Genomic DNA, 288,358 nt, shown 5'->3' on the forward strand with positions numbered 1-288,358 from the left:
CACGTTATTTATTTAAAAATGTTAAATGTATTTTCACTTTCTATACACTTATAAGGTAAAAAATATTATACACCTGAGAGAGTCGGGGTCATATAATAAACATTATTGATAAAATAAATCGTTTATAATATTTCACTGTACCTATTATTATAATACCATATTTAATGTACTGCCTAGGTACTATGTATATTATAAATCATTATTTATCATTGCAAATATATATATATATATAAATATATTCAAATATTTAATGATATCCTTAGACTTGATAATATATTATATAATACATACAAATTCTATTCCATGCGTATCTACTTCTAAAATATGGTCCTTATGAAGACATAAAAACATAATATACTATATAATATAGGTAAGAAAAAAATGTATATCTATCTATTTGTATTTTTATTTAGTAGGATGTTGAACTCAATAATATTGTGTGTACGACATAATATAACTTAAACATAATACTGCATATTATTATATGTTTATTGCAGTAAACCAGTTCATCTGTATCCTCGAGTACATATATATATAATCATAATATAATATAATAATATATTGTCTATATTATTTTGAATTCCTTGTCAGTATTATATTGTTATTGTTGTTATTATTATTATTATTGTATTATAACCATTTATAAGGTACTTATTGTTAAGCATATGTAAATATAATTTATATATATTTATAGCTAGGTATTCGTATATACTTACAATATTTTAAATACCTACGCATTCTGCATGCGCTATTAGGTATGTTTATATATATATAGTATAATATCTAATGTATGGTATGTAGGTATACCGCGGATCGTGGTAAATGTCAAGGACTTCAGTGCAGCGTGCGGAGCGGTGTTTGTGTATATACCTTTATAGTTTACAGGCGCGTGCGTGTGTGAAAAACCGTTCTGATTTTTCCGGAACTTGGCGCGCTTATTGCAGGCGCCGTCGACAAACGCGCATGCGCAACCGTTTCGGCGCGCGACGGCTCGGCGAGCCGGCCCCAGCAGCGGTTCCGTTGCGTATAATCACGATCAGTGTGTTTCAAGACGCGCACAACGACGAATTGCTACGACCGTCTGTCTGCTGCAGCAGCATATACAATATATTAATCTGAACAGTGAACACGATGAGAACGTACGCTCTCCTATGGCCCTTGGCCGCATTCCTAGTGACCCGGACCTCCGGGTCGGCCATTCCGATGTGGGAATTCCTCAGTCGAGGAGAAAAGGTAACTTTTGGAAATTAAATCATTTTTTAGACATTCGTTCGTGAAACAGACGTTTGTATTTCATTATAATATATTTATATATACAATATTATATGTATATTCACGATAATATATTACACTTACGTTATGTGTTTGAGTTTAATATATACAGTTAAATATAATTTACATATTATTATATTATAGTAAAAACGATTTATAGGATTTAAAAATTATAAACTCGTCAATTTCTGGGCCTCCAACCAATTTATTTTAATCGAAAATATAATTTTGTGTCTAAAATGTCTTATAAATATAATCAATATAATATTTTATAATCAATCAACTGTCTATAAATTCTATTTTAGTGGGTTGAGTATCTGTAAGTAGTAAGTACTCTGTATATTTTAACATGCCAGTATTCGATAAATAATATATTATTGTTCATTTCAATTAAATTAGAAATAAAATATGTAGAACGTACATTATAGATCATGGAAAAATATTTATGTGTTTAAAAAAACATGTTTTTTTATTATTTCGGATAACTATACAACTAATAGCTATAAGTACATTTAAGATTAAATAAAAAAACTTTAAAGATTGAAAAACACCGTGTGCGCCGACTCGCACCATTTGGCATCATTATTCTGTTAACTGTACATTCAGATTATTCGCGGTATCGATCATTGTGCCAATTTGTTCATTAAACAGTTATTAAATAATCGAATATATAGATATAGTAAATTGTTATTGAAATGCAAAATTGTACGATGATCTATACAATTGAATTGACTATTCGGATAAAAGTGTGATGTTTAATGTTTATAATTTATTCAACTTATAGTCTATTTATATTTCATGCAAATGCACAAACGCAATGAGGCGTAAATAAAGTAAGTAGTTTCATTATGTGAATTTTTCCCCTAACATCATTTAATCGAGTTAGCATATATTATTAGATCAAATTGTAAATTGGTACTACTGTTAATAACATCCAGTCCCTATTAAATTTAAAAATCATAAATACACACACCTGCCGCCACTTGTACCTTACTAGGACCTAATTAATTCAAATTGAGACGATTGGGCCAAGTACATGATCCGATTCGGAGCCTTAGCATATAGTCCATAAACCTACTTAATTTGGGGTTACTCTCTAAAAAACTCGCCATTCTTCTCATCAAATAATCCTCATCATTACTTTAAAAAAAAATTGGTTCATCAATTATAATACATATCCAATACAATAAATTATAATATTGCATATAGAATATAATATCTGATCATTTTTATAATTTACCTATTTAGGATTATTTTATCCTTTACCTGCTTTACCATTGAATAATATTTATATGGAAAAATATTTTCGTAAAAATATATTAATATATTCTACTAAAATAAATTGTAATATAGGTAACACTATTGTCAAAATGTTAACAACAATAATAATGAAATAAAATGTAAGAACACAAAGGTTGTAGTAACTACGGTTATCTACTAGGTACCTATAGGTTAACACGGATAACCGTGATATTATTTCATTTTGCTCATTACTGAAATACGCACATAATTCAAGTATTTCATATATTGTTATGCCATTATGGTGGGTAGGTAGGTACTTAAAATTTTTTTAAATTGTATAATGTATATTTTAAACTTTTGTAGAAACTCTAATGAATTATGGTTTACTTACCTAAATTTTGTCTATAATTGGTTCAATGACCCAACCTACTCTTTTTTGTCGCTCCGCTAGTCCGCTTAAATATTTTATCAACATCGTAATTAATATATACAATATAATTCCATATTTCCATATAAAGACTAAAAACATAATATAGGTAGACATTGAAGAAAATATTATATTATAAATGTATATTAAAATGTTCTACAGACTGCATTATTTTAATTTTACGCATAAAAAAGTGATTTTCTGCAGTTTTATATACCTAGTATATACTGTCTATGCTTGTTTGGGCTTGTCTACTAATCAACTAAAATATACGTCTTATTCCACGCTATTAAAGTGAGAGTTTCTATAATACATTAGATCTAGATTTAAAAATAAATATAATAAATCTAAAATGTTCAATTAATATTTTTACATAACCTAAATTTAAACAATGGCATCCATATAATGTTGAAATATTTTTAAATTAGTTTTATTTCCTAACTAGTTTTGTTCGAACCTAATGAGAAACGAAGGGACCTAAATAAAATATTTCAAAGTCGTTTCCACGTGATAACTACTGCTTCCATATAACCATATAGGCTAAATAGGCCTACATGGGCACAATGCATCCGTCCTCATTTTTAACAATGTTCGTATATAATATTATCATGGTTAGGTATTACTTATTAGTTAATTACTCATTATTTATTAATTATTAGTTATTAGTTATTACTTATACTTTAAGTAGCCCATTAAATCAAAAAAAAAAAACAAACATGTTTGGTTTTTTTTTTTTTTTAAAGTATTAAATTTAAAAATCAAAATTGTAATTTGTATTATTAATTATTTTGTTGTTGATGATTGATGAGTGATGACACAGGCTTAGGTACTAGTGATTAATAACATAAAGTAAACCATCAGTAAAAATTACGATTTGCCGGAAGGGCAACTCTATATACATGTACCTAGCTTAATACATTATGGGGGTACTGGAAATCATGGTCAACAGGAAATATATTTTATTTTATTACAAATATAAAATAAGACATATTAAGTTATATTTTATAAGGAATAATAAAATGTTAGTGTAGCATGTAGGTGCAATAAAAATTCATCGTATTTTAAATTATACTTGGCACATACAAAATATATTAATATAATATAAAATATAATATTTTGATAATCCCGTCTCTTTAATCTTGATTATGAATTTTTCTCTCAAAATCTTTATGTAAAATATTTTTTATAGGTAGTTTAGTAGTTATGATTTTTCAATTGAAATATGATTTTTATAATATTAATATGTGCTTATAAGATATTCTTAAACGATTATTAGAGTGTTTAATTTTCAGTTAAATTATTTTTACTTTTTACTCAAAGGAAATTTAAATATAAAATTACCTATGTAATTTGTGAAGCGATTCCATCTGTTATGTATAAATTTAATTTTAAATTTAAAAAAAAATTGTTTTTATTTGAATAATTTATTTATTACAGATAAAAAATATAATTTTTATTAAATTGAATAATGTAGCTATTTAAGTTGAATTAAATGTAAATATTATTCGTTTAATTTTTATTAGAAACAATATGCCAAATGCCAATATATTAACTCATTGAATTTCTTGAATTTTTAAATTTATCATTTTTTTTTTTTTTTTTTTTTTTTTTTTTTTTTTATTGATCGTAAGCCCGGCAACTATGGCCATTAGCTGTATGGTTTTTTGGTGTATGATTTTTGGTTAGGTGTATTGTATTGTTGGTAGTAGTAGGGGGAAACACGTGTGTGTTGGGTTTTGGCAGATTTTCAATTTGGGCACCCGTAGGTATCTGCCATGCCCGGGAGGGGGATGGCGGCACTTGTTCTCCGGACACCGTGACTTGCCCGAAGAAAAATGCCGCCCAGTGGCCGGGAGTCGAACCCGCGACTGCCAGCGCCGCAGTCGACGCGTTAGACCGCTCGGCCACCTCGTCCCCCTTATCATTTTTATATTCCTACCTACTGATTACAAAAAAGTAAAACATTTTTTATTATTTTTAATATAAATATTTATAGGCATGCTTGCCCCATTTTATCCTTTGATTCTTTGAATATATAAATACATTATATAATATAAAACATTTTTTAATTTTTTATGCCACGGATGGCTTATGAATTATCATCATGAATTAAAAACTTCTTTTACTCACTTCTGTAGTACCTATAGTGTTGTAGTCTGTATTAATATTGTATGGTGTATATGACAGTATGACTAATGAGGATGGACGTATGGTAATAGTGTTCAAGAATTGTCGGTTTAAATCAAAGCGAGCTTACTGATATTTGTTATGTATAGTTGTATTGTTGACCCAAACTCAATAGGTATCAAGTAGATTCTTCTTATAACTAAACTGTCAAAAACGTGAAATATTCATATATTAGTAGTTATGAGAAGTTTTTAAAAATAAATTTTACAATTATTATACTAAAAAATAAAAAATGTATTTGTTATTCGACTTGTATAAACCATAGGTGCTGTTATAATAATATTTTAGTTATCTTGCTATATACAAAGTACAACGTGCATACTACATTTTATTGATCTATTTACATTATTAATAATTATTAATTACCTATTAATTAGGTATATAAATAATAATACGATTTAAAATCACAGTAATGTTCATTGTTCAATAATTGTGTTATATATAAGTTAAATGTATCAGGTATATCTACAAAAATCTATTTTAAGTTTTTATATTTATATCAACTAAGAAAATATAAACTAAAAATTAATTACTTATTTTTTACAAAACTAGCTAAACTCACTTTAGTTATGAGTAAACAAGTTTTTAGAAACACATATCAAAGTAATTTAAATACTAAAAAGGCAATAAAAAAATTAACATTTTATTTTTAAAACGTTTGTCGTTGTATTTTAGTTGTATTAAACAAAGTATGAAATTTAATTAAAATATTGAGCGTAATACTTTAAGTTTTCGGGATTTTGAGATTACCAGCAGTAAAATCAAGATATACCAACTGCATGTGTTGTTGACATTATATGCTATACAAAATATAAAAGGTGTAAGTGGTAATACTGGTATAGTGGTACCTATCACAAAATATTAGAATATTGAAACATAGGTGTTAACTTTCTCTGTGCACCCTACATAGGTTCTCAAGATCATTATCCTCTAAGAATTTCATATATCACTCTTTAAGTCGTATTTTGTTGAATATTATATATATATATTTATTATAATGGTTATTGGTTTGTGGCAAACCGGCGATGTGATCCTGTAGCCTGTACATTTAAAATTCGTAAGAGAGATAAAAAAAAGCCGGTTGGCAATATACCCGGATCTACGGACGTATGAAAATATATCACATCGTTACACGATTTCCGTTCCATATTACTTTAGGATAGTGTTATTTGTGGGAACAATGATTGTTCGAACAATGGATAAAATTGTTTATATTAAAAATGTACGCTAAAGGTATTGGATATGACCGAATCCTAGACAATATATTATAGGTATTGTGAATAGTGTCATCAGCACTAACCACTTAACCAAATTATTTAATTAATTTACACTGTAAAATATAGTGTATGGCATATATTTTTTTGTTGGATTTTTTCCATAGCTGATACTATATAATATTATAGTTATTTGTTCCTCGCATAATCATTGAATTTAATTCACGTAAACACGTCAAATGACGCCTACAATGATATTATTATAGTATGGTATATATATATTTATTATTTAAAAAAAAATCCAGTTAAGCGTGTGACGCACTTTATAATATAAAAAATTATAATATAAACAAATAACATAACCACTTCCAGACAACAACGGACATCTACTATACAGTATGTGCATCGTATAATATATTATTATATTATATTTTGTTTTTGTTTACGTTTTCAACGGTCACTGGAGTTTAAAATTCTTGAAGTTGTTTTTTGTATATACTATTTACTTCTCATATGATATCTGAACGTCACCTTCATAATTTATAAGCACCAAATGGCAACTGGCAAGTACTTAGAGTACCATCATTTTACACCTCTCTAAAAAACTTCTCCCTTATTTATCATTTTCATTAATAATTTTAATATTTATTACAGTACTATAATATATTTAGAATTTAGATACATTCAATAGTAAAATAAAAATGTTGAGTTGTTAAACTGTACTTACTTGTCATTCTAATAGATTTATAGAATATAGGAATAATCTATAATAAGTAATAGTTTTTAATTAGCTACCTATCGGTTTACGAAAAATAATTATTGTTAATAGGTCTATAATAAGGCGACTTCATAGCAATAATTCCAAAAAAATAATTACTTATATAAGTAGTTGAAAAATCTTCATTTATACCAAACACATATAGATATTTATCTGTCAAATGTTTATAAAACGATTATACAGTAACCTGCAGTATATTTATACGCTAAGCAAGTAACTATTTCAGTTTTAAAAAAACTTAATCAATATTGCAGTCTTCAAAGTTCAAGAGGTTCGCTTAGTTAGCTTACAAACACTAAGAAATTTAAATTCTAAAATAATATCTACGTTAAACTGTAATTAACTATTTCTTACTTAAAGTTATTCATTATCTTTTACTTTTTAGTATTTAATTCACCATCATAATTTCTATAATACATAAGTAAACTAAAAGGAAAGTTAAATATTAAGCCTCCATTGCTAAAAAATGTGAGTTTCGTATTCATCTCTAATTAAACATAAGTACCTATGTCATTCAATATATATATATAAATATAAATTATAAAGTAAAATACACTTAACTAGTTATATATAGTTTTAATAAGTAATAATATTATTTAAAAAAACGACAACATAGGTAACTATATAGTTATTAAATTGCCCCATAATTTATTATTGACGTTCAAGGAGACTTTCCCTAATGTGATTCTTATTCTTATTCCTATTTTTTTTTTTTTTAAGAATTATAGTCATTAAAAATTTGAGAGTAATTGTATAGTACCTATAATACATATAGGTAGGAATTATATATTTACTATGGCCATTGTACAATAGTGCTGTGCATTTCGTAAAGTGTAGCATACACGAACCCGTTATTTTTAAAATCCATAAGACACGAATTTATAAATAGGTTAAGTTCCTCCAAAATCCAAGAAACGTGACGAAAAACTGCAAGTGTACCTGCCTTACTTATAATTTTGAATAGAAAATGTCTTCATATAAAAAAGCCATTTAAGATATTTATCAAATGAATAACAATTGTCATGTACTTGTGCATGTTCTATTTGTGCTGTTCTTGATTATTGTTTGATGTTTTGTATATCTTTTGATCTTTACGGTATATTGTTAAACAGGTTGATTTACATAGCTTGCTTGCCCCCATTTTTCCCTTCAGTAATAATTTATTCGAATTCTAATTTTTGTCATATGGAATAAAGATGATATTCTCACCACAGGATGGTATACAATTTTTACGTATTTGAAAATATATGGTCCATACTTAAAAATACTAGAATCAGAATTAGGATAAATTCTTTATTAAAGAAAATCATGGGGGTATATCCAATATAATATATATTATAATAATAATAACATTATATATAGCTGTAGATATTTGTTTATTTAATAAATTTGAATAATACCTGCATGTAGTAAAATCGCATACATGAATGCAAAATGAATAGTTCTACATAATTTTCTTACAAATTACAATGTATTATTATGTCAGTGAAGGTTGAATATTTTTATTCGAAGATGTGTTAAAATTATCATACTCGTAACAATTTATAATGTTGGAAGATTTGTACCTATATTTTACTGTTTACGCCTTTACGACTTGAGACTTCCGTAAAGTAGTATTTTGTTACGTTTCGTGCAAATCTTATAAAGCAAACATTATTGAAACATCTAAAATATATATAATAAGTATTAAATTACTATGATACACCAAATAATTGGCAGTGTAATTTAATTTTTAATTGAGAGTATATAATTTACGAAAATATAAAATTACGGAGACATGAAGGATATACCTCGCCATAGTTCCGTTCCCGGCTCGCATCATATGATTCATACGCATTAAAGAACACGACGTAGGTACTGACTATACTGAATGATGTACCTAAATAAAAAAGCATTGGTAGAAGTTTTTATGATTTTCAAAAATATAATTTATAATGTATTTTATAATATAAGGTAGTTATTAGTGTTATTACTATAGATTTATTTTCAGATAAATGTTTAACTCTTGACCAAAGTTAAATTATTAGAGTTTATTTTTTAATTCATAATTGATGTACACTTACACAACATAAAAACTTTTAAGTGTAAAAATATATGTCTATGTAAACATTTTCCAAGAAGCGTTTATATATATATATTATATTAATAATTTTGTTCTTCTTTTTATTTTTCAGATGAGCCACTTATTCAACATGTTCGTGAAACAAGTAGCCGACTTCTGTGACTCATCTTCGATGCCGGGTAAATTTTTTCTCGTATATTTGTTATTCAGTATTCTTATACAGTTATAGTGGACCTCAGCTATATTATATATAGGTACCTATTAAATGTTACATTTGTAACCAAATAACCTACTAAGTAGTGCAGACTACAGGTACCTTCTACTTTTATATAGTCATATGAATCATGAATCTTGATAGGTCTTTGCGGTTGCTTAATATTGCCGAGAGAGTGGAATTATAATAGGTACCACTGTACTGGATACCTATATAACCACTAGTTTTATTCTTTGGTTTTAGTCTGCACAATGCATAATAATTTTAAATTATAATTTATCTACCTGTATTCTATTTATACATTGTTTTCAAGTCTTCTCGACTGTTGTCGAATAATTTGTGTTTTTACCATTTATACATAAACTTAAATTATATTTTATATATGGTTTTAGTATTTTGTACCTGTATAAAATAAAAGTTATTATATATATCGTATACCTAAAATTAACTTCACCGTAACAATTTAAAGATTGTTTGTATGTTAGGTATGAATATAAAAATGTAAAATGATAAAAACTGAATAAATATGTTATACGATCTATATATATATATATTATCTATCATATATTATATACTATATAGTTAAGAATATAAGATAACTTGCATTTTTTTTTTAAAAAGACAACATTTGGTCCATATAATATGTAGGTATGTAGGTACCAACATGGTTATAAATATATTGGTTTTCAAGGTAATTCCTGGTATAGTATTCTTACGAAATATTATATAAATAAATATCGTGACTTATAATTTATAAATCGTTTATATTTCTGCGATCGTTCGTTAAAGTCTCCTGGGTTCATCGTCGTCAAATTAATTTGCATGTCACTATGAAGGTTATTGGCTCTTGCAGGTCATGGCTATCGCACATAAATATAGAAAAATGTAATTCCTTTTATATGTACTCATCTAGTACATAGTATTTAAGTACAATTTTTCCAATCATCATACTAATTGATTTGTAGTTTTATTAATATTTTTTACGTTTCCTGTTCATCATATAAAATAAAAGCTTACTAATATGTCAATCCATCATAATATGTTATAACAACAATAATGTAAATGAATAAAATAATTATACTGCAGCTTCCATGAAGTAAATATAATAATATATGTTTATAGTGTCGGGTCGCATCAAAAATTTATTTATTTAATGAATCGATCTTGGATCACTGAATCATGTTTATGGACTGTTATAGTTCACGATTGATTCATTAAATGTTTAGTGTCACGCGGAATTAGGTTTATTCATATTCATTATTTGTATTTTGTTGTAAATTTACAATATGCAATTATAAATCAATCAATAGCCAACCAACTTTGCATACCAACATATAATATACTCAATATTATTAAATCTTACTGTCGTATACTATATCAATCGTTTGTCTTGCCATACATACCTATATCAGTATTATATCATAGCATATTATATTTATATGTTGTTTTTTTACCATGTTTTTTATGTAGGTACCTATGTAATCTTATAGTTACCCCAGTGTGCGGTATATATACCTTACTACAACGTTCGGCAGTTGTATAGACAAACTAGCAGAGTAAAGAATTAGAATAACAGATATGACTAGAACATAAGTATATTGAGTCTCTCTTAGAATTTTTACATAAAATAAATATACGCTGCAACAACCTGCCCATAGACTGCAATAGTCAATAACTCTATAGTGTTTTATACCTATTTGTATAAACTACATATACAACACAGAAAACAAGGAAACCCAGTCAAAGTTTGACCATTTATAATCAATATTTATTATAATACTGATCAAGCCCCGTAAGTTCATTGCCTAATTAAATATAATAATTATATACCAGAAACCAGATGTAGGTAAATAAATTAAAGATGTATTATGCCATCTAGGTATAACTTTTTATTAATAAGCATTATTTTCAATAAAATATATTGGTACCACTATATAATAGTATATACATATACATATGCTTGTAAAATATTCAATCAAAACCTTAGGTTTTAATATACTTATAATACCTAGGTAAAATACATTATTCATAACAATAATACTACAAAACATTACCTAGTGCATTACACATATATTAGTGTATATCTATATAAAATGAATGCTAATAATAATTTGTAATTCAATTTCTTGTAAGTAGGAAGGTACAACATATAAATATTATAAATAAATAATCATTACAAAGTGTACTTATATTTGTAAATTGTTTAATTATAATCTCGTATAAATAACTAATATTTTTACCGTGTTTTTTTTTTTGTTTTTAGACTGTAATAAAGTATTATTGGTTTATGGTTTAACCAACTTGGCGAAAATGGGAGATGATAGTTTAGACAAAATGGACCCTTATCAAAGAGGGTCGAGAATAATGAGTATGTACCTATATTTAACTATTTAAGTAAAATTATGTAAATAATGTCAAATAAAATGAATACATTAAAATAGAAAGTTATTTTTATTGTTTATTCTCATTATTATTTTAGTATGGGAATCTATGATGAAAGGAGGTTTCTATACTTCCCAAACAACCAACAAATCGGAACAAGAGCTCAATGACCCATTAGGTAAATATCATAAGATACACTTAGACTTGTATGATCTAAGCATACATGCTATGTGTTTACCTGTATAAAATCTAACATATTTGTTTATGTCACCTCTGTATAGAAACAAGTGGTGGGAACGATTTGGGTTCTGCGTCGAATAACGTCGAAGAAATTGCTACTCCGCCAGGTGGTTACATCATCGGGCCAATGGTCGTAAGAGTAATGCCTGATGGTCGGCCAGTACCCGGTGACTCTCAGAGGCCTCTGCCCAAAGACGAAGACGCAGAAGAATTCATAGCCATGCGATCCAAACCTATGCCTTCCATGATCGATATGCTTGGTCAGCGGAAACAACAAACACAAAATAGGCCTGCTGTGAGACCATTTAGGTATACGCTTAAACCAATAAACTGACACTTCCAGAAATGCGTCCTCAGCTGCAACTTGGTACAGTTTCAGATATGATATTTATTTATTTTTTTATTTATTTGCGACGAATTGCAATTGTAACTTTTCTATCAAGTACAATATTTGTAATGTATATTGTTACAAAAAATACTTCTTCTTGTAAAATTCTATTTCGTCTTTTATAATTATTATTATTTTATTTTTTAATTAGATTTAAACACGTTTCAGGGTCCTAAATAATTGTGTATACAATTTTTTATTTTTAAATTTTTATTTTTAGAGTGATACTATTATTTATTAATTTGAAATCATTTTAATTTATTTGTAAATAGTACTGTTAGGTACCATTGTTGTGATATTTATGTTGACAATTAAGTAAACATTTTGATAAAAATGCTTTTGTATATTATTATATTATTTACATACCTAATATAATATGTGTGAATTGTGTTATATGTATATATGAATTTATCATATAGGCATATAGTACCTATACCTATAATGTTATCGTCTATGTAATACCTAATTGAAAAATTGGAAATATATTGCAATCGTAACGTTGTAAAAACATAAGAATTGTTGTGGGCACAATTAATTCAAAATAAAAATTAATTATTATTTTAGCTGTTTTAACATCGCTTAAATTAAGCATAACAACAATTTATTTTAAGTTTTTAAGATTTAGCTATATATAGTTTTCCAAAAGAGATACAGAAATTATAATACCATCCAACAAATTAAAACGTAAAAGATTTCGGGATAAAATCATAAGTACAGATATTTCCATTGGTTGTATAATATAATCAATGATATTTCTTAATATTTCCAGTTTCATACAACATATAAGACACCTGATTTTCCTTTATTTTTCTCACGTATCACAATTTAACAATATTTACATTTTATTTACGCATATAGGCATACTATACTAGCTGCCTGCTGTCCCCCCGACGTTGTCTAGGCAAAAGATTTATATTTTTAATAAATATATTTGTACAAAATGTATATACCATATTTCTTTTAACTATAATATTAATATAATATGTAACAAATTGCAACCGCATTTAGATTGATAAAAAAAAATTTATTTTTTTGTATGCTAAAAAATTCATGTGTGAGCTACCCTTTACCTACAGCCATACTCTACAGCCCATATAATGTGACTAAAAAATCTAAAAATATTAAATTACATATTAAAACTAAGAATAACAATTTTGTTGTAACTTAAAAATATTAATCTTGTGTACTAGAAACTTCTATAGTCTATTATCATATTTTACACATACAATAACATTTTCAAATTCATTTTTTTTTTTAACTAAAATTAATTTAACCTACTGTAGCCTGTAGGTATCTAATGACTAATAGTAAAATAAATTACTTTAATCTATCCTTACATTTTTATAGTAATAGGAGACTATAAGAATTGAGAACTACACTAGAGATGTGTCGTTCGCGAACTAACTTATTCGGTCTTGGCGATTGATAGCAATCGGTGGCACAATAAAAATAATAAGCGCAAGCGACCTGTTGGATAGTGTCGTTACCTACGTTGTTAGATTTAGTCTGCGACAGCTGCGACCGATGAAGTATCAATCGCCGAGTCCTATAAGTGCGTTAAGTCAAAACAAAATTGTAAAAAATATACGTTAATAAATACATCTAAACACTTAGATAAAGAAAAAATGTAACGTAACGTGTCTTTTCTTTTTTTCTAAAATTAAATACTAAGAAAATTTAAATAAGTTCAAAACTACCGTGCGTTCAACACCGTAAAGGTTACGATTGCCGTACGGCCCGAACAAACTAGTTCAATTGAACGACTCACTAAAATTAACGATTCGGAATTGAATCACTATACAATTTAACGTCGTTCGGCACTGAGTCAGTCCATCCACTTGTTCATTTTGCCAATATCCGTGTGACCGTGTGGTAAAATAATTTTATAAATATAATATACAGGGTGTTTCTGAAATTGATGAGGTAACTATAGTATGTGCGTACTCAGTGTGATGGCCCAATGAAGATTTTTTTGAAATTTTTATCTATCTTCAAAATCTGGGTTTATACAAATTATTTTTAGAACATTATTTTCAATGTAAAAATAAATAGTCAAGTTCTGTTTTTGCAAAATTATTATACGAATCGATGTGTTACATTATTTTCGAGCTTGTCGCGCGTTTTTCACGCTCGAATCGCCGACTAAAAAAAAAAATGGTGTGGCACATCGATTTGTATGAAGACATTACAAGATAAACAGTGGTGATATTTATTTGTTGTCATTTAACATACACAATTAATTAACGTATTATTTTACATTGTCAACCAATAAAAATGATAAAATTATAACATATCTAGTGTTAACAAAGTTTTAAATTAGGTATCAAATTTACTGACATGCATTTAAGTTGTGTTACATTGTAAAATAATTATAATTAAATACACTTTATTTTGAAAATCTATTTTTATCTACAGTATGTGAATCCCATTAACTTCGATGCACTTTATCATACGATATAATGAACTCCAAGTTTTTTCCAACAAATTTGGTGTTTGACGAATATCAGCTACATTATTAATTCTCATAAAAAGTTCATCTCTATTATTTAATTTGTTGGCATAAACATGTTCTTTCTGCATATTCAATTAGTAATATATAATTAGTGTACTCCATTGTTCAAAATTTAAATTAAAAACTTTTAAATTTTAAAAACAAATTTAAAGGGTTATTCATATCAAGTATTGAACTCAGCTATAATCAAATCAACTAATGTTCTTTATGTAAAACTTACGGTCAATTAGTTATTTTATAATAGACATTACGGATAAGAGTTACCATATTTTATTACCTGTACATCTAAACCACACAAATTAATGCATGTCAGTAAATTCGATCATTTAAAACTTTGTTAACCCTAATTTTGTTATTATTTTATCATTTTTATTAGTTGAAAATGTAAAATAATGCGTTTATTAATCATGCATTTTAAATAACAAATAACTATCACCACTGTGGCACTGTTGTCTGTTTATATTGTAGTGTTCTCATACAAATCGATGTGCCACACCATTTTATTTTTAGTCCTCTTAAGATAATGTTCTAAAAATAATATGTATAAGCCCAGATTTTAAAGATAGAAAAAAAATCTTCATTGGGCCATCATCACATTGAGGGCGCATATTATACTAGTTACCTCATCCATTTCAGAAACACCCTGTATAAATATATTTATTACAAGGACATAAGAAAATGTTTGATAATGATTTAGTACGACTACTAATTTTGAATTTTGATACAATTAATGATTAATGAACAAGTTGATTTACGATTTTGGTTAATTATTATTTATTTTGTTGTATTTTAAAAAATATTATTCGTAGGATCTTGAAATTTTTTGGCATGACGTATATTATTATTAACTGTTGTGTATAATACACACTAAAAACTGTTCTACCATAATACCGATATTGTAGTCTTATAATTTGCGAATCAATGTATATATTTATCTGTTATCATACTAATATTTATATAGGTAAACTACAGAATAATGTCATAAAGAATTTTCCTTACAAAGAACCATTCGTAAAATTAGAAGCGTTATACATTACAGATACACCCCAACCATACGACATATCCATGTCTAAATAATTATTAAGATGACACAACATCTATACAGTATAACAATGTAAAACAACCTTAAAATGCTTATGAATTGCTTAAAACATAAAAATTTTAACCTACGAGTTGTATTAAATATAGCCGGGATTACACAGCGCGTGAGCGTGTATATATACCGCACACCATAGACCTATTAACTAAGTTAGTTATAACTTTTAATATAGTTTATAGGTCAATGCCGCGCACAATAAAACCGATGCACCGTTAGATTGAATAAGACGCGCCGCACCAATTTTCCTTTGGCGTGGGATACAGAGACTGACAATTGTTGGGAAGAGATGCGACCGCGCATACATATTTTGCCGCACAACACGAATTAGACGGTCAATTGTACCGCACTATACCGCTGACCACTCTACACTCCACGCGACGCGCCGTGTGATCCCAGATTTAAAGCATAATGTGTACAATTTAATAACGATCGATATACGTCCAATATGTATTGTAATATTTATGTTTACATATAAAAAAGTATAAAAAGATAAAACTTAATAGTATGCAGTATAACAATATGTTTAATGAAAAAAGAGATCAACTATTATAAAAAGTATTGTATAAAAAATAACATTAATTACACATATTAAAAAAACTGTATGCAATTTGTTTATATCAGATAATTACATGAATACATTTAAGTTTGTATTTCAAGGTGCTTTTTTTCTTCTTCGTGTGTTAGATGACGGTGGATCATATGTTATTCCATTGTCTTTTGTCTGTGCATTTCCATACATGTCTGAGAAGGAATATTCAGGTGGTTCCTCTCTTACTAAAGAAGTTATAGATTCTGAAGAACTAGTCATCTTGAATGAAGTGTCGTCTTCCGAATCATTAATGACTTCTTCCCAATTAATATCTCCATCTGGTTCGCTATTCTCAACCAAAGTTGTATCTATATTCATACTAATATTTTGTAACTGAACTGCTTGTATCCCTAAAAAAAAGTGTTTTAAGTGATTTCAATATACAAAACATTTATTGATTAACTTACATAAATTTGGAAAGCTTTTATAGCCAGCTTTAAGAAAATATTGGTACACTTTTTGCCTGTTATCATCAAGGTCTGTAAGCCACCACTCTTAAAATTGCTTATTTGAGCATCAATATCCTGTAAGACAAATAAGTAAATTATACAGTTGATTTAGGAAGTTGTTTGCTGTTTAGACATTTTTAAGCAACACATATTATTTTTTTTTTAAATACATTATTTTCAGTACTTAACCTTAGTAGTATAAGTCTTAAGACATAGACTGATAAAATGTTTAATTTATTGTGTCTATATATTATTATTTGATTAAAATTAATGTTTAGTATCTTAAATCAATAATTACTTTTAATTATTAAATGAACATTTAAAAAAAAATGATGAATTAATTTTTTTATTTTAGATTCTGAGCTGTCTAAAAATGTATTGATGATTTAACAGTGTTTTTTTTTTATTTATCAGTCAACACCTTTTCAATATTTCTTTTGGTAGGAACATGCATTAGGGGATTAAATTTAAAAAATGCCCTGCAATTTTAATATTTTTCTAAAATTGTGGGAAAATGAAATTCATATGCAATACCAATTTTATTATTTTAATACAAAGAATAATGATTTTGTTATTAAAAAATATAATTTGTGTGTGGACTTGAAACTTTTGCGTAATATTATACGTATTATTATATTTTATATACACAATATCATTATCAAAACATTTAAAATCATTTTATACTATTGCCTATTTATATCACGATCCTATTATATTTATATCATTCTACGGTTAGTCGGTATTGACCCATAAGTAATTAACAATAATATATGATATAAATATACCTATACTATTATAACAATTAAATAACAATAATATAAATTCAATGTTTCTGTCAAAAATTACTTAAAATTTTTTTTATAAGTACCTATATGGATATAATAATACAGACCTTTTCATGTCGTTTTATAAATGGACTTATAATATTTTTGTACACATAAGTTAGAGAGCTGTCCGAGGTTGGATAAGTCATGTAAAGAAACAATAGCTTCAGCTCATTGTAAAATGGCAACCTGAAAGTTGTAATATGTAAACTAAAGTATTATTCAAAATCAATTATTTAATTTATTTTTAATTTAATAACTCAAATAACATGAGACCTTTTAAAATATCTTCCTTTAATAGGATTTATTTGTTATATCCATTTTTTTAAAACAACTTACCAAGGACCAATAAATATGTCTGTTATGGTCTCTACTGAAGTGAACATCGAAAAGGTTATCCAATACATTAGCCATATACCCTGCATAAATGTACAGTTATTATTTATATAGTAAGAATAATAAAGTTTTTAAAATAATATAAAACAAATATTTGTTCTAAATGATATCTTATCTGGTTCTTCTCATATAGTTGTTAGTCATATCCACTTCAATGTATTAGGTATGTTTCATAACCATACCGTTTTTAATCTTTTTGGTTAATTGTTTAATGTTTTTATTAATGAAATAAAATCAGTAATATATTTTATAATAATATACATTTAAGCTAATTAGTTTATTATTATTATTGTTGTATATTATACGTCGGTCAGCAATTTTACATAGGTACAACAAATATGGCATGAGAGTAATAGAGTATGTTTGAAGAGTGCGAGTCTTTGGCAGGGCCCAGAATCTTTTGAATTAATTGGTATAGGTTCCGGTACTGGTTCTCAAAAAATGAAATAACTGTTCCAGATCAGTTCTGGTAAAAAATAAAGGTAGGTATCGGTTCAAATTAATTTTGGTACCCAAAAGTATAATAATTTTAAATAAATACCTGGAATGTGGGTTTAACTAATAGTATTAGAAATATTAGAAAACTCATATAATCCCAGTAGGTATACAAAACAGTAATACCATTAAATTATGATAAATAAAATTATTTTATATTTGAACCTAAAAGAATTTGTTTAATCTAAAAATTCCGATTCGGTTCTCGTACCTTATTTATTAAAATAAAGGTTTCGGTTCAAGTCACTGTTCCAGAACCGGTTCTTTTAGGTTTGGTTCCAGTCCCTGGTCTATGATTCAAAAAATGTATTAAATAATTTTGTTTCCTCTAATTCTAGTTAAGCATATTATTACAACTTATAATTCAATGAAACATATGTTACACATACCAAATAGTTATATTATATAAGTTCCTAATAATGTTTGTATAATATTACCACAAAATATTAATTCTACATAATTTTAAAGTAATCAAACATACATAATTTGTTGATCGCTTTGTCTTGAGCACTTTGTATGACATATATCCTGGATATAATATGCCAAATAACATGCTGAAAAATAAAATTATGACAAATTGTAAATTAAAATAGCTAGGTAGGTATCAATTTAAAATCTATACAATTGGATAAGTCAATATTAATCCAGCCATAATTGTGCAAAAAAAAAAAAATTATGTAATATTGGAAATATATAAACGTAATAAAATAATAAATATGACCACATAGGTAAACATAAATTTTTAATAATAATTATTTATAAAATAATTTTAGATACATTAAAAATAATCCAGAAAAATACTCGTGAGGAGTCGTAGTTATATTTTAATAAAAACAGATATTTTAAAGAAACAACAGTACAATACTCACATCAGTGGTCTACATAAGAAGTCCGGTAACATTTTAACAGGTACAATTAACACGTAACGACGAACAGAAAATAATTGTAAATATTATATATTAATATATATTATATACACTATCTGATCAATTTGATTCTGTTATTGGAAAATAGGTATAATATAATATTTAAATATTATAACAGAACAATCAGAATTCGCCACAATCAGAGACGCAGAATATTACAATATAACATATTGTGCATTTGTACATTTATCGTGCCTACCTATTTATTGTAAATACTAAATTGTAAACGTTATGTTTTAAAACAAAAAAAATACAATATGTTATCAACCGTAACCGTTCGTTGGTAATTGACCAATAGCAGGACGTTCTGGATGTAATTGAATTTGATATATGTTATCAGCTGTTATCGATATTCGATAACGATAATATCACAGAATAATTTATTTTATCATCACAATTCATAAGAAAAAATTAAAAAATAATATCCAGTAGACAATAGTCAATACCAATGCCAAATAATGAATAACGATTAACGGTGGTATTCATAACTTTGTATCTGTGTAAGTAAACTAGATAAAATTTCAAATTCTGATTTCCCTAATTATGATACTGTCAATTATTTCAACAATGACCATTAGTTAATCGTCATTGAACGGTTCTTTTTAATTATTACTGTTTTCATAGAAGTCGCGTAATTGACATAATTATTGTATAGTATTTATATTTATTATAATTTTATTATCAAATATCAATTGCAATAGCTAAAATGACGTATGATTAATTGTCTATCGCCTGAATTAAATAATTACACAAATGGAACAGTATTTTCCAACTATTAATGAAGGAAAAAGGCATGAGACACGTTCCACAATGGGTTCAAAAATAAAAATGACCAAGAGTATGGCTGTAATCCGAAGCCACAGATCTATTCTGAGTGACGGAATATTAATGGTAAAATAAAGTTTTATTTATTGTTTTACAAGTATAGATTGCAAGTCAATTGTTACCCTTCTACCTAGAATCTTTATTAATACTCGTACAAATTGTAAAAATATTAAAAATTGTGTATCATTAATTTTTATTTAGAAATCAGGAATAGGAAAACCATCAATTTACCATGCTTTAGTCATTATATTCTTAGAATATTTTGCTTGGAGCTTACTTACTTTACCAGTAATATCAGTAAGTATAAAATTAATTAGAAATAATTGTTTATACTTTACAGCAAGCTATTATGTACATAAAAAAAATATATTTATTTTACAGAAATTAAATAATACATTCCAAGATCATGCTTTGCTTATGAATGGTATTATTTGGGGTATAAAGGTATGAATATCTTTAGTTATTCTTAATTATTTTATTATTTTAATAATATTTAAAAAATTTTTTTAGGGTATTCTATCATTCCTAAGTGCCCCATTGATTGGTGCCTTATCTGATGTTTGGGGGCGCAAATTATTTCTATTATTAACTGTATTTTTCACTTGTATTCCAATACCTTTTATGTGTATTGACTCTGGGTAATTTTTAAAATTAAAACTTATTATGTCAAATTAAAATCAATTTTTACTTATCTAATGAGTTGTAAAATATTTATTTTTAGGTGGTTCTTTGCCTTGATAAGTATTTCCGGTTTATTTTCTGTAACATTTTCAGTTGTATTTGCTTATGTAGCAGATGTAAGTGATGAGAAAGAAAGGAGTTGCTATTATGGCTGGGTAAATATTTCAAAATTAGTTTAAATACATTAAACCACATAACAATTATTATAAAAAAAAATACCAATCATCAATTTTTTTTTTAGATAACTGGAACATTTGGAGCTAGTATGGTTTTTGGACCAGCCCTTGGTTCATATATAATGGAAATTTACAACACTAGTTTTGTTGTATTTTTAGCATCATTAATAGCACTTTTAAATGTATTTTTCATAATTGTTGCTGTTCCGGAAAGTCTACCACATAAACAACGAACATCTACTAATTGTATATCTTGGAAAAAAGCGGATCCATTTGTTGTAAGTACCTACTTAGTAAAAAAAACCAATAAAAAAGTATTTGTATTTTTATTTTATTTAAAGGCTTTGAGAATGGTTGGTCGAGATCGAACTATATTGATATTATGCTTAACAGTGTTTTTGTCATATCTCCCTGAAGCAGGAGAATACTCTTCATTATTTGTTTATTTGAGACTTGTAAGTGTTAAAATTTAATATAAATAATAGGTATTGTTTTAATAATAATGTCTTGATTTTAAAGTTGATATCTTTCGATTCTAAGCGGATATTATAATGATTTGACAATGATGTGTACTATTTTTTTTTTTTTTTAGTTGGAAACACTAGTTTAGTAGAGAAATAGTAAAAATTATTAATATCTTTCTTTAGGGGTCAAAAAAATTCCAAACTTTAAACAACCCAAAGTATCAACTATATCCAATTTCCTACTAGAAACCACCCTCAAAGTTGAAAATCAAAGCATTTTTAGTACCCCGATTATAACAAACAAAATAAATGAACATTGTTAAATCAATACATTTGTTACTCCATTCAGAATGGGGAATTTTTACGCAAAACCAAATTTGGACAATATCAATATTTTAATTTTTTGTTTTTCAAAAAAATGACTAACCAACATTTTTACCAAGTGTTTGGAATTTATATTAGAATTTTCTATTCATGGTGTAATAAAAATTATTTCTGAGCTATTTATAGACATTTAAGAAGATGCTACACCTACATTTGTTGTGTCCATCTTACAAATGCGAAACAGCAAAAACTGTTGCACGTGGTAAAGAGCTAAGAAGGCTACAGTCATAACTAAAAATCAAAATTTTCACCACATAAAAAGAAGAATTTTGAGTGTGAAATATAGTTTTTATTTTTTTGATATTGGAACTACCAAAAAAGTTATTCAACTTTGTAAAACACAAAAATAATGAATTTTGAAATAAAAAGAACTTTTTTCATATAAGTGATATAAAAAAATAAAAACAATATTTCACAGATAATGTTCTCATTTCTACCGATGAATGGCTAACTATAATTGATGTTAAATTAGATTAATATGATATAATATTTATTATGTAACAAATATTTGAACTTGATAATTTTAATTTTAGGTAATGGGATTTAGTATGTTCAAAGTATCAATACTTATTGCATTACTAGGACTGTTTTCAGCAGCTATTCAATCTGTGCTTGGCATAATAATGAAAATGATGGGAGCTAAATACACAATAATGATTGGTTTGGTATTTGAAATCATGCAACTTATGTGGTTTGGATTTGGTTCAGAGACTTGGTATGTTATATATTTCTTTACATTAATTAATTAAATATTAAAATTCTCTTATTCTGTAACTGAAACTTAAATAAGCTTGAAAAAAATAATTGAATGTTAAAATTGGTTGTTTATTATACTTATTTGGCACAAATACAATGGTATAACAAATATATTATTGACATTCAAATTTGTATAATAAATACTTTATTAAATTCATTATTTAAATTATTTATCCATATTGTATGTGGGTTTTCTCATTGACTATTATGATGGTTCACCAATCACCACTGTTTATTGTTTACGACTTATGAGCCATAATCATATATATATAATATATTTTTATTTAATAGGGTCATGTGGTCCGCCTGTTTTTTGGCTGCCATTTCAAGTGTTACATATCCTGCTATTAGTTCGTTTGTTTCCATTCATTCAGATGCAGATAAGCAAGGTTTAGCATTTTTTTTTTTAAATCGAATGTTTAAAATAAAACTAATGAAATTTGATTTTTTTATTTAGGTGTGGTTCAAGGAGTGGTGACCGGAGTAAGAGGCCTTTGTGGTGGATTAGGACCTGCAATGTTTGGATTCATATTTTATTTGTTTGATGTTAATTTGAATGAAGGAATGCAAATAGCACATACTACTCAACATTCACTTAATAGTTCAGTCATAATTAAACATTTAAAGTACAATATAAATAACGATCCGTCTTCTTCGGTAATAACTGTTAACTAAATATGTAAAATAATTAGAGATATTACTTCTTTAAATATATTATTTATATTAACTTATTAATCATTTGTATTATCTTTTGTAATTTTAGATGATTCCAGGACCACCATTTGTCTTTGGTTCACTTCTTGTTATGTGCGCATTATTGGTCTCTGTTTTTATTCCAGAAAATGTTCCCAATGGCTCTGACCAACGCCATAAACAAATTGGTAAACATAATTATTTAAATATTTAATTGGATAATTTAATACTTGATTAAATAAATAATAACAATTATATAAATAGTATTGATGACATTTTTATTTTTCTAAAAAAATGTAATTAAAAATGATACAAGTTTTAGTTATGAGTTAAAATTATGGCTGTTTAGTGGAGTAACTCGGTGTGGGGGGGGGGGGGAAGCCCTTGTATAAATTTAAAGAATATTCAAAACTAATATTAAAATGTATTATAATATTGAAAAAATATTCTTATGTAGGTTTTCAACCCAATAACATAATGTTAGGGCTAGTCGGATAAGCAATTTACATAAAAGAAATACAAATAACATTTTTTGAATTTAGATGTTGTATTTCAGTACATTTGTGCAATAATAATTTAGTTTCTTGTGCTTATATTGCAATAATTCTTTATATTTTTATTTTCAGGGAACTACTCTAGTTTTAATATTTAGTGGCGATTAAAGTATATTTTTCTTTTGCTAAAAACAACTTTACAACATTTTCCATTTAAAAAACTATTGTTATTTTAATGAATAATCATGCGTGTAGCCATAGGGGTGGATCCCTCCATGGGATTTTTTAGATTATGAGTGAAGCAATAATTGTATTGATTACAATGAGGTTTTTCTTTTGTCTGTCATCACCTTTTGGGGCAGTAAAAATCCTTTGATTTTCAACTTCAGCATATTTTCTGGTTTGGAAGTGATTCTATTTGGTATTTTGGAAAAAAGTGAAAAATGTTAGGAAAAAGATAAGTAATTTTCAAGTTGGGAAAAAAAATAGGGGGGAAAACAGTGATTTTTACTCAAAATTAGTTTAAAATAAAAGAAAAATTAAGGAAGAACAGAAATTTTTACGCAAAATCAATTTTTTTAAGCATTTAAAGTTCAAATAATGACAAAATACGTAAAAATGACAAAAATATGCAAATTATTTTGAGTTAGAAATTCATGAAAAATTTTCTTTATAAAGCTAAGATTTTAAAATGTAATACAAGATTCCTCATAAGTTTGTCTATCTTTATCAACAACAAAAAATTTTTACAACATTTGATATTCACTCGATTTCTCATGTAACAATTTTCTTATTTTGTTTTAATTAAAAAACGAATAACTTGAAAATTTCACTGAATGTTTATATAAGCATTTTCTATACATGATAAAATTTTGAAAATAATTTGACTCTTTTTGAGCTGTTAACATACGGACATTGTCAGTTTTCAATTATTTTAGTTTTTTTTTCTATAAATATCAATAAAATTTTATTTGTTGGGTAAAAGAGCATGAACATTTAATGCAAGGCTCCTGATATATTGTTACAATAGCAGTTAGATAAATATTAAAAATACATAGACACATTTTTTTTTTTTATATTAGCATTTAAAGTTCAAATTTTGACAAAATTTTCAAATTTAAAATGTAATAATTATTTTGTAGTTAAAAATTTTTTAAATGTTCAACTTTTATTCCTAAAGATTGAAAATTTAAAACAATGCTCCAAGTAAATATGCTATATATAATTTACTTTATTCACAATAATATAGTTAGTTAACTTTGTAATATCATAGGCTGACTGACCGTTTTCGCTCAGAATTGTTTTTTCCTATACAATGATATTATATCATTGAATTCAAATTTAACACCATCCATTACAGTGACCCACTTGTAACCTACTGTTTAGCAGATCAGTATCCACTTGCCCACTTTTTTGTATACAATATTAGGGCACTATCTAGTGATTTATCTTAAAAATCTTAACCCTCCCCCACTAAGATTATTTGTGAAATTAATTTGTATTTACAACTTAAAATTATCATAGTAGATACTTTCAACAATGAATAACTGAACATAGATCATTAATAATAATCAGAAACAATAATGGGGACAGATTTCCTCCTTGAGGAACATGTGACAAAACATCAATCCCAATCTGACATATTATCATTACCAGTTTTTATACATTATTTTCTCCCTAACAAAAAATTCATAAACCATGATAACAACAAGGGTCCATCCACCCCCATCAACTTAAGCTTAGAAATCAAAATATAATGATACACTGTCTCATAGACTCTACCTCCGGCCTTTACAATGGATACTAAGTCAGTATAGTTCATAAAAAATGTAGTAATAGTTGACTTGGATAGCCAAAGACCGTTTTGACCAGAATCCAATTTCCTTTTTTAAAAACATTACAAAACTTGACTCCATATTTTTATAAAATAATTTAAATGAAACACAAAACTAAGTCATTGGCCTGAAATTACTTATTAATGATCAATCTCCAGAGTTTAATATCAGATATACTTAAGATTAATTGCCAGTGTTTTGGAAAACTACTTGTCTCTAAAGACAGATTAACTTATATAATGTATAAATGTATTTGATAAGTTATAAATATCTACAAAATAATACAGAAATGCCATGTTTTATTATTATTTTGAAATAAATAGTTATTTTTTTATACATTGTGTATCTAATATTATGTTACAGGTTCTTCAACTCAAGTACAGTATCAAATTGGTCGAATAAATGTTCAATCTTATCTTTAATTGGTTGTCTAGTCACATATTATATTTAATGTTTAGTGTTGGTTTCTTAAAAAAGAAAATAGTAACTACCTTTTGTGATTTGTGTTAAAGCTTATATATTTAAAATTTATTTGAAATTTATTTCACATTGGGTTAAACTTTACAATGAAGAAAATAGTTACTATACAATATTATTAAAATAATTCCTATGGAAGCATTATTTAATTTATTATTTAACATAGTATTATTCACTATACACAAGTTGCTTTAAAGCTTGTGCATCCACTATTAATTATAAATAAATAATCAATTTATAAACATTAAAATCATGATGTTTATTCTACAAATGTTTTTTCAGCTAAATAAGCATACATAGATAGGTACATACATTATTAATTGTATTAATTTAATATGTATGTTGAGTTTTGTGTATACTTTAAACATTTAATATTTTAAATTACTAATTGGAAAATATTAATGAAATATTGTAAAATATGTGCATTAAAAAAAAAATATATTCGGATGTACAAAATAAGAATTAAGTAATTATAGTTAACTGTATTGTGAATTATTCTTCATATTTAGTGTATTCATATTCTCATAATTCTCATTTTGTTATCTAAGTTAATGTATGTGTTAAATTTTAATTTACTTATAGCTTATTTATATTCCTGATCTCTGTTAAATTAGTTAAAACTTTAAAAACGATATTAATTTATTATGCATCCAAATTAAAATGTCCCTAGATAAAAAAATAATTCCATATAATTGCATTGATTAGAATTTGTTATTTTCGTATTGAAATGCTAAGTGTAATATTTAAATGCTAAATAAAAACTATTTAATTGGCATGTTATTTTTGTTTCTTCACAACAGTGGCACAACCGTGTTGGTGCAGGCCTCCCCCTTGAGCCATATCTAGCTATAATAGGTATACTTTAATAGGGCCAATAGGGTATACTACCTAAATAGTATGAAAAAAGTTTCGTAATGTTCTAACAAGTGTAGGACCTCCCCTCCTCTTGAAAAAATTCTGGTTGCACTGCCTCGCAATCATAGACATATTAATAAGTATGTTTATTAATATGTCTATGTTCGCAATGGGCACGTGTTTTTGTCAGATGACTTAATTTTTTACGATAATTAATTTAGAACTATCATTTATTAGTGCCTGGCTGCTGTTCAGTTCATCGGAGAACCAACATAAAAATGAATTGTAATTTTAAAAGTTTGTAGCCTGAGAGGATGACTGTCAGAATTTTTGGCGGTTAATGCGAGGGTCATGGAGAGTAAAACGATCAAAATTGTTCGTATATTTGAGCGAACAGCGGTAGATGATTGTAATGCGCAAGCGCGCACTAAAATAATGGCCATGTTATATTTTTTCTGTCCATTCGAAAAAGCCATAGTCACGGTGTGACATTAAAATGGCTGTAGGTGCGATGATGAGACGCGGGCGTGAATTGTGACGTCATGTCGTCGTGCCAATTAAATGGACATATTTTGATATCAGAGCTGATAATATTACGTTAAACGTTTTTCATTTCCAACGTCGATATTTTGCTGTACAATTTTGTTATTTTTCGAATCCGGGAAATCACATCGATCGATTTTTTTACTAAAATCCGGACCGTGAAAAACGTGAAATTCCAAATCTATATTTTTCATTTTTTCCATGATGAGTCGTGATATGTAGTTTAGGTTATGTTTTCTACGTCCATACCTACAACTCGTTGACCATAATTGTCTACCTTAGGCTTCAATCACATCACATCACGGGTGCACGGGAGCACGGCAATGAAAAACAGTTTTTGGTGATAATTTTTTAATGTTAAATTTTTACTAACAAGTTAAATCGAATTAACATTGTTGATGGTTAATGTTATTACTTAATCTATTGGTCTTACTAGTTTGTAACGCTTAAACAGTTCATTTGACGAATCTATTGACGTCTTATACCGCTTGTTGGCTTTGTATTCGGAAGCATCAACAATGCTTATCACGTTCAAAAATTTGCAACAGCACACATTCAAACTGGAAATTGATTCGGACCAAACGGTAATATATTTAATTTTCTAACGTAGTGGGTTCATACAAATGTAAACGAAGTACTGTTTCTAATCAATATATCTAATGTTTTAAGTGTACTCATAGCATTACTCTGTAGGTACCTAAACCTAATCTAAAATGCTGCTTTTTTCATTTCATCACTCATTTATTATACAATATCAATACACTCAAATTAAATATAGTAACTATGTACTGTGTAATATAACTATGTAATTTCTTTCATTAAATTATGTTTGTTGTACAATTGGTTCAGATGCTCGTAGGCTAAACTAACAAGTCAAACATTATTATTATTAATAGTTTTTATTTTTAACTATGCAAACTTAATTTAACTTTCATATATGCATAAATAAAGTAACTGCGTTTACGCAATTTTAAACATTTAATATTTTTATTTTTTTTTAATATTGCCTACATTCATCATCAATATATTGACGTAAATGTATTGTTTTTCATTTAACACGGTTTAACAATATTAATTTTACATGCGCTAGCCAGTGGCTAACAAGATTTAACCTGCGGGCACCAGTCGCCGCTTATAAAATATGATAATGCGATAATGAATGGCCAATATAAATTTCAAATGTGTTTTGCTATAGCCGCCTAATAAAAACTTGATACAAAATGGGCTACTGTATGTCAACAACGTGCCATGGGTGCCCATTTATTCTTGTCACCAATGTGTTGATATCGGTATTCAACATGTTAAAATTAAGAGAAAATTGATCTGTTCAAACCCCAAAAGACTAGTATTTAATCTTATAATAAAAATAAACATTCAATTTTTATAAAATGTAAGCAATTATTATAACCCAGCATCTTTGATTTTGTTGGATTGAACTATTAATTACAATCAAAAATTCTTAAATAGGTTTTAATAATTTTAGAATAGTTTTTATAATATTAATAAATATATTAATTCTGGCTTACACAGAAATGAGTTGCTATTGCTTGGTTTTTGTGATCATGTGAGCAGTATATTATCAGATAGTCAATCTACCTGCTGTAGGTCGCGGACCCTATGTATAATTTAACTTCAAAGTATCAAAAAATGCAAAATATTGGTCCACTGAAATTGTGGTCCGAACTCTATACGTTCTGTACTAAAATATAAAATAGGCTTATCGCATTAGTAATAATAATTATTATTATTAAAATCAATAGCAACCATATATAATCAAAAATAATAATATCAAAATCCCTGTTCTAGAACATCCCTGGATTGGACCTCTTATTTACCTTTTTTGTGACAAAATGTATTCCCAAAGGTCGTCTAATCTATCTCCATACCAAATTTCATCGCAATCGGATGAACAATTTAGGAATGCTTAAAGAACATAATCAGTCAGTCAGTCGCAAACATTTTTTGTCTTTTATGTATATAGATATTTAATATATAAATAGTAAAAAAAAAAAAAAACAATGACTAATTTAATAAGTTTGAAATTTGTAGGTGAGACAGTTAAAGGAAAAACTGCAAGCTGAAAAAGGATCTGAATATTTGGCAGAAAACCAAAAATTGATTTATGCCGGTTGGTTATGCTTATTTTTAATATAATATAAATAACTATTAAAATATATAATGTCTTATTATTATTTATACATTTTTTTAATAAATAAACAGGAAAAATACTTAGTGATGATACTAAAATCAGTGATTGTAACATTGACACAAAAAAATTTGTGGTGGTTATGGTTTCAAAAGCAGCTGGTGCGGTTAGTGCTACTAGTGCCACTAATACTGATAGTGCTGCTGATGCCACAAGTGTTAGTGCTACTAAATCAACACCATCAGTTTCAACACCATCAGTTTCAACACCTCTGATACCAGCAGACAAGTAAAATTTGCCGATTTATTTCAATCTTTCTCATACATTTTTAATTAATATTTTTCTTACAGTTCTCCTTTACCGATTATGCAACCTAGAGTTGCTGTAGAGCAATTAACATCGCCAGTAGAAACACCTGCTTCTGAACCAGAATCTGCATTTGATGAGGAATCTGAAAGAACGATTCAAAATATTATGGATATGGGATATGAAAGACCACAGGTTGGAAAATGTTCTCTTATATTCATATTATAATCATGAAACCATTTTTTATTTTTATATCCAATTTAAGGTTGTGGAAGCTCTTAGAGCTAGTTTTAACAATCCAGACAGAGCAGTTGAATATTTACTTACTGGAATACCTCAGGAACTTCTAACTGATCCAACTATTTCTCCAAATAGGAATGTGCTCAGTGAAGGTAATCCTCAAAATATAGTTTTATTTTAATGAATTTAAAATGTAAGGTATACATATTATTTAAATTATAAATTACTCTCCCGACTCCTACCACTCATCGAAGATGATAATGTTAGGATCTTCTATACTCAGGTAATGACCGATTTTTATCCAGTTCTATTGGACCATACCAATAATTTTAATTGGTGTTCATCGTCACCTTTCATAATGTCGGCCACAGCCAAAAAATTGCTTACCAAAAAAAAATTTAGGAGTACTTATTTTAAACTAACGAATAAATACACAGTTCTTATTTATTTTAAAGTTGTCTGTATTTAGTGTGTTTTCATTATTCATGATACACTATTTGGATTTATTTTCATTGATCACAGGTATTTTCCATTTATTTCTAGCACCTGTTACTTATATTTTTTTATATTTTAATAGTCTTAAAATCATATTAAATAGAATATTTTAAACTGTGGAGGTATGTCATATTTAAGGACATACAATTTTGGAATCTTATGAGTTATAAATTAATACTTGTATGATTTTGTTAGAAATGTGTTTTTTTGTGGAACTGTAGTTTTTATTTCAAATGTTACTTGTCTTTTGACAAATTGTTTGGAGAGAGATAAATGATTATTCACATTATCTGTATTGTAGCTTTAATAAATATTATTATTTTATAATCTTCGTTATATACTTATATAAGTTGTACTCTTTATTATTTTAAGACTCAGGTGATTTATCTGGTAGTAGCCAAGTTCCTGCAACTGATCCCCTAGCTTTTTTGCGCAACCAACCAACATTTCAACAAATGCGTACTGTTGTTCAGCAAAATCCCGAATTATTAAACTCTGTACTGCAACAAATTGGACAAACCAACCCAGCTCTGTTGCAAATGATATCTAATAATCAAGAAGCATTTGTGCGCATGTTAAACGAACCTAATGAAGGTGCTGCTGCAGCACCAGCAGCTGCTAGTAGAGGGCCAGCTGATGGATTCGAAGTGCCTGTATCTACACAAGACAAAGAAGCCATAGATAGAGTGAGTATTTCAACATATGAACATCTATCAGAATATAATTTTTATTTTACATTTTTTCAGTTGAAAGCGTTAGGTTTTCCAGAACACCAAGTTGTGCAGGCATATTTTGCATGTGAGAAGAATGAAAATATGGCTGCAAATTTATTATTGACACAAGAACCTGATGATTAAAATACCATGACTTCAAGACTGAAAGGATTTTGCTGAATAAGTACATATTAAAACAAAATTGCTGTGTATTTAACAAATTAATCTGAGAAATAGTAATTGTTTGTTTTGGAAAATTTGCTTCAAAAAAAAAAAAAAACTATTTATAATATCTTAGAGCTAGAGCAGTCCTTAAAGTTATTTCTTTTATTATGGTTAATTTTATTGTGTTATTCTTTCTGATGGAAATAAAATCAATTTCTTAAAACATAATTTTTTTTATTAAATGTAAATGATTTTTTTCCCATTTTAGTTTTTAAACATTTAAAAACAAATAAATTCAACATATATTTAATGTGGCCGTCATATTTAATTATTTTAAAAGACTACTATGTTTACCTCCGAGCTTAGTATCACAGTACAAATCATGTGTAGTGTATTCTTCGCATATGAAATATAATATTTGGGTACATTGATAGACAATAAGGATGTCAGAAATAAACAACATTATATTAATATTCTTAAACAATCCGTTATTACAAAATAGTCTTGATGGAAAAAAAGTGTCTATAGATTGGCAAATCATTTTTAACTTTATAGATTTTTATGTTAGTATAATAAATGTTACAATTAATAGCCTGATTTATGCCAAATGTCAATAATTTCTTTAAATCAATCATATTATACATATTTTACCATTCATATAAACATTTTTGAATTATAAAATGATCAGACCTTGTTTAGTTTTTCAAATGCTCTCATATTGAAACTTTTTATTAGTACCTACTAATTATTATCATCAGCTGTTGGCATTGTTGCAAGAATTTTATACCTGGAATAGTTCATCATTAAAGACCAAACTTTAATGCAACTAACACCTAAAAAATATGCAATTAAAATGCTAAATGTGCAAAAATAAATTTTTATTAGGAACTATATAACAAATTTTTCTTTATATTAATTAACTTCAAATTTTATTTTAATCGCTGTTAATTTTTTTAATATTATTTATCAGTTGGCATTAACTAAGTATTATACAATAATATATCAAAGTTAAAAAAAAAAAATGTAGTTTAATTTAAATAAGATAGTAAATTAATTTACTAATTTAAAATATACAATATACAATTTAAACTGATTTATAATATTTGATTAAAATGTATTATCTAATATCTTGTACATTTCTAAGTTTTTTTCTGTAAAGTTATGTCTTTTAACACTTAATATGTGTTTTAATATTGTGAAAACACATGTTCTACATATTGGGCATTGTTTGTAGCGGGTTATAATAGCAGGATCTTCTTTTAAATCTTTGTGGTATGTGTATAAGTAATCAATAATTGTTGTAGTATCTTCATTATCTTAACTATGTCGTATTATATTGATATATATATATATTATTATATTATTAGATATATAAGTCCAATACTTCATATTATAACAATAAAATATAGCAATGATATATATTGATGCATATAAGCAATCTTGAAACAGAGCAAATGATAAAAAATATGACCAATTACTATTATTCAAATTAAATACATTACTAATTTTATCTATTTGCATATGGACTCTACAACGTAGTTAATAAAATAAAGTAAAATTATTTTAGGCGAAGCATGACTACACCTCCCACTTACACTCACAAAAACATTATTTATTATGTACATGGTAACATACATACTTATTGTTATTAATTATAAAATATAAATATAATTATAAAATTATTTTCCTTACGTTTATCCATAGGCGTGACTAGACTTCATCGGCAGGGGTAGCCTAGCTAATGATCGGCGCTACCTTATTAGTGAACCGAAAAAAGCCCTATACACCCAAAGCCGTACTTTTTTAACCACCCCCCTCCCCCTTCCACAGTGAAATATTTATATAATTTATAAAAAAGTAAATTATTTATTTACAATAATAATCTACAGTAACTTCAGAAATATTATTCATATACAGCCTTGTATACACCACCTAGCTACAAATCAAACATCAGACCGTTGTCTGTCTCAAGTCTTTATAGTAGGTTTTTCCGATTTCCGAAGTCAGGAAATTAATTTGACAATACATGTTAAATAAAGATATTATCTACCTAATTTTGTTGAACATATCTTTGTAAGTAAATGGTAATTATAACGATACACACAAAAAAATCAAGTTTAAAAAAAAAAATGTTGTGACCCTTCTGATTTAAAACTCGGTTGACCAGCACATTTCAAAAATTGCAGGGGCAGCCCAGGCACCCTAGGCTGCCACCGTAGACACGCCTATGCGTTTATCATGTATTTGCCTATATTATAATGTAATAATGTCTATATTAAATGTATACAATTTAGGTTTATGTTTGATTAGGCATTAGTAAAACCATCGATTATAAATACTAGTACATATTTATATAATCAATGGTAAAACATACTTGCTGACTCATAATGATGAGCTACGGATGAGAGGAATTATTTTTTCTACCAATATCATAATAAGCTGCGACGCGACTGTGACATAACAGTGTCACGATTTAGGAAAGTTATTTAGAGGAATGAAAAAAAACGCGAAAGTAAAATATAAGAAAATAATTCGTAGGAAAATATTACAAGGGAAAAACTTTATGGGAAGTTATAAATCAGGAATATAGTACACGGGAATAATATTTCAAAACCGGGAAAATATTCTACATAGGAAAGTATTATTCCTGAATATTAGGTACTTTCCCGTGTAAATATTTTCTAATATTTAAATTTCCGTCTATTATTTTCTTGGGTAATATTTTCCTGAATTATATTTTCATCGATTTTTAATTCTTAAGAATAATTGTCCTCTAAAATACACTTTCCCGAATCGATTTTCCTGAGAAATGATTTCCAGTTATTATTAGTTCCCACCACAAAAGCATTTCCTACAAATATTTTCCTGAATTTAATTGTTTCTGACGATCATTTTCCCGAAAATTACGCGCCACCGGGCACCGACTCACGAGCGTGTCGCCGTCATCCAGGAACTATTGCAGTGAATTCCGCTTAATGTGATCATTGGTTTTATTGGAATGAAAAATGAAAATCCCAAACCAAATATTATTGACGCTACCAAAAAAGATGCGTTATGGAATCAACTGGTTAATAGAATCAAAGTGGCCCGAATCGATGTTATCACATTAAACGGTACTCGCCGTATAAATTATTATACTTGTGGCAAAATAACAAATCTGGACGAACGTCGCCCGCGACGTTTTCGGGTACAACGTACCTACGTAATATTATTGTAGAGGAGTAGTCTAGTCCGATGACAGAAAGAGCAGACGCGCACTTATTGATTTTACCTATAGTTTCGGCATGTTATCATGGGATGTGTGATGGTCGGGCACACTATAAAATATCGACGTGGCCGTGGGCCAGCCCACTCAACAGTCGACATCTAAACTGTTTAGATGAAAATTGCACGCCCGTTAAGCAGGGGGGAGGAGCAACGGGGACATTTGCCCCGAGCAGCCAATTTTTGATACATGCCAGGCCCCCTAAACGGCCGGGCACCCGGTGTATAGGTATTATATAAATAACATTTTTTTTTTTGGTAAGAATTTGTTTGAGTACCTAAACTATGATACGGTCATTATGCGTCATTTACTCATTTTGTCGATCAATGATAATTATTTATGACTATTCATTTTTGTACATTTTTTATAGTTTACAGTTCAACAGTGAACAGTTGTATATGTTGACAATAATTAAAATCATCATTATCTGTGTTCTTAACAACAATACAACATTTTCATAACCAAGCAATCTTTTTGTGGGTGGGGTGTACAATAATGTTGAGCCAGAAAGCAAAAGTGTAAATACGGCCCTGGCGCTAAGCTTAAACAAGAATTACTGTCCTACACAAAGGACATTGGTATTTGGTGCAACTGACAATGTATAGGGGTGATTATAGGTACTATTGGAGAACCGTTTTTATGACGCATCGTCAACAATAGTTTATTTTTAAATAGTACGCCCAAGCCTGCTCTGTTTATTCTAAATCTAAACATGCAGGTAGGTGTATTCATTATTATTTACTTCCAAAATATGTTTTTCCATATTATATGCATCCCCGCGTCGCTTGAGCTCCCGAAAATTATTGGGTCCTGCTAACTTTTGCAATTTAAATCTGGTCATTTTAATTATAATATTTGTACGCAAATTCATTACGAATCGTAATTTTTATTACCTGCTATATCCCCGGGCCTATTTTCCATCACTATAAATTCAAACAAAACATTTAAACATTTTAAACTATTGAAAAAAACCACGCAGCTTCTTCCATAATTCTATATCGTGTAGTAGGTTTCGAGTGTAGGTACCCCTGCATTGAGTAGGTCATTGCATGTATACAATTTTAATTCAATGACAAATCGCATTGTATTGACACTGCGGTGCGAAGGAGACGGGTGGTTGGTGCATCAGCAAATTTTAATAGAATCTATTCAGTATACACATACATCATACATATTATTATATACATGTTGTGTACAAAATTTTGTCTCCCGTGAGAGGGAGGAGTGTGCACCCCGTTGGTACTATCATTCTTTAAATATAATTAATAATAAGTAGATAAAGATGTTCATACTTCATAGTGTAAGCACAAAAATACCATATAATTATAAACCACAAGTCCATAACATAAATATAGATAATAATGTAAAAAAAATGGCAATAGCATAAATAGTCTCAAGTTTTAATATTAGATAGCTTGGGAGCTTAGCTATAGAAAGTCTTACTTGTGTCAACGATAAGGAATCATCTAACATCGAAATACCTAGGTACATGTCATGCTCATAAATTTACTCCCACCCAAATTGTTGAAATCAAAACATAAGGAAAAATTTCTTGACATCTGCAGTCAGTGATCATTTCATTGATTACTACAACAATGTGTCCATAAACAGCCACGTTTCACAGATAAACCAACATCAAACACAAAAATTAATAATACTTGGGACAGTAATAAATTGAATTACGAGACAAAAATAATATTTGTTTTATGTTTTTATTGTATAATTGATTAGATACGTATCTATACTTTTTGATCCAAGTAAAATAATACAAGTAGAAAAAACCCTTACGACAATTATTGACTACACACAGATTATATAAAATTACGCATACAGTTTGGTTGAAAAATAAGTTTGCTTAGTAAATAATTTCTACAATGATATACATTCTTACTCAAAAAAATTCGTACACTTAACATAATATTTGGGTATTATTTATACAATGTCAATGAAGTTGAAAAAATATTTACAAATAGCGTAACAGGTATTAAAGTGCCTTTTTAACAGTAAATAACAAAAATATAGTACAATGATTATTTATTTGGTGTTAAAAAATAAATTATATATATATATATGTATATTAATATAAAAATGTAATACACAGAACAAAACCCATGCCTATTATAAGTATAAAAATTATATACAATATGTGTATTGATACCAAGAATTAGGTCGGTATGTAATTGTTTCGCCAGCCATTGGCAGTATAGGTACCAGTCTTTATATAATATTATGTATTCATTAAAATATATTGACTTTCAAATGGTTTGGTCACTAAAGTTCTTTGTATAAAGTAAATAAATAGAAAAACAACAGGTTTTACTCAACAACTCCAAAAGCTCAATAACTTAATTATAGGAACCTAAATTAGACTTCATCATCATCGTCCTCTTCCTCTTCTTGTTCTTCATCCTCATCATCATCTTGATCGACACCATTTTCCTCTACATCTTCTTCGTCATCATCTGCTTCAACCTTATCGTCTTCTGCATCAACATCGTCATTTTGTTCATCATCGTCGTCGTCGTCGTCATCTTCTTCAGCATTCTGTTCCACGTCTTCTTCATCTTCTACATCATCATTTTGTTCATTATCATCATCATCATCCCCATCATCGTCATTTTGTTCAACGTCATCCTCCTCCTCCTCCTCCTCCTCCTCCTCCTCGTCTTCATCATCGTCTCCTTTATTTTCTGTTTCAGCATCTCCGCCATCTTCTACCTCCTCTTCTTCTTCTTCTTCTTCTTCCTCTTCAATTTGTTCGTCTAACATGTCATCGTCCATTTCTTGACACAAATCTTTACCTTTGCATAATTTACTACCCGGTCCATGGCCTAAAATATGTTTTTCTCCATATGACTTAGAATTAAACACCAATTCACACTCATCGCAATGAAATTTCGGGAACGCAGGTGGTGCAGTTGAATGTATAATACGGTGTTTTTGGAGTTTTGAAAATGCATTGTGATTGCGACCACAAACATCACACGCAAATAATGACAAAACTGTGGCATTCGGATGATGATTGTCTAAATGTAAAGCTAGCTCATCATAATTTTTAGTTATTTTACAGCAAATACCACAAACAAATGCAGCTTCGGTGCGATGAGCTCTTATTAAATGTTGCCAAAAATGTTTCAAACTTATCCATTCTTTTTTGCATATACCACATATAGTCTTATTACTTTTTGGTGCAGGTGGCTGTTGTTCTTTGCGATCAGTTTCTTCTTCCATATAACTGTCTTCAATAATCGAATGCTCTTCTCGTTTATGATCATATAGATCTGTTTCAAATCTAAAGCTTTTGTAGCAAACCGTACAAGAGTGTAATTTTCTTAGCCTCTTTGTGTTTATATCTGAAGTAACATCATCTATATCTCGTTTCAAACTTTCCTGTTGCTCTTCATTGAACCCGAGCTCAGCAAGTTCTTTAGGAAGACCATATAGCTTGGGAGTTTTTGGTTTTGGTTCTATTGTTTTTTTCACAGGGGTAGTTACTTTGGGGAAATCTTCTTTTGCTGGATGATTTTCAATGTGATCTTTAAGTTTATCCATATCACTGAATACTTTCCAACAGATTTTACAAGGTTTTAAATTTTTTCCATGAATTTTATCTATGTGTTCCCCTACTTTACTACCAAGAGTAAACATTTTTCCACAAATCTGACAAATATTTGACTTGGAAAACGTCTGAGGGTGTGCTTCATGTAAATGTTTTGATAAACCATCATTGTCAACACATACTTCCATACACACACCACATAAATACTGAGTGTTTCCTTTGTGTCGCTGCCTCAAGTGTTTTCTATAGGTTTTCTTATTTGAGTGCATATCTCCACAAAATTCACAAACATATGAAAATACTTTACGGACATGATCACGTTTATGTTTCTGGCAATCGACTTTAGTTCTCATAACTTTGTCACAACCTTCAACATCACAACACAACTCTGGGTCATTTCCATGTTTGTCTCTGATGTGATCCATTAGTAACATTTTATTATCAAAGTGTTCACCAGTTTTATCCTCAGAACATATCTCACAGTACTGAACTAAGTGGCTATGCTTTAAATGTCTGTTTAAGTAAGTCTGATATTCAAATGTTTTACCACATTTTGTACAAGGATAATGACCTTTTTCTTTGGGTATTGGCATTGCATCTCTTTTACCTTTGCAGTATTTAAGATGTTTCTTCAGTAAACTTCTAATCCTAAACACTTTATCACATCTTATACATTGGTGAATAGCATTTAATTCTGCACAAATACTATTATTTGACTTGTCTATAAGCTGATCCACAGGATCAGAATGATATTTTATCATATGTCTTTTGAGGTGAACTTTAGAAGCAGATGTGCGTGCACATAAACTACATGTGACGTCTGGATGACCTTTGTGTTGTCTACTAACATGCTTCCATAAATGATTATTGCCACTATAGTATTTTGAACATAGATCACATACATGCAATTGATGGTCATTCTTTCTGTGTTCAGATATCTCTTCAACAGTTTTAAATTCGGTATCAGGACACAACGTACACTTAAGATTCACTTCAGTTAATTGATCTGTTACAAAGTGAGATACCTGATCTTCAACATTGTGGATTGATCTATGCCTCATCATTTTTGACCATTTGGTGTAAGTGCGTCCACATATATCGCAATAAATAGCATTCTCTTTAGACACTAAAGGCTCATGTTTCTCTTTAATATGTTCTCTAAGTGTTGGTACATCCACATGAACTTTTAAACATATACCACATAATAAAGGCATACATTCAGCATGTACAGCCATTATGTGTTTATAAAAATCATTTCGATTAGGCCATAACCGCCCACATACTTCACAGGTATTAGGAAGTTCGCCTTGGGTTTCATGATGAGATTGATGTTCAATTTGTAAAGATTGCGACACAAATAATTTTCTACAGTCTGGTTTTGGGCATATAAGTGTTTCATTAGTACCGTGCTGTTTAAGCACATGCCACCATTTTTCAGTACGAGAACCACATGAATCACCACATAATTCACAACGATTCACAAAACTATTTTGAGAAGAACTACCTGTGGTTGTTATAGCTGTTGTAGTAATCATATCATCACAACCAGTCATCAGATGAACAGAAGACATGTGTCGTAAAAGTTTTTCTTCACTTGGAAATACTTTGTGACATACTTGACAGCTAATTGTGTAATGTTCGTTATTTGAAGACTTGGTTGGATGAAAATTATTATTGATTATTATTAGTTTATCAGGATCGATAATTTGACCATCATTATCGTATACTGTGTGGATGACTACGTGTCTCATCATTTTTTTCTTGGTATCATGTTGCCGTGCACACACCTGACATCTATATCTACGTTGTACGGAGTCAGCAGTATCACAATTTTTAGGGTGTTGAATATTTACATGTTCCATTAGAGATTTACTATCAGTGCAGATTTTCATACATACTCCACATGTCACTGCAGCTTCCTGTTTGTGACCTCTGACCATATGTAACCAAAGACTAGCTTTATCTTGAAATTCTCTAGTACATACTTCACAAAAAAACACAGTTTCAGCTTCCATCATACTTTCAGCAAGTTCTTCATCTTCTCCCAAATGTCCATTTAACTTATGTAAATCTGAAGGTTCAATACCATGCACTTCAGATATATGTTGACTTAAATCAATTTTATTGCTAAAATTTCGTTCACATAACAAGCAGGATTGACGAAGGTTTTCTTGTTTTATCTGAGAAAGCAGAAAGTGATCACTTGGTCCCGGTGGTTCAATTTCATTTTCTCGAGCTACTTTTCTTGGATTAGCATTTTTACGACGACTTCCAGAATCCGATTGTGATAAACTTCCTCCCTATAAATATAATTACACATATAAGATCGGTAACATAATATATTATTAAATAAAATCAAACAATACAAATTAAGCGTCAAACTGTTTCATATATTTAATATTTAGCTTTCGGTTTTTAAATTTTTCAGTTTCTACTTTCGAGTTCTTATAAAATATGTCAACTTTCATAGTTTTAGCTATACATTTATAAACTTAAATTTAGTTTAGCACATTACCGATTTAAAATTGGATCTTGGTTTTTCCCTTGGAATATTATTGATGATACAGTTACCAGCATGAACTCCAATCTAAAATCAATAACAATGATCAAATTTTAAACACAGAAAAAAATATAACGCAGTATTTAACTAGGTAAGGTACCTCCAAAAAATCCATTGGGTTTGGAGAATCTTCTCGTATACTATTATTGTTTGTATGGCTACTTATTATGGCACGTTGCTGCATCATTTTTTGATGCATTGCCTGCTGTTGTTTTTGATACTCTGTACGGCTATCATTAGCAAAATATTGCATTTTGTTTAGTGGCGGGGGCGCTCTTTGAACTAGCTGCTTTTGACTCAAACGTTGAGCTTTTAAGAATTGTTGTAATTGCATAGATGCTGCAGGTTGCTTGGAAGGCCATATTGCTGGTTTTAAAGGAGGAGGTTCGCTTTTAATTTTTCTTGGTTTGGGAGGAGGATTTGGAGAAACAGCAAAAATTGATACCTACCAACACACACATTTTAAATAAATTTAATTTGAGCATATTTTAAAATAAAAACCAATTGACTTCAATGGAAAATGTATAGATAGGAATAGGTAATGACTTTTTACTTACTTCTGGTTGAATGTGATGTAATCGTGACATTTTATTATTTTGTGTAGACTGATTATATTCCTAAAACAAATAAAAATTATATTATGATTTCACTATTAAATAAATAACACAAAATAAATATTTTACAAAATTTAAAATAGAATTGTTAAGGGGATTCGATACCGTGATTTTCTGTTTTTGTCTAACACACGCGCGACATAGTATTTTAGACGTGTTTTTTGCCAAACATTCCAATTGATCTATTAAAGCGATAAGAATTCTGAAAACAGATTTGAATTCGTCGTCAAGTCTACTTGAAATCGACTTTCCCACATTTTTGATATTATCCCTCCAAATTCCAGAAAACGTCATATTAAAAAAGAGTATATAAACATTTTTGTATTTCAATTTTTGGAGAATCTAAAATCAAAAAATCAAAATTGTGGGAAAATCGATTTCAAATAGATATGACGACGAATTCAAATCTGTTTTCAGAATTCTGTTCACTTCATTGGATCAATTGATATGTTTGGCAAAGAATCCGTCTAAAATCCTATGTCGCGCGTGTGTTAGACAAAAACAGAAAATCACGGTATGGAATCCCCTTAAGAAATTAATGCTCTTAACAAACATGTTTACTGGTTTAATATAGAAAGTAAAACACAGTAAAGTTCTCCCTTAAGTAACAACAGTATTTTGATTACAATATCCTAAAACAAACCAAAAGCTAAAGTTATACATATTGTAACATCAGAAGTAAAATATGATCAATTTTCATCTAAAACTTCTTCACTAGATATAGGTAATTTCTATTAGATGTAAATGTTGATTTATAAATTTTGCGAGTTAAATGATACCAAATGAAATTTTTTTTTTTATAATTTTACTTATTTTAAATATTTTAATTTGATAAATAGGTAAGATAATAGGTAAGGTTTAGATAATTATGTAAGTTAATTACAAAACATACCTAGGTATTATTTATCACAATTTTTCCTAGGTCCATTGGATATAGGTATGATTATGAATATAAGGTATAAGAATTACCTATTTATCCATATTTATATTAAAACCTATAAAATGTCTATGTATAATAATATATAAATAAATACAATACTAAGTTTACCACATACACTTAATGATATCAATGTAGCAATAAAACAATTGTTAGTAGTTACTTGTAGTCACAAATAACAAATTTTAGTTTTTAAGTATACATTTATTAGGAGTTTGCGCTCAAAATTCAGTGTATGTAACTACTAACTGATTGTTACATGTGTATTTACTATTTAGTAAGTCCGTGAATATTCACCTATGTGAAAATGATATAAATAATATAGCCAGTATAGGTAGGTACAGAACTTATTATAATAGCTCTGTTGAATTAACAGGTAAAAGTTAAAATAATTATTTATAAATCATAATAAAATTTTAAGATAAGTTAATTCAATCAATTATATAAAAATTAAATTATTTAGTCGTAAAAAGTAAAATAAAAAAAATCCAAATTTACAATACTTTTAGTATTTACGTTAACTATTTTATAAGGTTCTTGTATTTAAAATGTAAAAATGTTTTTATAATTAACGTTTATAGATTGGTTTGTTCAAATCTACATTTATTGGGGAGTAACTAAACGTATTTTCAAAAATCATATTTTGTCGAAACTTATTGTAATTGTGGAAGTTCAAATAATTCATGGTATTTAATATCACTCAAAATGATAATGAAATCGGTATATTTACGTATATTAATAAAATAATAACAATCGTTTTCGGAGAATCGTGATAACAATAATAATAGGAAGGCGGCGGCGGCGGCAACAACAGCAGCAGCTGCTGTATATCATTATACATAAATTTACTATGAAATCTTACACGCGCGCGCGGTGCTTGAAATGTTCGGAATACGATTATTTCCCTCTAAAACACGATGGCGTGATGATAAAAATGAAAAATTCAAATTTTGGTAAGCCTAGATGTTATCTTATCAATAATAATTGATAACATAATACGAAAGAATTAATAAATAATAATACCTATATAATTAATTTTAATGTTATTATAAATATTGTTAGTAGATACCACAATTAGGCACGAGCAGTGTATTGTGCCGACTACCGAGTGACAACGGCAAATTCGAGGAGAAAAAAAAATTTCACGACCGCCCCGACGAGTTTTTACCGATTGCCGAGTGAGATTCGCACAACAAACTGGCCCAGTCGTCCGCGACACCGTTGACGACGACGGCACCGCAGTCGTCGCCGTCACCGTCGCCGCAGTCGCAGACGGCCCACACACTCGTTTCCCTGGAACAATTCCACCGTGTCCGGACCAGAAGGAGGTGCAGCCGGCCGCCTGTTCGTTCCGGACACACGCACACGCACACGCGGCACCACTCCCGCCCAGAGTAAAAAATTATATACCTATACAACGAGTAAAAATCCTGTAGCGTATCATCAACCGCACAACGTTAGCAGGCGGCAGGTGTATTGCGTTAGTATTTTCACGCGCATAACGAATTAGCTGCAGCAGGTCGTCGGGAGCGAGAGGGCGAGCGGGCGGGCAGGCGGTCAGGCATCGACGGCACTGCATGATACAGAGAACGAGAACCGAAATCCAGTTGCCGCCTCCGGTCGTGTCCCCCGTGGCCCCTTGGACGAACGATTCCCTACCGCACTGCCATAGCCGCCCAACACTCCACCGCCCTCCGTCCACCTCGTTTCGCCAAACGACTGCTACACCACACTCCTAGGCGGTCGCCAACGTCGCCGCCGTTCTACATTCTACGCGCCGCGCCACATCCGTATCGCCGATGGTGTAGTATTTAGGTCACCTTCAAGCGCGCGGACAAGAGTAAAAAAAATCCCGAGCGCCACGTCCGGTCCCTTGCGTCGGTTGTGACCGTCGCTCGAGCTCCCGAAAATTATTGGGTCGAGCTAGTGCGGAGTCCTCGAAAAGGACCGGGGAGTACACCCGAGACACGAAACGCGAACATGATCGCAAAAAAAAAAATTAGCTTCCAAATAATTGCAAAATACGTTACCTTTGCGCGAGGCGGCAGCTATCCGTTTCGGGCGAAGTCTGACTATGTGTCCAAAGTCACTGCCGAGTGACGACGACGACGAGTAATGCGGTGCCACTCACGGTGACGTGCGCGGGCGGGAAGGTAGTGGTGGCGGTGGTGGTGGTGGTGGTGGCGGCGGCGGTGGCGGTGTGTCGTCACTGTCGTGCGGCGGGGCCCCTTACATAACTGGCCCACGTCCAAAGTCGGCCATTTGCACGAGTGTGGATATCCGGCGGCGGTGGCCGCCCGGGCGTGGACGGAGATGACGGTGGACCGGGCCCGTCGTACGGACGACGGACGGACCGGTGGGCAGCTGCAGCCGCAGGAGCACCCGCGAACTTGGGTATCCGGCGCGGACGACGGGCACGGCGAGGCGTCTGCTTCAGACCGAAAGACGGGACATGGGTCCGACGTCGTGGACACGGAAGCGCGGATCACCGGAGCACGGCGCCCAAATAAGATCTTCAAGTCGCGAAACGGCGAAACCGAATGACATATTATTACTAACTGCTTAATGCTTATACCTTTTTTTTCCCCGTCGGCCGTCTGTACTCTGTAAACCGATGTAAACGGAACCACGATTCCACGATACGGTCGGCAGGATAGACGAGGGGAGAGAACCATTGGTGCTCATACCAACCGAACCCGCGCCGACGAATGTGTCCCCGGCCTGTGGTCGCGCACCACTGGACCGTTCGCAGTGTGGCCAACGGTTCCACCGTCGCAGCAGCAGCCTATCAAAGAATAAATGAAACCCTTTCATTTATTCTGTATTTTATCACTTATTATTGAAAACGAAACCACATCTGTCATGGGTGCGTTCGAAAACTCAACTCTAGTTAACTCTATAAAAAAAAAAAAAAACCCAACTTCCCTCGGGAACGCAGAGTTAACTCCGTACTATCGTTCTGTAACGCCGAGTTGTTGTACTCCGGGTTAACTCTTTGACCCCGAAAAAATAGGTAAGTGTTTTAACTCCACGGATAATAATGCTTCGAAGATAACAAAATCAACTCTACTCTAACTAAACGTACTCTACTCTAACTATTCATATTCGAACGCACCTATTAGATTATTGGCCCCTGTGTGGGTAAGTATTGGAGCAACTAAGGAGGGTGTACGTGGGCTTTTATACCCCCTTAAAATAAATGCTTTCCATCATATTTTGATTATTTTTAAGAAAATATTATCAATAAATACAAAAATGTTTGTACTATACCTATGATAACACTATGACGGTATACTCCATATTGATAGGTACTTCACTGTTCCCAGCTATAATATAAAATGAAATAATCATTACCTTATCTAATTTTGTATAAAACAGTTCACAGATAACCTATACCTACCTATTTTTGGCACATTAATCATAATAATATTAGATTATAATATTATATTGCCGAGATAACTGGGTAACGACATAATTTTTCGCAGTTCGCTCAGAATCGTTTTTAGTATATAATATTGTATAATAATAAAATATCAGTGAATTCAAATTTAACACATCTATTTAAGTGACCCAGTGGTAAATCCAAGATTTTTTTCGGGAGGGAGGGGTTGATCAATAACAAATTTCATTAAAAAAGAAAAACCATAATACCTGCAAAATGGGTATTTTAAAAATAATTATATTTTAAATTGTGTAGAGGGGGTTGATGGGACATAACTATAGTACAGGACACCCAGAAACGTCAGTGTGGTGGCCTATTTAATGACAAGGTTGAAGATACACTCAAAATTAAAAATGTATACAGCAGAACGACTACCCTAGTTTCCTAATTTTTTTTTAACTTGAAAGCAAGAATCAGTAGCGGTTCCAGGGGGGCAAAGCTGTGCATTAATTTTGTGATTTTCTGTCAAATTAACACAACAAATTCCACTATATTATTATGATGACTGCAGGAGCATTTATTTTTATTTCTTTATCAAGTGTAAATGGTAAATCTTATATATTAAATTTTAAATTTTAATCCGTGATCTGATTGATTTGAAGCCAACACACTGTGGGGAATAGGTGTAAATGCGCATGCTCACCATTGATATCACGCGTATGATTGGTACAACCGTTATCACTCGCAATTTATATCACCGCTAGTTAAATGATAAATATGCGACAAGTACAACTGAATGCGGAATAGAACTCAGTTCCCGTGCGACTTTTATATTTATAATCATGACTTTATAACGTCTTTATGATGTCTTAAACACGTAATACATGTTTATAATGCAGTTAGATATAGATATATAGGCATATAGCCGTGGATAGGTCGACATACGATTTAAGATAGTATGGTTGCCCATCCATCTGTGATAATGCCTTTATATTGAATCACGGACATTTTCCCCCCGACTGTTTTCGGTGGAGTAGGACATCCCCCCCACTATGTATTTTTGATGCGGACATTTTCCCTCTATTTTTTTTAAAGTTGACTATTTAATAATATAATATTATTTAATATAAAATTAATTAATTGTCTAATATTTTCAAATATTTTAATAAATATAATAAATTATAGATATCTATTTTTGATCAGCTGAACTACTTGAATCAAATTAACAAGCAATTATTAAATAGTTAATTATTCAAACTGGTACAGTCTTAATAAAAAAATAAATATGACCAAAGGCTAAAAAATATATAAGTTAAGAAATAACAAAAGGTGGATAAGTGGATGTCGCTCTGCTGTACAGTAGGTTACAAGTGGGTCACTGTAATGGATGGTATTAAATTTGAATACAATGATATAATATCTTGTATGAGAAAAACGATTCTGAGCGAAAACGGTCAGTCAGCCTATGATATTACCAAGTATATTTGATGATATTATTGTAAATAAAGTAATTTATATATAACCTATTTACGTGGAGCCTTGCTTTAAATTTTCAATCCTTAGCCATAAAAGTTAAACATTTTATACATTTTTAACTACAAAATAATTAATAAATTATAAATTTAATAAATGTTGTCAAAATTTGAACTTTTAATGCTTATAAAAAAAAAATTGTGTCTATGTATTTTTAATATTTTTCAACTGCTATTAGATCGATATATCAGGAGCCTTATATTACATTTTCACGCTTTTTTACCCAACAAATAAAATTTTATTGATATGTATAGAAAAAAAAAGTAAAAAAATTGAAAACTGACAATGTCCGTAAACAACTCAAAAAGAGTCAAAATATTTTATGGTGTATAGAAAATGCTAATATAAACATTTAATGAATTTTTCAAGTATCTGCAGTCATTCGTTTTTTAATTACAATAAAATAAGAAAATTGTTACATGAGAAATCGAGAAAATATCAAATGTTGTAAAAATATAAATTTCAGACGCTCATAAAAATTTAATTTAAGTTTCTTGTAGACATTTTTTTTTTGATAAAGGTAGACAAACTTATGAGTAATCTTATATTACATTTTCAAATCTTAGATTTAAAAAGAAAAATTTTTATGAATTCTCAACTCAAAATAATTTGCTATTTTTCGTGATTTTTCCGTATTTTGTCAACATTTGAACTTTAAATGCTTATAAATAAAAACTATGACTAAGGATTTTTAATTTTTTTCATCTGCCTTTGAAACAATAACCTAGGAGCCTTCTATTAAATTTTCAAGCTTTTTTACTCAACAGATAAAATTTTATTGATATTTATAGAAAAAAAAACTAAAAAAATTGAAAACTGACAATGGCCGTAAACAGCTCAAAAAGAGACAAAATATTTTGTAAATTTTATGGTGTATAGAAAATGCTAATATAAATATTCAGTTAAAATTTCATGTCTCTACGGTCATTTGTTTTAGAGTTACACCAAAAACCAAATTCGATTTTTTCAAAAACAGAATTTGCGTAAAAATTCCTGTTTTTCCTTAATTTTTCTTTTGCTTTCACATCGCTTTTGAAAACTACTGGGAAATTTTTACTTTTGACCACCCAAAGTACCAACTAGATTCACTTTCCTATCAGAAAAGTTACTGTTGAAGAAAATTCAAGCACTTTTACTGTCCTAAAAGGTGATGACAGACACAAAAATAAAAATAAAAATAAAAAAAAAAACACACATCATTGTAGAATCAATACATTCATCGCTTCGCTCAGAATCTAAAAAAAAACACACATCATTGTAAAATCAATACATTCATTGCTTCGCTCAGTATCTAAAAGAATCAAAATTCAAATGTTTTTTACAAAATGTATAATTTTTATGTCGGATTAATTATTAATTATATTTTACTTTATACCAACTTATTTATTTTTATTTTTATTGTTTCACGTAAGTAGTTCAGTTAATCAAACATATACATTTATAAGTCTATTATATTTATGAAAATAAAAACTAGTTTATATATTTTATATTTTATTTAAAAAAAAAATCATATTAAATAATAAATAATATCATATTATTAAATTCAATATTATAACTCAATAATTTACTTTAAAAAAATGGGGAGAAAATATCCACATCAAAAATATATCGGGGGAAAAATGTCCATTTACCCTTTATATTGTGACAGCAGAACATAGATATTATAATATTTATGCAAATTAATCCAGAAATCAGTGCGTATAATATATTATATGTTAGTTTAGCGGTCCAACATATATAAGATATTGAGGCCGTTTGCTTAAATTTTTGCATAGTATGATTATATTTATATAGATAATCAGATTATCAATTTAGGTATACCTTTTTAGTATAGACATATAATAGATTCTATTATATGTCTATGCTTTTTATTAGCCTCTATACCTTAGATCCTAAGATCTATTCATGATATTATTCTTCACCGATAAGACGTTATTTTCTATTTAACGTTAAATGTATATCTATATATATATTATCCTGTCCATGTTTTTATTATCTATGGATAAGACCCCATCGGCCTCTTTTTAAATGGCTGATGGTAACTTCCACAGATATCTATATAGTGTAGCGAAGTATGTGGTAACTTCACGCCATATCACAGTTAGCAATCTAGATTATTCTATGACAATTTAAATATTTATGCACGGATTCATAAATTATATTGGATACGAACACAAATTTATAAAACAAATAATTATAAAACATGTTTTTTATATCTGTGGATACGAAAAAATGTGCCTTATCAGTAAAATTTTTGAAGTAAGCTCCTTCTCGCATTGCGGCAAGAGCCACTATCGCTTAAATAGGAATTAGGATTGTTATATAGGATATACATCGTGTATAGAACCATAGAGAAGTATACTACATGTATAGGACTGTTCTATCAGTTCTATGGTTAAATGCGTCTGGGAGAATAAGGGAAAAGGAACTAAATTACATTAACACACGTACATAGGATTAGCGCTAGCATGAACTAAGATAGTTCATGGCGCTAGTAGTCTTGCCGCAGCATGATAAGGTGCTTGCTTCACTTATCATATCAGCTGTACGTTCGTAACTTCGTTCGTATCCACTATTCCATGTAGGTATGTCAACAACTCGTGATACGCATGTCTGTGACGTAAGCACTACTCCAACTGGTTGAGCGGTCGCGTGATTGTGGAGTCTTGGTCGCGGCGGCGGTGGATCAATGAGAAACAGAGAATTGCATACGTCACAGAATATGGCTGGGCGGTGGGTGGATGCGCGATTTTTTTCAAAACTGGTATATTGCTGATATACCTATTTAATTTATCATGAATTCATGATCTATGGTTGACGGTTGTCGCCTTGTCGGGTTGTATAATGACAAAATTTGTCATGGGCTGTATGAGATTGAATTAAAAATTATAGATTTGGCCTTCGATTTCAAGGGCTCAAACTAGTTTAATGTATTTCGTAGTTTACTTAAAAGTCAATTCGGTTTACCGTAATCATTAACAACACTATAATATTTCAACAACCTTGAAATTGTATAATCCAATAATAATTAAATAAAGATTGTGAATGCTGATGTTTGATACTATAATAATGAATCACTACCTAGGTACTACAACTGTTGTATCCGAATACAATAATCATGTAAATGAATAGGAAAAATTGAAGAACTGTAATTTTTGGCGTTTCGAGTAAAATAAAACAGTAAGTTATTGGCATACCATTGGTGATAAATGCAGTGTTAATATCTATTAATTTATAATTATGTAGCTATGGCGTTAGTAGAGGGTTTTGGTGATGAAGTTATTCAGTTTTTTGGTATACTATTCGTTATTGTACTAATCGTATTGCTATGGATGTCTACACAAGTGGCCGAAATGCAAATATTCCGTGGTGCTGTTTTCATTTTGGAAAGGCGTACAAGAAGACGACACCATGATGCTACAAGGGTTGCACCTTCAGTTCCTAATCAATCTATTAGTAAGTTTATTATTTATTATTCTTGGCTAATTCAATAATGTTGTGTAAACAAAATATTCCTGAAAAAGCACTAGACAATTTTAATTAAAATTGGGTAATCTAGTTTTTAAATAAGCATATTAATTAATAGGTATATATTATTATACTTAAATTTTGAAGTACTACCTAAGTCTTTATAATATGCATATAATTTGCATTGTATTTAAACATCGGTGATAGAGGATACAAAATAAATTATTAATGATAAAAACATAATTAACCAGTGTCTCAAAAAATTCAAATTTTATATTTTATGGAAACAATTTGTATATTGATAATAATCTTAATTATTCACATTTAGGTTTTAAAAATAGACATTTTGTGGATGTAACTATGCAATCCACTATTATTATTTATTGATCTGGTTATTGATGAGTAACCTGAAACAATTTATGTTTTTGATTTAAGAGGAGATTTTTTTATTCTGCTTAATATAATTTATTATACATGTAATAAGTTTAAGAAATAAATTATTTCAGGCGAACAATCAGCTACAGAAACCGTTCCATTAAATGATGTGATTCAAACAAATTCAACTTTAAGTAATGATAATCCTGAAGATAAAAATGATAATCCTGTTGCTACAAAAAGTGATGTGACTGAACAGTTCGATGAATCTAGTCAAAGCAATGATACCAATGATATTGAAAATGAACCACAGATATATGAAGACTCTATAAGAATACGACTGAAGTATTTAAATGACAATTGTCGTTTAGTTCAAGGCAGGCTACAAGAAACTATTGGAGTTTTCAAAAGGTATTATAAAAATTGAATAATGAATGCTATCTTACAATCTTATTGTGTATTATTATTTATATTATATTATGTTATTTTTATTTTAGGAGACATTTTACCAATGAGTTGACATCCAATAAAATTATTCGTTTGATATTTCAAGGAAAGGTATTACATGATGATGAAGCTTCACTGAGTAGTTGTGGTCTTCATGATAACTGTGTTGTACACTGCCTTATACATCAGCCACGTCCTACAACTAATGCTCAGCAAACCCCTGATCCTGTAAACCAAGATACTGCTGAGCAACGACTGCCAAACACGATACGTCATGGTCAGCGTCAACCTGGTGGTCCAGTTCAACGTGAATGGAACTTGGCAACATTGTTATCTGCTTTAATCACAATAATAATATCATTACTTTGGTATGCCAGAATCCAGTTCTACACATTGTTCTCTTATACATCGACGGGTACACTGGGAATATTGACTGCAATTTTTTTATTCACTGCCTTTCTCACTTATTTGGTGGACAGCGAAGAGCAACAACATCATTTACCACAATTAAGACACAATTAGTGTTATATTTCATTACATCAAATCAAAGTAAGCACAAAAGCAAAATGTTTTAAAATGTATGTAATAAGAATTGTATAACTACATGGTTTCTAATTTATACAGCAAATATTTTATTTTTATTTGTTTTACCAGGACCCTAAATATTATTTTTAAATAATTGAACTATTCCTCTATAAAAACTAGTTGAATTTTTTATACATGTTGTATTATGTTGTTTTATTTTTTTTTGTCTATTTAGAAATTATTAACATCAAATTTGTTGTGTATGAATCTTATATTATTCAACTCAAAAATGTATATAAAAAAAAAACTTTCAAGAATTAGAAATAAAAATTTTTTCTGGATATTTCTTCTTTTCATAATAAAAAAATTAATTTGAAGCACATATTTGCATTGTAATAAATCAATCAAAATCAATAAATTCATAACTATATAACTAAAACAAATCCTAAGAGTTATGTATTAAAATGAAAATTATATTATAATGTATATAGTATATATATATATTACTATTTACTATATTAGCTTTGTTTGAGATTTAGTTGGTATGTTTAGATTAATAATAATTGTCTTTTTTTAACCGTTATTCAATTTATTGAATACAATTTGTTAATTTAATATATCCACAAATTTCCTAAGTAATACATTTATTTGATGGTAGATATATTTGTTTTTTTTCTGATATTAGTTTTAAAAATACCTTAAACTTTATATCAATGATTTGTATTTATGTATTTTGATAATATTGTAGTTAATGAAGATAGCTTATAGAAGTATTTTTAAGCACTTTAATGCATTTTATAAATAATATCATTAATATATATATGTATACATTTGCTAAAAGAGAATAAAAAAAATATTGGTTGATTCAATTTTAGACTTAAAGGGTAGATATTATTACATACTTTATAAATAATATGTTAATTCAACCATATTCTAAGAATAGAAATAAATGTTTGTTCTTCGAAACAAAATTGTAATTTGATTTTTTAAAGTTGTATGTTTAGATTATAATAATTGGTATTTCTAAACATAGTGTTTAGTGAGTACCACTTAATGTCTTATTGTGATCATTAGTTAATATAATCAGGAAATTGCTTTCATGGGTAATGACAACATAATTGTTAATAGTCTATCCCTTAATGGATCTAATTAATTATCATATTAAGATGACCCCACTTTATTACTTCAGTACTTACAAATAAATAATAATACAAATTACAGCTCACAACCCAAACTAAATATCTAATAATAGTAAAGTTGTGTATATTCCTTTATTGTATTCCAATTATAAACCATCTAGAAATTCGCTCACTCAAACCTGAGTGAAATAAAACTGGGATGTTTGCACCATATGTTGTACATTGTTCATTATCCAAAACCGGGATAATATGGTGATAATTTTACACCAGTTTGGAATAACGAATTTCTAGTATAACACAAATCATAATTTATTGACAAAATAATCAGTAAAAATGTTAATTTATGTAATTTTAACTCTATACAACCCAAGCATACAACGAAATTGAATAAACAATAGTGAACAGCAAATAAGTAAAGAATATATTTTATCATGTATAAATTGTGTCACCGACATTATGATAAAATAATGCGACAGTCCGAGTCTTAGGATTTACTGCTAAATAAGCGAAACTATAAGGTATGAGATTTCTGCATTCTTTTGGAAATAAAACTGTGTCGTTAGAATCGAAAGCGACGATTTTGTACACCTTGGACGAGACTTGTACTCCGGAGCCGGGAATTTTTTCGACACTGAAACAAGCAAAACCTGAATCAACTCAAATTTATGAGAGAAATAAATTGTTATTATTATCGTAATTCATAATAATATAGTATGATTTACTCACGCGAGTATATCTTTATAAACGTATTTCATTGCGTTCAAATACGGTTCAATAACTACGTCGTCTTGACACCATTGGCCACCGGTAGAGAAATGCTGCAACAGCCGAAACATGAATTCTGAGCGCTCGTCTTCGCTGTACAACAAATATTCTTCGCATTCGTCTTCAAACAACATCTAGACGTTAAAATATTCATGGCTATTACAGTATTACTCAATCGCGGCAAGATCGCATCAACGCTCAATATTATAATATAATATACTATATTAAATATAGTATAATATATTCATGTATTCCATGTAGTGACCCGCTTACATATATATCGCCATATCGGACATTGGTATAATATATTTAGGTCTATGACCTATGTTGTAATATAATGTGGACATGTGGTGCCTTGATTAGGGATAGGTCGTGACGTCGTGTTAGTGAGTGGCAAGTTACTGTTTTCAGTACACCTGCTAGCTAGGTAGTGAAGTATGAAAAGTTTTCACACGCGCGTTTTATGCATATTATTTTGTATAATTATAATATATAATATTATACTTAATAATTTTAGTAGTAATCATATAATTATAAAATTAAAAAAATTATTAATCAAACAAATCGCGGTCCAAAATTCACTATATATATATATTCATTATACGTCGCTGTAAAATCAATTAATTTAAAATTTTATAATATATTATAATTTATAAAATCAATGCTCTTATATAATATTAAACCGTCAGGTACCTACCAACCTACTATGGGCTATAATATTAATCTAATTTTTATAAAATATTCCCGTCAACTCGTTAACTGTAGGGTGTTTATTCAGGGTTAAGTTTTGAATTCGCATGTGTACGTCGTACGCATAGGAGCAAATCACAGGTGGGCTAAAGCCCCCCCCCCCCCAAACATCCCATTAGCTCCCTCTAAATAAACAGTTTATTAGATGTGTGGGATTGAAGCTCCCTCGCTCACATTGATGTTAAAAATGTTAGCCCCACCTGAAATTTTAATGGTGTATCAGTAAACAGTGCATAAGCGTGCGCACAGGAGGGGTGGTCCACTCTACGAGACGTACCGACATTATTTTGTATACATAGTAATACATGATCTAAACATCACGATTTTTGATTTTTTAAATCATAAAATATTAAATAGGTAGGTGAAAAATAACATTAATACTCAATGATAATAAATAATAAGGGGGACGGAGTGGCCGAGTGGACTAAGACGACGGTTGTGACGCACACCGGCGCTGGTTCAAACCTCGGTATACGGGTGGCATTTTTCTTAGGGCAAGTCATGGTGTCCGGAGAACAAGTGCCGCCATCCCCCATCCGGGCAGGTAGATACCTACAGGTGCCCACTTGAAAATCTCCCAAAACTACACACACGTGTTACCAACCAACAGTATCCTCCCCTACAAACAAAGAAATAGCTAATGGCCATAGGTAGTTGCCGGACTTAATAATCAATTAAAAAAAAAAAAAAAAATAATAATAAATTAAATGTCTTTAAATATAAAATTGATAACATATTACCATTACAGATTGCGAAATTGTATTTATTTAAAATTTAAAACTGTGTTGATAATTAAAATATTTCTTATTTAATTTTAAAAAAATATGTAACTGTTTTTTATCATATGAATGATTTGTGCCTTAAATAGTGGGCGATTATGAGTACCTAGGTAAATTGAAGTATGCGACATTTTAATTGTTTCTTCCATCAGAGTTCAGGTTTCTTAATGTTTATTGACTTAGCCCACCCTACCACAAATGCCTGCGCACGCCTATGAAACAGTGTATCTATGGCGTGTACATAATATCATTGATTAAATATTTATATTAATATATATTACTAGCTGATCCCGCTGGCGCCTGGCACTTCGTTGCCCGTTAAATGTACCAATTCTACAGACTACATGACTTAAACTTTGTTCAATTCGTTATTTAATATTCGGTGTATGGTGTTCAAAATTTATCTTAACTTTTCTGCTGCCCGGAATAAAAATTCTGATTCGCAGCAGTATATTACCAGGTAGGCAATCTACCTGCGGTAGATCGCGAACCCCGTGCTGTTTGTACGTAAGTGTATGATTTAACTCTAAAGTATCAAAATTGTACCAAGTTTGTCATTTTTACTTAATTCCTCCTACGGAGGATTAATATAATCAATTAATACAAAATCCTAACGCAACCGTACTAAAATCCGACGAATAAAAAAAAACAAATTTACCACTTTTTTAATTAGCCTATCTTCTTCCCAGAGGTCTAATCTACACACAAACATTCATTTTTATCTATACTAATATATAAAATGATAGCGTTTGTTTGTATGTTCGGGATAAACTCCGAAACTACTGAACCGATTTCGAAAATTCTTTCACAAACTCAAAGCCACATTCTACGTGAGTGTTATAGGCTAATTTAAAAAGGGAAGTGATCACAATCAACATTTTCGTTTTTTAATGGTTGCTATGGGTTATATATATAGATAAAAATAATTGTATAGACGTTGTTGTTTTTGGCCATGTCGCCAGGTGTGCATTTAAGAGGCCATAATTCCACTTATCCCACTTATCCCACAGCGTAAAAACTTCACAGAAACCATCTACATATCAATTTTAATGTGTCCTGAAATTTTTATCGAAATCGATTTGGTGGATCTTGAGTTATAAAATGTATTCAAAATGTACACTTATTTTTATATGTATAGATAATATATCATAATTAGGTACCTATACGCATATTATAATAATATAGTTTGGACGTTTGGTGGTCGATATGACGATATTCCCCAATCGTATTTTATTGATTCCAATAATTCCACGTAATATAACAATTTGAAAATTATATTTTATATTTTAGTTACTACCTTATTTATAATACTTTTCCACTAATCTACAGCTCGATACCTATTTAGGGGGGGGGGGGGTCGATACGGTGTATTATATATCAACGAAAATGACTTCATCACGGGAAAAAATCTCACGCCCTGTAGAATAGTCGGATTTTGTTAACATTTTTTTTATTTAAAATAAAAGAATATTTTTCAGGTCGGATCAAAAGCTGAATTTTCATTTTACTTTAAATAGTGGTAGAAAATTACGTTTGAAAAAGAACAAATATTGTGCATTATTTAAATGCATATTTTTGCTTATATTATTATAATTTTGAAAATCGGGCCTTGATCCGAATGATTTTTTGAATAAAAAAAAATTAACGATACCCGACTATTCTACAGGGCGTGAGAAATTTTCCTGTAAGTCATGTTTTTGTACTAAAAAACGCACCGGCTCCGACGCCCTTTAGGACAAATTATGGACCTACTTATAATTGTTAGTATAAGTATAACTACCTATAATGTATTGACATAAGTGTATAACAACTAATAAAAGTATTTACATTTACAACATAAGCGCAAATGCCAAATAGTATTTAATATCGGGGGGGGGGGGGGGAGCTAAAGCCCTAGGTACTACAATTTTGAATAAGCTTAACACAAATGTAAGAAATGTTTGGGGGAGGCCTTAGCCCCTATTTGTGCCTATGATTTACAATGGTTAAGTTCTTAACTCCATACACTTTTTCAGATTCTAAAATATTATATAACTATATTGTAAGAAATTAAGAGCTAAGCAGTAAGAAGTTCTTATATATAGGCTATAACGATAATCTCCGAACAAAAGACCGGCGAAAAACAGTTCGGTAAATAAAGTCCGAGAATAAAAGTCCCAAATTTAAAAATTATTAAGTTGGGTCACCTAATCTTTGATTATCTTTCAGTATCACACACTTGGTAGTGATAGGGTATATTATAGTCATTCGACAATTATGGGTGCTAATTCGCAAAATTAAACTCGAGGATAGAGCCGATAGGGCAAGTATTGCACTAACTACTAAGTAGCACGGGACAAAAAATATAAAAATCTAAAACCATTCAAAAAAATATGAGGCTCCAAACGTTATGCGAACGCATTAAAAACTCTGAGTTAGGTGTTGGAAACAATATTAGGACACAGACACACGGCCAAGGTTATAGACTATAAAGATATATTTTTTATTTAATAGAGTAGTAATATTAGGCGGTGCACACGAATTGCGTACCAAGTCAGGTAAACGAACCTTTTTGAACGAATTGCGTCCCGGACGCAATTCATGTTACTTTTTGCCTTAAGATATTTTTTAGTGGTTTCCAAATTTATTAAAATTTTTTAACAATTTAAATATTTATCACAAATATTATTATTATATGAAAACTAGCTTTTAGTGGGTTTGTACTTTTATAGATATTTTTATAAAAATATTACGGACCATACGGACTTTCCAATCAATAAGTAACTATGGATTACAAGCGAGGCACTATATAAGATAACATCACACATAGCATGATGTAGTATAATCATGTTAACACCACAGTGATTAGATACAATTTGACCCGATACAATTTGTATTAATTAATAACTCGGACACTGGCATAGTTTTGTTTTCATGTCAAACTAACTTAAGCTTTTTTAGCAAAATAAGTGTATTTTATGTAGATGGAACTTTTGAATACTGTACTAAATTTTTCTGTCAGTTATTCACAATTCATTGATTTCATAATGGTTTTTATATTCCACTTGTATTTTTTCTATTAAAAGATAAGCAAACATTGAGTTACTTAGAGGCATTTCAAGGAATTAATCACGAAATAATTAAAATAAATCCCTCATTTTCCCCAAAAATTAATTTACGTGGATTTTGAAAAGGCAATACACAATGCAGTTAATAGAACATGGCCAAAAACCTTAATAAGAGGTTGTCGATTTCGTCTCTGCCAGTCTTGGTGGAGAACAATACAAGAACTAGTCTTGGCTTCAGACTATATCCAAAATAATGAAATAGGCAAGTACTTAGCATTGACGTTTGGATTATCTTTCCTAGAACCACATTCTTTGAAATGTCTGCTCTTCAACCAGATGAACACAAAATTACAGAATTTGCTAATTATTTAGTAGATACATACATACACGAAAATTCAATATTTCCTCCAGATTTATGGGCAGAAAACAATGCAAGCTCACAAAGAACCACCAACGCGTGCGAATCATTTCATTCAAAATTTAACAAATTTTTTGATTCTCCTCATCCAAACATATCACATTTTTAGAAGTTTTAAAAAATATGCAAACCGATACAACAATATTGATAAGAAGTAGTCTTGAAAAACGACGAGTACCAAGAAAACCAATAAGGGAAAGAATACGATTTATAGAAAATAAAATAAATCAATTAAATAATAATGAAATCACGATTAAAGATTATGTTAACATATTAGCCAATAAATATAAATACAGACAAAATTAAATCAATACTTTTGATATTAACCTATGACTCATAAATCTAATAAACTTTTTTTAAAAAATGTGAATATGACCATATGATATTATGATTTTTCAATTTAAATTTGTTAAAAATATGTGAATATAACGACTTATTATATACGAAATTATGTTTTCACAGCTTTAATTTTTTTTTAAAAATAATATGTGAATATGACCATTTATACCTATGATATTATGATTTTACAATTTAAATTTGTTAAAAATATGTGAATATGACAATTTATTATATACGATATTATGTTTTCACAGACATATCTTTATTATTTCAATGTCATTTTAAGAACCACTCAACTGTAGATAAAAAGGTAACACGAATTGCGTCCGGGACGCAATTCGTTCAAAAAGGTTCGTTTACCTGTTTTGGTACGCAATTCGTGTGCGCCCAATATTAGGTGTGTATTATCATAATTAATGTAATTTTTTTAAATTTTTATTGTATTTTTACTGTGTATTTGGTGTGTACCTATGTGTATTATTATTATAATATAAATATACATTTTTACCCGACTTTTATTCCATCTGACTTTTTTGACCAGACTTTTTTCGGTGGACTTTTAAGTAGAATACGTATTATAACAGGTATACTATATACAGTATACTGTATACCTCATACCTGGTTGCCTACAACCTACACCTACTGGAAAAATAATTTAATAATCTTGAGTAATAAATTATGGTATTTTAGCATCATATTTTAAAGTTTAAATTATCAAAGTATCAACTATATAGTTAAAAAGTGCGTAAACTTATGGGGAATACCGTATAGAGTATATCAACCCCTATGTGTACAGTGTTCGCAATTAAGAATTAAAATACTTATACGAATTATACCATTTTCAGCTTATTTGAAATGTACATGCCGTCTTTGAACACTTCCATACACTGTCGTATCGCGTGGTTATCGTCGTCGCCAGAGCCGCTGCAACTGACGATGCCGTTATTCGGGTCCAAGAGCCTGTCGAAGAATGTCATCGAAGTGACGTTGCAGGGAATGGATTCAGTCTGCACTTTAGCTACGTCGCTTCCTAAAAATACGAGTACAGTAATACAAGATGGATATTTTATAAAACCACTTCAACCAAAAAATAATAATAGATAGGAAGGTTTTAAACAAAATGGTCGGTGCAAGCTACCCTTATTCTTAATAATATTCCCATACAACTAAAATAAATATAATAATACTGTAATGATTTTTCAAGAATTTTAATTTTTAAATTCTTAAAAACTAGGTTTTAATTTAAATGATTCAAAAAAAAAAAAATCTAAAATGCGAAAGGTAGACCTTTCCAAACATTCTAAACTATATTATTAACAAATAACAATATTTTAGATCTATTTAGTTAATTAGTAGGTAACTATTGGCTATCCTACTGGCTACTACCTACTATCATTGATTACAATGGCGTAGCCAGGAATTTTGTATGGGGGGGGGGGGGCTAAGTATACAATTACAATACCAGAATGCCTATATGTCTTTTATTTACACTCTATATTTTTTATTAATCTTGATAAAATTCTAAGGTCAACACAGTCAATGGGGGGGGGGGGGCTATAGCCCCCTTAGACCGCTCCCCTGGATACGCCACTGATTGATTATAAATATTAAATAGTATCGTATTTACTATTTATAATCAATGCCCAATGGCATAATTTATTGCACTATGTATGAATAAACAATATTATTTAGTATATTGTATTATATGATTCATGCTAAAAAATAAAATACTTGCCGACAAATTGACTGAAACTTGCCTGAACGTTTTTTGTTACGTTGTAGTCCCGAAAGAAATCCTAAAAAAATGTTAATTGTTGTTACATATTTTATATAATTATATATGGGTATCTATTCCTGACTCCTGACTCCGGTTATAATAGTATAAAATATTAGGTAGGTATTATTTATTAGGTACTTTGTTAGATCAAAAATTATCATAATATCAAACCAATGCAAACTGGTCAATGTCATCCGGTAAAAACTCTTGATTGAACGCGTAATAATGAACATGTAAACATTCCTTCATTGACCTGTGACAAAATAATACGTATACCGCAGTGTATAAGTGTATTGCTAATATAAATCATTACCAAAAGGCCAAACAAACAAAATTTGAAAAATGTGTATCTAAAAGAATAAACATTGGTAGGTACTTATAACCTATATATATATAGTATATATTTAATACTTATACTTATATTATATGGCTTTTTAATACTTCCGATCAGTCATATACTGATATTATTAGCTATTTCGTTAGATACTTAGTCACTTAGATGATTCAACAACATGATCATGCAACTAGACCCCTGTTAAAACGACTAAACACAACTACACAAGACACAAGTGTTACGAATTATCTACCTATATGTATTCAAGTTTTTAAATATTATAATTAAAATTAAATTAATTTGGTTGTAAATTATTATTATACATTACACATTGTAATCATTATTCATTATATTATTACCCTTATATTTTATAATAAACAGTGGCGTACCCAGGAATTTTTAAAAATGAGGGTCCAAATATTTTTAACATGTAAAAATTATACAATCAGAGGTGCACCTAAAAATGCACCTAAAAAATTTTTAATTCTATAAATAAATGGGGGTTCCAGACCCGACCGCCCCACCCCCTCCTTGGGTACGCCACTGGGGTAGACCCTTAGCCACCCTCAGCTCTGTATATTATTACATATACGTGGTAACTGGTATTAGTGTATTACTCAATGTCTCAATACTCAGTATTAGGTTAGGTACATTACGCTTAATTTAAATAATAATATATATTATCTATATACCTATCATCTGTCATATGTATTTTAGTATTTATAATGTATATACCTATATAGTTTAAATAGTTACAAAAGCTATTGTTGATTAGGTAATGTAACTTATAATTGATTATAATTATATATATTGTATAGATAGGTCGTAGGTACCAATGTACCATCGTAAATGTTTAAATAATTAATAAGGTAGGTATACATTTTATTATATTTACATTTATCAATATTTTTACTAATTTTATACCCATAACTAATGCTATTATTAAATTTTAAATTTAAATTGTACACACCATTTGAGAAGATATCCTTGAACAATCTTATTATACAGTCCGACTGGTTCTTTTTTAGGAAGATGATAAAATGTATAATATGTTAAAGTAGACATGACGATATTATGGAAATTACTATTTTTAGTGAAATATAATAATATACATATGCATAGAATAACAATATTACATAATATATTATTTTTACCTATTTACATTGAGTTATAGGTTTAACAGCAATGAACGAATTTATCATACAGATCTAACAAATATGAAACTATAGCAACTATCCGTCTATCCTTGATAGTTTCACCATCTAATATAATTTTAACGATAGGACATGGGTAGGTAGGTACCTCAATTCTTGACACGTTGTTATGGTAATGTTAGGATTTATGTAGGGCCGTTAGATAATCACAAATCAATACAAAACATTACCTATTGGCTATTACCTGGTAGTTGGTACTTATTAAAACTACAGACTACAATTTTTATAGAAGAATTCAAGTATAATACTTGAAATTCCGAATTCGTAAGCAGCAGTCAGCAGAAGTATATAACCAAGCCCGGATTAAGGGGGGGGCCAGGAGGGGCCATGGCCCTGGGCCCACGGATATTAAACAAAAGTGGGCCCTTGGCGAATAGTACTTTTTTTATTAAATCAGAAATATTTGGATATAGTAATAATAGTATATTTCGTAAATCAAAACTCAAAAGAAACATGTAAAATATAATATATTAAATGCGATAAAATACAAAGATTTGCAATGATAATAAATAATAATATAAACTTATATCATTATTATTATTATACATTAACGTTTCCTATAAGCTATACGCCTATACATAGAGTACTCTGTGGTGGGCTAAATACTATATTGATAATGGATATGGAATATGGATATCACCTATGTTATTATTATGCTATCGACTATCGTCTATTTTTAGCAGGATGATAATGATAATGCAATGGAATTATAGGAATCACGAGTACAGTCTGTACTACAGTGAATACCGTCGATTACGATTTACGACGGTTGAAACATCATTACTAATAATAGATTTAGTTATCAAACTGTTTTTGATGATAAAACATATTCCTCAATAATTATTATTTATTAACCAGACGAATTCTATTTATGTTATTTTTCTACGATAACAATACTGAAACAAGTCTTGTCTCTTGTATAGTCTTCAGTCGAAGTCATAATAACGTTTAACGTTTAACAGTGGTTAGTGTTAGTGTTTTGTTTTACAAATACAACTTATAACTTATATTATTGAAATTTGAAGTAAAAGTCGAATATGAGTGGCTGTAAAAAATATTTAAGCGGTGCTCAGAAGAGAAAAAAGAAGAAAGAAGATCTTTTAATGACATCTGCTGTTAAGTGCAATAAAATAACTGGATTTTTTTCTTTAACTAATGAAAGTGACGATAAACTAGTTTCAAATGTTATAGAAATAGATCATAGTATCTCAAAGGAAAATATAAACAATGAAACTAATATCAATTGTAAGTACCTTTGAATTTTAACTAGAATAATGAACGCATTCAAACAATAATATTTATAATTTATCATATTATATAACCCATGTTATGTTCATTGTTCAAACACTTAAGTTAAAAAATAAATGTATTTAAATAATTAAATATAATATATCAATATAATAAACATTTTCAATAATTATGTTAGGTATTGTGGATGGTACTGTGGATGGTATTGTGGATGGTATACTTGATGACACTATTGATATAAATAATCATTATAATATACCAGAAGAAGTTAATGCTATTAGTATTGCATGTATGTCATGTAAGTATATAAAATAATATATTAATAAGTAATTAGTATAATACAGTTTAAAATAGGTAAAGTATTTAAATAAAAGTATTTGATTCTTAAATACAAACACATCCAAGACCGTATTTAAAATACTTTCCAAATACTTTATTCGAGAAGTATTTAAAAAGTATTCTAAATACAATAAAAATATTTAAATACATTTACTCAAATACTTAACAAGACTGGACTATAATATAAATAATATAATACATTTTAAATTTAAATATTAATTTTTTTTAGATGATAATGCCAAAAATGTTTCCAGTAATTTAAAAGATAAAATTAATTTGCATGTTGACTTAAAAGAAACTGTTCAGACTGATCACTTAAACAATACTCATTGTAAGTACCTATCAAATATAAATTAATTATAGGTATCTATAGTTTAAATTTTAAATTATTTATTTGTAGGTTTATCACCGGCCAAACAAAATCAAAGTAATAATGGTCTTGAAAATACTAATTCTACTTGTAAGTATAAAAATTAATTTTTTTCACAATATTTGGTGGTTAATGTTTTATTTTCAATATTTGTTATTATTAAAGCTGTTAAGGATACTACGAATATTGGTACAATACATCATGCAGATATTGATGATAACAGCTTTGATGAATTAACCGTTAAAGATCCATATTTTTGGCCAAGTAAAATAAATGATGATTTTGTGGATTATTGTATTAAAAAAGGGCCATCATTTTTTCAAAATAAACAAAAATCGTATACTCAATCTGCACGCATTAGTGGTAAATATAGTACTTAATCATTATTTATTTTTATTGTTATTACTTGTTAAATTTTTTTAATAATTTTCAATAAAGAATTTTTTTTAATAAAACATTCTTATTATAATTTATTTATGTTTATATATCATTGATGTTTAATAATTAAGTTAATTTATTTGATTTTTAGATCATAAAAGACATTTAACGCCTGCAATGTTTGAAAGAACTTTACCTAATGGACAAATATGTGATCGGCTGTGGCTTTTGTATTCTCCAAGTCAGGGTTCAGTATTTTGTTTTATGTGTAAGCTTTTTTCAAAGAATCGTGAAAACTCTTTTGTAAAAAATGGGTTTGATCAATGGAAAAAATTTGAAAAAATATCATACCATGAAAACAGCATGTATCACAGAGAAGCAAATACTACATGGCTACTTCGAGAAAACTCATTAAATTCCGTAAATCAACAAATCTGTAAGCAAATATCTACTGAAACTCAATATTGGATTGATGTTTTAAAACGCGTTGTAGCAGTTATTAAATATTTATCTTCACGTGGTTTACCATTTAGAGGAGACAATGAAGTATTTGGAGTAAAAAATAATGGAAATTACTTAGGACTTCTTGAACTAATTTCTGAGTTTGATCCATTTTTGAAAACCCATATTGAATTGCACGGTAATAAAGGGAGAGGTCATCCATCATACCTATCTACAACAATTTTGAACGAATTAATAACTCTGATAAAGAGACGTGTTATTAATTATATTGAAAATGAAATCAGAGAAAGTAAATATTTTTCATTAATTTTGGACTCAACTCCGGATTTATCTAAGGTAGATCAAATGGCAATAGTATTAAGATATTGTACATCACATAATGTACAAGAGAGATTATTAGAGCTTAAACCTATTGATAGTCACAAAGGTGAGTCAATCTTTAAATTGTTAGAAGATTTTCTTAAAAATTCTAAACTTGATATTTTAAATTGTCGCGGTCAGTCATATGATAATGCTCCTAATATGAGTGGAACTTATGAAGGACTACAAGCATATGTAAAAAAAAAGTGTGATTTAGCTATTTATGTACCTTGCACTGCTCATTCACTTAACCTAGTCGGAGTTCACAGTGTGAATTGTTGCTTAGAAGCAGTAAATTTTTTTGGGTTTCTTCAGTCACTGTATAATTTTTTCAGTAGTGCTACTCACAGATGGAATATATTAACTACATCTATAGAAAAAAGTGATAGTAATCGATTACTAGTATTAAAATCTTTAAGTGATACTAGATGGTCATGTCATACAGAGTCTTGTAAAGCATTAATAAATAATTACACTAAAATTATTGAAGTATTAGAAACTATAATAAGTCCTAATAGTAAAGAAAATGAAGATACTAAAAGAAATGCTAGACCATTATTAAAAAAAATTTTAAAAAAAGAAACTGGATACATGGCACTTTTATGGAATGACATTTTAGAAAGATCCAACAAGACCTCAATACAGTTGCAAACAATAAATTGTGATCCTTTAAAAGCTCTTAATTTACTTATATCATTAAAGCATTATGTATCAAATTTGAGGAAGTGCAGTACATTATATGAAAATAAAATAAATCAACTTAGTCCTAAAATAAAAGAGAAATACTCCGATGAACAAGAGAGAATAAAAAAAAAGAAATTTCCAAATGACTCTGGTTGTAATCAGGTATCTTTAAGTGGTCATGACAAGTTTAGAGTAGAGACTTATTATGTTATTATAGATAGTTTTTGTTCACAATTAGAAAAACGAATTGAAGCTTATAGTTTTCTAAAAAACAATTTTTTGTTCATCACAAAATTACATGTTGTTTTACCACAAGATACTGATGAAGAAGAAGAAGTTAATAAAAGTCTTGAAAATTTTATTTTATTGTATAAAAAAGATGTTGATAATACTATACAAAATGAAATTATACAATTCAAAAAATATTGGTCTATCAGTAAACCTTCATATGATGACACACAAGATTATCTGCTAGATATTTGGAAGCATTTCAATGAAAAAAATCTATTACTTTCTTTTCCTAATTTGTATACTGCAATTAAAATATATCTAACCATACCTATTGCAAATTGTTCGGCTGAAAGAACATTCTCCAAATTAGCTCGAATAAAAAACAAGTATAGAACAAGCTCTTCTCAAGAAAATTTAAATAGTTTTATGGTTTTGTGTTCAGAGAGTGATGTTTTGGAGGTAATTAATACCGATGATATAATTAAAGAGTTTGCTGCCCAAAAATCTAGAAAAAAATATTTTTAATAAAATTTTTATTTTTGTATTTAAAAAAAAAATAAGAAATAAATTGATGAATATATTTTTTTTTCTGAAATATTTTTATTTGTGGGTCACCAAAATTTTGATTATGGATATGGGCCCCTAAAATTGTTTGGCCCCAGGCCCAAAATTATCTTAATCCGGGCTTGTATATAACCACGTCTATAGTGGATAAAACCTATGGAGGAAAACCAAATTTTTAACTACCTACCAACGGTAAATTTACTTATTCCCCCGATTGTTTTCGGTCTATAGTAGGACATTTCCTCCCCTCGATATATTTTTGATGCGGATATTTTCCACCATTTTTTTTAAGTTTATTATTGGCCAATAATATTGAATTTGATAATTCGGTTTTTTCATATTAATTGAAAACCGGAACCGGAACCGGAACCCATTGGCGTAACTAACATAAATTTTAGCCCTTCCCCCCTTCATAATTCCTAGTCCCGCTAACACTATTGTATGTAATGACCCTGTGTAAGACGTATCATGTCGGGTAGTTTTTACTAAATAAATACTATTTAGAAGTTGTCAATAAACTAAACACAAAAATAATCGAAAAAAACGAATGATTATTAATAAATAGTGATAACGATTAACGAGCAACGATGACAAGCCGACAATCGCTGTGCCTGCCGGCTGCCAGCCACATACTTTTTGCTAAAAATAGAATCAGATTTTATATTATCTTCGTCCTACTCTAACTTCTAAGTAAAACGGTTGTGTGTTTGCGTCTGATAGTTGGTACTCGAGTCAACGTCGTTATTATTTTAGATTCTGAGCGAAGCGATGAATGTATTGATTTTACAGTGATGTGTTTTTTTTTTTGTGTCTGTCATCACCTTTTAGGACAGTAAAAGTGCTTGAATTTTCTTCAACAGTAACTTTTCTGATAGGAAAGTGAATCTAGTTGGTAGTTTGGGTGGTCAAAAGTAAAAATTTCCCAGTAGTTTTCAAACGCGACGTGAAAAACCAAAGAAAAATTAAGGAAAAACGGAAATTTTTACGCAAAATCTGTTTTTGAGAAAATCGATTTTGGTTTTTGGTGCAACTCTAAAACAAATGACCGTAGGTACATGAAATTTTGACTGAATGTTTGTATTAGCATTTTCTATACACGATACAATTTTGAAAATAATTTGACTCTTTTTGAGCTGTTTACGGACATTGACAATTTTCAATTTTTTTAGTTTTTTTTCTATAAATACCAATAAAATTTTATTTGTTTGGTAAAAAAGTGTGAACATTTAATATAAGGCTCCTGATATATCGTTCTAATAGCAGTTGAAAAATATTAAAATTACATAAACACAATTTTTTTTTATAAGCATTTAAAGTTCAAATTTTGGCAAAATTTACCAAATTTATAATTTAATAATTTTTTTTAGTTAAAAATGTATAAAATGTTTAACTTTTATAGCTAAGGATTGAAAATTTAAAACAAGGCTCCACGTCAATAGGTTATATATAAATTACTTTATTTACAATAATATCATCAAATATACTTGGTAATATCATAGGCTGACTGACCGTTTTCGCTCAGAATCGTTTTTCTTATACAATGATATTATATCATTGAATTCAAATTTAACACCATCCATTACAGTGACCCACTTGTAACCTACTGTACAGCAGAGCGACATCCACTTACCCACCTTTTTCTTGTTTAAAACGGTGTGGTGACAGCTTTTCATCGAATCCGCGTTTAGTTAAAATTCGCCAATAGTGAGCGGAGGCTTAAGCTGTAATAGTTATCTATAAAATTACTTTAACTTTCACTTATTTAAAAAAAAAAATAAACTTGTATCTAAAATAGTACTTAATAATATGTTAATATTTTAATGTTCATATAAATACCACTTTTTTTTTATTATTTTTTTTATACATGTCATACACAGTGTATAATAATAAACTAATATTATAATTTGGGAGATGGTAAACTGCGACAAAATTAACCTTTTTCTAAAAATTGATATTATGAAAACTGCGACAAAAAAAAAATTACATTATACAATCTGCAAAAAACCGATAAGATACATTTTACAAACTACGGAATTTTATTTTATATACCTTCTTTTTATGCAGCTACCTATATATATATATCGAGATGATAACCTATATATACGTTTATCATTTAATTATGTATAATATGCATAATTATATTTGTTTCCTTATCAAAAAGTTTTCATTTTTGTTAGTCGTAATATTCAAATTTATTAGAACTTTATGTACTTCATTAATTTAATAATGAATGTTATTTGTGGGACAAGTTGGGGGGGGGGGGGTGTGGGGGGCAGAGCCTCCCACATTTTTACTTATTTTAAATATGTTAGGGCTGAAGCCTCCCTAACTTTGAGGTCAAGTTATATCTATGCCGGAACCAAAACTAAAAGCTTTAAAACACGAACACCGGTTAAAAAACCATAACTGAAACCTAAAATCTTCTAAAAACCGTATATTTTTTGTACGAAACCCAAACCGGAACCATAGGATTGCCGATTGAAAACCCGTTCTTAAATAATTTAAGACTAATATCGGTTTCTTCAAATTTTATAAAGATAATTACCTACCTGTATATTATAAAAAGTTTTCAATGTATACAAATTAACTGTCACGTTTGAAAACATCAGGAAATATCTCTTTGTGCAGTGTAATTTTCAAGGTAAAGAAATTAATAAAAAAAAAGAATTAAAACATTTAAATATGGTTTTGTTTTTACTTAAAAGGACACGGAAGAACACTAAAATAATAAACCTGCAGGCTGCAATTACCTTTTTAAAATTAAATTTATTAAATCATTTTAAATTTAAGTAATAATATTTTAATACAGTAATATATGTAAATTATAAATTTTAATAAAACAAATATTTAATTTTACCACATATTTGTTATACTTAATTTTTTTGGGGCATATCTTCATGCATATACGGAAATTTTTTGGTGAATATTTTAGAGCATATTTGGCCATTTTTTAGAGCTAGAAGTCCCTAAGCCTAGCTAGTTATGAATTTACCTTATTTAAAATTATTACTTTATGCCTTTATGTAAAATACGAGTAGGTATAACACATTTCAGCGTTATATATTTATCATCTATATCTTAGCCCATTTCTACACTTAAATATAACACATCTGCTACTAGAATAAAAAATATTATTTTCTAAAACAAATATAGAAAACATGTACGTATCTACGTTGTTAGTTTTTCAGTTAGGTACTACAAAAAACCAAAATAGAATTCGTTAAAAACTGTTTTGCGTAAAAATCACCGTTGTCTTATTTTGCTTATTAAATGGCACTTGAATATTACTATAAATTGACTTTAAAAAATTACCAACTAGATTCCAATTAGAATAGAAAAAATGTATGAAAAAATAAAAACCACGTTTACCATAGGTAAGGTAATATGAGAAATATTAAATACTTAAGCAATAATACCTATTAAATACCTATTATTAAACTTAATAGTAAGAACATTATCTATGTTAAACGTTTTATTTTTTATGACTAATCAAAAAATCATACATCTCGCTTAAGAATTAAAACATGGAGACAAAATGTTGACGCTCAACTACAGATAATTTTGTTTCCTTTAGATTTGATAATAAGTCCACAAATTAAGATGTATAAATTCATTCACTATGATTCACACTAATATCTAAACTACATCACAAAATTGGATATGCTGAACTCAAATAGTATAATATGTTGTAAGTTTATTACACGGAGCAACACATGCATAGGGTACACCTCTTAAAAATATGTATTATAAAACATTTTTTTTTTAAGGAAATACATTACATTAATAAATACATAACTATTATATTATATTATTTACACATTTATGACAATACAGAAATTAACTTTGTTTAAGCCCTTTAAATCCACGAGCAAGTAGATATTTTTCAGCTGAATCTGATCGACTAGCTTCAGGTTTTACAAATTTTACATTTGAATAAAATTTTATCAAAGTATTTTCAATCTCTGCATTTTGATTACCATCCAGTATTTTAATTAAACATGTTGCACCAACATTTGAGTTTAAAACAGCAAATCTGTAAAATATAAATGGTTTATTTCATATATTTTGTTATTATTGTAATTATTACAATTACTTACTTAACTACTGAATACGCTAATTTTATGATTAAATCATGGTCTAAATGTTTCACTCCTGAAGCGTTAGGTGCCATATCACTTAAAACAACATCTATAGGACGGCTATTTAATAATTCTTTTATCTTTTGCCAAGTTTTTGGAGATGTGAAATCAGAATTTCCTAATAATGTTACTCCTTTTATCGGATACATTTGTTGAAGATCAATACCAATCAGTAAGCCAGTTGGAATTTCACTATCTAATTAGATAAACAAGAAGTACATGTCGGATTAATTAAACAAATTGTATATTAGTGATAGTAAAAATGACAAAAGCATATTTTAAAGGAGAATAATTTATCTCATTTTTATTCTTAAAATAACTACAACATTTGACGATTGTTTAATATGCTATCTACAACATATTTTGTTGTTTAGTATGCAGCTATCTACGGAAAGAACGTTATCTACCAATGTATGTCATACTACTAATATTTTTTTTAGGAATGTGAAACAAATACTAATTTAGTTGATAGTTGATTTTCTAACTTATAACAAGTCAGTTAGTGTTGTTTTTTAAAATTTAAAATGAGTTATTTAACCGTAAGTTATTTTTACTGGCACATCCTTGGGAATAAAGATGTGTGCGCACAATTTTTAAGGGAACGAGAACTACGTATAAACAAGATTACAGAAAACGGGACTGAATCACAAACCATCAAAATGATTTGGAAACGTGTTAAAAACAAGTATGGCATTAAATCATGCAGAGCTACTGACTTATTCAAATATCAACATCAAGATGATAATCGATTCTTGATTTGATAAAAATATACACATATATTTCCAAATTATAATCCAAAATTCAACTTAAACACCAATTTGAACATTGATGTGGTTGAACAATTAATTTTTCATTATGTAGATAGATATTATCAATGGTAGCTGAGCAGAACATTGATGGTAGGTAAACAATAAGTTTGTATTTTCTTAAAAACATAACTTACTAGTAGCATTTGAATTAATTCTAGATGCAGCTACTTGTGACCAGCTACCCGGAGCTGCACCAATATCTATTACACATTGGCCTGGTTTCAATATAGAAAATCTATCATCCATTTGCAATAGTTTGAATGCACTACGACACCTGTATTGAAAATGTATGCCACATTAAATTGTTTTTGCTCAGCATTATGTTAATGATAATTACATTAATTTATTATGTGTAATTCAATATATTACACGATTAAAACATAAATAAATACATTTCATCTACAATACCTATAGCTTTTTATTTTGGCTTTTTCTACATAAGGATCAGTTTTTTGTCGTAATAGCCATTCTTTAGAACTGTGGTTTCTTGTAAATGTTTTCAGGAATGACCAGCTTTTACAAAATTTTATTTTTACCATTATAAAACACAGAAACTCAATAATTAATAAGGTTGATACATAAAATAACATAAAATATTAAACTCAACAGCCGGCACCATTAATATAAATATTTTCAAATTGTCAACACTTATTAGTTACTTATATATGAAAATACTATTAAATACATAATATATTATTTATATTTTTAAGACACAATTAAAGAATACTTTAATGATAATATTTAAAATGTAATCTGTTAAGGTGTTATCACAGAATGGATTTTGGAAATGGCATCATAGAGTAATTATTCTATGTATGGCATAGGGAATTAATATTGATATGATTTCAGAAAAAAGTGTGGAACAAATGGATGGTGGAAAAAGTGGTTACTGGAAGAAATATTTTTTAGAACAAGCACCGTGGATGCTATATTGTGCCATAGAACAATAAATTAATCTGGTCTTTCAATTAAAATTTTTAAGCAATACGCCAATAAGTACATATACTACTGAGTAATAATCTGTATTATTACTCTATGAATATTATTACTCCACAATTTAACTTACAAGTTATAACCACAGATATATATATAATACTAGCTGTCTAGCTGCCCGGGCAAAAGTTACCTCAGGTGAAATAGTTGGAAATAGCCAATATTATAACTTATGTGTATAAGTTCAAGGACTCAAAAATGTATTAATTGTATATATATATTATAGTTGATCCCGTTCACTGCGTTGCTCGTTAAAATATGTACCAACTCTATAGAATTCAAACTTTGTTCAATTCGTTTATTTAATATTCGGTGTATGATGTACAAAACTTAAAAATAAAAATAAAGAACTCGACGGAGAGCGGCGTTTGGGAATTACCGCGGTTACCGTCGGGTTCGTGACTGCATCACTGCAGCCAGTGCCGGCGCTAGATTTTGCAGGGCCCGGGGCAAGTAAAAAATGCGGGGCCCTCATTCGTATCTTATACATTACATCCCCATTCCAAATTAATTATAGATTTAATTCAAAAGATAATTTTGTCCATCGATTTTAAAACCAACAATTATTTTACATTAAGTAGGTATGTAAAGAAAATCAAAACAATCAATGATAAATGTATAATCATATTATTATTTGCATACAAAATAAACTAATAAGTAAGGTTAAAATACTAGTAGATAAGTAATAACTTATAAATAACTTATAAACGAAGTTTAAAAAAAATGAGTGTGCTGAACAATTAACAATATTTTTTTTTATATTAAATACATAATAAATTGTTAAAGTAAAATGTTGTCAGTTATAATTCTTTAATTTTTCTAGCTTTTTTAGATGCAAAATCATTTATTATATCTTCATAATTTAGTTGTTCTGAAAGTTCTTTTTCTATAGAAATTGTAGCAAGTCCAGTAAGTCTTTGTTGTGACATGGTACTTCGTAAATAAGTTTTTATAAGTTTTAATTTTGAGAATGTTCTTTCTGCTCCAGCTGATGTAAGCGGAATTGTCAACATAATTCGTAAGGCAATATTTAAGTTGGGAAATGCGTTCGTTTTTTTTATTTCAGAAAGTACTTGAAGTGGTGTAGTATTTTTATCAATTAAATGGCGGAAAATTAATATTTCTTCGTATAAATCATAACCATTTAAATCTTTTTTGTCATTATCTGACAAACGTATTTCCAAATCTTTGCAGCAATTTAAAATTTCTAAATCAGGGACATAACAAAGTTTTTCAACATCATACAAAAATCCAAAAACGTCATTAAATGTATTTGATCGAATCGCTTTGTTATTGCACTTATTGCACCATCCACTATAACTAAGAAGTAATTACATTTAAATTCATCTTCTGTGTTTTGTATGACGTCATCGGCTCCGTCGTATCCAAACATTTTATTTTTTTTCGTAATCGTTGTATTTTAAAGACTGGTTCAATTTTTAACTTGTTTGCTAAATCACATGCTTCTCTTTTGGCCGCATTATTTCTGTACTCGGTTAAGAATATTTGGAGAGCTTTAAGTAACTTTGTAGATGTATTTAAATTAGTTTGTGGATTTTGAAGTGATTTGCTAACAATATTTACTTCATTCAAAACGCTGTACCAAATACACAAACTAATTAAAAAATTGTAAGTACACATTTTTGCAGTTAATGAATTCGTTTCACTCGATATCATGGAATCATTAGTTGTTTCATTAATTTCATCTAAAGCATCTATGATTTCCTTAACCTGAAACCTAATCGCTTTAACACTTGAGTGGCGACTTTCCCACCTGGTTTCTGACCACTTTTTAACAGTCCATTGATGGCAATGTTTTTTAAAAATACCCCATCAAGCAGTCGATGCTGAAAATATAGTAAATATTCTTTCTATAGTCCCAAAAAAGTGCATAGCTCGTGCAGAGGTTTTAGTCGTATCTTTTAGAACTAGATTGAGGCTATGTGCCCAACAAGGCATAAACAAAGCTCGAGGGTTCTGATTTAAAATTCTACTTTGGACACCTTGATATTGACCAACCATATTGGCACCGTTATCGTAACCCTGTCCACGGCAGTCAGCTATATCAATATCATAATCTTTTAATTTTTTTAAAAGTACATTCGAAAGATTTAACCCAGTAGAAGAACAAATATTTGTAAAATCTATAATTTCATTCAGGTGGGAGCACTATAAATATTTTTTTTTTGTTATATCCCCCCCCCCCCCTAGCTATATAGAAACTAATTGAATTATGCATCGAAAATATTTATTTGTGCTGAATTAATACAATTTACAGCAAGTACCTACCTATTTAATTTACTTTTTATATAAAGTTACAATCATTCAATCTCATCCAATCTACAACAATAATTTGATCATTTTATTAAGCTTCTTCAATATATAATTATATGATAAATACTGTGTATGCAATGACTGATCATTAGTGTGTGTGAATTCCAGGAATGCTTTATGTAATTAAATGTAACATATTAATTTATGTAATTTTTTTTTTTTTTTAATTCACTTTTACTTTTTTTTAGTATTACTAAAAAAAAAATTCGCTTCCTACAAAACGCAGACATAAAGGGGAGAAATTCTTATATTTTTTTGAAATTCAAATTGGACTTTTGGAATTATATTTTTTTTCCGCTCATATGTCTAAATCCACAAAAAACGACCAGCTTTCAACATCCCTAATATAGTCAGTGGTCGAAGTGCCCCCCGGATACGGTGGGATGACATCCCTCCACATTTTATAATTTACATAAATAAATAAATATATAGTCTTAAAAAGAGTAGATACACTTTATGAACAAAGCAGGGGTCATAATTAGAAATTATAGCATTTCAAAGGCTAGAGAAAAAAATTAAGTGCCCCCCTCCAAAAAAAAAAATTTCTGGCTATTTCTGCTTGTATAGAAGTCAAAACTAAGACAAACAATATTAATGAACTAATTAAAATTTTGGATAATAGGTATTTAATATTAATTTTAATTCAATTTTTGGATAATAGGTATTTAATATTAATTTTAATTCAATTTGAACAAATTGACTTTAGAACAAAAGGTAGTGTCTCACTGTTCCATGATGTTGTAAGGATGCCATTACGAACATAGTGAGGATACCACAGATAAAAAGTTCTTCTTATCTGATCCACGATGAAAAATGATTGATAAAAAATAATTAAATATTTAAATATAATAATACGATTTAACTATTATATAGTTATTAGTTATTACCATAATATTACGTATTTAAGTATTACGTAATAGCAACAGAACAATTATTGAACCATGTTTATGCTGTAAAACGACTTTTCTATGTTTTTACTATCATACATTTAATGGGCTAGAGAATTGTTTAGAACTACTGTGGTACAGCATAATTTATGCTGTAACATAATCAATGAAAAATTATTTATGCATTTAATTATTGGTTAAACTCATTTCATTCAATTACAAATTTCACCTATGTAAGTATTTTGTGACGTTTCATAATAATCATAGTCATTGGTTCTATTCTTATATTATTTTAGCCATCTAATGGATCATTGCTACGACGAGGATGTATTATTCAATCAATTTTTGATATCCCTCTGCAAATCATCTGCAGAGATATTTAATAAAGCTGTTGAAAATGGATGGCCTATATGTGTTCCCAGAGAAGGTTCCTTCTCTAAAAATAAGTATTCTGAAAAAGATTTCAACGATCACATTTTGACTCCCAGTAAGTGTTCAGATTTAAAATTTATTTCAATAAGTGGCCACAATGTTTCTGTAGACAACCATGCAGTTACATGTCAATATGAAAACAAGACTTACACTGTAGACATATTATTTATTGAAACATGCTATACAGAAGATAATCACAGTTATAAAGTAATATGCATAGACGGCCCATTAAATTGTGTTACTATGTTAGAAGATATTATTGTAATAACATCTGTTCAAGATTGTTTGAATTTTTTGTATTCCAAAAGCAACAAATTGTTATTGAAAGATCTGAGATCTTTAATGGATGATTTTTTATCATCCAATGACTATATTAATATGTCTGTCGATGTCAAGAAAAAATCCATTGAAAATTTGTATATTAAATGTTTAAAGAAAGCAAGCTATCATACTAAAAAGTCCAATAATTTTTTTCAAAACAATATTAAACTTGCAGTAGAGTATTATATACAGAGTAAACTGTATACTGTCTTGATGAATAATATAAATGTCTTAATGGCAACAGAAGATGCCAAATTAAATAAACTTATTCGAAATTACTCTAGTGCTATAATTGATATAGAAGTGGACCAAGAAGTACAAATTGCAATACCAAATGCCAGATGTGAATTGTCCAAGTTGTATATGCACAAAACTATTATTGGAAAGTTTAAATGTTTAAAAGATACATTTTTGAAATTGTCTAATGGAAACAATAATTTTACAGTGGATAACCTACTAAGTGCTTTAGTTCATTTAGTCATACATTGTAAAATACCCAATTGGAATGCTCAAATATATTTTATGAAACATTTTGTTATCAGCAATATAAAAGACTTTGATGATAATTTCTATTTAACTTCATTAGAAGCAGCTATTGAACATATAAATGTTCATAAATTTGATCTTAAATTATCAACAAATTTCCATGATTTAAATTATGGTACTTTTTATAGTTATATTTGCAATGGAGAGTACTATAAAGTTAAAGAAACCTTAGAATATGTAAAAATACAACAATCTTGCTCAAAATGTCATCCTTTATGTGAATGTGATTCTTGTATGAAGGAGGTATTAAAAGAATCGGCAGTTTGTGCGAAGTATAAAGATGAACAGGGTCTCACACCTCTTCATCTAGCAGCTTTTTATGGCTACCCACTCATTATTGAATTACTCTTGGAATATGGATCAGACATAAATGCTTTGGATAATTTTTCACTTACACCTGCCCATTATGCTGCACTTAGAGGACAACAGAATGCATTATTGTTTTTGTTACATAATAAAGCATTGATGATTGGAGATAATGAGGGTAACACTCCATTGCATTTGTGTTGTTCAAATGGTCATGATCTTTGTGTCAAAGCATTGTTATATTTTATGGAATTTTCGGACTCAAAATTAAATATAAATGTACAAAACAATCAGGGAGACACACCTCTTCATTTAAGTTTTAAATGGGGTTACACTAATGTAGTCCAAATATTGATTGAACAAGACGCAGATCCATTAGTGTGTAATCGTAGAGGTCAAACATGTTTTGATTGTGCCCACAATTCCAAAATGGTAGAGACATTTAAAATTAATAAGACAAATAATACGCAAAGAGTGAGAAGAAGTAGTGTTGAAATAACATTGCAGCAAAAAATGATTGGAAAAATAATAACTGCGATATCTGATGGTGATATACGTTTAGTACAACACTATTTAGGCATTGATGATGAAAATCAAAACATAAATACGTTTGTCGATATAAATTGTTCTAATTTTAAAGGCTATACTCCTCTTCATGTAGCAGCAGCTAATGGCCAAACAAACATTTTAAAAATGTTGATTGGATATGGGGCGGACATTAATTCATTGACAACTTCTGAACAGTATACTGCATTACATTTAGCTGTAAAGAATAGAATGACAGGAGTTATTGATGTTCTCCTAGAATCCGGAAAATGCAATATTAACAATCAAGATAATAGTGGCAATAGTGTATTGCACTATGCATGTACTATTGGTGATGCTAATATAATAACTAGACTACTCGAACATGGTGCTGACTTTGGAATAATTAACAAGAAATTTATAAGTGCTTTAGATATTTTAAACAAGAATACAGAATTAAGGTAAACAAAATTAAATTGTATCTGTAAATTAACCAACAAATTTATGAACAAGAAACCTAACTGTTTAAAAAAAAAAATTTTTTTTTTTAAAATCCCTACACTGCAGCATTGCGGTAAAATGACTCCGGACACTATATTTGACCATCAAGACAAAATAATTGTACCGTCATCGCTGCAGTGTGTGAGGGAAGACCACAAAATAGATAACATTTTATCCATTCTGTGGTTAAGCATTGAAAATTAATATACTTAAAACTATTTATAGTTCACTTTAATATTATATTTGTTAAAAAATAAACAAAGATATAGCATAATGCAATTATCTTAAAATAAGAAATTAAAAATATGCATATTTTTGCTTGTTATAATTATTATGATTCAAATAATAAACTTGTATTTAATATTTGTTTCAGGCACTTGATTTCAACTAAAAAAGTACACTGATACACAATACAGTGAAATATTATTTGAATCTTAAAACAATAAAACAAAAAAAAAGATCTATTTATTCATTTTTTGTTTTGAAATTGTATTGTTAGGTATATAATATAAAAAAAAAGAAGAAAAAAATGTGTACTACTGATATATTTTCTAAGAAAATTAATACCTCTTTAACTAATAAAATAAATAAAAATTTATTTTTGTTAACATGTTTAGTTTAAACTGTTTAAATAATTTTATATAGTATATGATAAATGTTTTTATAATGAATTAAATAAATTGTTTTATATATATATTTGAATATTTTGTAAAAAAAATTACCACAATCTAAAATTTCTAATTTTCCTGCAATCCTGTCAGAGAAAAGGAAACTGTGATACAAAATGCTGTAATAAGTAATAATGAACATCTTTTTAATTGTTATAATAGCCCAATTCTTCTATTACTGTGCATACATGCATATAATTATTATTTATTATAATTAACAGTTGGCTTAAATAGGTGCATATGACTTGTGGCCTGTGCCCAGGCAATGTTCATTAATTACAACAAATAATTACAAGTTACAACACTATACTATTAATTAGTTCATGTTTAAAGTTTTATCTGCATTTATTTAGTGAATATGACCCGTAGACCCCATTATAAGATGTTCACATATAATAAATATAATCAAATCCTTTATTCCTAATTCCTATTGGCTATAATACCTAAAGTATATATTTTGTATTGTAGAAGTAACAAGTGTACAACTATCACAATAATGATCATAATACCCGGTTCTGGTGTTCATTAATTATTATTTATTATTCATATTATTTCATATTTTCATTCATCTTGCCGTGCATTCTGTTATCTGTAGAATAAATCCTGATTTGTTTGTAACAGCCACACAAACAAGTAACAACATAATGATGATAATGATAACACAGAATATATTTCTGTGATGATAATAATAATAATAATAATAATAACAATATTAAATATACGTAAACTAAACCAACTGCGAACTTCCATCCTTCCTGTATTGTTTTTTTAAAAAACAATTTTCAATAAGTATTAGTTTTAAGATTTAGACATTTTGATGGCAATAGTGCTGTCATGTTTCAAAAGATGCTTCGATGGCATCAAGTACACAGAACATACGTCATTTCCATTAATCAACCCTATATGTTTGGATACCAGCCGAATGGGTATAGGACAATATACACGTAGAATGATTGATGTATGCTTTATTTAAAATTTGCTAATAATCGCAGGTAATGAAGTAGTGATTGTGAAAAATGGCACCAGGATATGCGGTAGTGGTGGTGTCTTGTGTACTGCGCCAATAGTGCAAAATAAATGTTACTTTGAAGTAAAAGTACAACAATCTGGTAAGTGAAACAGCTGTGTGCCTTTGATTTAATAATTAATTAAATATTTTTATTTATATTTCTGATTAGGAATCTGGGGAGTAGGTGTAGCTCTGAATGATGTAGATCTGTGTAAAGCACCTGGTGGTCACGATCAATATTCATGGGTGTTGTGCAATGATGGGGCACAAAGACATAACCAGCAAGTATTAAAAGCTATAGATAATACCATTGAAGAAGGTGATATTATTGTAAGTATTAGAATCATTTTTAAAACAGATCCTTGGTTGCTATAAATCAACAAAATGTCATTTTTAGGGTATTTACTATGACCATGTTGAATTAAACTATTCGATTAATGGCCAACCAGTGAATGAACCAATTACAGGAATAAGAGGAACTGTATTCCCAGCTCTATTTGGTGAGTAAAAAAATATATTATATTTATCAAATTATTTAAGCAATAGGCATATGCAGATTTTAGATTATCCATTAAAAATAAACATTAGAAAATATGACGTAGTTTATACATTTGTTTAACATATGGCTTTTTAAATTATAACTATAAATATGATTAATTGTTAAATAATAACTATTATGTTTTTGGTTACTAGGTACTACACTACAATATGTTCTGTTCGATATGGTTGCCTTTAAATCTTTATATCAATGCAGTGATTTTGTGTCTAATGAATGGTCTTTAAATTTTAGAGAACCATTAACCATAATAATCAATTTTTAATGCAACCAGTATATGACAAACAAATGGTTCTGTTCAAAAATAAGAAAAACCATTTACATAAAAAATCTGGTTTAAACAATATTTGATAAATAAAAAAAAACTTATGAGTATAATCTTTGCAAAAATGAAAAAGATCCAACCCGTATAGGCAATATAATGAACTTGGTGCAGTCTGGTTTCTTTATTTTCTGGTAAAAAAACCAGATAGTTCCAAGAGAATATTATAATCAATAAAATAAATGAATGCTAAATTCTGGTCAAAATACAACATAGCTCCAAAAATTTAAGTTGACATTTTTATTTTCTGAAAGTTTTATAAATGGTATTGCTGGTTTTTGCACGGACCACTTCAAATAAAATGTTCTAAACTTATTTTCTCAAACTTAAATCTCTGATTATAATGATACAAAAAAGAATACAGGAATGAGTTGAAAATATTTTACCTAAAAATATGATGTCACGCAGTTTTTTTTTTAAATGTGAGTGTTTAAAGCCAAAAATTGCAAAAACTTCAAAAATTCATTTACGATTGAAATTATTGGTGTTTTTGTATATCATGTAGTAACAAAGTGATGTGCGTTGCTGCCTACTGTGTGCATGCACCATAGACCTTACACTAGTATAAGTATAATGTCTATGAAATTCACACACGTTCATAACCCCACTACGGCTATGCCTACTGCTACATTGTTGTCAACACAGTCTTTATAATAATAGACGGCTCAGTGCTCACAATGTCACCTGACAGCAATAACGTTGGCATGCATTTTAATATTTGCATAGCTGTTACAAAATGTTTGCCGCACATCAACTCAATCTTTAAATATTAAAAATAGTAGTGACATTTTTTTACAATAACATTAAAATAGTTATTAATTTTATTTTTCATTTAGTTTTTAGGTTACAGCTACTTTATATTAAAATTATGTAATAATTTTTTCCAGAAAATCATTTGTGTGCTGGTTTTGTCATAATATAGCTTATTGATCATTTATATAAAATTGATCTCTTTACTATTATTATAAAAGTTTAACTCGATAAAGTATTAAATTGTATTGTATTTATTTCAGTGGACGATGGTGCAATATTAGACATTGTGTTGGAAAGATTTTCATATCCACCTTCTAATGGTTATGATAAAATCATGTTAGAGCAATCTATACTTTAACTATATATAGCGTAAAAGCTAAGATGAATAACATAATAATAAATATTAATCATTCCATTAATAATAAATTATAATTTTATATTTTTTCTATAAATTGTTTTATTTTTATGCATAATATATTAAGCCCATTTGTAAACTAATAAATTTAATATTATTATGTAATTATATTAACTGAACATTTAGAAGGTTTGCTATACTAGTAGTTATTCAATAAAATGATAATATAAAATATTTATCAACTTTAAAAAGTTTTCTTTTTAACAAATAACTTAATCATGAAAAAAAATATTCATTTAAAATTTATATTACAGACAAGTACTTAAAATACTTGTTGTTGTTCTTTTATAAACAAAACAATGTATACTTTGTGCCTTCTAACTGTTCGTAGTCACCCTAGGATAAAATGTTTCAATTTTAAAATACAGATAATCAACCAGTTTAATTAAAGATAATATTATTTATTCATTTTTAAAAATATATAACCTACATCAGGAATATTGTAAACCCTTTGAACAAAACTTATTAACATGTATCAGTATTTTAAAAGTGATCAAACTAATAGGTAGGTGGTTAAACCTATATTTATTATGAATTATAAGACTAAAAAATATTTTAGTGTAGACACTATGTTAAAATGTATTTTTTTATTTATTATTATTTAACTGGTTGTGCACATTAAACCATTTTATAGAAACATTTTACTCTTCTACTACTTCTAGTTAAATATGTTATATTATTTGATGTACTTAATACCCACATGTCTATGTGTTATGTGTTTAATATATATAATATTATTAGTTTTAATTATATCTGAACAATAAATTCAGAATCTCAGTTTATCAAAAATATATTTAATTTTTGTAACCATATTATATCTTATTCTTCAATTTATATTCATTTTTAAAAATAAAATAATCTTTTACTATAATATGTTGATGATAATTATGTGATGGTTAAGCAGCTTTGATTATAAGCAGAATCTTGGCAATCCGAGAAAAAATACCTTTATTAATCATGCTTATAAAACTCAGATGAAAGAATGGATACAAGTTGGATATTTTTATAGACAATACAATAAATTATAATATAAATAAATATAATTTATTTCATATCAAATTATACAATGTTAACACTATAATATTTTTTATACTTAATCAAATTCAGACTCATGTGGACACATAAAATATTCACATTTTAAATATTTTTAACTAATTATTTTACAAGCATATAATATATTTTCTCTCGCCTCTACAGCATACAAATTAGTAATATATATATAAGTTTGAGATATTACCTGCTAAGATTGTCAACTTACTGTATACACACAATTTGATTTAATGTATACATATTTATGCATTTCTATTATATATAAACAAAATATTTGGTAAATAATAAGTATATTTTAGAAAATATAATTATTAATAAACTATACTTTAAAACATTCACAGCTATAATTGTATTAAACTTCCTAATAGGTTGTTAAAATAGTTTGGTATATCAGGTATACATGTTATCAGTAAATTAAAAAAATGTACATAATTTGAATTTAATTTTGTTAATTTTACAGTCTTGAAAAAAGTAATAATTGATAATGAAGAATTCAAATGATAACTTTGATCATAATTTATCAATGATTTAATGTCATAATGTTTTGTTCTCATCTGATATGTATATTATAGTGATAAATATTAATTAAATTTAATATACTATATTATCTATTTACATTTATATTAATTGTAAAATTAATAAAGATTAAAATTATACTGGAATGGCTCAATTACAGTGGGTAAATATTAAATATTTTTAGATTTATTAAAAATTTCATTTAACTTCTACACATAATTTTCCTTTTCTTTTGATATGAGAGAATAATATTTGTTAGAACATTGTTCCTTTAATGCCTCAAATACTAAATTATATTATAAGTATACAAACTATAACTAATCATGTAATAACATGAATATTATTTAATTGTTTTCAATTTTTTAAAACTGAATACATTTAATTTAGTTTCTTAACAAGTTCAGGAAATTATTAAAGTATATTTTATACATATTATTATAATATAATATACATACTTTTAAATAAACAAGAGATTTGTTACTTTTCTTGTTTGTTAAAACAAAGAGAGTTAATGCTACGTATAATTTACCTCGTTGTCAGCAGCTTCAGTCTCTACTTCTTTTTCCCAGTCAAATGCAGTTTGACTTGGCAGTTGGCCTAAATGTGCCCACCGTTCTTTAAAATTTGGGTTTTTAGCTCGTAATTTTTCAAATCGTCTATTATGGAGAAAAAAAATTAATTATTGAGTAAGCATAGTTAATATTAAATAATACAGTACCGAAACAAGTAATGTTTTGCAAAATTGTACAGTTCTATGTCTAACGCATTTATTCTTTTCACTTTTTCCAACTCTTCATCATTTAATAAAGATTTATAAACAGCAGATAGAGTTGTATTGTGTTGTGTAAATGTTACTGCAAATCTTAAATTAAATGTTTCTTCAAATATGTACTGATTTAACTGAAAATAATAGTTCAATTATAATACCAATATTCCAAAATATTTTTTTGTACTATTTACTTTTTGAAATTCAGTGAGTCCAAAAAATGCAATTGATAATAAATTTCTTTTAGCACTTGCTAGCATGACCCTGTTCCGTTCTTCTTGCTTCATATATGAAGAATTATAACAACCAATCAGAGATAGATCTGCTAACATTCTTGTTTGTCTAAAGAATTATACAAGATGTAATATTTTTAATTTTCCATTCATCCATTTTTAATGAATGTAAACATAAATAACAAGGATTTATGAATAATACAGTAGACAGTAAGTCTCAGAATAACTATTTCAGTCATAGCTAAAAATTAATTTTTTTTACAATTGTAAAATAGACAAAAAAAACATATTTACATAAGTTTCAAAAATATCCATATAATATAAGAGTTATCAGAGTTATTAGCACTTAAGGATGCCTTGCCCGCATGTGTTGTCACCACCTTACAATTAATGTACAGCATGGAAAATTGTACTTTTAAAATGATTCATTTTATTCGGTTGTTCTAAAAATGTAATTTGATCTATAATAATATTTAAACGTAGGATTATTATCTAGTGCGCCACAGAGGCTTTTATTGATATTTTAATCACAGAGCAATTTATATTTGTTATAATCATTTTAAATTGTACAAACAATTTACAGTTTTAAAATCCTCATAACTTGCTTCTTAAATATTATATCAATAAAATCTTCCAAGATGCCCAAAGTAATCATCTTACCTTAAAATGTTATATAAGGTAAATTTCTTTTAATTTTAAAAACAACAGTAAAATGGTTTATTGAAAACGTAAAAAATGCTATGTTGTGCGATTGCAAAATAAAAATTATGTATGCGGTCTGGCATCCTCTTAAATAATGAATATTAAATATTTTGATTACCGATTGGCCGCTAAATTATGTGGACAATCTGCAAACGAATTCAATGTAACATCTGTCCAAAATGTACCATTATAACATTTAGGCAATTCTTCAAGTGATGCTGGATGACCCCCACACCAATGTCTAGACATTCTCCAAGTTGCTCCTCTTTGCACATGTTTGTATTCAGAAAGGTAACGGCTAACTGGATCTCTCAATAAAGTAAGATAGAAGTATCTACAAAGATAATTGATTAGATTGGTTTTATTTAATCAGTGATCATTATTACTCTAATTACCTTCGTTTAATGGATTTCCCTTCATTTTTGTCAAGTTCGGAATCAACACATCCAGTTAATTCAGTAAAATCTGCATGGAGTCCACATTTCCATCCAGTAGAATATCGACTAAAGAGCCAATTTTCATTTCGACTAGGTCTGAAACAATAGCATAACTTTCTTTTTCTTTGACATGTACAAGGACGCTGTAAGTCTAAATCTTGAACAAGATGACGTCCAAATGATGTACCGCCGGTTTTCTGTATATGCAAAAACACCATGACATCATGCGCATTCATATCAAAACGTAATTGGTTTTCACTCTGCATATCATTGTAACTCACTCCTGTACCTGTGTCTTTGGCACTTTTAAAGTCTAAAATAAAAACAATAGCTTGAAGAAATACATGTGTGTAAATTATTTGTAACCGATATTCTTTACCAGTTATATTGGTTGATAGAAGATTCATTAATGTCCATTCTGAATAAATTGCAGGTTTAGGGTTGTAGGATAATGAACAACGATTGTCTGAACAAAAATAACCAAAATATATGATACCAAATAAAGTCAACAATGCAAAAAACATGACCAGTTTCCTTAGAGTAATACGATGTTCTATTTTTCTTCTCATTTGAATGTTTTTCAGCAACCCTTCGCAGTCCGATTGCTCAACTACATGGGTAAAGACCATTTTGTACCAATCATTTCATCCAGTTGGTCATATAGACTCGTCTATCCAGCAGGCAAGTCCTACTGAATGTTTGTGCTGGTAAATGACGTATGTGAAAAATGTATTGTCCACATTGCAGTAAACAACATTTCAAGTCGGTGATAATCATAAAGCGATATCACAAACAATTTGTAGGCAGTCAACAATGAAAATTAAATATTGAAAATATGTAATAAATATTCAAATAACTATATTTACATCTTTAATCTTAAAAGTTTCTGTAAATTAGATTAACTGTTATCGTAAACTGATAACCTTACAGTGCGTTCAATCCAATACGTTTCCAGCACTGCTTTTCGATGCCAGGTCTATGTTTGAGCGCAATTTAGATGGATATTTTGAATTTAGTAGCGCACCGCAGCTCGTTACTGCATCAATATTTTATGCGCAGTGCAGTAAACAATTGTTATATATTAAGTTGTCTGTAGTTTAATGTTGTGTTTTAATTTCGGAAGTGTAATAAAATATCGGTTTTATAAGAAATCCACGACGAGAATTATTTGACTATTTAGTATTGTTTACTGCTATTTTTGCAGTATTTTCTGCAATGAAGATAATATGGATTACCCCTTTATTACTAATCCAGAGTTACCGTAAGTCATGAAAATCAATATTAATATTATTGAATTAAGTTCATATATCTTTGATTCATATATTATAATTTATATCTACACTCGTGTTGACGTGTTGTATTCCAATAGAATTCATAAACGAATACATAACCTTATAATTTATGTACAATTTTATATATTTTAACACCAATTAGGAAAAACTAACAAATTAGAAAATTTTAGAATCGTTTATACAATTAGTACAGTAGGGAAAAAATAGTGAATTTCCAATAAGTATTTTTCTTTATTAATAATTAGGAAAAAACGTTTGAACATTTGATACACTTTTCTAACTATAGCTAAGCTAGTTCAAGATTTCATAGTTTGATAAATTTGAGTAAGTTACCTATAGGCTATATTCTTATATGGCTATATTATATATTACATAATAGGTACATAGGTGACATGTTATATATAGTTATTACTTATTAGTTGTACAATTTTAGTTTTCATTAAGACGTGTACTCGACCGAAACGATTAACATAATATTATATATTATTATAATACTATTTTTGAAGTGAAAACTTCTTTAGCGACGCTGTGCACTTAATCAGTTTTTTTTAGTGATGGGTAAAAATGTTGGACTCGTGTCAGACGAATGCGTGCATTTAGACCATTATGCAAAAGAAAAATAAACATACTTCTAGAAGTCCGATTTCAATTTTGAAAACTAATTTGAATTCAATTACTTCTTTTCTATGTTTTGTAGGAAAAACTTTTTCATTTTTTTAACTCGTTGAACCTTTAAAGTACAAGTTCATTTTGAGAAATTAAGTAAATTAATTTGCAACTGTACTACAAAAACTTAACAAAATATCGAAAATCTATTTCCTATAAAACATAGAAAAGAAGTTATTGCTCTCATGTAAGTGGAAAAAAATTAAAAAAATTCTATAAATATCAATAAAATTTTATCTGTTGGGTAAAAAAGCTTGAAAATTTAATAGAAGGCTCCTAGGTTATTGTTTCAAAGGCAGATGAAAAAATTAAAAATCCTTAGTCACAGTTTTTATTTATAAGCATTTAAAGTTCAAATCTTGACAAAATACGGAAAAATCATGAAAATTAGCAAATTATTTTGAGTTGAGAATTCATTAAAATTTTTCTTTTTAAATCTATGATTTGAAAATGTAATACAAGATTATCCATAAGTTTGTATACCTTTATCATAAAAAAAATGTCTACAAGAAAGTCAAATTAAATTATTATGAGCGTTTGAAATTTATATTTTTACAACATTTGATATTCACTTGATATCTTATGTAACGATTTTCTTATTTTGTTGTAATTAAAAAACATATGACTGTAGATACTTGAAAATTTCACTGAATTTTCTATACACATATTTTTTTTTCTATAAATATCAATAAAATTTTATTTGTTGGGTAAAAAAGCGTGAAAATTTAATATAAGGCTCCTGATATATCGTTCTAATAGCAGTTGAAAAATATTAAAAATACATAGGCACAATTTTTTTTATAAGCATTTAAGGTTCAAATGTTGACAAAATGTATCAAATTTATAATTTAATAATTATTTTGTAGTTAAAAATTTATAAAATGTTCAACTTTTATAGCTAAGGATTTAAAATTTAAAACAAGGCTCCACGTAAATAGGTTATATATAAATTACTTTATTCACAATAATATCATCAAATATACTTGGCAATATCATAGGCTGACTGACCGTTTTCGCTCAGAATTGTTTTTTTAATACAATGATATTATATCATTATATTCAAATTTAACACCATCCATTACAGTGACCCACTTGTAACCTACTGTTCAGCAGAGTGACATCCACTTACCCACCTTTTTTTAATTTAATTTTCATATGTTGGACTTGTTGATATTTATTACCATAGAGGATGTTTTATCTAGTAGTGACTTGTTATTGTTAGTGTCTAGTGTTCGTTTTGTTCAATTACCTTCAATTTTACTAGCTAAAATAAATGATTGGCGTAAGGTTGATATCAAAAAAAAAAATTTTTAAATAATTATTATAGCGCAATAAATAAATATTGTATTTTACCAAAACAATTATAGTACTTTTATAATGATAATTAAAGCAATTCGTGCAAAATTATTACTTAACCATTCCATAGTATCAAAAATGCACGGCGTTAATATTCAAGTTTTCACTTCTGCCTGCACTCCCGGAGTGCAACCCATCGTTTTTTTTTATCACCGTGATATTTTTACTTTTAACACTTTTATTACCATTCAATATTTATTAACTAAAAATACTAGCAAAGTATAAATGTATAGAAGGATAGGTAGTCAAAATACTTTTTCATAAAATAATTTTATTTATACTGCAAGGACGAAAAATTCTTATGTGGGTGTTGATAAACAAAAAGTTATTATTTACGTATATATGTATATTGTATATACTTACATAGGTACTCGTAAGTATTTTTCTCATTTTAGAATAATGTTCCAAGTGTCAAGTGTGATAAAACACTGCAGGGCTTGATCCGGCTTGAATAGTCACATTGTTCCACAACCCACACATGTATGGGGCCAGCAGGCTGTGATCAGTCGGAAAAGATACATTATTGGCTATTTATTGCTATTTGCTAGTTGTTACATAATTTGAAGTTAATTACTAACAATTCTTAGTTATTAATCATAATCATAATACAATATCAAATTGGTTGATAATTGAGTAGAACGAATTGTTGGCATCTAATCTATTAATCCCCTATCCAATCATCCAAATTCATTGATGATCATACAATTCCACTGTCAGTTGTCACTGAAGTAGTGAAACACCAAAGTAACGCTTAAACACACCACTGAATAGGCCCGGAAAAAAACATTTTGACATAGCCCGGATATTCACCAAGTCGGCCCTGGACTTGACCCACATACCCACTGAATTCGATATTATTATATATAGACATATATAGGTATAGTTAATAGATATAGACATATATTATACACATATACCTTCAGGTTACGAGTGTACCTTTCGAGTGTGACATTCAATATATCATATACTCTAGTATCTATTTATTAAATTATACTGTATAGTGTATACAAATATAAAATATATAGCTACCTAAATACTAAATCTTCAGAAATACAAATGTACCTACATACATTTTTTATAATGTAAAAATATAGGTACTTAGGATTTAGGAACATAAAATGTTGGTTTAATTTTACATTGTTAACATATTTCATCATAATATCTATAAATTATAATATTTCACCCTATACGTCACATTAAAAATAAAGTATTAACATTGTATGTTGTAACATAAATTGAACGTGAGAGTACCTATACATACGACAAGCTGCAATATAATATACCTACTGGCTACTATATTATATAAATAGTATTGACATCAGATATGTATATATTTGATATATATAAATTATAATATTATTATAATAATAGTACTACCTATAATAATATATACGTACATCATACATAATACATATTACTATAGATACGAGTCACGAATCACAATCACGATACAAATAATAATGGTACCTGTAGATTATTTCCTACTCTACGACCGTGATATAAGTATTAAATACTAGAGAAGAAATAGAAACGAATATCATTTAAATTATTCGTATCCTATACTATTAACTGACCAAAAAATAGTATGTGTGGCTCGTGCGGGAAGGAAATTTCAGTCTTGGGCGAAATTCAGCCCTCGCCTGCGGCTCTGACGTGTCACACACGTCGCCCGTGACTGAAATAGCTCACTTCCCGCCCTTGCCACACATAACACAATAATATACTATAATGAAGGAATACAAATTGCGCTTATCGGACTACTAATTAGTACTTTTAAATAAAACACAAAAGCTAGAAGGTTGAAATGTTCGTTTTTGGTTAGGTACACAAATATGTTATAGACGATATAGGACATTACGAATATCAATTGAATTAGGAAACCATAAATGTTAATTTAATATGTAGAATTGAGAGGACCTAGGAACCTTGTACGGTGCACCTATGACAGTATGACCTATCAACGGTTAAGAGGAAGATACTCGGACATTTTATTTTTATTTCATTTCTATAAAACAACGTTTTATATTTTTGTTTTGTTTTAAGAAAAATAAAGAAAAAAGAAAAAAGATTTTATTATTCAAACAAATATATTGTTTTTGAAGTACCAACTAAACCCGAGCTAAGCTCGGTCACCCGCGTTAGTAATGGTTGTACCTATTTAATCTTAATTTAATTTACAGGTACAATTGGTTCACATTCACAAGATGAATACAACCAATATTCATTATACCAGAAGAGACCTTTAAGTCCTCGACCATTGGATACAATGGCAGATTTAACCAATGACCTTGGAATATGTGTTTTGCGGGTACCTATGTAGCAATTTAACACTTATATATTTATAAAACCGTGACAGTTCGTTAGCCGGGACGAAACTATTAATATAAAAAATCATCCTTACTTATAAATATAAAAATAAAACTATTTACTTTTAATAAAGAATAAAGATTCCAAACAATGTCAATTAAAAAATTCACATTTTTGGTGGAAATCAAGGCCAAATTCATTTTTAATAATAATTTAGTAAATTTCTCAATGTTACAATATATTATTAGTTTAACTATGTATGACATTATTTCCGTGAAGCTATAGCCACCCAAATTCAAAATTTGGTAGTTGGTACTGGTTTAGTCGACGCCCACCAAGAAAGTATCTTTTCGCCACTCAAGTGCAGTTGATACCAGCCACCTAAATAATCTATATCGGATGGCTTAAATATACAAGGTTATTGCAATAGTACCCCCACTATATAATTTTATCACGTTAAGTAATTAAAATTACAGCGTAAGGGGACGACCTATACTGGCTAAGACCGTGGGATATACTATGATATTATATATACTATATGTTATGGACCGTACCCTTACGCTGACATTTCATTTTTGTTTGATAACAATATGGGCTATGTGCAATAACCTTGTAGATTTAAACCATGCTATATCGTATATTTTCGATGTTCAAATTATTATTTATAATTAGTTTTATTGTCACAGTAAATTAATTGCATTCCTAAAAACAAAGATTTAAAATATATTCTATTATGTAATAATTAATTTCATAAAAAAAATAAATACTAATATTGGGAAATATCAAATTTTATTTATAAATATATATTAAGTAATAATAGTTGTAACTTTTAAACTATAATTAATATATTATAAACAGAAAAATTCAAAAAAGAAAAATATAACTTTTTACTCAGTATTTCATACATATTAACTGTGTATTCATTTACTCAATACTCATTAATTATTAATACATCGTACACCGTACACCGTACCTACTTATATTATTATATTTTTATTCATTCATAGAATTATTGCTGAATTGAATGATATTTGGTAATTTATATTATATTCTAATAATGAATTTGATTATTATCATTTATTTGTGGACTATAAGGAAAAAAATATATCAAAATAGAAAATTAGGTAATTTAATTATTTTGTTGGATTTCATCATTGATTAAACTTATAAAGTATTAAACTATTAAAGTACCTACTTTTGTAATTATTAATTTATCATTATTAGTTTAATTTTAAATGTATTATTAAGCTATAAAAAGTATAAAATATACAGTATGGTGATTAGAACATCGAAAATACGAGGGATTTAAGTGATGGGCAATAACAAACCAATACCCAACATTTTTTATTTAAGTTTTCTTGCTTAAACTTGTAAACTACTAATTTATTATTACAAATAACTAACTTATTAGTTATTAAGAAAACTTGAATTAAAAATATTAAATCTGGTCAATAAACTTTACGGACATCCTGTCATTTATAAATTTTTGTTGTATACACTTGTAGAAACCTACATTATAGAAACACACCTATAGGACTTCTACACAATTATTTTATTGATTGATGATCTTAAAAATGATGTATTGTTATTATTATAAAAGTTAAGTTTTAAAATTAAATCAATATAAATAATTTTAATATAAACAATGTAATATATTTTGCGTCCTATTCTTATATTATGTTTGCCTATAACTTTTTAAATGGTGCAAATGAATAAGCTAGCTAAGCTAAGAAGCTTCTATTAGTTCCACCGTTTAGCATCTTTAGATTAAAATAACTAAATAGGTATAGTTTACTGTTTAGTATTTTATGTAAGATGTGCATAGTATAACTGTATAAGATAGTATAAGATATAATAGGTATATATGATTGTTAAAAATCAAAATTGTCATAGAATCAGTAGGTACCTACCTATGATGGTAACTGTGCCACTACGCATAGAAAAGTTTTAAAACGTATTTCAGTATTTTATATAGGTACGGTATTTCATAGGTAATAGCTGCCGGTGGTGCAATTGGAAATATTGCATTTTCTCCTTTTGGTTTAATGGCAGTATCAGTTCTACTTTATGAAGGATCGAGTGGGTATTCTGCATTGCAAATTAAACAATCTCTTAATTTACCTTGGGAAATTCTTGCTGTCAGAATCGGAGTTCGGGATTTAAATCGTTACCTTAAAGTAAATAGTTGAATGGTAATGTTTGTAAAGGATAAAAATGTTGACAGATAACATTTTGATGTTTTAGACATATTTCAAAAGTGATGGATTTTTGAATGGCCTAACTATGAGCAGAGAAGAAGTATGTCTCAGGCCACAATTCAAACGAGTACTAAGACTGTACGGTTTTGACGACCCCAATAGTTTTCTTTTCGATTCGTGTCCTGAAAGTGCAACGACAACGATTCAACCAATGCAGCCTATGTCTGTTACTACACATGGTACTGTAGTGACAGAAATTACCCCAACTAGCCAAATAATTCAAGTTTCTACTAATATTACGAATGGATCAGCTAGTGACGTATCAACAGTGGCGACTGAACTTCCAGCCAAAGTAACTTACCTAGGTGATGCTAGTTTCACTATATCGAATATCGATACAAACACCAATTTACCGATGAATTCTCAAACAGTCACAATGGTCGTTGATATCGAAACACAACCTCACACAATGCCATTAGAATTATCGACTAATCAAGTAAAAACAACACTTCTTATCAACGAACAAGAACCAAAATCATCTAATGAAATTGAAGTGACCAATAAAAACCCAAACGAACCGTTAATAACTGATAAAATCGTTATAAGTACTACACCTATGACTTCTGACGATCCTATGATGGTGGCAGCTACGGTAACTCAAACCAACATAGATTATAAAAATGGTGCATTGAATTCACCAATCAAGAATATTATTGATACAACAAATAATAGTAAATCGCAAACTAGTCCTACAGACGTATTTACTACTACATGGTCACAGCATGAAAGTACAACCGATGGTTCGTCCGATATAACTACTGCAGATGTATTTACAAGTGTTAATGATGAAATTGTTTCACCTAGTAACTCTTATGTTACTTATGCTAAAGACAGTTCGCATACTCCGATAATAGCATCAACAGAAATCCCATTAAAAACTACTGTTAATAGCGAACTTAACGGGGTAAACACCGCAATGGAAGATAAATATCTCTTTCTTGAAAACACAGTGGAAGGCATAATTACCACAACTAATGAATTAAAAATAGACATCGACGAAACGACTAAAATCATGGACGTAGGAAGTACATCACAAGTGTTTTCGTCAACAAAACCTATGTCTAATGACGATGGTGCAACTACGGATATTGAAACGAATACTGATCTTAAAAAAATAACTGATCAAACAACGCCATACACGAATCCTGAATTAAATAACAATCAAGTAACAACAGTTAGTGAACATTTAATATCCTCAACAGATGTTCCATCGACAATGAGTTCAAGAAACGTGACTGAAAATGAAATCATAAAAGAAGCAGAGTCCAATCGACATTATCAAATAGCTACTTTGGAAAAGAAGAGTGGGAGGTCTATAGAGTCTAATGATAATTTACCTACTTTTAATGTAGAGTTCGTAGTACGAAAAGAAGATGTACGAAACAATTGCAATCAGACAAGAAAAAGGACCATTATCAAACCGGATAGGATTTTGACGGAATATCCATCAAATTCAGGCGTTTCAATTACACTTAGGGGATCAAAGAAGCGAAGAAGAAGACATTTAAATCAGTGTAATTTTACAAGCTTAAAGCATACAGTATATATTTAGGCTATATTCGAGTAAAATATTACATTAATATAACTTTTTAGATCAAGGATACAATACAAATCGCAATCAATGGTTTAATGGTTACAAGACTTACGGACCTCCATCTGGCTGGATGGACAGGTCATCCAATCCATTTGAGTCGATTAATTTGTTCAATTCTGGCTATCAACGTATCCCATTTTTTACGTATACAGCTGTATTGCCGTTTGGATTTATTTTCGAGCTAAAGTCACAAGTTATCGAGATACCTTTAGATGTACGTATACAATAATTAATTATAAGTATTAATTTAAAATTTTGAGATTGTTATAATACTATGGTATGATAGCCACAAATACCCATTTAATTACATTTCATACTGATAACTGATAAGTATCGACTAATATGACAGAACAATTATTGAAAGCAACAATAGATCTAGCATTTATGTGTGGTTATCAGCTTACGTACCTAATATTCTAACCTTTTTATTAACTGCTATTGCCAGGCCGAGGTTACATTTACGATTTACCCATTGACACAATAATAATATTCTGTTGTCCTACATTCTGTATGGGAAAAATTGATTGTTGTGAGAAAATATATAATTTGCGAAGTGTTAAAGTTAAGACATTTGTAATTATATACGGAGTTCATATATTATGTCCATTCAAATTAATTTTGTAACTTCCTGTCACGATGGTCGTTCATGCAATAAAGCGTAAGAAATAGTAATAATTGTTATCATTAGGAGCTAGAACATATATGCAGTGGTGTTACAGACATTTTCAACTGGTGGGGGGAGGGGGGTTGGTTTATTAATACACATATGACATATATATGCTTTTACACAACATTTTTCGTAACCATCAATAATAATAATAAAAACTAACCTTACATCTTACATGTTTACTAATAATTTAATTTGAATATCTACATAAGTTAATACTAATTAGTAATTACTGTTATTTTAAAATTTTTCGTATTTAGTTAGTACTTAAATCGGGGCACCATAAATGCCCGCTAAATCACTATATTTTAGCATTTTACCTCAAAATAAGTTATATATAATATATATATATACCTATGTACCTATAATATGATATTCTTTTTTAGTTATATGTACATACTAGACAGAACATTTTTAGGACGAAGTGGTTAATGTGTTTTTTGTTAGTATAGTACTAAGTTTTGAACTCCAATTTATGGCTATAAATTAATATATTTTAACAGAATTTTTCATATTATTGTGATTATATTTTATGCATACTTTTTTGCGATAGGTATAAACGGTGACGAAAGGTCGAAGGGCATAATGAATACACCCACGATTAAAGATATAATTATATCTTTAAACGTGGATACACCATAAAATGTTTTTCTGGGTGGTAATAATGAGCTCTAAATACAATACTGTATATAGCCGCATAGGTACCTATATAGTATATTGTTTGATATATTTTTTGTTTATTTGTTGTATAATATGTATAAATAGGATCCAAAGTACACGTTGATGATACTTATGCCGAACCATCCGGACGGTCTATCCGAGCTGTTGCTGCTGTTGCCGTCCATGTCTTTGCGCAACATACACAATTCTCTAAAACCGACGGCCGTTCATGCGACCGTGCCCACGTTCAAATACACGGCAAAAGTGGATTTGACTTCAGCTTTACAACAGGTGATTGACCGCTGAGATCAAGATTGTTTTGATAAAAAAAAAAATAAAACTTCTCGCTCTTAACATAATACGTACATACTACATACATTACAATATACATTCGTACATATATATAACTATATAAGGAATTCGTACAATAAATTGAGGTACCTATATATACGTTCATTACTCGGACAAGCAGACCGTGCAATTTAGTGTTGAGAGCGTAGTCTTCCTTAGTTCCTAAATCGGCACAAGGTTCAAGGGCACAACTAGGCGTCAAAGACCCACCAAGAAGACATCAGTTTAATCATCGTTATTATTCCATTATTATATTACCTATTTGTTATTTATATACCACACGTCCCGCGTGTACGAAATACATCGTATGGCCTATGAATACAGCTCGTACAGTCGTAAGTGTACATGTAAATACGCAGTAGAGGACTGTCAAGGTTAAAGAAAATATGGTAGGTACTCACTACTCAGTCGCTTAATGTGAAAAAGTGAGGGAAGTCACTCGGAAAACCCAAAAATGTTTAAATAGGTACAGAAAATAGTAATAGTTCATGTATGTATTATTAATTGTTATCAATACATTTTTTTGCTGGCTCATAAAATATTGACAAAGACCCGCGGATAGGTATGTCAGTCTAAAACTGATCATTATAATATTATACAGGCAATAGGCATATATAAGAAATATATAAAATATTATCTATATATTATTATTTATTACAATCTTTAAATCCATATTAAGTATAATTCACTGCATGTAAAATAGGTACCTACTAAAATCAATTGACTTTTTAAACTCTAACTTTGTATAATAGTGCATAACACTACCCAATTCTACAGGTGCTTAAAACTTGCAAACCTGCACCACAACTCTCTCGTATATAAAAATTACGTATATAGGTATATGGTTCTGAAACTATAGTCGAAAGTACAGTAAACATCTGTACTTAGTTAAGTGTTCATAAAAAATATTATAGAAATATTTCTTACATAGGTAGTAATTATACAAATTACATAATAATAATTATCCATCTTATATATATATATATATAATATCTTCTTTTCCTTTATATCATGATTCGAAATTAAATATTGATAATAACTAGTCAGGTATGAAGTCAGTATGACCATCTAGCATCTAGTGATGATTTTATAAAACATACCAAAAAACAGTTTTAAAAAAAGTTTTTAAATATATTTTTCAATATTTCAGTGATAATTTCATATTCATAACCCTACGCATATACCCAAAGGCCAAAATCTTCCAAATAATCCTCGTGAAAAGACGGCGCATTATTGACCTCCTTTGTAGTTCTGCAGCAGTAAACACTAGTTCTATACTGCATGTGTCTTGTGGCCTATATATAGCCATTATATAATATAGGTAATAAGTAATAACTAATAAGAGACAAGAGTATCAATTAGAATCCAATGATTTCTTGTAGTCTTTTTTTCTTTCACTCAACTTTTATTACGTATTGTACCTAGGTACTCTCATTGAATGTTTACTTTAATTGTATATATAAATAACGTGCTACAATAATCGCAACGTTTTTCTATTTGCAGGTCGGAATCCATGACGTGTTCTACAGGTACAGGGCGGACCTTTCGTTCATGTCACCGGACGCTCGGCTGTTCGTCAGTTCGGTCCAGCAAGTGGTGTCCGTGACGGTGAAAAAGTACAACACGCCACCGGGTAAGTGGTCAGGGCCGAGGTGCGCTAATTCCCGTTTATATATATATATGTAATATGTATAGAAAATAGTTTATTATCACATGCAACCAAGCAGGTAATTGTTGTATGTATAAGTATATTATAGTCATCTGCTAAATTCTGCTTGATTGTATTATATTTGTATTACTTATATATTATGCGTTTAACGAGACGTTTTCATTTACGAATGGACATAATAATAATATATTATGCCTTCTATGTGACTGTCAGACTGTATACATAATGTTATAAAACTTATAGATTATATTATATATTTATACACCTGTAACACGCGTAGGAACGCAAACAGTGACCATGAAAAATCGTATTTATCCGCCACCCGTTTGAAATCGGATTCGCGGACTGTTGCAGTGGTCGGAAATCACCAAAAAAACTCTCCACCGCGACTAATTGCCACTGTCCTTCGGCCACCGCGACGTTGTTTATTATATTAAACTACCAACTATAGGTCTATTGCTATGAGTAGTACTATAGTCTATACTCTATAGTCTATAGTACTTACATAATATATTATATTATAGGTTCTATTATAGAACTTCTATATAATACATAGCCAGCTAATAGTTAGTAGCTAATATATTATAGCCCCGTTGACTGTTGTTTCGAGCCTAATGAGTAATGGTTATTAGGTACATATATATATATATATATATAGGCTATAATAAAACATAAAACTACAGCTTCTACAAATTACGATGCATCATGAGATTCCTAGATTTCGACTCTTTAGTCTTTTTCGTATTTATATACTGTAGATATTTGTAGAAAATAAATTACATATTATTTTCCTTTTCCTAGACTTTCTTTTTTTAAGTAAACATGTATCACGATTTTCCAGTTCTTCGTGGACATACCTATCACCTATGTATACCTATACAGCTGGCTATACTAATAAATTATAATACGTATAATTATTTAGAATGCTGTACAAATGTCTTTCGATCGGTAAAGGTTATATAAACTAATAAACTTAAATAGATTATATAGGTAGACAGCGGTAGTTATAATTAATATGCCAGTATGCCACCATCCCGATTAATTATTATATCCACTACAGTCTTGGGTAATATTCCGAATACTTTTTAAGTATTCAGAATAACTATTAAGAATATTCTTAAAAGTATTTTATTCCAATAAGAAAATACTTTTTACTTTCAATAAAAATTTCTTGTTTTCCTTGTTTTTTGGAAATTTTTACAATATTACACACATTTTAAAATTTTAAATAAAGTGTAAGCAACTTAAATTATAATGTATTTTGAATTATTCAATATTATATACCTGTGTTGGCAGTTGGCACTAATTTCAAATTTTCTCGAAGAAAAGAATCATTGGTTTAATATATAAAACAAAAACTAAAAAAAAAGAACAGGCACATATACAGGGGATTTTGGGGGATCAACCCACTCCCCCCCCCGATTTTTTTTGTGGTGTACACGTGCCCAAAGCTTTTAAAGTATTCGAAAACCTACTATTAAATTTAGTATTTTTCATAAATATTCGAGTATTTATTTCAAATACTTTTTATGAATATTTCACCCAAGTCTGATCCACTATCCCCACGTGTAGGTGGCCAATCCTTGCTCTTTATATTGCTATTATTTACTATGGCATCAGGTCAACGAACACATTTTTGGCATTAATCCAAAACATGACATAATATGCGCACATACAAATATGATATTGCTGCATGTGCAGTATGCGTCGATTATTGAACAGCGTGCCGGTATTGATAGGTGTATTATTGTATTAATGTATTATACTGTGTGTCTATATAGGCGCGTGTAAGTACGCTATTTTATGTCATAGCCTGTGGGCATAATATAATACGATTATTATTACATGTATTTTATATATAATATATACGGTGTACCTATATATATATACCTGCATTCGACGCCGTGTCCATACATATACCTACAACATTTTCTTCTCGGTTGATCAGTAAACCGAAACGAAGTAAACACACATTGTCCTCATATGCGACATGCAATTATTAGTCTTGAGCAAGCAATCGATCGGATCGATTTTTTTCACAAAAAAAACAGAGTTCAAACGTTATATTAATATGTAGATATACGTCATACCTACATATTATATTGCGTCATTCACGCAGTTTCGTGTACTTTAAGACCTTGTCCTTTATATAAGTCCTAGCTGAATAACCCGGCGTTTCCCGGGAAAATGGGAAATAATCGTGATTACTGATTAATCGATTCCTTTTGGGTGTAATTTGTATACAGTGTACCTAAAATAGAATTTAAGTCATAGTTGATCATCCCGGATTTTTAGGAGTATTTAATATTCATATATTAGTATATTTTGATGGGTTATTTTATTTTATTTTTACGGACAAACCGGCGTAATTGTACCTAGCTTTGTGAAATAATTCGCCTATATAACCTGCAACCAAAGGCAACCATTAATAAACAAAAAATAAGTTTCGATTTCCACTGTGAATCTTAAGATCTCTGTTTTACCACCTCTTTAAAGAGCGAATGTCAGAAAATCCTTTCTTATTGTATATCTAGATCATTAGAGGAACCATAGTATTCCACACTAAGTATTCAAAATATCAAGTTCGTACGTTTTGTATTTTAAAACCAATATTGTATATTTAGTTAAGATATTGCTTGATAGGTGGCGCCATTGTTATATTCTTACAACCCTTTATTTTTCCCTTTAAGGATTGAATTTCCAAAAATCATTTCTTAGCGGACGCTTACGTCATAATAGCTATCTATATGCCAAATTTCAGCCAGATCTGTCCAGTGGTTCCGCCTAGGCGATGATGAATCACTCAGGACAAGTCATTTTATATATAGAAAATAATGTATAAAATATAAATATATAATATTATATTTTGTAAAATAGGTAGATATTATTAATATATTTATTTGGTTTGTCTAAAAGCTAACATATAGATAGTGATGTAGGTAGGCAGTAGACTAGTAACCTGTAGGTATTCGTTAAATCATTATGTGCCCATATAATATTATATAATATATTATAATCACACGTACATGTAGATAGCTCATAGCCTAAATATCATTACCTACGGTATATAGGTACTATATGCATCGAATTTATAGCAGCACTCAATATATTTTATTTGGACATTTATCTATTTGACTATATAATGTATCTAGATAAATACTTAATCATATAATATTATAGAATTGACAATTGTATCCTACCTACCTATTTATTATATTATGTTCATCTAAGATATAAGACTCTATAAGGAGTTAATTATCCAATAATATATTGTTGATGCTTTGTATAAAATTTGTTAAATAATCTGGTATAATATAGGGCTAAACCCAACTTGTAGGGCTGTAGTCTGCAGTATTAATAAATTATAATGGAAACAATTACAAGGACCAATTCCACACTATCATGTCGTTTTCAGGAGATGACGAAAAATTGTTATAGAATACTATAATTACATTTTTTTATTGATACAATTATTCTATGCCCTAAGATAACCCAACATAGTAATATTAAAAAAACAAATGTTATACACTTTTACCTATTGGCTATTAGACGAATTTATAGAATAATGAAATTAGGCACTTTGGAGCATTTTTTGTTGCAGCCTAATTTAAAAATATTTTGTACCTATATAACTACTTTAATAAAATAAAAAATATAATACCTTATATACATAAATACTTTAATTCATAAATTTAATATTTATTTGGATAACTACCATACACTTATGCCGTAAATCGTAATATTAAACCAACCTACTAATTACTATTATAATAATTAATAAGAATAACCATTGACCCGAAAGCTGAAACACAAAACAGCGAAAGCTGTGTAGAAACTAGAAAGGAAATCTGACCCTATACTAGCATCACATGTGGACGGTAATGTCTGTCATCACGATTTACAACAGAGTTGGTATTTGTTCCAATAATCATCATCGAGGCAATGAGACCCTCAATTGAAGGTGTTTTATTTTAGACATTTTCATATAGTTTGTACACAGGGGTGAACAAATAGCGAATTCGCAGTACTTTTCTTTATTAACAATTGTCAATTAAATAATTATTGGAAAAAGAACGGGAATATAACTCAACTTATCACATGCGGCTTCGACAAATAGGATTTTGTTTGTTCTTTTTAATATCTAAAAAGGTATAACCTTAGAAGCGAGTTCCTAGGTTTTTTAATTAATATAATATAAATATAATTGTTCCTAGATAGGTAAGCAGTTCATGGCAAATCTAAAATAGATTTAAGATTTCTAAGAAAATATTCAATAGGTGATACTAGGTATAAAACTACTCTATTCCAAATAAAAAAACCAACTTTTTTTTTTGCGCACGAGGAGCATGGTGAAAACGTTGTGACAATACAGTTCATTTCAGTTCTACAGTTTCACGTCAAGAAACACCATGGTGTATACGTAGTGAACTGTATTGTCACAACCATACCCCGCGTGCGCAAAAAAAGTGTCTTATTATTTGGTTAGAGTATAGTGACAATGTACTACAATATTATTGTTGTTGTTTGTAAGTTATTTTGGTTGGGGGGATGGGGGGGGGGGGGAGAATCGGGGCTCCAGCCCATTTTATTTCCGACAACAGATGGTAATGTTGTATACTGACGTTATCTATATAGTTGCCTTAAAAATGTAAAAAGCGATACACGTGAATACGTGATTGTCGCTGAAGTGCATGACCGTTATTCGTTGTCTTTTAATTTAGATATTGCTGGGGCGGACAGTTCGTTAGAAAATCGAGTAATCGTAAGATTTGTCCGACAATCGCTAATTCCTATCCATATTTTTTTTCGGGTATGTTTATATAAAAAACCACCAATTCGACAAGCAAAAAACGTCCTTAAAGGCAATTATGCACGATAGGTAGAGGATTAAACAATTTAAGTATCGGACATTGCTACATCAGAACATTATGTACGATACGCCGATACATCATACACACGGAAGGTAATGCGATAGTTTTTTTTTTTTTTGATCATCTGAGGCCACGTTAAAGCACCGTGAAAAATATCAGTTGTCTCGAGAGTTCTAGACCATTGGTTTTCGGTAGCATCGCCCCCTCCCCCACATCTCTGGTCTCTGGACATCGTGAGCAGTAGCCAGTAGGTACCTATTTCATTCAGAGCTCAGGCCTAAGTTGCGCCTCGAGACCTATACTGCCCTAGCCCTATATATCCAACACATGACGGACCTACACCATGTTTAACTATGTGAACTAAAAAACAGGTTGCAGTTATATTTATACAATTTTTTGTATTCAATTTAGTTACATTACAGTAGTTTAAAGTAATATTTTTATTTTATTAAATTGCATCGATCTTAACATTGTTTTTCAGCTAGTTCATCGAATTATGTGCTGAATTTTTTTTTTAATTATAAATTCTTTAGTGTTGAAACGATTTTGACCTATTGATGTTTTCAACCAAGTTTTTAGAGGCCCCCCCACGTCCCTTTATCACAGCCTATGATTATACAATAGCTCCTCTAGTTTTTATTTTTTTGTCTGGCCGTCTTAGAAGAGATATTCAGATACACGTTTAACCACGGTTTACACAGTATATATACTACACTAAGTCTAACAGAAAAATCGGACAAAAAAAAAAAATGTATGCTACTTCATTCAACGTGTGACAAAAATTGTTAAAATTGTATGATTAGTAAATAGTTTTAAGAATATACCCATGTTAACAAATTTCCATAAATAATATTTTTAAAAATTCTAAAAAATAAACTACTTGACTTAGATAAATGTTAATACCATCCAAATCGTTATTATAATCAGATTCACAAATTTGCTATTTGGAATCCATTCAAAATAATTTAAGTCAAATTTAAAATTTTCAGGATTAAAAAATAAAAATATGTTATTAATATTTTTTATCACATTTGTAGCGCAAGTGGCTATAAATTATATATCAACAAAATGTTAAAAATAATGTTTAGAACAAGTTATTCTAAAAGTCAGTTCTTTCAGTTACACCCTGTATATTGCAATATTATGTTCTCTAGTTATATTATAACTTGCATAGTATTAACTAAACAATCCTATACTCTATTCAGGATGAGTTTGAACCGCTCGCTCGACCAAAACGTTTTTTTCTGCGCATTTCCACCACAATCCAGACATCGGTGAGAGCATTAACACAGGCGTCCGACAATGACTGTCAGCCAATCACAGAACGCATAGCCATCGCATGGGAGGTGGTCATGCACTGTTCAGCATGTCAGGCTGCATGCGTAACGCAGTTCAAACTTATCCTGAATAGAGTATACATTTAGATGGATCAAAGTTGACACCCCTTGATGATCTCATATAACAATAATGAAAAAAATAAAAAACGCTCATCGTTTATTCATTTTTAATTTTATTGTATTTGAATACTACGATAAGTTATATACTAACTCTTATATAATAATATTATATAGCAGTCAGTTTATTTTTCATTTTTATTATAAACAGTAAGTTATAGCTTGAAAACCAATTTTGAAAGATAAAATCAACACATGAATTCTAGTATGCACAAAATATGATGACAAATACATTAAATCATGTTTAACTTTATTTAAATGTTAATTCATTTTTTAATCTTGTTATTAATAATTCTTTCGCAATATTTTTCAGTTTATGAAATCCAACGCAAATATGTGGAACATGATTTTGTTGTGTCAAAACCATTTGTCTATTTTGTGATGGACATACATACCAAAGTCAGTCTTATAGCTGGAGTAATCACTGATCCGCTAGCATCACCAATTTGGATTTAATATTATCAGAATTAGATATTGTGCATCTTGCATTAATATTTTTTTTTATAAATTAAGGTTAATAACAGTATTGTTTTGTAAAAATAAAAAATGTAAAAACTAGTTGTGTCAAAAAACATTTGTTATTTAATAATGTCAGAACAACATGAACATCATTACAAAATAACATTTATTTATTTGCCTTTCTTGGCCTTGATCTTCCTGTGGTAAAATTCCAATTCTTTGCCTTCTAAGATGTAACCATCAGCACGTCCGCATTGACCAGGTCTGCTTCCCAAGCATGCTAAATAATATACACAAAAATTAATTTAAAGTCATAGAAGTGTCTAGAATTTAATCACATATGTGGCCAATGAAAATCTCTTAAATTAATTAATTCTGATAGTATATAAAGTATGTAATTGGTTCCACGAGAAAACTGAAACCAGGTCTTCTATTGAAAAGGTTTATGAGTGGGGTTATGCAGAAACACTTATTTTAGTTGGGGCGCAGCATGTTCTGTAATGGGACAGAGTATAGTTAATTGTTGCCGAATAACCTATAAGCGTCGACGGTAAGTTGTATATAGCACCCTAAAATAGAATCCAAAAAAATAACTAGTCTACACTGCATGATAATTATTATAATGTTATTATTATCAACTCAAAATTCTGTGAGAAGCTGATTTTGTAGGTATTGTCACAACACGCCTCTGATAAAATATAACATATTTGAGGGGATTAAAAACATCACAAAAACACAAAGCAATACTCAGAAGAAAATGATTCACATTTCATATAAAAATCATATTAACGAGATTTCTTGAACATCATAGTATTGCATTATATTCATAAATCATAAATTAAAATAGTGTTGGTTTTAGACAATTATTTTTAATATTGTGAATGAAAGCCTTGTACATAAATATAATTCAGGGTAACTATGAAAACATCATAAGACAGGATACATTACACTATCTTAAACTTACAATTTGTCATCATAACATTTATGTAAAGTACTTAATATAATATTATAAAAAACGCTCAGTGTAACTATGACAAAAAATGTTCATATTATTGACTGATATTAATCAAAACGATTAAAATCAAAATTTTCAATATCACCATTATAAACTTAAAAATCATCATGGCGTTCGAATATTTTTTTCATTGGTACATTATTAGTAATTTGGTGGCACTTACCTAATAGACGAGAGGTTTGGAACTGTTCATCAATTGAAGCTTCAACTTTGGCAAAACGTTGCCGTTTCTTGTATTTAGCTTCAGCCTTTGTTGATCGTTTCTTATTCAATACAGCATCTTCAGCTTCAGTCTGTAAATAATTTAACAAATACAATTAAGATACTGGTTTATAATTAATAGATTACAATAAACCATAATAAAATTAATAAGTATTCTTAAAAAAAAAAATTTTCATGAAATAGGCAATTTCTATCAGGAAGATCTCTAAAGCTTTCTTTTTAAATTTAAACATCAGAGCGCTGCGGAATAAGTTATGTCCTCATAATTATTATCAGGAACCGAAATATTACTCATCATTTGGATTTAAATGTTGCCTTATATACATAATATGTAAAATAAATAATCTAATTCTTACATATTTGTTATATAATGTAACCTACACATTTTGTATAGGTCATAGGATATTCACATTTCTGCTCTCAGCTAATACACGGTCATCAATAATCAGACGGCAATTCCTATCAGAAAGGTTCATCATAGCAGATACATTTTTTCAAATTTAACATCAGAGCGCTGCGGAATAAGTTATGTCCTCATATGATTATATCAGGAACCGAAATATTACTCATCATTTGAATTTAAATGTTATCTTATAAAATAATATTTTATTAATTATCTACTAAGTATAATATATATATATATATATAAACATATAATTTAATGGCTATCTACATATTTTTAACAGGATTCCTACATTTCTGCTCTCAGCTAATACACGGTCATCAATAATCAGACGGCAATTCCTATCAGAAAGGTTCATCATAGCAGATATATTTTTTCAAACCTAACATCAGAGCGCTGCGGAATAAGTTATGTCCTCATATGATTATCAGGAACCGAAATATTACTCATCATTTGAATTAAAATGTTATATTATGTACAAATATAACAGAAATAATAAAATTCTTAACAGTTACAAATGTCTAGTTTATTATTCACATTTCTGCTTTCAGCTAGAACACGGTCATCAATAATCAGACGGCAATTCCTATCAGAAAGGTTCATCATAGCAGATTAATTTTTTTATATTTAACATCAGAGCGCTGCGGAATAAAAAATGTCGTCATAAGAAAACATCAGGAACCGATAAATTACTCATCATTTTAATTTTGATTAAATATATTATATACATGAAAAAGGAACTGTGCTCTCAGATAGTACACGGTCATCAGTTAGTCAGACGGCAATTCCTATCAATAATGAAGGTTCATCATAGAGCAATAAAAATTGAAATTTTTAAAATTATATCAGTAAGTTATCATTTTTTAATTTAATAATACATACTAATTTTGTAGTCTTCCTTCTGCCAATAGGCAAAGCGTAATGGCCTTCATACCATTGGCGGAATGGTGTTGCGTCAATTACAACAATAGCGTTCTTAACCAAAGTTTTGGTTCTGACCAACTCATTGTTTGAAGCATTGTAGATAACATCAATGATACGAGTCTTAGCAGAAATACCTAGAGTAAATAAGTATTTAATTAAAATTTGAAAAAAATGTATACAATTTTATTTCATAGTTGTAACATACCTTCAGAACCCCATGCAAAATTTCCTTGATCTAATCTTAATGCTCTGTATTTCTTGTTACCTCCTCTAGTACGAACAATGTGTACACGACGGGCTCCAAGCTAAAAATAATTAAAAGTGATATAAACAAACTTGTTATATAATATTAATACTATGAAACTGAGCATAGCTAAAAAAATATATTGACATTTTAGAGTAAAGGGGCCTATTTCAGGATATTAATAAGCGGATATATTTGCTAATCATTGAATATCATAGTTTAATTTATCATCATAAATAGGACATAATACAAAATAAGTACAAATTTTTTTTCAATATTATTATCAGACAAAAACGTTTTGGTCTATTTCAGGATATTAATAAGCGGATAGATTAAATTAATCATTAATTCTTCAGTATAACTAATCTCATCATAAATAGACAAAAATTTACTTTCGTTACAGCTCAATACAATTTGGAATTAAAAAAAAAAGAATTCCAAGAAAACAAATTAATATTAATATATAATTTATTTAATCGCCTATTCATTACAAAATTTAAAATAAAATAAGTTAATTCTTTTTTGGGATATATTATAGGTATTACAATCTATTATTATTTCATTGGTAATACTTAATTTTGTACAGAGTATTTGCTAATCAAATATATATATTTTTATAAAAAAAAAAAAGAATAATATCATCAAGACAAAAACTATACTGTCTATTTCAGGATATTAATAAGCGGATAGATTAAATTAATCATTAATTCTTCAGTATAACTAATCTCATCATAAATAGACAAAAATTGACTTCTGTCACACCTAAATAATATTTGGAATCAATAAGTAATTCCTAGAAAATATATTAAAAGATCTCAAAAAACATTTGTTTATGATAAAATAAAATAAAACTGTGTTAAGATATTATTTATAGATCTGGAATCAAGTGCATATCAGAACGTTAGAGGTGAAAAATAGTAAATATCGTCATTTATTATTCAGTTAAACGTCTCATCATGTTATGTGCATTTTTGTATAAATATAAATTTGAATATTCGCAGACAGAATATCAGAACGTTAGAGGTGAAAAATAGTAAACAATATCTTCATTAATATTCGGATACAAGTCTCATCACAAATCTTCAGTCATTAAATCAAAGGTACATACAATTACTGTTGAATATTCCAAACAATTAATTTAATTTAAATAATAAAAATTAAAATACCTACATAGTCTATTTCAGGATATTAATAAGCGGATATATTAAACTAATCATTAGTTCTTCATACTAACAAATCTCATCATAAATAGGCAGAAATCAACTTTAGTTGCAACTCATTAATATTTGGAATTAAAAACTAATTCCTAGAAAACAGTGCCAATGGTCTTAAATTACAATTTGTTAATGAAAAAATATAAATTGTATGGAATCATTAAAATAAATATTACAGAAATTCAAAACGTCTCATCATATAATGTACATTTTTGTATAAATATAAATTTGAATATTCGCAGACAGAATATCAGAACGTTAGAGGTGAAAATAATAAATAATATCTTCATTAATATTCGGATACAAGTCTCATCATCAATACTCCAGTCATTAATACCAAAGGTACGTAGAAATACTAGGTATACCTATTGAAAATTCTTAGCAATTAATTTTTACAAATAAAAACCAAATATCTATATTGAGCACGGATCATAAATTTAGCAAATCAGAACGTTAGAGGTGAAAAATATTAAATATATCTTCAAAAATATTCAGACTAAAGTGTCTCATCATAAATGCTAGTATTTATTTACTCTCAGTACTATGGCCCAAAAAGATATTTCGTAGGGTTGATAGTATAATAAAGATAAGTACATCGAACATGGATTAAATAAAGCATATCAGAACGTTAGAGGTGAAATATAAATAATGAATATCGTCATTATATCGTCGTATTCAGTCATTCGTCTCATCATCAATGCTATTTAAATATGTATCGAAATGGAATATTTTCAACAAATTGATTGATTTACAGCGAGCAATCTGCGTACAGATGCTTGCATAACACATATTATTTAATATTTAGCACAAATTTCATACCTTGGTGTTGGCGGCCGGGCGACCTAACTCATACTTCCTCTTCTTGCGAAGGGGCTTGCGCTTGCCTCCGGTCTTCCTGCGTTTGTGCCATGTATCACGGGATATACCTTAAACGAAAAACGTTGACGTTATTAGGGTGCACGAGTACCTACTACACAACTACAAGTAACGTTGGATAAATTAAATTATGTGCATAAGACGCCGGTGACCCGATCAAAACGAGAAAAAACGGCTGCTACCGACGCGACATTAATCGAATAAGAGTAGTCCAAAAGTGTAGATCAAATATTTAAGGGGATGTAAACGGATAAAAATTACTTACCCATCTTGTGTCTCTGACGTTAGTGTAACAGGACGGGAAAAACGAAAAGAATGGCTTGGTCGACTTACAGAATGTAAACAAACTGCACGACGACTGAAGGGAATACAGACATACAGGTTATGTCTGACCACGGTATAAGTGGGAGGGGCGAAATGTTTAACCGAGCGTTACCATTATGGTTTTTGTCAATGAATTCAGGAAACGTTCTTTGGTAAAATTGAAAATGTGCAATTAACAGCGTCGATGACCGTAGTATAATATTTTTAAATTCACAAAATAACATGAAATTCCAAACTTTTATATTTTAAAAATATTTTATCCCACGAAAATCTAACGAAATCGGTAACTCGCCGATGTTTGAGGTTAAAAGACACGACGGTCATGTGAAATTGCCGAAAACGTTACGTACTTCACGTACGGGATTCTGGAAACGGAATTAACCATAAGTAGTATATACATATCTATGGAAAACATGACACGGTGTGTACCATAATATGCTGATATGCCATATTATACTATATAGATATAATTTATTAGTATTGTAACAATACTACGATAGCCCAATAATTATTATTATTTTCTTATTATTAATTGTGCTAATACAAATAATAACCAAGTGCAGCTTATGCACGTTGACGGTAACCAATTTTCTTTGCACGTTGTATAGAAATTACTAATTGACAATTGTCAGTTGTCACTGTCCATCCCGTTCCTTAGTCGTGAATGATTTTGGAAAGTTTAGCGATTCTTGACTAGCGTACAGATATATATGTATTGATTTAAAATGCCTGTAAGTACCTATATTGAAATAAAATTGTTCAAGCCATTTTAAACTAATTGTATTTTGTGTATATATTTTACGTTGTTTATTAGCAGTTAATCCACAATCGACTTATTAATATTATGTTCTATTAATATTGAAATATTGTTAAAATGGAAACAGATTGAACTATTGGACAATAATACTTTTTGTTCCATTCGGTTTGAGTTTAACAGTTAAGAACACCATGATATTGAATTCCTACAGTACCTATTAACAGTTACTCGACAGTTAAAATATAGTATAAAGTATAAATCTTATTTCTAATGCTAAAAATTTGCTCAAATTTATTCACAATACACACTACAGTTTGTTGTGTCACCATTTATTAGTGAATCATAGATAGTGTCAACACTTGGGTAGTTGTATCAATATTTTTCCTTTCTTTTTAAATCAATAATCAAATGTCCTTGCTAGGGCTGGTTTCTATACGATAATTTGATAACCTAACATAGGTATCATAGGCGGACTTCATTGGCTGGGTATGCAATAAAAAAAAAAATGGGCCTTTTCGTCTGAAAAAGAAAATGTGGAGTAATGAAACACAATTTATATTAAAATGTATCAGTTTTTTTAGTAAATATTGATTAAAAAAATTATATAATATATTTATTAGCTATAATGTTTGAGACATTGTTTTATCAGTATAAGGATTTTAAACTAATTTAACTTGTCTGTAACTTATTCAATATCTATTTCCTAGTCATTTTTTTGAAAATATAATTACAAGTTTATTAATGAAAAACATACCTTTTAATGGTATATATATATAAATGAGCCTAACTTATTCGGAATATGTGGAATAATATCCTGTATACCCTGTTTATACTTCTATGATAGATTTGTATACAAATCAATAATTTATTTAATTACTAAGCAATTACAACATTACCGATGCTAGGTTGATCCTATTCTGATTCAGTGTATCTACTTTTTAAAGAATCATAAATTTACATTCTATGATTATTTTTCATGTAGAAAGATTGTAATAAAATTTATTTATTTAGTTAGCTAAAAGTATTCTTCATCCATCTGCTGTAGAAGACTTACGTAGCCACAAATTGAAGCGGCTTGTACCTCGTCCAAATTCATATTTTATGGATATCAAGTGTCCAGGTAATAAGATTTAATTTAATTTATGTTTTACTTAAATGACATTTCTTATGTATTTTTATAATTATATTTCTAGGTTGCTACAAGATTAAAACCGTTTTTAGTCATGTTCAAGATAGAGTGAGATGTGACGGTTGTCTAATAGTACTTTGCAGACCAACTGGAGGCAAAGGAAAATTGTCCGATGGTAATTAGTTATATTATTTAATTTCATCATGTATGCAATTAAAAAAAAAATGTTTAATCTGTTGGTTTGTACTATTATTTTTGCACTGTGTCTAGATGTCAGACCATGGTAGATAAGATAATGCATGCTTAACCATCGTTTGTAAAATAAGGTACGCTCAGACCCGTGTCAACACTTCCATAAACTAATTAACAGAATATAATTACGTACTATATTGGCTTGTACTATATTATATGTCTTAGATAATTTTACACTAGTATAGTGTACTATATATTTGATTTTGTGATATCAACTTGTTACTATATAATAAAAAAATTTAAAAAAAATACTATTTCACTAGGTACATAAAAAATTGTGCGTATGTACCACAACTTTTGATGTTAAAAATGTTAAACAAATATTTTTTTCAAAAAAACTACAGGATTCTGTATTACATTTTCATCCTTTTTAGTCTATAAAAACAATTATTACCAACAAAATATACAAAAAAAACTAAAAATTCAAAAACGTAATTTTGATTAAAATTTATAGCATTTAAGTAACAGTAAAATGTTTAATTTTCTACTTTTTTTTTACTTGCATGATAGAAATAAACTGAGAAAAAATTGTCACCTGTTTTACATTTGTATATCCAATTCCCTGCAGTTGCGTCAAGCAAAACAAATGTTATAGTTTTCAAACGTTTTTTGCAAAATTAATGCTAAAAATATTACTGTTGTCACAATATCAAATTTTAAAATATTCAACTACTTCACCGTGGGTTAGATGGTTATTTAAATGTGGTTTATAATGATAAGTGAAATTGTTTTACCTAAACAATAGTATTTAATATGGTGAATAACAAGTAAATTCTGAATATGGACCACACAGAATACGGTGACGGTGTAATTGTACCTTATATTCTTTACAATGATTATCAAATATGGCTTATTATAAAATAATTTATAAAATAACCTATGGTAAAAAGCCATATAAATGTTTTTCAAGATTGTTTTTCTCTGCAAACAGATTAAAAATGTAATGCATTGTTTAAAAAAAAAAAAAAAGAATTATTAAATATATAATATGATCTAAGACTATATAGTATATGTAAAATAATAATTTGTGTATTTAAGTTGTTGACATTGGTCAGGCGTTACCTTTTTTTACAAACCATGGTCATGCGTATATTATTTTATCTATTATGGTCGGACGTTGAGACACAGTGTTACTTTTAAGAGAATAATGTTTGTTTTCTCTTTGATAGGTACTTAAAATTTGTATGGGTTTCATCTGTGTTTGTATATTTGATTTTTATGATATTTCAATTTTTTTGCAATATGTGAGAATTTTTAAATTGTAATATTTTACATGCTCAGCTTTCAATAAACATTGAAATATTGTAACAATTCAATGTACAAACACTGATAGTATTCCTAATTTTTAACTTTAATATTAAAGCATGAAAGTATAAGAGTAATTCTGTTGATACACAAATTTGGTATGTTAGATTTGCATTGCCATAGAGAGAAAACAAATAATGTGCTACAGCGCTGAGCCTCTTAAATATAAACTGTTGATTACTAATGAACCTTTATTTTATTTTTCAGGATGTTCATATCGAAAAAAACACTAACGAACTATTTGTTTTAAATTCAAAATTAATATTAAATTGATTGATATTTTCATAATAAAAATTATATTTTATTAACATTATTTTGTGTATTTTTATTTTTTCAGTAACTGATTTTAATACAAAATCAGGCCTGGATGAACTGGCGAGATAGGTACCGAGAAAATCTTGGTAAGCCTAACTCTAAATCTGGGCCTGTAAAAAGATACGTTAATAATAATAAATCGTATTATTATAATATAAATAATATTCATTATTAGTTGTGTACCTAATAAGGTACAATAAGTCTCTCATGATTAGTTATTATAATATAATAATTTTTAGTAATATATTACTTATTTTTAATATTTTTTAATAATACATATTATTACATACTGCACTTTCTATTTAAAATACCTTCGAATATTATTTCTTTTGTTATTAAAACCACTTTTACATAATCAACTACTAAACTACTTACAAGAATATAATATTGCTGTCGAGTGACAAAAAAGGTAGAGCGCATACAATAAGATAGCCATAAATAAGTTGCTCTGCTTTATACTAGGTATTAAGTGTATGTAAGTAGGTCAGTTTAATCTGGTAAATTTGAATTCAGTGATAAATTATTCAAAAAAATTTTGAGTGTCGACTGTTTGTAATGATTTAAGAATTAAGATTATGTTATATTTATATTACTATTAGTTAATACTTATAAGATAATTATTTATAGTAATTAAGTTAGTTGGACTAGATTTTGTGAAAAATTTTATTATATTATTTCATAAACTATAGGCTGCTATACCTTTAGGTCAATCCGTAAAACGGTATGATTAGGTTCATTGTAAAAATAGCATACAATTAATCTAAATATTTTGAAAATAACATAGTATATAAAAAATGATAATTTAAGTACTTCAAGTTTACGCTCAACAGATCACGTTAGTTTAAACATTAATTGAGTGAATCGACTTATAATGAAACTTGATGATGTGAAACATTATCTGTGTTTGTATGTGGATTTTTTTACAATAATTCAGTTTTTAAGTGGGTTATGCACATTTTTTATATATGCTTAACTTGCGTATAACAATCGTAAAAAACCCACATACTTACACAGATATTATTCTTACAATCTTACCATCAAGTTTCATAATAGCTCGATATACTCTAATGTTCAAAAGGCGGGTAAGTGGATGTCACTCTGCTGTACAGTGGGTTACAAGTGGGTCAATGTATAATGGATTGTATTAAACTTGATTTCAATGATATAATATCATTGTATAAGAAAAACGATTCTGAGCGGAGACGGTTTGTCAGTCTGGATATTTTATATTGTTATTATTTCTGTAAGTTAAATTAATATTTTTAAATTTGTCACAATTTTTGGATTCTTAGCGGAGCAAGTAAGTTGGTGGTTATATAATGGCGTTTATTTTTTTTTTTTTATCCTGTATTCAAAATTTCAACCAGGAGTGTTTTAATTTGAACATACAGCACCTTATCTTTTAGCAAATTGGATTAAGATAGTACTTTGGACGGGTCATTTTTCGATTTTTTCAATAGTTATTTAATAATTAAAAATAGTTATTTTCCACGGGAAAAACTACCGACAAATTACGAAAAACCACTAAAAATGGGATTTTAATTTTTAACGTTTTGTTTATCACCACAGCGACGAATAATAAAATAATAATATAATATTAATTCAACTTACAGCCTATAATAAATAATAACAATATAAAGAATCCAGACTGACAAACCGTCTCCGCTCAGAATCGTTTTCCTTATACAAATTCAGTGTTGGGGAACTTACTTATTTTTGGTAATTAAATTACATTACTAATTTCTTATCAAAATTGTGACTAAATCATTTTGAAGTTACTTTTTTTTATTTGGTTAAGTTACATTACTTTTGTGTTTAAAAAGTAACTCAATTACAATAGAAGTTAGATATTTTTTTTTCAAAAATATCACGAGCTTAATAATCATGTTGTCAATACAACAATACATAAACTAAATAGGTAATGGCAATCAACAATATGAAATTATTAACAGATACTCATTTTGCTACATTATTATTATTATAATTTTTCTTTTATTGAACTTAAGCCCGGCAAGTGGCAACTATGGTCATTAGCTGTTGTAGGGGATTATGAACTGTGGTTAGTGTGGTAATAGGTGTTGTTACGGTTGTTACGATAGGTATGTGTAGCTTGGTTTTTACTACTACGGATCTGGGTGGTTACCCATCCGGGAACTGGTCGCAGCGAAGTCACACTTTTATTATAATTATCGATGATAGTTCCAACTTCCAACAATGCTGTATGTGCAGACGCCGACGCCGAGATGAGACGTCCGCGACGGTACAACACAGAGTAAAGATAATAATTCCATTCTAAAAGTATAACACTTTATAGTCCAATAGGCAATAGCTATAAAAAAAAATATTACAGTTCAGACAACTTTACCTATAAATTATAATACTTATAAGTTATATCATATATTTTAATATTTACACACAATATTATCAATACCTACGTTCTAAAAATGTATTAAACCAAAAAAGTAACTTAAATTACATAAAAATTACTTACAATAATATGTAATTAAATTACCATCAAATTTCTTAAAAAGTAATTTCGTTACAGTAACTTGTAACTTACCTAAGATAAGTTACTACCCAACACTGTATACAATGATATTATATCATTGAATTCAAGTTTAATACAACCATTATACATTGACCCACTTGTAGGTTACTGTACAGCAGAACGACATCCACTTACCCGCTTTTTTATTATTCGTTTCTATGATGCTATACAAAGCATTATAAATTAAAATCCCGTTTTTAGCGGTTTTTTTTTTGTAATTTGTCGGTGGTTATCCCGTGGCATTAAATAACTATTGAGAAAATCGAAAAATGACCTTTCTGAAGTACCTACCACCTTGATCCAATTTGCTGAAAGATAAGATACTATATGTTGAAATCGAAGCACTCCTTCTGGTAGACATTTTGGATGCAGGTAAAAAAAACAAACGCCACTGTAAAACAATTAGCTACCTAGCTCAGAATCTGACAAACGTGATATGCTGAACCTAATTTTGCTGTTACGCTCTTGTAAGACGAAGACAACAAATGGCCGTGTAGCGTCCTCTAAATAGTTAATAAAGAATATTTCAAAATCGTACAATTAATATAATTCGAATAATAAGAAAATATTCAATATTGTTAAAGGATAAATTGTTATTACATACGTTTAAGCATCCAATGTCTTGAAAATGGCTAGTAAAAAGCTTCACTAAACTTTTTTTTTTTTAACTAAAAATCGGGAGGAAAAAAAACAGTGTATAACCAATTGCTCTGAGCAGAATCTAAAAAGTGGTCTTATAGGGGTTAGGACTGGAATAAATTGGAAATTTCGATGAGTCCGAAATCACTCAATCAGTGCCACAACTAGGTTTTGTGGGGCCCTGATGCGAAATATTTATTATATAAATATTTTATAAGTAATAACAATGGTTATGATTTATTAACATAATTTCAAATTAACTCTGTGAATACCTAATTTATCCAAAAGGTATTATTTGTTGACTATAATTAACAAAAAATCAAATAAATAAATATAAGTCTTGTAAATATATTATAACTTATAAGTGTAACATAAGTCGTAAATGTATCCATATATAATACACTATATATTATATTCTGTATTCTGCAACACAGTTATTGTTAAATTATAATTTAAATCTATAATCTATTAGAATGTTAGTTTAATAATTAATATAATACTTACTAGAAAAAATACTTTTTAAGAGTATTCAAATACAGATACCTGTTTTGAAAAGTATGTGAAATACGCGTATTCAAGTGATTAAAAAGTATTTGAATACTTTTGCTCAAGTAGGTACTTAATGAGAATTTATCATAGCTGATCTCAGTTCCAAAAATTGAACTTTAGATTTAGAGATTTTTTAAAAATACTTGAAATCCTAACTTCGACAATATTAGTCTTATCGACTTGAACTCTTTAAGATACAACGCAGTCAAGCCTTTTAAATTGTTTGATATGCTTTTCAAATTCGTATTAAATCGAAAACGTAAATCATTCAACATTGGTCGTATCAACTTAAAGTCTTCAAGATTCAACGCAGACAAGCCTTGAAATCAAATTTATATTCTCAAAAAAGTATCGACATTAAGATTGACAAAAGAAAATTTCCCGCAAAATTAATTTTTGAATAAATTAAATTTTGAACTACTTTTTGAATTTATCATGTATTAAAAACTAAAAAACCCAACCAACTGTACCAAAAGTCCCTACTAATTATACGAATGGCGATACCAATATAAAAATTTATTTATGTAGGTATTCCATGAAAAATATCTATTTCCATATTCAAATATTGAATAATTCGAAAAAACTTCAAAATCAATATTTAATATTCAATATTCATAAAGGCAGCCTTTTAGGAAACCAAAAAAAAATTTTGAATACATTTAACTGTAGGAATACACATTACAAAGTACAAACTAAAATGCCCATATTCTTAAACAAAAAAAACCATTTAAAATATTGAGTTCATTAAAGATAAGGATTATTCAAGGGTACCCAATTGTCAATATTTAAAAAATTTGGCTAGAGGTTAAATCATTAAAAAAAAAATTGAAGGAGGGTGTTGGCGCCCGCAGGAAAATGAACTTTAGGAAACCAAAGAAAATTTTTGAATACATTTATTTACAGAAGAAAAATACATTTCAAAGTTCAAACTAAAATGCCCAGAATCTTAAACAGAAAAAACTATTCAAAATATTTAGTTCATTAATGATAAGGATTATTCAAGGGTACTCTATAGTCAATGTTTAAAATATTTGGCTAGAGGTTAAATCCTAAAAAAAAAAATGATGGAGGGTGTTGGCGCCCGCAGGCAAATGCATTTAAGGAAACCAAAAAAAAATGTCGAACAAATTTAACTGTATGATTACACATTACATAGTACAAACTAAAATGCCCAGAATCTAAAACAGAAAAAACTATTCAAAATATTTAGTTCATTAATGATAAGGATTATTCAAGGGTACTCTATAGTCAATGTTTAAAATATTTGGCTAGAGGTTAAATCCTAAAAAAAAAAATGATGGAGGGTGTTGGCGCCCGCAGGCAAATGCATTTAAGGAAACCAAAAAAAAATTTTGATTACATTTAACTTTATGACTACACATTACAAAGTACAAACTAAAATACCCAGAATCTTAAACAGAAAAAACTATTCAAAATATTTAGTTCATTAAAGAATGATTATTTATAGGGCACCAAGTTATCAAATTTCAAGTCAATACAAAATATTCAACTAGTTACAGTACTAAAAAAAAAAATTGAAGGAGGGTGTTGGCGCCCGCAGGCAAATGCATTTTAGGAAACCAAAAAGAAATTTTGATTACATTTAACTTTATGACTACACATTACAAAGTACAAACTAAAATACCCAGAATCTTAAACAGAAAAAACTATTCAAAATATTTAGTTCATTAAAGAATGATTATTTATAGGGCACCAAGTTATCAAATTTCAAGTCAATACAAAATATTCAACTAGAGTTACATTACTAAAAAAAAAATTGAAGGAGGGTGTTGGCGCCCACAGGCGAATGCTTTTGAGGAAACCAAAAAAAAAATTTGAATAAATTTTACAGAAGAAAAATACATTTCAAAATTCAAACTAAAATGCACAGAATATTAAACAGAAAAAAACTATTTAAAATATTTATTTCATTAAACAAGGATTATTCAAGAGGTACCAGATTGTCAATGTTTAAAATATTTGGCTAGAGGTTAAATCCTAAAAAAAAAAAATGAAGGAGGGTGTTGGCGCCCGCAGGCAAATGCATTTTAGGAAACCAAAAAAAAATTTTGAACAAATTTAACTGTATGATTACACATTACATAGTACAAACTAAAATGCCCAGAATGTTAAAGAGAAAAAAATAATTAAAATATTTAGTTCATTAAAGAATGATTATTCATAGAGCACCAAGTTATCAAATTTCAAGTCAATACAAAATATTCAAAAAGAGTTACATAACTAAAAAAAAAAAATGAAGGAGGGTGTTGGCACCTGCAGGAAACTGCCTTTTAGGAAACCAAAAAAAACTGTTCAAAAAATTTAACTGTATGATTACACATTACATAGTACAAACTAAAATGCCCAGAATCTGAAAGAGAAAAAACTATTCAAAATATTTAGTTCATTAAAGATAAGGATTATTCAAGGGTACCCGATTGTCAATGTTTAAAAAATTTGGCTAGAGGTTAAATCATAAAAAAAAAATTGAAGGAGGGTGTTGGCGACCGCAGGCAAATTCTTTTTAGGAAACCAAAAGAAAATTTTTAATAAATTTTTACTGTATGATTATACATCACAAAGTACAAACTAAAATGCCCAGAATCTTAAAGAGAAAAAACTATTCAAAATATTTATTTCATTAAAGCATGATTATTCATAGGGCACCAAGTTATCAAATTTCAAGTGAATACAAAATATTCAACTAGAGTCACATTACAAAAAAAAAAAATTGAAGGAGGGTGTTGGCGCCCGCAGGAAAATGAACTTTAGGAAACCAAAGAAAATTTTTGAATACATTTTACAGAAGAAAAATACATTTCAAAGTTCAAACTAAAATGCCCAGAATCTTAAACAGAAAAAACTATTCAAAATATTTAGTTCATTAATGATAAGGATTATTCAAGGGTACTCTATAGTAGTCAATGTCTAAAATATTTGGCTAGAGGTTAAATCCTAAAAAAAAAAATGATGGAGGGTGTTGGCGCCCGCAGGCAAATGCATTTAAGGAAACCAAAAAAAAATTTTGAATAAATTTAACTGTATGACTACACATTACAAAGTACAAACTAAAATACCCAGAATCTTAAACAGAAAAATCTTTTCAAAATATTTAGTTCATTAAAGAATGATTATTTATAGGGCACCAAGTTATCAAATTTCAAGTCAATACAAAATATTCAACTAGTTACAGTACTAAAAAAAAAAATTGAAGGAGGGTGTTGGCGCCCGCAGGCAAATGCATTTTAGGAAACCAAAAAGAAATTTTGATTACATTTAACTTTATGACTACACATTACAAAGTACAAACTAAAATACCCAGAATCTTAAACAGAAAAAACTATTCAAAATATTTAGTTCATTAAAGAATGATTATTTATAGGGCACCAAGTTATCAAATTTCAAGTCAATACAAAATATTCAACTAGTTACAGTACTAAAAAAAAAAATTGAAGGAGGGTGTTGGCGCCCGCAGGCAAATGCATTTTAGGAAACCAAAAAGAAATTTTGATTACATTTAACTTTATGACTACACATTACAAAGTACAAACTAAAATACCCAGAATCTTAAACAGAAAAAACTATTCAAAATATTTAGTTCATTAAAGAATGATTATTTATAGGGCACCAAGTTATCAAATTTCAAGTCAATACAAAATATTCAACTAGAGTTACATTACTAAAAAAAAAATTGAAGGAGGGTGTTGGCGCCCACAGGCAAATGCTTTTGAGGAAACCAAAAAAAAAATTTGAATAAATTTTACAGAAGAAAAATACATTTCAAAATTCAAACTAAAATGCACAGAATATTAAACAGAAAAAAACTATTTAAAATATTTATTTCATTAAACAAGGATTATTCAAGAGGTACCAGATTGTCAATGTTTAAAATATTTGGCTAGAGGTTAAATCCTAAAAAAAAAAAATGAAGGAGGGTGTTGGCGCCCGCAGGCAAATGCATTTTAGGAAACCAAAAAAAAATTTTGAACAAATTTAACTGTATGATTACACATTACATAGTACAAACTAAAATGCCCAGAATGTTAAAGAGAAAAAAATAATTAAAATATTTAGTTCATTAAAGAATGATTATTCATAGAGCACCAAGTTATCAAATTTTAAGTGAATACAAAATGTTCAACTAGAGTTACATTACAAAAAAAAAAAAATTGAAGGAGGGTGATGGCGCCCACAGGCAAATGCTTTTGAGGAAACCAAAAAAAAAATTTGAATAAATTTTACAGAAGAAAAATACATTTCAAAATTCAAACTAAAATGCACAGAATATTAAACAGAAAAAAACTATTTAAAATATTTAGTTCATTAAAGAATGATTATTCATAGAGCATCAAGTTATCAAATTTCAAGTCAATACAAAATATTCAAAAAGAGTTTCAAGGGTAAACTAAAATGCCCAGAATCTAAAACAGAAAAAACTATTCAAAATATTTAGTTCATTAATGATAAGGATTATTCAAGGGTACTCTATAGTCAATGTTTAAAATATTTGGCTAGAGGTTAAATCCTAAAAAAAAAAATGATGGAGGGTGTTGGCGCCCGCAGGCAAATGCATTTTACGAAACCAAAAAAAAATTTTGAATAAATTTAACTGTATGACTACACATTACAAAGTACAAACTAAAATACCCAGAATCTTAAACAGAAAAATCTTTTCAAAATATTTAGTTCATTAAAGAATGATTATTTATAGGGCACCGAGTTATCAAATTTCAAGTCAATACAAAATATTCAACTAGTTACACTACTAAAAAAAAAAATTGAAGGAGGGTGTTGGCGCCCGCAGGCAAATGCTTTTGAGGAAACCAAAAAAAAAAATTGAATAAATTTGACAGAAGAAAAATACATTTCAAAATTCAAACTAAAATGTCCATATTCTTAAACAAAAAAAAACCATTTAAAATATTGAGTTCATTAAAGATAAGGATTATTCAAGGGTACCCAATTGTCAATGTTTAAAAAATTTGGCTAGAGGTTAAATCATTAAAAAAAAAATTGAAGGAGGGTGTTGGCGCCCGCAGGAAAATGAACTTTAGGAAACCAAAGAAAATTTTTGAATACATTTTACAGAAGAAAAATACATTTCAAAGTTCAAACTAAAATGCCCAGAATCTTAAACAGAAAAAACTATTCAAAATATTTAGTTCATTAATGATAAGGATTATTCAAGGGTACTCTATAGTCAATGTTTAAAATATTTGGCTAGAGGTTAAATCCTAAAAAAAAAAATGATGGAGGGTGTTGGCGCCCGCAGGCAAATGCATTTAAGGAAACCAAAAAAAAATTTTGAATAAATTTAACTGTATGACTACACATTACAAAGTACAAACTAAAATACCCAGAATCTTAAACAGAAAAATCTTTTCAAAATATTTAGTTCATTAAAGAATGATTATTTATAGGGCACCAAGTTATCAAATTTCAAGTCAATACAAAATATTCAACTAGTTACAGTACTAAAAAAAAAAATTGAAGGAGGGTGTTGGCGCCCGCAGCAAATGCATTTTAGGAAACCAAAAAGAAATTTTGATTACATTTAACTTTATGACTACACATTACAAAGTACAAACTAAAATACCCAGAATCTTAAACAGAAAAAACTATTCAAAATATTTAGTTCATTAAAGAATGATTATTTATAGGGCACCAAGTTATCAAATTTCAAGTCAATACAAAATATTCAACTAGAGTTACATTACTAAAAAAAAAATTGAAGGAGGGTGTTGGCGCCCACAGGCAAATGCTTTTGAGGAAACCAAAAAAAAAATTTGAATAAATTTTACAGAAGAAAAATACATTTCAAAATTCAAACTAAAATGCACAGAATATTAAACAGAAAAAAACTATTTAAAATATTTATTTCATTAAACAAGGATTATTCAAGAGGTACCAGATTGTCAATGTTTAAAATATTTGGCTAGAGGTTAAATCCTAAAAAAAAAAATGAAAGAGGGTGTTGGCGCCCGCAGGCAAATGCATTTTAGAAAACCAAAAAAAAATTTTGAACAAATTTAACTGTATGATTACACATTACAAAGTACAAACTAAAATGCCCAGAATCTTAAAGAGAAAAAACTAATCAAAATATTTAGTTCATTAAAGAATGATTATTCATAGAGCATCAAGTTATCAAATTTCAAGTCAATACAAAATATTCAAAAAGAGTTACATAACTAAAAAAAAAAAATGAAGGAGGGTGTTGGCACCTGCAGGAAACTGCCTTTTAGGAAACCAAAAAAAACTGTTGAAAAAATTTAACTGTATGATTACACATTACATAGTACAAACTAAAATGCCCAGAATCTGAAAGAGAAAAAACTATTCAAAATATTTAGTTCATTAAAGATAAGGATTATTCAAGGGTACCCGATTGTCAATGTTTAAAAAATTTGGCTAGAGGTTAAATCATAAAAAAAAAATTGAAGGAGGGTGTTGGCGACCGCAGGCAAATTCTTTTTAGGAAACCAAAAGAAAATTTTTAATAAATTTTTACTGTATGATTATACATCACAAAGTACAAACTAAAATGCCCAGAATCTTAAAGAGAAAAAACTATTCAAAATATTTATTTCATTAAAGCATGATTATTCATAGGGCACCAAGTTATCAAATTTCAAGTGAATACAAAATATTCAACTAGAGTTACATTACAAAAAAAAAAAATTGAAGGAGGGTGTTCGCGCCCACAGGCAAATGCTTTTGAGGAAACCAAAAAAAAAATTTGAATAAATTTTACAGAAGAAAAATACATTTCAAAATTCAAACTAAAATGCACAGAATATTAAACAGAAAAAAACTATTTAAAATATTTATTTCATTAAACAAGGATTATTCAAGAGGTACCAGATTGTCAATGTTTAAAATATTTGGCTAGAGGTTAAATCCTAAAAAAAAAAAATGAAGGAGGGTGTTGGCGCCCGCAGGCAAATGCATTTTAGGAAACCAAAAAAAAATTTTGAACAAATTTAACTGTATGATTACACATTACATAGTACAAACTAAAATGCCCAGAATGTTAAAGAGAAAAAAATAATTAAAATATTTAGTTCATTAAAGAATGATTATTCATAGAGCACCAAGTTATCAAATTTTAAGTGAATACAAAATGTTCAAAAAGAGTTACATAACTAAAAAAAAAAAATGAAGGAGGGTGTTGGCACCTGCAGGAAACTGCCTTTTAGGAAACCAAAAAAAACTGTTGAAAAAATTTAACTGTATGATTAGACATTACATAGTACAAACTAAAATGCCCAGAATCTGAAAGAGAAAAAACTATTCAAAATATTTAGTTCATTAAAGATAAGGATTATTCAAGGGTACCCGATTGTCAATGTTTAAAAAATTTGGCTAGAGGTTAAATCATAAAAAAAAAATTGAAGGAGGGTGTTGGCGACCGCAGGCAAATTCTTTTTAGGAAACCAAAAGAAAGTTTTTAATAAATTTTTACTGTATGATTATACATCACAAAGTACAAACTAAAATGCCCAGAATCTTAAAGAGAAAAAACTATTCAAAATATTTATTTCATTAAAGCATGATTATTCATAGGGCACCAAGTTATCAAATTTCAAGTGAATACAAAATATTCAACTAGAGTTACATTACAAAAAAAAAAAAATTGAAGGAGGGTGATGGCGCCCACAGGCAAATGCTTTTGAGGAAACCAAAAAAAAAATTTGAATAAATTTTACAGAAGAAAAATACATTTCAAAATTCAAACTAAAATGCACAGAATATTAAACAGAAAAAAACTATTTAAAATATTTATTTCATTAAACAAGGATTATTCAAGAGGTACCAGATTGTCAATGTTTAAAATATTTGGCTAGAGGTTAAATCCTAAAAAAAAAAAATGAAGGAGGGTGTTGGCGCCCGCAGGCAAATGCATTTTAGGAAACCAAAAAAAAATTTTGAACAAATTTAACTGTATGATTACACATTACATAGTACAAACTAAAATGCCCAGAATGTTAAAGAGAAAAAAATAATTAAAATATTTAGTTCATTAAAGAATGATTATTCATAGAGCACCAAGTTATCAAATTTTAAGTGAATACAAAATGTTCAAAAAGAGTTACATAACTAAAAAAAAAAAATGAAGGAGGGTGTTGGCACCTGCAGGAAACTGCCTTTTAGGAAACCAAAAAAAACTGTTGAAAAAATTTAACTGTATGATTACACATTACATAGTACAAACTAAAATGCCCAGAATCTGAAAGAGAAAAAACTATTCAAAATATTTAGTTCATTAAAGATAAGGATTATTCAAGGGTACCCGATTGTCAATGTTTAAAAAATTTGGCTAGAGGTTAAATCATAAAAAAAAAATTGAAGGAGGGTGTTGGCGACCGCAGGCAAATTCTTTTTAGGAAACCAAAAGAAAATTTTTAATAAATTTTTACTGTATGATTATACATCACAAAGTACAAACTAAAATGCCCAGAATCTTAAAGAGAAAAAACTATTCAAAATATTTATTTCATTAAAGCATGATTATTCATAGGGCACCAAGTTATCAAATTTCAAGTGAATACAAAATATTCAACTAGAGTTACATTACAAAAAAAAAAAATTGAAGGAGGGTGTTCGCGCCCACAGGCAAATGCTTTTGAGGAAACCAAAAAAAAAATTTGAATAAATTTTACAGAAGAAAAATACATTTCAAAATTCAAACTAAAATGCACAGAATATTAAACAGAAAAAAACTATTTAAAATATTTATTTCATTAAACAAGGATTATTCAAGAGGTACCAGATTGTCAATGTTTAAAATATTTGGCTAGAGGTTAAATCCTAAAAAAAAAAAATGAAGGAGGGTGTTGGCGCCCGCAGGCAAATGCATTTTAGGAAACCAAAAAAAAATTTTGAACAAATTTAACTGTATGATTACACATTACATAGTACAAACTAAAATGCCCAGAATGTTAAAGAGAAAAAAATAATTAAAATATTTAGTTCATTAAAGAATGATTATTCATAGAGCACCAAGTTATCAAATTTTAAGTGAATACAAAATGTTCAAAAAGAGTTACATAACTAAAAAAAAAAAATGAAGGAGGGTGTTGGCACCTGCAGGAAACTGCCTTTTAGGAAACCAAAAAAAACTGTTGAAAAAATTTAACTGTATGATTAGACATTACATAGTACAAACTAAAATGCCCAGAATCTGAAAGAGAAAAAACTATTCAAAATATTTAGTTCATTAAAGATAAGGATTATTCAAGGGTACCCGATTGTCAATGTTTAAAAAATTTGGCTAGAGGTTAAATCATAAAAAAAAAATTGAAGGAGGGTGTTGGCGACCGCAGGCAAATTCTTTTTAGGAAACCAAAAGAAAGTTTTTAATAAATTTTTACTGTATGATTATACATCACAAAGTACAAACTAAAATGCCCAGAATCTTAAAGAGAAAAAACTATTCAAAATATTTATTTCATTAAAGCATGATTATTCATAGGGCACCAAGTTATCAAATTTCAAGTGAATACAAAATATTCAACTAGAGTTACATTACAAAAAAAAAAAAATTGAAGGAGGGTGATGGCGCCCACAGGCAAATGCTTTTGAGGAAACCAAAAAAAAAATTTGAATAAATTTTACAGAAGAAAAATACATTTCAAAATTCAAACTAAAATGCACAGAATATTAAACAGAAAAAAACTATTTAAAATATTTATTTCATTAAACAAGGATTATTCAAGAGGTACCAGATTGTCAATGTTTAAAATATTTGGCTAGAGGTTAAATCCTAAAAAAAAAAAATGAAGGAGGGTGTTGGCGCCCGCAGGCAAATGCATTTTAGGAAACCAAAAAAAAATTTTGAACAAATTTAACTGTATGATTACACATTACATAGTACAAACTAAAATGCCCAGAATGTTAAAGAGAAAAAAATAATTAAAATATTTAGTTCATTAAAGAATGATTATTCATAGAGCACCAAGTTATCAAATTTTAAGTGAATACAAAATGTTCAAAAAGAGTTACATAACTAAAAAAAAAAAATGAAGGAGGGTGTTGGCACCTGCAGGAAACTGCCTTTTAGGAAACCAAAAAAAACTGTGGAAAAAATTTAACTGTATGATTACACATTACATAGTACAAACTAAAATGCCCAGAATCTGAAAGAGAAAAAACTATTCAAAATATTTAGTTCATTAAAGATAAGGATTATTCAAGGGTACCCGATTGTCAATGTTTAAAAAATTTGGCTAGAGGTTAAATCATAAAAAAAAAATTGAAGGAGGGTGTTGGCGACCGCAGGCAAATTCTTTTTAGGAAACCAAAAGAAAATTTTTAATAAATTTTTACTGTATGATTATACATCACAAAGTACAAACTAAAATGCCCAGAATCTTAAAGAGAAAAAACTATTCAAAATATTTATTTCATTAAAGCATGATTATTCATAAGGCACCAAGTTATCAAATTTCAAGTGAATACAAAATATTCAACTAGAGTTACATTACAAAAAAAAAAAATTGAAGGAGGGTGTTCGCGCCCACAGGCAAATGCTTTTGAGGAAACCAAAAAAAAAATTTGAATAAATTTTACAGAAGAAAAATACATTTCAAAATTCAAACTAAAATGCACAGAATATTAAACAGAAAAAAACTATTTAAAATATTTATTTCATTAAACAAGGATTATTCAAGAGGTACCAGATTGTCAATGTTTAAAATATTTGGCTAGAGGTTAAATCCTAAAAAAAAAAAATGAAGGAGGGTGTTGGCGCCCGCAGGCAAATGCATTTTAGGAAACCAAAAAAAAATTTTGAACAAATTTAACTGTATGATTACACATTACATAGTACAAACTAAAATGCCCAGAATGTTAAAGAGAAAAAAATAATTAAAATATTTAGTTCATTAAAGAATGATTATTCATAGAGCACCAAGTTATCAAATTTTAAGTGAATACAAAATGTTCAAAAAGAGTTACATAACTAAAAAAAAAAAATGAAGGAGGGTGTTGGCACCTGCAGGAAACTGCCTTTTAGGAAACCAAAAAAAACTGTTGAAAAAATTTAACTGTATGATTAGACATTACATAGTACAAACTAAAATGCCCAGAATCTGAAAGAGAAAAAACTATTCAAAATATTTAGTTCATTAAAGATAAGGATTATTCAAGGGTACCCGATTGTCAATGTTTAAAAAATTTGGCTAGAGGTTAAATCATAAAAAAAAAATTGAAGGAGGGTGTTGGCGACCGCAGGCAAATTCTTTTTAGGAAACCAAAAGAAAGTTTTTAATAAATTTTTACTGTATGATTATACATCACAAAGTACAAACTAAAATGCCCAGAATCTTAAAGAGAAAAAACTATTCAAAATATTTATTTCATTAAAGCATGATTATTCATAGGGCACCAAGTTATCAAATTTCAAGTGAATACAAAATATTCAACTAGAGTTACATTACAAAAAAAAAAAAATTGAAGGAGGGTGATGGCGCCCACAGGCAAATGCTTTTGAGGAAACCAAAAAAAAAATTTGAATAAATTTTACAGAAGAAAAATACATTTCAAAATTCAAACTAAAATGCACAGAATATTAAACAGAAAAAAACTATTTAAAATATTTATTTCATTAAACAAGGATTATTCAAGAGGTACCAGATTGTCAATGTTTAAAATATTTGGCTAGAGGTTAAATCCTAAAAAAAAAAAATGAAGGAGGGTGTTGGCGCCCGCAGGCAAATGCATTTTAGGAAACCAAAAAAAAATTTTGAACAAATTTAACTGTATGATTACACATTACATAGTACAAACTAAAATGCCCAGAATGTTAAAGAGAAAAAAATAATTAAAATATTTAGTTCATTAAAGAATGATTATTCATAGAGCACCAAGTTATCAAATTTTAAGTGAATACAAAATGTTCAAAAAGAGTTACATAACTAAAAAAAAAAAATGAAGGAGGGTGTTGGCACCTGCAGGAAACTGCCTTTTAGGAAACCAAAAAAAACTGTTGAAAAAATTTAACTGTATGATTACACATTACATAGTACAAACTAAAATGCCCAGAATCTGAAAGAGAAAAAACTATTCAAAATATTTAGTTCATTAAAGATAAGGATTATTCAAGGGTACCCGATTGTCAATGTTTAAAAAATTTGGCTAGAGGTTAAATCATAAAAAAAAAATTGAAGGAGGGTGTTGGCGACCGCAGGCAAATTCTTTTTAGGAAACCAAAAGAAAATTTTTAATAAATTTTTACTGTATGATTATACATCACAAAGTACAAACTAAAATGCCCAGAATCTTAAAGAGAAAAAACTATTCAAAATATTTATTTCATTAAAGCATGATTATTCATAGGGCACCAAGTTATCAAATTTCAAGTGAATACAAAATATTCAACTAGAGTTACATTACAAAAAAAAAAAATTGAAGGAGGGTGTTCGCGCCCACAGGCAAATGCTTTTGAGGAAACCAAAAAAAAAATTTGAATAAATTTTACAGAAGAAAAATACATTTCAAAATTCAAACTAAAATGCACAGAATATTAAACAGAAAAAAACTATTTAAAATATTTATTTCATTAAACAAGGATTATTCAAGAGGTACCAGATTGTCAATGTTTAAAATATTTGGCTAGAGGTTAAATCCTAAAAAAAAAAAATGAAGGAGGGTGTTGGCGCCCGCAGGCAAATGCATTTTAGGAAACCAAAAAAAAATTTTGAACAAATTTAACTGTATGATTACACATTACATAGTACAAACTAAAATGCCCAGAATGTTAAAGAGAAAAAAATAATTAAAATATTTAGTTCATTAAAGAATGATTATTCATAGAGCACCAAGTTATCAAATTTTAAGTGAATACAAAATGTTCAAAAAGAGTTACATAACTAAAAAAAAAAAATGAAGGAGGGTGTTGGCACCTGCAGGAAACTGCCTTTTAGGAAACCAAAAAAAACTGTTGAAAAAATTTAACTGTATGATTAGACATTACATAGTACAAACTAAAATGCCCAGAATCTGAAAGAGAAAAAACTATTCAAAATATTTAGTTCATTAAAGATAAGGATTATTCAAGGGTACCCGATTGTCAATGTTTAAAAAATTTGGCTAGAGGTTAAATCATAAAAAAAAAATTGAAGGAGGGTGTTGGCGACCGCAGGCAAATTCTTTTTAGGAAACCAAAAGAAAGTTTTTAATAAATTTTTACTGTATGATTATACATCACAAAGTACAAACTAAAATGCCCAGAATCTTAAAGAGAAAAAACTATTCAAAATATTTATTTCATTAAAGCATGATTATTCATAGGGCACCAAGTTATCAAATTTCAAGTGAATACAAAATATTCAACTAGAGTTACATTACAAAAAAAAAAAAATTGAAGGAGGGTGATGGCGCCCACAGGCAAATGCTTTTGAGGAAACCAAAAAAAAAATTTGAATAAATTTTACAGAAGAAAAATACATTTCAAAATTCAAACTAAAATGCACAGAATATTAAACAGAAAAAAACTATTTAAAATATTTATTTCATTAAACAAGGATTATTCAAGAGGTACCAGATTGTCAATGTTTAAAATATTTGGCTAGAGGTTAAATCCTAAAAAAAAAAAATGAAGGAGGGTGTTGGCGCCCGCAGGCAAATGCATTTTAGGAAACCAAAAAAAAATTTTGAACAAATTTAACTGTATGATTACACATTACATAGTACAAACTAAAATGCCCAGAATGTTAAAGAGAAAAAAATAATTAAAATATTTAGTTCATTAAAGAATGATTATTCATAGAGCACCAAGTTATCAAATTTTAAGTGAATACAAAATGTTCAAAAAGAGTTACATAACTAAAAAAAAAAAATGAAGGAGGGTGTTGGCACCTGCAGGAAACTGCCTTTTAGGAAACCAAAAAAAACTGTGGAAAAAATTTAACTGTATGATTACACATTACATAGTACAAACTAAAATGCCCAGAATCTGAAAGAGAAAAAACTATTCAAAATATTTAGTTCATTAAAGATAAGGATTATTCAAGGGTACCCGATTGTCAATGTTTAAAAAATTTGGCTAGAGGTTAAATCATAAAAAAAAAATTGAAGGAGGGTGTTGGCGACCGCAGGCAAATTCTTTTTAGGAAACCAAAAGAAAATTTTTAATAAATTTTTACTGTATGATTATACATCACAAAGTACAAACTAAAATGCCCAGAATCTTAAAGAGAAAAAACTATTCAAAATATTTATTTCATTAAAGCATGATTATTCATAAGGCACCAAGTTATCAAATTTCAAGTGAATACAAAATATTCAACTAGAGTTACATTACAAAAAAAAAAAATTGAAGGAGGGTGTTCGCGCCCACAGGCAAATGCTTTTGAGGAAACCAAAAAAAAAATTTGAATAAATTTTACAGAAGAAAAATACATTTCAAAATTCAAACTAAAATGCACAGAATATTAAACAGAAAAAAACTATTTAAAATATTTATTTCATTAAACAAGGATTATTCAAGAGGTACCAGATTGTCAATGTTTAAAATATTTGGCTAGAGGTTAAATCCTAAAAAAAAAAAATGAAGGAGGGTGTTGGCGCCCGCAGGCAAATGCATTTTAGGAAACCAAAAAAAAATTTTGAACAAATTTAACTGTATGATTACACATTACATAGTACAAACTAAAATGCCCAGAATGTTAAAGAGAAAAAAATAATTAAAATATTTAGTTCATTAAAGAATGATTATTCATAGAGCACCAAGTTATCAAATTTTAAGTGAATACAAAATGTTCAACTAGAGTTACATTACAAAAAAAAAAAAATTGAAGGAGGGTGATGGCGCCCACAGGCAAATGCTTTTGAGGAAACCAAAAAAAAAATTTGAATAAATTTTACAGAAGAAAAATACATTTCAAAATTCAAACTAAAATGCACAGAATATTAAACAGAAAAAAACTATTTAAAATATTTATTTCATTAAACAAGGATTATTTAAGAGGTACCAGATTGTCAATGTTTAAAATATTTGGCTAGATGTTAAATCCTAAAAATAAAAATGAAAGAGGGTGTTGGCGCCCGCAGTCAAATGCATTTTAGGAAACCAAAAAAAAATTTTGAACAAATTTAACTGTATGATTACACATTACATAGTAGAAACTAAAATGCCCAGAATCTTAAAGAGAAAAAACTATTCAAAATATTTAGTTCATTAATGATAAGGATTATTCAAGGGTACTCTATAGTCAATGTTTAAAATATTTGGCTATAGGTTAAATCCTAAAAAAAAAAATGATGGAGGGTGTTGGCGCCCGCAGGCAAATGCATTTTAGGACACCAAAAAAAAATTTTGAATAAATTTAACTGTATGATTATACATTACAAAGTACAAACTAACATGTCCAGAATCTTAAACAGAAAGAACTATTCAAAATATTTATTTCATTAAAGCATGATTATTCATAGGGCACCAAGTTATCAAATTTCAAGTGAATACAAAATATTCAACTAGAGTTACATTACAAAAAAAAAAAATTGAAGGACGGTGTTCGCGCCCACAGGCAAATGCTTTTGAGGAAACCAAAAAAAAAAATTTGAATAAATTTTACAGAAGAAAAATACATTTCAAAATTCAAACTAAAATGCACAGAATATTAAACAGAAAAAAACTATTTAAAATATTTATTTCATTAAACAAGGATTATTCAAGAGGTACCAGATTGTCAATGTTTAAAATATTTGGTTAGAGGTTAAATCCTAAAAAAAAAAATGAAGGAGGGTGTTGGCGCCCGCAGGCAAATGCATTTTAGAAAACCAAAAAAAAATTTTGAATAAATTTGACAGAAGAAAAATACATTTCAAAATTCAAACTAAAATGTGCATATTCTTAAACAAAAAAAACCATTTAAAATATTGAGTTCATTAAAGATAAGGATTATTCAAGGGTACCCAATTGTCAATGTTTAAAAAATTTGGCTAGAGGTTAAATCATTAAAAAAAAAATTGAAGGAGGGTGTTGGCGCCCGCAGGAAAATGAACTTTAGGAAACCAAAGAAAATTTTTGAATACATTTTACAGAAGAAAAATACATTTCAAAGTTCAAACTAAAATGCCCAGAATCTTAAACAGAAAAAACTATTCAAAATATTTAGTTCATTAATGATAAGGATTATTCAAGGGTACTCTATAGTAGTCAATGTCTAAAATATTTGGCTAGAGGTTAAATCCTAAAAAAAAAAATGATGGAGGGTGTTGGCGCCCGCAGGCAAATGCATTTAAGGAAACCAAAAAAAAATTTTGAATAAATTTAACTGTATGACTACACATTACAAAGTACAAACTAAAATACCCAGAATCTTAAACAGAAAAATCTTTTCAAAATATTTAGTTCATTAAAGAATGATTATTTATAGGGCACCAAGTTATCAAATTTCAAGTCAATACAAAATATTCAACTAGTTACAGTACTAAAAAAAAAAATTGAAGGAGGGTGTTGGCGCCCGCAGGCAAATGCATTTTAGGAAACCAAAAAGAAATTTTGATTACATTTAACTTTATGACTACACATTACAAAGTACAAACTAAAATACCCAGAATCTTAAACAGAAAAAACTATTCAAAATATTTAGTTCATTAAAGAATGATTATTTATAGGGCACCAAGTTATCAAATTTCAAGTCAATACAAAATATTCAACTAGTTACAGTACTAAAAAAAAAAATTGAAGGAGGGTGTTGGCGCCCACAGGCAAATGCTTTTGAGGAAACCAAAAAAAAAATTTGAATAAATTTTACAGAAGAAAAATACATTTCAAAATTCAAACTAAAATGCACAGAATATTAAACAGAAAAAAACTATTTAAAATATTTATTTCATTAAACAAGGATTATTCAAGAGGTACCAGATTGTAAATGTTTAAAATATTTGGCTAGAGGTTAAATCCTAAAAAAAAAAAATGAAGGAGGGTGTTGGCGCCCGCAGGCAAATGCATTTTAGGAAACCAAAAAAAAATTTTGAACAAATTTAACTGTATGATTACACATTACATAATACAAACTAAAATGCCCAGAATGTTAAAGAGAAAAAAATAATTAAAATATTTAGTTCATTAAAGAATGATTATTCATAGAGCACCAAGTTATCAAATTTTAAGTGAATACAAAATGTTCAACTAGAGTTACATTACAAAAAAAAAAAAATTGAAGGAGGGTGATGGCGCCCACAGGCAAATGCTTTTGAGGAAATCAAAAAAAAAATTTGAATAAATTTTACAGAAGAAAAATACATTTCAAAATTCAAACTAAAATGCACAGAATATTAAACAGAAAAAAACTATTTAAAATATTTAGTTCATTAAAGAATGATTATTCATAGAGCATCAAGTTATCAAATTTCAAGTCAATACAAAATATTCAAAAAGAGTTTCAAGGGTAAACTAAAATGCCCAGAATCTAAAACAGAAAAAACTATTCAAAATATTTAGTTCATTAATGATAAGGATTATTCAAGGGTACTCTATAGTCAATGTTTAAAATATTTGGCTAGAGGTTAAATCCTAAAAAAAAAAATGATGGAGGGTGTTGGCGCCCGCAGGCAAATGCATTTTACGAAACCAAAAAAAAATTTTGAATAAATTTAACTGTATGACTACACATTACAAAGTACAAACTAAAATACCCAGAATCTTAAACAGAAAAATCTTTTCAAAATATTTAGTTCATTAAAGAATGATTATTTATAGGGCACCGAGTTATCAAATTTCAAGTCAATACAAAATATTCAACTAGTTACACTACTAAAAAAAAAAATTGAAGGAGGGTGTTGGCGCCCGCAGGCAAATGCTTTTGAGGAAACCAAAAAAAAATTTTGAATAAATTTGACAGAAGAAAAATACATTTCAAAATTCAAACTAAAATGCACAGAATATTAAACAGAAAAAACTATTCAAAATATTTATTTCATTAAAGCATGATTATTCATAGGGCACCAAGTTATCAAATTTCAAGTCAATACAAAATATTCAACTAGAGTTACATTACTAAAAAAAAAAATTGAAGGAGGGTGTTGGTGCCCACAGGCAAATGCATTTAAGAAGCAGATAAAAAATTTAAAAAAAATCATATGGTACCAGGTTGTTAATGTTTTAAAAAAAGATATATATAAAAGAATCAAAAAAAGTTAAATATATAAAAAAATTAATTGAATGGGGAACGTGAGAGAACCTAGCCAGTCTCTTTTCAAATTATATATTATGTACACAGGTACTCAGCGTACTCCCAGGTATAGTCGGTTAATCTTGAAAAATTTTTATACAAAAAAATCTACGAGAGTTCAATGAAGTGAAAAAAAAAATGTTTGAGAAATCTGGGTGAAATAACACTAAACAAAAGAATACGCTGGAAGCTAAATACTGCAATACATATTAACTACAATCCAAAAACTAGGTGTTGTTTACATTATAATAATTCGAACAGTTATTATGATCAGAGGTGTATCACGGTAATATATGTATTAGAAAATGTATAAAAATGAATGTAAATTATAAAGGATGCAAAGAAATTAAATGATAAAAGGTCCTGCACGGACTCTACTATGTGATTGTAATTTATAAAGGACATAAAATGTTTAATTTAAAATAATATTGTGTTTGGTGGGTCTACAGTCAATATTAAATTACAAACTATAAAGTCTAAATGCAAATAAAAACATAGTCAGATATCTGTTTTAGTCTTTGTAAATATGTGCGGAAAAAAGTTAGATTTAGTACAATGTAAAAAAATGTGGAAAGGAAACCCTGAGAATTCTTTGACAATAGGATATTAAAACACAAAACCATATTATATTAAATTAAAACTATTGATTTTATACATTTTCTATTTACAAAAACTCATAAGTATTGAAAACCTTATAAAACCCTAATAAAATAATATTTTGTTATATTTTATAATACATTTTATAATTTGTTGTGGTAAAAAAATCATTATTTAATGTTGGCTGTATTTAAGTTTTTAATAACTATACTGGTACAACTCTTGCTGACAGTCTTTAAGACCGTGTTAAAAACTATGATAATTAGTTAACATCTAATTTCCTGCCCTATCCTAACCCAACCTAACCTAACCAAATTAATAATATTTAAATATTTTCTTTTATTGTTATGTTTACAATATCGAATACCTTGATAGTTAGTAGGAAAAGATCATCGCAAAGCTCACGACCGGTGATGGTAGTCGTCTATCATTACTATAGCTTCAACTAACCATAGGTTTACCTAACTAACCTTCTAATGACTTATTAGGACACTTTGAATAAAAAGATCCTGATTTGCAGGTTGCTGAACTTAAGTGTTTGATTATCAAGTTCATCCTTAGATTGTTGACAACCTTAATCCATGATATGGATAAAGCCCATAGATAATAAAGATATGGATAGTCCACGCCTATTTTAAATACATTTCAGGCTGCGTTCCCGGAGGGGAAGGAAATTGAGGCTCCATTATATTGATAGTCGATACTCGAGTTGGCCTCAATTGTTCCCCTCGAAGATCAGACCGCTGATAAGACTATTATGTCCTATCCATTATGTTATATCTTTATTATCTATGATGGAGCCATACCCAGCTCACTCGTGTAAACAATTTGAAGCACATAAAAGCGATCAACGACTCTCTATCTACTTTATTGGTGGACGGCACTTTAACTACGGTCCCTCAACTTACTTAGGCAACCTTGAGGCATTTTCTTTTAGGAAATTATTTAAATCCTCAAACATAACTCTTAATTCAAGAGTTTGTAACTAATACAATCATAATATAATATGAGTCTAGTACATTTCGTAATATTTTTTTATAATATTTACTGTTAGTGAAATATTAAGTTTGTATTTCTAATATAATATATGTTATGATATATTTTATGGACTTGCACCATGGCCCCTCGATATAGTAATGTGGCGACCCGGCTCATCTCTTTTAGATAAATGATTAAATACTTAATCAAGTTTTCCAATTTACTAAACTTTGTTACGAACACGGAATATCTACGTATAAAACGAACGACGTGTTACCTAACCGCTGACCACCGTACAAATATATAGCTAGCCGCTCACCGTTGCCCGTAGAGCGCGGCCTTTTCAACGGAACAGTTGCGTATCAATAACAAACGCATTGGTGACCATAAGAAATATCGTTAATTCAACACGCACGGTCGGCTGTCTAAGTACATATAAGAGAGCCCGGCCAACACAGAAAGTGACAATCGTTAACTCCAGTAGCCACTGGTTAATGCTAAAGCGGTTCTCGGCCACCCTTGAGAAGGCTAGAACCACTGATGCGTTCGGCCTAGACTACTCGGAGCTAACCTTCACACAGTGACACCGTCGAGTAATACGGGTCAGAGCGAGCAGAGCATCTGCCGCCGCCGTCGATACTCATTTTTCTCACCTCGCCGCGCACCACGTTCTCGGCTACCTTCCGTGGGAATGTTAGAGCGTGCCGATCCATCTCCGCTGCGTACACTATCGTAATACGGGTCAGAGGCCAGAGCGAGCAGAGCACCTGCCGCCGCCGTCGACACTCGTTTTTCTCGCATCGCCGCGCACCACGTTCTCGGCTACCTTCCGTGGCAAGCTAGAACGGGCCGACCCATCGCCGCTACGTACATTATAAATAATTCAGTGGCGCAACTACGGGGGTGCTAGGGGGTGCTTAAGCACCCCCAACTCTATTTTAAGCACCCCCAAGACTAATGTCTTTATAATTTAAAATATCTATAGTTTTAAGTTTTAACAATGTAAATTTATTTTTTAAGATATCATTATGTCATTTTTTTCTTATATTTCAATATATTATTATTACTATTATAGTCATAGACATTACTACATTTAGGCGCATGGTTCATAGATAATATTATCTATAAACCTTGCATTAGACGGTCGAGAACACGGACGTATATACAGCCATACAGGACTGGTCTCGAGCGCTTGAAAGTGTTCGTTATTTCATTTAGTGCAGTTATTAAATTTGTTATTCGATATTCATAATGTTCAGCATTTTCAAAAAAAAAAAGTATTCAAAGTAAGTCAGACCATTCAGACAGTGAAACCGTTGATGATCCTGGTCCAAGCACGTCACGTAGTTTGTGTGAACAAGATCAAAATGTTACCTACGTTAACATTGACAATGAAAATGTATGTAGCTCTCAAATTTTGAATTTAGGATTAGGAGATATAGAAAATGGACCATACCGCCCTATATTGGCAGTAAGTACCTAATATCTTAGTTTTATTTTACATTAGTATAGGTAACTGCTTAGTGCTTACTGCTTTGCATATGCTTAAATGATTTTAGGCTTATCCAAAAACAAAGTTTGGGAAGCAATATAGATCATTTAATAAACAATGGTTTATTGAATGTGCATGGCTAGAGTATAGCACTAAATAAGATGCTGCTTTTTGTTATGTCTGTCGATATTATTATAGTTTATAATAATATCGGTCGAGCACGTCTTTTATTGACGGCCGCCGTATTAACTTGCGATCGTTCCGAACCGTATTTACCCTTATCGCGTGTTCCGCCGCCGTGTTGGTGGGCCGTGTAGTCCAAACGTATAATCTTATCGACTTTAATCGCTTTCAATACCACCGCCGTCGAACGAATTAATATCATTATCATTTATTACGACATAGAGTGCGACGCCGGACAATCATATTGCAACCGTCGTCCTCATCACACGCCAATACCTACGGAACACTAAACGTGACTTCATTCGTGGGTACGATATTATAGAGATCTAATTCGACGAAACCGTGAGTAATTTGTTATTTATAATTGACAATGGGAATATATTATTGTAAAATCCGTGAGTCATATTATTATGGTCTAAAAAGACGTATTCCAACCGTAGAGAAATTAAATTCTGTTTATATTCTTATTTATTACCACTACGCTGAAATTCTGTTTATATTCTTATTTATTAACACTACGCCGAAATTCTGTTTATATTCTTATTTATTATAATAAATGTCTATATTATATACAAAAGCAGTCGTTCGGTACCGTTTATCGCGAGCGGACGTTCGTTGCGTGCGTCCGTTATCGCATTTCACTAATGGCATTCTGACCACCCAACCTTAATATGTCTGCTTCTAAATCCTCGAAACGTAATTTATCTTCATCGTCTAGCAATGATGGAGATAATAAAAACAAAATTTTTGTCTCGCCGAACCGATTTGCCTCTCTCTCCGAAGATGCCGATCCTCAACCGGAGGTGTTCAGTCCTCCGCCTTTCACAGTCTCGCCTCAAGCAGAGGACATCTCTACGCACACCTACATGGAACCGCCACCAACGACCAAGCCTCACATTCCCTCCTTCTACGTAAGTGACGGATACGACTTCTCTACACTCAAAAATTCCTTATTTAAAGTACTCGAACCATCGAGTATTTATTTCAAAACTACTCTCAAATACCTGATTATCCATCCTCGCAGTATATCTGCCTACAACGCAATCAGTGAATACCTAATGAACAATAAACAAATCAAATCTCACTCACATCTACCCAAGGGACTTAGACCGTATAGCGTTTTTATTAGACACCTCCACCCGTCTACCTCTGTTGAAGACATTCAAGCCAGCATTACGGATAAAGGCCACAAAGTTATCCAGGTCACAAATATTGTACATCGTACAAATAAACGTGCATTGCCTCTTTTCCGGGTTGATTTAAAGCTCGCAGATAATAACAGCGATATCCTTGATATGGATTCACTGTGCCACACAAAAATTAAAATCGAGCGGCCTAATATAAAAATATCCCCTCCTCAATGCAAAGACTGTCAGGCCTACTTTCATACGAGTAATTACTGTCACCAGTCCCCTCGCTGTGTAAAGTGTGGGGATAACCATCTTTCCGCCAAATGCACAAAACCCCCGTCGACTCCCGCCAAATGCGCTTTATGCGCTGGACCACACACAGCTTCCTACAAAGGCTGTCCTGTGTACAAGAATATTATTCAATCCCGCAAGAATTCCAAATCCGCAAACAACGGAAAACTACCCACTCCAATCAACCCAATGCCCTCATCAAAAAACCGATCAGTCTTTCCAAATTCCATTCACAATAATAGATCTTATGCCAACATCACTGCCAACACACCGCCTGAAGATTCGCCTTCAATTTCCATAAATAAGTTCTTCGAAGAATTCAAAACGATAATTAATCCATTAATCATTCTATTAACCTCTGTTCTTAATCGCTTACAACCGGTCACGGTATCAGTGCCTTAACTCATACCGATACGTATTCTATCATTATCTTTATCATATTATATACAATTCTATTTTTATTTTTATTTTATTTTATCTTTTTTCTTTTTGTTAATGTCAATATAAGTACTATGTAATTGTCGAACTGTAATAGTTTATGCTGATGGTTCTATAAAAATAATAAAAAAAAAAAAATATATATACAAAAGCTTATAACTAATGTTGTCACGAATCAATAAAAATTAACATGATTACCTAAAAATCCATGCATTGTAATTTATTTATATATGTAATCGTATTAGGTACAATTCCTAACCGTTACAACTTTTATATTTCGTAGATAATTTGAAGAAAAATTTAAAATTGAAGAGAGACTGTGTGAATTAACAAAATTTTTGGTATGAAATGTTTATTTGAACACCTGTTATAATGTATTATATTGAACTTAAGTTAATTTTTTATAATGTACTATAGTAAACATTTGAACATTTATTACAATATACGTATATTATACATAGATTTCAAGTATGATTATTTTTAGTTTTTTTTTTTGAAAGTTACCCACCTACTACAATACAAGACACTTTATTTTTATATTTTGAAGCAATATAATATGTTTTGGACTATTTACATCTATATAAACTAAATTTCAGACCCATAGTTTAGTATTTAAAGTTTGTATGATCAAAGTCGTGGAACCAAATTACTCTACTAGAATGTTGTAGTTAAATTAAACTATAATAAGTATGTGGAATAACAGTACCTAACCTTCTATAATAATTTGTTATGAATATAATATTTTAAGTAATAGCTCAAATTTAGCACTTTTACGGTACTTAATACATTTTCCTAATATTTTAACAGAAATTATAGAGCTAAAAATATAGAAATACCTATATTATGTCACGGTCCATAGTTCATAGTTTTGTTTCATTTATAATAATTAATAATAATGCTTTTTAATATACTTTTTCATAAATTAATATTTATTACAGTTGGCTTTTATGATTTGTTTGAACTATTAGTACGTATTTTTTTTGGGAGATCCCTATTATTACAACACCGTTACCAATATTCGTTTTTTTTTTTGGTTAGTTAATATAATTGCATGTTTTCATGATTTCTTCGTATTTATGCTTATTTTCTTAAAATGTTTTTATATTTTCGGTTCATCCGTTACCTACTTACATACCTACCTATCAAGTGTGTAAATAAAGAATTTTTTTTGTAAACCAATTTGAATTATAATTTATTAATTTAAAAATTTTTTAATAAAAACGTTTTTATTCAGTATTTTTTTGAATTTTAAGTGCATATTTTTGATTATTTCAGTGCATATATTTGCCTGTTTTTAGTGCATACATGCAGGCAAATATTTAACACTTTTTCATTGCATTAAATTCACAGCCCTGCTAATTACTTTTACTTCCAATCATAATACCTATCACAGTTAATGTTAAATGTCAAATTATCAACAATCAACTGCTTCTTCAACTTGATAACACTAAGAGGATGTCGGATTTTTAGCGCACCATTTATTTCTCTCTCTGACCCAATCATTTTAGTGTTTTCTTAATCGTACATTTGGTATGCTACGCGTGGGTCAAAGATGGAAAACAAATAGTGCGCTGACATCCCAACCGGCAACAAGTTTACACGAGTGAGCTGGGTATGGCTCCATCATAGATAATTAAGATATTGGATAGGACATAATGGTCTTATCAGCGGTCTTCGAGGGGAACAATAAATTGAGGCCAAATAAAGTATACTTATATCGACTATCAATATAAAGGAGCCTCAATTGCCTTCCACCCCGGGAACGCGGCCTCAAATGAATTTAATATAGGCGTGGACTATCCATATCTTTATTATCTATGGGCTTCATCCATAGCATGGATTAAGGTGTCAACAATCAAAGGATCAACTTGATAATCAAACACTTAAGTTCGGCAACCTGCAACTCAGGATCTTTTTATTCAAAGTGTCCTAATGAGTCATAAGAAGGTTAGTTAGGTAAACCTATGGTTAGTTGAAGCCAAAGAGTCAATAGGGCCTTTGCAATTCAAGATCTTTTCCTACGTATTCGGCATTGTTAACATAACTATTCTACCTTTACACTTTTTCTTCCCCCGTCTCTCACAGCTATATACAGGTTCAGCCACTCTCATTCCACACCTCCATATGATTGGTATTCTGTCTATCCATCTCTTCTTCAGTCTTCTCGTCCATCATTTCTCTCCTAAATTAACTTCTATAGCCACTCTCACTATCTCTTATCATACAGTGACCGAACCACCTAAACCTATTCTCTCTTGTTTTCACTACAATATGTACACTACCATACACTGCCCTTAATTAATTAATTTCTTATTCTGTCCTCTTTTGTACCTTAACACCTTACTTATTATTCTCATATCTGCTACTCTCACTCCACTTACCTACCCTAACCTTACATTTCTTTTTCATCTTTCCCTTTCATACACCAAACATTCTGAAATCCTGTTGACCCATTTCCTTATCTTCGCCATATCACACACTTCCTAATTCCTATTCACCCAGTCTCTAGTTACCTACAAGTCATCGTACTTGATTATCGGTGAAAATATTTAAATATCATTGAGCGAATTCCCTACTCGAAAGAATTGCTTAAAAAAATATCATACCTCACCAATTTTCTAATTTTGAACACGACTTTATTGATAGCCCGAATAGTGTTATACCAGTATATAGTTACAATACAAATATTGAAAATTTTCGGGCAATACATCCCCTGATCAATTAACTATAATAAAAAAAAACCTATTGAGAAATAAGAAAATACATACCCCGTGATGGAATCAAAATCTGCTACGAAACTTAGTCTTCGAAACACTGAAACGTTCACACATTTCAATCTGCTTATGATATATTATTCCCAGTTTGAAAATGTTCACTGACGAATGCCATTTCTGAAATAACACGCATCTTATGCAGTAAAATGTTCTACAATATTCTAATGACCTATGCGTTACAGTCTACAGATATTATATAAACCTACCAATAAATACCTAATATTAATTTTTATTACACAGAGTTTGTATTTTTAAATGTTGTATTCAAGGATTTATTAGTTTTATTTTTATACCTAACAAAAATTACATTTATTCACAGGTCAGTTATCAACTAGAACTCGACTACGAGTAAGACAGCGTTTGGATTGTTCGGACTGGCGTATAATTTATTATTATTATACATTGCGCCTTTGGTAGGCAGTAGTAAACGTATATGCTTCTACGTTACTTAGTTAACAGATTTTCCGCGACAATAAATATTTAATTCAAGTCTAAAAAGTCTGTAATGCAGCACACGCTGTCGTCGAAGAAACAGCTATCTTCATCCGTCTACATCTCGCTCCATCTCCATCTCTCTCTACATCTCGCTAATTGAAACTTATCTAGTATACAATACTAGTATCTTTATGATCTGTAATATATTCTAGTGTTCGATGAAAAAGATTGAAATAAGATAAAAATACATATTTTTTTGGTTTTGAATATGAAAGCTGTGAGATGATCGATATGAATTTTGTGAGAAATCTAGAGGTACTAGAAAACTGAGACGAGTGTGTTGAATGAAATAAATTAAAAAATTGATTAACACAACAATCGCTTAAAAATTAATTTAATTCAAATAATGAGATGAACCTTATTAGATCATTTAAATTTTCCAGAACAAGCCCTCAGTTGTTGGTCGCATGCCAATTTTAACCATATACTAGACCACAAGTTTATAGACATTCTATAATGCATTCTGCTGCCGGTGGCCCTAGACACTGTTGGGGAAATTATATTTCTTTAGTAATTAAATTACGATACGAATTATAAGTTACGTAGGTACTTGTCCAATACTCGACTACCAGAATTTAAATTAAAGAATGTGATATACCTAGGTAACATATCGATCGATTCTAAAACAGAAACTTAACCTAGGTACAAATAATATCACAATATCAAATAGTGAAATGTGAAAATTTGAAGAAAATTTCCTATAGGTATATCCCGTAAAACCCCCAAAATAAAACGTACGTTTGAGGTGTTCTCTTAAAACCCAAATATTTAATGCCCGTATCCCGTATGCATAGAAAATGTATGTTACACATTTAACGAAAACTAAAACTATCGTGACGGAACTGAATTACGAAGAACGTATAAAACAAAAATAATCGTCACCAAGTGATAGGTATTATAATTTAAGGTATTTTTCATAATATCCTAATTTTTGTACACCTATAACAACTGGATTTTAAAAACTACTCTACGTCTAGCGGGTATATAAGTTTGTCTGACAATAAATATTTACATTAGGTCTACCGCGTCAACAGAGTAGTAGGACAAAACTTACGTAATTATTTATTCTTCCGGCGAAACGCGTTCCCTTCGAGTGTATAATATTGTCTAGTGTCAGAGCTGTGCATCTCCGCCAAGGAAAATGCAGCGCGCGTCTTCATATCTCCGATCCAAAAGTTCAGTCTGGAAGTATTGAGATTAATGACATTTATAAAAATAGGCACCTAGTTTAATAACCAGAATGGAACGAAATATGTGAGTACGTATTGGAATCGCTGTTCGTCTCAGACGATTGTCATTTGCCATAGATTATTTATAATTATAACCTCACCGTCCTAATCATAGAAAATATATATATGGTCCTAACCGATGGATGATGGATATTTTTACATTATCTTCAAAAAAACATTTATTTGTTTCTACTAGACGCAAATGCGGTAAATTGAATTCAAATTTATAATATAGATAACGGTTTTTTTACTTGGTAACCACTTATTTATAACTTGGTTTATAAACAAATTCTAAATAGATTCGTGTTTTTTTTTAAACATTTTCACCCCCCCCCCCCCCTTACGAAATTGTGTCACTCCTCCTTAGAGCGGTGCGCCCCTTAGGTTAAGAGCCCTTGAAATAGTGCATGTTAAAAAATCAGCCATATCTTCCCCCCCCCACCCCTTGACAAAATCATTTGATTCATTTAGCTACTTTATGAATTAAAAACGATACATTGAACGTACAAAACTGTACCTACCTACATAATAGTAATCAACCTATTAACCCATCAATAATATTATATTTTTTATTGTGTACACTAATCGATTGGTATATACAAAATAACGTTAAGTTATAAATAGGACGTGGATTTAAATGCATTAAAAATAAGAAAAACGCCTTAAAAATACGATTTAATGCACTTATATTACAAAGCTTAATAAAATGGCCAGAAAAATTAAAAGTCCAATTTAAACGAATATAAAATAGAATTTAGATCAGTGTATAGGTAGTGTATTCGTTATATTTTGAGTTTCATTATAGCACATCAGTCGATCAGATGCTATTTAATATTTTAAAATAAAAAAATTCGACAGTAATTCCATATATTGGCAAGTGTTGTTTTCTATAACTGAAGACTGAAGTTATAATATCGAACATAATGGGTACGTAAAAAAATAGAAATATAAGAAAAAAAAATTACCTTTATTTAATTGTATTTAATTTTTTTCTAATAAGTTTTTTATAAATTGACTTTATCCCATATAAATGTTCTAATTTCATTTTTCAATTCGTTGATAATATATGAAACGAATTCTTTGCTTGGAAAGCAATGTCTTAGAAAATTCAGAAAATGCAGTTTATATTTAAATATTATAAATAATAATTACTGATGCATTGATGCGGAAGAGTAAGGGGGTGGACAATCAGCCGAACCGAAATCTAACATCTTAAACATTTAATATAAACAATTTTTCACACACGCGTCATGGTATGAAAATAAAAAAATATTTATAATTCATATTTATACCGATTTTCTACCGAAAAATAAATTACTTTAATCTCAATATTATTTATTAGTTAACGATATCTTTGCTCAGAATCGTTTTTCGTTTGTTCGTTTTGTATTTTAATAATTTATACGTGGATATATTATTATTACTAATAATTATAGTAGTTGTGTTTGTTTTATTTCATTAATTTATTTAGTACTATACCAATAAATTATATATTAATTAATAATTTTTAAAACATTGTGTTCAAAAAAATAAAAAAAAATGTGATTTTAATTAGAGTTTTGTAATGTACCTACCTATATTTAAAAAATAAATAAATATAATAATAACTGTTGAACTTTTAGGGACATAATAGGTAACACATTCGTGTATGTAGTATTACACTATTTATATAGGTATATTTATATACCTATACGAGTATATGAGTAGGTATATTATTCATAAGTGCGCACACGTCAGGATAGGCAGTTGACCATTCCTTGAATATACTTTTATGTTTACATGGTTATTGGTTATACATCCCTAATCCCTATGATATAGAATATAGATATTAGGTGAACAATAGAAGTTAAGTATGTGACACTAAATTAATAGTTACCTATAACTTATAACCATAGGCGCAATTTGTGTTAAATGTATGGGGGTGCTAGATGTATGTCGACAAAAGTGATCAGTGGGGGGCTTTGCCCCTCATACCCCCTACATTCATACGACTTAATTTTATACACCTTCGCATTGATCTTAATATAAACAATTGCCTATAACATACTACATTTTTATCTTTATTATTATTCTGATAAGTACCTATGAATTATGAATATGAAAATTATAAGGTTTTAGAAATAAATGTATTCAAATATCTATGGTATAATATTATAGTCAACAACAATTTGGGGGGGGGCTAATATGAATTTTGGGGGTGCTAAGCACCCCCAAGCACCCCCCAAATTGCGCCTATGCTTATAACGTTGTATTTGGAAAAAAAAATTACCAGTTATTAATTAAAATTGTATCTTATGACTATTATCAGTTATAAGTCATAACATATATTTCTATAAATTAAACCAAAATATTTATATATTTATATTAAGTACCCTGTATAGGTATGCACCTATTAATTATAATTATTTTACAAACAGGGACTGGAAAAACGACGACGGCGTTTATATCTCGCGTATTTTATACATTTCTAGTCCGGAACTAAAATATGCGCCTACAACACTTGGATAGCACATTTTTCGTGACATTAAATATTTGTTATAAGTCTTAAAAGTAAATTCAAGCCCCAAAAGAATATAAAAACAAACTTACTTTAATTATCGACTCCTTCGGCGGAATCCGTGACGTGTGTGAACTGCGACGCCCACGAGGAAACGCTCCAGAATACAGCCAGAACTTAGAATATTGTGATTTATGAAAAATAAAATTATACGAAACGCAGTAAGTTTTTTGCTCATATCTTCTTTGCTTATTGAAATTTTAGAATTTTTAATCGACTGTGTCTTCTGCAACGACTTAGAGATTTGCCATAGATTAAATAAATAAATGATGGATATCATACTAGGAACGTCAATATGATGAATCCACGGATATAATATAATGCAACTTTTTATATCAAAGAGTTCTGTGTTAAGGACCAATTTATTCATTGAAATTTGATAAGACAATAAACCAAAATAGTTTATAATTTTGAATTTGAATTATAATAATATGATATAGGTATTATTTAAATTATTATTTTCGTTTATCAATTAAATTATTGATTGAGGTGGTGAATATATATCAGAAGCACAATAATATTTTTATAAGAGCATATTGTATTTTATGAATTATTAAATAAAAATGTGATTACTGGATTTTAGAGTTAACATAAAGCCATAAACGTATACAGTAAATTCATCAAATACTATAATACCAACTATATTTTTACAATGATGTGTGTTTTTTTTTTTAAATATTTTTAATTATTTTTTCTTGTGGTGTGTGTAAACGATAAGTATTCTTAATAAAGATTTAATTTTCATATATAATATTATATTATAGGCACTCAGTATGTAATCATATGTTTATTTTTAGTTTAATTTAATTGTAGGTATTTAGTAAATAATAATAGGTATACGAAATTGTGTTTTCAAATAGCAATTTATTGTTTGTATTGATACCTACACCATAATAGGGAACTAAAATTTTGTAAATGATGTACAAATGTATTTTTGCTGTTTTAAGGCTGCTGTAAGATCAATTTATGACAATCCTTGCATTAAATTGTTAGGATTTTTGATATGAATAATTATTTTATTACATATAGGTTTATTACATATTGGTAAGTCGATCAGAAACTATATTTACACTGAATGTTAATAGTAAAAAGCTATTAAAAAATCTATTATTTGTATTTATTTGTTAATAATAATTAAGACTTAAATATTAGCAGTAATCTTGTTCCTTTCACAAAATGTTTTTTAATTATTTTTAATTTAATTTACATTTATCCCAAAGTGATCTCTGAATAATCATTCAATGATGAATTTAATAGTTACATTCTCGGTTACATTAATTGGATTATAAATTAAAATAAACTACAGTTTCAAGCTTCTACTACAACATTATTTTATATTTTATTTTATGTTTTTAATTTTTTAAACGCAGTCTGCACCTTGTGTTGGTGATTTTACACGTAATATAATAAAATTGATACTAGTGATGAGTAGGTACCTGAGTGTATAATCAAATTATTTACACGATTATTAACTAAAAAAATGTCTATGAAGTATAAACATCCGCATTCCCATTAACTATAAATTCATAATTGTATGAGCTATACATGTTACATATATTTTTCGAAAAAACTATTTAAAAAAACAAGAATAATTCCTATTTGATGTCACACGGGTTGATCTAGCAACTGACTGCTACAACAACTGTGCAATTTTTTTTAAGCATAATACGTTTTGAAAACGTCCAGAAAAGAGTTTGTTTTAAGACTGTCTGTCTTGATAACAACTAATTTAATTTGGAGTGTATTGTTATATTATATTATAATGAAATTAATAATTATAGTAAAATATATAAGTGCAAGACATTTAATACCTATATCTATAGCCATCTAGGGTATAAACTACACTAAAAAAGGTGTAAGTATGCTAATAAAATATATGAGGTGTATAATGTATTTATGTATATAAAAATATAAAATATAAAATATAAAGATTAATAACATTATATTGTTTTAAATACTTCGCGCAAACCTAAGGTGATACCCGGCGTATAGTATAACATGCAAAAAGGTGCGGATTAAACTTGACGTGGTGAAACGAAGACGGTCTCGAGTATTTTATACATTGCGCTATTGGGATTAAACTTATAAATGCTTCTACGTCACCTAGTTAACAGTTTGTCCGTGGCAATAAATATTTAATTTAAGTCTAAAAAGTAAATGTAAAATAGTAGGTAATAATATGAAAACAAACTTACTCGTAAACATCTACTCTTCCGGTGGAACGTAGCTAGAGTGCCGCCATCGCCGAAGAAACAGCTATCTTCATCCATCTTTATCTAATCATCTCACTCCGATGAGCTGAAACTTGAAAGTATCGAAATATTTTATGAAAATAACCTGATCAAACGAAATTTGCGAGTTTGTGTTACAACTTATCCGGTTTAACGAACTGTCCGTTTATATTTGTGGCCTATTACTTTTTTGTTCACTGAAATCAAAATATACAATATATTATATTTATAATACAATAGTATTGCTGAAATTATTAGAATTGTTAACCGTCGCCGACGAATTTTGACAATTGACGATTGCCATAGATATTATAAAATATATTATTTACTATGATAAATCCAAAGAACTTATATATTATTATATAAGTACTCAGTATACCTTTACGGTATATTTATAAATCGTATGGTCTTTTACAGAAATCTTTGTGATCTGCAATGCACCTATAGTCTGGTTTTCTATTTCAATTATAGTTTGCATGCCAAATTTAACTATACAAACATGTCCGCAAGTTTATAGACATTATAATACATTCTCCCGCCAGTGCTAATAGGCACAGTGTTTGAGAAGTTATATTTTTTTGGTACCTAATTAATTTACAATATGAATTATTATAAGTTACCTATGTAGGTACTTGTCCAAAACTCGACTATCTGCAAATCATTGGTTTTTATGGTATAGCCTTACGAAGTTCACGATTTTCGGTGTTTTACGCACCCGTACAACGCTTAAAGTTTACCGAGCTTAAGTATTACAATTTAATTTTTTTTTTAATCTAGGTAAATTAACGTTTTAAAATTTATGACGCAAAAATAATTCTGACACCCACCCATGGTGGTTTTACATAACAAGTCGAGGGATGTTTTTGATTTTAATTGTTCGAGCAAGCGCAGTGTGGTATACCGGGTACATATGAAAATACCAAAAATTACAATTAGTTATAATACAATATATAACTTAAAAATAAGACTGACCGCCAAGTTCAGACTTCCCTGTCGTTTTCAGTTAAAAACTAATGATTTCCGGCAATTATTTTTTGCAATATCGTTCTTAATTCGTTGTTACTTGTAATATATACATATGCCTATTTTAAAAATATTATTCGTGGGTAATTGAAACGTCTAAAATATATTATCATATACAAATACGATAATAAACAAATAATAATAATTCAACTTAACCGGCTACGGTATTAATAATATTTAATAATATCAATATAAATATAGTATACAATATCCTAGGCTGACAAATCGTCTCCACTTAAAATCGTTTTTCGTATACTATATGATATTATATCATTGAATTCAAATTTAACACTATCCATAACAATCACCCACTTGTAACCTACTGTTCAGCAGAGTCACTTCCAATTTTTTTTTTAGATTCTGAGGGAAGCGATGAATGTATTGATTTTACAATGATGTGTGTTTTCTTTATTTTTTTTTTTGTGTCTGTCATCACCTTTTAGGACAGTAAAAGTGCTTGAATTTTCTTTAACAGTAACTTTTCTGATAGGAAAGTGAATCTAGTTGGTACTATGGGGGGTCAAAAGTAAAAGGTCCCAGTAGATTTCAATAGCGACGTGAAAAACAAAAGAAAAAAGGGAATTTTTTACGCAAAGTCCGTTTTCGAAAAAATCGATTTTGGTTTTTGGTGCAACTCTAAAACAAATGACCAGGTACATTAAATTTTGACTGAATGCTTATATTAGCATTTTCTATACACCATAACATTTTCCAAATATTTTGACTTATTTTGAGCTGTTTACGGACATTTTTCGATGAAAAAAATTAAAAGTTCAAATTTTGACAAAATACTGAAAAATCACGAAAATTAGCAAATTATTTTGAGTTGAGAATTCATAAAAATTTTTCTTTTTAAATCTAAGATTTGAAAATGTAATATAAAATTACTCATAAGTTTGTCTACCTTTATCAAAAAAAAAATGTCTACAAGAAAGTCAAATTAAATTTTTATGAACGTTTGAAATTCATATTTTTACAACATTTGATATTCACTCGATTTCTCACGTAACGATTTTCTTATTTTGTTGTAATTAAAAAACGTATGACTGTATTTCCCAGTAGTTTTCACAAGCGACGTGAAAAACAAAAGAAAAATTAAGGAAAAACGGGAATTTTTACGCAAAATCTGTTTTCGAGAAAATCGATTTTGGTTTTTGGTGTAACTCTAAAACAAATGACCGTAGGGACATGAAATTTTGACTGAATGTTTATATTAGCATTTTCTATACACCATAAAATTTACAAAATATTTTGACTCTTTTTGAGCTGTTTACGGCCATTGTCAGTTTTCAATTTTTTTAGTTTTTTTTTCTATAAATATCAATAAAATTATATCTGTTGATTTAAAAAGCTTGAAAATTTAATTGAAGGCTCCTAGGTTATTGTTTCAAAGGCAGATGAAAATAATTAAAAATCCTTAGTCGCAGTTTTTAATTATAAGCATTTAAAGTTCAAATTTTGACAAAATACGGAAAAATCACGAAAAATAGCAAATTATTTTGATGAGAATTCATAAAAATTTTTCTTTTTAAATCTAAGATTTGAAAATGTAATATAAGATTACTCATAAGTTTGTCTACCTTTATCAAAAAAAAAATGACTAGAAGAAACTTAAATTAAATTTTTATGAGCGTCTGAAATTTATATTTTTACAACATTTGATATTTACTCGATTTCTCATGTAACAATTTTCTTATTTTATTGTAATTAAAAAACGAATGACTGTAGATACTTGAAAATTGCACTGAATGTTTATATTAGCATTTTCTATACACCATAAAATGTTGAAAATATTTTGACTCTTTTTGAGCTGTTTATGGACATTGTCAGTTTTCAATTTTTTTAGTTTTTTTTTCTATAAATATCAATAAATTTTTATTTGTTGGGTAAAAAACGTGAAAATTTAATATAAGGCTCCTGATATATCGTTCTAATAGCAGTTGAAAAATATTAAAAATACATAGGCACAATTTTTTTTTATAAGCATTTAAAGTTCAAATTTTGACAACATTTATCAAATTTATAATTTATTAATTATTTTGTGGTTAAAAATGTATAAAATGTTTAACTTTTATGGCTAAAGATTGAAAATTTAAAACAAGGCTCCGAGTAAATAGGTTATATATAAATTACTTTATTCACAATAATATCATCAAATATACTTGGTAAAATCATAGGCTGACTGACCGTTTTCGCTCAGAATCGTTTTTCTTATACAATGATATTATATCATTGAATTCAAATTTAACACCATCCATTACAGTGACCCACTTGTAACCTACTGTACAGCAGAGCGACATCCACTTATCCACCTTTTTTATTTTTTATTTATTTTAGATTCTGAGCGAAGCGATGAATGTATTGATTTTACAATGATGTGTGTTTTTTTTTTATTTTTGTGTCTGTCATCACCTTTTAGGACAGTAAAAGTGCTTGGATATTCTTCAACAGTAATTTTTCTGATAGAAAAGTGAATCTAGTTGGTACTTTGGGGGGTCAAAAGTAAAAATTTCCCAGTAGTTTTCAAAAGCGACGTGAAAAACAAAAGAAAAATTAAGGAAAAACGGGAATTTTTACGCAAGATCTGTTTTCGAGAAAATCGATTTTGGTTTTTGGTGTAACTCTAAAACAAATGACCGTAGAGACACGAAATTTTGACTGAATGTTTATATTAGCATTTTCTATACACCATAAAATTTTGACTCTTTTTGAGCTGCTTACGGACATTGTCATTTTCAATTTTTTTAGTTTTTTTTTCTATAAATATCAATAAAATTTTATCTGTTGAGTAAAAAAGCTTGAAAATGTAATAGAAGGCTCCTAAGTTATTGTTTCAAAGGCAGATGAAAAAAATTAAAAATCCTTAGTCACAGTTTTTATTTATAAGCATTTAAAGTTCAAATGTTGACAAAATACTGAAAACTCACGAAAATTAGCAAATAATTTTGAGTAGGTCCATTTCAATGCCCCCCCCCCCACTTTCAAAATTTGAACTTCTGACCACGCCAAACGTTTGTGCATCGTTTGTGCAGAAATGAGCACCAAGTCCAATCGTTTGTGCACAAAAACTGAAAGCTTTATCCCTAAAACAAAATGGGGGGGCCTTTGAAACGGTAGCCCCCCCCACATTGAATATTTGGATTTTTGAATTTGCCAAACGTTTGTGCATCGTTTGTGCAGAAATGTGCACCAGGTCCCAACGTTTGTGCACAAAAACTCCCAGCGCTATCCAAAAAACAAAGTGGGGGGCCATTGAAACGAGACACCCTCTTTTTGGAAAAATTGTAATTTTTAAGGTGCCAAACGTTTGTGCATCGTTTGTGCAGAAATGTGCACTAGGTCCCGACGTTTTTGCACAAAAACTCCCAGCGCTATCCAAAAAACAAAGTGAGGGGTATTAACACGATGGTCCCCCTTTTTTGAAATTTTAAATATTTGTCATATTAATAAATGTTGTTGACGTACTTAATAGGTTTAATAGAATTTTACTATTGCCATGTAAACGTATGACAAATAAAATCTTCAAATATTTTTAATTTATCAAGAAAGCATTATCTTGTTCTAATGTTTTTTTTGATTTTGATTTCAAAATTGTATGAATAAATACAGTTTTTTCTTTATGCATTTCTTTACTTTATATTTTATATTATATTTTGTTGATGAAAATGTGTTTATAGACAGGTACCGCAACTCGACGTTGCTGTATGTCCGGTCCAATAATGTAAGTTATAAGTCATTGTGTATATTTTAATACAATAAAAGCATAGTAAAAAAATAATTAATAGACTATATTAATATAGTACCTACTTAATTAATTTAATATACCTAACCGTAGGTACCTATATACATATAAAAATATTATAATAATATATTATTTATGTTTGAATTCATTAGAACAATGGCGTATCAGACGTCGCTCCCAAACCGGTCGACATCCATCTGCATAACTGTGAGTTGAAAACGTCTATATTTAAAAATTGTTATAGTATAATATTTATCTAATAAATTAATTTTCTTTAGCATTCCGCAAGAATGAGCGGTATAGTTTGAAAACTTACCAAAGTTATCTGGTGGATGTCGATACGTTGGTGAGCAGCCGTCGCACATAGGTCTGATGTACCTATGGAAAGTTATTATTGGATCGGTCATAATATTACGTTGAGAAGTTATCTGTCCATAAACTTATTTTCAGATTTGTAGGCCAATTCCGTTGCCATTGTTTAATCATTCTTTGTTTTTATTAAGGTTGAGGTGTAACAGCATTTTAGGGGCTATTGCAATTCCCACTTCCAGGACTTTATCATACATACAGCCGACAGCCCGATGACCTACATTTTTGTGAATTCTGGTCTACCCTATGATGGCCGCGAAGTAACGATCACGTCACCGTTTATCAGATTGCCCAGTTTGAAAGAGTCTCCAACAATTTCATCGGATAGGTACAGCATAAACCGTGGCCTAGCGCTGGGCCAGCATCATTTTGTCCGGATCAATATCTACAAAAATGACGTCTAATTATTAGAAGCTAATAATATAGGTACTTAATATTTATTGTAATATAATATAATATTAAACTCATTATACCCAGTTATTACGATTAAGTAGAAATAATATTTTTCAAATAATATTACAGTGTCTTTGTCGAACAGTCAGCTGTAGGAAGTTTCCGCTGTGCCGCAAAACGGGTCGACGCCGGTCGCTGAACATGGGAAGTCCTCAAGTCCACCCAGCATCGTATTGATGAATCAACAATACATCTTACATCTTACATCTATCATTGCAATCTTATAATTATTCACCTGAATGCATGTAATCCTGAATGTACAGTTAATTTATTACTACCCATCTACAAAGTCAACACTGTATTAATAAAAGTATTTATTGTTAAAATAAAATTGAGTTCTATATTATTTGTAGGTACTTAAAAATTATTTGGGTATAAAGGAAACATATTTTAATCATACAAAATTAGATAAACTAAAAGACAAAAATAATAAGTAAATACATCGTGTTAAAAATAGTTTTTAATTAATATAGGAAGGACAGTTACCTATTATGTAGGTAGGTACTTATCCAAAACTCGTTTATCAGGAATTAAATAAAAAGGGAGGTCAATTAAAAAAAGGTGGGTAAGTGGATAGTACAGTAGGTTACAAGTGTGTCACTGTTATGGATGGTGTTAAATTTGAATTCAATGATATAATATCATTGTATAAGAAAAACGATTCTGAGCGAAAACGGTCCGTCAGCCTATGATATTACCAAGTATATTTGATGATATTATAGTGAATAAAGTAATTTATATATAACCTATTTACGAGGAACCTTGTTTTAAATGTTTAATCCTTAGCTACAAAAGTTGAACATTATATAAATTTTTAACTACAAAATAATTATTAAATTATAAATTTGATAAATGTTGTCAAAATTTGAACTTTAAATGCTTATAAATAAAAATTGAGCCAATGTATTTTTAATATTTTTTAACTGCTATTAGAACGATATATCAGCAGCCTTATATTAAATTTTCACGCTTTTTTACCCAACAAATAAAATTTTATTGATATTTATATAGGTATTATTTCACTGACAATTGACAAGTTATTCAATGAATTATTTTTAGTTTTTCCCCAGAATTTATTCTGTGGTTTTTCTATTGATTATGTTATCACGATTCTCGGGCTTGATAAGAAATTTAATAATTTGTAATAATAGAGATTAAAACCAATCAAAAAACGATTTTTGTTCTTTAGTAATGAAATGTTGCAGTAATTATTATTATAAATTATGATTTAATTTCAATATATTCTTACAACCGCATTTATTAGTTTTATTGATTGGGAATGAAGCGACGAAGAATGTCTGCAGAATGTGAAATGGATCATTCATATGCCATGCCTAATGTTGTGAGTTACCTATATCATAATAATTATAAATTGTTAGTATGTTGTGATTTTTAAAAACTATGTACGTTCCCATTTAGAATGATAATTCAAATGCACTGTTGAAAAAAATTCAAAATGTCTACGCCAACAAACTTTTAAATGATATTACTCTTGTCGTGGGTGGAATATCGTATCCTGCTCACCGCTTCATGTTATGTATATCCAGCGATGTGTTTGAGGTGATTTTCAGTGCAAAATTAATTAAAATGTTTTGTAAAATTTGAAATATTTATTACATTCACTTGACAGACTATGTTGATGAACTCAACATGGAGTGACTCGCATCAAGAAGTCATTGAGCTACAAGAAGTGCCACAGTGTATCGAAGTATTTCCAGTTTTTCTACAATACTTTTATACTGGTGTAATAACACTCGAACAGTCTAATATTATGCCAATGCTGGTGTTGGCTGACAAGTATAATGTCAAGGTATACAGTACAGTTAATAGATCAATTTTGCAAAAATTACAATAATTTAACATAATATTTTAGGATCTTACAGCACTATGTGTTGAATATATGTGTGAACATATAGCTGACGCTGCGGACCAGGGTCAATTAGTAACTTGGTTTCAATATGTGTTGTCATTAAATCAACCAACTACAATTAACGTAAATATTACTTTGATCTATCTTATTAAATTGTATTGTAATATAAGATAAAATATTTTAAATTTCATATTTATGATTATATTATGATTTTATTCCTAAAAAGTATTTATTTGGATGTTGTATTTTCTATATATTGTTAATATTACGTTTAAAATATTTAGATACAAATTTCTGATAATCTTTTAATTTTACATTGTTATTGTTGTTTAAATGAAATATGTTTCAATTATAGTTTATGATTTACAAACTTTAATGAATTACATTAAAGGAACTTTTCTGTTTTACCAGACACCTTTTTTTAAAATTTTTTTGTTTAAATGTTTGTAGTTAAGCATGCTGAAAACGATGGTGAAGTCAGAATTTGACGGACGGACTTAGTTTTAAAGTTATAGCTAATTGAAATTTATAGTATTTTGATATATATACAGCGCATGGTCACTCGCTCGCTCAAACAATTAAAATCAAAAACATCCCTCGGACTTAAAAACTAAGTGACCGCCAAATTCTGACTCCACCATCGTTTTCAACATGCTTAACTATATATATTTTTTAATAAAAAAAATGGTGTCCGGTAAAATTAAAATATACCGCATAAAGATTAATTTATTTCAATTTGTTTCAGGCATTATATTATTGTAAAATTTGGCAAGATACTGAGTGTATGGATATTAAGCCACCATGGAATAAATTACTTAAAGTGAGATCATAATTTTATGTTTTTTTTAAAATAATTTTTATGGATAAATGATTTTTAATTTATATTACCAATGTAGAATAATACTAATACAAATTATACAATTAGGCATGCAGAAATTATATAAAATGGAATCTTGATTCTTGTATCAAATGCTTCAATACATTTCAATGCGATATTCTTGTTGGTCTATTGAAACAGTCAGATCTTGTGATACATGATGAAATGCAGTTGTTTGGGTAAATGTTTTAATTTAATTTTAATATTACCAATGGTACAATTAGCTTACGGCGGAGAGAAGTCAGAGCCTTACAGTAATATTATCAACCAAATGTAAACTACAAGAGCTCTGCTCTGCAACACTAAGTCATATACATTATACACTTCATGAATAATTAACTGATAAATGTTCTCCTGTTAATTTATCGTGTATCATTTGGATATGTGCAATGTGTCTTTTGATGTTAATATATTCTAAAATATAAAATTAACTACAGGTACCTCCTCCCTGCTACTTAACTAAATGTGAACAACATAAAGTAAAATGTTTTATGTTTTCAGTTTGTGATGAAGTAAAAAAAAAAATTGGGAGGAACTTAGCCCCATAAGCACCCTCAACCTCTAATTATGCCACTGATTATTAATTATTGATTAAACCTACAATATATTATAATATATAAATTGTTCATAGATGTGTTGCATCATGGTTAAACTATCAGTCTGCAGAAAAACTACTCGAATGCAATGATCCAGATGCAATTGAAGATTACATGAGTTCCTTAACAGAACATGTTATGTCATTCATTAGATATCCAATGATTCTTCCTAGACAGATGGCCCAATTGTTAATGGTACCTGTTGTCAAACAGAATAAAGACTTTTTTGTTGATAAAATGGCTGCAGCCATGGAGTACAATTTGGTTAAGATGGGTATATTTTTTATAATTAATTTAATTATTACCATATTATTTTTATTACCTTATTTTCTTTTTCAGAAAAACGATCAGATGCTGAACATATATTAGAATGTACACCAAGATTGTATACTTGTGAAAGATGGGGAAATTCTTTTAGAGTACGCACAAAAACTATCCCAAACTACCAATCTATAAAGCGAGACATTGTGACCCGTAGCAATCTTTTTGACCGAGAACGAGAAGTTGACGAAGAATCTAATTGGGTCAGTACAATTACTACCAATAATAATTATTACTAATTAAAATTCTTTTTTTTTATAACAGGAAATAGAAATGTACTTGAAAGGTATGTGTTTTGGCAAGGCAATGTTGATGTCTTGGCGTGGTTCGATAGAGTTGCCAGAAGTAATTATTAAAACTGTGCGCGCAACAATTAAAATGAAATTACGACCGGAAGATATTGGAAAAGTTGCTCGTCATGTCCGTGTTGCCATTCTGGTGTATGCGGTTCAGAATAAAATTGTTCATGTTGTGACTGTTGTACAAAAGGTTGTATTGTTTGACACTAATCAAAATCTGATAACTATCGATGATTTGATGGTGTATGATGCAGTTAATCAACCGACAATCAATGAAGACTTAATCCACATTAATGATACTAATGTCTCATACTTTATGTCAGACAGGATTCCATTAAAGTTCCATGTTATAATTACTCCTATTATACCAGGTCTGACTGATACTCACATTGGAACTAGAATACAACATGTACACATTTAACAGATTTTAAGTCAAAGGAATTTTATTTAAGTTTTGTTTTTGTTTTCAATGTTTCTGTGATAATGTTCTTTACCTAATGTTGGTATATATATATTTTGTTGTAAATAATTCTGTTTTGCTTTTAAAACTATTAAGAGCAATAATAGTAAACTGTTGAATTGTTATTACTTTTGAAAAATAAAAATTCTTCAATTAATAATTGTCTATTTATCAGACTTTTTTGTACCTTTGGTATTAAATATTAATACAATATATGATTATTAATTTGTAAACTACAATTTTGTAGATAATTATTTTTAAAATTTTAAGAACTAGATCTGGATGTAATATGACTGATAAAGGAGTTTTTAATTAAAAGTAAAATATTTATTTTTAGAAGTAATTTTAAATGATAAGACCAGTATTATAAAAAAATTCACTGTATTCTGTAACAATTAAAGTAATCTTAGTGGTTTAAAGTTTTTGTTAACAAAACAAATTCAAAAAATAAACTCCCCTTTCTTAAATTAATTAAATTATCAAGCATTATACTGTATTCTTGGTTACATCACGACTACATGTACCACTAATGACTAAAACTAGAACTATTCAAAATTTCAATACTTATTTAATAATAATAAAGTATATAAATAATAATTTAGGTACATAATTATTTAACTCTATATTTAGTAATTATTGATACATTGAATAATATATTATATCCGTTACAAATAAAAAATTATAATTTAAACAGCCTTCTGTGAACCACAGTTTAAGAACCGTTGTACTAGAACTAGACTATTCTACAATATTTAAATTTAAAATGCACACATCTACTATATTAATTAGAATTAAATTAATTTATATTGAGGTATTTTATGACTTCTGATTACATTAAGAAGTACAAACTTTTTTCCAGAAAAAAAAAAAATGGTAACAATTAATTGTAAGCATAAAAATATATGAAACATCAGCCATAATAGTTCACCGCATGTAATATTATATTATATTTTATTAATTAGTACATTTGTTTAATGGCATTAATATAGTTTATGAACCACGGATACTTGAATAATAAATTACTGGTAAATAAAAAAACTCAAATACAAAAGTATTTGTAAGAAAACTAATGTCTGTGAATTTTTAAACTAATTTAACATAATTTTTATCATATAAATATACATTTATACATCATTTCATAGAAAGCATAGCACACTTCTACTCTATGGAAAATAATTTGTATAATACTTCCGACACTTATACAATGGCAACTATCTTAATCTTAATATATAGCTATATTAGACTTACATGAACAGTTTTTAACATTTTTTTATGTAACAATAATGAAATGAATAAGGCAAAAATATTTTTTTAAAGTCACAGCTATTAAAATAAAATATATTTTTATCATAATTTACTTAGTAATAATAACAGCTTTGGAGTCAGAGAGTCAGATATAATATAAAATAATAATTAATAATTACAATTGATGAAGAAGTGAATGACAAATAAATGATAAACAAAAATATATTATTTTAAAAATACAATAATTTAATTATTATTACTTATAAGATTTAGCCAGTGGCACATCCAGAGGAGTTGTTTGGGGGTTATGACAATATACATACAAACTATAACTTTGATTTTAACTAACAAAAATATTTATACAATATGTCCATTATGGTCAATAGATAATTTATTATCATCATCTATTAATCATAATTCATAACAACCATAATGTATAAACATTTTTGTAAGTTAAAATCAAAGTTATAGTTTGTATGTGAATTGTATAATATATATAATTAACACCCCCATTACAAAAATCCTAGTTACACCACTGGATCAAGCATTTGATTTGTGTCAATATATGACATAAAAATAAATAATTCACATTTATAGACAGTGGGATGAAATAGAATGTAGAACCGAATCACATTTTAGATCCGGTAAATAAAAAACACAAACATCATCAATCATTTCAGTCAAAATGTAGGTTATTATTTAGTAATTTAGTAGCAAAGGATAGATTAGTTGAGCAACTAAAGGAATAACCAGAAAAAAGGAATGGAAATTCATCAGGCTAGCTACAGTAGTCAAATGCCAATGATCCTAGTAAAAATACCCATATGGCTATATTTCTAAGGGCAGAGTACAATAGTTTAAGGGAATTAAATTGCTTAAAGTACATGTTCATCATAAATTATTATAAAAATTTAAACAAGAAAATAATAAATTATAAAAATCAGCATAAAAATATATAAGATATTAAGAAATAGTTTTTTTGATACTAAAAAAATTTGTCAAGATGATAGATATCATAAAAAAGATTTTCATATGTTATAAAGAATAATAATAACTTAATAAAAAATGTTAACATTTCACGTCAAAAATGAAATTAGTATTTAGTAGGTAGCTACACAAATATGTTTATTGTAATGTTTAATCTAATCTTTCTAAAGTATATTATACTGTACAATATAAAAAAAATGTTAGCAAACAAATAATAAAACAAAAAAAATTTACTTTATGATTGTGTATTGTCTCATTTCTACTGTGCTAAAGTTACCAATGAGAAGATCCCTTTTTTCAACCGGTGAGTGAACTTTAATTTGCCTCATATGTGTATCTCTTCCATTTTGATGATTAGTAATAACAGCAATTTGTAGCATATATGTTTTCAACGGCAAATCATTGATATCTTTAGTCATTATCCTTACCCAACCATATGGTTCGTTCAGTTCAACTACCTCAACTTCTTGTAAGTCATTAAAATTAGTGCCAGCGCGTACTGATATACGACCAGGTGTATAGCTTTCATCCAGTCTATAGTCAATGTATATGCATATATCACGCACAACTGTCTTACGTCTAAATTGAATATTAACTAAATGTGGAAGTTGACCATCTGACTGCCAGTAAGTTTCCATACAATCATCTCTTAACTGGTCCACACCAAAACCTGAAATAAAAATATTAAATTTAATGTAGGAGTTTAATATCGTAGATATACTAAAGTCAGAGGAATTTAAGTTGTGCAAGTCTATGAATTTGTATGACTTATACTGAAGGAATGTCCGACACACTAAAATTGATAGATGTGAACTATACACGATACCAACCGTGAAAAAGGATCCATCAAACAACTCTGTAATGCCACTTCATAAAATTGTAGTCTTAAGATTACTCATGAAGTCATGAACAATAATACTGTATTACAATTTAAGAATAAGTAAGTAAAAATGTTTCTATAAGGCTTAATATTAAATAGTAAACTTTAATAATCATAATAAAACAGACAGTGTCAGCCTAATAACTTTAAAGGCCCCAGATGCATTTATTAATTTATGTTATTTCATAAAATGATAAAAAAGTGCTATAGGTAGTGTATAATATTATATTTTTTTAAAAGTACCTTATTTAAAATACATATTTAAGTTAACTACATAGTAATAGTAATTATTTATAATTCAAATCAGTAATTTTTAATAAAATTATAAAAGTATGATATAATATAATATTCAAAATCCAATACTCATAGTACCTACTATCGGGGCTCCTCAACACAAATACAGCTATGGGCCCCAGACGAGTTCTAGCGGCTATGGCCAGGCCGGCACTGATAAGTGATAACAGACTTCAGTAAAAGCCATTAATTTTTTATTTTCCAAGTTCATAACACAAGAAAAGCAAGTTCTTTTATAGACTAAATAGCTACATTGACTTCAAGAACAATCTTTATTTTACCTGGTTTGCATGAAGATAGACTCCATATTGCTTGACTACCCACTTCACGTACTATTCCGGCACGTACATCTTTCATCGGATCAATTTTGTCTTCATCAGACGCATTATTGTTGTTTGGAGTTGCCATTTTGATATGTACACTGTCAGCCTAAAACCAAGTAAACAAGAAACACATTAATATTAAGTTAGGAATGTATAAAAATGTATACATACCTGGTAAATACTAAAATACACTAAACCAGCGAACCACGTCAATAGTAATATAGACACAAGTGAAAACTATGTAGGAAAGTCGGTGTGAGAACTTGGAATTTGAATTACAGTTTACACAATCGGCTCCAATGTTATTTTGACCGATAAACGGAAAACGGAAGTTGCCCGAATGCTGGAACAAATTAACTATGAACAATCAACAAGTTATCATTTGTGATTTGTCAATGATTATTGAATGTCGATCGATATTCAACATTTGAATAATTCGATTCGGTTTCAATTTTAAAATAATAAATATATTTCTTATCAATAGGTACTTCTGTGATAACAATTTCCCGCGACTCGCGATGCCAACTTACTGCCAATGGCGCTACTTCAAACGAACTTAAACAACAATACGCATCAATATGTAAATAAAAAATGTAAAAAACTGAGGTGGCAAGGTGCGTTTATAAGCCGAACAAACCAACACCCAACTCGTGTGACTTTGGTTTTTCAGTTTTTGGTAGGTACCTATCTTTTTACCAGGATGAAATTAATCATTTATGAACTATAGCCAATTATAGTCGTGCTGAAAATATAGGCAAGTGCATTGCGTGATATCAGACGCGGTTCGTGAACAATGCATATTATACGTTATTGACAAATAATAATTATTTATTTATTGATTTATTATTTAAAATCAGATTATTAAAAATATTTAAATGCTAGTCGTAAAATGTTTACAAGGAAGCAGAATGATTAGGAAACGATCAGTAATCATGGATTGTATCAAATCATATTTTGATTCATTATTTGATTACTCGAACACCAAGATTGACGTGAATGGCAGACTAAAGAAACAAAAAATATATTATCGTCAAAAGTCGGCCGGCCTCTTTGTTTGGGATCTCGATAATATAATATAGTACCTATATACCTAATTTAATTTGAATAATTTAGTTTGTAGTTGCAGCTGCATCCACGAACGCAGGAGTGTAAATACTTATATTAATATTTGATTTATTATCGATTTGTGGCCTTGTGGGTTTTTACATTTCGATAACAGTTATTTTATTACAATCGGTATCCGGTACCATGAACTAAGATAAACTTAGTTTATCAACTTATTTACTAACAAGTTCATGATCGGTACCTACCATCATAGAACAATAGTAATTACTCTATGGTAGGTACCTACATTGAAATATTTATAACTTCTTATCGTTTCTAAATTTTCTTTAAATCCATCTATAGTCCAGCAGACTATAACTAATAACTATACCTCTATACGGTAAAGATTGTACCACAGACTGTCGTACTATATTTATATTATATCATTAGTGATTACTGATTAGTCTGTCGTCAGTAATTGTTCTACAAATATAAACATTTTCTATTTACAAATGACCAATGTGTATTGATATCAATCTGTAGGTACCCAGGGACGTATTTCGGGACAAAAAACAAAACAAACTTCATCCGTATCTACCTGGCTACCTACTTATAATACATTATAATACATGAAATTAGCTTTTTTACTTTTATAACTATAGTTTGTGGACTATTGCTTATTAGTTAATTATAGTGTAGGTATATACATTAAAAAGCGGGCAGGTGGATGTCGCTCTGCTGTACAGTAGGTTATAAGTGGGTCACTGAATAATGGATGGTATTAAATTTGAATTCAATGATATAATATTATCATTATATACGAAAAACGAATCTGAGCGGAGACGGTATGTCAGTCTAGATATTTTATATTGTTATTTTTTATTATAGCCTGTAAGTTGAATTAATATTTTTAAATTTGTCACAATTTTTTATTCGTTTCTATGGTGATAAACAAAGCGTTAGAAATTAAAATCCCGTTTTTAGTAATTTGTCGGTGGTTTTTCCCGTAACATTAAATAACTATTGAGAAAAATGACCTCTTTAAAGTACCATCTTGATCCAATTTGTTAAAAGATAAGATATTACAAATTGAAATCAAAGCACTCCTTCTGGTAGAAATTATGTATAAAAGGATAAAAAATTAAAACCACTAGCTTCCACGCTCCGCTTACAATCTAAAATATGGATATAAATATATAATGAAAAGTTTTCTTTTATATTTTAACTAATTTTGAAAAAAATACGTAGTACATTATATTTTAAAAATAAAATAAACATAAAATCATCAAAATTCGAAAATCAATAGAATGATTATAACGGTTATCATTAATATCTATTAAATTTATCAACATCGCACGTGGTTGTAGATTAGTATATACCGAGTAATAGTTGAAATATTGTGTAAATGTTTATAAATATTATACATTTTAATCGTCTTATTTAATTAAAATGTTTTCAAGAATAAAATATTTATTTTTTACCAATAGCTGTCACTATTGCCGTCGGCGACGCTCGCCCGTATGGTTTATAGTGTTTTTACTAGGAAATAAGAATTGGCCTTTAATGACCGTAATGACCGGCCAGGTTTACAGATTCAGTGTTATCAAAAGAAAAATATAAATAAAATATTTATGATTCAAAAATAATTTTTTTTTTTTCTATAATTATGCTTTTAAATACATTTTTTTTAAAATAATAAATGCATATTATACCGCATATTTTGGTTTTTTTTAGTGCATACGTATGCACATATTTCATTGTTTTTTAGCGCATAAAGTTCCTAGCCCTGGCAGCAATTTTAAAATAATTTTAAACAAGTCCTTAAACAGTCAAACGTGAAACAAATAAGTACCTTGTACAACGTCTGATATTTTGTGCAATATTACATACACCGATCGCGTGTTGGTGTGTCGTATTCTACCAGGCTGGATGAGTTGCCTATACAATACTCCTTAAAAATTTACAGATTGGAACCACTTAAAGACAACAATAATTAAATTGTATGGGTTATCGTATAATATAATAAGTTATAACTTATCACACGGGTGCACAATCCGCGTGGTATGATCCCATTACGCGATTGATACTTCAATACTTGATTAAAATACAGAACCTAGGGGGGGGGGGGGGGGGGGGTGACAATCTCATAAAAAAAACAAAGAACCAACAAAACTAATAGGAAATAATAAATAATAGGAAATAAATTTACAAAATAAATAAACCATAAACGATAAACCTATGTAATAATATGTCATGCAGACAATGCAGTATAAAATATAAATGTATTATATATCATCAGTAAAAATAGTTTATTTTTTATAATTAAAAAAATTACTATCATTTCACATTCGTCTAGGAGTGACATTTCACCTCTTTGCTCCCTTCCTAATGTGCGCACTGCGCAGTGATCCTCACAATAATTATCATTTAGCGAGAATACTGTATAGTGGCGGAGTCGTACCTATAATATATTACAAAGTACAGGGGTGACCAAATGGTCGATGGCGATGGAATCAAAATATCACGGTTTTAGTAAAATAATAATTATTTCTCTATAAAAAAGAGAACGGCATGTCACTCACGGACAATCATTTTCTCATAATCTTATATTTAAGTTTGAGCGTTTGACATACATTTCACTCTACCTATTATATAAAAACAACTAAAGTACAAAAACTCAAAACTGTATCTATTAGACTTACACCGAACGTAAATTTGTTAAATTACTCGTGTAAAACTGCTGTAATACAAATAAAATGATGGGTATAACGCACGTCCTCTTAACGGTCGCAATGGGTCCCAGCACTCTTTAAGTATCAACCAAATATTATATAATATACCAGATATCTACTTTAGTCTTTTCTAGTATAAATGTATTATTTTGAGTACAAAATATGCGATATGCTTATTATTTATCAATTAATAATGTTTAGTGGGTAATATATAATATATAGCTGATAAATGGTCTGTACCTGTAAATTATTAATTTAAATTATACGTTTGTGTATGGGTATGCTATACGTAAATCAAAATAATATTAATATTGTTAGATTGTAATTTTTTGATAATAGATGTATTGTTAAATGTATTTGTGGCAGTACCTATATGTAATGATAAAAACGATTTATCAATTTATTGTTTAAAAACTCATAACATAATATTATATAAGTAATAGTTATCCAGCATCCCAAACACACATGGTGTTCAAAATGAATATTTCCAATTCTGTCGGTAAAGCCCACCCCACATAAAACGAACATAGCCAATTTAAAAGTATTATATCACTGCCGATACTAAAATAGGGCGCTCTTTTTAAATTGACTGCCAACTCTCAACGGGAGGGACGTTATCCCAGTTAAGATTAATGAATTGTTTCGAGACCAATTTCTTGGGGATCGTTATTTTTTTCTAACATTTTTTTTTTTACGACGCTTGTCGCCTTATTACTCCCAATTGCCATTTTTAAAGACACCACATAATTTGGTACCGACCAAACATAAAGACGATGGATCAATATTTTTTTTTATTATCTATTTATCTATAAATATTTTTATTTAGTTCTTCGACAGAACTGTTAAGTATTTTTAATTCAATGTGTTGTAGATTATATAGGTAGTAGGTACATATATAAATATAAACATGCCAATATTTTTACATTAAAATTGATTTTATTAATCTATAACTATATTTTATCATATCAAATCAAATCAATGTTTGTATTATTGACTAAGGTTTAAGTAAAAAAAAAGGTGGGTAAGTGGATGTCGCTCTGCTGTACAGTAGGTTACAAATGGGTCACTGTAATGGATGGTGTTAAATTTTGAATTCAATGATATATCATTGTATAAGAAAAACGATTCTGAGCGAAAACGGTCAGTCAGACTATGATATTACCAAGTATATATTTTGATGATATTATTATGAATAAAGTAATTTATATATAACCTATTTACGTGGAGCCTTGTTTTAAATTTTCAATCCTTAGCCATAAAAGTTAAATATAATATACATTTTTAACTACAAAATAATTAATAAATTATAAATTTGATAAATGTTGTTAAAATTTGAACTTTAAATGCTTATAAAAAAAAATTGTGCCTATGTATTTTTAATATTTTTCAACTGCTATTAAAATGATATATCAGGAGCCTTATATTAAATTTTCACGCTTTTTTACCCAACAAAAAAAATTTTTAATGATATTTATAGAAAAAAAACTAAAAAAATTGAAAACAGACAATGTCCGTAAACAGCTCAAAAAGTGTCAAAATATTTTCAAAATGTTATGGTGTATAGAAAATGCTAATATAAACATTCAGTGAAATTTTCAAGTATTTACAGTCATTCGTTTTTTAATTACAATAAAATAAGAAAATTGTTACATGAGAAATCAAGTGAATATAAAATGTTGTAATAATATAAATTTCAGACGCTCATAAAAATTTAATTTAAGTTTCTTGTAGACATTTTTTTTTTTTGATAAAGGTAGACAAACTTATGAGTAATTTTATATTACAGTTTCAAATCTTAGATTTAAAAAGAAAAATTTTTATGAATTCTCAACTCAAAATAATTTGCTAATTTTCGTGATTCGTATTTTGTCAACATTTGAACTTTAAATGCTTATAAATAAAAACTGTGACTAAGGATTTTTAATTTTTTTCATCTGCCTTTGAAAAAATAACCTAGGAGCCTTCTATTACATTTTCAAGCTTTTGTACTCAACAGATAAAATTTTATTGATATTTATAGAAAAACAAACTAAAAAAATTGAAAACTGACAATGTCCGTAAACAGCTCAAAATAAGTCAAAATATTTGGAAAAATGTTATGGTGCATAGCAAATGCTAATATAAACATTCAGTCAAAATGTCATGTCCCTACAGTCATTTGTTTTAGAGTTACACCAAAAACCAAAATCGATTTTCTCAAAAACAGATTTTGCGTAAAAATTCCCGTTTTTCCTTAATTTTTTCTTTTGTTTTTCACGTCGCTTTTGAAAACTGCTGGGAAATTTTTACCTTTGACCCCCCAAAGTACCAACTAGATCCACTTTCCTATCAGAAAAGATACTGTTGAAGAAAATCCAAGCACTTTTACTGTCCTAAAAGGTGATGACAGACACAAAAAAAAAAAAAAACACACACATCATTGTAAAATCAATACATTCATCGCTTTGCTCAGAACCTAAAATGACTGTACTAAAGTTATAGGTACTAAACGTGAAAATGAATCGGTTATTGAAATATTATAGTAAATAGATAATTTATGATAAAATTATGACGACAAATATTAGAAAATATTAGATTTACTTTAAACAAAAATTGTATTTTATTTTATTATCGTTCATAATATTTGACATTTATATTTATAATTAATTGGTCCGATTTTTGAATCTAACTATTAGGAATTTCAGTGACGTATACAATGTCACGAAGTGTTCATCACCCATCTTGGTATTTTTTTTTACTATACGTATGGATGGGCAAATATAAATTATTAAAATCAAAAAAAAATATTTTAATATTATATACATAAATATATAATTTTTTAATTTACCTACCTCTTTCAACGAAAATATCTATGTATACACTACTGAGGAATTTTATTGATTTGGTTAGAAAATCGAACTGTTTGGGCAGTTAGTCAGTTAGTGCACTAATATAAATACCTAATAATATATCTTAACATATTATATAGCTACATTTAAACTTTCTTTTGAAATGCTGCGTCTTCAGAACTAAAATTGAAAAATTGCTATCAATTTGTCGTTAGTTTTTCACAATTTTCTTAAGTCTCTGACATTTTAAAAGTGTCGTCTAAGTCCCATCTATAATTTGAAAATTGGATTGGCCAACATAAAACTATTTGTTTTTTTTTAAATATATAGGTACACCCGAAGAATAAAACACGATGATATACCTATATTGAATTAAAAAAAATAAATGATCTGTTTAGTTTAAAAAATATTGTAACTACGTAGATTTTAAATGTTGATCAGACTAGTAAATGACTTTCACAGGTAATTTAGCTATATTCAATAGATGAGTTTATTATGAAATGATGAAGTTTCTTTTTTAAATTACCTACTTAAGATCGGATTCTTATACAACCACGGTATATACGGTCACGGTCTATACGTGGCTGTAGGAAATAAGACTTGACAGTGTACAGGCGTGGATATAATGGGGGCTATTTCCGAAGCCCCTCCCTTTTAGGCTTTATGTACTTAAAATATTTCAAAGATTACCTTAACTATCAGTTTATTAACTAAAGTAAAGAGCTTATACGAGCAATACTATACTTACCTATTTACAACATATTAATATATTATATTATATTGCTTATTGATATTTAGGTCAGTATAGGTATATATTTTAATAATATGTTGTAAATTATAGATTCAAATTTTTATGCTTTGTGCCTTTGTAGCTTTTATATTACACACCTACTACATACAAAAAATATTATAATACGAAATTAGTAATGAAAATATAATAATAATATGAAGCATTGAAGTACCTTTAAATGAAAAATAGTATTCTCTAATTCATATTAGATATACCAGACATTTAATTTTGCACGCATTTCTGAATATTTCGGAATTTTAATTGCACATTTTTTTGCGGTGTTTGCCGCACAATAATTCAGTCATTAAATATACCTAACACATTTAAAACATGTGAAATTTACTAAATATATTTAATATAATATATTTCGGTACAGGTCTAGAAAGTATTGCGCCACCACTCTGGTTTAGTTGACGTATTGCCCCTTAGATACACCTCTCGTGTTTTCGATGTTATAATCATTTCACATTTGTTATAAAATGTATATACTGCAGATAAAAACAGTACGAAAATTATATAGGTACGTTATAGGTATATAAAACTGCCTTTATAATTACTCAACAATAAACCACAAATATAACTTTGTGGATCCTATAAGTGTAGCTCACACACGGAATGTTGAGAGGATGTGGGGAAGTACTAAATGGGGGAATAAGAAACGAATAGGGACTAAGAGAAACTTCCTATATTCTTAATTGGCAGAGTTTATGTTTATGTATTTCTTTTTTCTATTTTTTGATATAGGTATAAATTATATTAATGTATTATTACCTATTAACTGTTTTATTTTAACAACGCATGCAATACGGATCTGAGAACAATATTCATAAAACAGCTGCTGCTAAACAGCTAAACCAGCTTATTGATTATTTTTGAAGCAAAAAGCTAGAAAGTTTTAAAGTTTTATAAGTGTAATTTAATTGCAAACTAGACGACTCTGAAAGAATATAAGGGTAGTTGTACAAGTTGAAGTAAAATAATCCACACCCTAAGACCTACATTTTATCCTCCTTTAACCCCCTACAGGACGTTGATCCAAAACATTATACGTGCTAAATGATAGAACTATTAAAATTCCCCTTTATATATTATGTTCACCCATACTACGTAGAAATATATAAGCACGGTGACCTAAGGGTCTAATAGGAATGATAGGAATTCTATAAAATATGGTGTTAAGACCTACCTGAGCGTCTATATCGTGTATGCTATTCTATAAATAATATTTTTTTTTAATGAAAATCCTATTTAAAAAATATTAAGATTATTTTAACACAGTACAACTATTGGTTTATATTTATAAGCAATATTTTGGATGTATAATTATATTTTGTACTTAGATACAACCATAATAGGTAGTTATACAATCAGTGGCGTGGCGAACGGTAAATAGTCATGCATAGATAGATATTAATTATATACCTAGGTTAGGTCCTTATAACCGTCTTAAGACATGTTACGGTGTTAAGATAGTCAGTCAAATATGTTTGAGAGATTATCGATAACTTATAAATTATGATACATTTGTATACATGTTATATCATATTATTACTATTTTTTATAATATTAAATATAATTTTTGGGAAAAATATCACACCATTTAAACCAGTGTTATATAATTATTCATAACTTATGATAGGTACCTAGTATACCTACCAAGTACCTACATAAAAAAATAGTTTCATACATACTAGTTTAAATATTTTTAGAGTTACGTATCTGATAATATCATATTATAGTAAAACGTTTCAAACATAATTAATAACAATATCTAAAACCTTGAACATATTATACAATTATTATTTTACAGTAAAAAATACAAACAGTTTCAACAAACAAAAATATGAATTTAAATGTAAGCATTTAAACAAAATAACAATTTTAATGAATTATATTATGAAAATGATCACATGTGATGAATTTAATCATATATAGGAACCTTCTCGTGATGTGTCTAAGCCTGTATTTACCTATCTTATAAAATATACAAAATAAATAATAATTATCCTTAAATACTGTCCTTGGTGAGATATAATACAGTATGTACCCAATTGTACTTCCACCAAAATTAATGTTGAACATCTTCCTAAGTATGTAGGTATCATGATCAGTGATTTATTTTGTATAGAAGTGTAGTTATTATGTACTTTTCCTTTTTTTTTTAGTACAAATTAATCTACAATAATTTTTTGCATAGGTACATCATTTATTATTAAATTCTTGAGGTGGGCACTTTTAGTGTGTGTGATTATTAATATGATTAAATCACGCGATAACCAGGTATACTTGTATAATATATAGACAAATAATAATGTTGTACCTACATACCGTCTAATCCATTTATAATTGTGAGAAATAATGTTACAATAAATATTAATCAATAATTAAAATTCTCTTCGTAACCATATAAAGTCATATGTATTTTAAAGTTAAGTTTAATTCTAAGTTTTCAATATTTATTTTAGACTTTTTTTTACTGTTTAAATAGGTTGAAGTGTCACCCACACAACAGCACCAGGGTGTGTCTGCTTGAATTTCACAAGTTACTGACGATGTGCTGTAAAAGAAAAAAAATACGTAAGAAAAAGAAATCTAAAAGCAAGGAAGCAGCAGAATGAAAGTGGAAGAGAAATAGAGAGGGAATGAGAGAGAGAGAGAAAGACATTGTAGCGTGTGTCTGTGTGTGTGCTGTGCGTGCGTGCGTGTAAGAGCCTAAGCGAGGAAGAATGAAAGACTGAGAGGGAATATTACTATTCAGGGGGTTTTCGGGGATACTTTTGGCTGGGGTGAAATATTTTGATTAATGATCCGCCGGCAAGGAACTGCCGCGTCTTAAGTCAGTCGACGGAGACAGCCAGTGCCAGGGACAGGGCACATAACGAATATCGAAAACCCCAGGAGGTCGGTTAATACCCCCTTTTTCATTTTTTTCACCACCCCTCGCGGTTGTTTTTGTTGTAGACCATGGATATTATTATTATTTTTTTTTTTTTGTAATCATATCATAATTTTAATAATATATTTAGTTACCTGCCTAAGAATAGTTTTTTTTTATAAATGTATAACAATATATAGGTAGGTACAGTTTGTAGTTTGAACAGTTGAATGTACTATAATTTAAACATTTACATTTAAACTTGAAAAAATAAAATAATACTTTTAAACTTTGAAGAAAAATTATTTAAAATTGTCGCATCAATTTAACACTATAGAATAAATACGTCGTTAACATAAATGACGGTACAATAATATTTATATGCCTATTAATTTATGTTTGAATTAACTTAACGCAGTCAATAAACATTACATATTATATACCTACCTAATACTCTTACTACCTAAATACAAAATTAAATACATAAATACCTAAATGGCTAAATAATAACCTAATTTAATAATTCTAAACACTCAACAATTACTGGGATCAATAACATTTTTTTCGAATAAAATGATTCCTCTTTTTATTCTGTTATTTTAGTATTATATTTGCTTGCACGAAAATTATTCTTATAGGTAATCTAGTCAATTATTTAGGTGTATAAGTGCATTTGTGTTAAAGTCAATACATTATAAGTTAATACTATTTTTATTTACTAATACCCGTATCTAGGCCTTATACAAATTATACAAAGCCTTCCTAAAAAATATTCGATTATAATATTTTCCCTCTATACACTAAATAACATATTATTGTGTGGCAGTTCTTTTTTTGAAGTGAGAGTAAATATATAAGTTGATTGATTGTTACCGAAGATATCAGGCACCTGCTGCAGTATGATTAGATATATGAGTGAATTAAAAAATCTAGGTTCAAGGTGATTTATTAAGGGTGCTCACGCCATTTTTATGTTTAAATTATCCATACATTAAAATTCTGATTATTGGAATTTTTAAGTCTAGTTAAAGATAATATTATTTAATACTTAGATTTTTCCCAAAATTTGAAGAGTATCGGGTGGCGATACTAACTTTGGTTTGTTAAATTATCAGCCATCACTCATTACACACGGTAGGTAATACAAAAATACAGTTAATATTATGAATTTTTCAATCGCAAGGGCGGTTATTGTTTCACTGAATTAAGAACCGATTGTTTTCGGTGGAAATAAGATACTTGTCATCCAGATCTTAAATTTGCATTATTAATAAATGTGTATAATTTATAAGTTTTATCCGAGTTGATGATATATAGGTGTATATTATATAGGTAGGTACATAATATGAACAATAATTAATATTGTTTGAACATTGAACATGTTTTTTTAAAAATAATTTACAAATATGATATCCTTCCGTGCAGACACTATTCCAATTGAAAAAAACATAATTGCCTATTTAATGGTGCGCCAAAAAAAATGTTGTCCGCGAGCGTCCCCTTCAATTCGAGCTGAATATGCGTATTAATACACGTATCTTGACGAAATATTATTAGATATTTTTCAATCTATATTATGTTAATATATTAAACGATTTAGTGCAGGGGTCGACAGCCCGGGGGCTGTATGTTGCCCTCGGTTTAATTGTATGTGATCCGTGAGCAAAACTTATAATTTGTATAATAATTCCGAACTAAGATACCTAGTATGGGCTGTAAACGTCGATTCAAATAGAATAGCGAGGTAGATCGTCTTAAGTTTTAGTCACAGATTATGACGGTTTCGCTTGTACAAGCCACCCAGAAATATCGCCCTGCCGTATTTGTTTCACACATTTCCACGATTTTGATTTACAGTCACACCAACTGGTTTCCGAGGAGTAGGTACTATGAGCAACGACCACATCAGGTCAGGAAGCAACGTGGGAGCTCGTGCGTTCCATGTGCAGCGCTGGTTACCCGGACCGTGTCCGAACAATTAATCTGACAATGCGCATAAAGACGTTTAACACTGTCAAAGAGATCTGGTGTTGGAGGTGGTGGTGTTCAGTCAATGGGAAAACGTTTTGAAAAAAAAATATATTACGTATACTTATTTATTTTGATTAATGAGCGAAAACCGCTCTCCAATGTTCATTAGGCCCGAAACAGTAGCCGGTCAAGAAAACATGATACCGTGTGGGGTCGCCACATAAAGAAAAGAACGGTTGTATATATATATACGTTTAATTTATATATATTATACACACTGGGAAACGGACGAGCGTAGTATATAGTTATATCATTTTCATAACAAAACCATGTGTTGCTTTGGTCTTTTTGATTTCACCGAATGCTGCGTTTTCATTGTCGGGAATAATATAATATAATATTATATTAAAACTACGAACTCAAAGACTGCGCACCAGCTATATAATATAATATTATATTATGCTCGGTGGCGGTATTCCAACCAACCACGCAACACCGTATTTGAACTGGCGCGACCAACAACCGCGCAAGTATAGTTTGTGCAAGATTTTTAACATTTTCCACGGAAAGGTATATGTATATTATATATTGTACACACGCCATATATATAACCTATATACGCGCATTTTACAATGTTCTATACACAATAATGCATCGGTTCGGATAGCCACATACAGTTTTGGTATTTGGCCCGAGTTCGACAACCATCAAGTTTCACAGACACCAACAATAGAAGTCATATTATATGTATATATTATAATATTATACACGTACGTCGTACACACAACAAACAAGCACATCGGGAGTGCGCGGTTGCATGCCACGGCGGGTATAGTGGTCTCCGGAGAAGACTGATGGTACAGTAGTATGGACAGTGGACACGCGGTAATAAATGATAATGATAACGATTTCTGACATTGTATATTTTTTATACATAATATAAACTTGATGAATGGGATCTAATCAAGTCCATGACCTGTGTACGTATCAATAAATATAAGTAGGTAGGTATTGGTATACATATAGGACATAGGTATATATAAAAAAAAAGCAAAAACTAAACGAAGAAAGTGTTATTACTATTATTATATCATGCGGCAGTGGACGTAGCAGTAAGCAACGGCAGATAAAACTGACAACAATAGTAGATCAATATTTTATAGATTTTCTTAAGACTTATCTTCAGTCGAAGATGACTGAAAAACACGTATCAATTCAGAAATATTAAACATTGAAAGCACCATAGCTCAAGTCTCGAACCATTGATTTCAATATAAAGTAATTACAAAATGTTGTTGAATGAAAAAGCGAAGAAAACCGTCAATTATTATAGTATATTAATTGTATACTAATTTTTTTTAAAACTAATTATAAAAGTGACAAAAATGTAAGGTGTCAAATCAATATTATTATTTTATATTTTAAATTTTTCCATCAGATTAGAACTACGTAAGTACCTTCTATTTAGTATTAAATAAAAAAGAATGAAAAAATCAAGCATAATAACAACTAACAAGACTCAAAAATGTTAATTTTTTTTAATGATAATCAACTAGTATTTTTGTACAGATTTAACTAGAAGTTTAAAACTGACCATTCAGAGTGTTTAAATAATGTGAGCTAAACATCGGTCGTTTTACTAACAGTTGATTAAAATTAGTGTGTAAAATGTACATTTGTTTTGTATGTAAATTATTTTAGTTTCAAAATATGAAATAAATGGCGAGAGATGCGACCGGTTTTGAATTTAGTAGTTTGTATCCTACACAGGTGGCCCTCAGTACTAAAATCCTGGGTACGCCACTGCTATGGGCTATGTTTTTGTTAAGACCACAATATGTTCTTCATACAATCATATAATTAATCGACAATTGTCGAGCGATTCAACTTTTAATGAAAACAAGAAGGGATATGTAGGTATTATGATTTATTCTACCTATCAATTTATCATATCATAACTTGTCTCGTATATAAATTATGATTAGGTACGAGTTTATATGACACTCAAAACTATTTTATATCAATCAACACAATTATTATTTTGTTATAGGTAGGTATTTACCTAACAATAATATATTTGCCGATACTAATATGTGTAGGTATGGTATATAAATATAAGTACCTATAGGTAATATAAGTTGATAATAAATATTATCCACAAGCTTGGAGATTTCAGTCTTCCTTGTTAGGTAACAATATATTAAAATTTTAAATAGAGTAGGTGTGTGGACGTGTGGTTATTTCATTAAATTGCTTGTCAATTGATTGGTATACCTATAAAATACCGTATGTCATAAATTGTTTCGACATCTGTTAAACATTATAATACCACGAATATTAAGTTTTGACTTTAATACATTATATAGTTGGACATATTAATAGTTACTATATAATATAATATAATACTTATTAATGCTATATTATATTTATCGATAATTATTGGCATTTGTGGTTTGTGATTGCGAAGAGGCTTTCGCTGAGCGATGTCGCTATTTTTTTTTTTGCGATTATAATTGTATGTCTTAAGCCTAAAACAAATCTTTATTGGCAAAACACGTATACAATAACCTATAGGTTAGGTTAAATATATTTATTCATCCGGTATATGCCTGTATAACCGTATAAGAATATAATACACCGACGTTCAACGTACGCCGATCATATTATGAAAGTGTTTTGAATGGAATTTTTCGTTGCAATTGCCTATATACAGGTATATATAATAATATGTATAATATTGGGCGAACGCTTACTGCTTGGAATAAACGGGGCTGGCAGGCAGCCGCCTGCAGATCGCCTGTCGGAAGTTTGACAGTCAGCCGACGTACCCTTTGGCACCTCTCCACTGGTTTAGTCCTTAAGAATTTCCATGAAAAGAGCTTCTCGCCCACCCACCCACGCCGCCCACCCTGTCCACCTTAAGCGCTGACATACGGTGTGAAGAGAACTGTATAGCTGAACGATATCGATCCAAATCGCCAGGGTCGAATCAAATATTAAATATATAATATATAATGGCTGATCAATTTAATACTTATAATACATATATATATATTTATACATAAAATCAGGAAACTATAACAGTATACGACAGTGTAAAACAATCATGTACGGAAATAAACGATAGTTAATATATAATATTATAATATCGAATAATCACTTAGTATGATATAATAAAATAAAAAGTTAAAAATTAAATAAAAACTTATGAACTCAGATTTTTATTTTTCACCGTTCGCATTTATACATATAACGATTATAATATTATAGATAATAAAATATAAAACTTTCGCATATGGTTTATTTTGAAACTTTTAACTATTGATAGAATTTCCATTTAAAAGATAAATGATAACATTATGAATTAATTTAAAAATCTAAATGTATTTTTTTTTTAATTTACAGAAAAAAATCAAAACAATATTGAAGCCATTATGTACCTAGTTATTTGATAAGGATTTATCTCTATATTATACAAAAAATTAAAATAGTAGTTTTACCTAATAACTACCATGGAAACTAAACCATAAGCAAATAATAGTTATGTAACAAAAAAATCGAAAGATGTAAATACTTATATTGTTATGTTTGGTAAAATATTAATTAAAACACTTTAATACTATTTTAAATACCTTTTTAATTTGGAAATTAAATTAAATTTTGATTAAGATGAATCAACATTAAATTTAATAATTATTGTTCATAATAATTATTGTTGTCTTCTTGGAAATAATTGGAGACAACGTTTAGAGATTTTCAAACTTAAATGTACGGTGGTTAAACCACCGTGGTTTGGTCTCAAAATTGATTAGTACTGACCGATTTTAAGATGGTATTATAGTGGCGCATATATTTCATACTATATACTAACCTAACCTATCAGATGGTGTGAATTCAAATTCCAATGATAGGTTTTCAATTTTCATATATGAGAAAAATATCTCTAATAGTTTTCGTGTTTTGTTAACCAATATTTTTAACGAGAACGTAATTTAATTTATTTTTTATACTTACTCCAGATTCTTCTTGAACTTAATTTAATTTGTTTCCTGAATTTTCTACTATCACAACACTTTTAATTACTGTTATATTTGATGTTTCTAATTTGTGTATGACTTGAACCAAAAACAACAATTTGCCAATGGCTGAAATATATGCTAAATTATTTCTTAGCTGGTTGTATATTGTATAATATCGGTAGCTTTTGTGATAGCAATTTTAATGCATTTTATACAATTTTAAAAGTAGGTATCTGAAATCTAAATATAGATTAGAAAATACGTTTTTTTTTTGAAATAGTTAAGTATAATATTCAATTGCTTCTAACCAAGTTCCCACCGAGTAACTATGTGCTCAGGTGGAATGCAAACATTTGGATACAACTCCCTGAATTTTATAACTCTACTTAGAGCTTAAGGAAACAACTTTTCTTACAATTGCGATTTATGAAACTACTTGGGGAAACTGTACTTTAATTGTTTCGGCTACACGGTAGAATCCGTGTGCTGCACAAGATAAATGTAACATTTTTGGATAAAATGTTGTTTACATAAAAAATATGCAAAAATATGTAAAAAGGAATGCACATATTATTTTGTCAATAAATCCTATAGGATGTTATGAAACGTGTTCAATTCTAATTAGTAAGTATTTACATAAAAATCCACACGTTAAAAGTTTATGACTTATGAGTATTGTCAAAAAACCAACTAGTTGGTAGCTACTGAAAAAATAATTATTCAAGACTGTCAGCTGGAATATCAAAATATATACCTACGAAATATAATCTGTCTATACCAAACAAGCAAAAAGAAGCTGCTTCAACGAAGAAATAAGCACTAATAATCACCTAAACCCTGAATTTTCTTACATAAATAAATTCTTAAACTTTGTAAATAGCACAATACGTTAATACCTTTTAGTCCTACGTTTTTCACATGCAGATGTGACATAATTATATTTAAAATTGCTATTTGTTTTTTGTAAAATATGTAAACTATATATATATAGTTATAAGCTAATCAAAAACGTCGAAGTCAATATAATAAGTAAATAAAAAAAATTCTAAGTAATCAATATAATATACGACGTATATATTTATATATATGTATAATATTACAATATGTTGTATCAACAGCAGAGAGTGTATTTTATTGTTAAAAAACAACAATGATCCCAAAATCATAGAGCGAAAAAAATTCCATCTATCAAATGATAGTTATATGAAGTGTGTAATAATTTATATTTTATAGCATATTATATAGTGGCGCTGTAGTGAAAGTATACCTATATACATAGATATACCGGATGATTTGATTTTTATTAAACTGCCATTGCTCAGGCCATTGTTGGATAATAGTTTGGGGCTTCATACTTTTTTGTATAGTGCTATTGTGTTTTGACATTTTATGCAACCACAATGAATTTAAACGTAAACCGGAATTGTCATGTGTAAAAAAAAATCAGACATCCTGTAGGGTAGACACCAAAAAAATAAAAACCCTTAGAATCGATCTTGCATCAATCTTGTGTTATTTACAATGGAACTGACCTTTTAAAGATGCGTAACAATTTCGACTGTCACAATGACCAGTTGTATAACGAAACAAGTGCTAAAAAAAAATAGGCGTTGATAAAACAAATTTTGTTCGCTGTTCATTTTTTAACAACTACAATACATATAATATATTTCTGTTCATATCTTACATTTGTGTACCTGCTACCATTTGATTTATGCATTTGGGCGCCTCTATACGTTTATATACCGCAGTGGCGAATTGTATTTAATGATTATGATTTCAAAAGCAATGTTGAGTAGGCACACACCGGCACATAGTATATAGGTACCTAACACGGTAACAATAAGTAATAGAGTATACCTCATGTTATCTAAAAATTCAGGCACACATGTTTGGACGAAGGCGAATGGACCTAAGTACCTACTTAGAATCACTAAAAGAATGGATTATTCCTATATAAAAATATATTTTTAAGTTTATAATATTGGTTAAAATAATTACTATAAATAACAATTAATTGGAGATTGATACAATTTTATATATGCATAATATACTCAAGTATTATACCATATTTCTATTGTTTGTTTGAGATTTAATTATTTAACTTAAAATTTTAACCAACACACAAAGTAAATAAAAATAATTAAAAATATCTGCTATTTTAGTCATGATTAAAAGTTATTAGATAACACATTGACATTTTGTAATTAGATAATATTTTGACGAAAAGCGTGCCATTACAATAAACAATATTTATTAGAACCTTCATTGTTCATAGTCCTTTATTCAAATTGGTGTAATAGATGAAACTAGAAAATTAAGCTATTATAGCTCTACGCATTTATACGACGCTTATGTAAAATGAATGTCAATTAACCTATTTATAGCATAGGCGCAAATAGGGAATTTCAATGAGGGGGGGGGCTTAGCCCTACCATTTTTTAATTAAAAATTATAAGTTAAGGCTTTGTCCCCATACCTTTAAATGATCCAAAATAATTATTGAATTATTATTTTTAGTTATAATCACTAACAGCTGTAATGTTGCAATATAAAAGTTTAATTAAATTAAAAAAATCACAATCATATAAAATAATAAATGTACCTACACAATTGTATTTTAAGTAATTTTTACAAAATTAAATTAATTCTTCTTTGAGTTTTTGCAAAATTATTTAAGACCGATTCCACATCAATATATATATTTTTTTTTTCTATACTAAGTAAGTCCAAACTACTAAAACGAAATTGATATCTACCTATTGCCTACATTATCGTGTTAAACACAAACACAAACATAAAACTAAAACATTAATATTATTTCCAATAATTGTAATAGGTTTATCGTTTATATGTAATTATGTATACATTGCACAAAACGTTCAAAATCTCTGAACAATTGTATTATGCACCTACTACAACGTAGGTCATATTTTTTGTTTACAAAAATTACATTAATACGATAGTAAATCCGGAAGGGCCGAAATCACATTAGGGGGGCATAGCCACCCCAAGCCCCACCCTATTTGCGCCTATGATTTATAGGTACCTATATTCAAATGTAGAAAAAAAATAGATAACCCGTAGTCAGGTTGTAGATACGACATTTGTGTTTATAACACTGAAAGGGGTTATTATGTATATTATCAACTGAGTCTATTATTATTTATTTATATTTTAGTTTTTTTTATAAAAAAAAATGTGGAAAGTTTCTTATTACAATACGAATACCTCTACTAATCACGCTATCTATTAAGTTTATTTTATATTATTAAAAAATAAATATGGTATCTATAAGTTTTAAATTATAAATGCATAATATATGGACCAAAATTCTGTTATAACAATAAGTTACCCAGACAGCAATTTTTTGATTAATAATATTATTATAACATTGTAATATCGAATAATATTAGTATAACGTTATTATAATACTATTATAATATTATCATTACAAAATACTGTCTGGGTAGATGACTTCGTTGGGAAAACTTAATAATAACAATAATAAAAAAAAAAAAAATGGAACTAAAGTATAGTAGTATACTTAAAACTGGTGCAATTATTCTTCTTTTGTTTATTATATGTTTTAAAATAAAATCGTAGGGACTCGATGTCTATTGACTTCAAGTTAGTTATATATTATGTAAGAATGTAAGATGAAAATAAGAACAACACTTATGCAGTGCACCTATATACCTACGAAGACTACCTATATACAGATTGATAGAGACCATCGTATGGGTCATAATAATATTCTGTGGGCTATTGTGTCATAATAAGCGTATTGCGTACCAATATAGTATTACAGTACGTAACTATTGATACCAATACGAAGTATAAACAAATATAATATAATTAGTGCTCGGAACTTAATGCATTTAAAAAAGTAGGTACATATATGTTGTAAAAATATGCATTTGTTATATTTGTTTTTACTCACAATATTTTTGAAATACAAATACTAAAAAGTATTTTTATATTTTATAATTTGTTCTTCCTAAATATTTTGTAATAAAAATTGGAAATTGTCTGTAGTTTATAAGGATTTTAAAAACACAATATAATAATACATCTAGTGAAAACTTTCAAAATAAATATACATTATAATAAATTTTTTTTTTATTCCCAAATTTTCAAGTTGTATTATAAACTTATCATTGATCATCATAATAATATATGCTCTAAAAAATGGTAAAATTAAGAAATATGCAAAATAAAAAGGCACCACTATAAACTTTTAATAGGTAATATACCTACCTATACTTTTTCCGTAGTGTCGTGAAAATAATTTCAAGCTCACCTAGCAATAAATCTAATAGTCCGAAAAATATACATGCAAATACTACGACTTCCGAGCCCTAAATATAATATTATAATAATATATGATGTTATTGTAATTTGTAATACCTATACAGAGTAATATATTTACGTAAATCCCGATCGAGTGCCCGCAGGTCGCAGTGTCCGTCGGCGGAGACGCGGGACTATACGTAGGACGTAGGTGCTTATTTATATATATATATAGATATAGGTAATAATAATAATAATAATAATAATAATGCGTCCGTAATTACGATCGCGTCCTTCGAGAAAAATGTAACAAGTCGTCAGCGAGAGATTTAACGACCACCAGTGTTTGGCGGACGACGTAGTTGCGCTACATAGGCTACATAGCTGGCACGTCGTCGACGGTGCCAAACGGCCCGTCAAAAACCGTCCGCGGCGGTGACGGCGGCAGTCGGATCGATCGCATATTATTATAGATGGGTAATAAATAATTATCCGCACACCTGCAGCAGCTGCCGGACACCGCACGTTTATTCCTACGCATAGGTACATTGTAATTTTAATATTATTTTATATATAGGCAGAGGCGTATAGCGCATGTTATATTATGTGCTATAGATTACGAATGGTACCTATAATAAATAATAATACATATTATATTTTAAGGTATATAAGTGGTTGAACGTCCGCAATGGGAAATATATTATATATATTGTAGATATATACCGGGTGTCTCACACAGTCACACATCAAATCACATTGATAAATTATAGTAATATACTAATATAGTATATTATATTATTATATACGTGGATACGTTATGCATACTGTTTACTGTATGCACCTTTCAAAATGCGTATTTCACTATACCTGCACTTGATATTATAATATTTTTTTTATTTTTGGTTATTATCTTAATTTTGCTTAAATACAAATACAAGTAAGGTATAATGTTTTAAATCGAAATAAAACGTTTGTACCTATAGTTTTTAATTTTATATTGTGAAGAACGTATAGATTGTTTCGATATTGTCTTCAATGAGTGCTTGTCGTAGTGACTATAGTAATATTTTATTGGTACACTTATTATATACTTATGTGCATGAAAATAAAATATAAAAGATTTTGATGCGACGCTATATTATATCTATACCGAGTGGCGACTATACCTACCTATATTTAACAGTAAATCACAATACACAACTACAAAACATAATATCTCATATATGATTTTGTTTCCATTAAAAATAATAGAACATTTACCAATACTATAGAACAATATACTCTTTTGGTATAGAATCCTATTCATTATTTTATTTTATTTTGGTTATTTCTTTTGATTGGACTTATTTTGCTTAAGAAAATGTAATATATAAATATAATATGTATAATAGAAGTATAGTGAAGTGGAAATGAGGACAGAACTCCAAAAATTTTAATTCCAGGTTCCAGGTTGACAAACCTCCTAGGAACTTTTTTGGTGTTAAGTATATTTTAAATATACCCGGTTCGTAAGATAAGTTTTAGACGAATCTGTAGTTATTCTTTTTAATACATTGGTTGTGTTAAAAATTTTGAAATATTAACCAATATAATATATTGAATTAGTATGATACGTCTTGTTTGATTATTAAGTAGGTAACAAAATAATAAACATCGTTGTTAGCGCTCTTTATGCACATGTTCATTCTGCAGTTAAAGTATGTGTTGTACACTTGTACACTTATACCTAATTCAAAATATTATATACACGCAATAGGTACCTAATACCTTTATATATATAGGTAGGTAATATCATTGATATACTCAATGGTAATATTCCATGGTATTCATATGGCAGGTAAATTATATGACATAATATAATATATATTATTATACACGTTTGATATTCGCCGTGTGCGAAACGCGCATTTTTCGTTATGCAAGACGTGAACTTGGTCGGAGCTGCTCCACGGGGTAATATTATGTTCTGCGTCGCAGTCGGTCATTCTCCACGCAGCGCGCACACACACAACAAGAAAAGGGGTCGGGAGAAAAATCGCATTTTTATGTTATACACTTATACATATTATGTTATATAATATTATATAAAGCGACGACGTTTGTGGCGCACAAAAGGGCCGAACTGCAAAAGGATAAGAAGTCCTCGTTGCCGCCATCGCCGCACAATATATATACACAAACATATTATATTGTGTATAGATACGTGAAAGAGTCATTTGTCATTGTATCGGCGGCGTCGGCGTCGGTCAAGTTTCGTTCTGTCCGAAAACGGTATATATATATACACACACACGAATAAAATACATATATATATACACACACCTCGACGTGTGCGCGTGTATACAATTATATATACATACATATATATATATATATATCGATCTGTTGAAAGTCGGCACGTCTTTTGTACACGTCCCCGGAAGTATTCCCATCGGGATTGCGTCCGGGACGTTCGGTCGCAATGCTAAGATTGAGAGAATGAGAGAGAGAGAGAGAGAGAGAGAGGGAGAGACAGAAAGAAAAGGTTTAATACGCAAAACGCACGCACATCCATGTCGTATACGCCCACGCGCGCGCCTGTGTACTTAGGTACACGCTTTGTCGGTCATATTATATAGGTTGCATAATATGAGAGTGTATTATAATATTTAATTGCTGGTTTTTCCACTATCGCGAAGTCTGCACAAAGTATTTCGATGTAATATATTATTCGCTGCAACGCGGTGGTCGAAACCCACCGCCATCGAATTTTCAAAACTATTGTGATTTTTATACAAAAATATATAAAAATGTAGGTACAAACTTATATATTAAAACACGAAATACGATATTTAAAAAGTTATTTCTTGGTGAATTTTGTTAAATTTTGATTTTATTTTCTAAATCTCTTTTTGGCTATAAAAATAATATACCCATATATAATAACTAATAACTTCTTGACCATTATATTCTTGACGAATAAAAAATATATAGGATGTACCAGGTACTTATATAGGTATGTGAGAGGAATTAAATAATAATTTATGATGAACAATGTTGAAGTTTTAAGTTTTATATTATTAATTAGAAAATGTAGGATTTATATCCCTATAGTGGTTAGGTCGGTCAACTACCTATAGCGAGTAAAGACGAATGTATTATTTTGATTTTAGCAACAAATTGATTTATGTTCGTAAAAAAAAAAAAAAATGTTATACCTTATAATGTATTATATTATTATGTAGGTGCCGATTGGAAAGAACCGACAGAGTGGAGCACCTGCGCCGCACACAAAAGACTTCATATTGTTATTTCGCCATTTTGTTGCGTACTGGGGCCTGTTATTATTTTCCCTGCACTCAAAATGAAAAATGAGATATCGATTTAAACAATGAAGAATACACGGTGCCGAATAGAAAAGCATATAGTTAAAACACAATTTGTTATATAACCATCAGAATCGTATTTACGGTTAATATTTCTAATTTTAATATAACACCGCAGGAGGTATAAGCCGACTCAAACGATCCCATCTACATTTTTTTTTTCGAAACGATACCTTGGGGTGAGAATCACCCCTATTTACTTGTATTGGGTTACTGATTGTGCATTAAGTAAAAAAAATAATTAAATGTACCTATACATTGTGTTTGATACATTATTTGTAAAGATAACGTACCCATATAATATATTATATCTATAATTTATATTTATCAAAATATAGAAACTATAATAACTATTGTATAATAGTAATGCCTATTATTAATTAATGTAGACATTTTTTTATTAAAATTGTAGGTAAACGGTTAAAATGTATTTAATATATTTTATGAAGCTCTTATATTTTATAAAACATTATATGATTCTCTTACGTTAAATCTGAAAAATAAAATGTTTACATATATAGGTAGGTACCTAATGTTAACACCGCACTTACAAGATAACCTTCACGATGTTTTAGCATATATGTATACAGTTAGAAACTCTATGTCAGAAAGCTATTTATATTAATTTAATTTATACAGAAATGCTTCTTATTATCTTGATATAGTTAATGAAAAATTTAATTTATATTATAATTGTATGCATGTTTACATAGATATCTACCTACATACCTATCTAATTTTTATCTCAAGCATGAACTTGAAGTTTGAACATCAAATTTATATAATTAGATTTGTGCAAAATCTTGTCAAACTCCATTATTTTTGTACGTCGTACATATTTCAACATGACATCACAAAATAATTGTTAGGTACTTGATAAGTATAAAATAAATTATACGATCATAATATGTATAAAATATTTTATATAAGAGGTATATTGCCATATAAATATATTTCTAAATGACAAATAAACATAATATAAGTACGTATATAATTTTAGTATTTCTCCACAATTTCATAATAATATACATATATAATATATATACATACATATATTATTTTGTACTACCTATAAAAATAAATAAGTAAATTATACAAATAAAATAAATGTACTTACGTTTTCAAAAAAAAAATAAAAATTGTTATTTCAAAATAATATATTATGCTATCAAAATATAATATCAGTATGACGTTATTTTATAGATATGTTTTACCTGTATAAATATGATTCGAAGTAAAAATGTATTTTTAATTATCAATACTTATCAAAATAATATTACACTAATTAATTGTTTTTTTTTTATTTATTGCGTGAAGTAAATACTGATAGTTTTTTTTATACGCCAGAAGTAATTTTCTAAAAGCTCTTTAAAAAAATACTACGTTCTCAAGGGACTTGGCGCTTACATAAGTTATCAATGCCACTCGTTTTAACGCTATATTTAGGTGTACCATTAAGTAATTGAAAATTCGCAAACTTTTGTAATCATAGTACATTTATTTGAGTTTAATTGAAAGGCATAAACGTACCAAATGCGTATACCTATCTGTTTAATACGTAGTTTTTTTTGACTGGTTAAAGCAATTTCTTTTTTTAATTAAATTGAAATTAAAATATACGTTTTGCGTTGAATAATACAAGAAATTCGAAAACATTACGCGATATATTATTATTATATATTATGTATTTGTACCTATACTTACAATAATATAAATGAATATTACATATAATTAATTTATAACAACATAATCCTATCATATGCACTATGTCGGATGTAAAAAAATATACGGTACTAGAATATTGATATACGAATACAAAAAAATCGTCCTAAAATTGTATGTACATATTATAATGGTACACATAACTAGGTACCTACTTATATACGGTGAAAACGAATACAATATACATTGTATCCCGTGTTCTGTCTAAATTTCGTCGAAGTATCATATTTTTTTCTCGGATATATTTTTTTAACACGATGTCTAGCGTTCATAAGGAATATAATATGAAGTGTAAGTACCTAACCCATAGATAATACATTTAAGAGGACGTTATACTGACAATTGTTGTCTCTGCCTTACAAGTGCGTAACATAGCAAATTCTACGCAAAAAAGAACACGTGTAGCTCTGTTAGTTTAAAAATTAGAGTAAATTGACCTTTTATAAAATCTAAAGGTAAGATTATTATCTAGACAACCTCATAGGCTTTTTATTATATTTTAATTTTAAAGCGAGGTATGAGTATTTTAAAATTGTAAATTGTTTGTACATTTTAAAGTACTCATAACTCGCTCTTAATAATTAAAATATAATAAAAAGCTTATGATGTTGTCTAGATAATAATCTTATCTTTATATTTTATAAGAGGTCAATTTACTCTAATTTTTAAATTAACAGAGCTACACGTGTTTTTCTGAGCGTAAAATTTGCTATGTTATGCACTTATAAGACGGAGACAACACATGCGGGTATCACGTCCTCTTAACATTTATCTAAAATAAAGTATACTATAAGTACATTTACACATTGTAAACACATGTACCATAATAATGTGTTAGAGGTCTTATTATTAAATATTCTATGTATAGTGTAGGTATACTGTAGTATTATAATACACCCAACGCATCCCAACATGTCACGCAGCGACCCATTTGCACATTACCTGCACGTCACTATATATATGTTTCGTCATTAGATTTCGCACCTATATTCCAACGGAATTTCATATTCGTTTTTGATGAATAATTTCATCTTTTACCTAGGTACCTATCTGATTGTTCACTTTCACCCGGGGTGGCCGGAAAAACGAAATCGTGTCCCGTCGCACGCAGCGTACCTATAATACCTACTCCTATATACATAAACACGCGCGCAAGTACAAACAAATCGGGTCCGTATAATATTATACGTTCTCGCCGAGCGTTTGTTTCGATTTGTATATTAATAATAAATATTATTCTCTTGCTGTATACATTTTTTTCCCGTTTTGTTTCCGACGCGCTTTGTGCCGCTGTCCGCGTGGCCGCCGCCGCCGCCGTCGGTTCGTGTGCGACGCGCCAGCATTCACTCGCTCACCACAGAGAACAACGTCAATAATAATGGTAAAAATAATAATAATATAATACAATAAATAACGTCGCGCGCGACACGCGGAGCGTCGGAAGCGGGCTCGCAAAGACGCGCAGCGCACACGAAATAGAAAAAAATAAAAAAGAGAAACGAACTGTTGCAGGGGTCATAATAATATTATATACATAGGTAGGTACAATGAAAGGCGGAATAAAAAAATAAATAATACTATAAACGTGTATCCGTATGTATTTATATAGGTATATTATACGCGTCATATTATTATAATATTATATTGTGCCGAACAAAAACGACGGACCCACAGAAAAAGACACGCACACATAGGTCCGTACGGGGAGATGGACAGAGAAAGAAAGAGAGAGAGAGAGAGTGAGAGAGATGGAGATAAATGTAAAACGAAAACGGGCGAAAAGCGTGCGCGTGAGCTTTGAATATATTATTATATCAAAAACCACACGCGCATGTACACCTATATACATATATATTATACTCATATTATAATACACGTACGTTCTCGGTTATTATTATTATTATTATTATTATTATTATTATTATTATTATTATTACGTGTCCGACTTATTATTATTATTATTCGACGGCGGCGTATAAACAACGACCATACGCGCGGCTGCGGGACCACCCAACGTGCGCGACCGAGCGGGGGGCCCCTTCATCCGACGACCACGGTATACCTATATAATAAATATTAACATTATATATCACATAATATACCTAGGTATATACGCTCTCGGATATATAATAATATTTTATATTATTTATATCGTGCGTTTTATACATATACACATTGGTATATTATATATATAGGAGGTGTAGGTACTTACGCGGCGGCCACTATATTATTATTATTATTATTATCTATCCGTCGGTGCACCGCGTAGACCACTCCCGCGGCGGAGGTGACCATACGGCACGCGGACGACCACGGCGTCGTCGGTTTATTAATATTATTTTTGAAAAATGTTTTCGTCTCCCTTTTCTGCCGCGGTGCACAGCCATTCGGCGGCGGCGTCGCGTAGACGGGGGGAATAAAAAAGCCCCCCCCCCCCCGAGTGGATACGATACCACGTTTATATTATATACACGTGATATTATAGACGCTGCAACAGGACTATAGTCGCGGGGTGGAATTTACATATTATATAATATATTATGTAGGTATATACGCGTATCGTACCACCGAGTTACCTGCAACATGCCATGTAGGACGTCGTGATATTATGGCGAGCACGTGTGCACGATTCGACGGAAAACCTGCTGCTGCAGGGGATGAACTATACGACTGTAATATTATGGACGAAAACTATAAGTCTACATATTATATTATTATAATAATATTATACAATCGGTACGCCGTTCTTCTAAAGGGACAAATGCTTTTAGTTTTCGAAAAACAAGTAGATACTTACATAATACTATTATGCGATGTATACGACGGACAATATTATTATTGGTAGGTACCGCCCGTCAACGTGCAGCGATAGGCGGAGCTATTTTTTTCGTGAGTTTCGCACACTTTTGTGTTGCATCGAAAAACAACGCTATTACATTATATAAAAATATTATTATTATTATACATGGGCCGGTCGACAGGTAGACAAAGTGTACATTGTACGCGTAATTTAAATTGAAGAGGGGCCCTGGAGTCCGCGCACGCGATAATTAATTAAAACCCGATTGAAATAATAATAACCAGTTTATATATTACACTCATTATGGTTTTACAATAGAAAACATTGTTCGCCATAACCTCGCGTATCAGCGTACACCTATACCATATGTACCATTATAAGTAATATATAATATTATTATATACTTATAGTAGTCATGTTACAATCAGGTATATATTATTATAATCGATGTTTTAAAACATAATTACACCGAAGTATACACGCATGTGTTTAATACTATGTGTTGAATCGCGATGATGGTTATATATTGTAGTATTCGAGTGTATACAGTATTTATTTCAATAACATTATGTATAAACGCGTGAAATATTTTCCGTGGGTCGTCCCATGAACCTCATTATATTGTTTTGAGTATACTTTGAAATAAGTTGGTTGTATTATTTATTATGCGGTTTATGGATGGCACAACAATATAATCACAAAACAATTGATTCTAGTTGATAGGTATACCTATACCTTGTATTAATTATTAAACATATAATATACCTACTATATACCGGACTATTAGCAGCCTATATTAAGTACATCTGTACAAGGTACGTCCTATATTATGTGGTTAAAGAAATAACACCTATATTGATAATTGAGTTTGAAAAGCTAATATTAAATATTAAAATGTTTAAGTATAAAAAAATACAACAAATCATTAATATGAGCGCCATAATATTTAATTTAATAGCCACACTTGACATAAAATTCAGCATCGTAGCAATTGACTTATAAAAAATATATATATATATATGTACCTACGTTCTACCTATAAGTATGTATACTTATGACAATTTCACTTAAAGTTAAAATAGTCTGTATAATCTTATATCTATATGGCTGTGTGCCTATATATCCTATATAGGTAGTTAATGTTTTTAATACCTATTAAACTTAATATTTTTCAAATAATATATTATGTCATACCCATGATCCCCATTTAGTGAAAATAACGTTATACTATAGGTACACAATATGTGCATTTTTTTTATACCGTTTTTGAAGGAAAAAATGTATAAAGGTATATTATATATTTTTATAGAATACAATTTTATTCACATTGTGTAATTTCTTATACTTATTTTAATTTTAAAATCTATAATAATTTATTATACATTATATTATATTAGGCACATTTGTTTTTTTTTATATTTTTTAAGAATTTATTTATTTCATAGGTTACCTTCTAAAATTACTCAATTATAGACATAGCATTAAAAATTATATTTATGTTGATAATCTGGTATATTATATATTTTTAAACATTGAGAGGGATATGAAACGACTATTGCATAAGAATTTATTTTCAAAACATGCATATTTTCTTGATGTTTGATTTGGAGGTTTAGATTTACAAGAATAAAAAAAAACCTCACGAAGAGTTAATTTTCTCTCCCACAAAACCACGTCACTATGTAAAAATGTCTCAGCAATCTTCTCCAAATACCATATTTTTTATTTTACTGTTTCATATTTTGTCTTACATACACACAAATTATTGTAGTGTAAAAATTGTTATACATAAAATATTAGATGGTTCTGTATGTACACTATCGACTTGATTTTTATTTTTTTGATCCAAAGAGAGGAATATAGATGAATTTTTTGGATCAGTATCGATCGTTATAACACAGAATATAAGAAGAAAAAAATATCATTGTTAAATTAAAATATCTCTTTACTTTAATTTAGACGTGTAAAATAGGTACCTATTATTATTTATTTTTTTGTGGGCTTAACATTTAATACATATTTGTTGAAGAGGGCTAATAGCCTCCGTAACCAATAACCCCCAGATCTCCGCCAATGATAACTTTATAATTTCTTGAAGTTTGACAATTGACTATTTTGTAGCCCTCATGCATTTTTCGAGTGATGTATGTCTTTTTGAGTTTTTCATATGGCTATGACTAGTAACCTTTATTATGTATTAGTATAATTGTAAATAGGTAAAATAAAATACATTTCAGCTCTAACGGAGAATATTGTAACTCGAATTCTCAAAAATATTTAACCTATAAACTTTAACTTGAAAACATTTTTAAAATATTAACTACCTGACTTAAATGGACATTTTTACAACCAAAATTTGTCTAAAAATTAGATTTACAAATTGACTATTTTGAATTTTTCTAAAAAAATTTTCTAAAATTAAAAATGTTCAGATTTAAAAATAAAATAAAAAAAGTTTTACTGTACCTGTAAGTTGTAACGCAAGCGTCTATAATATATTATATAAAAAATGTTTAAATAGATATTGATTAGAATTTAGAACTAAAGTTATTTCACTAGTCTGGTCATTATTTTACATTTTGTATAATAATATTACATTAATGTCGTTTAGTTTAATTCACATTGTAAATACTAAATACATAGGTATAAGTATGATATATAGTACGCTATACTATACTATACACTTAGGTATTATTGTCCTTTGTTTTATATGCATTAAAAAATTACTCATTGTATAAATAGCATGGGTTGGTTTCTGTAAAAAAAGGTACAAGATACAAACATAGTTACCGAATTTATTTAACATTAGACTCGCGTATTAACTCGTACGTGGCTAATCCGTTACGGTTATTGTTGTTTTTTATTATTTTCTTCTATATAGTCCGATAGACGTTTAGATACATACCTAATATACCTATAATGACTATTTATACCTAGTTGGCTAAATTTGAACTTACTTGCACTATTGTTGATGCGGGACGCTGTAGGTGCAAATAAATTTAAAACGTACAATATTATTAATTGTTCAAAACATATTAATTCCTCGTTTCCGCTTATATTGTTCACATTACAGTCATTGCTTACAATGTTTTTAATTTAATTATCTACACATCATGCATGTACAATGTGCCTACTATACATTATAATAATAAAACATAAACATTAAACATTGTACGTGTGTATAATAATATGTTATTGCAAATTTGATTTAATCTGCCTAAATACCTAATCGACGTTAATCATTCAATTTGCACGCGGTGGAGTTTAATTCAGCAGAAGAAACGACAAAAAAAGAACAACAAAAAAACGCAAATTGTTTCACAACTATTTATCGACTCGTGATGTTGAGGGGCATTACCATACTTAGCGTGAGTTTCGCATAAATACCGAACTTGTAGACGCGTTTAATACAAAATATATAAAACAATATAATATGCCGAATAAAGCTACACTTTGAAACACGTATTATGTGCTATATAATAGTCCATTATGGGCACTTACGTATAGTTACATCACACTCAGTAATTTCAGGTTTAGTGCCTTTGAAATTTATATTTTGTAAAATGCGTTTTGTCTGTCTGTTTACATAATATAATATTAATATTACACCATATGCGTATACAGGCCACTGATTCGACGATGGAGGCTGTCTTTCGCGAGAGGTATAAATCGAGCTCACCCCCACCCTAGATATATATATCGTCATCGTATACGACCAACGCTAGAGCGGTGTTCGCGGGACATGATGGCTTCCACACGCGTTTATATATACGTGTATATAACGCCGCAGCGGTGGCAGAGGGGTGTGTGCACTCGGCTGTCAACGCTCCAGCGCACGTGAAAAGGGGTCGCATTTCAGCGGGGTTGATTTTTGAAAAGCGACCCCGAAAGCGGCCGACGAATGGCGTTTCTGGTTTTTATATACGTATATTATGTATACGCGCATTTTTTTCTCTCGCGATATACTCATGTGGGTACCTTATATATATAATATATTATATACATACTCGGGATGTACGCGCCGCTACAACAGTCTTCACCAATATATATATACGAAGTTGGCCCATGGTATTTTCCCACTTATTCACAAACGAAAGATCAGCGTGATGATCCACCTTGTATATAAGTGCATATTATGTATTATCAATCCTGTGGACCAGACGATCGAGAATTTCCCAAATTGTCTCGTATGTATATATATATATATCATATTATGCAGAATATATTAACACTGTTTAATTATAGTACATAATAAATACCTATACTATTTGCGTATGTTGTGTCCCGTGCCCCGAGACAATCATACGCGGATTCTTCCCGGTTTCATTTGTTTACTGTCGATGATCCATAGAAAATCGTCAATATGCATAATATAGGTAGGTAGTATATATTATATATAGGTGCCCATATAATATAATAATGTTATATTTTATTATACAGACTATCGCTCAACAGCTGCGACCGTGGGGAAAATCGGATTATTCAACACTATACCCATGCGATGACGTCGCCGTCTGCCACGTATATACCTCCCTCGCAGAGGCAACCCCGACGAAAAACCAGCCATGGCTCAACACCGGAACCGGATATGACGTTTGATCGTGAGCGCGTATGGTAGGTACATATTATATAATACATAAGTACGTTGCACTTTATCTCCGAATAATATTATACGCAGTTACGAACATTTGGTTTTCGTACATATACTGTGTACACAAATAGATGCACGGTAGTTGATTTAAATTTATAGTTTTCTCGTGAAAAAAATTTTAACTTGAGGTTTTGTGATGATAATTTTTGGCTAAAAATTGACGGGGTACCTACCATAGTAAACCTATAGTATACCTACCTACTAAACTCATCATAATATTGCCTGAGCTGTATAGAATGCGAGTACACTGGGTGACATTCAGTGCATATATTATGTGACATACTAATATGTTTATGTAATTACATTATACAAACATCACCGGAAAAAATTTTTTACATATGGGAAGTACTTTATAGGCCATATGCTATGAGACAAGCTGGAAAAAAACTTTTTTATCGTTAAAAATATATTTTTAACGAGAGAAAAACAATCATATGCGTTAATTTACGGCAAGTATTTTTATATATATTATTATATATGGACGTATGGTGAACATATGGTTTGAGAGGGATGAAGGTACTTGGAATTCCTGTATAATTTATTTTTATTAAACAAAATGGATGCATGTTAGCAAAACGTATAAGCACACTCGCCTTAAAACCGTTAAAAACGGTTCGCATTAATCACTAAAGTAAACATGTGCCAGTGTAAAACGAATTCGATATTATATAGGTACATTAAATTCATAACGATAGTCGAAAAATGTTTGCTCATGCAATACTGAATAAACCTATATATAGCTAAGTAAAAAAATGTTAAAAAAATGCAAACTGAAAGTTTCATAAATGGATTCGTAGTTACATAATTCAAATTATGTACTTACAAAGCTACGTTTCACAACCACCAAAAACAATGCACTTTTCTACAAATTCACAGCCCTGGAATTATAACCTATAATAATTATTAGTTTATTTGAATTACATGTTTGTTTTATACCTGATTTATAAAATGTAACACTGAAAATAAAATAGCGTTATAAAACTTTATAAATGTTATAGAAATAATAAATATATATATATATTATTTAAACTTATATTGTTCCATAAATGTTATTATACACTTTTGCATATCGTACATATTATACTATACAATACAATATACTAAGTACTATAGACAATATCGACTATATGAAGTATATGAAGCATATTGTAATTTTGTGCGTACAATTGAGTATTTAATTATTTATAGAATTTATATGTAGAGAATAATATTATTAAGGGTGGCCTACCCGTGACTGGTGGCGGCGGCTGCATAATGTATATATATAGTGATACGGTGAAGGTATTTTGAGTGGCATCACGTGTCTGCGTTTAACATATGCCTATCATAAAAAATATTTTATTTTAATAATTAATGAGAACCACAACTATATACAAGTAGGAAATAAATCATCGAAATACAATATATGCGTACATAATACAGATTATATAATATATTGTTTTATATATAAACTTCATCATTATATTGTAGGGTGTATGTTAAATGTACGGTTACAATTTATTATCTACGCATAAAATTATATATAAAAAAAATGTTTTGCATGCTCGAACGATATAAAGTTGTTAAATGGATATATATATGAATCCCGTATATAACTCTTAGGATTTATCTAGAACTTTTTTTTGTATTTTAAACCATAATATTATTATAGAAAAAATAAATATTTTCGTCAGTGTAGTCAATATGATTGAATATATGTTTCAAAGCGGCTTCTTGTTCACCAAAAAAAAAAAAGTTAAAAGCCATCTTTATTTAATTTTAGTTTTAATTTATACGCGTATGTGATACCACCGTCCGCTTGCAGTACGTTTTATACCGTATACCGTATAGGTACAGCCAATTGCCAAACGTGCATGTATAGGTGTAATAATATATTATGGCATAGATACGCGGGAAACGGACCGACCTATCGACTGGCGCGTTTAGGTGGGTATACTATATTATAATAAAGATTGGAAGAGAAAAAAGAGTTGAAAAATAGAGGGTTTTTACTCGGCGACGGCGGCGGCAGCGGTACAAATGCGGTGTCGGTTGTTTAAATAATCGATGAGGAGTGCGCGGCGGCGTTAACGGGGCAACTCTTCGCCATTTATCAACGTTTCCCCGCTGCAGCCGGCGCGCTCAACTACTACTGCGAGTCTCTCCTGCCGCCGTGCCACAACCTCTACTGAACGGGCCCATACACCGCGATCGCATTATATATTATATTATTATTATTTTATATATACGCGCGGCATTCAGCCCGTCCGCCGCCGATTTATTCCATATATATATATACGTAGATATATAATATATACAATATACAAGGGCAAGAGCAAGGCGCGTTCTCTTCCGTTTTTCGCCCCATCGTTCTTTTATTTCTTACAATATATAGGTTGTTGTGTTTGGCAATCACCGAACGACTTAATTACATTATCGGTGGCCATTTTACCCATATATATATATATATATATATATATGTATATAATATTGTGCAACGTGTATATTCCGCAGTGCTTTTTTCTCCTCGTCGTTTATAACACGGCTATATATTTGTCCGAATTATATAAACGGGTTTACCTGCAGTAGCTGTAGAATATAATATTACTATAGAGACGCAGTGTGGAGACTTATTTGGTTTTTGAAGCGGTCGCCTCGAGAAAATATAAAAAAAATTAATAATCGTAGATCACGCGCGTATTGCACCAGCGACCAGCACGATTTTTATGCGAGACGCGAGCAGATCGTTTTTTATATATTTTGTTTCGATCATACTTACCTGTATATTATATTGGAGGTCTGTTAACGAAAATGTCGTTCCATGGAGCTGCTATTTCAACCAAAAGTATAGGTACATTTCCTTTTTCCACCAAATCATAAATTGGTGGATTCCCTGCTTCGCTAAAACCATACGATAAGTTTTCTGCGGTATCTTATGGTTACGACTTTTAAAAGCATAATCGTACAGAGCCATATAACGTGTGTTTACATAGCATACTGTAATCCTATGTACCTATTGGCTATAACTAGTCATAGCCAATCTATATAACTAGTATATTATATAATATAATGTTTGTATTTGTGTCCTTTATGCATTCGTAAACAGTTCATTCGGTTGCTATGAAATTTGGTACAGAGATAGATTAGACCTCTGGGAAGAAGATAGGCTAATTTAAAAAGGGTGAATTAAAGGTCCAACCCAGGGTGTTGCTCAAACAGGGATTTTGAGATTTACGATGGAAATGTTTGTTTGTAAATGGTTGCTCGGATTTTAGTACGGTTTGGTTAGGATTTTTTATTAAGGGTGCCAGTTTTTCAAATTTTCCACAATTCTATAAAATTTGAAAATTCAATTTTATATTTTAGTTGCCACCTCAATTGTAAGAAATTTCCACTAATCTACTACCCGATACTTATTTAGGGGGGGGGGGGTGATAGGGTGTAATATATCAAAAAAAATTACTTTACAGAAATAACTCTCAAATTGTAGAATTGTCGGATTTTGATGACTATATTTTTATCTGAAAGAATGAGACTTCTTACAGCCCGCATTGATCTCTGATTTTGTATTTTATTTCAAATAACTGCATTAAACAATTTGTAAAAAATTCTTTTTACCGTGTATTTTTTTAGATATATTATAAAGTTTGAGTCATTTGAGAATAAAATATTGAAAAACAGAGATCAATGCGGGCTGTAGAATATTTCCCTCTAGCAATTGAAAAAAAAAATTATGAAATTTAGTTGATTCTACAAGGCGGTATCGTTATTCCCGCGGAGTGTATTTTTGAGGACAAAATGGCATCGGCATCCGGCGCCTTAATTGATTATATTAATATGCCGTAGTTTGAATTAAGTAAAAACTACGAAATTAGTATAACTTTGATACTTCAGAGTTAAATTATACACTTACGTACAAACCACATGGGGTCCGCGATCTACCACAGGTAGATTGCCTGACTGATAATATACTGTTGCGAATCTCACAGACAACACCGGTCGGGATGGTTATACATTAAAATATAATATAATTTACACTTAAAAAGACATTATTTCCACAGCGTGTTACACCCAAAAGGAGTTGAACAATCAGAATTTTTTTCCGGGCAACGCCGGGTAATTCAGCTTTTTACATATATATATATATATATATATATATGGCAAGAAGTACAAACTACAACTGTTATTTTTTTATTTATTACATTATTTAACGACTCACGGAAAAATTATAAAAATATTTACGTAATTTTGACGAATTTTGTTTTGAACTTGAGTTTTGTTTGCTTGTAAAAAAATAACTTTTTATTTTTAATATTTTAAGATATTGCAACTATTATGAGGAATCTTATATTACATTTTTAATCTTTTTTACTCATAAACAAACACTTTATAAAGGTGGATGAATTTTATTTATAAATATTATATTTTTTGCCTCCTGTCTAATAATGGTTTGGGCGCAATTGCCAGCATACTTATACACTACCATTGAGTAGGTATATACATTTTAGAATAATATAATAAAAATGAATTAATTAATACAAGTTTTACTTAATGGCAGGTCTGTATAATATAGAGGTCTCTAACTTGGTGAGGCGATACCTTAACTATCCGGCAATCCTCCATTGTACTGAATTACTGCCTATATAGATTAGTGGATATCCGATATATCTACTTACGAAATATGCTAACGGCGTAGTCACCAGCTACGTCCTACTTAATAAGCATAATATCAACTAAAAATATTATTAATCATGTACCTACCAATCCACATTTCTCCAATATAACCAACATATTTGTTATTTGAACATCCGATGTTTATAGGTAGGTAGGTAGGTAATATCTGTATAATTATAGGAAGAAAAATGTTCATAAATGTTCGACACAAAAAAACGACAAACACGTATTTAATATAATTTAGCTGCTGGTATAGTGGTATGTATAGGTATACTGTACAGTTATGATTCAATTATATTATCATATGATGGGCAATCATATTGAGTTACATTTTGTAACGTTTTCCTACAGAAGTCACTGGACCTGTTATTTAAAAGAGAAAAAAATTATATTTACGATCGTCGTCGCATGCCCATTGACCATATTTTAATAATAATATTATCATACCTGTATCACGTTTTTGTTTCTTCATGTCAAATTGACCATGCAGAATTGTCGGTTTCTATTCGTGACATTATATTTGGTACACCCGTTTGATAGATGGTTTTATTTTGATTTGTGCGATACCACATCTCGACAGGCATTGCTGCAGTGTTTCACTAGAATGTTGCGCAAACCGCACAAGACGATTAAAATAATAATAATAATATAACGTCTATGCACACGAACACACTCTTACGCAAATGCACAATACTTAGGTCTTAGCCAGTCTTAGGTATATACGAAGTATTCAATACGACATGGCACAACTGCTGCAGTTACGCTTACATGTGCGTATTTATATATAGGTAGTTAGATACGTGTATATGCACGTTATATACATATACATAACACATATAGCTCGATATATATATATAAGTTTTTTTTGTTCGAAAAAATAATGTTTACCACTTTCGGGCATTGTGCAACGACGACTTTCGATAAAGGTATATTTTAGAACGGGTGTTCAATGTACCTACATAAATTATGTAATATGAAAATATGTCCAACGATGTCGGGTACATAATTTAAAAAACTATAAGAAATAACGAATCTATAAACCAATAATATTATAATATAGTATACCTTTATGTTAAGTATATTATTTTATTAAGTGATATAACCACGCGTGAAAGCGATGATAATAATATACAGTATAATATAATTTGTTTATTGATGATCAAGCAAGTAGCAACGTGTGTTAGAAAATATATTTATAAATACTTACGAATCAAGACTACTGCGGAATTTGAGTAATTTTTAGGCCTTTGATGTGCACTTAGAACGCGTTTGTATATTATAAAGCTTCCAATTTTAGCCGTTCGAAGATATAGGTCATCGAAAATCATAATTTATGATATTATACCCTATGTATAGGTACACAATCTATGATATAGGTACTAGAGGTACCTTGTGCATTTATATTAAAATCGTTTGCGATCCACCTAAATTTTGTAGGGAGAAATTTTGCCGCAGGTTTTTCGAAACAAATTACGTAGATATAGGTATACACAACATGAATCACATCCTTCTCCGTGGTTTATTATACGGAATTCGATCGCATACAATTTTAATATAATATGTACCACTGTACCAGGTATCTTCACTGCAGTTTTGTAACCCGAAATTTGGACGATCCTGCGACCTGCAGTAATAGATTTTTATTAGATCCCGCACCATATCGTTATAATTTACCTACGATTGATTGTATAATTTTGTACAGTAATTATAGTAAGTATACCTCATGCGAATATATGAAAAATACCTATTATCAATTATTACCACGTACAATCATAGATAATAAAGACTATCATCTACATGCGTACAAAGTACCTATAATGTAGTACACAACTCCCATCATATATCCTATCAAACTTCATGATATAAATTAAATTGTTATAAATTGTTGGAATATAAATTTAATATTTATTATCATTTAATAATGTTTAGTGATATAAAATTTAAAACATTTTTATTTTATAATTATAATTTTATTTTGAATCCGTAAAAAAAAATATATATTGGGGATAAAAATGGGCCCCGGGACCGTGTCTCTCTCCTTAATTCGGCTTTGGTTCATAGTTACGATTGTTGTTACTAATATATATTTATTTATTGTCCGCAGTTACTGTACATAAAATTCGTTTAGAAACCGGGAAATCAGTACGCGCGCAGAGTGAGCTTTCCCTAAATGTTTTGATTACATTTCTGCCACACTACGATGTAATATGTAACAACATAATAATATAATTCTAAATTATCGGAAATTGTAAAACCATGCATATTTGAAATCACTGATATAGCCGTTGATTCACTAAATAAATTATTTTGATAAATGTTTAGGTATTCCGTATTATCATCAGCAGATCATAATTGCCTTCAACATATCGGTACACAAATAAATTGCAAAAAAAGGTAAGAAATTCAAAACTCGTTTTCTGTGATAAAATTTTGTTTGTCCCCGGATTATCAAATTCATAGGTACATCACATCAGTCTAATAGTCAAATTATCTATTGATTTCCGTTGTATAGTGATAGTTACGAAATTTTAAACATTATTATAGTGCCAAGTAACTCGTAACTCCAGTCGCCACAAGTGAGATAAAAATGTGACGAACCGCAAGGGAAAACAATCATTGAGGGTGACTGGCGAAGGGCGATATGCCACCACCACCACCACCACCACACCACTACCACTCTGTATACTGAGATATATGTGTATACTATACACCTATAAGTACTATAATACTTACGCTAAACGCATGATCGGCGGGGTGGGCGGGTGTACGTGACGCGGCACTCTGTATAGGTGCAGCATAATAATATTATACACGTAATGTATATATAATACGACACTCACCGCAGCTGCAGCCACAATAATATAAGTGCATATGTATCTCGCGCGTAATATATTATTTGTAAGGCCCGTTCGAAAATCGTATGGACCATACACATTAAATAATCGCTTATATTATTATATGTATCTAATATAGATCTGCAGTGGTATAAACGGGGAAAAATAATAGAAACCGGGGAAAACAGAAAATGTTAGGTAGGTACACGATGCGTGGCCGAGTGAACGGACCTTCCGAATACGCCGTATATGTTGTCGTTACTATTATTATTCCTACCTATATTATTATTAATATAATAAATATATTATAATCTCTTTGTGTCGATTTCCTACATGTCGCGCGCACGCGTAGAAAGAGTTAATTACACGGTTTGTGTGTACAATATTGTATTATATGCGCGCGCTAGCGATGAAGACAAAAACAAAAGGGTACATTATATTATATTATACATAGGTACCTACCTGTCCTGTACGCGCAAACGCGAGACGCACTCAGTGCGCGCGGACCATTGTTTTTCGTCGTCCTCCTCACCGCCACGCGCGCGCCAACACGCCGCATTGTTGTCGCGCGCCGGAATACCGTCTGGGCCGTACCCAAGGTCGATCGCGGTAAACTTTTATCGCGTCGATACTTGATGTTATATTATTATAATTATAATGATATTATGGTAATAATATTAGTAGCAGTATAGTTGATGTGGAGGATGCGAAACCGTAATAATTTTAAATTCATAAAATATATAATTTAGGTACCTATACGCAACACGCATTATATTACATAATATAATATTCATTGAAAAGTATCTTGGGCATATTGTCTGCATCGATATTAAATATAATACTATAATGGATCGGGCATTCCTATCTACAGTTTGTACACTAAACATAATAAATTATCATGCTTTTTGGCCAACATAACGGAGATAGAGAACCGATGGTTCTCACTCGCGCAGAAGCTTCTGCACACACATAAAGAAACTTACATTTAAGCAATTAGAGTGAAAACAGATGGAATGCAGCGGTTGACAATGGTGTCAGTTGTGTTGGCTAAACGATTCGCATAGGTACGAATGTCGCATCCATACGTTTAATACAAATGTGTCTCTGTCTGTCCGTCCGTCTGTGTCCTGTCTCTGATCGGTGGCACTATGTCAACAAAAAAATTGGGGCTGGTTATGCCAAGTGTGGGAGCCGCCTTCAAATTTCGCTTGTGTATCCGATCTCGTACATATTATATTATATATAGTTTAATAAGTGTTACGCGGAGCTTGAGACATGATTATTACATCGACTACTCGTGGGATCTACGCACTTGTTATTTTAACTACGATGATATAATTGATCATAATTAATAATATGTACCGCACTCCTCCGCGCACTGTCATATACTATTCAAATCGTAGCTTCGAGAAAAATGACAGTGTACAAGTGTAGTCTTCGCTCGTGGTGCCAAGAATGCGTCGTATTGGATGAGAATCCGTCCAGTTGTATGGCAGAACTATATATTATATAATGACTATAGCAAAGATGGATACCCTGTCCAGAACGCACTAAATCGCGAAAGTATATTGTACAGGTTTACCTAGGGTACACGTATACGTTTTTATAGCGCAACAATATCGTGTAAGTTTGAAAAATTGAAGTTATGTACCGACGTCCGACATGTATAAAAGTTATTTTTTAAATGGATACACCTGTATACTTAAAACTCATAAAAGTACTTAATTCATGCGACATCTATCTATTTATTCTTAAAAATGTAAGTAAATTATATTGGTTAACCGGAGTATAGATCCACTGCTTTGAGCATTAACCTTTGCTATACATTTGAATGAGTTTTATTTTTTTAATCACACTATGAATAACTATGTCTATATATAACTGATTATTGTTTCTAAGAAAATAATTAACAGCAGTTATAATTAACAGTTATAAGATAGTTAACTGATAATTATCTAGCTATAAACATATTTTCTAAAGTGTTAGTTGATGGGTATTAATTATAAAAAAAATGTAAGAGGGATGTTTAAAGGTTAAATTATATAAACAGTATTTTTTATTTTCAAGGAATAGAAATTATATACTTTTGAAAAGTATTCTATAAAACACGGAGAATATTATAACTTGGTTATAAGTTATAACTTATATTACATTAGGACTAAATTATTTTGGAATACTAAGCTGCAAGTGTGTACCTATGCACTCTATACCTGCAGTACACACGGGTATATTAGCCGGTATATAAGTAGGTATATAGGAATACCTACCAAATAATACATTTTTGTAAAATAAAAACTATTTTGTTTCAATGACGGTTTATATTTTAATTTGCTTTTCTCCATATCGTATATAAATGTGTTCGGAATATTTTTTGTTTGGATAATAATTTATAATATTATGCTCGTATTATTACACAGTATAATAATATGTAATATATTATGTATAATGTATATTGTTTAATAATAACACTTTCTATACTGAAACGTATCGTCGGACTCAGCATAACAGGTATGATGTTCATATATTATATAATATATGGAAAAGGAAAAACGAAAAGAAAAACATATTTTAAAACAATAAAGGTTGAAAATATATATAGCGACTCTTAAAGTATACAATAATAATATATTATACATAGCATATAGGTATAATACATAAGTTAAAAATATTTTCTTTTTCTTTGAGTATACAAAAAAAGAAAAAAAGACTTTCTAAAATCAATCGACAACGACGATTAAACAAAAAATATCTTTTAATTTATAGTTTATACATAGTCATGGAAAAACATATACATATTACAGTAGAAATGTGAATATTATATAATAAAGTAGTAATACCTATATATTATATTTTATAGGTCAATAAATAAATGAGCTTGTGTTTTCGTGATTTATATTTTATGTACACATTAAAAGATTATAAAAAAAAATAAAAAAAAAAATTTTAAAAACACACTTTTCCATAAAAACATTTAAAAAAAAATTTTAAAAATTGCACTAAAAAGACAAAAATAATTCTCTGTACTTAAAAATAATGAAAAATTTATTGATGAAAAATTTAAAAGTGTGTGGTGCTCATACACTTGACATATATTCCCAGTCACTATCTTATAAACATGATTGAACAAAGAAGTGTATGTGAGACTTTCCTTGGCTTTTAAATTTTTCATCAGTAAATTTTTCATTATTTTGCTCTTATACTTGACATATACTGCCAGTCACTATCTTATAAACAGGATTGAACAAAGAAGTGTATGTGAGACTTAGCTCGGCTTTTAATGTTTTGTATGATGCACCACACACTTTTAAATTTTTCATCAATAAATTTTTCATTATTTTTAAGTACAGAGAATTATTTTTGTCTTTTTAGTGCAATTTTTAAAATTTTTTTTTAAATGTTTTTATGGAAAAGTGTGTTTTTAAAATTTTTTTTTTTATTTTTTATTTTCTACTTTTTAGTTGAAAGTAAATATTTTTATTAAACGTTTAAGAAATATGTTATCCGGTGTTTTCGGTACCTATATCAGAATACCGGTATAATGTTATTTGGTAATAATTACCGTTGTTACCATAGATATTATAATAATGGATAGGACACGCCTATACTTGCTTCGTAAGAGGTTGCGGTTTTTTTTTGGGGAAGAGAGAAAGTTCAATATCTGCGAGAGATATTACGGCGACGTCGTGGGGACAATCCTTTTTTTTTTTTTTGGTCCATGTCCCAAAATGACAACGGATTATTGTATTGTCATCCAAGACCAAGGTCTATACCAATTTTCAGAATTTTTCATCTTCAAAAAGTGCCTCAAATCGAGCGCGCAAGATTTGATCACAGACAGACGTGAAACCAAACTTAAGAAAAGTGTTAAAAAAAAAATAATAATAATAATAATACGATTCCTTAAATATTACAATATTTTTAAAATTTACAAATGAGCTGTATATAATTTTTAATCTTCATATAATATTTCATATACCTCATACATATATATATATATATATATATGCACATGTATATAAATAATATTTTCTATTTTATAAATTATATAAATTATTATATATTGTATATTATATAGAATCTTTTTATCGTAACGAAAACAAAACGATTGGACAAAAAAATATCTAAATGTAAGAGATACTAACAATAAATAACATTTTTTTTCCATAAATATAAACATTTTAACCAATTATTTATTTATGTGAATCTACCGTGCGTTGGAAATGGTTTCGCCAGAAGATTTCAATAAACCCGTTGTCAAGCACGAATACGTTATACGATATTATTTCATAGGAGTTATTATATTATATTCTTCCCACGGTCAAAATATTATTTTTCTTTTAGTAATTAATATTATATAAATATATAATATACCCGCTACAAACTATATCTTATCATACGCAATACTATATACGTTACTCGTAAGTCAGGTGTTATAAATCGGAAACGCGATGGTATGGAAAATCGACCGTGGCAATCGCGCATATATTATAAGTGTTGTATATAAATTAAGATTCCCCCCTCCCAAACGGCGCCAAACCGCCGCAAAATCGATCGATCCCATGGGGACTTGGATCCGAGGGCGTGAAGGTATATTATTATATAATCAATCTGACCGTGGGGAGAACAACACGAAAAGAAGAAACCCGTATAGAACGTCTGAAGAATTTAACATGACATCTGTCATTGGCATAGTGACAGTGGTCAAAATAGTACCTAGGTATAATGACAGTGGTTAAAATAGTACCTGGGTATAATACCTATATATTATATATCGACCATAACGCGGTGATCACTTTCGTATTTTTATTTGTTGGATTTTACAGTATTATTTTTTCGTATATTTTCATTTTATGTCAAGTAACTTATACCTTGGAAAACGGGCGGCTCACGATCTGCAAACGTGCCGTTACAGCTGAGTGAGGCCGTACTCGCCGGCGCCGACCCCGATGGCCAAACCCTGTTGTTGTAGGTGTTGAGACAGGTGCGGCGGTGGCCCGCGGTGGTTCATACAGTGTTGTAACTGTTGCTGTTGCTGTAGTTGTTGTTGTTGCTGCTGTTGTTGGTGAAGCTGTTGCTGCATGGCGGCGGCCGGGTTGTTGTGTCCAGCGACCGACGCGGCTGCGGCGGCGGACGACGACGAAGACGAAGACGTCGACGACGACGGTATTATTGCGGACATCAGCGACGTCGACCCGACATCGTTCTGCTGTTGTAACCTTAACTCGGGTTGTTGTTGTGGTGACATGTCGTGCGAATCGATTTTCAACCCGGACGGCGAGCACAGCGGCTGCTGCTGATGGTTGTTATTGTTGTTGCTGTTGTTATTGTTGTTGTTGTTGTTTTTGGCCCGGGACTTTTTACCCGCCGGTTGCGTGCTTCCGTTTTTCCGGCGCACGTTTTTCGTGTTGGGTAGATGGTTGTCCTTCTTGTATTTCATACGCCGATTCTGGAACCATATCTTGATCTGCCGCTCGGACAGCACCAGCGAATGGGCGATCTCGATCCTCCGTCTCCGGGTCAGGTACTTGTTGAAGTGAAACTCCTTCTCCAGCTCCAGCACCTGGTACCGGGTGTAAGCGGTCCGTTGTCTCTTGACGTCCACCGGCTGGTACGCACCGTTCGCTGAAATCAGAAAAAAAACACAAGTTTTACACACCATCAGAAACAGGTATAGGTACTACCTACATAGGTATATACCGGAACAACGCGTGTGCATAAACACTTAATAAAAATATCGGCAGTCGATACTGTGCGGGTATAGATTGTATACTTGACTTTATATAATATATATTGTGTAGGTAATCGTATCGCAATGCGTCGGATCATTTTTTTATCACTTTTTTCAAGAAAAAGTGATATTTTAAAAGTAATATTTTTTAATATCACGTGCATATCAATATTTTTACGGTATTATTATTTAATACTTACGATTACACCAAATATTAATTGTTATATGCGATGAATGGGTAGTAAAGAGGGGTTGCAGGGGTGGTAACAATTTGATTCAAACGACTGTTCATAAATATAATTTAAGGAATTCACTGTGCGCATTATTTAGCATACATAAACCTACGTCATTACTATAGGGCATAATACGCATTTGGCAATAATATTATAATAACGACGTAAAAATTTATTTTAAGCGAGTATGAATGCATGTTACGAGTAGATTTTGCAGTTTGTCCTGAAATATAACCTTTCATATTACCTACTGCTAGAAAAGTCTAATATTTTCTTAATAAATAATAATGCTTTTCAGAAAATAGTGCCGAAACTATTTTGGCTCGCGTCTCCCATCAAAACGAACATTGGACCTACGTGACTCCCATGAAATATGTAAAATAAAAATGAAAAAAAATACATCATTGTAAAATCAATACATTCATCGCTCCGTTCAGAATCTAAAAATAAAGTAAACTTTATTTAATTATTTTGACAAATTAAATATTACCTCTAACTAATTGTATGTTGTTTTGCAGATATATGCTTGTTTTCATCATATAAAAGTTTAAAAATGAAAGTCGAATGCAGAAGTATTATGGCCCTAAAAGGTTCACAGAAATTATATCAATCATCAACTGATATGATTCACTCATAATATTGTGATAGTATATCTACCTAACTTTGATCGTGCAAGATGCAGGAATATATGACGTATGTAGTTATAATATTGAATATTATGGTACACATTGCAGTCATTTATAATACAGATATATAGGTATACCTATGCATGATAATAATATTATTGCGCGGCGGCGTCTTTCTGCGCCCAAACATTTAATTTCGAAATATCTCTCCCATTATTATTATTATTGAAATGCCGGAGCCATGTTCGGTCGGTGGACAAGGGCGTGGTGGTTACGGCGGCGGCGGTCCTTAAATGGGGGAACGTTGCCGGAGCAGTCTGCGCGCCGTACATAATAATAATAATATAATAATAATAATATAAGCCGCCGTCTCGGGTGCGTTTTTCGACGTTGCCGGGTCATCCGACGACGACGACGACGACGACGAATAGCTGCTTCTGCTGCCGTTATTCTGTCTATGTGGTATGCGTGTGTGTGTGTATATTAATATTATTATTATAACTAACTTTATACAATATTATATACGCACTATAAGTATTACACGAGTGCGTGCGTGTGTGTGTGTGTGTGTGTTCGTTGTTCGACATCAACTTTTCTATTACACAAAAAACATACTATACACTATTGGTATACAGTATGGAGTATATATTATATATAAGTATAATATAAAGGAACGCACTTCAGTGACGACGACGGCCTTGCAGCTCGTTAAGATCGTGTGCTAGTTTGTGCAGTGTGTTGTGTGAGTGCATGCATGTGTGTGTGTGTGTGTGTGTGTGTGCGCGTGTGTTGTTGCGCGCAAAACACATCTATTGGCGAGAAGAAATAAAAAATTACATCTGCATATCATTATTATTATTATATTTTATCACAGCCTTAGGGGCCGCCGCCATAAAATATTGTCGGTTGCGCAACGCCCGGTGTATATAGGTACCTAAACAGACATATTGCACCGATAAAGTGTTGTGTTAAGGTTAACATAAACGTAGGATAGGTGTTTAATAACAGCTATACAATATAAACGCTAAAAGTGTTATTATTATTATTATTAAACATTTTTATCTCCTAATTATAGGTATAAGGCTTATGGGATTATTTTTCTCGTACGCAGTCTGTCTAAACATTTTATGATGACTTTTACGGATTTCGAACCCATTATATATATAGATGGAAATGATGAGTGTATTATGTGTACAAGTTGTACATATTATACATGTCTAGTGTCTACTATATATTGTGCACCATGTGGTATATGTGAGAGGTAATACTATATACGTTTTTTTAATGTTAACATATTCTATTATTCTGGTAGACATTTTAGAGTTTTCAGTTTAAAAATGTAATCTTATAAGTATTTAAACTTAAACTGCGTTATATAAAAATAACTATATTACACTTTGACGATTGTACGACTCGACATTATATTAGATATAATTTTCTAGTTTCTAATTTCTATATATTTTGTTTATGCACATGCAATAGATTTTATGTTACTTTATTTTATTTTATTTTACTGATTTCTATGTGTGACTGTGTTTTTACTATAGGTACCAATAACAGTATATAGTTGGTAGTATTATCGTACGAAGAATAAATAAGATAGGTACTTGAATCACTTGGATCACCTCGACACATTGTAGGGGTGTGCACTGCTGTGTAGTGAAATACAATTTGAAAGCAACTAGAAATCATCGCGTATTAAAAAAATAATATTCCCAGCAGAACTCCTCCCATCGCTGGCATCCAAAAAAATATGAAAAAACCAAATCTAAAATAAATCTAAAATAAATCTAAAATTAAGAATGTGTCAAAAGAGCAAGTGGCACAAAATAACCGCTGTATCGTACGGCCTTATAGCCGTCAGCCGTGATGTTCAAAAACCAAATACTAGGTAGGTACCTATACCTACTACCTATACCGTGGTATCTAAACATTTCAAAAACCTATAACTGAAGGGATCATGATTAAAACGCCTGATTATGCTTATTTAGGGGAGGATTGAGAAAGTCGTGCATCGATGTGGATTTTGGGCGTTTTCATATAGTTTAATGTACGAATAAAAATATAATCATCACTGCTATACAGTATATTGGGGCGGTGCTCGAGTACGATGTATGATTCCCGTAATTTGATTACCGGCTATTGATTAAACGTCAGCCGGCTGTTGTATATACAATATTTACTCTGTTGAAAAATTAATAAAAAAAACCTAAATAATAATATAATAAAACAATCCTACGGGCGCGTTTACAAAATTTGTTCGAACACCGCCCTCAGACTGTTAGGTACGACACGGCATAATATGTTATTACTTATTAACATATTTTGTTTACATAAACTCTGAACGTTTTGCGAGCTACTGTCCAAGTATTTCATTGAACTCGAATACGGTTTCGTAGTACGGAAATATGTATGTAAATAATATTATGAGTTAAAAAAAACATGTCCGCGGAGATGCGTCACAATAATTTAGTGTTTTAATATATTAGAATTATTTAATATATATATAGATAGAGCCAGCCCGTCCAGCCCCTCCTTGAGAATCAAATGTGGGGCTTCTGTACCAAATGTTTTTGCGGGACCTATACAACCCTTCCAATAATACTATATTACAATACAGGCTTGCTTAAATAGTATGTTTTATCATATATATAAAACAGCCCCGATAGGTAGTCTAATGGTTTAACGCGTAGGATTGTAGGTAGGATAATTGTTAGGTAGTTAATGAAATTAATAGCCATGGGTTCGAAACCCATTGGGTTAAGAAAAAACTTGTTAATTTTTTCTAAATAATTACAATTTTTTTGAAGATAGAATTAAGTTGATTTAATATAATTTGGTGTTATTTTAACATCAAATAATATTAAACTGACATTATTAGGTACATGTAAGATTTAATTATGAATATATGTTAAATCAACGACAAAACCGCCTTAGCTCAAAAACGACGTTCAAATGTGTATAACAATGACACTTATTGTTGTTAAAATAACTGCAGATTTCTATGCGTGATACCTAATCTCTAAAATAATAAATAATAGGCATAATTATATTGCAGTAAAACGTCCATATTACGAAATCTCATGGGAATAAGAAATCCGTATCATATAGAGAATTCCGTCAAATATAGAATTAAATACATTTAGTTCTAATTTGGTTTCGTTCTCAAAAATATTTCGTTAATAGAAAATTTTGTTAATGGCAGTTTCATTGTATCTGAAACTAACAATCTAATTTTCCTATTTATAAAATAACGGACCCACGAAATAAGGCTATGTAAATCACAGCTTCTATATAATGGCATCTTTGGCCGTGATGATAGATACAATATACCTAACAGGGATTCACTCCATCGGGATGCAATGTGAAGTGATTTTTGAATAACCATTAATATGTTAAAATTAAATAATAAATAATAATATAAATACATAGGTACTATATATAATAGATCTATGCAGATTTGTATTGTCCCGGAAAATTATGTGATACTCAATGTTACTCTATGTATATAGAGATTTCTATGACATTTTTATGAACTATATTAATACAAATTTGTATTTATGCTTTAAATATGTGATTGAATCTAAAATATAATTATAACAACCACTTTTATATAAAAAAAAAAAAAGAATTAAATTCGTAAAAAAAGCTCGTGTTGATCAAATGCCTATTGACAATACAACAATAATATCACTCGTAAGTGCACGACGCGGGCGCGGGACACGTCAGAAGGACCTACGAGGACCTACTAGGACCTGTACCACCTACCTATATACATAATAATAAGATATATGATAAAACAGCCGGCGGGCCGTGTCTGCTTTTGTTGAGCGGCGCGCATACGAGTGTCGGCCAGCAAGCGAAGCGAGGACCACCGGCGCGAGTGTGTGCGTGTTTATACTTGAGAATAATATGCCTTCGGCGGATACAAATGAGCTTGGCCGTGTCGTTGCATCAGTACGTATAATAATATTGTTGTGCGTATAAACATATACACACACACACAATATATAATATCATAAACACGAGAGGAGCGCTCGTATATGATATCAATAGCGGTCTAAAGATGTTCAAATTAGCAATGAATAGAGCCTCATCGTCTGCAGCAGCAGCAGCAGTGCTTGATGCGCGGTATAAATATATAATAGGTACGCATACATCATCTGTACACATAATACAACGACATCCACACACGTACCTGCCTATATGTAATATATAATATACCTACCTGTATACGTAATTTACGTGACCTCTCTAATGGGTGTTTTGGAAGCATAAACGCGCTGGTGCGGTGTCCGTGTACGACACGTATACGATGTACGATCATTAAAGGACACAATGAGACCGCCCTGTCGAACGCGATATTAATCTCGCGGGCTGCGGCGGCGGTCCGCGCGCGTTCGCCGGGTGAGGTCGCGCGGTCCGAAAATTATAAATCGCCTGCCATTGTAGCTGGCGCGTTTTACACGCTCCTCCGCGTCGTCCCGGAGAATCCCGAGACGACACTATGCACGTGCATGTAAAACGCGCGTCGAGTGTGTGGCCATTATTATATACATATATACACGTGTATAGGTATTTCATACAGTACCTACCCATATAATAATAATATAATATAATTTATAAACGTCCCCGTTTAGATTATATATGTGTGTGTGTGCACAAAGTACCTACTTAACATCGTACAAGAGACACCCGTGTAGGTATACACGAGACTTCCCCCGTCGCCGTGCGACGTCGATATGATGCCGTTTAATATAATATTATATACATATGCGCGTTATTAATAACGGCGTGTTCTTATACGTAGGTATTATTATTTTGATTGTGATAAACTGCACGGGAGGGTCACGGACAATGTATATACGCTTATATATAATATTATGCAGTGTGCCGCACGACGATGTTTATGGGGATTCGACGTCTGTGTGTGCGCGTTGTGTAAAAAAATTAATGTACACCGAAGGACACATCGAGACGACGTCGACGACGACTATTATTATACGCCGTCCATCGGACGTGATCGATACGCGTACATTATCATAATATTGTATGGGTACGTTATTATTATTATATATCATTGAATTGCGCGCGATTTATGCGTCCCGTGTGTCTCCTATACACATTATATTACTATCGTATAATAGGTACCTATGTATAATAATATATTACCTACTTGTATACACGACTCGCGCAACCACAACCGTATATAACTATATAATATGCACAGCACTCGTCGCAGTGTTTATACACATAGTATATAGCTAATATTCTACACAGCCCCATGTGATTTATCAACATCTACATCTTATATTATTATATCGTCTCGCCGCCGCCGCTGCTTGCCCCCCCTGCAGCAACCACCCCATTCGTCATTGATAATTCAAAGGTACTCAGAGGACGATAAAGTTAATGTCGATATTAATCTATCACACGAGTATCGGAACATATATGTATATAATACACCTACTATATAGGTATACAGGTATTATATAGGTTTATAATATATTGGTATAATATGTTCTAATGAATAAGGCCAACACGTTTGAGTGTGACAATCGATATGTCGTATCCACTTAGTGTAATCGTGTTTTTGATGAAATATAATACCTATATAATACCTACATTTCATGAGCTACGATAAAGTCTGACTTACACGATATTATGTAAGTCAGACTCTTAAGGTTTGTATGAGGTGGTCGTTATTATATTTAATCAATTTCATGAAACGAAACCCCTTATTTTACATATTTTGTATCTTAGCGTAATATTTTAAATTAATTATTACATTATACTATACGGTTTACTTTTTGTAAAATTGGAATAATAATATCGTCTTATCTTATTATATTAGTTTTTTATTATCATCAATAATAATTATCATTGTATATTTTGTATTATTATTATTACTACCTATTACAAAAAGTAGTGTTATGGCAACAATTTTAACACGTCCTAACAGAAGTCAGAACCTTTAAAACAAGCACAACGTCTTATTTCACATTGACGTTTACAAAATAATACTAAAAAACCTATTATTCACCAGAGATATAAGAAACTGTTTCACGTAATGTAAGTTGTTTACCAGTATTAACTTGAGTAATTTAAAAAAAAATAAAAGTCACAGGTTAGGTTGCTGAATTGTACCACTCTTTTACTAAACCTCATTTAGTTTGTGAAGCTTATATATGACATAGGTATATGTCCACCCTTTTGCCCTTTGATTGAAAATAAGTGCGCAATTTCATTGACAGGATCTCACGGTCCTCGATCTACTTTAGGCACTGTTATTAAGACGCAATCACCAATTTATCCATAATACGATGTAATTAATTAAAAATATTACACAAAGTGTAAAATAAGGGTTTCGGTTTCCATTTCATGAAATTGATAAAATATGTGTCCATTTCACTTTTACGAATTTCAGTTTGCCTGACACAATATGATCGCCGTAGTTGCGCTAAAAAAAGTTGAAAAAAGTTGCGCTAAGTGGATGCGATAAACAGTAAACACACATACTACACAGTGCACATGTAATGTTCCTGATCGACATAAGGGTCGATATCTATATTACTCATCAATTATTAAACATATATTATTATAACGATGCATTTACTTATTTTGCTTATGCATATTATTTTACGAGACGTTTTGTCACTTGTTTTTATTCCATCGATTTAATTTTCAGTTTTTCCATAGTATAATCATAAAAATAATATTATCTAGGGCCATGGTAAGTTGTTTCTTGAACGAAAATTGTTAGAACAAGACTTTAAATATTTTAGGTACGAATTAATTATTAATGTTTTGTATTATATACACGTAGGTATACGCCAACGTAAAAACGAAATTGAAGGTAGTGAAAATACGACTTTGAGGCGTTCCCTTGAGAGGGCGTATATTGCACTGCAAAAACGCCCTACAGGAAACGCCTCGTTGCTTACAAATTAAAAAGGTTTATTATTTTTGTCTTACAAGTGTGGGGGTAAAGTTATTTTGAGCAAAAATATTTAAAAGAAAAACCAAACAATGTGGTGCTAACACTGGCAGATATCAAAAACTATCTGTACTCGCATATGGTTCAAATTTGAAATATAATCTAGCTCAAATTTTGAATTACTAAAAATTATAAAATTTGATCATCCGTTAAGGTAATAGCTTATAAATATTTCAATATTATTACCTATTGGTTAAAAAGTTATTATTTGTTAGGGCGATGACGATGAACGGCAGAGCAACTAAATATTTGTTGGTTGAAAAAAGTGTGACCTTCCAATGTTTGTCATTGTTGATAGACATCAACCAAGAGAGCTAATGTCAATATATTATAGTGGCAGTATAGCCGATCGGGCTTAAAGACTATTATTGGTGTTCTATTCAAGAAAATATTAACGTATATTATACATATTATACATTCGACATATTATCGATATTGTATAACCATGGTTCTTATATTAAAGTACCTATATACCTTTAATATACTGCAGCTGACATATATATATTTGAAGTATAGTTACATATTATATATAGGTTCAATTATGGACACTTTCGACACATCTGCTTTTTCATAAAAGTAGGGGTACCCTAATCTGCGGCGCTTTAGTATGGCTTAACCGATTTGATTTTCGGCCACTATTTAACCGTTGTGTCGCCATACTACCATATAGGTATGCGCGCGAGTGTTATGCAACATACCTACGGATATAATATTATCATGCCATGCAGGTATGCGGACTTAAAAAAATAAAAAGGAGAATAAAAAAAATAAAATCTTTTGACGTGTCAACGCCGTGTGAAAACCGTTGGCATGTATAAAAAAAAAAGGAAAGAGAAAATCGCATGCGAATAAGGTACAGTAGCTTTATACAAATGGACGAGGGCGCGTGCGTGCGTGGTGGTGTTGGTGTGTGTGTGTGCGTGTGTGTGTGTGTGTGTGTGTGTGTGTGTGTGTGTAACCGTCCCTAGGGTGTAATGTATTCTCGCGGACACGCCGATGGCTGCGGCGGCACGGCGCGAGCGTTCAAAGGACATGTCACTAGCTAAATTTTCGACAATATTCCGACGGGGTTCGAAAAAGGGCGCACAAAGGTTTTGGCTTTTTACCGCGCACGGTCCGCCGCGGGTTTCCCGCCGCACTATACTCCGTCACACACACACGCACATTCTCTGTCTATCGCGCGCGCCCTGTATATTGTATATTCCCCGGTACACCCCCCTATACACGCCTCACCCATCCCCGTCCGGATGTATAACGGCAGATGCTCCTGACCCCGTTGAACCATTAATCAAATACGTGTCGTGAATGAAAACTGCACAAGGAAAAGGCCACAAAGCGCCTGCAGGTCCTACGAGCGAAGAGCAGAATAAAAAAAAAATAAAATAAAAATACTCAAATAAATGATATATATATAGAAATTGTTCGAGAGAGAAAACTCGCGTATATATATATATATTTTAATATTATATAGTGCAGTATTTGAGTATTATGCGCGTGAGACACACAGGGGCCCCGATATAATTTTTAGCCACGCGCGTGATACACGGCCTAAAAGAAATTTCGGTTAAGTGCGTGGCGGAGAAAGGACCACGATGAAAATAAAATAATAATATCATGTTAGTTTCATAATAAGTATCAGACGTTTAAGCACATAATATTATACACGCGGCAAGACGCACTGCTGCAAATATAACCCTCGGGTCACGGGTATATGGGAATATATAATATTATACAGTAGCGTACGTTGTACGTATATATACATAATAATATATATTAGACTTGCGATGAATGTAGATCGTCAAATGTAGGTACCTATATATACATCATCGGCATCGCGCCCGCGGTCAACGATCCGGTTTATTATTGCAGCAGTATAAGTAGAAACCTAAGTATATATACCTAATTGAAAATACCGTTTCTAATATATAATGTTCAAACGCATATAATATTAATATATTTCGCTGCACCGATTTACATGCGCCTAACGCGTACCAACTAAATTATATTATGCATTCAATATTTATATATATATATATATAATATATATAGGAACAGAAGATTTTATGTACCGTCGCGGGGTCCATCACCTTGACCACAAGACAGTCTTAGGATCTAAACTCGCGTCGATACTTATAATTTTGGGCAGCAGCGTCTATAAAATGATATAGGTATACACGACGTATATATTTTATACTTGGGTACGGTTTATTTTACGAGTAAATCCTTGGAGACTCAATACGAATGCCGGCGAGAAGGATTTTATCGATCGCGCCAAATGATTTATGGAGAATCGTGATCGCGGAAACATCGTTCGCCGCCATCATTGCCACTGCAGCAGCAGTCGCGCGAACTATCTCCCCGCGATAAGACCATCTATAATTATTATTATTGCTGTAACACCCGACACCGGGACATCATCCATTACCGTGTTCGATTTGCCGATTGACGGTGTCGAGGAATTAAAATTTTAAAAATGACAGACATTTACAAACACTAAGGTGTTTTCCCCAGGTACATTAACATATTATATACCTACATAGTATAATATTATATAAGTACTTATATATAAATATTTTAAACAAGCTAATTAGGGATATAGGTATAATATGCTAACATAAGCTATCGTCGCTTTCGATTTGCACGATGTTTATCTAATATTGTATAAATATATAGGTAATAAAAATTTAAAGTTGCAACAATTAATATAGGTATTAATAATATTCATTATTTCTATAAATAAATACTATTATCTATATGTATTATGTATAATATATTCAAACATTTTAATAATAGGTAATATAATTGGTAGGTATAAGTGATAATTAATCAAAACTCTACGTTGATAAGTATATTTCACACATTACATGTTGTATATTATATGAGACATAATTAGGTCATTAGGTGCAGTTTAAGGTGCCCAGTGCCGGTTTTGCAAGTTTCCGCAGTTTAAAAATTATATTTTATATTTTACCACCTTAATTGTAATATGTTTCCATTCATCTTATCCCTTATTTAAGGATGGTCCTGCAGTAGCGGGTTATACATAATTCTGTTATCTTAGTCCAATTTTTCATAACTTGAAATATTCAGCATATTATTTTGTTGAGAATTTTGATGTAGGTATCTAAATCAAAATTCGAACGGGTTATTTCTGAGTTATTAATCATCATATATGCAATATACTAAAGAAAATTGGTCTACGATAATAAGTTTGGAATATATAGGGGCTATGATGGTTTAAGAATTATAGTCAACTGTTATTAATATTAATAAGTTATTAATCTATCAACATTTTATAAATTTTAAAAATTGTCTGAGTATAAAAATACTATTGATTTAATATTACATCTATTTTATAGATATTATATATGTTTATAAAACCATAAAACCATTTTTAAAGACTATTATATTCTTACTATATGTCTATATATATTATATATTTTAATAACTCGGAAACTACTCGTTCGAATTTTGATTTAAATTAAATTGAAAACTGAATTTATTAAGGCAAAAAAGACATCATATATAGGTACATATTATGTATATATCTTTATATCAATTATCAGTTTAATAGTATGTGTTGTCACAATATATGTTTTTTTAACGTAATGCGCAATGATACAATTGTGATTAATACATAAAAAGAATCAAATTTTTTTTTTACGCTATGTATTTATTGATGCACTGTTAAAACCATATTAATATTAAATTGCACGAAAAAAGTATTATCATTCGATGGTTGACCGTCTTACTGATAACGATAATTTTCGTACCTCCTCCATATTACCCCTAAACGATATGTAAAGCATATAAATGAACATTTTTTGAAAAACACATACCTAATAATGTGTTTATAATTTATATATTATTGTGTGCCGGCAAATTCTAATCCAAATCAAACGTCCAACACATTGTTATAATAATAATTATATTATTATGTACACGCAACTTTCCGTCAATTTAACGGTCATTGCCACTTCAGCATTAGAACTTATACCTATATTATATTCAAATATTTTATATACGTGCAGTATTTTAATAACTTATACACTTATACATTAGTGCGCATATTATAATACAGGTAGGTAGGTATCCGCATTTTAATTGCAATATTTTCTCCAGACGTAACTAAATGCACGAGGTATGCACAGCAGCAATATAGTTCGACAACCGCTGGCCATTCCGTTTTCACCGCATTGACGCACAGTCACTATATATATTCACACGCAGAATTCGTATAGGTATAATATTATATTATGTACATACGACGTGCGTACATATTATATTATTATTAAACGATATAAATAATAATATTATACATTTGACTGCAGATATGTAATATAATATAGTTCTGGCTATACATTTTATGTTTTATAATATGGGGAGTGTAGGCAAGCCCGGATTAAGACATTTTGAGGCCCAGGGGCCAAAGTTTTAAATGAGGTCCCTGTAAGAAAAATAATAATAAAAATAATAATGTATATATTATTTACTTGTTATAATAAATATATATAGGTACATAGCAATAAATAACGAATAATGTATCACTTTATTTAACGCTTTCGACAAAATTCTTTAATTATTATTTAATTATTTATTGTTTGAAGAATGTCATAGTCAGATGCCACTATACCATAAGCGCAATCAAATTTTCTTGGTTAAAGGTTGATCTGTAATCTGTATTTGTTCTTGACTCTATTGGGTTTTGAAAGATATCTTCCGGTTAAACAGTTCGAACTTGGTACAGTCAAATACATTTTAAGTGCAATATATAAATTGGGAAAGACATAAATTCATTTTTTTTTTTCATTAAACCATTTCCAAAAATTAAGTATACTAATTTATGGTCTGCATGACTGCATAAGAAAAAATACTCTCTAAATGGTTTTATTTAATTGTTATGTATAAATATCTACATCTTCCTTATAATATGTTTTTAATACTTTGTTCGATATCATTTTCTTCAAAGGTTGTGATCTATTGTATAATAACCTATAACGAATAAAGTAATGTACAAATCTGAGGCGTTTGAATAAATTCCAATGATTGAGGCCCGGGGGCCATGCCCCCCCCCCCCTGGATCCTTCCACCCTTTATCCGGTATTTAGTGTAGGTATGAAGTATATATGTATGTATGTGTGTATGTATGTATGTATGTATGTATGTATGGCGTAAGCCATTTGGAAAAGTAGTCTTTTTGCGAAAAGACTAGGCTCTTTGCAATGGGGTAGCCCATTTGCGAACTACTTATTATTTTTCCAAACGGACTTACATCATTTAGGCCTTTCAAGAACTACAATCATTATAATATGATAATAACTATTTTCCCTATTTTCCGACAAGCAAGTATCTCTTTGTATTGCACGTGAACTTTCATGTAAACCGAATAAGTATAATAGGGTAATTTATTAATTGTACAAATAAAAAATAAAAACTGCAATAGATTTATCTAACATGTAAACTTATCTACTTTGATCAATAACAAGTATCAGTGAAGTCTAGTTTATTTTAAAGTTTTATATAACATGTAAACTGACTTATTATATAGTATTATAATCATTATAATATGATTATTAAAGTAATCTAAACTTCTCTGGACACTGATACTCGTCATTGAAATAATGTAAAAATAATGTAAGTACTGTGTTATTATAAATAACCCTTAAGATAAAATAAGTAAAACTATCATATTATAATGATTGTAATACTATATAATATGTTTATAATTCAGTTTACATTTTATAATAATTCTATTGCAGTTTTATTTTTTATTGTTTTTTAATATTAATAAATTACCCTATTATACTTCTTCAGTTTACATGTTATATATGAAAAACATCGTGCATAACAAATAGATAGGTACGCTTGTCGGAAAATGGTTATTATCATGTTATTATAATGATTTTAGTTCTTAAAAGGCTTAAATGCTGTTAGTCCGTATGCAATAAGCCCGAAAAATAACAAGCCGTTTGGAAAAATAATAAGTAGTTCGCAAACGGGCTACGCCATTGCAAAGAGCCAATTCTTTTCGCAAAAAGACTAATTTCCCAAATGGCCAACGACATGTATGTACGTATTATAATGTTCATAAAAGAAAATTGTTAAATCATAAAATGTTTATTAGATTATGAGCATTATAAATAATTAAGCAATTCAATTAATCTATTTATAATTTTGAAGTGAAAATATAATTATAATTGTATCTATGAGTATATGGTTATTGGTAATTCAACCAAAATAGTTAAGGTACTTGCTACTGCTAAAAGTTATGTGTGGTGAAATCTAGGTGGTTATAACTATAATAAGTAAATATATTATAATTATTTGTACATTTTAAATATGCATACAAATTTAAAATGTTAATTTTAAATTTTCAGTAAAAATAACGTACTGCAGCCCGTACTCAATTATACCTTACAGATTTAACACGAGCAACCAAGTTTCATTTTATTTAACGCTGTTACGCCTGTACAATCTCCATATAACACTTCACCGTTGTGTATAATAACCAGACGAACGATCATATTTCATGTTAAGTATAATACGAGCGTAGGTATAAGTATATATATATAATATGGGAAGGAATAATTTATATGATTTTAATATGAAATTTATCTTCGTTTAAAACTTTTCGGGACCATTGTATATCGCTTTATATAAGCGGTGCAATGCAGCATAGACTATAGCTTTTGCACCGTCTCGCGTGCTGCAGTTGCAATAATTGTAAATTGTAATATATTTTGCTATATATAGCTGCAGCGCCGAATATTATAATTTGCATCCAATGCGAAACGAAAGTGTATGAAACACAAAATAACAAATCGAAGGTCGAATATCACATGGGTGTATTACACTGCAGAATACATACTGCTGCTCAGTGTACATATATCAGGTGCATAATATATAATATATAGTACGCACACACCTACCTATCATCGTTTATCGTAGTCATCGTGCGACCCCCGCCTACCAAGCGGTGGTAACTGCCTCGTGAAGTCAATCTTTTCGTGAAAAGTCAAGCATTTAGTGAAATGGAAACGGCTTTTTCGTGCAGATACAAAAATATTTCACGAAATGGTCCCTTTTTCATGAAATCATCTCTTCAATTTTACATCGTGCAATTTTTTTCACAATGCACGGTCATTTGATTTGTGAAATAAAACATTTTACTGAACATAGTTATTATTATTTATTTATGTTATATTTGATGATATAGCTACAGCTGATGTCAAAACGTTATTCATATAGAAATTTAAGTTGTATTTATTTAAAGATATAGTTACGTTAAGACGTTTAGTTATAAATATCGGTATTTCAATAGATAAGTACCTATATTTTATATTTCAATAGCTATAAATAATAAATATACAAAAAAAAATACTTATTTAAAAAAATTAAATAGAAGTTTATAAAAGTATAAAGTATAATATTATATACTGTATGTATACAGTAATTTGTTTGAATTTTTATTTATTTAAGGCTTTTAACGATAGGATCGAGGACAATAAGTTATGGCAATGGTGGCTGTTGCATACTTGCATAGTACCTATATAGTACTATAATAGTACATTTAAAACAAGCACTTCTCGGTTAGGACTGACATGCACTTTTACAACTTAGGAACCACTAACCTCCCGAAGAATACTCGAATTGTTTCACGCGAAGTTAATTATAATTAATACAGAATTGAAATGTGTAAATGTAGAATAGCGTGTGATATACACACTTGAAAACCTACGAAGTTATATAATATCGTAAGGAAAAAAATTTACAAATTTAAGAGTGGTACCAGGGTATATCGTCCAGGTGTAAATTTTATTTAACTATTTGTGTGAAACTCTCCAATATAGTTGTATCATGAGGTCTGTGGTTTCTGATAGTTGTTCGTGTAAAAAGTCTTATACTGAACGCGTCATACTTATATCGGTCATCGGGTTATAATAATAGAACATGGGTTACTTATATGTAGTGTGTCATTATATATTATTGTGGGGTGTGCGATGCGATAATATATCTATAATGCAGGTAACGACAGTCGACTGTATAAGGATTTTATTGTCACTGTGCATGATATATTATATTAATTGCCAATTAACACGCAGCGTGAACTATACAGGGAGGATCAAACCCGGCGATCGCCCACCCTTCTTTCGCCCAGCTAGTGAATAAAACGGCGACTAAAATATGACGTCAGTTATGCAGTCGTTACAAAGTATAAACAATTATAATGCAGTATTACGATACTTCACCCTGCAGCATTTTGCATAATAATAATAATACGGCCACAGTGATAAGAGCGCACGCGCGATACTCGTTTGACTGTATATCGACGTAGAGTGTGCCGACAAACGAACGAGTACAAACATATTATAAATGTGATAGACAATCGCGTGAATCTAACATGATGACTCGGCGGTTTTGGGGGGGCGGTGGCAATGTCTTTAAACACGGAGGAACGGTCAAGTGCGTGCGAAAAATCTCCGTCAATGTCACGTGTCTCGACGGTCGATGATGGTTTTCCGTCGTAAATCTTGCAGTATATATAGGTACGTATATTATATGTATATGGGTAGGACTTCGGATTTCACACGTAAATATTATCAGCGCGTGTTATGTGCTTGATTATAATACTATTATATACGAATATTTATATGATTATTTATGGTTATCATCATTTTTACACCAAATTTACGATTATGAGGTTTTGGTGTCCCTATGGATTCGGGACAAAAATAAGCTATAATTATATAGTAATATCTCTTATTTAATATCCGCCTATCTTCATCGCAGAATTAATTAAAAATATAAATAAAAACTCCTATGTCTATGCGAGTTACCTACTATAAATCGTTTATGAAATATCTTCAATATGATCCAATTTATAATATGACACTAATTATCATTTAAAAAACCTCTTATTTCAAATTTAAATATTATGTTGAATCCTCCTATATTGGCTTAATAAAAAACAAACTATAATAAAACCTCCAATTTTCCATAACATTATTCATAATAATCCATAACATTCACAACTACGTCATCGCCGTCTTGGAGTTTCCTTGGAAATGATGCTTACAAATCCATCAAAAACGCTTTTATCCCCATATAACCTACCTAACATAATATGTATACACATATACCCAATACAACATTGTGTAGGTGCTCTCTGATCGGACTAATTGCTGCGTCTCCGGCAAGAGCAGGGGTCAGGGGCAACCATATACGTGCAGAGCAATATACAACTAAATATATATATACCTACATAAAATAACTCGAATAATACCGTTTCGTTTGTTTCCTATCCAATCGCCTTATCTCGACACAAAGTATTATTATATTATAATAGCTATTACGACAACGGTCGCTCTCGTTCGGACACTGCAGCGTCGAGTGCACATGTTTATACGTTATAATATATATACAGTAATGCAGTATACACGTACCTATATAGTTGTTCTCTTCGATTACAAAAACTCGAGGGATTATTACGAGGTATTATAATACAGGTACCTATATACCTTATCATGGACGCCACGCCTGCAAACAATAAAACGTCCAGATCATCGGCTTTATCAGCCTATAAAAATCAGTATGAGCATAATAATACGATGATCCCACGAGACCTCGATATCGAAATACTAAATACTAAATAAGTATTTTATATCCCATGCTGATTAAGTTTTGTATTTTAATCCAAGAATTTCATAATAATTGTAATTCGTCGTCGTAAAACGTTATCCAAAATATAAATTACTATATTATCGTAGTTAAACCATAGATAATATTATATACATGTTTATATTATTGCCTGTTCTTGAACATGAATATATTATCTATGAGTTAGACCAACAGCGGAATGGCGCTAATGTGCTAAATAGCTGCGCCACGGAAAATACAATTAATATTTCTATAATATATTATGATATAAAATTATAATAAACGTAATACCTATTGTAGGGGTATTTAAAATTATATTATGTATACGAAACCACGTGCGTAGGACATTGAGGCTTTCTAGGTTTCTGGAAAAAACAACAAAACGTGAATGATCGTTCGGTAGATATTACATATAAGTATACAATAAGAAACCGTATACAGGAAGTTGTATTTAGATAACATAATAGAGGAGGTAAAAACGTTTTTTTTTTTTTTTTGTGCATAAGAAGATGTTTTTACGGTGTCTATATATTATGGACAGTGGCCAAATTCTTTTTTGAGAAATGGCCAAAACATAATATAGATTATACTGCCTCCTGTTGTAGCGGTATGTGCTGTATTGTTCAATTTGTTACGGTGGTTTATATCGCCTTTTTTTTCTTACATAAACATAATGTATTGGTAGGTACTTTCGGGCGACAATGACGTTTATAAGGTTAAGTGCGTATTATGTAAACGGGATACGTGATCTATAAAATTCAAACCTCTCAGACCACAATATTCAATTGTATTACGACATGTCAACAGGACATTGCGAATACCCTGACACATGAGCAGGTAGGTCTTGGGGACGCATCAATGACGAAATACTACCGCTAAAAAACTGCACACCATGAATGAACATGACGTATCAATGGATGTACGTCGTATATACGCACATAAACGGATCACACGCACTGCGTGATACATTCGGGACGTATTATTAAGTGAGAAAAAAAATACGTCTAACCTTTTGCAACACATATAGTTCACACTATAAATATATATTAGACATATTGTTATAATATACTAGCAGGGAGCAAGGTAGTGTAGCCAGTGTAGGTATTATATATACATATGTAGGTATATTACGGTCGATGCTGTAACTTTGAAATATATAGGTGGGTATATTATACAACATAAACGAGAATTCATCGTATATTATTATTGGTATAGGTACCTAACCTTATATAGGTATATTGACGGAGTGATATTACTTTATTTGTAGGCAATATTGCTAAATATAATATTCAACAAAATCGATTGAGATATTTATTAAATAGAGACGCAAGAGTACGCGTATTCCATGTACCTATGAGTACATAAATTGTTATATTTGTATATCGACTTTATATAACTTAAAATTTAAGCTATTACGACCACCTCATGAAATTTTACAGCTCACAATGACCGATTAAAGAATGGTTTGCGATGCACATAATATAATATAATACAGGGTGTATCAAAAGTTTTCATCCGATTTCAAAAATGTATATTTATTTTAAAAATGAAGATATAAGAGTGAAAAAAGTAAAATATATTCTTAAAATAGGTAAGTTTTATTAATCAGTCAAGCATTAATACATGGGTCACTAACTTGCAATTAACCGTTGCCGAACTATATTAGTTCGTAATCGGATGAAGACTTTTGAAACACCCTGTATATCGTTGGTGACACGGTAATACAACGTATCTCGATTTTGGCTATTGTTCAGGAGAGACTGATAACTGATTTATTCAAACACCAACCATGATTACCAACATATTTTAGTATTATTATTTAGTATTATCCAACACACACTTTATAATCATAGTATTTCACATTGAAAAGTCGTTACAGCATTGATATTTAAGATACGTGTTATTGCATCGTATTCTTTTAGATAAGTTTTGTTGATACGGCTTATTGAAATTTCAACATAGACAGATACGTGGTATTTTGTGAAAACCTTTTTATTTTAAATAATAAATTATTATTACTTTGTATAAAAACATTATTATAAACTTTTAATAACAGCTATAAATAACAGTCTCGTTTTTTATCAATACAATTAAAAGTACTCTAAATAGTCTAAATTATACATTAGTTAACTTTACTAATAATAATAAAACTAATATTTAAAATAATTTCACATGTGTTAATAATTAAAAATTGTGATAACAATTACACAAGACTTATACATTTTTCTTTTTAAGATTAAATAACTATAAATAACAATATTAATATTAAAAATAACAGCCTCTTATGTTATTAATTTAAATTTGTGATTACAAATAGGTACACAAAAAATATCATACTTTGATTTTCTTTCTTAGATGTAATGTAGTCTCATGTTTCAGCCCATCATAAAAAGTATGTGTATCACTTGGCAAATATGGTTTTAAACGTTGAAGATCATTCCATTTTGAGAGTGTCAACAATATTGGACTTGAGTATAATTTTGGATACTCAATGTTTTGATCATTTTGAACTCTAAGTATTTTATGTGGAATTTCCAAATACTCATTATCAAATGAAAGCTTGTAAAATATTTTTTCTGTTGTTGGACAATATTTCAGTGATCGAATATCCTTGACTTCCGGATCTCCTTTAGAACTACCAGGCCTAATGGACTTATATCTTTGATTAGATGATTTATAATTTAAAAAATCATTATAATTTAGTTGAGTTGCTTGATATGGTTTAGCTGGTGGTTTTCGTGATTCTTTAGTCAACCTTACAAATTCTGATGGTAAATATACTTCTTTGTCTTTCAAATGCAAAAAAAACACCAAACATAAAAGTATAAAATATATAATACTGAAATAATATTATTCTGATAAAAACTACTCATCAAAATCAATATTTTTATTATTATTAATTATAATAAATTATAATATGCCTACCAATTTCAGATGTGAATGTATCTAAATTTTCAGTACCATTGCTATTAGTAATCACATTATACTTTGGTTCAACATTGTTAGATGACATGTTAATTTCAGTAATAAATTCTTCATAATTATGATTCAATTGCACAAATTTACATGATGAAAACATATTATCATCGTCAACTAAAATAAAGTGATATTACAATATAAACATTGCCTTATTATTACCTGGCTAATAAAATAATGAATTAGTATTTTTTTAAATTCTTACCTGTTTTAGATGCGAATGACTCAAATTGTCTTTTTTTTCTGTAATTTATCATCTTGTTAGGAATACTTGCAAGGTTCGCTATTTTTTTAGCACGATTATGAGATGCCATTGTCTTATGTATATTATTTAATAGTATTATATTAAATAATATAATTAATTATAGTGTATTAAGTTGAATTATATTAAATAATATAATTAATTATAGTGTATTAAGTTGAATTATAAAAAATAAACAACGATATTATTATAAAACAACATGGATACTTAATAAAAATCAACAACAACGATTAATCGTAATGCTAATTACGTAATATTAATTGTAATGCTGAGTCAGGACGTTATAATAATATTAGTCCGAAACCAATAATATTATTTATGATAATATAATATTGCTATTAATAAACTATGAATTTTGAGATACGTGATATTAGTGTCAAATTTCAGATACGATGTATTACAATAACGACGATAACACGCGAATTAACCTCTAAATCATTAATGTTGTTTAATATATAATATGACCACAAAGAGGTTATAAAACTTTTGGTACCAAAATCTCATTTTCATCAAAAATCGAGATACGTGGTATTACCGTGTCACCAACGATATAGTGAACGTATATAGAGGTATATATATAGTAGACAGTGTATTTTCAAAAAATGTCACAAATTAAATTCCCACTTATCCACCCACATCGAAAGACGAAAGTAATTATATATTTTGTATATGGTGAATAAATAATATTTATATAAAAAGTGGTAGCGACCACTATACACCATAATACATGGGATGTCCCCCACTGGTATAGTAGACGTTTAATAACGCAATCGATATCGACGAGTCCCTAAATTGCACTGCCTTTAAACTCGAAGGGTTGGATGTTAGGTTATAGTTGACACTATATATTATATAAAATCAATACGAAATATATAGCGAAGGCGGTACCTGACGGTATCTACCTATATAAATATACGAGTAAATATATTTTAAGACCAAAAACATACAACTACGATAGATATGACCCATCTATAATATATTATTGTATCGTTTATCATTATGATTATTGCGTGTAGTGGTGTACACGGTGCAGTAATAAATTAAACTTGAAATAGTTAGTGAACAGTAGGTATAACGTAATCTTCAGTACGACATAAACTGCAATGTACTTATAATAATAACAATAATACATGTTATTATGTATGTATGTATACCTATACATGGACACATCATTGACAAATCCATATTAGAATTGGACACAAGTATCGATCAAAATTTGGGACAAGTCTTATATGCTTTATATATAGGCAATGCATACTTTGTTGTGTAATATCTATAGAGTTATATAAGTATATACAAGTAACTATATATAAATAGGTAATTTGGACTTACGCATTCCGGCCACGTGGTTCTTCTTCATCCACGGATAGATGACCCGGTCCGATGACTCGCTGTCGTCCATCATGATCGGCGACCCATTGACCGTGGTCATCATCATCTCGTCCGTGTCCGTGTTGCAGTCGTCCATGTCGTCAGAGCATGACCCGTCTAGCGGGTTGTTGGACATGTGGTTGGACGACGACGGGCTGGGTTGCAGATGGCACGGCAGCGGCGACGGCGACGAGTCGTCCTTGATGTCGTGCGACATGACCGCGTTGAGGGCCACAGCCTGCAGGCCACCGCCGGCCCCGGACGGTATTATGCTGCCGCCCTGGCACTGTTGCCCCGCGGCGTTGTGCATCAGGGAGGCTGGGGGCTGTTGGGCCTCGAGCGGCATTTGGCCACCGTGGTGCATCTGGTACGCGCCGTAATTTGTTGCCGCGCTGGTGTAATACGACGGCGTCTGGCCAGGGCTCGGGTACATGGCCTGGATCTGTTGTTGATAGTGTCCCTGATAGTGGCCACCCCCGCCACCGCCGCCGCTGCTTACCCCGAGGCCTCCCGAGCTTCCAACGCCGACGACGCCGCTGGCCTGCACTTGCTGCTGGTGGCCAGCACTACCGCCTCCGCCACCGCCGCCACTGCCGCCGACGTGTTGAGTCTGTTGGCTCAGGTGATTGGCGTGATGGGAGGGGTGGTGGTGCTGGTGTTGGTGGTGGTGATGCTGGTGGTGAGGGCTGCCGAAAAAGTCCGGCGAACCCATATAGTTCTGCATGTTGCTGTAGTCGTCCGGCGGCGAGTACTTGGGCTCCACCATCATCATCTGGTGCATCTGCGTCGGTTGATGGTACGGCAGCGTGTTGTGCGTTAGAAACGAATTCATCGTTGGCGCATCCAATACGACATGCACTATATACTATATAGGTACTATATTACTGCGCGTGCACGGATTGCGGCGGATAGTTAAAAACGTATATCTACGAAGTTATAGTACATACGACACTACTATTATAATATATACAGGACGACGGTGATCAAAATACTGAGGACGTCCGACATAAAAAGATAAAACAGCGAGACGGGATTTCAAAATACGACGCGAGGAAAACGAACGAAACACGCTGGAGACGAGAATTCGCACGCTCGCGCGGTCCTACGAGTCTTATAATATTATTAATATTATATATCCAATAGTATCCCGACGGCGATCCGGTCAACAACACTCGACACTAAACGAACGACGAATGACGAGACAATTTTTTTATTCCCTGCGATCATATGGTACGATATACGACCTACGGGCGGCGCACACACACAAAAACACACTCGGAACACCGTTTTGGGCATACTGATGCGCGGCGGCGGCGGTGACGACGGCCGTCGGGGCCGGTGCGCGCCGCAGTCTCCGCCGTCACCGGGTGGAGGGGAAAACGACGCCGGAAGGCACGCCCCGCACGTGACCGGCCGTCGACCAATCGCCGGGCGCCGCCATATCGCCTACCATGTTTGCCGAGGCCGCCAACGACGTCGCGCGCGCCGCCGTCTACCGCGCGACGATCGCGCCGATTTTTCTCGGCGTCAATGAATCGCGATGCATAATAATAATAATACGATACGAACACAGTGCAGTAATAATAACATTAAAAAGCTGTATACGAATTGTATGTTAGTTATATTATAATTGCGTTAGATACAGAGACGATAATAAGTTTTTGGCTGTAAGTTCCTAACACCTTGACGACATTTTGTTGCCGAATTAAACATTGTAGGTATGTAGCTATATAATATTAGGTTGTTATACAAATTAGGTAGCTACCTATATTATATATGTGACTGTGTATGTATATAGGTATAATAATTGGGTAGGTATATACCTATAAATATTTAAATATAATACAGTTTTATATGGAGCCCGCTTTCGAATATTGTACCGTGTGGATTTGCGTGGACCCTAGAGACTTGGGAAAACGCGCCACATTGATATTTATGTATAGGGAAATAATATAATATTATATATATATAATAACGAGTGTATATATAATAGATAAGTTGTAGGTATATAGGTACCTATATATAATAAACATATAAGTATACTGTTGATAAAAAAATTGTTCGATGATATTTTGATATATATATATATTACGCAGCTGGTATACCTATAAGCTTTAGCTAAGCTTCAGCTATATTCTTTATATTATTATAGTATATTTATTTGTAGGAAACAAAAACAGAATATATGTAGGGCATGCTACGCTAGCTAGCGCAAATAGTATACATATAGCAAGATATGCCAATACACTCGTGAATAAGTAGACCTATACTAACGCCATAAATAAATTATACAATTAATATATATATATATATATATTATGAGTTAAAAAATTTTTCATTCATTGACGATTATTATAACCTTTATAGTAATCCATTCTAAATAGATTGAATACATTGGACTGAACAAACAGTGAACGGAGACTAAACAACTGATAGTCATAAACCAGCTATACAAGCTATATATAAATATATAATATAGATATATATATATCCTATATAGGTAATCAAACACTGCGATAGAAAGCACAATATTATATTAATATATAGCAATATTTGAGGGCTCACTGCAGGTGCAGGTTACTAAAATGTTAGCATCTTTGATAAATAAAACCTAATATTGACCATTAAATATACCTATATACCGATATATATATATGCTTTGTTTTGCTGCATATACCGTGAGTCCGTGAAAATATAGGGCATAGGTACAAAAAAAGTTATAAGTTGTTGTGCGTGCACAAAATACATGTACTCTAATTGCAAGAGTTAAACAATTTTAAGTTATATATGAATTAATGATCCAGCACAGTATATATATTATATAGATTGTATACAATCTATTAGTTTTTTTTACGTAATTAAATTTAAAAACAACTAATCATATTGTAGACATTACCAAACAAGAATAGTCTCAGTTACACGTAGATTGCAAACAAATTTAGCAAAACAATTTTGTTGTGCTTACACATTGAGTACTAGTTTAACAAAAATGTATTTGTACCCACCATATTATAACTTTTACAGAACTAATAAAGTATAACCATACAAAATAAGCTCTGCAATTACAACCAAAAAATTGGTAGATTTAGATACCAATACGTTACCACTACTAAATATCGTTCAATAGAATATTTTGGTAAATTATTTTTTTCTGTGTATATAAATATACAAACGTAATATGCATATTATATAATATAATATTAACTAAGTCCGCATACGCTGCAGGCGACTGATGTTGGTAGTAGGAGTGCATTTTTAATAGTACTTAAATATATTATAAAGAGTCTAGCTTTTTCGTCAATATTTTTTTTGGTACGATGGTACGACATTATTGCCCTTATTATTATATGGTGTTCATTATTAGCTGGAGTAAAATTAGAAATAATAATAGCGGAGCATTAATTATTTTGCTGAGTTAGTTTGAAATGTTTGAATTTTGTTGGGATTAGATTTTTTAGTCATGCCCCATTATTAATTGCAGACCATATAAGTCCAAATATATGTTTAGGGAATAATTTTATTTATGTTATTAAATTTTTAAAATTATTATTGTTAATGAGGGTTTTGTTAAATTAAAGGTAGCTAGGTGGTATTTTGATAATTATGCGTTCATTCGCAATTTTTATTTTAAATCCTAAATAATATAGTCTAATTTATAGTTTAGTTTTAAAAAAAATGAGTTACGCTGCATAATATATTATAGTATACAATATACCTAGTATATAATATACTATATATAATATAATATGAGCCTTGTCATATAGATACTTATAATATTATTCAGACAATGCTACAATAATTTTTGGTCAGATAGTATTCTTTATTTTTGGGCAGAAGAAATAGCTAGTATCTGAATATAATATCTGTATTTAAAATAAAATATTTATATTAATATAGGTAGGTATATTTACCGTCCCCATCGTCAAATATGTGTGTATTAGGTATAATAATATATATAGTAGTGATTTGTAGAATTATTTTGAATTTTACAATATACATTTTACATTTGTTATTTTTTGTTTTATACAGGTAGGTATATACTTAAATATACAGAGGTATTAAAGAACCAAGAGGGCGGGCAAGACCCTTTGACCTCCCGATGCTACTCCCCTCCCCCTCATACTTCAATCTACTAATCATGTATGTGTGTGTATATTATCATTGATAATATATAATATTATATATACCTACGTATCATGGTATTCTAAATATACTTATTACATACATAGGTAGGGAGATGAGCTCATATATAAATATATTTACACATTTAAGTGGTGTCATAATAAATGGAAATATATAATATAATGTGTGTGCAATACCTCTCACGCTGAAAATGGTGTGCGGCGCATATCGCGCGGAGGATCGGACCGCGCGCGCGACCACCAATGATAGACGTGTCGCACGAGCGCTATAACGTTCCGCGCGAGAGTGATTGATTGCACGCCCATCGGAAAACGGTGGCGGCGGCGGCGACAGGAAAAAGGGAATATGTATATAATAATATGCGAAACGCGACGTACGCAAAAAGGGTGAGAATATAATAATCATGACGATGATAATATAACAGCGGTGGAAATATATATTATAATGTGAATATATATATATATGTACGAATCCACTCTACACTATCTCTCTCACACACATATACACACCCCGTGTAAACTCGCACGAAAATAAACATACATGCGGGGGAGAGAACGATGCGATCGACGAGTGAGTGTGCGACAAAAGTTGCGATCGAGCTGTGGCAGTCGATGCGCCAGTCGGGTTCATTACCGTAATGAACGGTTGCGGCCGGCGCGCTACAAAAACGGCGCGGTGATGGTTTGTCGGTCGAAAGGGTTTTTCGCGGCGGTCCCTCGAGAATTATCATATATAGGTACCTATACCGACACAATAGCACATATATAGCCGAGCTGAGATGACCTATATATATATATATATATATCGCCACTCACATATATCATCGTATATGCGTATATATAGGTATAAAATATTATATATATATACCTATATACATAGGTATAGGAGGTTACATTATATATACGCGCGCGGTCATTTGTATTATATAAAAGTTAGTTTTTATGTACATGCACCTTATATCATGTATATATAAACACACTTATTTAGGTAGGTATATACATATATTATATCGCATACAGGTGATGCTGCAGGTGCGTCTTTTGGCTGCGAAAACGGCAATCCCGTTAATTGCTCGACGGTATATATACGAGCGCAGTATGTGTAATAATAAATGCTCTTAACGCGCTGCTCGTCATCGTTTAAAAGTATTCTAAAATATATAACTACAGCGCATAATTATCTGCCACATCCCATGTTTTAATGTAGGTATATATACATATGTGAGTATTCACGAACTCCAGCACATACTCGTTTTCGAATACAGCGTAAATAAAACAGTATATATATATACCTAGGTACCTACTATTATATATATTTATATAAATCTTTATACCTATACCTCTGTATAATCGTTTTCAGCGACGAACATCGCTGCGGTACCCATACCCACCTCATAATTTTATGCGCGACCGATAATCACCGAGATCTTTAAAAGTATGCTGTGGCAATAATTAAAAAACTAAAATATATATTATAATATAATATTAATACATAAGAACTATATATAATTAATATATTATTTGTTTGCTGCAGCTATATAGTATAGGCAGAATAGTACCTATTGCAGTATATAAGTATTAATTTTTAAAGAAAAATTAAATATTGTCAGATTGACCATATTACTTATTATAGGTATATTATATATCTACTATATACTATAGTAGGTATTCTCTCTTCACTAAATAAATATATTTTATTTATTATATATTCTTCCTTGTCCATCATCAATAGGTTATTCGTTATTGTACTGACAAAGTAAATTTTTAGGTTGTATCACCAAACAAAACTGAAAGAACGAATAGAGATTCAAAAAGTTTTGCTGGTATTTTATATTTAAACTTAATGCAATATAAAATAAGAATAATACATAAAAAATGTATATAAAAATAACAATTATTCACATAGTTATGATAAATATAATATAATCGATAACCTTATTTTATATTATGTAAGGTGATTCACCAAGTATGCTCATCAATATTTATTTTTTTCCATCAAAAAAGAATTTATTCAAACTTTGATTTTTAGAATTTTTATGTTTGTACCTACTTATATCCTATATACTTAAGCATCATATTTTCAAATTATTTGTAGATTTGAATACCATATATAGTTAGGTTTTTGTGAGTACTAGCTGGTAGGTAGATAAATATATTTTGAAAAACTACCCACTTAAAAATATATAGAAAAAAGGGTAGTTCTTATTTTGGAAAAATAATTTTATATCGCCATTTAAAATATTCCTTAATAATGGTATTCACGAATTTTTAGTGTATGAAAATCTGACATTTATAATTGACGATAAATGATAATTTATGTAATATACAAATGCGATTTGGCTACATGTCTATACTTACTGCAGCACTTTCAATCATTATTATATATAATATCATAATGTACAGAAGTATAATGTACCCTATACAAGAGCGGATTCCCAACCAATATACTCTGTATGCTTCTCTTTTAAATATGTAAAAACTCATTCTTCTCCACCCCGGCATTAAAAAAATATTGTAGAAGTAAAAACACAATTACGTTAATATACATAGTATATAGTCTATATATTATAATAGATACTTATATTGAACAGCTCCACTTTTATTTTACCTAGAAATTGTTTTTAATTATATGTCATAGTTAAACCCCCCTCTTCCCCTAGGTTGGGAAACAAGTGCAGTAATATAATGTTATACTGTACCTATACACATTATACATTAATTATACGTAAGTACATTCAATTTTTTTTTTTTTTTGATGAATATTTGTTTCTCTTCCAGAATAATAATAATAGTATGTCAAAATATATCAACACGACTTCCTGTATGCATGGTCTCTTCGTTTGTAATATACTGTAAGTACACATTATTTATTTGTACAAATAATATTTTCCACAAATTAAAATATCATTAAAAACGTATTGATTCAGTCACTAAATATTATATGATATAAATATAAAATATAGGTATCTATGATTTATATAATCTATAATATCTATATCTCAAAAAACAACCAGTTCATACATACACGATACACCTAAATTGTATTTGTATATAATGTAAATAAGCTACTTCTAAATGTGTAGATACAGAAATCCTATATATACCTAATGAGCGTATATATAAATAATAATAGGTACCTAATGGTAAAAATAAATTTAATTAAAAAATATACACATGTTAAATTATCTAATAAAGCTTTTAAATTATCTACATGTGTAAATGTGTTTTCATAGAGTATAAATATACTTATAAGTACATAATACTTATATGAAAAAGTGGTATAAATAATAGCTATATATATATATATTATAGGCACGCACTAGGACGACGATGAAAACTGGATAAATACATATAAATACGACACAGAACATTTGTTTCAAGACAACACCGACACCTCGTATATATATATAATACTACGTGTGAGTGTGTAGGTACTATATTATGTAGGTAGATATAATATATCGTAGACAAGAGGTTCCGGTTTACACCTATATATAGTAATAGCTGCATGATAGGCGTATGTGTGTTTATATATATTATGTATAACAAATCGTGGGTAATCGTGTTTTACACGGTTATTTGACGGCGTGTGCTGGCGTCATTCACTGGCCTCTCCACGCTGTATATTATACCGAAGCTACACATATATTTAAATTACAAGAAGGTATAATAATATATATAAATACGTACGCACTTGCGGAACAAATCACGCACGGGCAGGAGGATGCAGACGGACAGCCATATATTCTATATAAGCGTGCACTAGGTACCTATATAATATCGTCTCGATATATATATATAGCTATTACAGCTAGTATCACCTATATTATATTATATAATAATAGTAAGTCATAATAATTACACGGTTTATTCTATTCTATATGTATAATATATTAGTCTATATTAGTATATTATATAACACATAGGCAGGTATAAAATATATACGCACGTGCCAATGCAATGATAGCTAGGTATAGGATGAGCTTGTATATTATGTGAATATATGGGTGCGTTATATAGGTATATATTATAATATATTACACAAATACTATATACATATTTTAATGTTTTTATGGGTATAATATATACATCCATTGAAGTCAATCACGCATTAAAAACTTATATAGACATTAATTTTGATGCATCAGTCGTATAACTTTAATTTAATGAACACTAATACCTATATATAAACACTTTGTACGTGTATATTAGCGTGTGTCTCCAAAAATATACTGTAGGTAGGTATACTACACTCTATAACTTAGTTCACATAATATAATACTCAGTACCCTATATTATATACCTATTTTTGAATTCGGTTTGCGGAACATGAAACTATATAGTTACATATATAGTTATATATAAATATACAATGGGTCTATATTATATATATATATATATGCATGTACGATATACCTACTTAAAATGGTGTGAAGTATTCCTCTATGGCCCTATATATTACTGCTGTAGGTGACGATTTAATTCGATCTGTCATCGCGTGTAATACAGTGCATTATATACATAAATATAATATAACACCGGTATCGGTAGGTACACATACTCATATTATATAAAACATATTATTAAAAATCCATCCTTCGAATAAAATATATACCTACACAGCAAAAACAATATAGTATATTACGTTTACATAATTGAATGCGGTCATTGATAGCTGATAAAAAAAACAGCATATCTATATTATAGTAATATAATTATGTTATAATATCAATGTATAATAACATACTGCAATTCAGCATATTAAAATAATATTGATAAACAACCAAAAAGGAGGAAATCACAAATAGCACACGTAAGTGGTGTATCGACATTATCAAAACAAATAATATATCATCATAATTTTCTAATCGAAATACTACTATTATGCAAAAACACACAAGGCACCTATCTCTTGAACCTCAGTGCGCAACTAGTAAATGGATTTCAGGAGAAGGCCGTATTGTGTATAGTGCAGGTGTTCCTGTCACGGCAATATATTATATGTAAGCATAATATCTTTGTTTATTTATTAGTTTATTTTTTTTTATTAATTAACCCGCGGCAACTTAGGCCATTGGGTGGTTTTTAACTGTGGCGGAAGGTACTGTAGGTTATAAACACGTGTGTTTTTTTTTTTAGTCTGGCAGATTTTTTACGGGGCACCCGTATAGGTATCTGTCATGCCCGGGTGAGGGATGGCGGCACTTCTCTCCGGACACCGTGACTCGCCCGAAGAAAAATGACGCTCGCAGCCGAGGTTTTGAACCGGCGTCGGTGCGCGTCGCAACTCACCCCTTAGTCCGCTCAGCCACTCCGTCCCCAGATTATTAGTTTATTATAATATTGGTTATCTAATTCCTAGACTTTAATTGTTATTTTAAATTATGAGAAAGTGGCGCCCAATAAGATTCGATATTTTTTTCTCTCCAAAAATGATTAAGATTGTTTTATTTATTGGAAAATGTTCACACAAAATATAATCTCACATCAAAATCGGTTTTTATAGAAATTAATAAACTAACAGCAGAAGTTTATTTATTAAAAATGATAAATTATAAGAATTTTGCGAACGAAACAAATTTAAAACTTTAGGAAAAGTATCTAAGTTAAGAGCTAGAATAGTTAGATTTCTTTGAGGTTAATTAAAAAAAAAAACATATGCAAATGAAGATTTGAATAAACAAGATAAAATAACTAAAATTGTTATTTTTCATTTACATATTTAATTTCATCAACATTTTAACTTAAATATAGCTATAGTACAGTGGTACCTAAAATTGTGCATACCAGCATAACAATGAATTTTTGATAATTTTAAATTACTGTAAGATCTATATAAGAACACCTTTTAAATTACCTAAATTTTCAAGTGGTTTGATAGTACAAACATGTTTTTATATTGACATTTATATTGAAAACAATACAATCTAAAATATAGTTGTAATTTGTCTAAATAATAATATATTTATTCTAATTTTACCATCTCAGGTAATAAAAAATATGAATTGTTATTTGTTCCGAAATTCAAATAGATTTCGATAGTACCTACGTATACGTTTCGATAGTTGAGTATATGATATCAAAATATGAGGAATTAGAAATAATATATTCCAGGACACAGAATATATTCGATTTTAGTTTCTTATTTTACTAACCTATATTTACACCGTTTTAGTTAGGTAGGTACGTCAGTATTAATTTTAAATCTACATAATAATAATAATAATAATAATATAATAAATGTATTATTTTTGTCAAAAATGAATAGATGTAAATGTGTAATACTGTGCACATGTAGACGTATTAACGTGATTACGATGGATCTGACGTCAAACTTTGTTACGATTACCTATAACAGATTACCTAGAAATCCTTAAAAATAATTATTGTCATTGGAGTCCGTCGAGTCTCAACGTCAACTTCATGATACCGACGAAATAATCAAATACTTGCAGAATTACCGATGCATCAAAATATCGAATACATAATATATAGACCCTAATTTTGCTGCAAATTATAAATACTATTTTCAAATATACCAGTTGTATAGTGGTGAAAAGTACGAGCTCACGTCCTTGTGTCTATACATTACCAAAAATATCAAATTTTTCAGTATAGATAAATTTTTATCGGTATAAGGCGGTAAATAATATTACATGACATTTTAATGATTTTTAAATTTCATATAAAATAGATACATCACTCGCCGTTCAAAATCGTATATCCTCTATGTATATATACGTTTAGAGCGTATTGCTAACATTATTTCTATATTGGTTTGTAATGTTTATAATATATATACTCTTTATTTCGTTATAAAACCGGATAACTTGTTCATTATATAATATTATATTATTTTGTATACGGTCAAAATATGCGTACGGATATATATACTGTCGTACTTTATATTAGATATTAATATGTTCGCTGCAGTGCGCATATCATCGGACAGACTCAATTTATTTATGGTCCCCTCGTTTCACGGAGGAACTATAATATATATATATATACATATAGGTGGTTTTGCGAATATGATATTAATATAACGTCCACGCGCTCCTTCATCGTGTCGAATTGTGCTAAACGCGACGGATGTGAGCTAACAAAACTTGTTAAAATGGTCGACAATAAAATTGAGCTGGTTCCCGAAGTGATCTTGGTCTATTGTGTGGCCTGCAGAAACCGCTAAAGAGGATATAAATCATATCCCACTTCCCCGGGCACTTTATAATGCGCGTAATACTGTAATAAATATGTATAAATGTCTTTCGTATATTATATTACGCATCGCGTGTAAGGTACATAATACGCGCATTAGTCTGCTGTGCACGAAGTATATTCACCTGAATAAAATGTCATTTTTTCCTGGAGTCAAGTTGATTTGTTAAACTACCTATATATATATATATTATATATATACCTATGCATTGTATCCGTGCAAGAGACAGTTTTTTAATGAGATTTCAGTCGTAGTGCTTTTATAATAACAATGTATAATATTTTATTTTCATATATACAATACGGTAAACGTAATAATACCATAAATTAAATTACTGTAGGTACATATCAAAATATATCATAATATAAATTACATAAACGAAAATGTATTATGCATTACAAGACATATATTATAACATACTATATATGTGTGGGATACTAATATACTATACAATCAATTATATTGTAAATATTCAACTTATTAATATATTCTATATTTTAATTTAATTAAAATAATATATTATGTTAGGTATATTTTATTAGTTTATTACATATTTTTTGATAGCTTTGAAATATTGTCCGAGAACATCGCTGACTCAGTGATAAAATAATACTCGTGCCGTTTTTTTTATAGCGATTAATGATAATAATTTATTCGGATAGTGAAATGATGGAATTTTATTATTACATTTAGAGAAAAGAATGCAAAAAATATTATATATTAGATATATAAATATATTATGGTCGTTTTATTAAACGATATTTACATTTCATCTATAGGATACGAACGTTGAAAAAGTTTTTATTAATATGTTATATTCCGATCATCAAATTCCCTGGGTATAGGTAATTATATAGATACCTATAGAGCGAAATTCGATATTAATAATTAGTTGGATATGTTTTATTGTTTGAAAAATATAATACATAGGTTTAACTTGGAGTGTCACATTGTATCACAGCTGCCTTTTACGACATCATTAACAAAACTATAAATGAATTATCGTATAATATCCGTATTCAACTTAATACTATATACACTTATTATACCTACACTTTTCACGGTTAATCATTCGTAAACGTACCTATTTAAATTAACGCACATATATATGTACAATGTACTACATATATACTTACATTACAGCACATATATTATGTAGGTAAACACTATAAACAGTATAATCTACACATAATAATATGAGTTATTGCCGAGAAGAGTTGTGTCCATTTCATACGAACAGTGAAATTGTTTTTTGTTTAATTATTAGGTATACAGTTAGGTGAGAAACTGCAGAAATTATAGTTTCAACAATGCAGTCAAATACATATAATTATTATGATCGGTGATATTTTACGCTTTGGGGGGTGGGGGGTACCTACCTCTATACCGTCCTGATTGTTATGCGCTCGCGGGCGATGGGTGAAACTCGACTACTTCAAAGTCCTTAAAAACGAGCTATAAAATAATACATAGGTGTACATAATAATATTATTATAATATCGCATATACACGCGGGTCGACCATAAATTATCCACGCAACGATAGATAATATTTTAACGAACCCTCAAAAATATCGATTTATTTTTTTCAAACATTTTATAATATAATATTATAATAATATAAATTGTAAAAAAAAAAAAAAAGGTTATAATATCATCTTTAACGGCGGGCGGCGTCTGTGGTTGCGTGATGGTGCTGCAGCAGGATGATGGTGGCGGCGTATATACATATATAGTCGGTATAAAGAAGTGTCGCCCGCGCGAGTGATTAATTACACACGACGAAGGCGCGCGCGTATTATGTACACGCTGCAGCGGGCGGCGGCAAAGGAAAACACCGAACGAGCTCTGTTTATTTTCGGCGTCGTCGTCGTTGTCGACGACGTAACAAGAGAGGAGAATTTTGTTTCGCCGTGCATTATCGTTTTATATTATATTATTATTATAACATTATACAATATATTATGTGTGTGTGTGTGTGTGTGTGTGTATAATATTTGCCGCCATAGCCGCAACCTATATACTCTGCGGGTTCCGCACCCTTCCCCGTATATATAGGACACCCCCTTGCTATCCCCAGATACGTAAGGCGCACACAATATATACCTATATTATATATTATATTATACACAATATGCACGTACTCACACGTATATATGCGTCCTAACCAGGACAAAACAATGCGTTCGCGGTGTATTGAAAACACATAATATACGAGTATATATATTATGTTATGTATACATCTATATTTTGCGACCGAAAACGATTAACGCGCTTTTCAGCTCCGCTCGATTCTTATATTAAAATCTCCTCCCTACGACGCCGACGCCGGAATAATATTCGGTAGGTAGGAGACACATTTTAAGTTTATAATATACGACAACAACAATATATTATATTATAATGACGATAATGACGATAGCGCATGGTGTCACTAAACAAGGCGTTTTTAACGAGTGCGTAAATAGGCAAGCGTTTAAAACTAAATAAAATGCATCAAAGCTTATTGTGTAAATCATAAATCACGCGAACAAACAAAACGTGGCTTACGTAATGTATACGCATACGCAACATTATATTTTACAGTTTACACTTACCGCACACTGGAAACAAAGCATCCAAAAACTTGCACAAAGTAACATATCGTGTGTATGGTGCGTGTACACACTCTCAGAATTGTATACGAATGAGTGTAGAGGTGCAGGACACCTTGTTTGAAAGTGTTCTGACCAATGTGGAGAGGGACAATATTTCAGACCGGGGACCTTTTTTAGGCAGACTAGGAAGATTTAACCAAAAAAATGGGTTTTTTTTTATAGCCAATTAGTATTAGGCCACGAACGCACGAAATCAAGCCAGGCGGCCGGAAAATCTGTGTCGTCCCGCCGGACCAGTCCGTCTTTGAAAATGCATTTTAAGCATTTCAATAATTCAATATAACATCTAAAGAAACAAACACTTCTTTATATATATATTTTCAGCAAATATATATATTAAATATATATATATATACCCATATATATCATATATGGAGATTATAATATCTTATTGGAGAATATGAACACTTTGTTATTATTATATATGCGACGTGTTGTTATTCCAAATTCAGTTAAGATGTGTTGAATTTAATTAATTTGTATTTATTATATTTGCAATATTAGTAAAAAAAATAATACGTCGACTGTAGTTTTAAAGCTTGAACCGAGTATGATGACTCTGTTAATTAATTGTTAAAATCTACAAATTTATAAAAGTTTATTTAAAAAGTTGTACACCGAAAACATGTTTTATTGTAAAAATTATCGTTTTCTCGCAGGGACGAATTATTAATATTTTGTATTTAGTAGCCGTTTCCGCACGATTCTCGAAAGTACATAATACCGAACACACAATAAGTACGTTTTCTATAAGGAAAGCTGATACGTTAATGTTGTACACGGTCTTATACATTTTACAGTGTCGCGCCACGTATCAATTGGTTAACGAGATAGACGCGACCTGAAAAGTTTTGTGAAAGACGAGTGAAACGAAAACAGCGGTGGTGGCAGATTAAATGAAATGTGAAGTTAGAACTTAATTACACGTGCGGAGAGAGAACCGTGGTTGGAGGGGTGCATGCACGCAGCAGCGCCAGGGGTAAAGGGTCGTTATCGGATTTTCTTGTTCGTTGAAACGGCGGCGGCAGCGTCTCAGCGAGGAAAACTTTATCAAGAAACAATTTCCAAAAGTATTTCGTTGGCGGAAAACGAAAAATGCGCCGCAGAGACGGTGCGGGACGCCATCTACTATATCGAATTTATACGAGTATATTATTATAATATAATATACTTACACATTGTATATTATTATATAATATATTTAAATACTTGGTGTACTTTATTTAGACGAACAATATACTAACATTTTCAGCTGTTTTGATATGTACCTGTTATACGTACATTTATGCAGTAATAATTAAAATGCATCATTATACTGCATTTTTGCAAAAAAAAATATGAATGTTTATGTAGGTAAATATTGTCGTTATTTTAATAGTGATAAATTATTTCTTATATCAAAGCTTTTAAGTGGAAAAAGGAATCTATTGGTTTTACAATGACGTGTGCTTTTTTATTGTCTGTTTTGTGTAATTTCAGTCTTCAGAGTAGTAAGTTATTTAGTTTAGTATTATAAGCTAACCTATATCACAAACTTTTATTAATGTACCATTCTACGGTACAGCAGTAGCAGTATTGTGTTATAAGTTATAAGTTATATGTTAGTTATTTTTGGCAAAAAAATAGATCAATTATTGTTATTTATAAACAGTTGTAATCTTGTATAAACTAGGTTAGGTTATAGAAACGAGGTTATTATAACGACGAGTGGTCGTGCTAACGCGTAATTTGTTTTCTGTTCGAAGGGATAGAAATAACAAGCGAAAATATTTAATAACGAGCTCAACACACTTATACAATACTACGATGAAGAACTAATTTGTTTCTTAATCAATAACCAATATGATATAGGTACATGTTGTAAAATAAAATGAAATATTAAAATGTATCAAATGAAACACGGAGTTTTTAAATCACATCAGTGCATCACGGAAAAGCGTATTAAATATTCTACAACAGTAGGTATGTATCTACTATAATAGTAGATCAATTACTATCAAAAATAAAAATACAGCGAATTTTTAAATGGCGTGACTATATCAAAATAATATAATTGTGTGTACAACGTAAAATGTGAAAATATATTGTGAATTACCAATATATGATATCATAACTCATTTATAGAGAAAGTATTAGAGATACACGATGAAGCTATAATAGAATTAAAAATGTAGGCAATACTAAATATAATAAACTCCAATGGTAGTATTAATAGTACAAAATAACTGCGGGAAATCGATTACACAATATTCATTCTATAGAATACTTTTATAAGTATAATGCACATACTATTATAACATATACCTATATAGTATATTATAAGAATGTATAAAGGAAACAAATCGTACACTGCACGAGGACATACCTATATATAATATATTATTAATGTATATATATGCAATATTCGTCACGATGCTCTAAGCCGCGTTTCCTTTATGTTCTTCTTTCTTTTTCCTTTTTTTTTTAGGTGGTTCCCCATTTTTATGTACGGGAGCGACGGCGGCGATGGTACCATACAATAATATTGCTTTTTTTCGCCCCAGAGTCGTTATTATTATTATTGTTCCCCAAGTCCAATTGTGCTGTCAATCAATCCCCCTTTGGCCGCGTGCAACCCCCGGCGGCCGCCACCACCACCTTCGAAAATACACGAACCCGATGGTGCGGAATGACGTCATCCCTCCCCTTTTCTTTTGCGCTCGAAAGCGGTGGCGCGTTTTAAGTTTCTAGAGAAAGTCGCGTCCCCCGCGCCCGATTGACTGTATTGATTTTTATTCTTTACACGTTTTTTTCTTTACGCATTTCCCTCCCCCTCCCCTCGCCCATCAAACGATGTAAAATGTATACATCGTACACGCTATATATACCAAAATAATATGAGTCACCCACATGTTTGAATATTCTTGTTCCATATTTTTTTTTCCTTTATCGGTAGTGGCGGTCGAATGCCGCACGGGGGCCCTGCGCGCCCGTTTGGGCGTGACTCGGCAAAATCGCGGTCACAACAGTTGGCTGAGGGAAAAGTAGTGATTGTGTGCGTGTATGTATGTGCATGTGATAGAGAGACATACAGGAAAAGAGAGAGAAATAAAACGTGTATAGAGACCAGTTTCTGTGTACGCATTCATATACACATATTATATATTATTATATATATATTTTATAGTATATAATCCTGGGCAGGTGAATCTTCGCATGTATTGCTCCTATGGGGATTCCTGCTTGCAGTGGCTGCTGCTGCAGTAACGCAGCGTATACGGAAATATGGTTTGGTTATGATATAATATTATATTATGTTAGATCGACAAAAGTCAAAAATACAGTAAAAACGGATTTATATTATACCAATATTATGATCGCATGTAGCAGTTGATCGATAGTCAGCCACGGCTGTGTGATCGATTATATTTTATGGCTGTGATCCATTCGATGTGTATTTAAGTCTCATTATTCATGCATTGCGCATGATGATATTATTTGAAAAATAAATATTGAATATCATCGTAATCGAACGTTATTTAAGTAATACAAACTCCGAGTTTCGACGTTTAAATTAACTCATACGAGGGAGTGCGTAAGGTTAGGGGATCCATACAAATGTGTCATGAAATATGAAATGGACAAATCAAATAATTTATATTACTAATAAGTTAAGAAATATGGTCTACATCATGAAATTGCTACGTGGGATTATACTAAACTATAAATACTTTGAGATTATGTATTTAACTCTCTTTGAATCGCTTATCACAGATGGTATAATTGGATGAAGTGGTGCACTGGTGCCAATACGATAATGGTCTCGAAAAGCTCTTATAATATATATATACCTACTAATAATTTGAAATACTATATGAGTAAGCATGCATATATAGCAACTTTTGATTTAGGCAGTCCGCTTGATTTTTTTTCAAAATAAAGCTGTTTTCTCTCTCTGTTATATATGCGTTATTGTTACATTTTCATTGCTATAATTTTCTAGCTATTGGCTCAACTTGAGAGGTACCTACTTAATACTTTTTGGGCCACTCTAATCATCTTAAAAAGTCTTTAAATAAATTTACTTTTAGAAATGATTTACGGCCTAAAAGTCATGGTTTTGTATTCTGTTTTTAATACAAATAAATAATATAAAGTAGCAGTGGCGCCCAAAATATATTTTTCAGGTGTAGCAAGAAATAATTTTACCCACCCACCCCTTCACGCACTCAAAATTATATTATTTTATACATTTTATCATATTTTAATTGATAATATTAGTATATAATATTAAGGCATAAACCAATATAATGAACATATTTCAAGTTAATTATTTTATGTTATTATACCCACCCACCCCTTATTTTAAAGGTGTAGCGGTCACTACACCTAGTAATAGGGTTAGACGCCACTGTATAGTAGTATTATGGTACCTTTATATATATATTTTAAACCCGGTTAAAATATGCAGATTAATAATGATAATATTTAAATAGATAATCGTAATACAATATGTACTAATGTACTATAATTTATAACTCATTAGGGTATAACTTATAATAAATGTGTTTATTTTGTTAATAATATCATTGTACGCAGTTAGTAAACATATATAAACATTATTTACATTTTCAAAAATACACAACTAGAATAATAAATTCGATACATTTTGATGAGTGACGAAGAAGAAAAAAACGATACCTAATCGGTAATTATGTAAAACATAAACGTCGTTTTTCCTACTTTTCATTGTAAATGTGTATATAGTGTTAAATAAAATAAAATTATAACTAGAAAAAAAAAACGTTAAAAATCTGCGACGAACGATAGTTCCTGTATATTTATATGACAGTGAACTCGAGCAGAATATATTAGGTATATCATAATATATATATATATAAGCGGATATAGCAGGTACTTTTCCGGGCCGCGCACGAGGTTATTCTATATATATTTTCTTTTCTTTATTTATTTATTATTATTATTTTTTATCCCGGAGGCGTACAATCAGGCTGATTGAGTTGTCTGCTCATTGTTCGCACGATGAAAAATGGTCGTTCCGGTGACATAGTGATAGTGTATATACTATATAGTTCATATAAGAAAATTGGATTGGATGGATTTAAAAGCTTTATATAGACGCCCGAGTCGTTTTACCACCGCGGTTTTCCACCGCCATCGCCTCGCGCCACCGCTGCCGCCGTCGCACAGCCCGCTGACGTCGTCAAATCCATTTTTCATACGTGGGGTCCCCCGAGAGTTTTACGTATTCCTGGGATTGTCATATCTCCGCCGTGACAGTTGCGATTCTTGATGTGCGCGCCACCGCACCCTTTACCCACGTCCGTAACCGCCGAGTATAACACACACACACACACACATATGATAATATATATTATTATTATTATACCGAAATGTGATTATATGCGCCCTATTTACTCGTATATACACGACGTTTATATTATGTATATGAGTAGTAAGTAATCATAATATGAACTCGAGGAGCAAATAATTTACGAACGATCGTTTAATATATATTATTATATAGGTTTAAGATATATTATATATACCTATGGCTATACCTACACTGTATTACTATATACCGTCGGATATATAATATTATATTATATGTTTATATATACATAGTATACATACATGTATATATATATAGGATACTGTGCGGTAATCATTTATTTTATAATTATACTATTGGGTATGTATAAAACCGCGAGGTGTAATATAAATTATAATTATGTAGGTACCTACAACGTAGGTATATAATATAACGATATTAGTTCACATTCAATTCTACAAATTCGTTAGATTAGTTATATCTTCCACCAGATATTCATTTGATAATATAATAGCTAACTCTCTCCTGTACATATCAAAATAATTATCTTTTTATCAAATCTAAATTCTTATCATTCGATTTTATCATTGTTTGATAACATGACGTGCCAATAATTAGGAGATGTAATAATTATGGAGTGCTTATCAATTGTAACAGTCTATAATGGAGATGATGGTCACAAAAAAAAGTGACCGATTTCTAACCAAAGTGATCAGTTATGGGTAAAACGAATTTTCTTTTTTTCACCGATCCTAATTTTAAGTGGAAATAGTCACCGATTACAATTACCTAGGTACCGAACAATCCACTGAATTACCACCAACGATGCGTTTAACAATAAATGATATTGTAAATGATTATAATATTATACGAATACGAATTACGATTATGTATAAACTGTTAAGTTGTGTCAATCCAATCAAACATTATTTATTTATTCGAAATTATTGCAAAGTTTTAGGAAAATTATACATAATTTCTGAATAGAACTATATTCGTTGTTTGATCGCCCCTACAATATATTTATATATGATATCATAATGAAACTATATGTAAAGCGATACTGTTATTATTATTATGTATTATACGATCAAACTACAAAGAAAATATACGGGTGTTTCCCATGGTTGTTGTACCTATGTCCTATAACTAAAGTGGGGTCTTATTTAATGTGTGTTTCGGTAAACATACCTACTTAATGTTTTTTGAAAAAAAAATGATACGTTAAAGTTAGTACCTACAATATAATAGCGTACACTCATATTCACAGCATGAGGATGTTTTTTCCTAATTTCCTCAGTTCTTTAATTTTTCCCTCTTTGCTATTTACACGTCGAGGGGACGATTTGCGATACTACCCACATGATAAAATGGGAGTGTCCTATTTGCGACCGCCATGAAAATCTCCTTTTTGTTTAGACATAATGCACCATTGCAGTAATATATAAGCTTGTTTATGATATCTTCAACTTTAAACAGGGAACGGACATATATGGTCCGAGTGGATATACGCTATAAAAATATATAAATATATGTCTTTTGAACAACAATATTGGCTAACTAAAATAATAAATTGTAAAAATAAATACATTATAGGTAGGTAGGTAATAAATAAATTATAACTTTTTAAAGTCTAAAAAACACTATAATAAGTATTATAAGATCCTATATACCTCCTAATATATAATACATTTAAAATTTTAAATAAATCATAACAAGTTGCATTAAAAACTCCAAAAAAATGTACGAAAACCACAATAAAGATTTATAAAAACTTAAAAATTAACTGAGTACAAATATAAAATATAGTAGAAACCGTTTATAATGAGTAATGACACTGGTTGTAGTGAGATATCGGGTCTTATGGTCTTAAAGTAAAAGACCCAAAAAATTAATAGGTACATTTTATATGTGAAATTTTATCGGTATAGTTATGACTATTGGTTATTACGACATATTTTCCTTGGTCTCTTGAACGTTATTAGAAACGACTTCTATCTACGTACCTATAAAAATCAAAATATATGCATTTTTCCTCTAAAATTATGCATTTAAAATTTTTGATTTTTAAGCTCACCATTGTATAGCTCGGATTTCTAGCTTGGTTTGCTATAAATTGAGAGTATATCGAGCAATAAATGCAACTCCTAAATCTTCCAAGCCCTAACTATCACACATATACACATATAATCTTTACAATAAATAGTTGTAGGGGTATATCTATCAATTACCATTATACATTTATATAATTTTATGCAAAATATTGAAAAAAAAACTGAAATCAATAAAAACGGAATAAAGGAAAAAATAATAATTTTTACTTTTTTGGTCATTATTATATTATTATCTAATATACTAGTTGATCCCGCGCACTTCGTTGCCCGTAAAAAATGACAACTCTTAAAAAAATTGTGATTGTTCAACTCCTTTTGGGTGTAACTCGCTGCAGTAAGTGCAACTCACTTACCGGCCTGGTAGGTGATCTGACTACGTCGGATCGCGGACAATGTGCGACATCATAATATTATCAATTAGTTGGAAAATAAATGGAAACTAAATGGAATTTACGATACATACGATCTCACGACTCAACATTTATTAATATTAATAATGTAATTAAATTATTGTCACACTAGAAATAGATAGAAATAGACCTATATTATATTACACATTATACATTCGTGCATTTATAATAAACGGTCTAACTGTTTTTTAAAAGCGTTTTTTTCCGTTGGCCGTGGGTCCATAACAAACGTGTTTTCGCACACTCTATACCTACCGACGTTGCAGTCACGCACCCGTAAAAAATCGTATTTAGCAGCCGATGGTTCCATACATACATTTATACAATACGATAATGTTAATACCAAATCGATCGATGCATGGCGTCCGTATAATCGAATACACGCATTACGCAACCATCACCACACCGTGATATATTATTATTATTATTATTATATCACGATGCCGGCGCACAATTGTACAAATAATCGTCGTGAAACGGCGGCGATGCGTGCAAACCGGGCAAGAGAGACGTCTTATTTGGCTCGGGGCCGCTCCGTAGTTGCAGTAGATATATACCACCGTCGGGGGGTTAGGTCTTTTCTCGTGGGACGCCGATCACGACGGTGTTTACCACGTATTTTGGTGCGCGCGCTCATCACTACACACACACATACACACACGCGTCGTATACATTACTTGCTTGTACCACGGGTGGATGTACTCGCTCGGATTGGGAAAAAAGAGGAGGGGTAAGAGGGCGAGGGAGAAAAAAAAAAGAAAAAGAGGAAGAGTGTGTCGCTGTGGCGGAAGGGAGAAGACCTTTTGATTCTCGTTTTTTTCTTTCTTTTCTTTTTTTTCTTTCTGAAAAGCGTCAGACGCTCGGCGGTCCCATCTGAAACTAAACAGCTGAGCCAGAAAGAGAGATACACCGCGGTGCGGCGGCAGTGGCACCGAGAGAGTGAGAGAGAGGCTGGTGGCAGCGGCGAGTGATTAATGATGCGCCTCCCCGGCTGCTGCTGCTGCCTCCGCCGCCGCCGTCGACGGAATAGACGTCGTCGTCGTCGTAGTCGTCGCCGACAACGTCGTAACTGTATAGTGTTTATATATATATAATATGTAGTAGTAGTGGTAGTAGTGTAGTAGTAGTAGTAGTAGTAGTAGTAGTAGTAGTAGTAGTAGTAGTAGTAGTAGTAAGGGTAGTAGCATATATAGTTGTAGTAGTAGTAGTAGTAGATGGGAGTGTGGCAGCAGAAGTGTAGTCGTATTCTCGGGTAAAGTCTCGTTCCTCGTCATTTTTCGCCCCCTTCAGAAATTCGGACTCAGCGGCATTCAGTTTCCCGCGCGCACATCTTCTCATCGCCATATCGGAGGGGATATTTTATGAAATGTTTCAACATTAGAAAAATAAATGCACCATATAGTTACTGAGGAAAAAAGTTTCGAAATAGTAGCGGGTATAAAGTTTGATGCGTATCAATGCTCTCTAGTATAGTGGGTATATATTTTGTATTATATTTGGGTACACGAAAACCATAACGATTTTCGTTTTCCAGGACGAACATTTTTCAGGATATCGTTTGACCGAAGTTATAATAATCGTTTTTACGGAACTTTGCGCGAACTACGCACATTGAATATCTCATATCGGTGCCATATTGCTATATTCTATGTAATATTATTAAAAAAGAACTCCGATTATAGTTAACTCGTTTATTCTTACGATGACTGCAGCTGCGCGCGTATATAATGTAGTATGAAGCGTATCGTGCTTGACATATAAACCGAAACTTTAGAAAGTTTTTCCGAACACAATATATTGTTTTGTAGAGTTAAAAACTAACGGGAATGCATCAAAACGTGTACCTATTAAACATGCAGCCAAACACAAATTACATTTATAATGAATTATTATTAATTTAATTATAGGAAGAGGAGAAGGTTTTTCATTTATTTATCGTATTTAAAATGTTTCAGCACACGAATAATCTTACAAGTTTCGGTTTTATCATAAAATTTAGTATGTTAATAAATCGCATAATTTGTTTTGTTAAATAATCAAATTTATGAAATATCAAAAATTACTTATGTTCGCATTCGTTCAGCAGGTGATCAGGTGACCTACCAGACGACTTGTGCAGCCTACCAATATTTTACCGGTGACCTATTCAATTTTAAGCATTTAAGTTATTATATATGAAAAAATATTATTACATGACCAAAAACATTTATGAATTGTGTCATATCATTTTATTTCTTTAAAATTTGTATTAATAATATAAATTTAAACTTTTAATCTGTTTAGATTAAACTTTTCTGATGTCTGATAAAAATTATAAAAAAATCGTTGTTTCGTTTTATTATAGTGACCTATTATACAGGGCTATACCACAATTCAATCAAATTACGATGTACGATATCTGGAGTTGTACCATATTTTGCATTCTTCGTAGTCTAGGTGTATATTGTTACAATTAGTGTTATATTAACAATATATACACCTAGACGCGGAGAAATTGTTGCAAACTGACATATTATGACAATTATGAGTTATGACATAATTGTTGAATTTAGCGTACCTATATATCATATATTCATATCTATAATACCTAACCTAGTTTCATTTATCCGTTACAGGCCGAACAGAAAATACCCATATTATACTAATATTATACTATAATACCTTTAATATAAGACGACTCATATCGATACGTTTTATTAATTATTTATATTTATGACTGCAGTAATTGAACCAACATCAGGTTGGTGTTACATAGGACTAAGGTAAATGTTGACGGATCACATGCTAAACGAATGCCGTTATGTTTGAACTTTGAATTATATTTAAAAGTTGTAGAAATATATTGTTTTTTTTTTTAAATATTTAAATGTTTTTATTTTTTTATTGAATTAATACTAATTTAACTTTAAATGATATTATAAATATTAAAAATACAGCATAAGTTTTATAACCAATAAGCTTATTTCTAAAATGAATAAAGTATAAACTATTTAAGTTATTTTTATGGAACATGTCTGAAGGGTGACAAAAACTGTTGCATATACATAAAAGATCAATTTATCACTAAAAGGTGTATCTATAATAAATAGATAATTCCAGTGGACTAGTGGAGTAATGTCAATAATGATAATAATGATATAGCAAATGACAATAAGAGATAATTTAATGATTTAAGTTATGAATTCATGATTAATTTACTATAGTAGAATAGTATAATACCTAGCTATATCTACAGTTAGAAAACTAATTACAATTTATTTTACACACCAAATCTTTAAATATTTTTATTTATTTAAGTAGTAACTAAGAATTGGTTACCTATACCTAATACTTATACTTTTATATATTTTTTTAAATATTTACTTTTAATATTCTACTTTTATTTATTTTTTTAAAAGACAAATCGTTTTTTTTATTAGATTTAAAATAACACTGTTAATATTTTTAACTCAAGTAGGTCTGCAGTAATATAAATCAATTTTTAAATTTAATTTGTATGTCATTAAAATAGTGCATGTACTATGTATATCGTGTATGGTAGTATATGTACCTAGTATGAACTAAAAATATAATAATTTAAATTTATATATTATATTATTCAAAATATGTATATAAATAAAAATGAATATAGGTTATAATTATTAAATGATGTATTAACCATACATACCTATACTAATACTACTTAGGCGCAAATAGGGGGGGAGGCGCTTTAGGGGCTAAGCCCCCCAAACATTTCCTACATTTTGTTTTAAGCTTATTCAATACTATTAAAGTAAGGCTTTAGCCCCCCCCCCCCAAATCCCAAACGCATTTTGTGCCTATGCTTATACGTGTTACTATATTATAATATATTAGAACAATAAAGGTATAGACTATAGGTACTAATTTTATATTATATAAGATTCCAATGCCTACGGAATACAATACCTGTTTTGATACTGCCGATATCAAATGATACTGCGCCGTCATCATCCAAAGGGGTGGTTAGTGCACGATAATCCACGCATTGCTAACTGCAGTAGGCTGCAAATGACGCTTGCTCGTGGTACCTATTTTAGGTAATACACGTGTTTATGGTAAAAATATAGGTACTTAATAAGTTTGTTAGTTAGTATCTAGTATAATAAAATAATGGAAAAAGTTGTCTGATTTTCTTAGATGCAGTTGGTCACGTAGAAAACGGTGGCTAGTCATACTAATATTCTGTTAGACGTGTCAAAAATTATTACGACATATTCACTCCTAAAATATTAAAAAAAAAGTTTTAATAAATTTTGTCACACCAATAATATTCATAATAGCTATCATTAGTTCATCTCACATAACTAAAGAAAATTCCCCAGTAAATTTACCAGTCAACCATTCGACCACAACCTATTGAGGGTACTTTGAAAAGTGGTGTCAGTCTGAGGAAAACGCGGTCATTGCCGGAATTTTTCTCCACGGCCGTTATTGTAGAGCTCGATTCTCGATCGAACATTTTTCGCATAACACGTCCGCGAGTGCGTAGATATATAGGTCAATATTAATATTTAATACTTGTGGTGTAGTGTTTTCAAAATTTCAGCGAAACGAGTCTTGTGCGTATAAATATCATAAATATATTTGCGAACATCGTTGCCGGATGATTGAACGAGCTGAAGTCTGTACATATTAAGACGCAGATCATGTAATGTCAACTATTTTTTTTTAACAGATTCCTTGTAGTAATATAATATAATTTAGTTATCCATACCTTTTTATATACAATCGTTATATTGGGGTTATTTAGAATTTATTGTATTATGCCCAAGTTAAACCTTGGTGAAATTATCGCGTTGCCTATTCGTCAATTTTTGGTTGACATACCATAAAAACAGAATTTAATAAATCGTGTATAACTTAAGTGTAAATAGGGGCTAGTGTGATTAAAAATATATTCTGTACGTAGGTATGTTAAAAAGTATATTATTATTGGAACCCTTATCGAGTACCCCCTCGTAAAAAAATACTTATAATATCTGCAGTAGTAACCACAGGAGCATCTATGTAATTTAGTAAGTACCTATATAGTAGCGGGTTGTCAATATATAGCTGATATTGTATAAACGAACAAAAACATTATTTTTTTTATTAATCGGAATTACTGGTTTCTATTTTTATTGTTTGCAGGGGTCCATGCGTGTGGTTTAAAGTACATACCAAACGCGACATTACAATTTTTTTTTGTCGACCAACAGCTAGCTGTCACAAACAACAATTTATTTCAGTTAATTTTAAATTAACCGTAATCGATATTCGTTTTCCGATTAACAAAACCTATGCTATGTGGTACAACATAAAATACATAGGTACCTACCTCGGTAACCGTGAATGACGAACGTCATTCATTGTGGGGCGGCCTGCCGCCGGAAAATTGTGGCTCATGGAATTTCTACTTTCCAGATATTGAACATCGATTTCAAACAGTGCCGGGCTCGCTGCCGACCGCAAAAGCCGCTGGAGCATGGTGTCAGTGACGTAGGTACTTACAATATTTTCCTATTCCAATAAAATATTTATTAATGGACAATAGCCGGATGGGTATTTTTATAATTCAAAAACTGCAGTACGTAGTAGTAGGCGATATTTATAGTCAACGAATATCAAATGGGTAGGTCACAAAAATAATGAATGCTTGAATGCCCAAATATTCAATAATTTGTATACTTTAATTCTGATTTCTGAGAAAATATACGCTTGAGATTGGGATTTTCTAAATTTATATATTGTAATTTATATATAATTGATTGTAAATATAAGTACTCAAACAAAACGTAGATAATTTTAATAGTTATAGCATAACTAGCCGCCGAATGACTATAGACTAAGTATCAGGTTTGCCTTATATATTATGTCACCGGAATATCAAAATTATATAGGAAGAACTCATTGATTAGTAAAGTCCAGTAAATACAGAAAATTGGATTTTTTGTTACCTATGTTAATGAATACTATATGGCTAGGTAATAACGTTTAATTGTCTAATCGTATATTTCAATCTTAGCAAACAACCCAGGTTAACCCCCCAAGTTACGGATTTTGCATCATTTTTGGTTTATGACAGTACGTTTAAGAGCTCGCTGGATAAATACAATATATCCATCTCCCCAAGACAAAATCCTAAGTAGGCTACTGTATGGTGATATACGGTAGGCCACGCTCGCCTACCAGGTAACTGGTACCTACTGAAGATCATTACGTATAACCGACCGACGCTATTCGTGACTCGTATGTTACCAGTTACTATATTTCACGCGGCCGCGTAGGGCACCATGAATTTACATATTTCGGTTCCGTATATCGTCGCTTCAGCAACGACGCATCATTGTTTCAAATCAATTTTACAATATTTCAGCGGGCACTCGCACCACGAGCAATATTTCTCGTCGCCGGCACACATCAATGTGGTCTGAACTATAATATTATAATCTTAAAACTGAGAACGAATGATAAAATCTCATTGTTATTAATAGAAACCTACCTCATATCATTATATATAATTATTATTATTATAATTATTTTATATCACATAAAAATATATAAAATATACTATTATTAATAATTATACTAATCCATCTATAATATAAATTAAAGTCTTTAAAACGGTTATCGACCTATAGAGAAGCTAGAAGTAGGTATATACATACATAATAGGTACAGTGTTGAAACTTCACCTAGGCCAACTACAACTATTTTAACATTATAATATTGAATGTAAGTGTACCTAATACATTATAATATTTAATGTATAATAATGGTTTAATGTTTGTTTTTAATATAATATATATAGGTACGAAGAAATACATTTTATGTACAGTCGTGTATTTAGTGGAAAATGCACTTCAACGACTATAGAATGACGTTGACGAGGGAACATTGTAAATTATTTGTCCACGTCACAGTGGTATTCTCGCGAGAGGAAACTTTTAAGACTAAAAATTATACTAAAACGGCATTTTGTTTTTGTAAAAACCTTTGATTATAATAAGGGAATAAAAACATTTTAGTTTATGAATTTCATTGTATATAAAACAGTTTTATTAAAATCATGATTTATAAACTTTATCTGTGATGTTATCAGCACACATAACACGTTCATAAATCATAAGTGATGGGCACATCTAACAAATCAAACATCAGTTTTCACTTTTTTCAGGAGTCAGTACGAATATGTAGGTATTCACTATAATGGTATGAAGTTAATAGTTTATGTACCAAATAATTTAAAAGAACTTTAACATTGCGCATCGTTTTTCGTATGAATTATATTTTACATAATACAAATAAAAAAAATACAAATAAAGCATACTTTTTACAAAATTTGTCATTTATCATTTAATGATATAATTATAAAAAAAAATACGTACCTATAAAATAACTGGGTAGCGATGTAATAAATGTTCCTAATATTAGTAGGTATATATATTACATATTATGTATATTCTCGTTCTTGGATTTCAATTAATTATACCTTGTGGTATTTAAATTTGAATTATTAGACATAATATCACTTATTGTGCATATACAGAGTACCTACCTAAATACTATTTTACAGCATTAGACAGTGAAGTGTACAATATAAATGATATGAATAATGCATATTATATTGTATAAAATGTAGGTATTTACTTATCAGATCTTAAAATATATTTCATATGACGCTTTTGTGACTGCCATTTGTGTATATATCATTATTCCTCTGTATCATTACGTATCGATGAAATCATTATAACTTGATTTATTACAATCGTTTGTCATGTTCAACTTCATGTCATAATGATGCTTAACACATTTCTATAGGTAATATATTGTATCATTCAGTTAGACACTCTCAATTTGTACTGATTTTATTATTTTAATACGGTTTAATAAAATGATCGATTTTAATGTATAGGTAGTTTATATAAGCATAATTTTTTTTTTTGTTTAAAAGTATTGATTTTTCTGTTATTACTATAAAATAGAACCATGGTTTTATGTGACTATATTATAATATAATATAATACACCATATTGATGCTGATTTAAAACACAATATCTGACGTTAAGACGTTTATGTGAAATATTGAATTATTAATTAAACTATAATGGTTACAATGCGACTTGTAATACAAATAATGTACTACGTACCTATATTTATAATTTATAATTTATATGTATATATATATTAGATATAGAACCTATATAAGTATCCTTATAGTATAATTACCGGGTTTGTGTGCATAATCGATTTGGGACGGTGCCATACTGTCAACGCGTATGAATAATTAATTTTAATGACTTCGGTGCATAGATCTTATAAAATATAATTTAATCAAATTTGTAGGTATCTTCTAGTAGGCTGAAATTGAAAATTCTCCATACTTTTTAAAATAATTAGGAAAAAAAAACAAATAAATGAAAATTTGTTAAAATAGTTTGGTAACCTTGGTTAGATCATCTTCGCTTGAATTGTATTTGATTGATTTTAGTTTTTTCTCTAAAAATGTCAATAAAAAATTATTTGTTCGGTCAAAAAGCTGTGTACAAATGCAGCACAAGTTCCTCATAAGTTTTTAGTATAGCTATTTAAAAATATTAACGATACATAAGCACGATTATTTTTTTATAAGCATTTAAAGTTCAAATTTTTACAAAACAACAGTTAATTTGTAGGTAGTTAAAAATTATATAATATTAAATTTGTATAGCTAAGGTTTGAAAATTCAATACAAGGTATTTTACTTTTAAATTTTAATATATACTTTATATCCATGTATAATAAATATAGGTATATGGAAATTGTCCAATATTATTATTATATCTAAATTTTTCTTAGATATTATTTCAATTTTCCAAAATTGTTTAATACTGTATCTAGAGCCTAGAGCAGTGTTTTCCAAAAGATGTGCCATGACAATTTAAAGGTATGCTATGAAAACTTGAATATGTTAATTTTACCAAATTAAATTATGTAAAAAAAAATAGTGTACACATATATTAAAATAAATATCTAAATTCTAAATTCTTTTTTAAGTTTTTAAGAGGTAGTTACACAAAACTAACTTAGGCCTTAGGTTTACCTATACTATATTACCTACATTACCTATACAGCTATATTTAATTTAGTCATTTATATAGGTACCCTCGGGCCTCGAGTTAAGTGTTGTTCATATTTCTGTTTTTAAATTAAGCTAGAACGAAATTGACTGTCTATTGTACAAGTAACTATATATGTTCAACTTGGGATACAATATACTAAATGTAGGTACTTACCATATATATAAATGATATATATATAATTGATATGTACAATGTATTGTACAGTAAACACCCACCTACATAATAGGTACTATAGTAGGTATATCGTTGGTAATTACTATATGCGTATAATCGATTTGGGACGGTGCCATTGCGTATATTTTAGATGCGTTAGTCGTTGTTTACCATATACGAATCTACCTAAATATGAAATCAGACGTGTATAAAGGACGACGGACGCATATTAAGTTTAAGGCTGCCAGAAAACTTGCTCGAATACATCATGATAATATACATTTTATATGCACGTGTGATTACTATAAAATGTCGGTGGGACAGTAAACTCGGTATAGAGGCGGCGTCGGCAAAGGACTATAGTTTGTCAGATTTCCTCGTGAAAGGTCGAAAGCCGCAAAGTTTGCCACCGAGTGCTATTTAATTAAGGGTTAGCCGCCACACACACATACATGTATATATACAATGGTCGAGCGCGGGAGGGGATTGGGACGGACACAAGGCTAAAGACCGTAATCCACGCACATACACGGTTATCGTGTTTTCGCCTATAATATATATAATACTACCTAGTACGTTTTGTGTGTGTATTACATACTATATAGGTATATATCGTCCCTATAATAGTACTATACACGAACGCAAACATAAATACGCACCCACTGAAAACCACCCCGTCAACACTGACCGCCTATGCGCCGTCATTGTGATTATTATTATTATTACTACTATTATTATTATACGCTGGACTACCGGTAAACGCCGGATCACGGGAAATTGATTACCTCGACCCTACTTTTGCATGTCCGATGTATATAATATATGGTTATGCGCACGCAAATATAATATTACAATATATAGGTAATACCTATATTGTATGTACGTTCATGGTTCGTCACAATAATAATATGTAGATAATACGTAGGTATATTCGTATACTATTTGCCACTATATAGCGGAAATCGGGGGAGTGCTTAGCCCTCCCCCCAAAAGTCCGTCAAGCCCCCTCCTTTTTTAGTTTTCTAAGATCGAAGCCCCACCGCTCACATTGATGTTAATAATATTAGCCCCCCTAAAATTGTATTGGATTTCCGCCTATGGATATTGGATATACTGTGATTGGTATTTCGCGTACGATGTGTACCTTATTTATGTAAAATGTAATCATTTCTACACCCAACTGTTCTGTATATCACGGTATTTTGGTATCAAGTAGACTGTATATAGTAATAAATAAATAAATAAGAAATCACTAAATTTAAAGGCACCAATAATAGTATGCGAGACAATAATATTGGGTGAAATTTCTTTTCAAATTTTTTAATTTTCCATTGTTGTTACAGTCGTATACGTTTTTCCATATAGTTAATTAATTATGAACAAAGCTCGACATTTGTAGCATATACATAAAACATATGTTTTTATGGCGGGGAGTTTGAATATATTATAATAATAGATAATCCTTATATACACATATATATATATATATTTGTTTCGTTTCATTTTGATTGTAATAAACTATATTCTTAATTGTGCTATTTCACCAATAAATATACCTACTCTTTTGCTAATTTATCAATAATTTTTATGAAAACGATACCAACCTGTTTAATACAATTTCTTTAATTGTATTATATTAGTCAGATTACCAAGGAACACCTATTACAGTATTATTGCTAGAAAAATCTGTCATTTTCGTGTTTCATAGTCGAAATTATTTTGTTTGTATATTATCAAGGATATAATTAATATATTAATAACGATCAGAATTCAGATTATTGAAATTTTTTTATGAAAGTGTCTGTTTTGACTTTTGGAACACCACACTATACCTATTGTGATACCATGTAGAACATTATATTATTATAACATGCGTCATTTATTCGTAATAACTTAGGTAAAATACCAAATTACAGCATATTTAAGAAGTCCGTCCCTATAGATAAGCTATACAATATAGCTATATCACCCATATCCGATACAATAATAACACTAAATTACCTATAGCATATAATATGTACTATTCAGTAAATACCCATTAACAGTGATATTATGTTACTGTCGTCGCCTTCATTTTCATAAAAAAAAATGATAATAATAATACAGTTTAAAATGCCTCTATGACATAATATATAATATGTTATATTATTATATAAGCTACCGTGACATAATACGTTCAATGTAATTCGCAACGATCGTTTTTTTTTTTTTTGTTATTTATGTGTCGTAATCCCTTTTAAATCAATATAATAATACCCTTAAGTATAATCAATCACATTAATAATGTTTAGGACTTGGAATATTAGGACGTGTATACATAGTTGTATAACAAACAAAACGAAAAAAGCGCATGCGAGACGCCTCGTTTGAAATATCGCCTTTTTTTTTCTTCAAAACCTTTAGGTCCAACCCATTGTCATCGCGGCTATTTGCAAAACAACCCGAATCCATAAGACCCCGCGGACGCGGCGCGTGAAGGGAAACGGCAACGATTCGCAAATCCCTTCATTAAGTCGTCTTGTGTGTCCCCGCACATGGCAGTTTATAATGGTAATATATTATATTATATCCATGGGTGTTGCTACCTCGAGTGACCTTTTTAACATCTCGTAACTCGTAAGTATGCAGTATCCCGGGCAGTGGGCCGACTTCATTGTGTCATCGCGTATTATTGTAGATAGCCGCATGCGATGATTTAGGGTCTTAAGATCTACTGAAAAAAAAAAAATAATAATAATAAAGGCAAAAAAATATGTACATCGTCCGGACGATTTGTTACTATATGTATTGCATCGATAGTCATAACATACAATAGGGAAATACTGTTTATGTGCGAATTCCACGTGTGACGCAGTAGTAGGTCGACATTACGTATATATGTAATAATGGTCATTGGGTCCTAAATGGACTTTTCCTTTCATTCCGGGTCATATTTTGCGTTATAAATGTGTTATGCTATGTATATATATCTGAAGTCGTATAATATAATATATATACCTTTAGGAGAAGAAAGGAAAAATATTTCCCTGTTGTGCAATTTAATAGGAATGTCGGTAAATCGGAACTAAAACATCGATTTATATTTTATAAACTACGTTAATCCGTTTTAAGATTTATAGTGCTGAGAAAAAAAATGTCTCAATGTTATTATTGTACGCCACATTATGTTTATAATATGTATTATATAACTACCATTAAGTGACAATACCAACGTATATAATATGTCATTTAAACTTAACTCATATACTGCACCGCAGAGATACAAACATTAATCTTATCCTCATAATAATATAATATAATATAATATATAAATATACACAAAAATATAAATATGTATATATTATATATTTATACAATTGTACTCATTTCTGGATATAAAATATGAAATAGAGAATATATTTACGAAAAATAAAAATAGAATTTAATAGTATTTAATTTTGATTAAAATCAAGTTGATGTGCATAAGAAACTATAGTTATATATACTATATATACGAGTATATATATATATATTGGTACTTGAATAATCCAATTTCAAAATTAAAAACATAATAATAGTATTATAATTTATAGTATAATATTATATAATATAGTAACATAATATAGGTAATATCATAATTTATAAGACAAATCTAAATTGAAAATATTATTATAATTCATTTGTTATTAATTATAATATTATTATGCTTACACCTAAGCATAAATGACTAAAATTAATATAATTTACAGGTAACTTGTATGTTTAAATTGCATAATTTTACCTATTTTTTTCAAACTTAGAATTAGGTTACTGCTCTAAAAATTTATTTACACAATATCAACGATGAGATTATGCTATCGAGTCGGAACTCGGTATACTAAAATAGAGATGGCGCGATTTATCACCATAAATCTCGTGAAGGTTATATTCTTTATTTATAGGACCTTAACAATATAATTTGACGAGGTTTTAACATTGCAAGGTTCCTGATTAAAAGATAAAAAAAGTAGTAGGTATTTACTTTTTGTCTACATAGAAAATAAATTACATTGTTCTTTTACATAATATATTTAGTCAATTTCATATTGGATTAAAAATATCACGTACAAAATTAACTTATGGTAAATTTTATTGGTGGGTATTATATTTAACTAAAATCATATTATTATAGAATTTGTTGTATCGCTGTTGGAAAAAAAATGTATTTGCTGATAACTATTAGATATACTAAATGGTTGGTAAATTATGTAGGTACAACATTATCTATATTAACGATTCGCTTATTATTTACCGCCATAATATGTTATTGTAATTTGTTGGCGTAATTAATTTGAGGCGAGGACGTGAGGTAACAATATTAAAAAGGTCTGTTTGTAAGAGATTTCTCTTGAGTCAAACCTAAACATACCGTGTTTTTGAAGCATTTTACACACGACGTGGAAAAAAAATTCATGTTATTTATAATATGTTTACAACGAAGCTTTCAAATTTTGAACGTGAAACGTGATCAACTTCAGCTCTTTAGAACATGGTTTTGTAAATAAATTATATTTATCGTCGTACAACATAAACGTTACGCAGCATACTGTATATAGTACGTACATAATATCGTATTAGATTATCTGTTTAAATTAGATAATTACAAGTAGGTACAGTAATATATACATTATACAGTGTTTTATACATAGTGTTTATAAGCACGCTCATTTAAATTTTAGAATTTTGAAATCCGCACTCGATGATCATATTTTCGAAATATAGTTCATTATAATATTTTGTTTTTATTAAATAGGAATCGCCTCTTTTCACTTTTAATTATTTAGCACGTATTTATTTTTTTTTTGAGATTTTTGTTGTATATCTAATTTAATTAGATTAAAATGAGTAGTTTTTGAGTTATATAATTTTGCAGTAGCTAGGGCCTAAGCATAATATTGCTATGTGGTAATTGGTTAAGTATGGAGGCTTACGTGATTTGAAAATGTTAGTAATTACTATTGAACTACATATCAATATATACCAAAATAGTTTATAAAAACTAGAAACTAAATATACTAGGTTACATATACCTAATATTACATAAAGTTTGGGTACATTTTTCTAAAACGATTTTCAAGGATTATTATTATCCTTAGTATTAACATCAAAATACATCAACATTCTCTAGAATATGTGCTAAATAATTTGCAGTAAAAAGGGGGAGGGGTTCTCATTTGAAAAATAAAAGTTTGTATCGCCACACTCCTAAAGTTAGAGGTTTACAAACTTTTTTGACTCACGGCACCCTTAGTCATTTTCTAAAAATCCAGAGACACCCTATATATTTATAGCCCTATAATATACCCAATATATTTCAAATAATTTCGAGGAACCCTAAATAAAGTTCGCGCACCCTGGTATGGAACCTCTGCCTTAAGTAGTACAAAAAATATTATGAATTTGAAAATATATGATCTTATCAGTACTTACCATCGTTAAAAAATAATAGCTATTACACCTAGGAGTACAAATAGAGTAAAAAAAATTTTGTATTAACTGATCATTTTTGTCCGGACGATGAAAAACCCCCGGATTGAATCCAATCCGTCGTATAGGTTGGATTATGTAAGAACGACAAACTTGGTATATAACTTTGATACTATTTATAGTTAAATGATACACTTACGTACGCATCTCGCGGGGTCCGAAATGTACCGCTGTAAGTATAGATTGTCTTACCTGCAGATAACAATATACTGCTGGCCGCTTAATCACAAGCCAGCGGTGGCATGTAACATTATTGAGTCCAAGCGCTGCTCAGGCAACACCTTAAGTATGGGTTGTTGGGTATATTGATAGAAGAAAAATAGGAAATTTTATAGGTCGGTATAACAGTATCATGAGCGGTGGGTCACCTAAAATTATTAGAGCAACACACATTTTTTCATGATACACGCCGCTGCAAGCCAGTCCACGGGTGGGATGGCTAAATACATTAAAATACAATACCATATTTTACAATAATATAAAAAAGACAATAATATTGCTTCCACGGCGAGTTACACCCAAAACGAGTTGAACAATCGCAATTTTTTTCCGGGCAACGCCGGATAATTCAGCTACAGTATTATATTATAGCCTATATAGGTATTGTACTAAATGCCGTTGTGTGTATATCGTAACAGTATTGTACCTAAATGTATAACAATATTGTAATAACAAAAACGGAATGGAAACGGTTTTGGGGGTACGTATAAAAAAGATGAAAAAATTCGCGTCCGATATATAATATTTACGCTCACGTAAACATTTACAATGCGTACATAATGTAAAATATACACACGCGGCGGCGGCGGCGGCGTTACAGTTGTGTGACGTGCGTGCGTGTGTGTGCGCGCGTGTGTGGACGAGCGTAAAGCGGGTAATGCGGCGATGGCGGCGGCGGCGATGGTGTACGGGTGTGCATGTGTGTTTGTGTGCAACTCGTACACATTATACGCACGCACACATACACGTGTATACAACGTAATGTATTAACGTGCACGCGTGTGTGCGTGTGTTGGTGCGCATTGTATAATAGTCGTCGTCGTCGTCGTAGTCGTTGTCGTCGTCGCCGTCGTCGTTCGCATCATAGCCCGCGTCCGGTGGCGGCGGAGGGGTTGTTGCGCGCGGCGGCCTCGGCGCGCGGCGAGACGGGCACGGGGCGCTCGAGGGGCGACCGGTCGCGCAAGTGCGGCGGGGTGGTACACATTCGGTGTTTGCGATGTGCATTTGACAGTTAATTCTGTGCGTCTGGAAAAGATTAATGATTGTCGTTTGATATATACGTGTGTAGGTAGGCTCACACACGTACACACACACAGGCGCGCGGGCACACACGAACACGTATGCATAGGCGCACACACGTACATTGCGCGCTTGGTGTTAAACACAACGGCGGCCCGACGGCGGCAAACACGAACGTTACAAACGGAATAATAAAAAATAAAATAAAAATAAATAAATAAATAAATACGAAAAAAAACGAAGGGCCGACGAGAGGAAAAAATAAAGAATAAGAAAATACGGTCGTCGTCGTGATCGCGTATATTAGAGAGAGCGACGTATAACACGTTCGTATATGCCATGTCCTATATATTATGTATAATATATATATATAGGTGCTATAAAGCGTTTGTGTGTCGCGAGCGCTCGCACAAGTCCAAATTATACTATTTAAGTCTATAAAACACTAATACACTACCTACACACACACACACACACACACACACACACACACACACACACACACATATATGCAATTATAATGCATAATGTATTAACCTAACCTATACCACGACTGTCCACTATATAGCTAATCTAAGATTGTGAATAGTGATGGACGGAAAGACGACGTCAGGTCGACCTCTACCGGCACAATTTTTAATTTAATAATATAGTAACGATAAAAACACGCGAGCATGCGGTCGTGGACAAAACAAAAAATAAAATAAAAAGTGTTTCTCCGTTAATTAATGTTGTTTACAACGCACGCCTTCGTCGGGTCATAATATACTGCAGACAAACGTAAATATTATGTAGGTACCTACTTGTATACGACTGTACGACCAAGTATATAATATATAATATATTATATTATATAGTAGGTAATACCTACGTATTATATTCCTACCTCCTTAGCAATTGCACACATTAATACATTATAAATACCTAGGTACTTAGGTATATTGTATATAATATTATAGTACCAATCTGATGTGTGATATTATATCTAATAATTAATAATAATAAATTATGATTTATGTTGTATACAATTATTATAGATGGGCCGCTGTATATTTATTATATTATATTTTAGTTTACCAAAAGGGGCAACATGGTAAATAATAAAAATAACTATTTTAAATATTTTAACAATTATAATATAATAATAACTAATAAGCATAGTAATATAGGTGCTAATATCTACGATCACGCGATGTCATCAATGGCGTATCCAATGGGCAACCTGCAGGAGATATGATCTTGGACTTAAAATGTTTGAATATTAATTATTTAAGACACGCGATGATACATTCGATAAATATGAATATGCCTATGAAGTACCTATAATACTATATATTCTGCCAAATTAAAAACACACTTGTTTACAAAACCTACAGTACCTTGCCCCACAGTTAAAAACCACCTCCCAATGGCCTAAGTTGCCACGGGTTAACTAATAAAAAAATTAAAAAATATACTATGTATTATACTTTTAGACTATATTGTATATTATATTATGCATACTATGCTATTAGATATGAACAATTATTGTTAATCATAAATACAAGATACAATTTTAAAAATGTAGGGATTATCATACCTACTATTAATAGTCATTAGTCGTACTTACGCCTATAAATTATAATATTATAGTATATTATTATATATATATTATAGAAATCATTACCTGTTTGAAAACAGTTAAAAAGTAATAAAAAAAATATATGAATGTTATAGTTTGTATAATCCTAGGGCTAGTCAACTCAAAAACTTGAAAAAAAAAAAAATAGGAAATAAACTATTGTATTAAGTATACAATTGTCATATATTATACTTTTAGAATATGCTACAGCATGCAGCATACGTTATAAGAGTAATATTTTATAATTATAATTAGCTATCTTATAATATACACTCTCATCTATCAAACAAGGATTTTATCTTTAGTGATGGACTAAGCAGTGTACTAACAATGTATTATGTAATTATATTTTTATAAACATCAATACAGCTAAATAAAATTATTCATTCATTCATTTAAAATAATAATAAAAAAAAATTAAACTGTGATTTTCAAACGTAACAATAAAAGTTTTTGTCTTACAACATTAATATGTGTTTATTTTCTTGCCTGGCGTCAACTTAGGATCAATAAAAATGCACCAATATTTTCAAATTTTAATAGGTGATTGCTGGTAAAAAAATTGGATCTAGTTGGTACATAGGAAGTAAAAATCTTAAAGTACCTACTTTTTAATAATAATCACAAAACAAAAATTATTTAAGACAAAATCAATTTGGTTTTATGGTTGTAATTCAAAAATGAATAACTTTAGAGCCTTGCATTTAACAAAATATTAAAAATATTTATTAAATATTTAGCTTAAGCGCCAATAATTTTCTTGACATGATATAATTTACAGAATATTTAGTTAGTTTCTATTTCTGCTATTTATATAGACATTTTCAATTTTTTTTTTTTTTTTATCCTGTATACAAAATTTCTACCAGAAGTAGTCCTTCGATTTCAACATAATATTAGTTGAATATCTTTAGCAAATTGGATCAAGATGGTACTTCTAAGAGGTCATTTTTCGATTTTCTCAATAGTTATTTAATGCCACGGGAAAACTACCAACAAATTACGAAAAACCAAAATTTTAATTTCCAACGCTTATTGTTTATCACAATTCTAATCTATCCTATTCTAAATTATAAAAATATATGTATACAAAAGTGGTCGTGTCTCTTAGTTGTTTCAGTTGCCTAGATTCTACACACAACAATTATTAGAAGATGATTTATCAGAGTGCTTACAACCTTTACTTGAACTTACACCTACGAATTTTGAATGGTCAAGATGGGACTGAAGCAACTAATAGACGATTAAATGTCAAAATGGTAGTTCAAAATCCTGGATTGTGGTCTTTTATCAATAAGTTTTTTGTGAAAATTACAAGCAGGGTGAGATGTATTTTACAACCAACCCAAGTAAGAGTCCCCCTAAAAATTTATTTTTACATTTTTATATATTTTATTTACATTTTTGACGTACAAGCTCTCCCGCCAAACACCCGGTATTAGCTGGGAGTGGGTACCCGAGTAGGTCGGTCAAAACTCAAAAGTCAGAGAAGATGATAAGGATGGTGGATTGGTGATAAAGATTTGTGATAAGGCCAGGCCCTTTGGTGGTCTCTTTCGAAGAAATTTGCAATTTGCGTTTAAGTGTTTTTAAATCTCTCACGCCCGCGGCTCGATAGCCAATAGGTCTAGTCTAGTGCTTTTCTGAAAGTCGAAAAACGTGAATCTGAAAGCCGTGTTTTACATTTTTTTGATGTCTAGCAAATCAGTCACTTCCAGGGAAAAACGATTGACCTTCAATTTGGCCATCTAGGTAGGAAATCGTCGGATAGTGGACTATGTAGTGCTAACCTGTAGGTGAAAATTGTTTTTCACATCACCCCATGGCCCATAATATATATTATATATACTTATAGACATATAAATGTCTCACATATAAATATAGTATAGGGATATACTAATATAATATACATGCATAGTATAGTATAGTATAATATAGCTTTTATTGAACTTAAGCCCGGCGACTATGGCCATTAGCTGTTGTATTGGGGATTATGAACTGGGGTTGGTAAGGCTGGTACGGTACGGTGTTGTTACGGTAGATAAGCAAATACGTCTAATGTGTATGCGTGGCAAGGTTTTTACTACTACGAACCCTGGTGGTCACCCATCCGGGAACTAGTAGCAACGGGCTTTACTTATACTCTCAGTCGCATTGTGTGACTGGTAGCAGCCAACGTACCACGCCAAGCCATCATATTATAATATATTATAGGTAATCAACCATAAAATATGAAGGGTACAGGGCAAAAACGGTAGTAGTCCATTTCTATAAATTTTTCAGGAGAGCAAAAACAAAGTTTACAGACTTCTACCTATCTAATTATCAAACAAAAAATATGCCTTATGAACTTATATTTTATTAAAATGTATAAACTTCGAAAAGTTATTGAAATAAATTTAAAATTGTAATGATTATTATTAAAAAAATATATATCAAAATAAAAAGCATGGACTTCAATCTTTTTTCACCGGTTAATCTGGATGATTGTTAACAAGAATATAAAATAATACAATATATTATACATACATTAATAATACACTTTCATTTCAAGTTATACAAAAACATTAAATTATTAAAACAATTTTTTTTTTTTCAATCTTCAGCTTCATCCATAGGAATTGTTGCCAAATTATACTGGGCTTTGTTATCACTAAGTCGACTGCGTCTCCTCATAATCGGTAATACTGTAATAAGACCGCAAAGGTACTTACTCTGGTTATTGTAGTTCTCCAGACTGTTAAACTCTCTAATGATACGCTTCTTTTCTTCATCAGTTATATTTTCAAAACAACGATAACGTTTACATTTGCAGTCGGGTCCTAACTCATGTTTAGCAATTTTTTTAGAACATCCCGTTCTCTACCCATTTTAAGTCTTTTTTTAGATGTCCGTTGATCACTGCAGTTAACATCATCATCAAAATCACTTAATTCACTGTCCATTATGAATAATTAAAAAATAAACACAAGAACGTCAAGAACTAACTGCCGATTATAGCGAGAACAGAGAAATAATGACGAAAATGTGAAAACTAATAATAATAATGCCATCTCGCAATATTATCGTATATTGTGTATTATACGAAACGCGTTACTGGGAAATATGTCATGTTACAATAATTTTGTTATTATTATAAATAACAAAATTATCAAAAATACGTCATATTATTATTGCAGTAGGTACAGTAGAAAGGAAAAAGATAAAATAAAATAATATATTTATAATAATAATAATAATATATTATAGTTTGATTATTATTAATATATATTTATATTTTAATATACGGATTAATTATTTTAGATTCTGAGCAGAGTGATGATGAATGAATGAATTTTCCAATGATGTGTGTTATTATTCTCGTTTTGTTTATTTTATTTTTTGTCTGTGTACACGATAAGTAGTCGAAATAATGCTTCGATTTTTCAACTTCTGTATCTTTTCCGGTAGGAAAGTCTAGTTGGTGCATTGGGGAGGTCAACATATGAAGTTCGTAAGTGTATAATTTAACCCTAAAGTATCAAAGTTATACAATCAATTAATACAAATTCCTAACCTAACCTAATTGTACCTACCATAATCCAATTAATAAAAAAAAAAAACCAAACATTCGGATGTATAGATAAAGAAAAATAAATAAAGTAAAAATAAGAAAAAAACAATGTAGGTAATAACAATCCAATTAATATTATTAAAGCCTATAGCAGCCATTTATAAACAAAAATTCCTAAAAAAAAAAAATTATGCAAAAAATTTGTCTACCGAAACCGTGGTTCGAACTCGAGACCCTGTTTAAATCCCTTGTTTGAGAACCACCCCGCGTTGACTCCTTCCCCGAGATCCAATCTATCTTTGTACCAAATTTCATCGCAATCGGATCGCAATCTGCCAAAACTACACACACGTGTTTACACCTACTGTTCCCTCCCCCGTAGTTTTAAAAAAACCACCCAATAGCCTAAGTTGTCGCGGGTTAACTAATAAAAAAAAAAAAATTAAACTGAATTCAACGAACTAATTATTAAAAGGTATAATGTAAATAAACAAATTGGGTAGATAGAGGTCCAACCCGGGGAGTTTCTCAAACAGGAATCAAACAGGGGTCTCGAGTCCAAACACGGTTTCGGTGTACACATTTTTTGTATTGTTTTTTTTTTTGGAAATTTTTGTTTATAAATGAATGCTATTGGTTTTAATAATAATAATTATTATTATTAATTACACTGTTTTTACATTAGTTATTCTTATTTTTATTTTTCTTCTTTATCCATGGTTATAGGTACAATAGTAACATATTATGCTACATAGTAACATACGAATGTTTGGTTGTTTTGTATTAATCGGATTTTAGTACGGTAAGGTTAGATTAGGATTTTATTTTAATTGTTAGTATAACTTTGATAGTTTAAAGTTAAATTATACACTTACGTATGTACCACGTGGGGTTCGCGATGTACCGCAGGTAGATTGCCTATCTGATAATACATAGGTACTGCTCGGCGCTCGCATAATTACAAGCGAATCTCATGGATAACCAGTGGCGTCATTTGGGGGGGGGGGGGGGCAAGGGGGCATTTGCCCCTGTCTGATTTTAAAAGCAGCCCTATGGGCCGGTGTCCAGTTGTTGCCGTTTTACCATTATTATATTTTATTAGTGCAAAAACGTGCCTATAATAATGTTATAATAATATTTTTAGTCAAACATTTGCTGTCTGGGAATTTTATAATATTTCAGAAAATAGTATAGTATGTACTAAGAAATTATTGTCACAATGATACATTTTTACTAATTGATAGTTGGAATATATTTAGACGTATGCGAGGACGTACACATTGTATGTATGGGTATGTATTTATGTATGTTTGTTTGTGTGAGTGTGTTTTGTGAAGGAAAATGAACAGTTAGTATCATAATCTCGTATAGTTTAATTTCTAAAATCTAAAATAATTACAAATTCTAAAAACAACAACCGATTGACGCTCTTATTATTTATCATTGATCACGGACTTCATAACTTGCGACAGTCGTGTATGATTCAACTATTCTGCGTATTGTGTTAATTTAGTTGAGTACCTAAATTAAAATTAATTTTTTTCGTGACGCATGTTTACATTAACCTTTTAATTTGGACAAAATATGATCTAAAAAAAATAGATGGGTGGTTAGGTGGTGTGACTAAAAATATAAAATTACTGCAAGCTGCTCGAAAAGTATAGAAAATAATTTCTAGCATGTTAATAAACAGACAAAACTTGAGCTGGTAAGCAAGCAATAAAAAAAAAATATATTATAATTTAAGATAATATTAATTTGTAAATATATCATATACTTATATAAGATATATATATATATACTTATATACTTATATACTTATATACTTATAATGAATCAGGTAAAATTGATTTATAGATAATGCAGTTAATAGATTTTCAAAAATAAAAAAAAGAAGATATCTTAATAAACTACTTATATTTTTGCGGTTTTTTTTACCCATTCGGGCCGGTCTAAACCTTTGCCCCCCTCTATTGAAAACTGAAATGACGCCACTGCGGATAACGCCGGTTGGGATACCTATAAACTAAAATATAATATTATTTACACTTAAAGACATTGTTTCCACAGCGTGTTACACCCAAAAAGAGTTGAACAATCACAAAAACCTACCAATAGCAAAGCTATGCCGTGTAAGAAATATTAATATCAATAATTTATTTATATCTATGTGAAAAATTAATATGTTTTATTGTTGATTTGCGTTTCTATGGAAATAAACAAAGAGTTACGCAAAATTGGTCAGAAAAATCGATTAGAAAACAAAAGTAGTAACCAGCCCAAAAAACATATATAATAATCCATGTAGAAAAATAAAACACACATTGCAGCACATCATTGTAAAATATTCCAGCTTAAAATTATACACAAATTGAAGATTGGTAACAAAATTTACCGCCAAATAAAAATAAATAAATTTATACCAAGGCACCAACGAGGTAAAAATCGAGGACATAGGTATTAGTGTGGTATACTGGTATTCGACAGGTATAAATTATATTTAATCTTAAGTAGTAACTTGTAACTATAATTTATAAACTTCGATGAATGGGAACATAAAAGTTGTAAACCATTTTCATTTAAACATTTTGATAATAACCACGTCCGCTAAAGTTTTTATTATACGTTAGAATGTTAAATTATTAAACGTGATAAGACGTGACACCAACAATAGGTATAATAATTATTTTTATTAAAAATATTTAAATAAATTTGTATTGATTTTCAGAATTTTGGGCCTTGAAATTATGCTAATTTCAGGGTGTCTGGATGTGCAGAATCAAATATTTTCGAGCCCCCACTAAAACACCAGTGGGTGCAATTGTGCACCCTTCTGCAATCCCGAAATTCCGTCTATTGTCGCGAACAATGAAGATCGCCGTAAGGTTGTATGGTCATAATAACGATAATAATATTTATTTTCAAAATGGTATTACCTACCTATAGCGCTCTCTAGTACTGAATTGCATGACGAGTTTAGTTGTATAACTATGTCACAGATGTCGTTGGGACGTTGGGATGCCGGCCGATTTTCATAAAAAAAGGTATCATTCTACCTATATTAATTTCCATACCTATTCTCCTCATCGAATATTGATAGGTACCTATTATAATTTATAGTTTTGTTTGTTTTCTTCTTCTTTATTTTGCTGAAATATAATTTTGTAATATATATCTCACAATGGTCTTGATTCCGAAGGTTATCTTTATAATAATAAAAAAAAAAAGGTGGGTAAGTGGATGTCGCTCTGCTGTACAGTAGGTTACAAGTGGGTGAGTGTAATGGATGGTGTTAAATTTGAATTCAATGATATAATATCATTGTATAAGAAAAACGATTCTGAGCGAAAACGGTCAGACAGCCTATGATATTACCAAGTATATTTGATGATATTATTGTGAAAAAAGTAATTTATATATAACCTATTTACGTGGAGCCTAAGAGCCTTGTTTTCAATTTTCAATCCTTAGCTATAAAAGTTGAACATTTTATAAATTTTTAACTACAAAATAATTATTAAATTATAAATTTGATAAATTTTGTCAAAATTTGAACTTTAAATGCTTATAAAAAAAAAATGATGCTTATGTATTTTTAATATTTTTCAACTGCTATTAGAACGATATATCAGGAGCCTTATATACGGTTTTTCAATAAGGACGCTCGATGTTTCATAGTGAAAAAAAACAAGTTGTGTGTGAGATATCTACTTAATTTTTATTTTATTTTAAAGAACGTTATATGGCAATTACTCAGTACCGCAACAATAGGGTAAGCAAGGTATGCATTGCATTCCCTTGCTAGATTTTATGTTTAAATGAGGGGCCCATCAACAAGAAAAAAAAATTAAATAAGTTATTATTCGAAAAAAAAATGGAAAATATACCTTCTATAATATATTAATATTATTTTAGATATGTTTTATTATTTTGATATTATTCGAAAAACAAAAAATCAAACAATTAAATAATTGACATTTTTAGATTCTAGCGGAGCGGCAAATGTATTGATTTTATAATGATTTGTGTTTTTTTTTTCAATTTATATTTTTTATTTATTTTAGATTCTGAGCGAAGCGATGAATGTATTGAATTTACAATGATGTGTGTTTTTTTTTATTTTTGTGTCTGTCATCACCTTTTAGGACAGTAAAAGTGCTTGGATTTTCTTCAACAGTAACTTTTCTGATAGGAAAGTGAATCTAGTTGGTACTTTGGGGGGTCAAAAGTAAAAATTTCCCAGTAGTTTTCAAAAGCGACGTGAAAAACAAAAGAAAAATTAAGGAAAAACGGGAATTTTTACGCAAGATCTGTTTTCGAGAAAATCGATTTTGGTTTTTGGTGTAACTCTAAAACAAATGACCGTAGAGACATGCAATTTTGACTGAATGTTTATATTAGCATTTTCTATACACCATAAAATTTTGACTCTTTTTGAGCTGCTTTCGGACATTGTCATTTTCAATTTTTTTAGTTTTTTTTTCTATAAATATCAATAAAATTTTATCTGTTGAGTAAAAAAGCTTGAGAATTTAATAGAAGGCTAGGTTATTGTTTCAAAGGCAGATGAAAAAAATTAAAAATCCTTAGTCACAGTTTTTATTTATAAGCATTTAAAGTTCAAATGTTGACAAAATACGGAAAACTCACGAAAATTAGCAAATTATTTTGAGTAGGTCCATTTCAATGCCCCCCCCCCCCCCCACTTTCGAAATTTGAACTTCTCACCACGCCAAACGTTTGTGCATCGTTTGTGCAGAAATATGCACCAAGTCCAATCGTTTGTGCACAAAAACTGAAAGCTCTATCCCTAAAACAAAATGGGGTGGCCGTTGAAACGGTAGCCCCCCCCCCACATTGAATATTTGGATTTTTGAATGTGCCAAACGTTTGTGCATCGTTTGTTCAGAAATGTGCACCAGGTCCCAACATTTGTGCACAAAAACTCCCAGCGCTATCCAAAAAATAAAGTGGGGGGGGCCATTGAAACGAGACACCCTCTTTTTTGGAAAATTGAAATTTTTAAGGTGCCAAACGTTTGTGCGTCGTTTGTGCAGAAATGTGCACCAGGTCCCGACATTTTTGCACAAAAACTCCCAGCGCTATTCAAAAAACAAAGTGAGGGGTATTAACACGATGGTCCCCCTTTTTTGAAATTTTAAATATTTGTCATATTAATAAATGTTGTTTACGTACCTAATAGGTTTAATAGAATTTTACTATTGCCATGTAAACGTATGACAAATAAAATCTTCAAATATTTTTAATTTATCAAGAAAGCATTATCTTGTTCTAATGTTGCCCAGTTTGAAAGAGTCTCCAACAATTTCATCGGATAGGTACGCCATAAATCGTCTCCTAGCGCTGGGCCAGCATCATTTTGTCCGGATCAATATCTACAAAAATGACGTCCAATTATTAGAAGCTAATAATATAGGTACTTAATATTTATTGTAATATAATATAATATTAAACTCATTATACCCAGTTATTACGATTAAGTAGAAATAATATTTTTCAAATAATATTACAGTGTCTTTGTCGAACAGTCAGCTGTACGAAGTTTCCGCTGTGCCGCAAAACGGGTCGACGCCGGTCGCTGAACATGGGAAGTCCTCAAGTCCACCCAGCATCGTATTGATGAATCAACAATACATCTTACATCTTACATCTATCATTGCAATCTTATAATTATTCACCTGAATGCATGTAATCCTGAATGTACAGTTAATTTATTACTACCCATCTACAAAGTCAACACTGTATTAATAAAAGTATTTATTGTTAAAATAAAATTGAGTTCTATATTATTTGTAGGTACTTAAAAATTATTTGGGTATAAAGGAAACATATTTTAATCATACAAAATTATATAAACTAAAAGACAAAAATAATAAGTAAATACGTTGTGTTAAAAATAGTTTTTAATTAATATAGGTAGGACAGGTACCTATTATGTAGGTAGGTACTTATCCAAAACTCGTTTATCAGGAATTAAATAAAAAGGGAGGTCAATTAAAAAAAGGTGGGTAAGTGGATGTCGCTCTGCTGTACAGTAGGTTACAAGTGGGTCACTGTAATGGATGGTGTTAAATTTGAATTCAATGATATAATATCATTGTATAAGAAAAAAGATTCTGAGCGAAAACGGTCCGTCAGCCTATGATATTACCAAGTATATTATTTTGATGATATTATAGTGAATAAAGTAATTTATATATAACCTATTTACGTGGAACCTTGTTTTAAATTTTTAATCCTAAGCTACAAAAGTTGAACATTTTATAAATTTTTAACTACAAAATAATTATTAAATTATAAATTTGATAAATGTTGTCAAAATTTGAACTTTAAATGCTTATAAATAAAAATTGAGCCTATGTATTTTTAATATTTTTCAACTGCTATTAGAACGATATATCAGCAGCCTTATATTAAATTGTCACGCCTTTTTACCCAACAAATAAAATTTTATTGATATTTATATAAAAAAAAAACTAAAATAATTGAAAACTGACTATGTCCGTAAACAGCTCAAAATAAGTCAAAATATTAGGAAAATGTTATGGTGTATAGAAAATGCTAATATAAGCATTCAGTCAAAATGTAATGTACCTACGGTCATTTGTTTTAGAGTTGCACCAAAAACCAAAATCGATTTTCTCGAAAACGGACTTTGCGTAAAAAATTCTCGTTTTTCCTTTGTTTTTCACGTCGCTTTTAAAAACTACTGGGAAAATTTTACTTTTGACCCCCCCCATAGTACCAACTAGATTCACTTTCCTATCAGAAAAGTTACTGTTCATGAAAATTCAAGCATTTTTACTGTCCTAAAAGGTGATGACAGACACAAAAAAAAAATAAAAAAAAAACACACATCATTGTAAAATCAATACATTCATCGCTTCCCTCAGAATCTAAAAAAAAAAATTGGAAGTGACGCTCCTGAACAGTAGGTTACAAGTGGGTGACTGTTATGGATAGTGTTAAATTTGAATTCAATGATATAATATCATAGTATACGAAAAACGATTTTAAGTGGAGACGATTTGTCAGCCTAGGATATTGTATACTATATTTATATTGATATTATTAAATATTATTAATACCGTAGCCGGTTAAGTTGAATTATTATTATTTGTTTATTATCATATTTGTATATGATAATATATTTTAGACGTTTCAATTACCCACGAATAATATTTTTAAAATAGGTATATGTATATATTACAAGTAACAACGAATTAAGAACGATATTGCAAAAAATAATTGCCGGAAATCATTAGTTTTTAACTGAAAACGACAGGGAAGTCTGAACTTGGCGGTCAGTCTTATTTTTAAGTTATATGTATTATAACTAATTGAAATTTTTGGTATTTTCATATGTACCCGGTGTGCCACACTGCGCTTGCTCGAACAATTAAAATCAAAAACATCCCTCGACTTGTTATGTAAAACCACCATGGGTGGGTGTCAGAATTATTTTTGCATCATCAATTTTAAAACGTTGATTTACCTAGATTACAAAAAAAATTAATTTGTAATACTTAAGCTCGGTAAACTTTAAGCGTTGTACGGGTGCGTAAAACACCGAAAATCGTGAACTTCGTAAGGCTATAGCATAAAAACCAATGATTTGCAGGTAGTCGAGTTTTGGACAAGTACATACATAGGTAACTTATAATAATAATTCATATTGTAAATTAATTAGGTACCAAAAAAATATAACTTCTCAAACACTTTGTCTATTGGCACTGGCGGGAGAATGTATTAGAATGTCTATAAACTTGCGGACCAGTTTGTATAGTTAAATTTGGCATGCGAACTATAATTGAAATAGAAAACCAGAATAGGTGCATTGCAGATCACAAAGATTTCTGTAAAAGAACATACGATTTATAAATATACCGTATAAGTTTACTGAGTATTTATATAATAATATATAAGTTCTTTGGATTTATCATAGTAAATAATATTATATTTTATGATATCTATGGCAATCGTCAATTGTCGAAATTCGTCGGCGACGGTTAACAATTCTAATAATTTCAGCAATACTATTGTATTATAAATATAATATATTGTATATTTTGATTTCAGTGAACAAAAAAATAATAGGCCACAAATATAAACGGACAGTTCGTTAAACCGGATAAGTTGTAACACATACTCACAAATTTCGTTTGATCAGGTTATTTTCATAAAATATTTCGATACTTTCAAGTTTCAGCTCATGGGAGTGAGATGATTAGATAAAGATGGATGAAGATAGCTGTTTCTTCGGCGATGGCGGCACTCTAGCTACGTTTCACCGGAAGAGTAGATGTTTACGAGTAAGTTTATTTTCATATTATTACCTACTATTTTACATTTACTTTTTAGACTTAAATTAAATATTTATTGCCACGGACAATCTGTTAACTAGGTGACGTAGAAGCATTTATAAGTTTAATCCCAATAGCGCAATGTATAAAATACGCGAGACCGTCTTCGTTTCACCACGCCAAGTTTAATACGCACCTTTTTGCATGTTATACTATACGCCGGGTATCACCTTAGGTTTGCGCGAAGTATTTAAAACAATATAATGGTATTAATCTTTATATTTTATGTTTTTATATACATAAATATTAGATACATTATACACCTCATATACTTTATTAGCATACTTACACCTTTTTTAGTGTAGTTTATACCCTAAATGGCTATAGATATAGGTATTAAATGTCTTGCAATTATATATTTTACTATAATTATTAATTTCATTATAATATAATATAACAATACACTCTAAATTAAATTAGTTGTTATCAAGACAGACAGTCTTAAAACAAACTCTTTTCTGGATGTTTTCAAAACGTATTATGCTTAAAAAAAATTGCACAGTTGTCGTAGCAGTCAGTTGCTAGATCAACCCGTGTGACATCAAATAGGAATTATTCTTGTTTTTTTTAAATAGTTTTTTCGAAAAATATATGTAACATGTATAGCTCATACAATTATGAATTTATAGTTAATGGAAATGCGGATGTTTATACTTCATAGATATTTTTTTAGTTAATAATCGTGTAAATAATTTGATTAAACAATCATTAAACAACCTACTCATCACTAGTATCAATTTTATTATATTACGTGTAAAATCACCAACACAAGGTGCAGACTGCGTTTAAAAAATTAAAAACATAAAATAAAATATAAAATAATGTTGTAGTAGAAGCTTGAAACTGTAGTTTATTTTAATTTATAATCCAATTAATGTAACCGAGAATGTAACTATTAAATTCATCATTGAATGATTATTCAGAGATCACTTTGGGATAAATGTAAATTAAATTAAAAATAATTAAAAAACATTTTGTGAAAGGAACAAGATTACTGCTAATATTTAAGTATTAATTATTATTAACAAATAAATACAAATAATAGATTTTTTAATAGCTTTTTACTATTAACATTCAGTGTAAATATAGTTTCTGATCGACTTACCAATATGTAATAAACCTATATGTAATAAAATAATTATTCATATCAAATAATCCTAACAATTTAATGCAAGGATTCTCATAAATTGATCTTACAGCAGCCTTAAAACACCAAAAATACATTTGTACATCATTTACAAAATTTTAGTTCCCTATTATGGTGTAGGTATTAATACAAACAATAAATTGCTATTTGAAAACACAATTTCGTATACCTATTATTATTTACTAAATACCTACAATTAAATTAAACTAAAAATAAACATATGATTACATACTGAGTGCCTATAATATAATATTATATATGAAAATTGAATCTTTATTAAGAATACTTATCGTTTACACACACCACAAGAAAAAAAAATTAAAAATATTAAAAAAAAAAACACACATCATTGTAAAAATATAGTTGGTATTATAGTATTTGATGAATTCACTGTATACGTTTATGGCTTTATGTGAACTCTAAAATCCAGTAATCACATTTTTATTTAATAATTCATAAAATACAATATGCTCTTATAAAAATATTCTTGTGCTTCTGATATCTATTCACCACCTCAATCAATAATTAAATTGATAAACGAAAATAATAATTTAAATAATACCTATATCATATTATTATAATTCAAATTCAAAATTATAAACTATTTTGGTTTATTGTCTTATCAAATTTCAATGAACAAATTGGTCCTTAACACAGAACTCTTTGATATAAAAAGTTGCATTATATTATATCCGTGGATTCATCATATTGACGTTCCTAGTATGATATCTATAATTTATTTATTTAATCTATGGCAAATCTCAAAGTCGTTGCAGAAGACACAGTCGATTAAAAATTCTAAAATTTCAATAAGCAAAAAAGATATGAGCAAAAAACTTACTGCGTTTCGTATAATTTTATTTTTAATAAATCACAATATTCTAAGTTCTGGCTGTATTCTGGAGCGTTTCCTCATGGGCGTCGCAGTTCACACACGTCACTGATTCCGCCGAAGGAGTCGATAATTAAAGTAAGTTTGTTTTTATATTCTTTAATATATTAAATTTATTATATTGCTTAAATTTACTTTTAAGACTTATAACAAATATTTAATGTCACGAAAAATGTACTATCCAAGTGTTGTAGGCGCATATTTTAGTTCCGGACTAGAAATGTATAAAATACGCGAGATATAAACGCCGTCGTCGTTTTTCCAGTCCCTGTTTGTAGAATAATTATAATTAATAGGTGCATACCTATACAGGGTACTTAATATAAATATATAAATATTTTGGTTTAATTTATAGAAATATATGTTATGACTTATAACTGATAATAGCCATAAGATACAATTTTAATTAATAACTAGTAATTTTTTTCCAAATACAACGTTATAAGTTATAGGTAACTATTAATTTAGTGTCACATACTTAACTTCTATTGTTCACCTAATATCTATATTCTATATCATAGGGATTAGGGATGTATAACCATGTACACATAAAAGTATATTCACGGAATGGTCAACTGCCTATCCTGACGTGTGCGCACTTATGAATAATATACCTACTCATATACTCGTATAGGTATATAAATATACCTATATAAATAGTGTAATACTACATACACGAATGTGTTACCTATTATGTCCCTAAAAGTTCAACAGTTATTATTATATTTATTTATTTTTTAAATATAGGTAGGTACATTACAAGACTCTAATTAAAATCA

General features: G+C 29.8%; 19 protein-coding genes and 1 long non-coding RNA gene across 23 annotated transcripts; 11 read left to right on the plus strand and 9 right to left on the minus strand.

Moving 5' to 3' along the window:
- Window positions 1-1,029: 1,029 nt before the first annotated feature.
- LOC132939117 (rhythmically expressed gene 5 protein) lies at window positions 1,030-12,969 on the plus strand. The gene is given in 6 exon segments (XM_061006142.1): window positions 1,030-1,233; window positions 9,295-9,361; window positions 11,660-11,764; window positions 11,876-11,956; window positions 12,060-12,274; window positions 12,276-12,969. Coding segments are annotated over 6 exon segments (612 nt in total). The 5' UTR covers window positions 1,030-1,131; the 3' UTR covers window positions 12,318-12,969.
- Window positions 12,970-15,828: 2,859 nt separating this feature from the next.
- Window positions 15,829-19,781, minus strand: LOC132938713 (receptor expression-enhancing protein 4-like). Its single transcript, XM_061005715.1, has 6 exons — window positions 19,640-19,781; window positions 19,252-19,324; window positions 18,219-18,298; window positions 17,948-18,068; window positions 17,013-17,130; window positions 15,829-16,956 (listed from the first exon to the last, which is right to left on the minus strand). Exons 1-6 carry the CDS (start codon window positions 19,669-19,671, stop codon window positions 16,670-16,672), a joined length of 711 nt encoding a protein of 236 aa, XP_060861698.1. The 5' UTR covers window positions 19,672-19,781; the 3' UTR covers window positions 15,829-16,669.
- Window positions 19,782-19,927: 146 nt separating this feature from the next.
- On the plus strand, window positions 19,928-26,731 carry LOC132938712 (hippocampus abundant transcript 1 protein). Its single transcript, XM_061005714.1, has 13 exons — window positions 19,928-20,196; window positions 20,398-20,587; window positions 20,723-20,818; window positions 20,903-20,965; window positions 21,032-21,159; window positions 21,243-21,357; window positions 21,444-21,656; window positions 21,720-21,833; window positions 22,760-22,941; window positions 23,274-23,371; window positions 23,440-23,639; window positions 23,746-23,863; window positions 26,368-26,731. Exons 2-13 carry the CDS (start codon window positions 20,450-20,452, stop codon window positions 26,424-26,426), a joined length of 1,524 nt encoding a protein of 507 aa, XP_060861697.1. The 5' UTR covers window positions 19,928-20,196; window positions 20,398-20,449; the 3' UTR covers window positions 26,427-26,731.
- A 1,430-nt stretch (window positions 26,732-28,161) lies between these two features.
- LOC132939343 (UV excision repair protein RAD23 homolog B) lies at window positions 28,162-32,172 on the plus strand. The gene is made up of 7 exons (XM_061006447.1): window positions 28,162-28,463; window positions 29,929-30,007; window positions 30,100-30,313; window positions 30,376-30,526; window positions 30,597-30,723; window positions 31,439-31,752; window positions 31,813-32,172. Exons 1-7 carry the CDS (start codon window positions 28,398-28,400, stop codon window positions 31,921-31,923), a joined length of 1,062 nt encoding a protein of 353 aa, XP_060862430.1. The 5' UTR covers window positions 28,162-28,397; the 3' UTR covers window positions 31,924-32,172.
- A 4,730-nt stretch (window positions 32,173-36,902) lies between these two features.
- LOC132939969 (zinc finger protein Xfin-like) lies at window positions 36,903-45,551 on the minus strand. The gene is made up of 5 exons (XM_061007414.1): window positions 44,910-45,551; window positions 41,886-41,945; window positions 41,429-41,773; window positions 41,284-41,355; window positions 36,903-41,068 (listed from the first exon to the last, which is right to left on the minus strand). The coding sequence occupies exons 2-5, from the start codon at window positions 41,913-41,915 to the stop codon at window positions 37,574-37,576; spliced, it is 3,942 nt and encodes a 1,313-aa protein (XP_060863397.1). The 5' UTR covers window positions 41,916-41,945; window positions 44,910-45,551; the 3' UTR covers window positions 36,903-37,573.
- A 198-nt stretch (window positions 45,552-45,749) lies between these two features.
- On the plus strand, window positions 45,750-52,803 carry LOC132939970 (transmembrane and ubiquitin-like domain-containing protein 1). 2 transcript variants are annotated; one of them, XM_061007416.1, is made up of 5 exons: window positions 45,750-45,892; window positions 50,880-50,974; window positions 51,041-51,250; window positions 51,769-52,048; window positions 52,135-52,803. In XM_061007416.1, the coding sequence occupies exons 3-5, from the start codon at window positions 51,043-51,045 to the stop codon at window positions 52,604-52,606; spliced, it is 960 nt and encodes a 319-aa protein (XP_060863399.1). In that variant the 5' UTR covers window positions 45,750-45,892; window positions 50,880-50,974; window positions 51,041-51,042; the 3' UTR covers window positions 52,607-52,803. The 2 variants fall into 2 exon arrangements, with proteins under 2 accessions (XP_060863399.1, XP_060863398.1); XM_061007415.1 differs by lacking the exon at window positions 45,750-45,892 and having other exon boundaries at window positions 50,623-50,974.
- A 1,275-nt stretch (window positions 52,804-54,078) lies between these two features.
- LOC132939971 (cilia- and flagella-associated protein 300-like) lies at window positions 54,079-69,631 on the minus strand. 3 transcript variants are annotated; one of them, XM_061007419.1, is made up of 6 exons: window positions 69,442-69,631; window positions 61,795-61,876; window positions 61,582-61,642; window positions 60,683-60,876; window positions 54,475-54,647; window positions 54,079-54,379 (listed from the first exon to the last, which is right to left on the minus strand). In XM_061007419.1, exons 2-6 carry the CDS (start codon window positions 61,870-61,872, stop codon window positions 54,178-54,180), a joined length of 708 nt encoding a protein of 235 aa, XP_060863402.1. In that variant the 5' UTR covers window positions 61,873-61,876; window positions 69,442-69,631; the 3' UTR covers window positions 54,079-54,177. The 3 variants fall into 3 exon arrangements, with proteins under 3 accessions (XP_060863402.1, XP_060863403.1, XP_060863401.1); XM_061007420.1 differs by having other exon boundaries at window positions 69,438-69,631; XM_061007418.1 differs by lacking the exon at window positions 69,442-69,631 and adding an exon at window positions 62,928-63,132.
- LOC132939721 (zinc finger MYM-type protein 1-like) lies at window positions 64,022-67,913 on the plus strand. Its single transcript, XM_061007050.1, has 6 exons — window positions 64,022-64,416; window positions 64,598-64,717; window positions 64,988-65,089; window positions 65,159-65,218; window positions 65,294-65,491; window positions 65,658-67,913. The coding sequence occupies exons 1-6, from the start codon at window positions 64,209-64,211 to the stop codon at window positions 67,766-67,768; spliced, it is 2,799 nt and encodes a 932-aa protein (XP_060863033.1). The 5' UTR covers window positions 64,022-64,208; the 3' UTR covers window positions 67,769-67,913.
- A 1,850-nt stretch (window positions 69,632-71,481) lies between the features above and the next one.
- On the minus strand, window positions 71,482-73,496 carry LOC132938578 (rRNA methyltransferase 2, mitochondrial). Its single transcript, XM_061005495.1, has 4 exons — window positions 73,164-73,496; window positions 72,890-73,029; window positions 71,905-72,142; window positions 71,482-71,840 (listed from the first exon to the last, which is right to left on the minus strand). Exons 1-4 carry the CDS (start codon window positions 73,343-73,345, stop codon window positions 71,645-71,647), a joined length of 756 nt encoding a protein of 251 aa, XP_060861478.1. The 5' UTR covers window positions 73,346-73,496; the 3' UTR covers window positions 71,482-71,644.
- Window positions 72,152-73,160, plus strand: LOC132938579 (uncharacterized). The gene is made up of 2 exons (XR_009663922.1): window positions 72,152-72,845; window positions 72,914-73,160. It is a non-coding gene; the product is annotated as an uncharacterized LOC132938579 (long non-coding RNA).
- Window positions 73,497-74,548: 1,052 nt separating the features above from the next.
- LOC132938833 (uncharacterized) lies at window positions 74,549-76,835 on the minus strand. Its single transcript, XM_061005839.1, has 4 exons — window positions 76,809-76,835; window positions 75,480-75,595; window positions 75,193-75,345; window positions 74,549-75,068 (listed from the first exon to the last, which is right to left on the minus strand). The coding sequence occupies exons 1-4, from the start codon at window positions 76,833-76,835 to the stop codon at window positions 74,549-74,551; spliced, it is 816 nt and encodes a 271-aa protein (XP_060861822.1).
- Window positions 76,836-76,918: 83 nt separating this feature from the next.
- Window positions 76,919-80,254, plus strand: LOC132939056 (ankyrin repeat domain-containing protein 27-like). The gene is made up of 3 exons (XM_061006065.1): window positions 76,919-77,202; window positions 77,266-79,560; window positions 79,974-80,254. Exons 2-3 carry the CDS (start codon window positions 77,273-77,275, stop codon window positions 80,002-80,004), a joined length of 2,319 nt encoding a protein of 772 aa, XP_060862048.1. The 5' UTR covers window positions 76,919-77,202; window positions 77,266-77,272; the 3' UTR covers window positions 80,005-80,254.
- A 712-nt stretch (window positions 80,255-80,966) lies between these two features.
- LOC132939059 (SPRY domain-containing protein 7) lies at window positions 80,967-84,133 on the plus strand. The gene is made up of 5 exons (XM_061006068.1): window positions 80,967-81,194; window positions 81,261-81,377; window positions 81,447-81,607; window positions 81,675-81,777; window positions 83,169-84,133. The coding sequence occupies exons 1-5, from the start codon at window positions 81,086-81,088 to the stop codon at window positions 83,264-83,266; spliced, it is 588 nt and encodes a 195-aa protein (XP_060862051.1). The 5' UTR covers window positions 80,967-81,085; the 3' UTR covers window positions 83,267-84,133.
- Window positions 84,134-84,345: 212 nt separating this feature from the next.
- LOC132939057 (heparan-sulfate 6-O-sulfotransferase 2) lies at window positions 84,346-87,904 on the minus strand. Its single transcript, XM_061006066.1, has 6 exons — window positions 87,407-87,904; window positions 86,986-87,340; window positions 86,709-86,924; window positions 85,850-85,997; window positions 85,608-85,789; window positions 84,346-85,545 (listed from the first exon to the last, which is right to left on the minus strand). The coding sequence occupies exons 1-6, from the start codon at window positions 87,654-87,656 to the stop codon at window positions 85,404-85,406; spliced, it is 1,293 nt and encodes a 430-aa protein (XP_060862049.1). The 5' UTR covers window positions 87,657-87,904; the 3' UTR covers window positions 84,346-85,403.
- Window positions 87,905-88,057: 153 nt separating this feature from the next.
- Window positions 88,058-106,730, plus strand: LOC132939055 (uncharacterized). The gene is made up of 8 exons (XM_061006064.1): window positions 88,058-88,288; window positions 92,522-92,649; window positions 94,640-94,825; window positions 94,893-96,420; window positions 96,500-96,714; window positions 97,933-98,118; window positions 99,682-99,811; window positions 106,486-106,730. Exons 1-8 carry the CDS (start codon window positions 88,243-88,245, stop codon window positions 106,626-106,628), a joined length of 2,562 nt encoding a protein of 853 aa, XP_060862047.1. The 5' UTR covers window positions 88,058-88,242; the 3' UTR covers window positions 106,629-106,730.
- Window position 106,731: 1 nt separating this feature from the next.
- LOC132939058 (small ribosomal subunit protein eS8) lies at window positions 106,732-111,950 on the minus strand. Its single transcript, XM_061006067.1, has 6 exons — window positions 111,795-111,950; window positions 111,473-111,579; window positions 109,401-109,500; window positions 109,154-109,329; window positions 107,810-107,939; window positions 106,732-106,911 (listed from the first exon to the last, which is right to left on the minus strand). The coding sequence occupies exons 1-6, from the start codon at window positions 111,796-111,798 to the stop codon at window positions 106,802-106,804; spliced, it is 627 nt and encodes a 208-aa protein (XP_060862050.1). The 5' UTR covers window positions 111,799-111,950; the 3' UTR covers window positions 106,732-106,801.
- Window positions 111,951-112,302: 352 nt separating this feature from the next.
- Window positions 112,303-115,609, plus strand: LOC132939060 (small ribosomal subunit protein eS27-like). Its single transcript, XM_061006069.1, has 4 exons — window positions 112,303-112,584; window positions 113,622-113,730; window positions 113,804-113,914; window positions 115,504-115,609. The coding sequence occupies exons 1-4, from the start codon at window positions 112,579-112,581 to the stop codon at window positions 115,527-115,529; spliced, it is 252 nt and encodes an 83-aa protein (XP_060862052.1). The 5' UTR covers window positions 112,303-112,578; the 3' UTR covers window positions 115,530-115,609.
- Window positions 115,610-158,649: 43,040 nt separating this feature from the next.
- Window positions 158,650-162,094, plus strand: LOC132939142 (BTB/POZ domain-containing protein 17). The gene is made up of 9 exons (XM_061006167.1): window positions 158,650-158,853; window positions 158,931-159,071; window positions 159,142-159,321; window positions 159,385-159,504; window positions 160,127-160,201; window positions 160,307-160,437; window positions 160,890-161,128; window positions 161,194-161,378; window positions 161,440-162,094. Exons 1-9 carry the CDS (start codon window positions 158,791-158,793, stop codon window positions 161,893-161,895), a joined length of 1,590 nt encoding a protein of 529 aa, XP_060862150.1. The 5' UTR covers window positions 158,650-158,790; the 3' UTR covers window positions 161,896-162,094.
- A 204-nt stretch (window positions 162,095-162,298) lies between these two features.
- On the minus strand, window positions 162,299-166,199 carry LOC132939143 (anaphase-promoting complex subunit 10). The gene is made up of 3 exons (XM_061006168.1): window positions 165,835-166,199; window positions 165,622-165,769; window positions 162,299-164,836 (listed from the first exon to the last, which is right to left on the minus strand). Exons 2-3 carry the CDS (start codon window positions 165,746-165,748, stop codon window positions 164,397-164,399), a joined length of 567 nt encoding a protein of 188 aa, XP_060862151.1. The 5' UTR covers window positions 165,749-165,769; window positions 165,835-166,199; the 3' UTR covers window positions 162,299-164,396.
- Window positions 166,200-208,556: 42,357 nt separating this feature from the next.
- On the minus strand, window positions 208,557-235,407 carry LOC132939075 (homeotic protein deformed-like). Its single transcript, XM_061006093.1, has 2 exons — window positions 234,052-235,407; window positions 208,557-211,862 (listed from the first exon to the last, which is right to left on the minus strand). Exons 1-2 carry the CDS (start codon window positions 234,920-234,922, stop codon window positions 211,147-211,149), a joined length of 1,587 nt encoding a protein of 528 aa, XP_060862076.1. The 5' UTR covers window positions 234,923-235,407; the 3' UTR covers window positions 208,557-211,146.
- Between the last annotated feature and the right edge of the window lie 52,951 nt (window positions 235,408-288,358).

Source organism: Metopolophium dirhodum, chromosome 2 (assembly GCF_019925205.1).
Source record: "Metopolophium dirhodum isolate CAU chromosome 2, ASM1992520v1, whole genome shotgun sequence".
In the NCBI taxonomy this organism is placed as follows: Eukaryota; Metazoa; Arthropoda; class Insecta; order Hemiptera; family Aphididae; genus Metopolophium; species Metopolophium dirhodum.

Excerpts from the sequence above, each read along its gene's own strand:
- LOC132938833 (XM_061005839.1), bottom strand. The coding sequence starts at position 76,835 with ATGGCATCCTTACAACATCATGGAACA. Across the intron at positions 75,596-76,808 it reads CCTTACAACATCATGGAACA|CATCGACTGCTTGATGGGGT; the intron begins GTGAGACACTAC and ends CTATATTTTCAG. Across the intron at positions 75,346-75,479 it reads TTAAAGCGATTAGGTTTCAG|CGTTTTGAATGAAGTAAATA; the intron begins GTTAAGGAAATC and ends TATTTGGTACAG.
- LOC132939055 (XM_061006064.1), top strand. The coding sequence starts at position 88,243 with ATGAAGATAATATGGATTACCCCTTTATTACTAATCCAGAGTTACC. Across the intron at positions 92,650-94,639 it reads TTGGAATATGTGTTTTGCGG|GTAATAGCTGCCGGTGGTGC; the intron begins GTACCTATGTAG and ends GGTATTTCATAG. Across the intron at positions 99,812-106,485 it reads AAAGTACAACACGCCACCGG|TTTATGAAATCCAACGCAAA; the intron begins GTAAGTGGTCAG and ends AATATTTTTCAG.
- LOC132939971 (XM_061007418.1), bottom strand. The coding sequence starts at position 63,022 with ATGTCTACTTTAACATATTATACATTTTATCATCTTCCTAAAAAAGAA. Across the intron at positions 61,643-61,794 it reads ACATTGACCAGTTTGCATTG|GATTTCTTTCGGGACTACAA; the intron begins GTTTGATATTAT and ends ACATTTTTTTAG. Across the intron at positions 60,877-61,581 it reads AAGTTTCAGTCAATTTGTCG|GAAGCGACGTAGCTAAAGTG; the intron begins GCAAGTATTTTA and ends TCGTATTTTTAG.
- LOC132939343 (XM_061006447.1), top strand. The coding sequence starts at position 28,398 with ATGCTTATCACGTTCAAAAATTTGCAACAGCACACATTCAAACTGGAA. Across the intron at positions 30,008-30,099 it reads CCAAAAATTGATTTATGCCG|GAAAAATACTTAGTGATGAT; the intron begins GTTGGTTATGCT and ends ATAAATAAACAG. Across the intron at positions 31,753-31,812 it reads ACAAAGAAGCCATAGATAGA|TTGAAAGCGTTAGGTTTTCC; the intron begins GTGAGTATTTCA and ends ACATTTTTTCAG.
- LOC132939075 (XM_061006093.1), bottom strand. The coding sequence starts at position 234,922 with ATGAATTCGTTTCTAACGCACAACACGCTGCCGTACCATCAACCGACG. Across the intron at positions 211,863-234,051 it reads GAACCACGTGGCCGGAATGC|CGAACGGTGCGTACCAGCCG; the intron begins GTAAGTCCAAAT and ends TTCTGATTTCAG.
- LOC132938578 (XM_061005495.1), bottom strand. The coding sequence starts at position 73,345 with ATGTTATTTTATGTATCAACCTTATTAATTATTGAGTTTCTGTGTTTT. Across the intron at positions 73,030-73,163 it reads GCCAAAATAAAAAGCTATAG|GTGTCGTAGTGCATTCAAAC; the intron begins GTATTGTAGATG and ends TTTTCAATACAG. Across the intron at positions 71,841-71,904 it reads TTAGCGTATTCAGTAGTTAA|ATTTGCTGTTTTAAACTCAA; the intron begins GTAAGTAATTGT and ends TATATTTTACAG.
- LOC132939143 (XM_061006168.1), bottom strand. The coding sequence starts at position 165,748 with ATGGCAACTCCAAACAACAATAATGCGTCTGATGAAGACAAAATTGAT. Across the intron at positions 164,837-165,621 it reads TCTATCTTCATGCAAACCAG|GTTTTGGTGTGGACCAGTTA; the intron begins GTAAAATAAAGA and ends TTTTTATTTCAG.
- LOC132938713 (XM_061005715.1), bottom strand. The coding sequence starts at position 19,671 with ATGTTACCGGACTTCTTATGTAGACCACTGAT. Across the intron at positions 19,325-19,639 it reads TTCTTATGTAGACCACTGAT|CATGTTATTTGGCATATTAT; the intron begins GTGAGTATTGTA and ends TTTATTTTTCAG. Across the intron at positions 18,069-18,218 it reads GACATATTTATTGGTCCTTG|GTTGCCATTTTACAATGAGC; the intron begins GTAAGTTGTTTT and ends TACAACTTTCAG.
- LOC132939058 (XM_061006067.1), bottom strand. Across the intron at positions 109,330-109,400 it reads TTTTGCATGGGGTTCTGAAG|GTATTTCTGCTAAGACTCGT; the intron begins GTATGTTACAAC and ends TATTTACTCTAG. Across the intron at positions 107,940-109,153 it reads GAAGGAAGACTACAAAATTA|ACTGAAGCTGAAGATGCTGT; the intron begins GTATGTATTATT and ends AATTATTTACAG.
- LOC132939721 (XM_061007050.1), top strand. The coding sequence starts at position 64,209 with ATGAGTGGCTGTAAAAAATATTTAAGCGGTGCTCAGAAGAGAAAAAAG. Across the intron at positions 64,718-64,987 it reads TAGTATTGCATGTATGTCAT|ATGATAATGCCAAAAATGTT; the intron begins GTAAGTATATAA and ends AATTTTTTTTAG. Across the intron at positions 65,492-65,657 it reads TCAATCTGCACGCATTAGTG|ATCATAAAAGACATTTAACG; the intron begins GTAAATATAGTA and ends TTTGATTTTTAG.
- LOC132939059 (XM_061006068.1), top strand. The coding sequence starts at position 81,086 with ATGGCAATAGTGCTGTCATGTTTCAAAAGATGCTTCGATGGCATCAAG. Across the intron at positions 81,195-81,260 it reads TTTGGATACCAGCCGAATGG|GTAATGAAGTAGTGATTGTG; the intron begins GTATAGGACAAT and ends TAATAATCGCAG. Across the intron at positions 81,378-81,446 it reads AGTAAAAGTACAACAATCTG|GAATCTGGGGAGTAGGTGTA; the intron begins GTAAGTGAAACA and ends ATTTCTGATTAG.
- LOC132939142 (XM_061006167.1), top strand. The coding sequence starts at position 158,791 with ATGAAGCGACGAAGAATGTCTGCAGAATGTGAAATGGATCATTCATAT. Across the intron at positions 159,072-159,141 it reads TATCCAGCGATGTGTTTGAG|ACTATGTTGATGAACTCAAC; the intron begins GTGATTTTCAGT and ends TTCACTTGACAG. Across the intron at positions 159,322-159,384 it reads CTGACAAGTATAATGTCAAG|GATCTTACAGCACTATGTGT; the intron begins GTATACAGTACA and ends ATAATATTTTAG.
- LOC132938712 (XM_061005714.1), top strand. The coding sequence starts at position 20,450 with ATGGAACAGTATTTTCCAACTATTAATGAAGGAAAAAGGCATGAGACA. Across the intron at positions 20,966-21,031 it reads GTATTATTTGGGGTATAAAG|GGTATTCTATCATTCCTAAG; the intron begins GTATGAATATCT and ends AAATTTTTTTAG. Across the intron at positions 21,358-21,443 it reads GGAGTTGCTATTATGGCTGG|ATAACTGGAACATTTGGAGC; the intron begins GTAAATATTTCA and ends TTTTTTTTTTAG.
- LOC132939060 (XM_061006069.1), top strand. Across the intron at positions 113,731-113,803 it reads TATGGATATCAAGTGTCCAG|GTTGCTACAAGATTAAAACC; the intron begins GTAATAAGATTT and ends TTATATTTCTAG. Across the intron at positions 113,915-115,503 it reads CAAAGGAAAATTGTCCGATG|GATGTTCATATCGAAAAAAA; the intron begins GTAATTAGTTAT and ends TTTATTTTTCAG.
- LOC132939056 (XM_061006065.1), top strand. The coding sequence starts at position 77,273 with ATGGATCATTGCTACGACGAGGATGTATTATTCAATCAATTTTTGATA. Across the intron at positions 79,561-79,973 it reads AACAAGAATACAGAATTAAG|GCACTTGATTTCAACTAAAA; the intron begins GTAAACAAAATT and ends TATTTGTTTCAG.
- LOC132939057 (XM_061006066.1), bottom strand. The coding sequence starts at position 87,656 with ATGGTCTTTACCCATGTAGTTGAGCAATCGGACTGCGAAGGGTTGCTG. Across the intron at positions 86,925-86,985 it reads GGGAAATCCATTAAACGAAG|ATACTTCTATCTTACTTTAT; the intron begins GTAATTAGAGTA and ends TTATCTTTGTAG. Across the intron at positions 85,998-86,708 it reads CATAATTTAGCGGCCAATCG|ACAAACAAGAATGTTAGCAG; the intron begins GTAATCAAAATA and ends ATAATTCTTTAG.
- LOC132939969 (XM_061007414.1), bottom strand. The coding sequence starts at position 41,915 with ATGTCACGATTACATCACATTCAACCAGAA. Across the intron at positions 41,774-41,885 it reads TACATCACATTCAACCAGAA|GTATCAATTTTTGCTGTTTC; the intron begins GTAAGTAAAAAG and ends GTGTGTTGGTAG. Across the intron at positions 41,069-41,283 it reads CAAGATCCAATTTTAAATCG|GGAGGAAGTTTATCACAATC; the intron begins GTAATGTGCTAA and ends TTATATTTATAG.
- LOC132939970 (XM_061007416.1), top strand. The coding sequence starts at position 51,043 with ATGGCGTTAGTAGAGGGTTTTGGTGATGAAGTTATTCAGTTTTTTGGT. Across the intron at positions 51,251-51,768 it reads AGTTCCTAATCAATCTATTA|GCGAACAATCAGCTACAGAA; the intron begins GTAAGTTTATTA and ends AAATTATTTCAG. Across the intron at positions 52,049-52,134 it reads ACTATTGGAGTTTTCAAAAG|GAGACATTTTACCAATGAGT; the intron begins GTATTATAAAAA and ends TTTTTATTTTAG.